Here is a 288358-nt window from a genome sequence, read left to right on the forward strand (position 1 = left end):
AGCCGGAGAGGCCAGATCAAGAGAGAGAGACACACGCAGCCGCTGTGTGTGTTTGTGCGCCTATATGTTTTATGTTGGTTTAATTTCATTTCTGTTATTAAAATTTACGATGACTGTTCTACTGGTTTCCCCCTCCTCCTTGCCCATCCGTTACACTTGTAAAAATTGCAGATTGTTGGAAGGAAAGAAATGAGCAACCCACCAGCAAAGATTTTATGAAAGCACTCACAAAGAAGCATGTTTTTGTGAGTTGCATTTTGTCCACTCGCTATTTTAAATTGTAATTTTTAAGACACGATTGGATAACACATTATTTAGTGCATTTGGTATCATGAACTAACAATGAACAAAGATATTTCACAGCATTTATTAATTTTGATGAATGCTAATTGTTCATTGTTTTTTCATGTTTATTCATTAAGCATTAACTTATGTTAATTTATGCAACTTTTAATGTAATTTTTTTTATGAAGAAATCAACTTTAACAAAGACTAATAAATGCCGTAATTCAAGTATTATTCATTTTTAGTTAACGTTAACTATTGTGTTAACTGATGTTAACACAAATTCAACCTTATTGTAAATTGATTCACCAAATTATGTGACTTAAATTTGAATAACTAAACCTGTTTGACTACAAGTCGTAATTATTACAGTTTAATGTGTCTCCATCTCTTTTTTCAGTCTGTGTGTCAGAACTGCTCTGTGGCAGCATGTGCAGTGTTCAGATGCGATCTGAATCTAATGAAAAATATAAAGGGAAGTTCTAAAATATCTGTAGCAACATGACCTCTGGGTGGTTTGAGCAGGTAGCTGAAATTACAGAGCTGGAAATATCAGATAAGAGAATTCTGCCATTTTAATATTCACTCTTATCTTCATTTTAATAGTCATTTGTTATTTTTTCTTAGACTGGGATTAGATCAGCTCCTTTTCAGCAGATCAGTATAGCATCTTTCGATTTTTGATGAGAATAAATATATGTACTTCTCTGATTCCCTCAGCTCTACACCAATTTGCATTCACTAAAGCCACATTTTCAAGTCATAATTTCCTAACTGTTACATTTATAACCTGAGATAATTGCGGATGTTTTATAATATTGAAATTGGTATGCTTATTGTTGGGTTACTCTAAAAAAGTAATTAATTACTAACTAATAATTACATATTCCAGTCTTCAAGTTTTATTAGATTACTGTACTACTTACTCTGTCTGAAAAGTAATTGCATTACTTATTACTAATTACTTTCTAAAACCCTTATCAACCTCGACCAGATGAAAAATACAAGGATAGACATGAAACTGTTCTTTTAATTCTTTCAAATAAATCATATAAAATCAAATGAAATATTCATGAACTGGCCAAAGAATTTAAGGTTGCAGTGTTAAATTAGAAAACATATACACTATATTGCCAAAAGTATTCGCTCACCCATCCAAATAATTGAATTCAGGTGTTCCAATCACTTCCATGGCCACAGTTGTATAAAATGAAGCACCTAGGCATGCAGACTGCTTCTACAAACATTTGTGAAAGAATGGGCCGCTCTCAGGAGCTCAGTGAATTCCAGCGTGGTACTGTGATAGGATGCCACCTGTGCAACAAGTCTAGTCGTGAAATTTCCTCGCTACTAAATATTCCACAGTCAACTGTCAGTGGTATTATAACAAAGTGGAAGTGATTGGGAATGACAGCAACTAAGCCACGAAGTGGTAGGCCACGTAAAATGACAGAGCGGGGTCAACGGATGCTGAGGCGCATAGTGCGCAGAGGTCGCCAACTTTCTGCAGAGTCAATCGCTACAGACCTCCAAAGTTCATGTGGCCTTCAGATTAGCTCAAGAACAGTGCGTAGAGAGCTTCATGGAATGGGTTTCCATGGCCGAGCAGCTGCATCCAAGCCATACATCACCAAGTGCAATGCAAAGCGTCGGATGCAGTGGTGTAAAGCATGCCGCCATTGGACTCTAGAGCAGTGGAGACGCGTTCTCTGGAGTGACAAATCTCGCTTCTCCATCTGGCAATCTGATGGACGAGTCTGGGTTTGGCTGTTGCCAGGAGAACGGTACTTGTCTGACTGCATTGTGCCAACTGTGAAGTTTGGTGGAGGGGGGATTATGGTGTGGGGTTGTTTTTCAGGAACTGGGCTTGGCCCCTTAGTTCCAGTGAAAGGAACTCTGAATGCTTCAGCATACCAAGAGAGTTTGGACAATTCCATGCTCCCAACTTTGTGGGAACAGTTTGGGGATGGCCCCTTCCTGTTCCAACATGACTGCGCACCAGTGCACAAAGCAAGGTCCATAAAGACATGGATGAGCGAGTTTGGTGTGGAAGAACTTGACTGGCCTGCACAGAGTCCTGACCTCAACCCGACAGAGCACCTTTGGGATGAATTAGAGCGAAGACTGCGAGCCAGGCCTTCTCGTTCAACATCAGTGTCTGACCTCACAAATGCGCTTCTGGAAGAATGGTCAAAAATTCCCATAAACACACTCCTAAACCTTGTGGAAAGCCTTCCCAGAAGAGTTGAAGCTGTTATAGCTGCAAAGGGTGGGTCGACGTCATATTAAACCCTATGGATTAAGAATGGGATGTCACTTAAGTTCATATGCGTCTAAAGGCAGATGAGCGAATACTTTTGGCAATATAGTGTATTTTAACATTAGATGTTAAATTTCGATTTTAAATTCACATTTGTTTTATATAGAATTGTTCTCATGTTGATTTTTCCCACACACTCTAAAGGCCATACACTTGATTTAGTCTATACAACTGGTCTAAGCAATGTTGCTGTTTGTGGGTCTCAGATGGGAATCTCTGACCATTTTTTCATTGAATTCCACTGTGAATTACCTCTCCCTAGACCTAGGTTGAAATCCACTATAACATACTGTAATATCAAATCCATTAGTCCTACTCTCTTTTTGGCATCGGTCCAAACATCTCATCTCACTGATGGTACTGAACATACCAGTCCCTCTGTTATCCTCCTCAACTATAATAAATCTATTTCTACACCCCTTGATATACATGCCTCCCTTAAGTCCAGACTTGTCCCTTCCACACACACATCACCCTGGTTTACACCTATGCTTCATGCCCTGAAAGCTACTGATCGCCGCTTAGAGCACCACTATAAGAAAACAGGTTTATCTGTACACCTATCTACTTACATTGACCATATCAAGTCATACTCAATCTTCTTATCTGTTCTCATTAATAATGCATCCTCTAGACCCAAATCACTATTTTCCTCTGTTAGAAAACTCACTAACCCTCCTGTCATCTCATTCTGATTCACCTGAGATCTGAGTAATTTTTCCACTTTTTCCAAAATAAAATCAAGGCTATTTATTATTGCTTTCCTTCTACCCCCCCTCCTGTTCAATCTCATGAACATCTCACTGGGCTCAGCATTGGCTGCTTCACTGTCTTCGCTCTGACCTCCCTTGCTGGAGTTAATTAAGAAATCAAATTCGTCATCATGTCACTTAGATCCAGCTCCTTCTAAAAAACTGTGTGTCTGCTATTTCTAGGCCCATCGCACTCCTTATCTGCCAATCGCTGCGCTTTGGTGTGGTTCTACTGGAGCTAAAGACTGCGGAAGTCACCCCAGTCCTAAAAAGGCCAGGTCTAGACCTCACAGATTTGAACGACTTCCGTCCAATCTCTAATTTGCCATTTCTATCAAAGCTGTTAGAGAAAGTTGTAGCCATGCAACTGCAATCTTATCTATCCTCACATAACCTTTTTGAATGTTTTCAATCTGGTTTCTGCCCTTGACACAGTACCGAAACCACTCTCCTTAGAGTTGTAAATGACCTTCTCGTAGCCACTGACTCCGGCGACATCAGCATTCTGATTTTGTTAGATCTTAGCTCTGTCTGTTCGACACCATCTCTCACAGTACACTTATCTCACATCTATCTGCTATTGGTATTACTGGCACTGCCCTCTCTTGGTTTACTTCATACCTATCTGACCGTCAACACTACATGTTTAACCCACAGGGTTTGGTGCTCGGATCATTACTCTCCATTATCTACATGTTTCCACTTGGCTGTATCATTCACCAACATGGTTTCAACTTCCATTGTTATGCTGATGATACTCAGCTCTACATTAGTTTTAAACCCACTGCTTCTATTCCTGCTGACTCCATATTAGCATGTCTTGAAGACATTAATGCTTGGATGACTGGTTGAACCCTCCGCTGCAGTTAGAAATCTAGGCATTATCTTTGATTCTTCTCTTTTCTTCCATTGTCATATTTCCTCACTCACTAAATCAGCTTTCTTCCATCTCTGTCATATTGCTCAGCTTCATCACATCTTAGATTTAAAGGACGCAGAGACCCTAGTTCATGCCTTCATCACTTCCCGAATCGCTTACTGTAATTCACTTTTCTATGGCCTGCCTAAAAAGACAATAAATAAGCTACAATACATCCAAAACCCTGTGGCTCGGGTCCTCACTCACTTAAAGAAATGTTCTCATATTACGCCTATTCTTCAAAGCCTACATTGGCTACCAGTTCACTACCGCATTCAATACAGTATACTCCTCATGACATTTAAAGTGTTGCATGGTGTTGCTTTTCCATACATTTCTAATCTCATTCATCCATACACTCCAGCTCGCTCATTTAGGTCCACAGACTCTAGCCTACTACAGTTACCACAGTTCAATCTTTCATCCTTTGTTGGCAGGGCATTCTGTATCTCTACACCCTCATTATGGAACTCCATTCCTCTTTCACTTTGCAACCTCACGACCATACAAGAATTCAAAACCCATCTCAAAACATATCTCTTCTTTAGTTGTTACTCCATGTGATATTGTTGTGTGAAATGTGTATAACTTTATCTCTGTCATTGTGTCTCTCTGAATTGTAAAGCGACCTTGAGTACCCAGAAAGGTGCTTTATAAAATAAAATAAAAAAATAAAAAGTTACACATTGCATCAGTTAGAGTAAAAAGAATTGTTGCCACCTGAAACATATTAATTACTATCATAATGATCCAGTCATAGGCTCTTAAGTATATGCATATTTATATCCAAATGGCGACTTTTTTTTTTTTTTTTTTGGCCAGACAGTGTATATTTTAGTTTATGTCCAGTGAGAAAAAAATATGAGACGTGAGTAATAATAATGTAGCTATCACTCCATACAAGAGAACATTTTATAAAACATTTCCACACTTAGTAATAGTCGTAGTATACATAATCACTATCTATTTCCTGTTTTTCTAGCACTTCTGAATGTGACTGAATTACACACAGTTCTGTTTGTAACTGTCATACTTAGATAAAGAAACTCTTTCCACCACAGTTACTAGAACAACAGTATGGGGTTTTTGTATAGATTAAAACTGTTCATTTCCTCATTCCTTTTCACTATATACATGACTGTGGCCAGCAGGACGGGGCCGTGCAGTGTCTGGGCAGAGCGAGGCCGGGAAGATAAGTGGTGAATGACTTCCACCTGTGTGCCACACAGGTCTCACGTTCCAGTGAGGGGCGGCGGGAGCATTTAAGGAGAGGAGACGGCAGCAGGCGAGAGAGAGAGATGCACAAAGCCTGTATGTGTGTGTGTGTCTCTCTTTATGTTCATATGTAGCTTGCTGACAAGCAGTACGTGTTTTTTTTGTTATGTTACACACTGAAAAGTGTTTATTAAATGTTTACGTGTTTGTCAAGCCGGTCCCAGCTTCCTCATTTCCTTAACAATTACAATGTTACAATGACATTCTTTTTAGAAATGCTTTTCATTAATAGAGGTTGAAAAACTGTTATGTACACCCAGGGTTGGGGAGTAACGGAATACATGTAACAGGATTACGTATTTAAAATACAAAATATAAGTAACTGTATTCCACTACAGTTATAATTTAAATCATTGGTAATTAAAATACAGTTACATTCAAAAAGTATTTTGATTACTGAAGAGATTACTTTGCATTTTATTGTCATTTGTTTCATTTAATATTTAGTCCTTTCAGATGGAAAACATTTATACATATAAATGATGTAATCCAAAGTGCATTTGAACAGCGGTGAAACACTTTCTTATGATGTGTTACATTCACACGAGCAGACAGAAGTAAGTTTGAAGTAAGTCTGGAGCAGAAGAAATAGAAATGAACCTTGTGTAAATTGTCAGCTTTATGCTAAGCTAAAATGCTATTTCTAGCCATTTTACATGCACATGTTACCAGGCACAAAATAAAAATAATTTCTTATGAATTTCTTATGATTTTCCATTTATATTGAGCTAATTTAGCTGAAACCTAATGCCTGTTTAACGTGCTCATTTCCTCTTTGTCAGTGTTGTTCCTCTTTAGTTAGATGCATCTATGCACCACAGAACTACTCTTCACTATCACACATTAGCTTGATGACTGTCTCATCTCATGCATTCTCTTCATCTTTTAACAAGTAATGATGGACCAGAATTTCTTGTGTATCAGCTTGTGTATCTTGTGTGGTAAGAGCAATTGATTTATTTTGTTTCACTTATATATTTTTAATTATTTTTTTTTTTCTTTACAAAACACCACTACCTCAGTCACATGATACATGGAAAGATTAATAAGTTATTTAAAGAGAGAAAAAAAAAAGCATAGCTTTGTAGAAATTAATTGAAAAAGCTCTTAAAGTTTTAGTTTAAATGTTGATATCAAGTTGTTCAGCATTCAAAGACATGTTCATGATACGACATATCAGGCACAGCAAACTTTTAGACAACCTTTTTATAACTAAAAACCACACAAACTTTTTTATAAAGTAGAACAGGGTTTTAATAGATTAGCGATAGAATTTACATCTCACATTAATTAAATATTTCAAATGGTTTACGCTTGGAGCAAAAGTGATATTTATAAAGAATGTGGTTCTTAAATTAGAAGCAGAATATGACTAATAATTACCATTGACATATTATTGTAGATAAAAAAAAAATGTCCTTATAAGGCAAGAACAAAATGCTTGCTATAATGTGAACTTCCTTTTTTTCCTCTCTGTTTCCGTCTCTCTCTCTTTCTTTCTCTCTCTCTCTCTCTCTCTGTCTGTCTGAGCATGATGTTTTTTCACACATCAAACATGAATTTTTGGGCGATGAAGTGCTTTGACTGCTTTTAACTGATCTATATATATTTAAGCAATATCACACGAGCAAGAGACCGATATGTCCCTACATCAGCACTGTTGTGATTTGGCCGCAGGCTGAGTACTGTAGGTAATCATAACCGTGATTTAGGGCAATATTGCACAATTGCGAGTGTGATATTGCTTACAGTTCAATGAACAAGTACATTTAAAAAAATTAGGAAAAACTGAGTACAGCCATAAAGAATGCATTTTTGCATAAAATTACTATCTTACGCCACGGATCAGAATCTACCATTGCTGGTTCAAAACAAATGATGCGTTCAAGCCTCCGCTAGTAATTAAAAAATGTCACTTTAGAAATAGCATCATGGCTTGGGCTGTTTCTAACAAGTTATTGGAGAAACAAGTATATGTGTGTGTGTGTGTGTGTGTGTGTGCTGTGTGTGAGAGAGAGAGAGAGAGAGAGAGAGAGAGAGTGACGGAGCATGTGCGATCACCTGTTGATGATGCTGTAGTCTGTTAGTGAGCTTTCTCAAGATAATGTAATTTTCGTGAAATTCATCCTATTTTCTTAGTGGAAAAATAGCAGTTCAAGCGGGGGTATTCCTCCCTATTTCACGGTAGCCGGTGCACAAGAGTCATTCGCTATAGAAACCGCAATGTCCTCCGCCATTTTGAACAGTATTTTCTCTCCGGTGTGGAAACTCCGGTAAGAGGTAAGCGCCTTGAGTTTGAGTAATTAATCAGTCTGTTGTGTCTCTCAGCTGTGATGAGCCTTTATGTTAAATTTGTTAGATTAAAGCCATTTAAAGCTATTTCCTAGCTTTAGTAATGTAGTAGTAGTAATACGAGCGATCACGAAGTGCTGTTGAATGTAAACACTGAGTGATGCTGACTCACTTCACGTCACCTGTCTCATGTTATACACAAAGATGGTCTTTTGCCTCCACCTGCTGGCTAAAATATGTCATGTTACAATATTAAATGTAAAGAGACAGATAGCTCTTAACACATCCACACTGCTCTTATACTTTATTTTGGAATGGCACGAACACAAGTGGAGTGATACAAAACGTCCAAGTGCTGATGGTGTGAGAGCATCGGTTCTCATGGGACGTCTCTCATCCAATCAGATTTGTGGACCGGAACTAACTGTTTTATATATATATATATATATATATATATATATATATATATATATATATATATATATATATATATATCTTAGCAATAAAGTACTCAAGGTTGTGCTAGTCTGTGAATATAGTGATGGCTAAAGGGTGTTCCTGCAGAACCAAAATGAAGACTTTTATTGGCACATTTCATCTCTGGATGTCCATAAAATGCAAGGAAACATCTACCAAAGTTTGACAGTCCAAAAGATGCATTTTGGCAGCATGAAAGTAATCCACATGACTCCAGTCGATCAATTAGTGTCTGCCGAACCGAATTAATATGTTTGTGTAAAAAACAAATCGATAATTAAAACGTATTAACTTAAAAAAAAATTGCTTCCTGTCAGCAGTCGACGAATCATTGCGTGATGCATGCTCAATGGTGCATTTACATGAGAAGTCGGAAGTGCACGCTTTGTTTACAACAGAGGAACGAACGCTGCGAGAGTAAGATCATTTTGAACAGCAATCCCGCACTGGCCGGAAGCAACAATTTAATGTTAAAATTGTTTCATTTGACCAACCTATCGATTTGCTTCAGAAGATATTAATTGATCGACTGGAGTCGTGTGGATTACTTTTATGCTGCCTAAATGTTATTTTTGGATCGTCAAACAGCCAGCAGCTGTATGAAACCAGTTTGCTTGCACTGTATGGACAAATAGAGGTGAAATCTGCTTCTACAAATCTTCATTTCTGTTCTGATGAAGAAGGAAAGTTATACACATAAGACATGGGTTAAAGGTAAATAAATCATGTGAGAATTTTAATTTTTGTTTGAACTAACCCTTTAAACAGTCTAATCTAATAGCAGAATGCAGTATATGTTTATTTACTTTAAATGATGAAGTTCTCCGCCTTGTGTTAGTCCGAAAGTTGAATGTTTATCGCCACGCCAGGGTTTAGAAGGCCATCTTCAGAAGAGTGTGCAAATTTGCACATTTTGCAATGCATGTGGTTATACCTTGAAACCCAAAATTCAAAGATTAGGACACTGTAAATCTGGTGTGTGTACATAGCTATAGGGACAAATTTGCACATAAAAGAGAGCAAAATTTGACAAAACCTCCATTTAGGAACATTTTGGCATGTCCTCATTTAATTAAAAAAAAAAAAGAAAAAAAAAAGGTTAAACAATGATTTTTTAAATTCTAACAATGCAAAAAGTTCTGTTATGGTTAGTTTATAGCATATATAGTTAGTGTTATATAAAACAATAGTTATCTATATGGTATGTCCCCATTTAGATAACTGAGCAAAAGTGTGTGTGTGTGTGTGTGTGTGTGTGTGTGTGTGTGTGTGTTCACTAGGCTGAAGATTTGAATTTACATTGTTGTTTCTTCAGTGCAATCAATAACACTATTGCAATTATTCCCATTCCGAAAAGGACTTAATTTCTATAAGAGTATGTCACAGTTCATTTAAAATATAATGTTTTTTCTAGCTCGTTCCATATGATTCCCTTCGGCTCTATTGCACATCATAAAACGTTGTCCATAAATGTTTCAAACATGAACAAATAACTACAGTCTAAACATTTTACTTACTGTAAATGCTGAAGTTAGCAGTTAAGGGATTGTTTTGAGCTCGTTCCTCGATGCTAACTAACTGAATAATTGCTTATGGTTCGCACGTCGAAACCAACGTCTATGACTACACTGATAAAAGTTTAATTTATCAACGTTACATTTTAACAAATAATGGCAGTATAAGAGTGGTACTTCTTATGTGATGTGTTACATGTGCAAAGTCAGTTGGTATGGTTCTCAGATGTCTAAAGTGCAATTACCTATTTCTAAAAAAAATAAATAAATAGCAAACTAAGTTGCAGTTCATTTACATTGACCTCCCATATCATTTTGTAAATACACCCATGAATGGCCGCAGATAGCGCAAGTGCTCCCACCCATGGCCAGTTGCTGTGCACATTTTATCATATAGCGCTGAACCTAATGCAGGTATGAAAATAGGGCCCATAGTCCCTGACAGCTAAGGTTAATAGTTGACCTCATTGGTGCTGCACAGTGATATTCACAGTAGCTAGTTGAACAATTGTTTTGCAGCATAGTTGTTGCTATCATGTATTTTAGCATAGCTGGACCACTGAAAGGACCAATCAGCATCCATGGCTTTCCTTGAATATTGATTCACTTTTTTGTATTTCTGAACATTTTAGTGTTTCAATCAGTTATGGCATTCAACATTGATCCTGTTACATGGAGAAGTTTCAAAGGACCTTCTGAGAGCCCAAATGTTGCCTTTGGCTATAAGATAATACAGAGAGAATCATCAAGGTGAGAGCAACATAACCACTGATAATAAAACATAATCAGAATCAGAATCAGAATGAGCTTTATTGCCAAGTGTGCTTACACATACAAGGAATTTGTCTTGGTGACAGGAGCTTCCAGTACACAACAATACAAAAACAGCAACAAGACTTTTAAAAAATAATTAAAATTAAATAAAAAATAGATAAATATTGAAAAGAAAAAATAATGAAATTGATTTCATGGCTGAACCAAACCAGACAGTTTTTGAAGTGAAGAGGACAGACTCAATGACTGCTGAGTAGAACTGTATCAGCAGTGCCTGTGGCAGGTTGAACTTCCTCAGCTGGCGAAGGAAGTACAACCTCTGCTGGGCCTTTTTCGCAATGGAGTCAATGTGGGTCTCCCACTTCAGGTCCTGTGAGATGGTAGTGCCCAGGAACCTGAATGACTCCACTGCTGCCACAGTACTGTTTAGAATGGTGAGGGGAACAGTGCTGGGGGGGTTCCTCCTAAAGTCCACAGTCATTTCCACCGTTTTGAGCATGTTCTGCTCAAGGTTGTTTTGCTGTCAGACTGCCAGCTGTTTAACCTCCCTTCTGTATGCAGAATCATCGTCTTCTCAGATGAGGCCGATGACAGTGGTGTCGTCTGCAAACTTAAGGAGCTTGATAATGAGGTCCTTGGTGATGCAGTCGTTGGTGTAGAGGGAGAAGAGTAGTGGGGAGAGCACACATCCCTGGGGGGCACCAGTGCTGATTGTACAGGTGCTGGAAGTGAGTTTCCCCTGTCTCACTAGCTGCTGCCTGTCCGTCAGAAAGCTGATAATCCACTGACAGACAGACGTGGGAACAGAGAGTTGGTGTAATTTATTCCGGAGAATAGCTGGGATGATGGTGTTGAAAGCCGAACTGAAGACCACAAAAAGGATCCTTGCATATGTCCCTGTTCTGTCCAGATGTTGCAGGATATGAAGCGACCCCATGTTGACTGCATCATCCACAGACCTGTTTGCTCGATAAGCAAATTGAAGGGAATCTAGAAAGGGTCCAGTGATGTCCTTCAGGTGGGCCAACACCAGTCTCTCAAATGACTTCATGACCACAGATGTCAGGGCGACAGGTCTGTTGTCATTAAGTCCTGTGATTTTTGGTTTCTTTGGGATGGGGATGATAGTGGAACGTTTGAAGCAGCATGGGACTTCACACTGCTCCAGTGATCTATTGAAGATCTGTGTGAAGATGGGGGCCAGCTGGTTAGCACAAGATCTAAGACATGCAGGTGAAACGCCATCTGGGCCCTGCGCTTTCCTTATACTTTGTTTTTGAAAGATGCAGCTCACATCATCTTCACAGATCTTAAGTGCAGGTTAAGTAGCAGGAAGGCGGGAGGAGGGGGGTTGCAGGAGGTGTTGGTGTTTGTGTGAAGTGAAGGTCTGAGTGGGTGTGGGATGTGAGATTGGGCCTTTCAAATCTACAGTAGAACGCATTCAAGTCGTCAGCCAGTTGTTGGTCCACCACAGGGTTGGGGGTAGGAGTCCTGTAATTTGTAAGTTGTTTCATGCCACTCCACACTGATGCAGTGTCGTTAGCTGAAAACTTGTTTTTCAGCTTCTCAGAGTATCTTCTTTTAGCCACTCTGATTCCCTTATTCAGTGTGTTGCTGGCCTGATTGTACAAGACTTTATTCCCAACTCTTTAAGCATCCTCTTTGGCCTGACGTAGCTGCCTGAGCCATGGTTTGTCGTTGTTAAATGTAAAATAAGTCCTAGTAGGAATGCACATATCCTCACAGAAACTGATATATGATGTAACAGTATCTGTGAGCTCATCCAGGTCTGTGGCTGCAGTCTCAAAAACACTCCAATCAGTGCAGTCAAAGCAGGCTTGTAGTTCCAGCTCTGCTTCATTGGTCCATCACTTTACAGTCCTTACAACAGGCTTAGCAGATTTTAATTTCTAAACTAAATTTAATTAAAAACACAGTTTTACAGTTTGTGTGGCACCTACAAAAAGCACAATATGGCCTGTACTCACAACACTGCAGAGGTTCAAGTCCCACACATACCAGGCAAATATTGGTTTATATTGGATCCTCCTCAAATTTTGATAAGCTGTTATGTGATGAGAAGCCTTGTGGAAAGAAGTCTTGCAGAACCAGACTTGACCATTGACTCATAAAATCTGGTGCAATCATGCATCCCTGTATAGCTTCATCAGCCCCTCATACTTTTTCATTTAATTTAATAAATTAACTTTTCCTCTGTAGTTGATTCTAACACTTATTCTCACCTCTTTTGTCATAGAGTGATTGTGAGTGATCCTCTAATTCAGATCAACCAGGATAGAAGAGGGAACATTTATAGCTGTGCTGTCACACAACAAACTTGCTCACCATTGGACATAAATGGTATTTAGGTTTTATACAATGTATATAATATATAGTAATTAAAACGGCTTTAAAACATTATTTTATCAAAATAAAAAAAAAATAAAAAACTGTCTATGTGTTAACAAAGTGCCATCTGAAGCTGTCAACATGTCTCTTGGACTTTCCATGATTCAAGATCAAAGCTCTTCAAAATTGGCGGTAAGTTCTACCACAGAAAACAAATTACATTAATGAATAGAGCACACTATGAAGTACATCTTATGACTGTTTCACATTTACAAGTGGCCAATAAATATAATAGGCCAAATGAAATATACTGAATAAAACACTGACCAGAGAACCTACTTTATAAGAATAAACCAAGCCTTAATTTAATTTACCTACGTAAACTTAATTTAAAGCTTCAATTCCATCTCATCCAGATTTGTGGTCCAACCATTCCAAAGAACTGTCCAGGAGTCACTACCTACAATGGCATGTGCTTCATAAGTGAAAACAATGTGGTTAAACCACCTATACCAAGCTCTCTAAGAGGTAAATAAGATTATCAGCAAAGAGATTTTCTTTTTAGATTATTTATTTACTGTAATTAAATAATTTTCTTCTCTTTTGGTTTAAATATACTGCAGTTTTACTACATAAATGTATACATTGTGCTTCTCTCCACTTACAGATTGCTCTGGTCAGATTGATATAGCTTTTTTATTAGATGGCTCTGGGAGTGTAGGGCTGAACAATTTTAATACAATGAAGGGTTTTGTGGCAAATATGATTAAACGGTTTGCTGGGCGGGATGCACAGGCAGGCAGTGCCTTCGATATCAGTTCAATTAATTTGATACAAACTTTAAACTTATGATTTTTTATTTTTTTTATTTTTATGTTTTATAAACAGCTAAACATAATGGTTTCCTTCCATGTATAAAGGTCTGCTTTTTTCAATGCAGGGTGGCATCGAAAAGCACATAAGACTTTATCTCTCCTTGGTTTACAGTTTGCCATTGCACAGTACTCTAGGGATTGTTCCATTCACTACAACTTCAATCAGCTCATTCAAAAAAGCATGTGGGAAGCAAATGTGATGAATATAATATACATGAATGGGGGTAACACCTTGACTGCAAACGCCATCATACAAGTTGTGTAAGACCTGTTTATCAGTAATATAAGCTGAATATTTTTTTATTTAGTGGAGCACATTTCATGTAGCTAATGAACTGTACAATGTTATATGCTTTACAGGTGCAGTTTATAGGCCTAAATTAAAAACATAAAGCTTTAGTAGTGAAATATAACTGTTACAATGTTGATTTAAGTTAACAAGACACACAAAACAATAATTAAATCCTAGATTTTGGAAGAAAATGAGAGTGATACTTGAAAAAGCAAAGATCGCCACTAAGGTGCTTTAAGTGTTTTCCAGGGTGTTGCTATGTGGATGCTAAGGTGTTCTGAGTGTTTGTGAGCATGTTGCAATCAAATTTCTATGGTACTGGGTGGTTGCTAGGTGGTTGCTTACTATCCCAGGTTAAAAGAGCCCACCTTCATGGTATTCTGCCCCTAGATGTTCTCTGTCACTCTATTCTCTCCCTCAGTTTGGGGGATTTTTTTTTTCCAGTTTTATAGTCTGCCTGTTGAACAGTGTTTGTCCAATCTCTTAGGGAAGTAATAGCACAATTGTTTTCTTAAAAAAACCCATTGTTTTAGGAATCAATCATGCCTGTAACACAGATGGTACAGAACAAATTATACACCAAAGATAAACTCTTTAAAAACACTAATCAAATGAAATGTTTAATAAAATAATAATAATTATTAAATTATTTAATTAAAAAAATTTTAATTAAATATATCCAGTATTGAACAGCCTATAGCAAATACTCATCTGCCTAACCTATGTTTGTTGTTAAAAAGGCTGTTTTGCAATCCAGCCCTAGAATATGTTAAAATATGATTTGATTTCTGTTTCAAATAAGGAATAAATTGATCATATAATTAATTCATTTTCTTCAAGCATACTGCTCTTAAGCTTATAGCCACACTCTTAACTTGGTATTTACCTGTCTTATATTTTTATATGAATGTTCAATCAGAAATTATTCTTATCATCTGTTATGTAGTCTATTATCCCTAGTCCTCATGCTTATCTCTTGAAATGCCCAGGAAATATCTATTTACACTAGCTGGAGGGGCAAGACCATCAGCAAATAAAATCCTGCTTGTTGTTACTGATGGACAGTCACAAGATGGGCAACAACTGGCAGAAGCAGAATCACTGGCAATGGAAAAGAACATCATACGATTTGCGATTGGGGTAGGTGTTTTTTTTTCTGCTCATACAGAAGATATCAGAGGTTTCAATATTTAATTTGTATGTAGTCAAATTCTAAAATGATCTTTACAGTCCATGGGTTCAAACGAGTATAATAATTAGGGCTGTCAAATGAACCGTGTTCAGCAGCATGACATGCAAAGCTTTTAAAACTACTTTCAAAAGCATTTTCAGATTGTATTATTGGCAGTGCAAATAGGCACTCAGTTTATCCTTGTAAGGCTTATGATAATGATTGTGTATGCATCTTCTTTGACCTCATATTAACTGAGAAAATGCATAAAATAATTTTTCTTTTAAAAATTCATTTGTCGCACTGCAGGACCAGGGCAGTCTCTTATGCGAGGCATCATTGTAGGAACTTTTTTCTTGCACTTTGCAACATCACGGACAGATGATTCCGTCACAGGCTCAGCAATGAGAAAGAATTTCTATACTTAGAAATACATTATTATACTATCATATCTGTATTTAAGATCCCTTAGCCAACCCCATTTCATGAGTTCTCTGGTTCATATAGTCCTGCAGAGCATTAATGTAAACAGATTTGACATGCTGTCCATAACGAAGGAACTCAAGCACAGGACTGGGACTGAGCTCTGAGATTCCCCCTGGACTAACTGACTAAAGCAAGAAATAGACAATTATAAAATAATACTTGGTATAGGCATTATAAATGTGGAGATCGGGAGGAGGAGGAATGCCAGAAGAATCATCACCGGTGTGAGGGAAGCAGCTGCTTATACTGTATATCCTTGTAATACGATTGGCAGGCCTAGATGAAGAAGCTCCAACTGAATTTATGTTTAGAACTTACCAATTATAAACTATAAAATAACTAAACTAACCAATTATCAACTATTTAAAAACTGTAACAGACATCTACATTTAGTGACAATAATTTTAGTAACATTACAATACATTATAGATTATATATAATATATAATATAGAACATTATTAGTTAGTGTAGGTATTAGTTAAAACACTTGTGATAAATTAACCACAACATGCAACCGCAACTTTTATTGAAACTCAGCAATTTTAAAAATGGCTAAAATGGAAAAAGTGGATGTTAACATTATTTTTTTGATAATATTATTAAATTAATATATCCCCAAGACACACCAACAACAGCAACTTTGAACCTCTTTTTGAACCTCAATTATGCTATTAAATATGCTAAATACAATCATTAGGTAAAGTTAATATCTCTGTTTTGTTCACTAGGTTGGCAATGCTTTTGATTATACCAGTGCAAAAGAGGAGTTGAATAAAATTGCTACTGATCCAGATATTGATCATGTGTTCAAGGTGACAGACTTTAATGCACTGAACAGTATTCTTCAAAAACTAGAAGAGAACATTATTGCCATTGAAGGTAAGTGGGCAGCTCAAGAGTTAAAAACAAACAAACAAACAAAAAACAATGGCACTTTAGCACTGCTTTCATTATTACTTAATTTTTGTATTATTATTTTAACTTGTAATGACTGCATTCATTTCCCCAATTTCAAATGACTTTGGCAGCATAGATATGGTCTAAAGTATACAGTATTTAAGTTCAGTAACTCCTGTTGCTTTGCTACAGGAACCCAAACATCTGGTGATTCCTCCAGAATGGAGTTTGCACAGGATGGATTCAGCACAGCTTTCACATCATATGTAATATAAACGCATAAATTATATTTGCCTACAAAACTAATTTTAAACATTTAAACATAAGCCTTTAGATAAACATTGTGTTAAGGTTACATTTAACATACATTTAGTCAAGTGTCTCCAAAGTTTAGACTCGTAGTGTATGTGTAAAATATATTATTGTTAAGGGAATCTACAGTAGATTTATCACTTGATACATAAGTGCAATAATCCAAATTCAGTTATAGTTCTGTGTTTTTTTTTTTTTTTTTTTTTTTTTATTTAGGGAAGTGTGTTACTGAGTGCTGTGGGAGCTTACCAGTGGAAAGGTGGATATGAGGAATATGTATATGATTCCTTTCAATCAGGCAGTGAACATGACAGTTATTTAGGTGAGTCTTTTTTTTTTTTTTTTTTAAAACACACTCTAATTAGAAATAGAAGACATGTATTGAAGCAACTTTATTTTTTTATGCAGAACAGACAACCTGTTGAACTATTACATTTTGTCTTAAGGTTATTCAATGGCTATTGCAACACTGTCAGACATCCACTTTGCAATTCTGGGAGCACCAAGATACAAGCACCAAGGTCAAGTCATTGTTTCAGTACTCAGAAGCAGTTTGGATAAACTGATGCTGGATCCCCCTAAGGTTGTTCACTCATATTTGTGTCACACAATGATGTCAAAACCATACATAAAACACAATAACATAATTTACAACTCACTCTCATAAGCAAATGTCACTGTAGTGACATTTATCCTGCACTACCAAAATGTTAAATTTATAGCACCTTTTTTGGGGGGATTCTTTTACTTTGCACTATGCTAAACTGCAAATGATAGCCTAAATCATTTACTCCTTGCTTTATCATTTATTTTTCATTTTTTTTGTCGTGACTCGTGGGAAACAACAGATGTTTTCTGAATATCCGAGCTGTGGCTCAAATGATAAAAGCAACATAAAAATGTAGGGCTTTACTGGTTGTTTAGATCAGTGTTACTATCAGAAATTATTAATAATTATTTCTGTAGTTATTATTAATATTTAAATTAATTAATTGGATCTAACTCATTAAAACCTCATATGGGGCTCCAGCAAATGTAGTGTGCTACGTTTAGGAGCAAGTTTGGTTATTATCAATAATTAATAATTTTCAAAGATAATTATTAATTATTAAAATCAATAAAACATTGATGAGAATCAATGTTAGCTTTTTAAAATCCTTTAAATCAACAATTATCAAAGATAATCATTAATTGTTAACATCGATGAAACGTTTATTAAAATTAACACTAGCTTATTGATCATTCAAATTCAATCATCAAAGATAATTATCAATTATCAAAAATCAATAGAATATTAATAAGGATTAACATTGACGGGGCACCACCCTGGAATCAGGGACTAATAACCAGATAGTAAAACAGTCTCAATATTAGATTGTTTTCTTAGGAAAATCGACATCCGAAGAATATTGATTTTCAGGAAAAAAACAATGAATGAAGGTTTGAATCCGAGCACTACATCCGGTCAGCATGACATAGGTGTATGCAAAACAAACCAAAACACTTCTCTTTGTAATATAAACAAAGTTTATTTATGCAGTAATATCAATTAATAATTAATACAATGCAGTCAATAAACTTCCGACTTACAACTACAAACTAAACAGTGATATGATTAGATATGGAAACAAAAAATAATCCTATAGCACATAAGGTGTGTGGGTGACAGTGTGTGTGTGTGTCAGTGTGGTTAGTGAGAGAGAGAGAGAGAGAGAGAGAGAGATAGAAGTGACAGCCTTAAAGCTGATTTCTCGATCGTGGGAGAGAAAGTTCGTAGATCTTAGTTCATCGCTCAGAGACGCGGTGGACAGCTCGTAAACATTTGACTCTTTAATGGATGAACTCAGTTGCGGTCTCACCCGCGATGGCGAAATTGCACAACAATCCAATTTAGTTGGACCACAATACAGCAAAACAAAATCGTGATAATTAATACCCTGAGTATTAATAATGAGCGGACATGGCGATCCGTAAACTGTACAAGCAAAAACCTTGAAACACAAGAATAACACACTATAATATTCTATCTCTGCCCAGACGTAAACCTCTTACTTGAATCGCATGAGGACACAGGTAGAATGTGTTTTCCTCCGTCCTTTAACTCTGACCCGGTTCCTTGAGTCTCGGGTGATGACGGGAGGCCGTTTCCTCGCTCTGTCGGCGGGCGGTACGGCTGTTGATTGTCGGCGGGCGGTACGGCTGTTGATTCTCGGCGGGCTGGCGGAGAACTCAGAAATGTCGACTTGATTGAAGATGGAAGAGAAATCTTTAATCTCTTCACTTCTGTAGGCAAACGGATGAAGATGCGAATTGCTTGGCGGTCTCCTTCGGATCCATTAGAGTGTTCGGTTGAACACAGAGTAATCTCAACTCGTCCAGCGAGATGGAGATTGTATGGCTACAGTTTCAAGTCGGACGTTACTTCTTTGTGCCACGAGGTTGCACCTGAGAGCAGCAAAGAGCTACGTCTATATTCGGTGAACAAAGTTGCTGGAAGTAAATCTCGAAAAAATTTCAGAGGTATTTCAACTCCTGATGATGTCATGTTTGAGGGACATTCTGTTGTGTGCCTCATCCAATAGGAGTTGAGAGTTCGATCCTTTAGTGAGCAAGGCTTCATGGATTTGTAGTCTGTTTTGGACTCCCTTTGTTTGATTTTGGTGTGATTTTTATCAGTAAGATTTACGACTTAGAAGGTGGGGGCTTGAGTTATGTTTTTACGACTATGTTAGGCCTGCCTTTGTCTTCTATCTGAATACATGAGGCCCAACAAAAACAATCAAAAATGTCATCTATTTCATTTGTGTGCAATATTGCAAGTCTTCTGAAGACATATGATAGCTTTGTGTGAGGAACAGACTTAAATTTATATTGGTAATGTCATGCTTTTTTTCTAATTTTATTTTCTAATGTTTTTAATGTAAGTTTCTAATTTTATTATCCCTGAGGTCGACTTATAATGTTAGTAAATTTTTTTGCACAAAAAACAGTCAGTATTTAGTCATACTGTATATGATCATTTTAAACCCTGCTTCTGGCCTTCTGACAGAAAGGCTCGGTTTTTGGCTCTTTCCGCTTAAAGACCTTAATGTAAATGCCCACTGTTATGATTGTCCAACATTGCACAACCCCTCAAATAAAGTCACAAATGTTTAAAACTCATTCAGAAGAAAGAATTAACCTACTTCACAACAACAAAAAACAACACTCATTGAGCACTTTATTAGAAATAAAGTTCCCAATGTGGTCTTCTGCTGTTGTAGCCCATCTGCCTCAAGGTTCACCGTGTTGTGCATTCTGAGATGCTATTCCTGCTCACTACAATTGTACAAAGTGGTTATCTGATTTACATAGCCTATCTGCCAGCTTGAACCAGTCTGGCCATTCTCCATTGTGCTTTCTCATCAACAAGGCATTTCCGTCCACAGAACTGTCACTCACTGGATGTTCTGAGTAAACTCTAGAGACTGCTGTGCTTGAAAACCCCAAAGAGATCAGCAGTTACAGAAATACTAAAACCAGCTTTTCTGGTACCAACAATCATGCCAGGGTCGAAATCAATGAGATCACATTTTTTCTCCTTTCTGATGGTTGATGTGAACATTAACTGAGGCTCCTGACCTGTATCTGAATGATTTTATGCATTGCACTGCTGCTAAATCGCATAATAAAAAGTTCCTAATGAAGTACTCAGTGAGCGTATATTTCAGGGTTTGCACATTACACACATCCAACATGAAATAACAAAAGCAACAAAGTCAGTGAAACACATTCCATCTGAATGTATCAAACTGTTTACTTAAGCCAAGCTGCTCTATAAACCAAAAATACACTATACTGCCAAAAGTATTCGCTCACCCATCCAAATAATTGAATTCAGGTGTTCCAATCACTTCCATGGCCACAGGTGTATAAAATGAAGCACCTAGGCATGCAGACTGCTTCTACAAACATTTGTGAAAGAATGGGCTGCTCTCAGGAGCTCAGTGAATTCCAGCGTGGTACTGTGATAGGATGCCACCTGTGCAACAAGTCCAGTCATGAAATTTCCTCGCTACTAATATTCCACAGTCAACTGTCAGTGGTATTATAACAAAGTGGAAGCGATTGGGAATGACAGCAACTCAGCCACGAAGTGGTAGGCCACGTAAAATGACAGAGCGGGGTCAGCGGATGCTGAGGCGCATAGTGCGCAGAGGTCGCCAACTTTCTGCAGAGTCAATCGCTACAGACCTCCAAAGTTCATGTGGCCTTCAGATTAGCTTAAGAACAGTGCGTAGAGAGCTTCATGGAATGGGTTTCCATGGCCGAGCAGCTGCATCCAAGCCATACATCACCAAGTGCAATACAAAGCGTCGGATGCAGTGGTGTAAAGCACGCCGCCACTGGACTCTAGAGCAGTGGAGACGTGTTCTCTGGAGTGACGAATCACGCTTCTCCATCTGGCAATCTGATGGATGAGTCTGGGTTTGGTGGTTGCCAGGAAAGCGGTACTTGTCTGACTGCATTGTGCCAACTGTGAAGTTTGGTGGAGGGGGGATTATGGTGTGGGGTTGTTTTTCAGGAGCTGGGCTTGGCCCCTTAGTTCCAGTGAAAGGAACTCTGAATGCTTCAGCATACCAAGAGAGTTTGGACAATGCCATGCTCCCAACTTTGTGGGAACAGTTTGGGGATGGCCCCTTCCTGTTCCAACATGACTGCGCACCAGTGCACAAAGCAAGGTCCATAAAGACATGGATGAGTGAGTTTGGTGTGGAAGAACTTGACTGGCCTGCACAGAGTCCTGACCTCAACCCGATAGAGCACCTTTGGTATGAATTAGAGCGAAGACTGTGAGCCAGGCCTTCTCGTCCAACATCAGTGTCTGACCTCACAAATGCACTTCTGGAAGAATGGTCAAAAATTCCCATAAACACACTCCTAAACCTTGTGGAAAGCCTTCCCAGAAGAGAGTTGAAGCTGTTATAGCTGCAAAGGGTGGGCCGACGTCATATTAAACCCTATGGATTAAGAATGGGATGTCACTGAAGTTCATATGTGTCTAAAGGCAGATGAGCGAATACTTTTGGCAATATAGTGTATATATAAACAGCCATAATTATATGAGACATTCATGAATGAAACTGGTTACTTATAGTTTTGCGGTCGAGTCCTTAATCTATAAGTAACATTTCCTTTGATCACAAGCAATCCATGCTGTAATCAGCCACACAAACAAATGATCCACAATGAATTGTGCCTCATACACAGATATAATCCTGCACTGATGTGATCAGGAACTGTTAAACTAAAGTTTCTTAATCTTTTCTGATGTTGGGATGCTTCAACAGAGGCCAAAAGAGAGATGCTGGTCTTCACAGTCATGACATTCATGTCTGTATACAAAAAGGTGGGTACGTGGTCCTTTCACCTGTGCTGTGGAATGGAGAAGAGCAAGATGCATTTTTAGAAGTTGAACGTATTTTTTTCTTAAAACGTGGCACACATTGCTGGGAACGCATCAAAACGGTAAAAGACGTCCATCAAGTGCATGTTTACTTAAACCAACAAGTAAAAAATAGCGAAGTTGGGAGCAAGAACACATCTAGGATGCATTTATACTCCAAACAACAAAACGCAATGCAGCCGAATGAAACAGAATGGGGTCTCCTTTTAAAAGTTATAACTTGACACAGCGTCTTTTAAGTGGCACAAGAAAATGACAATGGTCAAAAATGTCTGACAAGTGCATTTTTATATACAACAATAATTTAAAATAGTCCAGATGGGCACAAGAAGATGTCCTGTGTTATTCTCCTTTGGTGTTCAGGAATAGTTAGTAAGCCACTAGGCCAATCTGTCCTAATCTGTGTAAAAGTAGGCATTGATGTTGTTGCTGTCGAGGTGGCCATTAATTAATGAGCCCCCTAGTTACGTAAGGTAACCACGGAAGTAGCCTTTTTTGCAGCTTGGTTTCAATAAATGCTTGTTTTGACTTGAGGAGGAAATTTTGAGTTGCCTCCACACACATCATGTGTGTGCTCCAAATTTGGGCCAGTTTAGTGATCTTGTGGATAACAGTTTTTGAGCAGCTCTCTTTGATTTATTTGACCACCTTGTCTCACCTTGTCGGCTGCTGTCTGTTTCTGCACCATAGAAATAGGATACGTGGTCTGTCCAAAGAAAAGTCTCCTTACCTGCTAAAATCCAAAAATGACCTGACAACTGGGTGTCAGTACGTTCTTTGAGAAGTTGACTCTGTGACTCAAATGCTCCAAATGCGTAAGCAAGAGGTCCCTGTGTTTGCAAGCTTGTTCCTCTCACTGTGCAAAAAGCAACCAGTCAAGGTAAATCAGGATGTGAACTCTGTCCAGCCTCAGCAGGGCGGGCGCCATGTGGACACATTTCGTGAACATACAAGGAGGAATTTTGAACTTGTAAACAGTCCCCTTGGGTGCGAATCTAAAGAATGGCCTGTGGTGAGGGGCTATATGTACATGAAAGTAATCGTCTTTGAGGTCGATCGACATAAACCAGTCCATAGGACATACGTAGGACAAAAATCTGTCTCTGAGTAACCATCTTGAACAGAGACTTTGCGAGTGTCCAATTCAAGCACCTCAAATTTAAAATGAGACATAATCCGGCATCCTTTTTGATGAGTAGGAAATAGAGGCTGTAAAATCCGCTCTGAGCATCATCCGCCAGTATCGTCCGTATAGCATCTTTTAACGGGGAGACTTATTATCTCTGAACAGAGAACCAGAGCATCCCGCACCATTACAGTGGAGGAAATAAATCCATTGAAATGAGGTGGCTGCCTGGCAAACTGTAGCACATAGCCATGCAGGATTGTTCTTAGCATCCAACTGGAAATGCCTGAAAGGCCATGCCATACATCCACGTAGTGAGCCAGAGGCAATTTTTATTGCATCAGGTCCTGCTGCTTTTATTGGTTTGTTTGATTGGGTTCAAGTCTGGGCTCTGGCTGGGCAACTCAAGGACATTTACAGAGTTGTCCCTAAACCAGTTTTTGCATTGTCTTGGCTGTGTGCTTAGGGTCATTGTCCTGTTGGAAGGTGAACCTTTAGCCCAGTCTGAGGTCCTGAGTGCTCTGGATCAGGTTTTCATTAAGGATATCTCTGTATTTTGCTGCATTCAGCTTTCCTTCAACCCTGACCAGACCCCAGTCCATGCCACTTAAAAACCACCCCCACAGCATGATGCTACCACCACCATGCTTCACCATTGGGATGGTGTTGTGCAGGTGATGAGCGGTGCCTGGTTTCCTCCAGACATCATGATTGGAATTGAGGCCAAACTGTTCAATCTTCATTTCATGAGACCAGAGAATCTTGTTTCTCAGTCCTTTAGGTGCTTTTTTATGTCTCTTCCACTGAGGAGAGGCTTCCATCTGGCCACTGTGCCTTTAAGCTCATATTGGTGGAGGGTTGCAGTGATGATTGTCCTTCTGCAAGTTTCTCCCATCTCCACACATGATTGCTGGAGCTCAATCAGAGTGACCATTGGGTTCTTGGTCACCTTTCTTACCAAGACCCTTCTCCCCTGTTTGCTAAGTTTGGCCAGGTAGCCAGCTCTAGGAAGAGTCCTGGTTGTTCCAAACTTCTTCCATTTAAGAATTATGGAGGCAACTGTGCCCTTGGGAACCTTCAATGCAGCAGAATTGTTTTGTAGCCTTCCCCAGATCTTTGCCTTGACACAATCCTGTCTCTGAGCTCTGCAGGTAGTTCCTCTGACCTCATGGCTTGGTTTTTGCTCTGATATGAATTTTCAGCTGTGAGACCTTATATAGGTGTGACTTTCCAAATCATGTCCAATTAATTGAATTTGCTTCAGGTGGACTCCAATCAAAGTGTAGAAACATCTCAAAGATGACCCAGAGAAATGGGATGCACCTGAACTAAATTTCAAGTGTCATAGCAAAGGGTCTGAATACTTATGTAAATGTGATATTTCAGTTTTGTTTTTTGTGTTTTATAAATTTGCAAATAATAATCAAATATCAGATTTTTGCTTTGTCATTATGTGGTATGGAGTGTAGAATGATGTGAAAAAAAATAATTTAAGCATTTTAGCATAAGGCTGCAATATAAAAAAAAACTGAAAAAATGAAGGGGTCTGAATACTTTCTGAATGCACTGTAAACAAATGGATCCCTGGAACCATCTTGGAAGGTAACTAAATCTCTGCGGGGACATACAGAGATGATCCGGATCCTCTTGGTGGCCAGAACGAACATATCCGTGGGCTTTGGTTCCTGCTTCATGGCGGTGGCATCAGGAACACTACTCTGGGTTGGCGGGATGCTTTCCACTGGGACAAGGGGCCTTGGGCCCACAATCTTGCATCTGGGTCAAGGCCACTGGCACCACACCAGAGGCTTCTTCTTATTAGGTGGCGAGGCAGATAGCAAGTCGGAGGTGCTACAGAACCCCCAGCGACTGCTTCTGAGCCACTGAAACTTTTCGATGAAGGTACTGATGGCATTGATACACCAGGCCTCTAACAGCACAGATTTGTCCCTGTCATGCATCTCTGACTAATTAAGCTAGAGATGGCATTCCACAGACACCAGGCTACCCATCGACCTGCCGATGGCTTGGGCAGAGATTTTGATAGCCTGGAGAGCCAAGTCAGTGGTGTGGTGCAGCTCCATGAAGGGCTCGGGGTCTGGGCCATTCGTGTCCATTTCCAAGAGCAGGTCAGCCTGGTAAGCCTGCAGCACCATCATGGTGTGCAAAGCTGAGCCAGCCTGACCTGCCACTCCATAGGCCTTGCCCAAGAGCATCCATGTCACTCTGCAGGGTTTGGATCAGTGCCTGGTCTTCCACACGGGGTAGAGGAGTGGCACATGGGGGCCGCTACCACCTCTTCCATCAGGGTAATTGCAGTATACCCATGCTACTCAGGTACAGTGTCATGTAGGCTGCACCCCCTAAGACAAGCATTCACGCAGTGTACGGTGAATGCTACATCTTGGTGAGTTGTTTGCACAGCTCGGGGAAGAACGGCACCAGTTGGCGAGATACAATAAAAAGGATAAAACTGATCATCGAGCCAAAAACAATCGGGGGCACTCGGAGTGGGCCACTTTAATTTGAGGTTCTCAACTGCCTGAGATAGTACCTGGAACAGCTCAGCTTCAGAGACTAATGCACAGTCTTCCTCTCCTCTGAGAGAAATACCAGCAAGCTCATCATGTGTCCTGGCCTCACCTTCAGACACCTTAACGGACCTATAATCTGAATGTGACGGAGCCCTGTGTGCCAAAAGCTGGACACAGATTATCACGGGCATAATCCACAGGCAAAGACACTTGAGGGGGAGGTGAGGAGGCACGTGAGTCTGGCGCTGGTGAAATTTCCTTCTCAAACTCTCCAAGCTCATCATCCCGCCCTTGCACGCCTCCCTCATGCGGTCCCTCGGGAGCCACAGAAGAAGTCTGGGTGGAGGGGAAGGGACCGGCATCGTCTCCCAGAAAGAGGATGACCCGAGAGTGAAGCGTTTTGTTCGCAGTGAACGCAATCCGTCTCACTGCACAATGCCTCCGGCTTGGCCCAGACATAGAGCACAGTGCTTGTACCTGTCAGACAGGGGGATAAACTGCTCACAAGGTGGGAAACAATTGTGAAACTTGATCTTGAAAAAGACATTGTTAAGCAAACTGCTCTTTTATGCTTATGTACAGCAGACAAACACACGCAAAATTAAAATTGCTATGATTCTAAAGAGTTCAGATTGATTATTCTGATATACTCCCATAGCGTCAGCTACTGATGAAGTGACCAACTTGAAAAGGAGCCAAATACATCAAACAATGCTGATGTATTGCTGGCAACTTTAAAATAAAAGTCACACATCTCCTAGTGAAATCTACTGGCCACTAGGGGAAAATCATAAACTGTACATTATGATCAATGGTAACTTCTCAAGCCAATTAGCTTTCAGTATCATGTTAGTATGTCTTCAAGCCCGCTTGATTATGAAATCTAATTTTTGTAAGGATCTTTCAACACAAGTGAATGTCTGAACACCAGGGTCATATAAAAATTTAACTCAATAAAGGAGTGGCGTTGCTCATCACAGTGCTGAGTAGATGTTAGATAGAATGGGGCCCTCCATTCATATATAAATGTCTGTATTGTTCATAGTCTGTTCGTGGCACTGAGTGATTTTTTCCGTTTATCTGCTACATTGACAAGTGTTGGGTTGGTGATCGGAAAGATCCTAACACAGCATTAATTATCAAGTCTATTTTTAAGATATCAGGGACAGAATATCTGTGTACAGGAGGATAAGTATTAGCTAAATGATATGATAATAAAACCTACTGGAATATTTCATTGGCTTCATTAATAGTGATTTGGAGCCTCCTCGCCACTGATGTGTATTCATCTGCATGGGCACCTTCAGGATTTCATCTCAGGGTGACACAGAGAGAAGCATTTGTACAGTTTCTTGAGTATATGTAGCATTCATGAAACTACTGAATAAGCATTTCTAAAAGGCTGTTTAGACCGAATTAGTTCTTACGCTAAAAATGCCAGGCGCAGAGCAGTGAATAAAGGCAGAGCACAGGTGTCTCGAGACGCCTGTGTAACAGTTGATGTTCTTTTTAAATTGACAAAAGGACGTTAAAAAAGGCGGCTCTCCTGTGCAAGATGCTTAAAACACAGTGATAAGCGGTGCAGAGGTTCGTCTAGCACGTTTACATAGGAAAACAATTAAAATTAGCCCTATAACTGTCTTTCTAAGCCATAACAGCTGACTTAGTCTTATTTGAAGCTTTTAGTATGTTTAGTATGTCAATTTAAAATCACCTTGCTTTGTGGGGCCCTCTGGTGGCGTGGTGACTCTAAGCTTATAGCTAGAAACAGCCCTTGTTCTTAAGTATCCCCATACTGTTTTACTGAGTGAGAAACCACTCCAAATGATTCAGTGAGAGAGTGGTCAGAACTCATCAAACTGAATAGCGAATAGATCCATGTGGTTTTGCTAAACCTACAGGCCACCTCACTGACAAGAACCAACTTTAACAAAGATAAAGAGTTATCCACTAATCGAGCATAGCTAACTCTGATTCTACACAGCCAACAGAAATATGGGACACACATCATGATTGCTGGAATATTGTTAGTCAGGGAACATTTTTCTCAGATGAGTTAGAGCGCTCAAGGTATGCACAGTGCATACAGCCATACAGCTGCAGGCACCACTGTTTATCTGTATCTCTATTTCATTTGTCTATTTCAAGTTGATCATTTGCTTTATTTTATTTAATTTTTTCCCAAAATAAACCTATGAACAGCTTATTTATAGTTGTATATTCACATTAAGCAAGGACAGGAAAAGTTTTTTAACACAGAAAAAAAAGCACACATCACCATTAATGAGGCCTGGTTGCAAGAAACCCCTTAGGCTAAAAAAAAAAAAAACTCTTAGTGACAATACCCTTACAATTATAACTAAGGGTTTTCTTAACTTAAGGGGTATCTTGCCAGGGCCAGTAGGCAGCGAGATGAAGCAGTGAGGCGCAGTGTTCTAACCAGATGTAATGTGAAAAGATTCCAGCCATAAACACATTTTCTGTCCACACAAAACTACTGCATAACGCAGCACAATCACCGACAATCAGAAGATAGTTCATGTTTAACGTAGGCTATGCTACAGAAATCAATGTACACTGAATTTTTATCTTGTAATGAAGTTGACAGAATATGTTTGACAGGTATGGTATACTGCATAAGGAGGTAATATCTGTATGAAGTTTTAAAAAACAAAAACAGGCTTTTATAATTCTCATTCAAACTGGTGTGTAACGTTGCAAATAACAGACAGTAGATAAAATCTGTACCTCCCTCATCTTTTCTCAGCCTCAGATTGGGTCATACTTTGGAGCTGAGGTGTGTGTGGTGGATTTAAACTCGGACTCCAACACAGACCTCTTGTTGGTTTCAGCACCAACATATACAGAGGCTGACCGAGAGGGCAAAGTGTTTATTTACTTCTATTCCCGACGGGTAAGTGATGGAGAAAAAAGGGTTAAGAATATGTTGACATTTGACAAAAAAACAGTTCCCTATCTGTCACTCACTCGAAGTTATGTCAATGTAGTGACACTAGGGGTCACTCTTGGGAGCCTGAGACACCTCTGGTCTTTGATAAAAAGCCAATGAAAACTGGCGAGTGGTATTTGCATACCACTCACCCGGACATACGGGCATAAAAGGAGCTGGTATGCAACCACTCATTCAGATTTTCTCTTCGGAGCCGAACGGTCGATGTTTACTGAGCTGACTGTTCATTCACCTCTGCTGGATCTGACAGCGCATTTCAACGGCTTCTCCCTCTCCTGCACTGGTGCAATGCAGAGAACGCCCCTGGGTGCTTCGGCAGAAATAAGGGAGTATATTTCTCTAAAAGAGTATAATTCTCTAAAAGAGCGGCACACACGGAACATCTTTTTAAAGATGCCTTTCCGTTTGTGTGTTATTCCTGGTTGTGGTCATAATCTCTCAACTTCTGATGGTCACGATCACTGTCTTTTGTGTCTGGGCGCGACCCATGCAGAGACAGTGTTCGTGGATGGATCATGTACTCATTACGAAAACATGACCATGGCAACATTGCAGTCGTGGCTTGCTCCCCGCTTCAGTCCTTCTACTACGGGTATGAGGCCAGCGTGGCTAGCACTGGGGGCGATTTGGGGACCCCAATGGGACCACCTCTGCCGGGTATCCCCCCACGGACCTCCCATTCCTCAGCACGCTCATCTGCCCCAATCGGGCTTCCGGAAGAGTCTGCCAGCTCATCTCACAGCGAGTTCAACCTCTTGTTCGGAGCCTGCAAAGCTGATGAGCTCTCGAGCGCAGCATTGGAGAACAGGCACGTCCAGTCATACGCGGAAGACTCAGCTGGGCTCCCCCCCGGTACGGTCACCCAGTCACAGGCTAACGAGAAAATGACGGACAAGCTTTCCCGGGCACCGCTCACAGCCACACCCCGCTCCAGTTCCTTTCTTCCTGGAAGTGCACGAGGAGCTGACAAGGTCGTGGGAGGCACCTTTTACTGCCTGGCCCCGATCTTTCAGCTCCCACACCCTCACTACCCTCGACGGTGGGGCGGCCAGGGGCTATTCAGCAATTCCCCCGGTGGATAAGGCGCTCGCGGTGCACCTATGCCCGCAGAGCACCACCACCTGGCGCGGGCACTCAAAGCTCCTGTCCAAGACCTGTAGGTTTACATCGTCCCTGACGGCCAAAGCCTATAGTGCCACTGGACAAGCCGCCTCCGCCCTGCACGCCATGGCTCTCCTGCAGGTCCACCAAGCCAAGGCGCTAAAGGAACTGCATTTCCGCCCCGGGATTGATGCAGGAGCTGCGCTCGGCGACTGACCTCGCTCACCGGGCGTGAAGGTCATGGCGTGGTCTCTTGGGCAGGCAATGTCTACCTTGGTGGTCCAGGAGTGCCACCTTTGGCTCAACCTGGTCGAGATGGGAGAGGCCGACAAGGCACGGTTCCTTGCTGCCTCCATTTCCCAGGTTGGCCTATTCGGCGACACTGTCGAGGACTTTGCCCAGCAGTTCTCGGCAGTGAAGCAGCAGACGGAGGCTATCCGGCACATCCTGCCCCAGTGCAGCTCAAGATCCCGCACCCCACCTGCTCGTCGCCAAGGGCGTCCACCTGCGGTGACTGCACCGGCTCCGCCGCAGCCCGCCCCTTCGGCCCGGCCCCAGCGTGGAGCCCACCGCAGGAAGCAGACGCCACCCGTCTAACGGCCGGCCGCCAAGAACCCGCAAAAGGCTTTGAAGCACCCCTGAGACGGGTGACCCAGGGATGATGAAACCCCATGCTTTGGAGCTGTTAAACAGACCACTCCATCCCCCGGTGGAGGGCCAGGAGGAGAATCTTTTGTTGCCTTTTCATTTAATTTCACTGCATTCCCAAGTGGCTGCGGTACCCAAGAGTTCAGAAAAAGAGTGGTTTCCTTGTTCCCTGGGTCACATACCCGGTGTGCACGGCTGTCATCACGACCACCGTCCACCATTCCATTCTGGCAGGTTTGGCGCTCCAGCGGCGGTCTCCCCACCCCTGCGCACCCAGCTATGGCACAAAACTGCCCCCGATGTGACAGTCTCCATGGGTCACGAGGACAGGCCTCTACCTCCCCCATCCCAGGCTGTTCCAGGGTGGTCACAAGGAGCCAGGTAAGTGCTTCGATGTTCCTGAACTCAGCATGGCCACCCCGCCGTGAGGCCCCACCCGCTGGTATGTCCGACGAGATTGTCCCCTTGGTCCCCCTCGCCCGGAGCTTGGACACGTGGCTTGCACTTTCCAACCCGTCACAATGGCTGATCCGGACCTTCTGACTCGGCTACGCGATTCAGTTCGCCAGGCATCCGCCCAGGTTCAGCGGTATACACTTCACCTCAGTGAAGAGCAAGAATGCTGCTACCTTGCGCACGGAGATCGCTACCCTCCTACGGAAGGAGGCAATAGATCCTGTCCCTCTGGCCAAGATGAAGAAGGAGTTTTACAGCCCCTACCTCACTGTACTAAAAAAAAGGTGGTGGGTTGTGGCCAATCCTAGACCTGCAAGTACTGAACCGGGCTTTACACAGACTCCCTTTCAAGATGCTGATGCAAAAACGCATTCTAACAAGCGTCCGGCATCAAGATTGGTTAGCGGCAGGACGCGTACTTCCACGTCTCAATTCTACCTCAACACAGACCCTTCCTGTGGTTTGCATTTGAGGGTCGGGCATATCAGTACAAGGTCCTCCCTTTCAGCCTGTCCTTGTCCCCTCACATCTTCACGAAGGTCGCAGAGGCAGCCCTTGCCCCGCTAAGGGAAGTGGGCATTCGCATCCTCAACTATCTCGACAATTGGCTAATCCTAGCTCACTCTTGGGATGTGTTGTGTGCACACAGGGACCTGGTGCTCTCGCACCTCAGCCGACTAGGGCTTTGGGTCAACTGGGAAAAGAGCAAGCTCCTCCCAGTTGAGAGCATCTCTTTTCCTTTCACCTCCCCTGAGCTGAAGACGTGCACTGTTAACTCCCAGTTGTGTTCACAAACTGTGTTCCCTGGATGATTTCCATCCGAGCCCTGTGGCAGACGAGTTTGCGGAGAAACTCGCTGCCGGCTCAGTACACGTGCTAACTAAACCCTGTACTGGGGTAGGTGCTTCGCATGTGGTGGTTCCCCGTAGGTAACCCCATGTGACGTATATCTTCTGCTAATTCGTTTCCCTGTTGGTAAACTGCGTCTTCCTTAGGCAGAGGCCCCTCTACCCCAGTCACCATGCTCGTAGAAACTCCTCCCCTGAAGGGTAGGACCTACCATGGGACTTCTCCACATGATATACTTCCAACAAAGCTCGGCAAGACCATGTGATGTATTTCCACTCAAAATACCCCCCCCCCCCATCTCTGGGCAGGGTGTGGTCTCTGTGGTGTCTTCCCCTTGGGAGTGACACCCCCCTGACTAGATCTGGTGGACCCAGTCGGTTAATTCCTTTTTTTGGGGGGAGAGGAAAAAAGAGGATAAGAGGCCACGACTGGGCTAGCCTGTCTCTATCTTTTGGGCAGACGACTTGTCCCCAAATGGCCGTTCGACACTCATAACAGTGTTGGGGGAGGTTACGTGTCGGCCTGGTGCGCTGGCTACAAGGCACACAGTGGTCTGCCCGTCACACACCGCCAGTTCATGTAGCACAGTTCAGCCAGTTGCGGCATTTCGTATAGGGACCCCTAGTGTCACTACATCGACACAACGTCGAATGAGTGACAGATAGGGAATGTCCTAGTTATTGCATAACCTCCGTTCCCTGATGGAGGGAATGAGACGTTGTGTCCCTCCTGCCACAATGCTGAACTACCTGCTGAAATGGCCAGGACCTTGTCTCGGCTCCTCAGCACAAACTCTGAATGAGTGGTTGCATACCAGCTCCTTTTATACCCGTTTTTCCGGGGGAGTGGTATGCAAATACCACTTGCCAATTTTCATTGGCCTTTTATCAAAGACCAGAGGTGTCTCGGGCTCCCAAGAGTGACCCCTAGTGTCACTACATCGACACAACGTCTCGTTCCCTCCATCAGGGAATGGAGGTTATGCAAGTAACCAGGACGTTTTTTGATTGAACAAGATTTTTATATTGCTATAAGTATATTTAAGTATTCTTGATAACATGTTATACTGCTCTCTCTCTCTCTTCTGTCTTGCAGCCGTACTTTACTTTATCAGATATGGTTCTGGTGGGCATGGCAGGGCAGAGAGGACGATTTGGCTCTTCTCTGTCCAGTCCAGCAGATCTGAATAGAGATGGTTTCAGGGATGTGCTGATTGGAGCTCCCTTAGAGGAAGATGGACAGGGCAGCATTTACATTTTTAATGGAGGAGTAGATAGAATAAATCCAACATATTCACAGGTAAAATAGACAAGGGCCGGGGGCAATTTAAAAGGTTAGTTCACCTAAAAATGAATTAAGCCTTAATTTACTCACCCTCATGTCATTCTAAACCTGTATGATTTTCTTTCTTTCATCAAACACAAAAGTTGTGTTTAATTTACTACAATAGACAAGCACAGCCTGCTTGAACAAATTATATGCAAACAAATATACATTTTCATTTATTGAACTGATGTAAATATTGACAGTGCAGGGTAGAAAAAGTGTATGAACCCATGGATTTATTAACTAATCATGAACTAATCATCTTTGGCAGCAATAACCTCCACCACTAGTAATTGTGGTTCAGACCTGAACAACAGTCAGTAGCATTTTGCACCATGCCTCTATTCAAAACTGTTTCAGTTCCGCAAAATTCTTCATATGTCTGGTGGTTTGCATAGATTAGTCAACTATTACTAATGTAGTTGACATTGTCAGCCTGAAGTTGACCAGTTGCTTTCCATGTGTTTTACAAAATGCTTCTATAGGAAATACTATGGGTGGCGGATTTCCATAACTTAGGATGGCAAGAGAAGACTCATTCATATTAATGAGGAAAGCTCTACCCGATTTGTTAGAGTTAGGTTTAGGGGTTGGGTAATAGTTTCTCTGATCAATCAGGTAGTGCTTTCCTGGTAAATATTATTGAATCAGTATGAATGACTGTATATAAATGACTCTTCCCCTGCCATCCCCATCCTGCATGCTAGATCCTGTGTCCACCTGTAATCATCTGTAAGAGAAGGGGGAACCGCCTGAAAATACAGGTAGTCCAGGCTAGACTAAAATATGTTCATGTTACCTGCTTCAGGTCTAGGAGATCCACAGCTGCATATGGGATTCCAGTTATTCAGTTACATCCTTCCCTTGATGCACACACTTACATTTCACTTACGCATCTACACTCACTGAAATATGCATGTGCTGAATGCTCAACATGGCGACTGAACAGACAATAGAAGATAACGTGAGAAGTGTAACTTCAAAACTCTTTTACATCTTTCCCCAGTTGCGTCCAGTTTATTACTGCGGCTGCAAACCTGGAGAAAGCCAGTTGTATGCATGTTTCCACCATTCGCTGGTGTGGCTGTGTAATACCACTATGTAAGACTCAATGAGAAAAGTTGTAATCCAAAAAATATATAGGGGGTGTCTGTTTTTATATAAAACTTTCATTAATGCCTAATAAATTCTAATAAAAAGCTGCTTACGAGGAGATAACATTATGGTTTATGTTTATTTTATCCGATCCATTCACATACAAAACAAAGCTCAGACCTTTGGTCATTATTTTCCCCTCAGGTGTCAAACTACTGTACATATGCACGTTGATATTTCATATAAGTAGATAAAACTCATTACATGGGGGTGTCTAGTTGAATTCAACTCGACTAATGGGCCCAAATCGACAAAACATCAGTAGTTGTGCAATCCCTAATGTCCACCAATCCCTAGTGTGAATCACTCTCTTGTGGTCATGACAAAGCATCTTAAAGCATCTCGAGCTGAGGTCAAGTCTCAGACTTGGCCTTTCCAGAGGGTGTATTTTTTTCTGTTGACATTTTTTTTCTATCATCATACATGTAGTCTATTTTTGGTCCTCTTCCGTAACTCGTCTCTTGCACTACTTGTCCTTGGTTTACTTCTTGGATTCTAACAGGGTACAAGGGGCTAAAGTTACACCTGAAGGAAATTGTGCTTGTTTTCTGGTCAAAAAGTGTATCAAGATTGAAAAAATACATTAATTTTTATTGAATATTAATGGAGCAACATCATTTATGTGAAAATAAATAATAATGGAAGGTTGTTTTTTTTTTAAATCTGTCAAAGGGGTGTAAAAGGCCTCCAGGGTGTTACAGTGATATTGTGCAAATATATTGGCAACAGTAATAGGTTAATAGTTATTGTAAGCAAATACTTTTTAGACAGCAAGATGCATTATTATTATTATTTTTGAGTAACAAATTAAGATAATGCTTATTCAAAATAACCATTTCAGAAAAGGGTTAAAAATTTTCAGTTAATTTCAATCGCATTTGGCAATTCATAACAATACTCAAACATTCAATAAACAAATAAATCTCCATTGTGATTGGATCAATCAATGTGAGCCCACTTTGAACATTTTTCATGACAAATCTATAGCCCCTTTGTAACATATCTCAATATCTGTCATGTTCCCTCTTTCTTCCACTATGTGTAATGACAGAGGATTGCTGGATCATCTGTGCAACCAGGTTTGCGGTTCTTTGGGATTTCACTAAGTCAGTCCTCTCTAGACCAAAGCGGAGACAGCCTACCTGACATTGCTGTTGGGTCCATGGGAGCAGTTCTAATTTTCAGGTCTGTTTTGTCTTACAAAGCTCTTAAAATAAAGTGGAATCCAAAAGTCTAAGGTCATGTCGATACTTTTCGTTTTTTCTACGTTTGTGCCTCTCATACACACTGGAACAGCTTTTTCCTCCACTGAAAACAGACACTTTTGAAAATGGCCCCACGCTGTATTTTAATGTGTATGTACTGTTTTTTTTTTTTTTTTTTTTTTTACTCAAAGTATTATGCTAATAATATTATGTAATATTATGTGGTCTCAGACATTTGGACCCAACTATATACCTACCTCATACAAAATACAGATGTACACTTACAAAACACAAATTCAACCATTTGTGTGTGTGTGTGTGTGTGTGTGTGTGTGTGTGTGTGTGTGTGTCATTCAGGTCCAGACCTATCATGCTCTTGGAAACAAAAGTAGTTTACAAACCATCTAAAATCCCAACCAGTGAAACAAACTGCCCAAATACATGGGAAAACACTCTTACAGTGTGCTTCACCATGAGTGCATACAAACATGCCATACCAGGTTTATGAATAAGTTGATTACATACTACAATAAAGTTTTCATAGCTTGAAAGCTATATGTGTTTTTCCTCATTTGTAAATGTTTTTGAATAAAAGTGCCTGTAAATAAAAGTGAATACTGAATAAATATAATAAATACATTTTCTAGATTTGACTGCAAAAATTAATTACATCATAAAGCTGGATGCCAAGCGACAGAAATTTCGAGCATACTTCTCAGCCTAAAACCGTGTCCTCAATGATCAGATGACTGTTGGGATGAAGGAAGAATGCAAGGATCATCATTTCTTTATAGATGTAAGCTACAACTGCCATTGTAGTTTTCTTTTTTATTATTTGTGATACAATTTTCAGTGACTTTGATTGAAGGCTAAACTCTGCAATGAGATAACATGCATGTGAATAATCAAATCCTAGGGTGTTATGTTATTAACATGGCTTATTACATCTACTTTTTGTCTCAGTCAGGTTTGTACAGAGGATGCTCTAAACCTCTTGTCTAGTCAGTTAACATTCCTATTTGTTGGTCTTCCATCTAGCACCCTGCAAAACTTGTGGCCAATAAAATGTGCCAATAAAAATGTAGAATCCTGATTTAAAGGCAATGAATATCATTTATTTTCTTGTCTCAATCAGGCTTGTTCAGAAGATGCCCTGAACCCATTGTCCAATCAGTTAACTTTCATATTTGAAGGACTTCCATCTACAACAGTGGAAGACTTGAGGCCAGTACTCCTGCCAGAGATAAAAAACACTACAGATCACAATGTAAGAATTCCTTTTTTCATTTTTTTTTTCATATTGCGAGCCATCTCATATAGCTTATGCTATCTTTCTTAAAGATATATGCCAAATGTTTGATGTTTTGTTTTTAATGCAATGTCTTTCATACATTTTGCAGTGTGGTTTTAATGCCCAAATACCCATCTTATCTGTAGCCTAGTGTGCAGTGCTCTGAAATTCGAACCTGAGTTTGAGTCATGGCTCGAGATCTTTTTCTGGTCCCATTCCCTTTCATTTTTAGTTTAAAATAAAAATGCCCAAATACTTTTTGAGGCAGTTAACAGTAGTTTTACTTATCTTCTTTTACTTAAGTTTATTTTTAAGATTATATACACTTCCTTCTTACAGTATTTTAATTACATAAAGTACCATTTTATTTCAAATCTGAATTACCAAAACTGGTACAATATCATTTTGTATGGATAACAAAAGAATTCAAGAACTAAATATGTTAGCCCTGGGGTCATCATAGTCAGCAGAAACAAAAAAGATAGATATAAATGATAATAGATTAAATACAAACTAATCGTAAATGCTTTGTAAACTTGCAGCTTTAATACTAAAGAAAAGTCAAACAAATGCTGGAAATATAGATACTTATGTCTCCATTTTGGGAGGCCAACAGATTTCCAACCATACAAAATAAACAAGCAATAGATCAGGTCAGGACATTTTTATTTGGAAAGCGCTTTTCACAACACACATCTTTTCACAGCAGCTTTAAAGAAAATTAAATTTTAACAGAAAATTAAGCTGTAATATCTAATGTCTTAGAGTCATCATTGTGCAGTCTGATAAAAATGTGATTGTAAATTGTGCCTTAAAATAAATAAATAAATAAATAAGTAAATAATATTTTTATTTCTAGTGAGCAGGCTAAATATATAGCCAATATTAATTATTTATGTGTAGTACAAGTCATGGCTTAAAATGTATAAACTAAGAAAGTGTTAGGGGCCAATGTTTAAACAACAATATTTAGTATGAACTGTAAAATAAATGACAAATGTCTTTGAAGTCCATTCTGAATTAACTGTGGAAATGCATACAGATCCATTGTCCTTTGTTATTTGGCTGATGACTGCTTTAGTTAATTAATTTATTGTTTATATACCATTTAAAGTGTGTAGTATATCCTTTGACCAAGGTCATGCAAGCAGAGGTCAGTGAGTTTCACCGCAGTCTGACTGGCAGCTTATGGCAGTTTATCTCGGTAAAGTCCATCTTGAGTCCAAGGTTCAGGCAGTGGCCAGTGAAGTATCCCATGTCTTACAGTTGGAGTTGGCATTCATCCTCTGTGAAGTCCATCATAGTAGACTGAAATTATATCTGGCTGGCACAGGCTGCAGTTAGTCGTCATCGTAACAGTGGGAGTCATACATCAGGCAAGCTGATCAGGATATGTATCCCGAGGTTAAGACAGGGAAACAAATAGAATAATATTAGCGAAGATGCCATTCACTTTAAAGCAGAATTATAGAATATGAGAACTGTTTCTGATTCCAGCAGACCTGACCATAGGTTAATGTAGTTAATGCCCATTTCACATCACAAGTGAATACGACGTATTGTTTGCAGTGCCCATGTTAACAGGTTAAAGCATTCACATCGGAAGCATCAGCAGCGTGTCAGAGCATAGCGTGAGCTGTAGCGCAGTGGGGGTTTCGTCTCCAAGTCTATTTTTGCAGCGCCGCTCACCCTCAATTAAAGTAACCATGCACTGTTTATGGATAAAATGAATGGGATTTGACACAAAAAAAGTACACAATGCACAGAATAAGCATATATTACTAGTCTAGTGTGTCTTTATATGAATTAGAGCACATCTGAAAAAAAAAAATGAAAAGAAAAAAATTCCAGGTGATTTAACAATTTAAAATATTTTAATTATATATCTTAATCAGAAGTATGGTTTATCATTTAAAACAGTAAACTGCAACTTATGAGTCTGAAAATATGAGACTTTTATGTACTATTAAACATAGAACAGGTCTATAGGCTTCAGCAATACCCAATCACAGCTTTCACTTGTAAACACATGCACGTGACAGACCGTGACGTCTGTAAATTCAGAACTTACCTCATTTGTGTTCAACAATGGATGATACAAGACTGATTGTGGAGGTGAAGAAGCATAAAGTGATCTATTGTTAACCTTTTAGATGTAAATGCAGGCCTCCTCCTCTTGTAAATAATACTTCACGACAATCAAGTTTGTAATACTTATCAATGACCCACTCATGATAACCATTTTATAAGTTAAGTGGTGAAATCTCAGGGTCAGCAAAGCCTTCTCTGCTGGCCTAACATACCTAATAAATAAATATTCATTCATTCTCATTCACCTTTTTGCCTAAGTATTTTCAAATGCTTTCCACTCCTAATTCATCTACAAATGAAGAGGGAAAAACGAAAAATATATCCAATCAAAATGTATTCATTGCTTACAAGCGAAGCTTGATGGCTATTTCACATCGCATGACCGAAGCCGAGCTAGTTGGCAGAAGCAGTGCACGAGTCTAAGATCCACTCTTTAAGCTTTCAGAATTTCTACAGAATCCCTCAACAGTGCAAGTGGATAGGCATCTAATGTCAGATTGTCAGATTGTCAGATTCATCAGCCAATCAGCTTGATTTATTTGTTCTTGATTGGTGTGGTCTTTAGGATATGTCCTGGTCGAGGCCTTCTAACTGGCCTTGAGTGACGCAATCGCGCTTTAAGTGATGTACGTAATTCGAAAGCGAAGAGCACGAGAGATCACAAGTAGGTGTAGCTACAGGCCAGAGACCTCCAAATGGGGGTGGAATCTCCAAAAGGGGGCATCACTTCCACTCACGGTTAAGGTTAGCATAAGGGTTAGTGGCTCCCTATATCTTCAATGGCGATTTGGAGCTCACGCCCCTTTTTGGGAAAATGCCTGCAGCTATAACCTTCTCAGAAATCAAGCTGTCTGACAAGTCAGCTGTCATCACTGTCACAATCGTCATTGAGAAAGAGATCCTAATGCATTTAAAAGCCCAAGATTTTATGCATGATCGTGAGATTTTTTAATTTATTAAACAGGAAATGAGGGCTAATTTTCACTTAAATTGGTAAGTGCTTTTTACAGTGTTATAGCAACATCAGCAGATTTCTAAGTGTAAAAGTAACCGTGTACCCTGACGAAACAAAATTTATTGCAAGCAACATTTAAATAGCAAATATTATTAGATGGCCTTTTCCAGGTGTTATAGACCTACTTGGTAGATTCATATGAATAATTATGATTTTTGAATGTCAGATTGGGAGATATTCATTTCACAAAACAGACATGCTGCAGTTAAAATTTCAAGTTTCATGCGTGGACATGTTTTTAAAATGTCAAATGGTATCATTAGTTGGCAGTGACGTAATGTATGATGTCCATAGGCAAAGGGCAATGAAAGGATTCATTGTGAAACTTTTCTTAATGGCATGAATTGCACTGAAGGCCTAGACTTAAAATGCACAGGCTGCCACTGGTCTTTTTTAACATAGAAATCACAGTATTTTTCTGTACAGAGCCGCTGCTGCGACGCTATAAAAACGCTTTCAGTGTGAAAGCCCTGTCGAGTCTGCAGCTGCAGTTATGCTGTAGTTAAGCTGATCCTATGATCACGTCTCGCTCAAGCTTGCAATGTGAAATGGGCGTAACTATGAGTTGATGGATAAATTAGGTGTATGCATTGCTGAATTGATGAGAATTTAGTCTAGACTTAAACAGGGAGAGTGTGTCTGTGTCCCGAACAATGCTAGGAAGACTTTTCCATAGTTTAGGATCTACCTACTTTTGTGGATTTTTATATTCTAGGTATTATTTACAGACCAGAATTTTGTGATCGTATGAATGTGATGGAATATAGCGTGATAGAAGGTGGCTTAAATACTGTGGAGATAGACAATTCAAATATTTGTAAGTAATTAACAGAATTTTAAAATAAATACAAAATTTAGCAGGTAGCCATTGTAGCGACAATAAAATTGTGTTGACATGATCATATTTCTTGGTTCTAGTCAGCAATTTAGTTGCTGAATTTTTAACCAGATTTCATGTCATGGAGCACCATGTATAATGTGCATGATGTAATTTAATTTATCTGATGCTACGAGAATAAACATAGTCTTCACATCAACACCTAAGAGACTGAAGTACGATTTTTTAAAGAAGACGTTATCTTTGTATTTTTTTTTTTTTTACTAAATAACAAGCAAACAAAAATAAAATATTGTAACATTTAATCATTTTTTTTTTAATTTTTTTTATGTATAATTATTTCATTTTGTTTTACAGTTGGATTTTGAGATAAACTGTGGAACTGATAACATCTGTATGGATGAAATCAGAATGGATTTCAATATTTCTGGGTGAGTTAATCATTTAAATAAAGCAACAATGACAAAATATGACTTATTGTAGTTAAATAATTATTTTATCACTCTTGTTATGATCATGAATTAATCGTAATAACTATTCCCATAAAGGATTTATTTTTTTTCCCCCAATACAGATCTACAAACATAGAGGTTGGGATCATGCAGGAGATTAATTTGACAGTGTTTGTGGAGAACAGAGGAGAAAACTCATACAACACTGACTTCACCCTCAAATACCCCTATGGATTTTCCTACAGAAGAATTACCTCTAAACAGGTAAGACCAGACTGCAAAAATGTTTAAACTAATTCTAGACATAATATTGATTGTACTAAATATACAGTATATACACTACCGTTCAAAAGTTTAGGGTCATTACTCATTATTTATTTTTTTATCTTCATTTTTCACATTTTAGAATAATAGTAAAGTCATCACAACTATGGAATAATAGAAATGGAATTATGGGAATTATGTTGTGACTAAAAAAATCCAAAATAAATCAAAACTGTGTTATATTTTAGCATCTTAAAAGTGGCCTCCCTTTGCCTAGATTTTACAGAAATGTACTCTTGACATTTTCTCAACCAACTTCTTGAGGTATCACCCTGGGATGCTTTTTAAACAGTATTGAAGGAGTTCCCATCTATATGCTGGGCACTTAGTGGCTGCTTTTCTTAATTATTCGGTCCAAGTCATCCATTTAAAAAAAAAATTGTTTCTTTTTTACATTTTTTTTTTTTTTTAAACATTTTAGTTTTGTAATTAAATCAATTAATATGTTTGCACATATATATATATATATATATATATATATATATATATATATATATATATATATATATATATATATATATTTTTTTTTTTTTTTTTTTTTTTTGTCTACAAAACTAATTTCAAACATTTAAGCATACACCTTCAGATCAAAAGATTTTTAAGATCATGAGAAACTTTTCAGGCAAGTGACCCCAAACTTTTGAATGGTAGTGTATATATATATTTAACTAAAGATGGAATTAAAATTCTAATGAAATTGTTACAATCCCCTTTCTAAGTTTTGGAAAATAACACATTGGAGGCACTTTGGAAAATTATTACATTTGATTAGAATTTATTTATTTAATATACAGTATATATTTACACCAAAGAAACATAACCTACCTACAGTGCCCCCAGAAATGATTTAGACATTTAAGGCTCACTTAAAATGTATGAATGCCATTGGAATAGATAACAAAATATCTAAATAAGTGGCATTTATTATTAAAGAAAGATAGCATGAACACACTTTTCAAGCAAAACAGTTTGAAGTTAATGTTGTGAATTACACTTGTGGTTGCTCTGCTAGGACAGATTTCAGAAAATGTTATGAATTTATTTATATAAAAAATATTTCTAGGAAAAACTCTAGCATCATTTATTTGCACACTTTAATATTTTGTTATTTAATGCAATGACATTCAGATATGTGTGCCTTAAGTGTTCAAATATATTTATGTGACATATTATCATTTTGAAAAGAATGATACTTTTAAAGACCTCTAGAAATCCTGAAATATCCACTGGTTTATCACTTGGAATAAGTATAATTTATGTGTTTATATAGTATATACTGTATATGATAACATTTTACAATAAGGTTCCATTTGTTAACGTTCGTTAACATCATTAGTTAACATGAACTAACAATGAACAATACTTGTACAGCATTTGTTAATCTTTGTTAATGCTCATTTTCACATAGGGCTCTATTTTCGTGAGTGCACAAAGTGCAGCGCAATGCGCTATGACTGTGCACAACATCTTATCTAATTTTTGTGAGAGTGCTAATTCTAAGTGCTATTTTCGCACCAGCGCAAAGCGCAAGTGGCCGTGGGTGGGAGTGTTTGTGTTACTGTGGGTGTAGGCATGCAAACTGTGGGTGTATTGTATGTAAATGAAGTGCCACAAAGCACAATTTGCTATTTTTCTAAGAATTTGGTTGTTGAATTTAGACGTTTCAATACCACCTCTTAACTCGGCGCAAAGTCCAAATTCTGTTCCTGCATTTGCAGTTTGGAGATTTCACCAGCAGGTGGTAATAAAGTTCATGTCCAAATTCTGAAAGTACAGAACATCAAAAAATGTCCTTGATGATCGCTGTTGAAGCTGTTTTTTAAAACAAAAAATTATGAAATTTGTGTTAAACTTTCTAGAGGTCATGGTTTATTTTTATTATTATTATTATTATTATTATTATTATTATTATTGTTGTTGTTGTGTTTATATGGATTAGTATTCTTGTATATTTACAATTGTATTTATGATTTCATTTTGACTAGTCATTTTCCACCTGTCGTAAAGTGATTTTTAAGTCACTGCAAAAGGGGTTGGTGGAAGAAGTTGGAGAGAGTAAAATGTTTGGATTTAGTATGATTTTTTGACCACTTCGTTATTTTGATTATATGTTCGTTTTGTTTGAAGTGTAATTTGAATTTAGAAATACTGTTTTGTTTCAATACATGAATATAATTTTTTTAAATCAATGTCGACCGGTAGAAATGAAGTGCGTGCCGATACAATCACTGTTTACTAGCCATAATTTGTGTGTCTGTAGATTAAAATGATTAATAATACTTAAATTCTCTGTAATTTAACGGAACCTACATTCATATGAACCACATTTTCTGTGTGTATAAAAGGAGCTTGTCCCATTTAACAAGGATGCAGTAAATGCGCAAAATAATGTAAATCCATATTTCTATTCTTCTAACTCATTGCATACAGTCTATTTACACTACCAACTTCTTATTAATGTACTGTCTTTGTTTATATTGCTGGTGCTGGACAGGGAATGGACTATAATAGGACTGAGACAGTTCCAGAGAAGAACCTCAGAAGAACCCGATTAGCGCCTTGTGTGTGCAATTTCGCCAAACCCATTTGCGCCTAGACTTAGCGCACATTGGTGCTAAAATACCAAAACTTCATGGCCATGCCCATTGACTTTGCGCTTAAGACATTACATTGCGCTTATCGCTCATGCTCTTGAAATAGGGCCCATTAAGTAACACATTTTTAAAATCAAAAGTTGTATATGTTATATTAGTTAATCCACTATGAACTAACATGAACTAACAATGAACAATTGTATTTTTATTAACTAGCATTAACCAAGATTAATAAATGCTGCAAAATGTTGGTAATTGTTAGTTTATGATACATAATGCATTAACTGATGTTAACGAATTTTGTTAGTATATAAAAATACAGTGTAGAGCATCCGGAAAATATTCACAGCGCTTCACTTTTTCCACATTTTGTTATGTTACAGCCTTGTTCCAAAATGGATTAAATTCATTATTTTCCTCAAAATTCTACAAACAATACCCCATAATGACAACATGAAAGAAGTTTGTTTGAAATCTTTGCAAATGTATTAAAAATAAAAAAACGAATAAAGAAAATCACATGTACGTAAGTATTCACAGCCTTTGCTCAATACTTTGTTGAAGCACCTTTGGCACCAATTACAGCCTCAAGTCTTTTTGAGTATGATGCTACAAGCTTGGCACACCTATTTTTGGGCAGTTTCTCCCATTCTTCTTTGCAGGACCTCTCAAGCTCCATCAGGTTGGATGGGGAGCATCGGTGCACAGCCATTTTCAGATCTCTCCAGAGATGTTCAATTAGGTTCAAGTCTGGGCTCCGACTGGGCCACTCAAGGACATTCACAGAGTTGTCCCATAGCCACTCCTTTGTTATCTTGGCTGTGTGCTTAGGGTCGTTGTCCTGTTGGAAGATGAACCTTCGCCCCAGTCTGAGGTCCAGAGCGCTTTGGAGCAGGTTTCCATCAAGGATGTCTCTGTACATTGCTGCATTCATCTTTCCCTCGATCCTGACTAGTCTCCCAGTTCCTGCCGCTGAAAAACATCCCCACAGCATGATGCTGCCACCACCATGCTTCACTGTAGGGATGGTATTGGCCAGGTGATGACCAGGCATTTCCTCCAGGCATGACACTTGCCATTCAGGCCAAAGAGTTCAATATTTGTTTCTCATGGTCTGAGAGTCCTTCAGGTGCCTTTTGGCAAACTCCAGGCAGGCTGTCATGTGCCTTTTACTGAGGAGTGGCTTCCGTCTGGCCACTCTACCATACAGGCCTGATTGGTGGAGTGCTGCAGAGATGGTTGTTCTTCTGGAAGGTTCTCCTCTCTCCATAGAGAAACGCTGGAGCTCTGTCAGAGTGACCATCGGGTTCTTGGTCACCTCCCTGACTAAGGCCCTTCTCCCCCGATCGCTCAGTTTGGCCGGGCGGCCAGCTCTAGGAAGAGTCCTGGTGGTTCCAAACTTCTTCTATTTATGGATGATGGAGGCCACTGTGCTCATTGTGACCTTCAATGCTGCAGAAATTTTTCTGTACCCTTCCCCAGATCTGTGCCTCGATACAATCCTGTCTCGGAGGTCTACAGACAATTCATTGGACTTCATGGCTTGGTTTGTGCTCTGACATGCACTGTTAACTGTGGGACCTTATATAGACATGTGCCTTTCCAAATAATGTCCAATCAACTGAATTTACCACATGTGGACTCCAGTCAAGTTGTAGAAACATCTCAAGGATGATCAGTGGAAACGGGATGCACCTGAGCTCAATTTTGAGTGTCATGGCAAAGGCTGTGAATACTTATGTACCTGTGATTTTTTTGTTTTTTATTTTTAATACATTTGCAAAGATTTCAAACAAACTTTTTTCACGTTGTCATTATGGGGTATTGTTTGTAGAATTTTGAGGAAAATAATGAATTTAATCCATTTTGGAATAAGGCTGTAACATAACAAAATGTGGAAAAGTGAAGCGCTGTGAATACTTTCCGGATGCACTGTATATGAAAAATCTTACGTATGCACAGGGCAGAGTGGAGTGTGTGTCTCTTGATGGTGAGCCAGGGGTTTTACTGGGAGAGACCATTTGCCACATCAGTAGCCCCATCCTCAAAGCCAATGCTCAGGTGAGCGAAAACACCCATGGCACAAACATTTATGTACACACACTTATTTACTCAGTAATTTACACTTAAATTAAATGCAATTAGACTTACGAAAGTGTTTTCAATAAAATAAAATCTTTTTTTTCTCTGTATGTTTTCTCTCTCTCTCTCTCTCTCTCTCTCTCTCTCTCTCTCTCATTCTGGGTTTTTCCCAATTATAGGTGGTGTTTGAGATTACGTACAGTATAAATAAAGAAAGCATGTTTGGACAAAATGTGACATTTAGTGCTGCGGTCAAAAGGTATTGCATCTTTTTTTTTTTTTTTTTTTTTTTGCTTGAATAGGCCAAAGTTTTTTTATACCACAATCACCAGTAGTTGTTTGAGAGCAAGTGTACAAATGCAGCCTTTGAATTACAGCTCTAGAAGACTGCTCACATATCAGAAAGTGATAAATGTAACAACTATACAAAACCCTTCGTCACTTACAGTGGGAATGACATACACTCTGGAAACAGTGAATTATCCAAAGAGAAAACCATTGGAGTCAAATATGCCATCTATATTGCCTTGATAAGGTCAGTGATCTGCACCTTTATTACTTTTCTGTACCAACATTTTGTTCATCCTGACTACTGCAATTCTTTGTCTTTGTTTTACATCATAAGGCATGACAATTCCAGCATCCACATTAATTTTACTGCAGGAAAAAAGGATCTTCAGAGACCAGTGCAACAAATATTAAAGGTACTGGTTCATTGCAGTATCTTGTAATATCTTCTAAAAAGATTTAATTTCATTTAGCACATTAAAATTATTTCAAGAGGACAAATTATATTGTAACAACATTTCATGTAATTAACTTTATATCTCGCTTTATACCCTTCTGTCTTTTAGGTTGAAAATGACCTTAGAGAATTAACTTTCAAAGTTTTCATCAGAGTGCCAGTGAAACTGGGTGATATTGACATCTGGACAAATACAAATTTACAAGTACATCAGTCTCCTTGTTTCTTGTCTTAGAGGCTATATTTAAATTCTTTAAATTATTGCCCTATTGCATACAGTATCTGTGCCAAGTGGTAAAAAACCAACCATCCAACCATCACCCACTATTGTTAAGTGATTAAGATTAAAAATGTCTCAAAAGGAAATCCTAACTTTTTGTTTTACACTGTGGTAAAATGTATAGTACCTTTAAAGCCAGTTGCTTCAAATGTGTTAATAAAACTGGAACTATAGCAGATTTTGTTTTTTACAGATTTTAGGCTGCAAGAAGAATATGTTGGAGCAACCTGTAATCACCAATTTTATGGAAGTTATTAAAAATCAACGTGTGGTGGTGAGTCCATAATAAAATAAAAAATAAAATAAATAATATATATATATATATAAAACCCTAACCCTTGCTTTTACATGTACTGTACTGTTTAATTTCCTATTATTCATATTATGTGCTATTGTATTGTAAAACATATGTTACAGGGATAGTTCATCCGAAAATAAGAAAATGTCATCATTTACTCACCCTCAAGGTGTTTCTAACCCTGACTTTATGAGAAGTACTGTATGACCGTATGAGAATGAGAATGTTAGTCTCTGTCGTCATTCACTTTCATTGCATTTTTTTTCTTTTTTTTTCAAACAATGAAAGTGAATGGTGACTAAAACTACCATTCTGCCTAACATCTTGTGTGGTCCATGGAGAAAGGAAAGTCATACAGGTTTGTTACAATGTAAGGGTCAGTAATGAGATTTTCATTTTTTGATGAACTATTCCTTTTGATCCCTCTTTCAGAACTGCTCTGTTGCAGTGTGTGCAGTGTTCAGTTGTGATGTTAATCTCTTAAAAAATGAAAGGAAACTCTATTATATATCTGAAAATGTGAGCTCTGGATGGATTGAGCAGGTAAATTAATTTTAATAGATAAAAACAGTAGTTTAACTGTTTTTTTAAAAATATGCTTAATTCATCTTTATCATGTTCATGATTTTTGTATCTTAGACTGGGCTCAGAGCTGCTATTTTTCAGTTGGTCAGTACAGCATCTCTGGATTATGACAAGAGCAAATATGCTTTCTTCTCCACTGATTCTCAACACACTGCTCCAACTGTCAAGGTAATTTTGTGATGGTTCATGTCACAGTTTAATGAACCATGGCTTTTAACAGATATTATTCAGCTTGACAACTGTTGCTAATAAACTTTTCTGACTTGCAAGCCACAAGACATTAAAGCCATTTGCAGATACAGTAATATGTCTGTCCTGATAGACTGGTTGAATATAAAAACCATTGCCCCCCTTAAACTCTCTGGATCCTCCAGTTAGTCCAGTGGGAAGGAGTGAGTAATAAGTTTATGCTTAAAATGTAAAAGTCCCTGGATACATGGTCAAATGTGTTACTGTATGCAAGCTTAGAATCTGAACTTTTCAAAGAACTACTGTACATCATGTTTGTCTTACATAAAATAACAAGATAAGACCTGAAAACCTAAGCATCAAAACTGAGTGCAACCCTAAGGTAATAATGTAGAAATGTGAATATGACTGATCTCTCCCGCTGATTAGTCAACTCAGCGCCAGGCGTGCATCATTACGGTCCAGCCACGCCCCCCTCCTCGTCACATCATGTGTCAAATAAAAGATCTATTTCTCAGGAATGTAGTTATGCAGTATAAGCCACAAGTAGCCAAAAACTCTTTTCAGTTGTTGCCTGTTATCTCAGGCTGTTTTTGTCAAAATAAGCCACATTTCTACATGTTTGGCTTGCTTGGGTAAATAATCCAATGTTATGTCTCAGCTGTCCAGAACAAAATATGCAGTCCAAAGTATATTCTCGATTGCCAATAATGAAATATTATACATCACAAAGCTGAGGATCTCAGGTTTCCAACGGCACCTAGGCTAAGCTTCTAGTCCACTCAAAAACCGAGATATTCAACAAAAGAGTGGGAAAGGTGCATGTATGAGATCACAAAATAAACTGAATGCCTAAGGACGAGCACATGGCGAGTGCTTAGCTGCATTAGAGCACCACCTGCATTTCAGATCTGTTTATTGTGATAGAAGATGATAGAGAAAAAAGTTTTTGACCTAGTACTTTCTGCCATCTAATGGAATGAGATGACACTTTTTGTGGGGACATGAAGCAAACAGAGCCTGTATATATATATACAATATTATTTATGATATAGTCCACTTGTAATGTATGCTGGAACTGCTGACATGAAGATGAAGAACCCAAGTGCAGTTTATTTAGAGACCGTGAAAACCTTTAACCCTGACTACAAACATGAAGCAATCATAACATGAAACTTGCCATGGTCTAGTCTGGTTATAGTCTTGACAAACACATACGATAACATCCAATACTCGACCAATAGACAATGCAAACATGAGGGCTTAAATACAAGACATGGGAGAACATAAATCAATGAACAAACAGAACTGATAACAAGATAATTAAACAATAAACCAATGAAAACATGACACATGAACATGGAGGGAAAACAGAAATCACATGTCATGAAACAGAAACTAGAATTTCAAAATAAGACATGAATCAACAGAATACACCGGACATATCCCCCCCACTAAGGGGTGGCTCCTGACACCCAAACACAAACAAAACACGTAATACATGACATAATTCAAAGTTCTGTATGGAGCCGGGGGGGGGGTGTCTTGAGGTGTGGGGCGTGGTGAGAAAGGGCGAGGGGCATGGGACCAGGGGAAAGTCCGTGAGAGGTGAAGCCATGAGGCTCGAGGGGCGGAGCCATGGAACGTGGTGCCCGGAGAGTAGCCGAAGACTCGAAGGGCCAGGGTGGAGCCGATGGCAGGGAGGACCAAGGCGGTGCTAGAGGCTCGAAGGAGCAAGGCAGAGCTGAGGGATCAAAAGACTGAGGTGGAGCCGGTGGGACTGAGGACCAAGGTGGAGCCATAGGGAAGGAGGTCCCCGGTGAAGCTGACAGATCAGAGGGACGAGGCGCAGCCAGAGGATCGGAGAGCCAAAGCGGAGCCAGGTGACCGACAGACCAAGGAGGAGCCAGAGGGACGAGGGACCCCGGCACAGCCGACAGGCTGAAGGACCATAGTGGAGCCGAGGGAACGCCGAGCTGAGGCAATGTCGAGAGACCGACAGGCCAAAGCGAAGTCCAGGGCTCAGAGGGTCCAGGTGGGATCGGAGGGCCGAAAGTTCCCCTTGCCTGCTCAGGAGAACTAAAGGTGGGTATAATGGTGGGAACCATCTCCAGGTCCCACTGCTCAGGTGTCACTGTGACGTGGCATGGAGCAGGCTGAGGCGTCGCTGTGACGTGGCATGGAGCAGGCTGAGGCGGCGGCCATGTCGTGGAACTCTGGCTCGGCATCAGCCTCCCCCACAGTGAACGGGGAACCGATGAATCGAAGGGTGAGGTCGATATATTGAGCCAGGCTGAGGGAACTGTGATCACCAGGCAACAAAAAAGAAATGGACTCATTTAGTCCAAATCTAAAACAACCCTTGAGGGCAACCTCATTAAAGTCTACCTGGCTGGCTAGACCGCAGAAGTCCTCAACATAGTCCTCCAGAGGACGATTCCCCTGACGTAAGCGCAGAAGTAAAACTGCTGGGTCCATGGGGGGGGTCGAGTATTTTGTAACATATGCTTGAACTGCTGACAGTGATGACGATGACAACGACGTGAAGATGAAGAACCCAAGTGCAGTTTATTTAGAGACCGTGAAAACCTTTAACCCTGACTACAAACATGAAGCAATCATAACATGAGACTTGACTCGACTCGACTCGACTCGACTCGACTCGACTCGACTCGACTCGACTCGACAAACACACATGATAACATCCAATACTCAACCAATAGACAATGCAAACATGAGGGCTTAAATACAAGACATGGGAGAACATAAACCAATGAACAAACAGAACTGATAACAAGATAATTAAACAATAAACCAATGAAAACATGACACATGAACATGGAGGGAAAAGAGAAATCACATGACTAGGGAAACAGGAACACATGACATGAAACAGGAACTAGAATTTCAAAATAAAAGACATGAATCAACAGAGTACACCTGACACCACTATATGTGAGTAAGGTGAGCATTAAAATTTTGGTGTGAAAATTGCAGGCGCCAGCCAAAATATGCAGCAGAGCACAAGGGGTTAAAACTGACTTGTGCAATTATTTCAATACTGAAATACATTCTGCTATGCCAGTTTAATGTTAAGAGACAACAATAAGTAAGCTATTCGTAAGCTGACTTCCTATAGACTGTAAACTCTGTTGATCTGTGGATCTTCAAAACATTTATATTTGTTTAAGCAGTCTGCAGAAGGAGACCTGCAATACCTGTAGGGAGCAATCCATTTGCATTCCCATTAATCTCAATGCCAGTTGCTCCACTGGCATGTGACCCCAGTAAGTGTGCAGCCTGCTTCCTTCCATCTTTGCACATGAGCACTCAGTTCTGTATACATGTTTTTAAGCCAATCGCCTCAGCCATAAACATCTATTGACTAATCACTCTAAAGCTGCAGGGAAATGACATCCTGACATGCTGACAAGGCTGACTGGCTGATAATACCACAAGAACACGTGCAATAACAAACCACTCACTGGCGACTAACAAACAGTGTTAGGGCAATCTTAAGGGGATGGCAGGAGTGTTTGGGGAACCTGTTTGGAAACAATTAAATTCAGTCTGCCACTAGTAGCACAGAAATTACACTCTACATTACACTCTACACTTTTAAGATCCTGCCTTTTCATTTACATTATTTGTTTAATGTCGTCACGCTTACAACATGCAGAATTATATAAGGACAAACTTAGCTGCTGAGAATTCCTGTATCATTGGATCGCAGCACTTCAGCATTTCAGCAGGGCAGTTTCTTTGTTTACAGATGATGAGGTTAGGCATTTATAGAGAATATACAGGTGCATCTCAATAAATTAGAATGTCGTGGAAAAGTTCATTTATTTCAGTAATTCAACTCAAATTGTGAAACTCGTGTATTAAATAAATTCAATGCACACAGACTGAAGTAGTTTAAATCTTTGGTTCTTTTAATTGTGATGATTTTGGCTCACATTTAACAAAAACCCACCAATTCACTATCTCAAAAAATTAGAATACATCATAAGACCAATAAAAAAAACATTTTTAGTGAATTGTTGGCCTTCTGGAAAGTATGTTCATTTACTGTATATGTACTCAATACTTGGTAGGGGCTCCTTTTGCTTTAATTACTGCCTCAATTTGGCGTGGCATGGAGGTGATCAGTTTGTGGCACTGCTGAGGTGGTATGGAAGCCCAGGTTTCTTTGACAGTGGCCTTCAGCTCATCTGCATTTTTTGGTCTCTTGTTTCTCATTTTCCTCTTGACAATACCCCATAGATTCTCTATGGGGTTCAGGTCTGGTGAGTTTGCTGGCCAGTCAAGCACACCAACACCATGGTCATTTAACCAACTTTTGGTGCTTTTGGCAGTGTGGGCAGGTGCCAAATCCTGCTGGAAAATGAAATCAGCATCTTTAAAAAGCTGGTCAGCAGAAGGAAGCATGAAGTGCTCCAAAATTTCTTGGTAAACGGGTGCAGTGACTTTGGTTTTCAAAAAACACAATGGACCAACACCAGCAGATGACATTGCACCCCAAATCATCACAAACTGTGGAAACTTAACACTGGACTTCAAGCAACTTGGGCTATGAGCTTCTCCACCCTTCCTCCAGACTCTAGGACCTTGGTTTCCAAATGAAATACAAAACTTGCTCTCATCTGAAAAGAGGACTTTGGACCACTGGGCAACAGTCCAGTTCTTCTTCTCCTTAGCCCAGGTAAGACGCCTCTGACGTTGTCTGTGGTTCAGGAGTGGCTTAACAAGAGGAATACGACAACTGTAGCCAAATTCCTTGACCCCAGCCTCAGTCCATTCCTTGTGAAGTTCACCCAAATTCTTGAATCGATTTTGCTTGACAATCATAAGGCTGCGGTTCTCTCGGTTGGTTGTGCATCTTTTTCTTCCACACTTTTTCCTTCCACTCAACTTTCTGTTAACATGCTTGGATACAGCACTCTGTGAACAGCCAGCTTCTTTGGCAATGAATGTTTGTGGCTTACCCTCCTTGTGAAGGGTGTCAATGATTGTCTTCTGGACAACTGTCAGATCAGCAGTCTTCCCCATGATTGTGTAGCCTAGTGAACCAAACTGAGAGACCATTTTGAAGGCTCAGGAAACCTTTGCAGGTGTTTTGAGTTGATTAGCTGATTGGCATGTCACCATATTCTAATTTGTTGAGATAGTGAATTGGTGGGTTTTTGTTAAATGTGAGCCAAAATCATCACAATTAAAAGAACCAAAGACTTAAACTACTTCAGTCTGTGTGCATTGAATTTATTTAATACACGAGTTTCACAATTTGAGTTGAATTACTGAAATAAATGAACTTTTCCACGACATTCTAATTTATTGAGATGCACCTGTATGTTCAATTTAAAAAGAAAGATGTATTTCGATTATGATGATTTTAAGGGTGAAATCAGCAGTGCCTTTTATTGTATTTTCTTTTTTCACCATGGTTGAAGACTCACCCATTCCTTCATTTCTGTAGATTAATACCCAAGTGGAGGTGTATGAGGAGGTGGATCTGACAAAAGAGATCATTGGTGGGGTAATAGGAGGACTGCTGCTACTGGCCCTCATCACAGTGGTCCTTTATAAGGTGTGTATATCACCAGCATAATATCATTTTTAATTAATCAACTCAACTATAATTTCAACTGCTACACAGTCAAAAATATACTTGCGTGTATCTACATTACTTAATGTTACTGTGTATTTTTTTTTTAATTACAAGGCTGGGTTCTTCAAAAGCCAATACAAGCAGATGCTGGAAGATGCAAATGGGGATGCAGGAGGGGAGCCAGTGACAGAACAATAATGTTTACATCTATAGATTTATTTCAAATTTAAGTCATAAGTTTTATAAAAAAAAAAATAAGGTCCTATATAAATTAAATTCGGTGAACAGTATGCTAGAATGCATCGATTTTAGAATGTAACATGAAATCTCTTTAACCACTCAAAGTAACATAATCATTGCACATGATTAGAAAATGTAGAAAATGTTACAAAAACTGTTACAAAACTGATAAAGAGTGTGAACTGTAACAGAAATATTGGACTGCTTATGCTAGGTTTGCCTACCTCTTTCTCAGCTTTTCAGTTTGTTTTCTTTTTTTTTTTTTTTTTTTTTGATTTCCAGGTAAAGGGCATTTTGAGGTCTGGGTGTATTTTGGGGAGGGAAAAAAAGGTTATTGGACTGGCCTCATACTCAGCATGCTAAACAGCTTCATTCAAATAATTCTGGTGGCCAGGCCATTGCGAATAGGGCAATAGGGTTAATAAAGATAGACGCACAGCTATTTAGTTGGAATAATTTGCCAGATCAACACGTCATTAACCTATTCCTAACCAAACTTATCTCCTACTGTTTAGACTTTAAACAGTGTTTAGCTTTTATGTGGTTAGTTCCGTTCTGAACAGCCATGAATGTGGCATTCACAAGCTGTAGGGCATAATAATGGAACGAGAGTGATATCGGGCACAGAAAATGTCTGCACAATGATCACATTTATTTAGTCAAAGTTTAATTTGTGATGAACTATTTTATAGAGAATGAACACATGTATAAAAAATATAAGCAATTTTATTGTTGCTAGTTTAATTAGCTATCACTATACATGTAACCAGGGGTTGTTAATCAAAAATTATCCATCATTTATAAAAAAAAACAAAATTTAAACTTTGATGGATGTTTCCAAATGCTGTCCATCATTTTGATAGATAAAAAAAAGAAAACCATTTAGTGCACCAGTTTTCTTTTTAACCATGTTTACGTGACTTAACACTCTCTCTTACTCTCTCGCTGTGTGTCTGTGTGCCTTGAACACACATTATCAGCTATTGTAGTAGAATACCTGTATTAACTGTGCTTCAGGTGTTCGTGCTTCTCATCTGTCACTGCATGTTGATATTAGGCACACTGAAAAAGTTCTGTGAAGTAGCCTATTGTGCATGTGTATGCACTTTTAAAATTGTCCGATCGGATGGTTATTTCCTTTTAAAGACGCACAAAACCCGGCAAAGTTTAAAAATCTTGTTTTAATGCAGTGGTTGATTGACAGATAGAACTTTCACCCTAGAACTTCTTGGTTTTATCAGATTTGCGCTTGAGAAGTAAAAAAAACAAAAACATCATACATATCCACTGTCATTTATATGCCATCATAATGGATGCTACACCGCTGGATGTAGTCCTAGTATTTATGAAACAAAAGCAAGAATGAAGGCTAAAGATGACAATGATGGAAAATGTCTGCCAAAGTGACAAATAAAAGATTTTATATCATTCATTCAATAAAGATCATTCATTCCCTAGTTGACCTTTTTTTCCATCCACAAGAAGTCACTGTGGCCTCCAAGCTTTACTCTGGAGCACTCTGAGCTTGAGTGCTATGTTTATTACCATATGATCAAATAAATAAATAAATGTGTAATTAGGAAAGAAATGTATAAATACTCATTTATGTCAGATTTAAACATTTATTTAATTATATCTAAGTACACTTTTCTCATTTCTTTTTTAATATTGTCACATTCCATCCTCCATACATTTAGAAGAATATTGATGTATTCTAATTTGTTTACTTCATGAAGAATTATTATCCATGTCCATTTTCACTAAATTATGTGCTGTGAATGGCTTAAGCGCTGTATATGGTTTGTTTACGTTCCTCTATTGTCTCTCTATATACTGTAATACTGTACGCTCTGTATTATGAGTAAAAGTTTGGTTACAATCATTCTGTGTGTTTTGAAAGATGATATCCACGCACACATTGAATAATGTCTCTTTTAATATTCTTTACACTCAGATATTGATAAAAAAAAAAAAAAAAAAAAGTAAAAAGAAAAATGAATTGCAATCACTCATTACATGGATGCGTTATAAACTCCTCTCCTCTATGAAAGTGTGATGTGATGTATTATGTCATTCTTAAAGAAACAGTACAATTTTAGCAATTGTTTAAACAAATTATTGGAAAAAATTACAGCTAATATTATTATAATATATGTCATTTCTTTACAGTATATTAAGTGATCGAATTAAGAATTTCTAAAGAGCTGAAATGTGATCATAGCAATGATAAGAAACAAAAAATATTTATATAAATCATTGTATATATTTCACATACTATAAATATAGCGTGTTAATTATCCTGGCTGGTTACTTCTTCAATACATTTGTTTATGGTCCGTTAACACAATTACTGTAACTATGAGTGCCCGACTAAATACCATTCACGTCACTTGTAATATAAATTAGAAACTCTGAATTGTATGAAAGTTCTCACTTGTATGATCTCCTAGAAAATACAGGAACTTAAAGTCCTGTATTTTTATTTAGTGATGCAAATATGAACCTGTTTAGTCTGTTCTAATCGCAAGTTTCAAGGCTCCTTAGGCCAGGTTTTGTTTTTGTTATAACAGTGGATAACTGTTAAAATTCTTCTTTTCATTTTGTACATCAGTGATATTACAATGTTAACAATAACGTTAGATGTTATTTAGTCTTTGGTATACATCTTTGTTTTTTGTTCATGAAGTGACAAAATCTTGCTGTAACAAACCATGATCAAGTGTAAATGCTACTTGAACCTTTCCTCATCATGCTCAGAACCATTCGCAAATCCCATAAGGTGCGTTCCAAGCCGCACACTTCTGCACTATTCTATGCCATTTTGTAGTGTAAGTAGTATGAATAGTGTTTTCACTGAAAATGCAACAAAAAGAAGTGTTCTACAAGTACCCAGACTATGCACTTCTTCAACCATCAAAATTAAGTGTGGAATGTTAGATACTTCATGAACTCAGCACACGTGGCTTGCTATACGTAGCGGAAGGGGCGGAGTTACCTGGTTGCATTGCTGGTCTAACAAAAAAAATAAATAAAAAAAATAATTGTAAACAGTGGAGAATGTGGCAAGTAGTGAAACTTCAGTGAAGACAGCACCTTACAAATGTGAGTTGAAAGTTTTATCATCACCCACGCTGTTTGAATATCTTCATTATTTTAGATATAAGTGTTAAACTGAGTGGCAGCTCATCATGTGCTGAAATCTCATTTGAAATGTCACATCCATCAGCTGTTAAACAAGTCAAGTCAACCTTTATTTATAGAGCACATTTAAAAACAGCAGAAGTTGACCCAAAGTGCTTTACAGATCAAACAAACAAAATATATAAAAACAGATTGATTTAAAGTTAAATATAAAAAATAAAATAAATAAAAACCATTTAAATACAACATCATGTATTAATCCACTTCAACCTATTCAGTGATCTATTCAAAAGCCACAGAATAAAAATATGTTTTTAAAGAAGAGTTAAAAATAGCTAGTGATGATGCTGACCTCACATGGAAAGGGAGACTATTCCATAGATTAGGACCTACCACAGAAAAGGCACGATCACCCTTAGATCTATAGCAGCAACGAGGAACCTTCAATAGAAGTTGATCAGAAGACCGGAGCGCTCTGGTGGGGGAGTAAGGGTGTAGAAGGTCACTGATATATTGGGGCGGGAGACCAAATAGTGCCTTGTTGTAACACAGACTCAGGCTGAGTGGGATCCATGTGTGGTTTGTTAAAGCACAACAAATTCAGAGTACAGAAAAGCATGGGTCGAATAACCAGGGCAACCAACAATATCAGAGGCAGGGCAGTAATCGAGGTCAAACAGGCAGAGGATCAGGGCAGGCAGCAAACAGCAATATAAATAGTCCAGGCAAACTCAGTGGTAGGTAGGCAGGCAGCAAAGAATCATACAGAGTTAATCCAAAGCAGAGTCAAACACTGGCAGAACAACACAGGAAATAATTACGCTCAGAAATGTAGCCGGGGCAAACAAGACTTTGCAAGGAGTGAACACACACACCGGGCTTAAATAGTCTGAGTGATATGAAACAGGTGTGTGGTAATCAGTCCAGGCATGTGGGCACTCCGCGAGTGAGACCTCCGGTGGCCACTTGAGGAATCTTCACCAGCGTTCGTGACAGAGACCCCCCCCCCACCCCGCGAGTGGCTCCTGATGCGAGAGCACATACGACATCGGGGTCTTCCTCGAGGTCAAGGGGCCGGTTTCTCCAGGTGGATCCTATGAAACTGATACTGTGCAGGTGATGTTACACGTGGTCTGCCACTGCGAGGATGATCAGCTGTCCTTCTTGTCTCCCTGTAGCACTGTCTTAGGCGTCTCACAGTATGGACATTGCAATTTATTGCCCTGGCCACATCTGTAGTCCTCATGCCTCCATGCAGCATGTCTAAGGCACGTTCATGCAGATGAGCAGGACCCTGGGCATCTTTTTTTTTTTTTTTTTTTTTTTTTCAGAGTCAGTAGAAAGGTCTCTTTAGTGTCCTAAGTTTTTATAACTGTGACCTTAATTGCCAACCATCTGTAAGCTGTTAGTGTCTTAACGACCGTTTCACAGGTGCATGTTCATTAATTGTTTATGGTTCACTGAACAAGCATGGAAAACATTGTTTAAAAACTAATTACAGTGCATCCAGAAAGTATTCACAGCGCTTCACTTTTTCCACATTTTGTTATGTTACAGCCTTATTCCAAAATGGATTAAATTCATTATTTTCCTCAAAATTCTACAAACAATACCCCATAATGACAACGTGAAAGAAGTTTGTTTGAAATCTTTGCAAATTTATTAAAAAATCACATGTACATAAGTATTCACAGCCTTTGCAATGACACTCAAAATTGAGCTCAGGTGCATCCTGTTTCCACTGATCATCCTTGAGATGTTTCTAAAACTCGATTGGAGTCCACCTGTGGTAAATTCAGTTGATTGGACATGATTTGGAAAGGCACACACTTGTCTATATAAGGTCCCACAGTTAACAGTGCATGTCAGAGCACAAACCAAGCCATGAAGTCCAAGGAATTGTCTGTAGACCTCTGAGACAGGATTGTATCGAGGCACAGATGTGGGGAAGGGTACAAAAAAATTTCTGCAGCATTGAAGGTCCCAATGAGCACAGTGGCCTCCATCATCCGTAAATGGAAGAAGTTTGGAACCACCAGGACTCTTCCTAGAGCTGGCCACCCGGGCTAACTGAGCGATCGGGGGAGAAGGGCCTTAGTCAGGGAGGTGACCAAGAACCCGATGGTCACTCTGACAGAGCTCCAGCGTTTCTCTATGGAGAGAGGAGAACCTTCCAGAAGAACAACCATCTCTGCAGCACTCCACCAGTCAGGCCTGTATGGTAGAGTGGCCAGACGGAAGCCACTCCTCAGTAAAAGGCACATGACAGCCCACCTGGGGTTTGCCAAAAGGCACCTGAAGGACTCTCAGACCATGAGAAACAAAATTCTCTGGTCTGATGAAACAAATATTGAACTCTTTGGCCTGAATGGCAAGCGTCATGCCTGGAGGAAACCAGGCACCGCTCATCACCTGGCCAATACCATCCCTACAGTGAAGCATGGTGGTGGCAGCATCATGCTGTGGGGATGTTTTTCAGCGGCAGGAACTGGGAGACTAGTCAGGATCGAGGGAAAGATGAATGCAGCAATGTACAGAGACATCCTTGATGAAAACCTGCTCCAGAGCACTCTGGACCTCAGACTGGGGTGAAGGTTCATCTTCCAACAGGACAATGACCCTAAGCACAAAGCCAAGATAACAAAGGAGTGGCTACGGGACAACTCTGTGAATGTCCTTGAGTGGCCCAGCCAGAGCCCAGACTTGAACCCGATTGAACATCTCTGGAGAGATCTGAAAATGGCTGTGCACTGACGCTCCCCATCCAACCTGATGGAGCTTGAGAGGTCCTGCAAAGAAGAATGGGAGAAACTGCCCAAAAATAGGTGTGCCAAGCTTGTAGCATCATACTCAAAAAGACTTGAGGCTGTAATTGGTGCCAAAGGTGCTTCAACAAAGTATTGAGCAAAGGCTGTGAATACTTATGTACATGTGATTTTTTTCATTTTTTACTTTTAATATATTTGCAAAGATTTCAAACAAACTTCTTTCACGTTGTCATTATGGGGTATTGTTTGTAGAATTTTGAGGAAAATAATCATGAATTTAATCCATTTTAGAATAAGGCTGTAACATAACAAAATGTGGAAAAAGTGAAGCGCTGTGAATACTTGCCGGATGCACTGTACAGTGACAGTAAAACACCTCGCTACCATTTTCATGTAGTAAAGGGGTGGTGTAGATTTATACCATCAACTCTTGTAAAAAAAGTACTTACTGTGCTCTCACACATAGTCTGTTTTGATCAACTCTTCTCTGTAGCTTCAATACAATCCTGAAACTAAGGGTAAAAAAACACGGAAGCATGGAGTGCTGAAAAGGTGGGGGGCTGAATATGGATGTATAGGCTCACATTTACGGAATGTTCAAATGGGCGAACCGAATACATGCTAATTTAAACTTCAATTGTCAGAAATTTTATGTAAACTAACACAGACAAGGCCTTTAATCTGCCTTAAAGGAATATTCCTGGTTCAATACAAGTTAAGCTCAAGCATCAGCATTTGTGGCATAAGGTTGATTACCACAAAAAATTAATTTTTTTTTTTTTTTTTTTTTAAGGAAAAATCCAGGTTATGTACTTACAATGCATGTGGTTGGGACCAATTTTTGGAAAGTTTAAAGGCAGAAATGTGAAGCTTATAATTTTATAAAATCACTTGCATTAATTCTTCTGTTAAAACTCATGTGTTATTTGAGCTGTAACATTGTTTAAATCTTTTTGTTGATATTATGTTGTCATGGCAACGGAAATGTAAAATGTTCTAAAATCATGTTAACACACATATTGTTTGTGTCATGTGGCTATACTTTTGAAATAGTGAGTATTTTAAAGTTTATGGATTGGCCCCCATCTCTCCCCTCTCTTTCTTTCTTGCTGTTCTTTATCTACAGTATCTATCGGTCGGTCGGTCGGTCGGTCTGTATGTCTGTGTACAATATTTATACCTTTGTCTGTCTGTCTGTCTGTCTGTCTTATCTATCTACAGTATCTGCAGTGTGTCATGACTCAAAAATGTGTTGTAGATCTGTTCTGGTCGGGGACAGCAGTTAGAAAAACAATGCTAAATGCAAAAAATAGGATATGCAAAATAAGGGATATGCTTTTTTAAAAGGGAAGAGAAAACGCTTTGCTCATCTTTTGTTGTTGACATCAAAGGCTGTGCATCCAACCAAACTGTGTAATATTTAATCACAAATTGACCTCTCACTTCGTAATATAGCTAATAAAAATACAATATTTAGCTCAGTGTTTATTCCATGTTTTAGGCTGGTAATCACAATTCTGTTTATGCATATGCAATAATTTCAATTTTTCTGTTCAGCCTGTACCAGGTTAATTATTTAGACCCAATAATATGCAAAAACAGAGGTTATAGTGGTAAAATTACACTTCCCCTCAGGCAGTTTCACTTTGGTCAAATGCATTACTCTATCAACTCTCAGCCACAATAGTCTCTTCATTTTCAAGTGCTCTACAAGTATCTGACCCTGTTGTGGACCCTTCACCTCCTACTTCACCCTAATACAGAAATGGACAGGAATATCTGGATCAACTTTTGTCTGTTTTGTGGTAAGATGAAACAATGCATATAATGTAAACGTGACAATAAGTAATTTAAAATTCATTCATTAAAATGCTCTGACATATTTCAAATGAGGGTCAGCTTGCATTCTTGTTCTTAGGAAATGGTAATCAGTGATTACTTTATTTCCATCACTACTTTTACAGTAAATTTATGTATTTTAATGTATCTTTAACATACACGTATATTATTTGGTATAGTCTTTGCAGCCTGCGAGAACCACCTGTAAGTAGAGAATAGATTTTGGAACTGATTTTGGAATAGAACTGTATCTGTTTTTTTGTTTTGTTTTTTGTTTTTTGTTTTTTTTGTTGTTTTTTTGTTTTTTTGCTTGATAAAACTCTTGTGGTAATAGAAAAATAAGCATTATACAGCCTAAAATACATCCTATTGCTCAAAACTAAAAAGTAGTATTCAATACATGTCTTCATGGTAACTCAACCTCAGTTTCTCTATTCCTATTTTCTCATTCTTTTCTCATCAACAAACAGTTCTAAATGCAGTGTTTTTGTCAAACATAAAAAATAAAAATGTTGGTGTTTGCTGGGGCAGTGTGTTTCTACTTCTACTCAACATTAATATGCATTCACTGCAGAGACATCTAATTTTCCTTTCTTTTACATTTTAGTATTTCAGCCATTGATGGCTTTCAACATTGATCCTGTGATCTGGAAGAACTTCACAAACAATGGAAAAAGTGGCTTTGGTTATAAAGTGATACAGAGAGATGCATCAAGGTGAAATCACACAACTGACAATAGATGATTAAAAACATAAACCTGTTGGGTATTGAAAACAAATACATGGCTTGAGAGTACACGAATTACAGAATTGCTGTGAATATTAATGGTGCTAATGAAAAGCTTTTGCAAATTAAAGTATTAATCCAGCAAGCTCAATTATTAAAATTGCTAACATACTATAGTTCATAAAACTAAGCTCACACAGACAGTAGAGTACATAATAGAAAACTAAAATAAATAAATCAATCAATATCATATATTTGAATACAACATTATGCATCTAATTTTCATTTGTACTCAAAAGGCATTTTGCTTCTGTAACTACTATTGTCATTGTAATAATGTGGACCGTGTCTTTCTATAGACATTTTAAACTTTTGTGAATTCTTTATAAATTACAAAACATTTTTGAGAGCCAGTTGTAGACGTGTGTCTGTCAGTGGAGAGCGAGGAAGCGATAAGAGCCATCACCTGGTGATTATTGATGCTAAACACCTGTGTCTCATTTCAGTGACGGCAGAGACGTCACTGAGAGCATAGCTATGCAGAGCCCTATGCTGAAAAGCTGTTTGATGATGAATTTAAGTTTGTTCTGACTGTTATCATTGAAGCTGTGTGTGCAAAGTAAAAAGACTTGCTGGAAAGCATATTTTGAGTTTACATTCGGAGAATAATATCAGACTTATGTGGACTGCAACCCCGGCTCCCACTTCCTTCTTGCTGGAACCTTCTACGCTGGTGCTGAAACCTAGGAATTGGGAAGAAAACTGGCTGCTATGGACACCTCACCGCTGGGCGAAGTCATCCGTGTCTTGGCTAGCATCCAGGAGACTCACCATCAAGCTCTCCTCACCCAAGAACACCAGGAGCTCCTTCAGGCTCAGGCCGAGTATCGGCAGGCCTTAAGGGGCTGGTTAGCTCAAGGCAGGTCCTCCACCGCGGCCCCGGAAACAGCGATGAAGCTGCACCTCCTCCTCACGAAAATGGGGCCCCAGGATGATCCGGAGGCATTCGTGAGCCTATTTGAGCAGTTCCGGCTGGCCGCGAACACAATGGGCCTTCCACCTGCTGCTGCTGCTGCTTTCCAGGGAGGCCCAGCTCGCGGCGCAGCAACTACCTGCTGAGGACTGCCTGAACTATGCAAAACTGAAGACAGCTGTCCTGCTTGGCCGTGTTGGCCACACTCCACACCCTCACCCTGAGCAAATCTGAAGTCACTCATTCACATTTGCCCAGCAGCTCCATGATGCCTGCCAGAAGTGGGTGCTAGCTGAGTAAGGACACAAAGTGGAGGACTGAACATTACTGAACTAATTTTGACCATTTGCCTGCATTCATCACATCAGTGGATGATGCTGTCCAGCTCTCCAAAGCCCACATGGCAGCCTACCCAGAAGCCAGCAAACCACAGTCCAGATCTCCCTCTCTCTCTCTCTCCCCTTCTTGCTGCTCCTCCCCCTCCTTCCCTCTCACCCTATACCCATTTCCTGGAAACAGGGAGTGTTTCAACCCAAACCAGCCACCACCATGGGCTGCACTATACACCAATCCCCTCCCCCTCTAATTATATTTATTTATCACACATTATACATTTGCATATATACAGTGAAATTCTTTTTTCACTGTATATATGCAGTAGAGTGCAGGGTCAGCCATGATACAGCACCCCTGGAGCAGATAGGGTTAAGGGCCTTGCTCAAGGGCCCAACAGTGGCATCTTGGCGGTGCTAGGGCTTGAACCCCCAACCTTCTGATCAGTAACCCAGAGCCTTAACAACTGAGCCACCACTGCCTCTCTGTCACCCTTCCCAGGTTGATGTCTCCGCTGAGCCAGGACACGTCCAAGACCGGTGTCCAGTAATGGAGGTGGGGACATGGATTCGGGTCTCCAACATGCCACAGACCACCCCCGATCAAGCTGAGATGCATCGCATACCGGTAAGAATTAAGGGGTATACATACCAAGCCCTGGAGGATTCTGGCTGTAATCAAACCTTGATTCACCACGACTTGGTTCATGACGGGGCTTTGGGTGCAAAACACAAGGTGGTGGTGATGTATGTGCATGGAGATGTTCACAAGTATCTGGTAGTGACAGCTGTTGTTCAATTCCAGGGGAAAAAGCATAGAGTGGAGGCCGCGGTTAATTCCCGCCTAATCAGAAAGACACAGGAGGGGAATCCTTCAGCATTCCTGCCCTTAGGGAGTTCCTGGAGGGGTAAAAATTGCTGGAACCCCTATTATTTAGAGTCAGGGAGGTCCCGCAAGCCTCCACAGGGTTTTTCCCCTTCGAGCTCTTGTATGGACGCCGGCCACGTGGGGTGCTTGATGTCATACGAGAGGCATGGGAGGAAGGACCTTCCCAAAGCAAAAATGAAATTCAGTATGTCCGAACCACACGTTGGTCGGTTGTCACAGGAAAATATGCTCCAAGCTCAAGAGAGACAAAGCCGGCTCTATAATGAGGTGTCCCGCTATGGGAATTTGCACTGAGAGACAAAGTCCTTGTATTACTGCCCATTTTGAGTTTGAAATTACTCGCCAAGTGGCAAGGACCCTTTGAGGTTACACAACGAGTCGTGGATCTCAATTATGAGGTTAAACGAATGGAAAGAGGCAGAGCATGTCAAATTTACCACCTCAACTTCCTTAAATTATGGAGAGAGACGATCCCTGTGTCCATGGCAATGGTAGTTCTGGAGAGGGTGGAGCTCGGGCCGGAGGTGAAGTTCAAAGGTGATACATTGAGACCACCTCTCACTGTCCCAGCTCGCAGAGGTGGCCAAGTTGCAAAAGAATTTGCGGACATGTTCTCTCCTCTTCCCGGTCATATGAACCTCATACAACATCATATCGAGACTTCGGCCATACCGCTTGCCCAAACACAAGAAAAAAGTGATTTGAAATAAATTAGAGGCAATGCTCAAGATGGGGGTTATAGAAGAATCGCACATTGACGAACTGCTCGATCGATTGGGTGCAGCTCAATTTTATTCGACACTCGATTTAACAAAGGGTATTGGCAGATCCCCTTAACTCCATTATACCGAGAAAAAACAGCATTTTCCACACCTTTTGGGTTACACACAGGGCTTATGGCAAACCTGAAAAAGTGTGAAATTTGATGGGTGGAAGTACAGTATCTGGGCCTCCACTTGGGTTATGGGCAGGTATGGCCCCAAGTTGATAATACCGCAACGATAGTAGCCTGCCCACGACCCAAGACCAAAAAGGAGGTGAGTTTATGGGGCTGGCTGGCTACTACCAAAGGTTTGTTCCTAGTTTATCTGATATCACCAGCCCCTTGACGAATCTCACTAAAAAGGGGCAGATCCAGTCCAGTGGACGGAGGCGTGCCAACAGGCTTTCACAAGAGTGAAATCTGCACTCTGTGGCCGGCCGCTTTTACATACTCCAAACTTCTCTTTCTTCTTCATTTTGCAGATGATGCATCAGAGAGGGGGTTGGGGGCCGTGCTTTTGCAGGAGGTGGAGCACCCCGTGCTGTACATTAGTTGTAAGCTCTCTTTGAGGGAGACTTAGTACAGCACAATCGAGAAAGAGTGCCTAGCCACCAAATGGGCTGTCCTAACCCTCCACTATTACCTGCTGGGGCGGGCCTTCATCCTCTGCTCGGATCACGTCCCGTTTCAGTGGCTCCACCGCATGAAGGATACCAACACGCAGATCACTCGTTGGTACCTGGCACTTCAGTCGTTCAAGTTTAAGGTGGTCCACAGGCCGGGGCCGCAGATGGTTGTTGTTGATTTCCTCTCCAGGAATGGGGGGGGAGGGGGTATGTGGAGCGGGACATGGTCGTGTGTCTGTCAGTGGGAAGAGAAAAAGCGGTAAGAGCCATCACCTGGTGATTATTGATGCTAAACACCTATGTCTCATTTCAGTGACAGTGGAGAGGGGCTTTAAAAAGGCCAGCGGAACACCAGAGTGACAGAGAGAGTCCGAGCCACACACACACCCTGAAGCCCTATGCTGAAAAAGACATTCTGTACTAGATCAAATAATGCACAAAAGGACACGGTAGCTGAAGTTGGCTGGAAACTTTACAATGAATATTAATGAGAGACCTCATTCCTGTGAGATCTTGTTAAAGAACATCTGTTATTGTGTAGCAAACTTGAATCAATATGTTTAAAAGTAAATTATTTTCCAAAAAACATAAATCTAAGCTCATCATTAGTCAAGAAGAGATCAAAAGTGTATTGTTTATATCATATTGGCCCAATCGCATATTGTTTTGCCTCAAACCAATAGATAAACATACAGAATAGACCTTTAATATAGTTTATTCAGAAGTCAAAGGTTCTGCGAAAGACCTTAAAGAATGCTTGGCTATCTAGTTTTAGTTATCATTTCCCCTTTCTGTGATTTTTCATTACACCAAAATTTTGTACAACACTAATAATAAAAAATTATTTTGTAATATGTTTACATTTGTTTGCATAATCTCAAACAGCCACGAAACTATTGAAAGCCACAGTCTTATTATTGTCTGGTTTGTTCCTGTTCTCATATTCTTTCTGTTCTCCTCCTCAACGTAATTGTGAGTGATCCTTTAATACAACAGTCAAACTCAAAGAGGACACATTTATCATTGTGCTGTCAAAGAAGAAACCTGCTCACCACTGGCCATTAAAGGTATTTAGGCTTTTTATACTATGCTTTCACTGAATGTTTCAGTAATATTGTTTTATATTTTCTATATTTTTAAAATGTATACATAAAAAATGTATCTAATTGCACAGGGAAAATGTAAATAATAAAATTTTAATGTCTCTCAGGTTTGTGGTCCAAGTAACCACTTACAGTGGCATGTGCTTTAAACTCATTACAAATAATGTTGTGAGCAGATCTGTGCCAAAACCTGTGAGAGGTAATTAATTTATGTGTAGCTGCCAAATCAAACCAAGTCTTCTTCATTTATGAAATGATTAAATCACAATTCCCTCTATCTTCTCTTTATATATAAATATGATGTTTGTTTGTTTTAACTGTTATTATTTCACAATCCTCGGAATGCCCTACATCACAAATTGATATTGCCTTTTTATTGGATGGATCTGGAAGTGTGAGCCATGAGGATTTTATGAAAATGAAAGATTTTTTTATAGCAATGATCCAAATGGACCAGGATGTACAGGTATTATAGCCAATGCATGTATTTTGATTTAGCATGAGTGTAAATGTTATGTTTATTTTCATCAACATCAAATAATCTATCTTACACTATGCCATTACACAGTTTTCTACAAACTGTGTCATTCATTCCTTTCTCCAAAAATACGCAAGAAACAACTGATGCTGGCAAAATCAGCTGAATAACACAAATCAACAGTGAGGATGGACAAACACAGCAAAAGCTATAAAAGAGCTTGTGTAAGACATATTTGCTGATATTTCATTATTTTTTTTTGCTTTGACAGACATTTATTATTCATTATTATTTATTAGTCAGCATACATTTATGCATTTACATAGATGCTATTTGTACTAAGTGCAAATGGCAATAGATACAATATTACTATAGTAAACCCATGGTTTATTATACCCAAATCAAACCTTTCTCTCAACTCTCTGACCGTGACAAAATCACTTGGGAAATCAATCTTCATATTCATTTTTATTAATTATTATAAGTAATCTTAGAGAAAATATTAGGAGTGGAAACAGGAAACTGGATGGGGAAAAGCAGGACAAAAGGAAGATTAGAACCCTGAAAAGAAACACATCCACAATCTTGTTACGCCTTACACCATTGCAGCGACACTAGTGGGTGCAGTTTGTTTTCTATTTCTGTGTTGCTACCAGACTAATGCAGTGCAAATAGCCATGCTATGTGGCCAACATGATCACACGGGAAGTCGGCATGCTGTTTCCGAAAGTTCCGGTACCCTAGGAACGGCAACAGTATGCCAACTCACTGACATGCCCTATCTCCCATCGGACATATTTGGAATGGCTCAAGTAGTGCATTGCCTCAGTTGCATGGGAGACCACAGTTCAATCCCCATTCAAACGAGGAAGTAATCATGTTTGTATAAACAATCATGAGCGTGATAAGGAGGTTGCATTTTTATCCCTAACATTGCATTTTGTCTCTACTAAAGGTTAGGGTTAGATATGGGTTTTGGTTGGGGGGTAGATTTAATAAAATAAGCATTTCTCTTCACTGTTTTACACCCTGTTCAGCTGAAAACAATTATTTTTACAACTTGCTTCTAGTGACCTCTCCTGGATATAAATGGATGTCACAGTTGTGTATATGCTCTGAAACACTGCTTTAACCTCTGGAGGCAGTGTTTTCAAATTCGGTCAACGTATACCGATTTCGGCTAAAGAAAAATCGGCACACCCTTGCCGAATTTTATGTGAGATCAGGCAGGTGCTTTTTACACCTAGTGAAAATAGTCACTCTTTATTATTGCTTAGTAAATTTTAACCCAATTGATAAGAAATTGGTCCTAGAGTTTTGACAGTCAAACAGAAATTGAAAAATCTGATCAGTTCCTCTGCATGTATTGTTTTCCAGACACAGGACAGAAGAATTTGTAAGCAAGAGAGGTGCAAGACCATTTGCCAGTAAAGTTTTACTAGTTATCACTGATGGTAAATCAACTGATAAAACCCCCTTGACTGATGCTGTTCAAGAAGCACAAGCAAATCAGATAATTCGATATGCAATTGGGGTAAGATCTGATTTTAATTGTTTCTTGGCTTGCCTACTCTGCTTGATTAAAAAGGACTGAAGCACCTCCTGATTGTGCACAGTGTTTGTTTATATTGATTTAATGCTAGATGCAAAACATGTTTGGCACAATTAACATGCAGCCTTTTCTGTTGTGATATTCTTGGAAGAGATTGCATTTCAATATGATTCATTCTATGAAATGTACTTAACATTTTTCTTAAGTTGGCAATGCTTTTAAAGACACCAAAGCACTAGAGGAACTGACAGCTATTACAACTTTACCCGCCACTAGCCACGTCTTCAAAGTGACAAACTTAAATGCATTGAAAAGTATTCATGAAAAACTCAAAGAGAACATTATTGCCATTGAAGGTGTGTTTGTAGAGGAAGTAACATAAATCATTTTTACATTTTACAGTTTGCAACTGTCATGTCAATGTAGTCACTGTTATTCAGCGGGTTGTTTTGTAATAAAAAGAGACAGATGAAAAAACAAATGTCTTTCAAGCTGGAAGTGAGCATAACAGTTTTCTAGTTGAATTATTTTATTTGACAGTGTAATCTGGAACAGAAATCAAATCAGTCAGAATTGTTTTAAAAGTCTGAGCATCATATTTTATTTGCAGGTTATTCTTTGACAGTAGCTAAAATATTCAGTGCAAAGTATGCAGTTCCCCTTCTGTTACTCACTCGAAGTTGTGTCGATGTAGTGACACTAGGGGTCACTCTTGGGAGCCCCAAACACCTCTAATCTTTGAGAAAAGGCCAATGAGAATTGGCAAGTGGAATTTGCATGCCACTCCCCCAGACATACGGGTATAAAAGGAGCTGGCTCGCAACCACTCATTCAGAATTTTTCTTCGGAGCCGAGCGGTTGTGTGTCAGCGAGCTGAATTCCACTGCTGGTCCATTCACCTCAGAAAGAAGTGTATGCTGTTGGATATACGGCGCATTTCAGCGGCTTTCTCTCCTTCTGCACGCTTAGTGTATACTACGCCCCTGGGCGCTTCGACAGCGCTACTAAGGGAGTATATATTTCTGCAAAGAGTATATTTTCCCCTATCAGAGCAACACATTGACGTGAATGTCTTTTTAAAGACGCGTCTTTTTAAAGATACCTTTCCGTCTTTGTGTGATTTCTGGATGCGGTCGTTATCTCTGCGCCTCTGGCGACGGGCGCTGCCTCACGTGTCTTTGCCGAGCTCACACTGAGGCAGCGTTCGTGGATGGTTTGTGTTCTCATCTTCCGGGGCTCGCAAGCAGGATAAGTCCTCTATTGCTGGGTCGGAGAGCGCACTGGCGATGTCGGACGCAGAGGATTCGACTGGGCCGCCACCTTCGGGTCTGCCCGCTCAATCTGAGGCTGACGTAGAGCTGACCGCCATGCTTGCCCGGGCTGCCGCGAGAGACTGGACCCCCCCGGTCCCCTTCTTCCCGGAAGTGCACGACGAGCTGACGAGGTCGTGGAGGGCACCTTTTTCTGCCCAAACCTGACTTGCCAGCTTGTCCCAGCTCCACAGGTACGCGAAGATCACTCTTGAAGATCACTAGGTGGATAAGGCAGTTGTGGTACATCTCTGCCCGCAAAACGCCGCCACCTGGCTCCCCTCCAGGGCCTGTAGTACTACGTCATCTCTGGCGACTAAAGCCTACAGTGCCACTGGACAGGCCGCCTCCGCCCTGCATGCCATGGCCCTCCTGCAAGTACACCAGGCCAAGGCACTGAAAGAGCTGCACGTGGGTAGTCCTGATTCTGATGTGATGCAGGATCTGCACTCTGCGACTGACCTTGCCCTCCGGGCGACAAAGGTCACGGCGCGAGCACTCGGGCAAACGATGTCCACCTTGGTGGTCCAGGAGTGCCACCTGTGGCTGAATCTGGTCGAGATGAGGGATGCGGAAAAGGTTCGCTTTCTCAACGCTCCCATCTCCCTAATCGGCCTATTCAGCAACCCCATCGAGGACTTTTCCCAGCAGTTCTCGGCGGTGAAGAAGCGGACTGAGGCGATACAGCCCCGGCGTGGCTCAAGATCCCATACCCCGTCTGCTCGGCCAGGTGTATCGCTTGCGTATAGCGCCTTTCCACTCTGTGAAGTGAAGACGTGCTTTTCTTCTCCCATGCGAGTTCACGAACCGTGAACCCTGGATGTCCTTCCTCCCTAGCCCTGTGGCTTGCGAATTTGGTGGAGGAATTCACAGCTGGACCCACTATGGGTACTAATATGCCCTGTACTGGGATAGGTGCGCCACAGGTGCCGGTTACTCCGGTAACCCCCTGTGATGTATTTTCCATGGTATGGTCTCCCTGTCAGCAGACCCACATCTCCCTTGGGCAGAGCCCTCTCTGCCCCCAGTCGCTGTGTTTGTAGAGCTCCTCCCCTTCCAGGCAGGACCTACCACTGCGCCTCTTCCATGTGCGGCTGATGAGCCCACGTGACATATTGCCACATGTTACCTCCCCTTCAGGCAGAATGTGGTCTCCAAGGGGTATTTTCCCCCTGAAAGAATAGGAAAGGAAAAGAACACCTTCCCCGTGCGTGTAACAGCGTTAGATGGCCCCAGCCGAATCTAATACTCTGTGGAGAGAAAACATATAGAGAAAAGGCCGTGGCTGGTGTGGCCTGCTCCCATGCTAGTTACGTCACTTCACCCCCTCTGGGATATGGGGAACTACATGATATGTCTTGTGGGGTGTTGGGGGAGGTTACGTGTGGACTGATGCACCTGCTATTATGTACGCAGCAGCTTGCTTGCACCTGCATCGGCAGTTCACGTTACACGGTCCAGCTGTTGTGCCATTTTTCTACAGGGACCCCTAGTGTCACTACATCGACACAACGTCGAGTGAGTGACAGAAGGGGAACGTCTCAGTTACTGTTGTAACCTCTGTTCCCTGATGGCGAGACGTTGTGTCCCTTTTGCCACAACGCTGTACTATCTGATGAAATGGCTGGGACCTTGTCTTGGCTCTTCAGCACAAAACCTGAATGAGTGGTTGCAAGCCAGCTCCTTTTATACCCATATGTCCGGGGGAGTGGCATGCAAATTCCACTCGCCAATTCTCATTGGCCTTTTCTCAAAGATTAGAGGTGTTTGGGGCTCCCAAGTGTGACCACTAGTGTCACTACATTGACACAACATCTAGTTCCCTCCATCAGGGAACGGAGGTTACAACAGTAACCAAGACATTCTGGGAGCTCCGAGACACAGGCATAAGGGACAAGTAATTTTTTCAAAACTTGATGTTAATCAAAGGGACTTGCAGTTGGATCCTCCTGAGGTTGTGACACTCATATTTGAGTAAATTGTTGGCACAACAGACATTGGTGAAGCAATTAAGCACAAAATATGCTAAATTTCAAACTGTATCCCTCTTTCTCTCTTTATAGCATCAGATTGGGTGTGGTGGATTTGAACTCTGACTCCAACACAGACCTCCTGTTGGTTTCAGCACCAACATATACAGAGACTGATCGAGAGGGCAAAGTGTTTATTTACTTCTATTCACAATGGGTAAGTGATGGGGAGATATTTTTTTAGAACATATTGGGGAAACAAATCTTTGATCAAAGGTCAACTTTTTATCTTTATTATCCCCATAAATGTATTTTTTCTCCTCTATCTGTTCTGTCTTGCAGCCATACTTTACTTTTTTGGATATGGGTCTGGTGGGCATGGCAAGACAGAGAGGAGTTGGCTCTTCTCTGGCCAGTCCAGCAGATCTGAATGGAGATGGTTTCAGGGATGTGCTGATTGGAGCTCCCTTAGAGGAAGATGGACAGGGCAGCATCTACATTTTTAATGGAGGAGTAGATAAAATAATTCAAAACTATTCACAGGTGGAAAAAGGGCAGGAAGAGAGAGAGATTTAACAAAACATGAACTTTACTGTAGAACCTGTTGTAATTTGGACCCAAGCTCCGAATGTCACATATAGGCACCTATTGTTTCTGTTAATTTTCTTATTATTCAAAATTTTCTGCATTAGGGTCTATAGTTTTAGTTAATAACTTTTGAACTGGATGATCTAGAAATGTAATCCCTTTTCATTCAATGCACCAAGAGGGTTGCAATTTCCACCGGTCTATATTTTCCTGTGTCTTGAATTGTATTGAAAAACATCGTCCTACACTTTTCATTGGATGTCCCCAAATTTGGGCCAGCTACTCCTCTGCCCATGCTGGTTAAAAGTTATTAAAAGCTGACACGTGTAGAATCAACAGACAAAAAATGATAACACTTTACAATAAAGTTGTATTTGTTAACATTAGCTTGCTATATTAATTTGAACTAGCAAAGAACAATATTTTTACAACACTTAATATCAACATATACCATTTATTTTATTTATTTATTTACATAAAAGGTTGTATGCTTTAACATTTGTTTTACAACAAACTTTGAGACTGTATATTATATTTGACTCTCCAGTGCTGGAACAAGGCTAAAACAAAGTGTGGATAGGTCTGACTATGCGAGACTGTAGTTTGAAGTAATCACTTTTCTTTGCATGATACATTGACTGCATTTATACGATAGCCTATGTCGGCGTTAGCTAGCTAGCCAGCTTTATCAATAGCTGTTAGCTAAATTTGGTGGATGATGACAGTAGCTGTTTATAAAATAGATTGTACATTATAAATATGTTGACACAATTCAGTATTGATGTGATTCCATCACAACTGTCATTTTGATATATCAATGCGCTATTGTTTTATAACAATAGAATGTATATATTTTCTGTATAACCAAGTTATGTTACACTAATGAATGGGTCTTTTTGCATTATCTTGAACATTGTCTAGCATTCATTTCATGTGTTATTGTAGTTTACCTTGCTGAATAATTACAGATTAACATTGTTTATGTCAGTTACTGTGAATCAGCATACCTGACTTTTAGTATAAAGAGAAGATCATTGAAATTATTTGAAAGTTATGAGGCAAGGTATCTTGCAATTCATCAGCGTTAGCAGGCAAAATCAAGTTAGCTAAAATTACACAGATCAATCCTTATGGCACTATATTTCACATGCTTTGCAGTTATGTAAGTTTACCTGTCCAATATTAAGAACGCTAATTCAGGGTTGGTTTTGATCCCCAAAACCGAACGAAGGTCCCTCCAGGAATCAAATGCCCTGCCGATGTTCACTCTAGTTTTCGCTCGACCACGATCACGTTCCCGCTTAGCCAGATGGGATTCAGTAGAAATTTTTTTATTTTATTTTTTTCGGTGAATATTTTTGCTTTATTGATTTTGCTTTAAAAATTAAATTAATTTATTGAAACATGAAAAACATAAACAAAAGACATTTCTAAATTCAAATTGCACTTTAAACTAAATGAAAAAAAGGTGAATATTACATGAAAATTGTTACATATTGCACCTTTAATGTTATAAGTTTCTCAGAAAAATCTAAACATAGGATATTCAGTCTAGCAACAGTAAAAAAGTATATGTATTTATACACATATCTATGCCATAGGGTCAACCTGGACTTGTATGCGGTGTGGTTAGTGGCTTAACTTAGACAAGTTCCGCACATTTGAACAGTATGTGAGAAGTGTAGTTTGTACAGAACACATCTGACACGTTCTTATATTTTAAAAAGATAAGAGACAGAGAGTCACATATCCGATAAATATACTGAAGATATACTGTATCATATGCATATAAAAACACACTATTATATTTCAATACCATCTTATGATTATATGATTATACTTTTTTTATACTTTTTTATTTTCTCACTCATCAAAAACTCAACCTGGTTTCATAAAAAATGGCAGATTTTCAGTTCATAAACACATTTCGCTCTGTTCCTCAAACATTGCTATCTAATCAGGCACACAGGTAGCAGTCAAAACCAGCTGGGCATTATTGCCTGCTGCACCTCCGCCAGTGCCTTCAGTCCAGCTGTGGGGTCATCAGCCAGAAGCCACTCATCATAGATGTTTCACCCCATTAATCCTGGAACATCTTATGGTGGTGGAGCAGCAACCAGGGACGTCTCCCTTCCATCCCATCAATACATTCCTCCTTTACAGGTCCTAACATGCAGAAAAGGTTCAATGACTGTGTGCTCAGTGCCCCCAGTTTCATATGGCATAACTTCCCATGACATCAAACTTTTATAGTGCTTACATTTAAGGCGATTCATTTTAAAGTTTGCATTAAAAAACCAACTAAATGTATTATCGTGTTCGAGGGTGATCAAATTGTGCTGTAGGTCAACTGATAAAGTGCATTTTTTATATCACATAAACACTGCTGGATGGAAACACCAAGATATGAATAAAATCTCAGAAAAAGCATTAAAAAACATATACACTAGATAATGTTTTAGTTGATAAGAAGAAATGCGCATAAACTATGGAAACACGTTTACTGAATAAACTCCTATTACAAAAAAATAAATAAAAAAATGTGACTGAATAACTTGTTCATTACTGGACTAAACTGTAATGGACCAATCATCGCATTTGAAATGTTGCTCTGGTCATCCTGAAATAATGGTGTCTATAAAATCCAAAGCCTGCTAAGAGTTTGCAGAGCAAATAAGTCATATACAAACTTGAACTGTGCCAAAGAGCAGGTTTATTGAAACTTTTGAAAAATATATTATAGATCCGCATGGCAAAGACATAAGGAAGGAGGAACGCACACACATAATGCTCCCAGAACTGTGTGGCACGTTGTCGCTCTCAGACATGAGACATAAAATTTCTTTATAGTGTTTTGTCTGTGTGCCCTAAACCAATCTATTTTTAGAAATAGTATTCTATTAATAAAGGAGTCACAGTTGCTACAATTTTTTTTTTTTTTTTTTTTGCATAACTCCACCTTTCAATGTCCCTCATTAACTACGTTTCCATCCTAGGGTTTTTTTTTGCGATAAAAAGTATAGTGCATCAAAAAGATTACCGATATAGCTGATGGAAACGCAAATCATCGCTAAAATTTCACAAGTGTCGACTTAATATTTTTCTGCTTAACTCTAGTGCATAAACTCTATGTCGATACTTCAGATGTCATGAAAAACTGGTTTGGAAACACTTTTTGTTGAGAAAATTGCCATTAACGCAAAAATATAGTGTCATGTGACAGAATTTACCCCAATCGTTAGCCTGTGATAATCATGAGGACAAGGTATACATCCTTGAAAGCCAATTTATTGTACGTGAAGCATTACTCGCACTGTTATGGATTGGTCTTAATGGCATACCTGCACCGATCCGATGCTGCATCATGAAACTTCCAGGAGTGCCAACACAAATATCTCATATCAAGCACCTGTCATCGACATGTGCACAGAGAACAAATGAATGGCCACTCTTTGCGATTAATTTAATCGTGGTAGCCATCCATTTATTTATTATAGTTGCTTTTCCACACCATTCAAAATAATAGACGGCAGTCATGGAATTAGCCCACAATACAAAAAAACATATCATTTCTGTGCACAAAGATGTTTTAAATTAAAAATAAATGCACAATACTAGGAGAGAAGTATTTGTCCAATGCTGAGTTCACTTTCAGAAAACTAGCTTTGGAACATTTTAAAACTTTTAAATATTTGAAATCTAACCCTATTGTGGCAGCGGGGGCGTGGTCGAGCGTAAGAGAGAAAGCGGTAAGGGTGCATACACCTGAGTCTGATAATGTCTAACACCTGTTTCTAGCTGCAGTAAGCAGTGGGGAGAGCGATAAAGAGCGACCATGCCAGAGACCAGGGAGAGAGAGTTACCAGACTGACAGACTGTAAACGGCTCCGGGACACCTGCCGGAAGTGGCTGCTGGCTGAGGACCACGGCGCAGAGGGAATCATTGACCGTGTGGTGCTGGAGCAGCTGTTCTGTCAGCTACCAAAAGGAAAGGCGGAGTGGGTCCAGTGCCACCGCCCAGCGTAACTGGAGGAGGCCGTCCAACTGGCGGAGGACCAGATCTTGGCATATCAGAGGGCGGAAGAGCCCTCCCACTCTCTCTCCCCTCCCCCTATGTTTCTGCAGTCTCTTCCCCCCCTCTCTCCTCTCACTCTGCTCTCTCCCAACAGCCCATCCCTGTACCCCGGAGGAGTGGAGTCCTGCCTCCGAAGCCGGTTCCCCACCCGTGGGGGTTTGTTCCCCCCCGGAAACTTCACTGCTTCATCGCTCTCCACCTCAGGTGAATGTGCCCACCGCCACAGGTATGGGTGTAACGCCTGGGCCAGTCTGTGGGAGTTGCGAGGATCCGGGACACTTCCGGGATCGTTGCCCCGTGATGGAGCTGGGAATTGTAGTCCAGATCCCAGACACTCCACGGGCTGCTCCTGATCGAGCCGGAGTGTACAGAATACCGGTAAGTGTCAAGGGGAGTACTCATCAAGCCTTGGTGGATATGGGCTGTAACCAGACCACTATCCACCAATGCTTGGTTCAACACGAGGCTTTGGGCACAAAAAAAAGGTGAGGGTGAAGAGTGTGCATGGGGATATTTACGACAACCCTGTAGTGACACTCGCTATTAAATTCTGGGGAAAAAAGCATAGAGTGGAGGCAGCAGTTAATTCCTAACTAATTGGCCAGACTTTGAAGGGAATTTGTGCGGATGGGTCCTGCAAGAAGGCTTTTAGATGTGAAATGTGTGATGCTTTGGCAGGGGAGGCGGAGCCGGGGCCGCCTTCGTCAGCTCCACGTCAGGGTGACGTGAGGGAGGGGGAGGCTTCAGCCCCTCCTGTCCTTGGAGGATTTTCAGAATGGGATTTCCCTCTAGAGCAGTCGAGAGACGAAACCCTTAGGCATGCCCTCAACCAAGTGAAGGTTATTGATGGTCAATGACTCCAACCAAACATCACACTTTCATACCCCATTTTGTGATAATCAAAGAGCGGTTGTATCGAGTGACGCAGGATGCTCAAACAAAAGAGGATACAACCCAGCTGTTAATACCACAGAGACGGTGGGAAATGTTATTCCAGGTGGCTCACTATAATCTGATGGTGGGTCACTGAAAAACACTGAACCAAATACTGGCCCACTTTTATTGGCTAGGCATTCACAGGGATGTTCGCTGGTGGTGTGCGGCATGCCGTGAATATCAGCTGGTGAATCCACCGGCCACCCCAAGAGCGCCATTACGCCCCCTTCCACTGATCGAGGTCCCCTTTGAAAGAATTGGCATGGACCTCATCGGGCCATTAGAGCAGTCAGCACGCGGACATCACTTTGTAATAGACCTGGTGGACTATGCAACGCGATATCCGGAAGCAATGCCTCTGTGCAACATCTCAGCACGCAGTGTTGCAGAGGCACTCTTCAAAATAATCTCCCGGGTGGGGAATCCGAAAGAAATCCTCACTGATCATGGTACTACATTTATGTCACGGACACTCCGCGAGCTTTACGAATTGTTGGGTATTAAGTCGATTCACAACAGTGTTTACCATCCACAAACAGATGGCTTGGTGGAGCGATCTAATAAAACCCTAAAAAATATGATTCGCAAGTTCGTGCACGAGGATGTTAGAAATTGGGATAAATGGCTCGATCCCCTGTTATTTGCAGTATGAGAGGTTTCGCAAGCCTCCACAGGGTTTCCCCCATTCGAGCTGCTGTATGGGCGGCGCCCGCGTGGCATGCTTGATGTCATACATGAAGCTTGGGAGGAGGGGCCTTAAAATAGTAAGAATGAAATTCAATACGTTCTTGATCTTAGAGCAAAACTCCACACTTTGGGGCAGCTAACATGGGAGAATTTGCTCAAAGCTCAGGAACGTCAAAGCCGACTGTATAACAGGGGAACTTGGCTGCGGAAATTTGCACTGGGAGACAAAGTGCTCGTATTACTTCATCGAGCTCCAAATTACTTGCCAAGTGGCAAGGACCATTTGAGGTCACACGACGAGAGGGGGATCTTGATTATGAGGAGATTATGAAGCGAACCAATAGATGGGGTGCACGTCAAATATACTACCTCAACCTCCTGAAATTATAGAGGGAGGCGGTCCCTGTGATGTTGGCTATGGTAGTTCCAGAGAGGGCGGAGCTCAGGCCGGAGGTGAATACAAAACCCAATCATATCACCCCGGTCACTTGTGGAGACCACTTCTCAACATATCAAGTCACATAGGTTGCCAAGTTGCAACAGGAATTTGTAGACGTGTTTTCCCCTCTGCCGGGTCGTACAAACCTCATCCAGCACCACATCGAGACCGAGCCAGGGGTAGTGGTACGTAGCCATCACTACCGACTGCCCTAGCACAAAAACAAAATAGTTCGGGAAGAATTGGTTGCAATGCTCGATATGGGGGTAATAGAGGAATCCCACAGTATCTGGGGTTCCACTTGGGCCACGGGCAGGTGCATCTCCAAATTGACAAAACTGCGGCAATTGCGACCTGCCCGAAACCCAAGACCAAAAAGGGGGTGAGACATTTCCTGGGGCTGGCTGGTTATTATAGGAGATTTGTGCCTAATTATTCAGACCTCACCAGCCCGCTGACTGATCTCACTAAAAAGGAAGCTCCAGACCTGGTCCAGTGGACGGAGCAGTGTCAACAGGTGTTTATGCAGGTTAAAGCCACACTTTGTGGAGGGCTGCTTTTACATCCACCCAATTTCTCTCTCCCTTTTGTGTTACAGACGGACACTTCAGACAGAGGGCTGGGGGCAGTGCTCTCGCAGGTGGTGGAGGGGGAGGAGCGCCCGGTGACTAAGTACAGCACCATTGAAAAGGAGTGTCTCACCATCAAGTTGGCGGTCCTCACTCTCCGGTACTACCTGTTGGGGTGGGCCTTCACTCTCTGCTCAGATCACACCCCACTCCAATGGCTCCACCCCATGAAAGATACCAAAGCACAGATCACACATTGGTATCTTGCTCTTCAGCAATTTAAGTTCAAGGTGGTCCACAGACCTGGAGCGCAGATGGCTATCGCCGACTTCCTTTCCAGAAATGGGGGGGGGAGGGAAGTGGTAGACAGGCCGGATGTCTCCCCTGACTGAGTCGGGCGGTGGGGATATGTGGCAGGTGGGGTGTGGTCGAGGAAAGATAGAAAGCAGTAAGGGTGCTTACACCTGAGTCTGATAATGTCTAACACCTGTTTCTATTTGCATTAAGCAGTGGGGAGTGTGATAAAGAGTGCCCATGCCAGAGACCGGGGAGAGAGAGTTACCAGACTGACAGACTGAAAAGTGCTGTGCCTAAATGTTACGCTGAAGAGCCAATTTGTGTTTATTGAATTAAAGTCTCACTTGGGTAATTTGGGGAGGGGAATTAAATGAGCCGCCTTCGAGAACTGGTCCACTACAGTCAAAATGACTATGTTGCCAAGGGAGGAGGGGAGACCAGTAACAAAGTCCATGGCTATGTGTGACCAGGGTCTCGAAGGGACTGACAGCCATTGAAGGAGCCCGGCTGGGGGGTTACAGGAGGTCTTATTAGTCGCACAAACTGGACAAGTGGCAACGAACTGGCAAATGTCCTGTGAAAGCGATTGCCACAAGAAATGCTGTCTAACGAACATCTGGGTACAAGCAGCCCCTGGGTGGCAAGCAATGTTGGACGAGTGACCCCACTGTAGGATGTGTGTTCGAAATGATTGCAGAACAAACAACTTACACGCTGGGCATGTGGCTGGGGGCGCGGTGTTTCATAGCAGAGTGCAGACTTTAGCCTCCACCTCCCAGGATACCATGCCCACCATTCGAGAGGCGGGGGAGGATGGTATCCACCTCATCCTTATCTCGAAACATCTCGAGAACAGTGTTGGTTGCCTCATCTATATGTGGGCTGTGTGTACCAACCAGGGATGTCCCAGCACTACTGAGGTCGATGGGGAGTGGATGAGATAAAAGGACAATTGTTCAGAGTGGTTACTGGAGACAAAGGTGACTGGTTTAGTGGAATGGGTGATGACTGACAGGGGAGTGCTACTAACTGTGTGAGCGGTGATGGGCTCGTCCAATCAGACCCTGGGAAGTCGCCATTTGGAAGCCAAGTCAATGTCAATGAACGTAGAGGGCTACAAGGAGAAGAACAGTGAGCATCATGAGAGATGCTCGCTAACAGATCCCTCACCTGAGAACGGAGCTGGAGGGAGGATACATGCCACAGGGCACCATGGGGCATAGGAAGCTGTTGAAGAAGATGGGGGTGTGTCCTAATAGGGACTGGGATCAGGAGGTGGGCGGAGCTGCTGGACCACCATGGTGAGTTCCGCAAGCTGCGATGCCATCATCTCCAGCACGCGGTTAGAGGCAGAGATTTGATCTTGGTGTCATCCAAGCAGAGCTCCTTGTTCCAAGAGGGCGGAGCGAAGAGTAGACTCCTCCACTGGGTCCATGAGGGCCAGTTTATTCTGTCAAGAGTGTGAGGGGAGACAAAGGGACCCAAATGCAGAGGAGAACAGTCAGTGAGTTTATTAATAACAAAAGGCTTTCAGCAAATAATGACTGGCGAACCCAGCACCGGCTGCAGTGGCAAGATGAGTCGAAGCAGTAGGCGCTCTGTGGGTTAAGGGAGGTGTGTTCGTAGGATGAGTGTGTGCATTGTGGAAGTCAGGAGCAATCCGAAGGATATCCGTAGAAGCTGGTGTGGTGCAAAGCAAAACCCAGGCTAAGGTCTCTCCCCCGACACATGGGCAGAGAACGAGGAATCCTCCTTCAAGGAACTGGGAGACGAAAACAGGCGAACTAGAAGACCACACTTCTACAGGCAACCAACAGACACACGAGAGATCTCCAACTAAACAAGAGAGCACGATTAACACTTGACAGTGCAAAAAATAAACAGGCAAAGAAAGAGAGGAAACACAAGGAATAAACAGGGAGTGCAATCAGTGTGAAGCAGGTGTAACGAGTAAATAATTGGCACGATCAGCGCCTCCCCATTGAAACGCTGATCATGCGTGCCTGCTCCACCTGTGAGACACAAGGGAGGAAGAAAAACAAACAACAGCATGAGCCGGCACAGATGCCAGAACCGTGACATTTTAGTAAATATATTAACTTACCTTTATTGGAACACAAAATCCATGCATCTCTCCTTTCAAATGAACATGTCCATCACCATTGTTGGGGGTAATGCATTACAAGTAAAGCATGTTACGTAATCAGATTACTTTTTCGAGTAATGTGTAAAGTAACACAATATTTTTTTTATTTTAGACCATAATATTGGACTTACTTTTTAAATAAAGTAATGCGTTGCTTTTGTACAGCTCTACTTTCGCTGTATTACGAGAAATCAGGAGTAAAAGTGTGCAAACTTCGGGGAGGAGATGTAGTGCATGATAGGGATTTGTAGTTCTATAAATTGTGAGGCCAGAGATTATTTAACAGAGACAAGTCACTTCTATTTAAATGAATGGGAGAAATTGGAATGCCCAACCAAGGAGCTCTATGTTGGGCCTCATGTATTCAGATAGAAGACAAAGGCAGGCCTAACAGTCAAAAACATTCCTCAAGCCCCCTCCTAAGTCGTAAATTGTACTGACAAAAATCGCGCCAAAATCAAACAAAGGGAGTCCAAAACAGACTACAGATCCACGAAGCCTTGCCCACTAAAGGATTGAGCACTCAACTCCTATTGGATGAGGCACACAACAGAACGTCCCTCAAACATGACATCATCAGGAGTTCAAATAATTCTGAAATGCTTCCAAAGTTACTTCCGGCGACTTCGTTCACCGAATACGGACGTAGCTTTTTGCTGCTCTCCGGTGTAACCTCGTGGCATAAGGAAGTAATGTCCGACTTGAAACTGTAGCCATACAATCTCCATCTCGCTGGACGAGTTGAGATTACTCTGTGTTCGACCGAACACACTAACGGATCCGAAGGAGACCGCCGAGCAATTCGCATCTTCATCCGTTGGCCTACAGAAGTGAAGAGATTAAAGATTTCCTCCATCTTCAATCAAGTCGACATTTCTGAGTTCTCCGCCAGCCCGCCGAGAATCAACAGCCGTACCGCCCGCCGACAGCGCGAGGAAACGGCCCGTCATCACCCTAGCCTCAAGGAACAAGGTCAAAGTTAAAGGACGGAGGAAAACACATTCTACCTGTGTCTCATGCGATTCAAGTAAGAGGTTTACGTCTGGGCGGAGATAGAATATTATAGCGTGTTATTCTTGTGTTTCAAGGTTTTTGCTTGTACAGTTTACGGATCGCCATGTCCGCTCATTATTAATACTCAGGGTATTAATTATCACGAATTTGTTTTGCTGTATTGTGGTCCAACCAGATTGGACTGTTGTGCATTTTCGCCATCGCGGGTGAGACAGCAACTGAGTTCATCCATTAAAGAGTCAAATAACAAGGGACTTTTACGAGCCTCGCTCGTAAAACCGCGTCTCTGAGTGATGAACGCGGCTGCTTTATCTCCAGCTATCGCGAAATCAGCTTTCGGGCTGTCACCTCTCTCTCTCTCTCTCTCTCTCTCTCTCTCTCTCTCTCTCTCTCTCTCTCTCTCTCTCACTAACCACACTGACACACACACACCTTATGTGTTATAGGATTATTTTATTTCCATATCTAATCATATCACTGTTTAGTTTGTAGTTGTAAGTCGGAAGTTCATTGACTGCATTGTATTAATTATTAATTGATATTACTGCATAAATAAACTTCGTTTATATTACAAAGAGAAGTGTTTTGGTTTGTTTTGCATACGCCTGTGTCATGCTGACGGGATGCCAGTGCTCGGATTCAAACCTTCATTCATTGTTTTTTTCCCCGAAAATCGATATTCTTCGGATGTCGATTTTCCTAAGAAAACAATCTAATATTGAGACTGTTTTAATATTCGGTTATTAGTCCCTGATTTCAGGGTGGTGCCCCGTCAATGTTAATCCTTATTAATATTCTATAGATTTTTGATAATTGATAATTATCTTTGATTGAATTAGAATGATCAGTAAGCTAGTGTTAATTTTAATGTTTCATCGATGTTAACAATTGATAAGTGTTGATTTTAAAGGATTAAAAAAAAAAGCTAACATTGATTCTCATCAATGTTCTATTGATTTTAATAATTAATAATTATCTTTGATAATTATTAATTATTGCTAATAACCAAACTTGCTCCTAAACGTAGCACACTACATTTACTGGAGTCCTATATGAGGTTTTAATGAGTTAGATCCAATTAATTTAAATATTGATTAATAACTACAGAAATAATTATTAATTATTTCTGATAGTAACCCTGATCTAAACAACCAGTAAAGCCCTACATCTAGCACCCAACAGTCAATGGATGTTGAAAGGAAGTCCCGCCTTTCAGGTAAAAGAGCCAATCACATTTTAGATATAAACATCACCTGTCAATCAACTCACTAACATGCATGCACATTAGCTATACAAGCCGTAAAAATTGCGTGTTTTAGCGTAATATGAGATGAACATTCGGTTGAGTGAAGCGCGATTGATTCATGTGTTAATACACACAGCATTAAAAAAATCAGTAAACACGCTTAGGCAGAGGGATTATAAGACTAGTCTTCCACTGGCCACGACATGATACACAAGGTGAAATACTCAATTCACTGACTTATGCAGCCGAACTGCTCCATGTTACAGCTCCCCATAACTGGGAGAATGGGATGAGAAAAGTTGACTCTGGATTAGTGGCTCCGAGCAACGTTCTACATCGATTGTGTACGCAGAGAAAATGTCTTAGTTTCTAAAAAGATTCTACTTTTTTGTTTTATAATAAACAAGTAGTTTGATTCAAGAAACAAACTGTTTTTATGGCATTTTGGTTGCATTAAAAACAATTCCATTCAAGTTGTATCAACATGCGCATTTGAAGTTGTATGCGATCAACCAGTGGCGTCTGTACGCACCATGGGTCAACCCAAAACAAGCAGCACTGAGATGACTTCATTTCCCACTGAATTTATCCTGACTTTTGAAAAACATCTTAAGTTGACTCTGACATTGTCGATGGACACAGCACATGATGACATACTGTATATGATGCACGTTCAAGTGTTGGATTTTGTTGCTTTAGGTAAGACAGTGGTTATGCTTCATTATTCATATTGGCTGCCATGTTGATGGAAAAACAAATCATGCATATTCATGTTATTGATTCTTTATTATAAGTATGAGGCAAAGACCTACTTTCTAAATATCTGTTTGTTTACTATGTTATTTTGACATGAGTGTTGTACAGTATATAGCATGAACTGTAATGTCTCTTGTATGCAATGCATGGCTTATTCGTATGGAATGCATAGCATAGCAGAAGAGAAAGTGGCTGTGAGAAAAAAGTAACATAAAATATAAATGCAATATTCTAACGAGTTACTTTTAAAAGTAATGTTACCCAACACTGGCCGTCACTTTGTTAAATGTCGCCCCCTTTTTGAAGTTCCGATAGCCTCTCTTTCTCAATTTAATTGAAATCAACTTTGCAAGATCCCCGTAGATTACACCATATACGTTTTAGTGCTTAATAACGCATTAGTTACGTGAACTTGAGCATGTTTACATGAAACAAAAATCTAGCCTATCAGATAGCGTGACTGAAGGAAGGAGCATTCTGACTGGCTTACTCATTTTGGTAAACATGCTTACCTTGGCCACTTGTAGTAGCAGGCGTGAACCTACAGATTTGAATGAAATGGCGGTAAACAATACTTTGAATCAGAGAAAGCATAACATAAAGTGCTTATACCCGAAGTTTGCACCAAAGCGAATAAATGATTTACTGCCTGTGCTGCTGAACTGAGATGAAGGATGACAAATAACAGTAGTTTATATTAACAATTATATTTAAATATTTCATAGTGTCATTTTTCTTTTCACCCTACTGTTAGGTAAGCACTGCTCACCTTCTTTATATAGATGGCACGTCCCTAAAAGGAACGATCTATAAATCTGTTGCTGTAAATTGTAAAAATGGAAAAAAGAGGGCACATTTAACAAATCTGTGAGTTGTACTTGGTGACCCATGTCGCGCTCCATCTGACTTCTAACCCTATCAAACACACACTCTTCTGTCAGGTGTGATGTGCATTCCAATGAAACCGTGACAGTACAGTTCAGATTCCATAGCGTTCACAATTCCACCTTTGAGCGACTGCTGTAAGTCCTCATCTTGAAAATACTGTCCACAGACAAAAGTGCTTCCTCGTTTAATAACGAAGTTATCTTCTTCGCATTTAATTACCTGATCTCACCAAGCCCGTACAAAGTTCAGCATCTTTTGGAAATTCATGGAAACACAAATCCTGACATTTTCTTTAAGAATTTGTGCAAATAGGAACACCGTAGTGGCACTGGTTATTACTGCCACCATAGTTTACCTAACTATTACAACTTCTGCTTTGCGCATGCGGATGTGTGAAAAGGGTCTATTGCTTACATAGTGTGAGTGCCCACTACTGGTGGAACCCATGCAATGGGTTTAAGTGGAACACCCTAAACCAGGGAATCATTTAAAACTTTCTAGAGATAATTTTCCTGCAGAAAGTGTGGGATGCGATTGCAAAGCTTGCAGTCAATGACACTGTTTTGATTTCCTTTCTCCCGAATTTGTCGTACAGCCTACTCCTGGTGAACAAGGTTTGAAATGAACACCCGCCAAATGTGGATTTTTCATGCGGAGTATTTTGCTGATGTACCAGCCACTGTGGAAGGCGACCTGTAAGACTTCTCGGAGTGATATATAACAAGAAATTAGACACAAAGACGCACGTTTGATGAAACGTGATTATATTTTGAAGAACAGACGAAAGAAAAGCTGCCGATGCGCTTCTGATTTGATATGTGTGCGCAGTGAGCTCTGCTGTTCATGAATGCAATGAAAGCGCTTCTCCAAAACATGTACATTCATAGAGTTCTGGGCCTCAATTCCAAATAACTATTGATCTTTGCTGTTAAGAGCATTTTCTATGAGTGATTTATGAATGTTCGTTATTTTTTTATGTGCGCCCAGGGTGTGAAATAGCACCCACCACCCACAAACTGTGATGAGGCTCAAATCAGTTTGTAAGCTTCTCGTCCAAATGTATTTCATGCGTGAATAATTTTGCTCATCTACCCGCAACAGGTGGGTGACCTGTAAGACGTCTCGGAGTGACACATGACAAGAAATGCTGTTAGTCAAAAAGACACGCGCTTGAAGAAACACACTTTATTATATTTTTAAGAACAGACAAAAGAAAAGCCGTCAGTGCTCGTGTCTGATTCGCTGTTTGTTCAGAGACACGGCACCCTGTCTCGTGGAACAAGCACATGTAAAGAGTTATCACTCCCTTTTCTCTGTTTCATTCAACTGAAAACTGTTTGCAAGAATAATGTAGTCTATGAGAATGCTGCAAATGATCTCCGATCATCTCGTGAGGTGCTGTGAGTTTCACTTTATTTACACGAAGCAGTTCGCTCTTGCACATTGTAAACGCAACTCTGCAGGTTCAATAATATATACAAGTATCTTTGTATTAAAGAACAAAGATGAAAGTGATTAAATCATAAAGTAATACCTTGAAAAATGCATCAACCAAAAATGAAAAAAATGGCTCCTTAGTGAAAAAAGGTTCCCAACCCCTGCCCTAAACCCTTGATCAGTCAGAGCACTTTGAGGTATGATGTCAATTTGTGGAATTATTCAGTGAATATTGCACCTGAGAAGACTGATGCAATCACAGATTCAGATAAAGTTTTGTTGTAATTTCAGAGGCTTGTGTTTAAATCTTGTCAGTTAAGAACAATTTTTTCTTTTTTTTCTTTTTTTTTTTTTGGAATTAATTGTTAGAAAGGATTAATGAAGTTTTACAAAAACTAAAATGGTAACATTACAATGAACAGGCTATGGCTGTGTAACAAACATTCTGTTTAAGGTAGCTACAAGTATTATGCTGTTAAATCTCAATATAACTTTTCTAAATTACTTAATCGACCTAATTTCACTTCCATCATATATCAGATTTGTGTGGGGGTTTAGCGTGATCTGTGCTGTGATAATATTATATTGTGTTGATAATATTATAGATAGTGATATTATTATTGAATTGCAAATGCAGTTATCAATATTAATACTGCATATTTTCTGTTGCATAGAAATGTACATTTGACTGTGCAGCATTCAGTTGTGAGACAGATGTGAATTTACTGACATTAACAAAAGTAAAATCTGTAAACAGTAATCTATGAAAGGCTATGACAGTAGGACTTCTTAACTGATATTTCTCATTCATCAGGATCTTCATTATTTAATTAACTTTTTCCATTAAAGTTCATTAGAACTGAACATATTTAAAGAGGATGAAAAACTTAGTTTAATCCTTAATTTACGGGGTCCAGTCTTTAAAGCTCTTATTCAATTCTCCTTTGTACTTGCCCTTATGAAAATTTACCACAGTTCTTGTATAGTATACAGATTTTAATTGTGGTATTAGTAAGAACATGGTGATCACAGGTAAAACCATGTATATGGTTTCTACAAAACAAACTATGATATCGAAAATTATGAAAAAACAATATCCAGGTAGAGACTATAAAAATACAAGTGCCGAGAAAGTGACTTATATTCTCCTAATATACAATATTGAATGTACACTGGCGGCCAAAAGTTTGGAATAATGTACAGATTTTGATCTTATGGATAGAAATTGGTACTTTTGTTCACCAAAGTGGCATTCAACTGTTCACAATGTATAGTCAGGACATTAATAACACGAAAAATTACTATATGAATTTTTTTTTCAGAACTTCTTAAACTACTTCAAAGTGTTCTCATCAAAAAATCCTCCACGTGCAGCAATGACAGCTTTGCAGATCCTTAGCATTCTAGCTGTCAGTTTGTCCAGATACTCAGGTGACATTTCACCCCACACTTCCTGTAGCACTTGCCATAGATGTGGCTGTCTTGTTGGGCACTTCTCACTCACCTTACAGTCTAGCTGATCCCACAAAAGCTCAATGGGGTTAAGATCCATAACACTCTTTTCCAATTTTCTGTTGTCCAATGTCTCTGTTTGTTTGCCCACTCTAACCTTTTCTTTTTGTTTTTCTGTTTCAAAAGTGGCTTATTCTTTGCAATTCTTCCCATAAGGCCTTCAGCCCTGAGTCTTCTCTTTACTGTTGTACATGAAACTGGTGTTAAGCGAGTAGAATTCAATGAAGCTGTCAGCTGAGGACATGTGAGGTGTCTATTTCTCAAACTAGAGACTCTGATGTACTTATCCTCTTGTTTAGTTGTACATCTGGCCTTCCACATCTCTTTCTGTCCTTGTTAGAGCCAGTTGTCCTTTGTCTTTAAGACTGTAGTGTACACCTTTGTATGAAATCTTCATTTCCTTATCTGTCACTCACTTGACGTTGTGTCGATGTAGTGACAATAGGGGTCACTCTTGGGAGCCCGAGATACCTCTGGTCTTTGATAAAAGGCCAATGAAAATTGGCGAGTGGTATTTGCATACCACTACCCCCAGACATACGGGTATAAAAGGAGCTGGTATGCAACCACTCATTCAGATTTTCTCTTCGGAGCCGAACGGTCATGCACACTGAGCTGAATTGCCACAACTGTTCATTCACCTCTGCTGGATCTGATGGCGCATTTCAGCGGCTTCTCCCCCCTCTGCACTGGTGCACTGCAGAGAATACTCCTGGGCGCTTCGGCAGAAATAAAAGAGTATATTTCTCCAAAAGAGTATATATCTCTAAAAGAGCAGCCCTGACGTTGCTGTGTCTGGTGTGCACTTTACGCATCTATTTGGATCGCACACAAAGTTTTAGAGTCTCTGAGCAGCTCTTTGTCTGCTTTGGTGCACAGCGGAAAGGAAGCACTGTCACCAAGCAGAGGATCGCCCACTGGCTCATTGAAGCCATAATTATGGCATATCACGCCCAGGACGTGCCGCCTCGGTAGGGCTATGTGCCCATTCTACCAGGGGTTTAGCGCCCTCCTGGGCCTTGGCCAGGGGCGCCTCTCTAACAGACATTTGCAGAGCAGCGGGCTGGGCAACACCCAACATATTTGCGAGGTTCTACAACCTCTGGGTGGAACCGGTTTCATCCTGTGTAGTGGCACGCAAAAGCAGGTAAGTCCGGGACAGCCGGCCGGGTGTATCGATTGCACATAGTGCCTTTCACCTCCCCTGAGCTGAAGACATGCGTCGTTAACTCCCAGCAGTGTTCACAAACTGTGTTCCCTGGTTGACTTCCTCCGAGCCCTGTGGCAGTCGGGTTTTTGGAGAGACTCGCTGCCGGCCCAGTACACGTGCTAACTAAAGCCCTGTACTGAGGTAGGTGCTCATGTGGCGGTTCCCCTTAGGTAAACCCATGCGACGCATATCTTCTGCTAATTCGTTTCCCTGTTGGCAAACTGCGTCTTCCTTGGGCAGAGGCCCCTCTGCCCCAGTCTCCATGCTTGTAGTAACTCCTCCCCATAGGGTAGGACCTACCATGGGACTTCTCCACATGGCATACTTCCGACATAGCTCGGCAAGACCATGTGACGTATTTCCACTTAAATACCCCCCTCTCTCTGGGCGAGGTGTGGTCTCTGCAGTGTCCTCCTCTTGGGAGGGACACCCCCCTGACTAGACCTGGTCAGCCCAATCAGATAATCCCCCTTTTTTTTAGGGAGTGGAAAAAAGGGGGATAAGAGGCCACGACTGGGCTAGCCCGTCTCTATCTTTTGGGTAGTCGACTTGTCCCAAAGGGCTGTTCGACACTCATAACAGTGTTGGGGGAGGTTACGTGTCGGCCTGGTGCGCTGGCTACGAGGCACACAGTGGTCTGCCCGTCACACACCGCCAGTTCACGTAACACAGTTCAGCCAGTTGCGGCGTTTCGTATAGGGACCCCTAGTGTCACTATATCGACACAACGTTGCGTGAGTGACAGATAGGGAACGTCCTGGTTACTTGCATAACCTCCGTTCCCTGATGGAGGGAACGAGACGTTGTGTCCCTCCTGCTACAATGCTGAACTACCCGCTGAAATGGCCGGGACCTTGTCTCGGCTCCTCAGCATAAAACCTGAATGAGTGGTTACATACCAGCTCCTTTTATACCCGTATGTCCGGGGGAGTGTTATGCAAATACCACTCGCCAATTTTCATTGGCCTTTTATCAAAGACCAGAGGTGTCTCGGGCTCCCAAGAGTGACCCCTAGTGTCACTACATCGACACAACGTCTCATTCCCTCCATCAGGGAACAGAGGTTACGCAAGTAACAGGACGTTTTTTTGGCAATTTCGAGCATTGTGTAGCCTTCATTCCTCAAAACAATTATTGACCTACGAGTTTCTAGAGAAAGCTGTTTCTTTTTTGCCATTTTTGACCTAATATTGACCTTAAGACATGCCAGTCTATTGCATACTTTGGCAACTCAAAAAGCAACACAATGTTAAACTTCATTTAACGAACCAAATAGCTTTCAACTGTGTTTGATATAATGGCAAGTGATTTTCTAGTACCAAATTAGCAATTTAGCATGATTCCAAGCGGGGCTCGTAAAAGTCCTGCGTTATTTGACTCTAATGGATGAACTCAGTTTCTGTCTCACCCACAATGGCGAAATTGCACAATCCAATTTGGTTGGACCACAATACAGCAAAACAAATTTGTGATAATTAATACCCTGAGTATTAATAATGAGCGGACATGGCGATCCGTAAACTATACAAGCAAAAACCTTGAAACACAAGAATAACACGCTATAATATTCTATCTCTGCCCAGACGTAACCTCTTACTTGAATCACATGAGGACACAGGTAGAATGTGTTTTCCTCCGTCCTTTAACTTTGACCCTGCCTTGAGGCTCGTGTGATGACGGGAGGCCGTTTCCTCGCTCTGTCGGCGGGCGGCTGTTGATTCTAGGCGAGCTGGTGGAGAACTCAGAAATGTCAACTTGATTGAAGATGGAAGAGAAATCTTTAATCTCTTCACTTCTTTAGGCAAACGGATGAAGATGCGAATTGCTCGGCGGTCTCCTTCGGATCCGTTAGAGTGTTCGGTTGAACACAGAGTAATCTCAACTCGTCCAGCGAGATGGAGATTGTATGGCTACAGTTTCAAGTCAGACATTACTTCCTTGTGCCATGAGGTTGCACCTGAGAGCAGCAAAAAGCTATGTCCATATTCGGTGAACTAAGTCGCTGGAAGCGAATTCTGGATGCATTTCAGAATTATTTCAACTCCTGGTGATGTCATGTTTGAGGGACGTTCTGTTGTGTGCCTCATCCAATAGGAGTTGAGAGCTCGATCCTTTAGTGAGCAAGGCTTCTTGGATCTGTAGTCTGTTTTGGACTCCCTTTGTTTGATTTTGGCGCGATTTTTATCAGTAAAATTTACGACTTAGAAGGTGGGGGCTTGAGTTATGTTTTTACGACTGTGTTAGGCCTGCCTTTGTCTTCTATCTGAATACATGAGGCCCAACAGAAATTATATTGAATAAATGAAAGTTGAGATTGATAGTAAAAAAGGGACTTAAATATTGATCTGTTTCTCACCCACACTTATCATAACGCTTCAGAAGACATAGATTTAACCACTGGAGTCATATATATTTACACTGCCTTTATGTGCTTTTGGAGCTTGAAAATGTTTGTACCCATTTACTTGCATTGCGAGGACCAACATAGCTGAGATATTCTTCTAAAAATCTACTTTTCTGTTCAGCACAAAAGAAAAAAAGTCATCCACATCTGGAATGGCATGAGTGTGAGTAACTGATGAGAGAATTTTCATTTTTGGGTGAACTATCCCTTTAAAGCACCATTTATTCTGTTGAGTTTCTGGTTTGTCATAAAGCAAATCGATACCATCTAATTCTGCTCCCTCCTGTATTAACAGCACTTAATGGGGCACTGCCTGTAAGTATTGTATAATTATTTTGCTTATATTTAGTTTCATTTTGTATTTTATGAAGGATTGCAGTAGAATAATTGTTTTATATGCAGTGACATGAGCTCTATTTCAGGTAGTAACCTTTAAGGCATCTGTATATTAACATTTTATTGTATTTCATGTGAAATTTATGTGCTTCTGTATTTAGAAAAAATAGTGAAGATCACATCTTTGATGTAATAGTTTATTTATACAATCTTTTCATTTCGTATTACAGTTTAGAGTTTGAGTTTTTTTCACTCAGTAAAACTTCTCAATGGCAACTTTCTGGTCACCAGAATTATTTGAATGAAGCATGCATTTTTAAAAGCATGAATTTTGCATGCTGAGTATGAAGTCAGTACAATATTCTTAATCTTAAAAATTCTCATAAAACTTAGGACTTAAATTTGGACTAAATCTATAGATGTAAACATTATTGTTCTGTCACTGGCTCCCCTCCTGCATCCCCATTTGCATCTTCCAGCATCTGCTTGTATTGGCTTTTGAAGAACCCAGCCTTGTAATTAAAGAAAAATACACAGTAACATTATGTAGATACACGCAAGTACATTTTTAACTGTATAGCAGTTGAAATTAAAGTTTGGTTGATTAATTAAAAATGATATTATGCTGGTGATATACACACCTTATAAAGGGCCACTGTGATGAGGGCCAGTAGCAGCAGTCCTCCTATTACCCCACCAATGATCTCTTTTGTCAGATCCACCTCCTCATACAACTCCACTTGGGTATTAATCTACAGAAATGAAAGAATGGGTGAGTCTTCAACCATGGTAAAAAAAAAAGTACAATAAAAGGCACAAATTGAAAATGTATTCTCAATAAATGCCTGACCTCATCGTCTATAAACAAAGAAACTACTGAAATGCTGAAGTGCTATGGTCCAATGATATAGGAATTCTCAGCAGCTAAGTTTGTCCTTATATAATTCTGCATGTTGTAAGTGTGACAACATGAAACAAATAATGTAAATGAAAAGGCAGGATCTTAAAAGTGTAGAGTGTAATGTAGAGTGTAATTTCTGTGCCACTAGTGGCAAACTGAATTGAATTGTTTCCAAACAGGTTTCCCAAACATTTCTACCACCCCTTAAAATTAACATCATTTGTTAGTCGCTTGTGAATTGCTTGTTATTGCACGTGTTCTTGTGGTATCATCAGCCAGTCAGCCTTGTCAGCATGTCAGGATGTCATTTTCCTGCGGCTTTAGAGTGATTAGTCAAAAGATGTTTATGGCTGAGACGATTGACTTAGAACCTGTATACAGAACTGAGTGCCCATGTGCAAAGATGGCAGCAAGAATGTTGCACACATCCTGGGGTCACATGCCAGTCGAGCAGCGGGCATTGAGATTAATGGAAATGCAAATGGATAGCTATTTACAGGTATTGCAGATCTCCTTGTGCAGACTGCTCAAACAAATATAAATGTTTTGAAGATCCACAGATCAACAGAGTTTACAGTCTATAGGAAGTAAACTTACAAATGGCTTACTTATTGTTGTCTCTTAACATTGAACTGGCATAGCAAAAAGTATTCCAATATTGAAATAATTGTACAAGTCAGTTATAACCCCTTGCGCTCTCTGCATATTTTGGCTGCCGCCTGCAATTTTTACACTGAAAATATAGTGGACTAATTGCACTCAAATGTACAGTATATAAAACAAAATATTCCAATAATTAATAAATAAAATTGTATATATTTACAATCTTATGATGATAATTTTTTTATTTATTTATTTTTCTACATCTTTGCAGGCCTGTGATTCAAGCTCTGTTTGCTCTATGCCCATACAAAAAGTGTTAGTTCATTCCATTAGATGGCAGAAAGTACTAGGACAACACATTTTCCTATATCATCTTGTATCACAATAAACGGATCTGAAATGCAGGTGGTGCTCTAACACAGCTAAGCACTCGCCATGTGCTCGTCCTTAGGCATTCAGTTTATTTTGTGATCTCATGCACCTTTCCCACTCTTTTCTTGAATAGCTAGTTTTTTGAGTGGACTGGAAACTTAATCTAGGTGCTGTTGGAAACATCCTGGTTACTTGCATAACCTCCGTTCCCCGATAGAGGGAACAAGACGTGTCAATGTAGTGACACTAGGGGTCACTCTTGGGAGCCCGAGACACCTCTGGTCTTTGATAAAAAGGCCAATGAAAATTGGCGAGTGGTATTTGCATACCACTCCCCTGGACATACGGGTATAAAAGGAGCTGCACTCATTCAGGTTTTATGCTGAGAAGCTGAGACAAGGTCCCGGCCATTTCAGCGGGTAGTTCAGTGTTGTGGCAGGAGGGACACAACGTCTCGTTCCCTACATCAGGGAACGGAGGTTACGCAAGTAACCAGGATGTTCCCTATCTGTCACTCACTCAACATTGTGTCGATATAGTGACACTAGGGGTCCCTATAAAAAACGCCGCAACTGGCTGAACTGTGTTACGTGAACTGGCGGTGTGTGACGGGCAGACCACTGTGTGCCTCGTAGCCAGCGCACCAGGCCGACACGTAACCTTCCCCAACAGTGTTATGAGTGTCGAACGGCCCTTTGGGACAAGTCGACTACCCAAAAGATAGAGACGGGCTAGCCCAGTCGTGGCCTCTTATCCCCTTTTTTCCCACTCCCTAAAAAAAAGGGGGATTATCCGACTGGGCCACCCAGGTCTAGTCGGGGTGGTGTCCCTCCCAAGGGGAGGACACCGCAGAGGCCACACCTCGCCCAGAGAGAGGGGGGAGTATTTAAGTGGAAATAGCCGAAGCCTTTCGCGGGTTCTTGGCAGCCGCAAGACGGGTGGCGTCTGCTTCCTGCGGTGGGCTCCACGCTGGGGCTGGGCCGCAGGGACGTGCTGCGGTGGAGCCGGTGCAGTCACCTCAGGGGGACGCCCTTGGCGACAAGCAGACAGAGTACGGGATCTTGAGCTGCGCCGGGGCAGGATGTGCCGGATAACCTCCGTCTGCTTCTTCACCGCTGAGAACTGCTGGGCAAAGTCCTTGGTGTCACCGGACTGACCAACTTGGAAAATGGGGGCAGCAAGGAACCGTGCCTTGTCGGCCTCTCCCATCTCGACCAGGTTGAGCCAAAGGTGGCTCCCCTGGACCACCAAGGTGGACATCGCCTGCCCGAGAGACCACGGCATGACCTTTGTCGCCCGGAGAGCGAGGTTGGCCGCCGAGCGCAGCTCCTGCATCAATCCCAGGGCGGAACTTTTAGTGCCTTGGCTTGGTGGACTTGCAGGAGAGCCATGGAGTGCAGGACAGAGGCGGCTTGTCCAGCGGCACCATAGGCCTTGGCCGTCAGAGACGACATAAACCTACAGGCCTTGGACGGGAGCTTTGGGTGCCCGCGCCAGGTGGCGATCACCTTTATCCACTGGGGGGATTGCCGAATAGCCCTTGGCTGCCCCACCATCGAGGGTAGTGAGGGCGGGGAAGCTGAAAGATCGGGACCGGGAAGTAAAAAGTTCTTCAGTGAGCCCAGGAACCAATCATGGAGCCGCGAGTGTTCAGGGGAGAGCAGAGGGTTCTACTCTAGCCCGACTCTCACGGCTGCCCGGGAAAGCATGTCGTCATCTCTGTGTCAGCCTGTGACTGGGCGACCACACCCGAAGGGAGGAGCCCAGCTGAGGCTTCCGCGTCCGACTGGACGAGCCCGCTCTCCAATGCTGTGCTCGAGAGCTCATCACCTTCGCGGGCTCCAAATAAGAGGTCGAACTCGCCGTGAGATGAGCCGGCGGACTCATCCAGAAGCCCGATCGGGGCAGACGAGCATGCTGGGGAATGGGAGGTCCGTGGGGGGATACCTGGCGGAGGTGGTCCCATTGGGGTCCCCAAATCGCCCCCAGTGCTAGCTGTGCTGGCCTCATACCTGTGGGCAGAAGGACCGAGGCGGGGAGCCTCTGGGGTGGCTTGCTTTCTTACGAAGGTAAGCCGCGATCGCATCGTTGCCATGGACATGTTCTCGCAATGAGTACATGACCCATCCACGAACGCTGTCTCCGCGTGAGCAGTGCCCAGACACGAAAGACAGTGATCGTGACTGTCAGAAGGCGAGAGATAACAAGCGCAACCAGGAATAACACACCTTTATTTTTAAAGACCCGTCTTTAAAAAGATGTTCCGTGTGTGCCGCTCTTTTAGAAATATATGCTCTTTTAGAGAAATATACTCTATTTCTGCCGAAGCACCCAGGGACATTCTCTGCAGTGCACCAGTGCAGAGGGGGGAGAAGCCACTGAAATGCGCCATCAGATCCAGCAGAGGTGAATGAACAGTCATGGGGATTCAGTTCAGTGAGCATGACCATTCGGCTCCGAAGAGAAAATCTGAATGAGTAGTTGCATACCAGCTCCTTTTATACCCGTATGTCCGGGGGAGTGGTATGCAAATACCACTCGCCAATTTTCATTGGCCTTTTATCAAAGACCAGAGGTGTCTCGGGCTCCCAAGAGTGACCCCTAGTGTCACTACATCGACACAACATCGAGTGAGTGACAGATAGGGAACCTGAGATCCTCAGCTTTGTGATGTATAATATTTTATTATTGGTAATCAAGAACATATTTAGCCATGATTTGTTTTTCATGCCTTTTCTGCCAGACTTCATATTTTGTTCTGGACATCTGAGATATAACATTGATTTACCCAAGCAAGCTCAAAGACAAGTAGAAAAGTGGCTCATTTTGACAAAAACAATCTAAAGTAACAGGTAACTGAAAAAGAGTTTTTGGCTACTTGGGGTTTAAAGAAGCTGTGATTAGAGCAGACATGAGATGTTCGTCTATGCTGTCTTCCAGATATCATATTTCACTTTGTAATTCTTTTCATAATTTTTTTAACTGTGTTGTTATGGTCACAAAATACTACATCACTGCATTCCTGAGAAGGAGAGCTTTCATTTGATCCATGGCTTGTCTATACTAGTGCTTTATGCTACACATTTTACTCATATTCATATTTCTACATTATTACCTCAGGTTGCACTCATTTTTGACACTTAGGTTTTCAGGTCTTATCTTGTTATTTTGTGTAACATAAAGGCAAATGTGATTTACAATAGTTCTCTGAAAAGTTCAGATTCTAAGCTTTCAAACAGCACCACACATGACTATGTATCCAGGGACATTTACATTTTAATCGTAATCTTATTATACACTCCTGTCCACTGAACTGGAATGTTTTTTATATTCAACCAGTCTATCAGGACAGACATATTACTGTATCTGCAAATGGCTTTTATGTCTTGTGGCTTACAAGTCAGAAAAGTTTATTAGCAACAGTTGCAAGAAGAATAATGTCTGTTAAATGCCATGGTTCATTAAACTTTGACATGAACCATCACAGAATTACCTGGACAGTTGGTGTAGTGTCTTGAGAATCAGTGGAGAAGAAAACATATTTGCTCTTGTCATAATCCAGAGATGCTGTACTGACCAACTGAAAAATAGCAGCTCTGAGCCCAGTCTAAGATACAAAAATCATGAACATGATAAAGATTAAGCAGATATTTATAAAAAACTACTACTGTAAAACTACTGTTTTATATCCATTAAAATTTATTTACCTGCTCAATCCATGCAGAGCTCACATTGTCAGATATAAAATAGAGTTTCCTTTCATTTTTCAGGAGATTTACATCACAACTAAACACTGCACACACTGCAACAGAGCAGTTCTAACAGAGATCAGGAGAGAAGGTGTCTCTTAAAGGGGTAATTTACTATCTCTCATAGTTTACGGGTTTGGAACAACATGAGGATGAGTAATTGAAGGCAGAATGTTCATTTTTGGGCAAATTATCACAACTCACCACCACACGTTTATTTTTGACAACTTCCATAAAATTGGTTATTACAGGTTGCTCCTCCGACACCTTTTTGCAGTCTGAAATCTGTAAATAAATGAAAAACTGCCGTAATGGAGGTTTGTTTTACACATTGGAAAGTGATAAAGTTTTCCTTGGTGACACTGTCAATCAAATTACTTGGTAACAATGAGCGATGGTTGGGTCTTTTTTACCACTTCTTCTAAAAAATACTATGTGTATGTGTATAGGGTAGTTATATATTAAGTTAAAACAATTTTAATACTGCTTTCAAAACATAAGACAAGAAATGAAGAAAGCAATGTACTTGCAAATTTGTATTTGTCCAGATGTTAAAATCACCCAGTCTCACTGGCACTCTGATGAAAACTTTGAAAGCTAACTCTCTGAGGTCATTTTCAACCTGAAAAAGAGAAGAGTGCAGAACAAATGAGGATTTATTTACAGTATGGACATTTGAGTGTTTTTCTAATGTTGTTGATAAAAAAAAAAAATAAAAAAAGGTGTGTATTTTCAGTCCATTTTCAGATTATATCCTGTTACACTCAATAATTTGGTCTCTTGAAACAATTTTACTGTACTAAATGAAATGCGTTAAGATCCTTTTAGATGATACTTCAAGATACTGCACTTGAACCAATACCTTTAATATTTGTTGCACTGGTCTCTGAAGATCCTTTTTTCCTGCAGTAAAATTAATGTGGATGCTGGAATTTTCATGCCTTGTAAAGTAAAACAAAGATAAAGAATTGCAGTAGTCAGGATGAACAAAATATAGGTACAGAAATGTAATAAAGGTGCAGATCACTGACCTTATTAAGGCAATATAGATGGCATATTTGACATCAATGGTTTTCTCTTTGGATAATTCATTGTTTTCAGAGTGTAGGTCATTCCCACTGTAAGGGACGAAGGGTTTTTCTTAGTTGTTACATTTATCACTTTCTGATATGTGAGCAGTCTTCTAGAGCTGTAGTTCAGAGGCTGCAATACACTTGCTCTCAAACAACTTCTGGTAATTGCAGCAAAAACAATTTAGCCCATACAAGCAAAACAAAAAAAGGTGCCATACCTTTTGACCACAGCACTAAATGTCACATTTTGACCAAAAGTACTTCCTTTATTTATACTGTATGTAATCTCAAACACCACCTATTATTGGGGAAAAATCCACAGAATGATAAAAACAGAAAAGAAATACATTCAGAACAATGTTTTAATTATATATATATATATATATATATATATATATATATATATATATATTTATAATGGTTTTATTTTATTTTTTAAATTTAAAAAAATATATATACTTTTGAAAGTCTGATTGCATTGATAATAAATGACTAAATAAATAAGTGTGTGTACATAAATGTTTGTGCCATGGGTGTTTTCACTCACCTGAGCATTGGCTTTGAGGATGGGGCTACTGATGTGGCAAATGGTCTCTCCCAGTAAAACCCCTGGCTCACCATCAAGAGACACACACTCCACTCTGCCCTATGCATACAGAAAAGTTTTCATATATTTGTATATACTTATACATTTTTCCATTATATATATATATATATATATATATATATATATACAGGTGCATCTCAATAAATTAGAATGTCGTGGAAAAGTTCATTTATTTCAGTAATTCAACTCAAATTGTGAAACTCGTGTATTAAATAAATTCAGTGCATACAGACTGAAGTAGTTTAAGTCTTTGGTTCTTTTAATTGTGATGATTTTGGCTCACATTTAACAAAAACCCACCAATTCACTATCTCAAAAAATTAGAATACATCATAAGACCAATAAAAAAAAACATTTTTAGTGAATTGTTGGCCTTCTGGAAAGTATGTTCATTTACTTATATGTACTCAATACTTGGTAGGGGCTCCTTTTGCTTTAATTACTGCCTCAATTCGGCGTGGCATGGAGGTGATCAGTTTGTGGCACTGCTGAGGTGGTATGGAAGCCCAGGTTTCTTTGACAGTGGCCTTCAGCTCATCTGCATTTTTTGGTCTCTTGTTTCTCATTTTCCTCTTGACAATACCCCATAGATTCTCTATGGGGTTCAGGTCTTGTGAGTTTGCTGGCCAGTCAAGCACACCAACACCATGGTCATTTAACCAACTTTTGGTGCTTTTGGCAGTGTGGGCAGGTGCCAAATCCTGCTGGAAAATGAAATCAGCATCTTTAAAAAGCTGGTCAGCAGAAGGAAGCATGAAGTGCTCCAAAATTTCTTGGTAAACAGGTGCAGTGACTTTGGTTTTCAAAAAACACAATGGACCAACACCAGCAGATGACATTGCACCCCAAATCATCACAGACTGTGGAAACTTAACACTGGACTTCAAGCAACTTGGGCTATGAGCTTCTCCACCCTTCCTCCAGACTCTAGGACCTTGGTTTCCAAATGAAATACAAAACTTGCTCTCATCTGAAAAGAGGACTTTGGAACACTGGTCAACAGTCCAGTTCTTCTTCTCCTCTGACATTGTCTGTGGTTCAGGAGTGGCTTAACAAGAGGAATACGACAACTGTAGCCAAATTCCTTGACATGTCTATGTGTGGTGGCTCTTGATGCCTTGACCCCAGCCTCAGTCCATTCCTTGTGAAGTTCACCCAAATTCTTGAATCGATTTTGCTTGACAATCATAAGGCTGCGGTTCTCTCGGTTGGTTGTGCATCTTTTTCTTCCACACTTTTTCCTTCCACTCAACTTCCTGTTAACATGCTTGGATACAGCACTCTGTGAACAGCCAGCTTCTTTGGCAATGAATGTTTGTGGCTTACCCTCCTTGTGAAGGGTGTCAGTGATTGTCTTCTGGACAACTGTCAGATCAGCAGTCTTCCCCATGATTGTGTAGCCTAGTGAACCAAACTGAGAGACCATTTTGAAGGCTCAGGAAACCTTTGCAGGTGTTTTGAGTTGATTAGCTGATTGGCATGTCACCATATTCTAATTTTTTGAGATAGTGAATTGGTGGGTTTTTGTTAAATGTGTGCCAAAATCATCACAATTAAAAGAACCAAAGACTTAAACTACTTCAGTCTGTGTGCATTGAATTTATTTAATACACGAGTTTCACAATAACGTTGTAGCTGGCATAGGCAATGATGATGATGTTGAAGTGAGAACCCAAGTGCAATTTATTAAATAAACGTGAAATCCAAAACCCTAACTACACGTGAACTAAACTAAACATGAACATGGCTTGACATAAACGTTGCTTGAGTTAAAAATCTACAATCACATTCAATACTTGACAACCAACAATGGAAAACATGAGGGTTTAAATACATGGACATGGGAGAACATAAACCAATGAAAAAACAGAACACTAAACAAGATAATTAAACAATGAACCAATGAAAACAAGACACATGAACATGGAGGGAAAACAGGACATCACATGACTAGGGAACAGGAACTAAACTTTTCAAAATAAAAGACATGAAATACATGAACACACACATTAAACATTACATATCCCCCCCACTAGGGGCGGCTTCCGACACCCCAAAACATGAACACACACAATAAACATGATATAGTTCAAAAGTTCTGTAGGGAGCTGGGGGCGGGGTGTCTTGAGGCTTGGGGCGTGGGGCATGGGACCAGGGCAGAGTCAATGGAAGATTGGGCCCTGAGAAGCTCGAGGGGTGGAGCTGTGGAAGGTGGGGTTGTGAAAGACTTGAGGGGTGGAGCCATGGAAAGCAGAGCCGTGAGAGACTCGAAGGGCGACACCATGGAACTTGATACCTGTAGAGTAGCCGAAGACTCGAAGGGCCAGGGTAGAGCCGGAGGCAGGGAGGACCAAGGTGGCGCTGGAGGCTCGGAGGAGCAAGGCGTATCTGGTGGATCGGAAGACTGAGGTGGAGCCGGTGGGACTGAGGACCAAGATGGAGCCGTAGGGAAGGAGGTCCCTGGTGGAGCTGACAGATGAGGCACAGCCAGAGGATCGGAGAGCAAGGTGGAGCCAGGTGACCAACAGACCAAGGATGAGCCAGAGGGAAGAGAGAACCCCTGCAAAGCCGACAGGCTGAAGGACCACAGTGGAGCCGAGGGAACGCAGAGCTGAGGCGATGTCGAGGGACCGACAGGCCAAGGCAGAGTCCAGGGCTCGGAGGGTCCAGGAGGGGTCGGAGGGTTAAATGTTCCCCTTGCATGCACAAGAGAACTAAGGGTGGGTTCATGGGGGGGGAACCATCTCCAGGTCCAACTGCTCAGATGTGGCTATGACAAGGCATGGAGCAGACTTAGGCGTGGCTGTGACGTGGCATGGAGAAGGCTGAGGCGTTGCTGTGACATGACATGGAGCAGGCTGAAGCATTGCTGTGACATGGCATGGAGCAGGCTGAGGTATTGCTGTGACATGGCATGGAGTGCTGTGACATTTAAACATTACATATATATATATATATATATATATATATATATATATATATATATATATATATATATATATGGGGTTTGTGTACCATATCTTGTACATATTGAATGCAACATTCAAACATTCACAGTGAAGGTTGGATAAATTATGTGAAGCCCTAGGCTAGTTACGTCAATAATAGCTTATTAAAGTCAGGAGTTGGAGATTGAAATGAGACTGAAGCTGTGGGTTAGAGCTACTTTGATGTGGACCATGCCTCACAAAAACAAAAACAAAAAACAGATCTCAGAAGACCTACAAACAAGAATTGTTACTTTTGAGAAAGGTTACAAATTTATCTGGAAGAACTTAGATATTTTTCTGTCCACAGTTAGACAAATTGTCTATAAATGGAGAGGATTTAGTATTGTGGCTACACTCCCTAGAAGTGATGACTCAAAGGGCACACCTTAAAATGCTCAATGAGGTAAAAAAGAACCCTTGAGTGACAGCTAAAGACTTGAAGGAATCATTGGAACTGGTTAACTTCTCTGTTCATTAGTCAACTATACAGAAAACATTAAACAGGCATGGTGTTCATGGCAAGACACCACAAAGGAAGCCGCTGGTTTCCAACAAAAATATTGCTGCATGCCTGAAGTTTGCCAAAGACCCCCTTGAGAGTCCACAACGCTACTGGGAAAATGTTTTGTGGACTGATGAAACTAAGGTTTAATTGTTTGGGAAGAACACGCAGCGCTACGTATGCCGTAAAAAGGGCACCACATACCAACATGAAAACATCATCCCAACTGTGAAGTACGGTGGAGGGAGCATCATGATTTGGGGCTGCTTTGCTGCTTCAGGGCATGGACTGCTTGCCATCATTGAGGGAAAAAGTAATTCCCAAGTTTATCAAGATATCCTACAGGATAATTTCAGGGTGACTGTGTGCCAGCTGAAGCCCAGTAGAAGTTGGGTGATGCAGCAGGCAGTGTTGTAGCCAAGACCACCTAAACCGAGACCAAGTCAAGACCAAGACCAGAGTGTATCGAGACCGAGACAAGACCAAGACTTTGAAGGGTTGAGACCAAATCGAGACCAAGACCAAGGCAGGGCGAGACCGAGTCAAGACCAAAACCAGACCAGTGCGAGACAGATCCACATTCCCATAAAAACACCCACAGAAAACAAAGGAAGATTCCACTTTATTCACCTCTTTTATTGCCATATATATATATATATATGTGTGTGTGTGTGTGTGTGTGTGTGTATCAGTGTACCATGAGAAATGTCTTGATAAAATAATCAAAAGGCATTGCAGAGGTGAATTTTATGTGTGTGAATTTTCCTTTGTTTTCTATGAACAAACAAATACAAACAAACACCATCTTTATTCAACACTCCTTTTCCAAGTTTTACCATCCACCTAAAACAATAAATATTTGTGCAAGCATCGCATCAGGTTTTCTGGATGACTCTTCCTCTAGAATCCATCACTAAGTACAGAATATATCAAACAATTATTCAGTACACAAGTCTTCACTTTTCTCTGTCTTTTCTTAAACAATATAGTAACTTTCCAAGTTGAATGGAATGCAGCAAGAGGCATATTACTAACGTTAGCTAGCTAGCTTTGCTAGCATCACTTACACTTTGCTTATCTTTCTTTATGCTACTTTTCTAAGTGCCGATAAATGTTTGACGTGGTCCCAGCTGTCTCGGTAAGCATTGCATTGTAAAATGTACATCCTGCTGTGTGTTTTCTTTTTGACACTTTTTTGCAGATGAACTCTTTGTCGTTTAGGTCAGTGTTTCTTTTTTTTTTGCCACCTCACACTTTTTACGATTTAAAAATCCCATGACACACCACTACCCACGGCACACCACTATCCCACATAACCATCGTCAATAGTTTTCCTTTTCAAGAACGTGTCCATGTTTTCTGTCTGTCTAAGTAGTGTGAACTATGTAATGTTTGAAATTCGGCTATGTAAAAAATGCAAGTAACATAGGTAGGCTGTATAATGAGGTCACAGATGCCAGGAGCGCTAATTGGATAATGAAAAAACAACAAATTTGTGTCTTTTCAAATTTGTAGATTTGTTCTTGCAAATTAATTCTTGCAATGGCACAGCAAATAAATTTATTATTTATTTATTTATTTACTGTATTTGGGGGAAATAATGTAGCACCTGACTATAAGTCATACCGGGTCAAAATCGCGTTGTTTAAGTCGCACCGACAGAGGTTGGATCCGGCAGGCACCAGAACCCAAGAGCAGCCATCAGGCCTCCATTCACAGGTTAAGATGTCAAACATGCTCTGTGAAGATTACAGTACCTCAGAATCTACACATCGAATCACAGTGTTTTTGGACTAGTTTAAAACAGGAGAATTTGCTTTTAGTAATCGTATGTAACAGTTTCTCATATTCTTTTTATGTTTCATGAGAGAATCTGTTCATAACATCTGTAACTCTATGCTGTGCACAGATAAACAGCTTTTAGTCTTTGAGTAAAACAATACACCTGGTGTATTCTATTCATTCATTCAGTTCACTGACTGAAAGTTTTTACTACAAGTGTGTTGATGAAGCATCATTTTGTGTGCATGTGAGGAGTTGCGTTTGACAACGGACTAGAGTTTGTTAGAACAATAATGTTATGATGGACAAAATATTTAAACTGGTTGAATAAAATACTTTGTAATGGAAAATATACTTAATTGGCAACTTTGAAACTCTTCTACCATCTCTATTCCTTCACTAAAATAACAGAATAAAAACGGTATTTATTTATTTTGAGGAATTTGATAATTTTCCATGGCACACCTGACAATCTTTCACGGCACACTAGTGAGCACAGTGGTTGGGAAACACTGGTTTAAGTAGCCAAATTGTATTACAGAAGATTTGGCTGACATCTCTCAGACAGCCACAGTTTCTTCTCCTGTCTCCCGCATTCACTTTCTTGGAGTGCGTGTGAAGGGTGGCAAGGAGGGGTGACAGCTGTTAACAGTAACAAAAAATTCAAATTAGAAATGAGTCAAGTTATTACTTGCCTTTGAAGCAGGACGTTTTACATCCAGTCACAGAAATGATGTTAACAAATAAATCAGACAATGCACAGGCAATTTAGTGATATCTCCGTAGTTGTGGTCTTGACCAGTCTTGAAATAAAATCTGAGTCCTCTTTGTCTGAGACTGAGACAAGGCCGAGTAAAAATGTGGTCTATTCCAAGACGAAACCGAGATCTTCAAAAAGTGGTCTCGAGACCAAGAACGATCTTGAGTACTACAACACTGGCAGCAGGACAATGATCATTCAAACACTGAAGTAAATCCACTACAGAATCAGAATAAGAATGAGCTTTATTGCCAAGTATGCTTACACATACAAGGAATTTGTCTTAGTGACAGAAGCTTCCAGTGCACAAAAAAATACAACAACAAGAATAAAACAGAATAAAAATAAAAAGTGAATAGAAAATATAAGTATATATACAAATGTACAATAAGACAAATACACACACACACACACACACACACACACACATATATATATATATATATATATGTACAAATACAAATCTATTATATACAGATAGTGCAAGGGAATGTAATGGCAGAAGAGAAAGGATATGTTGGATAAACATAATTATTGCTTAATGGGGCAGTTTTAACTATTCATCACCAGCCAGAAGGCAACAGTTCAAATAGGTAGTGGGCTGGGTGATTGGGGTCCAAAGTGATTTTTCCAGCACTTTTCCTCACTCTGGAAGTGTACAGTTCTTGAAGGGAGGACAGGGGAAACCAATAATCCACTCAGCAGTCCAAACTGTCCTTTGTAGTCTTCTGATATCCAATTTGTTAGCTGAACCAAAACAGACAGTTATTAAAATGCAGAGGACAGACTCAGTGCTAAGTAGAACTGTATCAGCAGCGCCTGTGGCAGGTTGAACTTCCTCATCTGGTGAAGGAAGTACAACCTCTGCTGGGCCTTTTTCACAGTGGAGTCAATGTGGGTCTCCCACTTCAGGTCCTGTAAGATGGTAGAGTCCAGGAACCACAGTGCTGTTCAGAATGGTGAGCGGGGTCAGTGTTGGGATGTTTCTCCTAAAGTCCACTATCACCTCCACTGTTTTGAGCATGTTCAGCTCCAGGTTGTTTTGACTGCACCAGACAGCCAGCTGTTCAACCTCCCTTCTGTATGCAGACTAATTGTCATCCTGGATTAGGCTGATGACAGTAGTGGTCCTTGGCGGTGCAGTCATTTGTGTACAGGGAGAAGAGTAGTGGGTAGAGCACACATCCCTGGGGGGCACCAGTGCTGATCGTACAGGTGCTTGAAGTGAATTTCCCCAGTCTCACCAACTGCTGCCTATCTGTCAGTAAGCTGGTGATCCACTGATAGATAGAGGTGGGAACAGAGAGTTGGTTTAATTTAGTCCAGAGAATAGTTGGGATGATGGTGTTGAAAGCCGAACTGAAGTCCACAAAAAGGATCCTTGCATATGTCTCTGGTCTGTTCAGATGTTGCAGGATATGATGCAATCCCATGTTGACTGCATCATCCACAGACCTGTTTGCTCGATAAGCAAATTGAAAGGGATCCAGAAAGGGTCCAGTGATGTCCTTCAGGTGAGCCAACACCAGTCTCTCTAATGATTACTTGACCACAGACGTCAGAGCGATGGGTCTGTAGACATTAAGTCCTGTGATTTTGGGTTTCTTTGGGACAGGGATGATGGTGGAGGGTTTGAAGCAACAGGGAACTTCACACTGCTCCAGTGATCTGTTGAAGATCTGTGTGAAGATGGGGGCCAGCTGGTCAGCACAGGATTTTAGACAAGCATGTGAAACACCGTCTGGGCCCTGTTCTTTCCTTGTCTTTTGTTTCCAGAATACCCAGCACACATCCTCTTCACAGATCTTAAGTGCAGGTTTAGTAGCATGAGGGGGAGGAGCTTGGTTGCAGGAAGTGTTGATGTTTGTGTGAAGTGAAGGTCAGAGCAGTGTGGGGTGTGAGACTGGGCTTTTCAAATCTACAGTAAAACACATTCAGGTTGTCAGCCGGTTGTTGATTCCCTACAGTGTTGGGGGTTGGTGTCTTGTAGTTAGTGATGTCTTTCAGGCCTCTCCACACTGACGCAGGGTCGTTAGCTGAAAACTTGTTTTTCAGCTTCTCAGTGTAGCTTCTTTAGCCACTCTAATCTCTTTTGTCAGTGTGTTTCTGGCCTGATTGTACAAGATTTTATCCCCACATCTATAAGCATCCTCTTTGGCCTGATGAAGCTGCCTGAGTTTTTCTGTAAACCATGGTTTGTCATTGTTGAATATTAAATAAGTCCTAGTAGGAATGCACATATCTTCACAGAAACTGATATATAATGTCACAGTATCTGTGAGCTCGTCCAGATTGGTGTCTGCAGCTTCAAAAACACTCCAATCAGTGCAGTCAAAGCAGGCTTGTAGTTCCAGCTCTGCTTCATTGCTCCATCCCGTTACAGTCCTTACTACAGGTTTAGCTGATTTAAGTTTCTGCCTGTAGGTCGGAAGAAGATGAACCAGACAGTGATCAGAGAGTCCCAAACCTCCTTGAGGGTCAGAGCGATATGCATCCTTTAATGTTGTGTAGCAGTGATCCAGAATATTTCTGTCTCTGGTGGGGCATGTAATGTGCTCTCTGTATTTTGGCAGTTCACAGGTGAGGTTGGCTCTGTTAAAATCACAGAGAATAATAATAAGTGAGTCTGTGTATTGTTGTTCCATGTCTGTGATCTGATCAGCCAGCTGTTGCAGCGCTGCGCTCACACACTCTTGTGGAGGAATATAAACACACCAGAATAAGCGAGGAAAACTCCAGTGGTGAGTAGAAAGGCTTACAATTGATAAAGAGTACTTCCAAATTAGGACAACACATCTTCTTTAACGTTGTTACATCTGTACACCGACTTTCATTGATGTAAAAACATGTTCTCATTTTCCCCGTTAACTCCACAATGCAATCCGCTCTGAACAGCTGAAAGCCTGGCAGATGTAACGCACTGTCTGGAATGGCTTCACTCAGCCAGGTTTCTGTGAAGCACAAGGTAGCAGGGTTGGAAAAGTCCTTGTTTGTATAGGTGAGGAGATGTAGTTCGTCCATTTTGTTAGGAAGAGAGTGGATATTTGCAAAATGAATATTCAGCAGCGCTGTTCGAAAGCCGCGCTGACGGAGCTTGACCAGCGCGCCGGCTCACTTCCCTCGCTTGTGTCTCATAGCGCTTGAACAACACAGCAGCGCCTCCAACTAAAATGTCCAGGAAACATCCGAATAGCCAAGAATGGTTTCAAAAAAAGAAAATCCACCTTTTGGTGTGGCCAGTGATGGGCAGTAGCTTCACTACAAATAGCGAAGTTATTAGCTTAACTACATTTCTGAGTAGCGAGATGGTAGCTTTGCTAGTTTTTAAATCAAGTAGCTTTTCAGTAGCGAAGCTATATTTTTGACAAGGTAGCGGCATAGTGTTGACAAAAGCTACACTGCTACATCATGCCTTGTACCTGGTGTTTACTAATGGCAGTTTTGAATCAGAACTAAAGATGTCCGATCACAAATTAATCGTTCATTTGAGTCGGTCCTTTACAAAGAACTGGTCACACATGATAGGAAAGTGGTCTGAATCTGTTCGCGATTCAATCTGAATGACTCAGAAAGCTTGCGCTCGCGCTGCTGAATCATTTGGTGCACGCTCTCACTTTTCACAAGCTCAAGGAATATTTTATAACACGGCAAATAAAGATAATGCTGGATGCAGTGGATCAACAATCAATCAATGGAAACCAAACCTGCAAATACATCCTATCATTTGGCAATGATGAAGAAAGTCTTTATTAAGTTCAATACGTGTGCAGCTTGTGAACGACTTCTGCAGGTAAATAAATTTTCCAACCAAAAGAATATCAAAATACGTATTAACCTATACGAAAACACTTAAAAAAGTACCATGACATTACCATGTTTTTGGGCATGTACCATTACCTGGGAGCACCATGTTAATACAATGGTATATGAATGTGGTAATATAGCGAAGTACAATGGTATTTTTTTGAAGCACCATGTAAATACAATAGCATATATGGTAATCATATATCAAATTACCATGGTAGTAACATGGTATTCTTTGAAGTGCTTTGAAGCACCATGCATCTACAGAATGGTGTATAAATAGTTGTATATTAAAGTACCATGGGATTACCATCTGACACCATCAGAAATCACATTGTTATTGCCCAGATGTGCTCTCACACACACACACACACACGGTTGAAAAAAAAATTAAGTAGCTTAAATGTAGCAAGCTACTTTTGGCATGTAGCTTGTAGTGTAACGTCATGGTTACTGGTGTAACCTCCGTTCCCTGATGGAGGGAACGAGACGTTGGTGTCGATGTAGTGACACTAGGGGTCACTCTTGGGAGCCCGAGACACCTCTGGTCTTTGATAAAAGGCCAATGAAAATTGGCGAGTGGTATTTGCATGCCACTTCCCCGAACATACGGGTATAAAAGGAGCTGGTATGCAACCACTCATTCAGGTTTTACGCTGAGGAACCGATATAAGGTCCGGCCATTTCAGCGGGTAGTTCAGCGTTGTGGCAGGAGGGACCAATGTCTCGTTCCCTCCATCAGGGAACGGAGGTTACACCAGTAACCATGACATTCCCTATCTGTCACTCACTCACTCACTAGGGGTCCCTATACAAAATGCCACAAGGCTGAACTGTGTTACGTGAACTGGCGGTGTGTGGTGGGCAGACTTGCTGTGTGCCTCATAGCCAGCGCACCAGGTCGACACGTAACCTCCCCCAACACAGTTATGAGTGTCGAACGGCCCTTTTTGGGGACAAGTCGACTACCCAGAGATAGAGACAGGCTTAACGCAGTCGTGGCCTCTTTCCCCTTCTCTTTTTCCACTCCCTAAAAAAGAAGGGGGATTATCTGACTGGGCCGCCAGGTCTAGTCGGGGGGTGTCCCTCCCAAGGGGAGGACACCGCGGAGACCACACCTTGCCCTAAGAGAGGGGGGGATAATTAAGTGGAAGAATACATCACATGGTCTTTCCAACCATGTGGAGAGCCTTCAAGGTAGATCCTGCCCAATGGGGGAGGAGTTACTACAACATGGAGACTGAGGGGCTCTGCCCAAGGAAGATGCAGTTTGCCAGTAGGGAAACGAACTAGCGGAAGATATATATCGCATGGGGTTAGCCTTACAGGGAACCGCCACATGCGGAGCACCTACCACAGAACCGGACTCTTAGTTAGCGCGTGTACTGGGCTGGCAGCGAGTCTCTTTGAAAACTCGACTGCCACAGGGCTCGGAGGAAGTCAACCAGGGAACAACTTTTGTGAACACTACTGGGAATTAGCAGCGCACGTCTTCAGCTCAAAAGGAGGTGGAAGGTGCTATGTGCAAGCGATACACCCGGCCGGCTATCCCGGGCTTATCCGCTTGTGTTGCGTGCCACTACCAGGGACGAAACTGGTTCCACCCGGAGGTTGTAGAACCTTGCAAAGGTGTTGGGTGTTGCCCAGCCCGCTGCTCTGCAAATGTCTGTTAGAGAGGCACCTCTGGCCAGGGCCCAAGAAGCCGCTACACCACGGGTAGAATGGGCTCGTATCCCTACAGGGGCAGTATGTTTTGGGCGAGACATGCCATAGTTATGGCGTCAATGAGCCAGTGGGCGATCCTCTGCTTGGAGACAGCGCTTCCTTTCCGCTGTGCACCAAAGCAGACAAAGAGCTGCTCAGAGATTCTAAAGCTCTGCGTGCGATCCAAATAGATGCGTAAAGCGCGCACCGGACACAGCAACGACAGGGCTGGGTCCGCCTCCTCCTGGGATAGCGCTTGCAGGTTCACCACCTGGTCCCTAAAAGGAGTGGTGGGAACCTTGGGCACATAGCCCGTTCGGGGGTCTCAGGATCACGTGAGAATAGCCCGGACCGAACTCCAGGCATGTTTTGCTGACAGAGAACGCTTGCAGGTCACCTACCCTCTTGATGGAAGTGAGCGCAGTCAGGAGGGCAGTCTTCAAGGAGAGTGCCTTAAGCCCGGCTGACTGCAAAGCTCAAAGGGGGCTCTCTGTAGACCCTGAAAAACTACAGAGGTCCGATGAGGGAACAAGGCGCCGCCTGGAGGGATTCAGCCTCCTGGCGCCTCTTAGGAACCTGATGATCAGATCATGCTTCCCTAAGGACTTACCGTCGAATGCGTCGTGGTGTGCTGCTATGGCAGCAACGTACACCTTCAAGGTGGAAGGGGACAGCCTCCCTTCCAACCTCTCTTGCAGGAAGGAAAGCACTGATCTGACTGCGCACCTTAGGGGGTCTTCCTGACGGAAAGAACACCACTTAGTGAACAGACGCCACTTAAAGGCATACAGGCGCCTCATAGAGGGAGCCCTAGCCTGAGTGAACGTGTCTACCACCGCAGGTGGGAGACAGCTTAGGTCTTCCGCGTCCCATCCAGGGGCCAGACATGGAGATTCCAGAGGTCTGGGCGCGGGTGCCGGATGGTGCCCCTTCCCTGAGAAAGAAGGTCCTTCCTCAGGGGAATTTGCCCGGGGGGAGCTGTCACGAGGAGTGTGAGGTCCGAGCACCACGTCTGGGCGGGCCAGTAGGGTGCTTACCAGGACAACCTTCTCCTCGTCCTCCCTGACCTTGCACAGGGTCTGTGCGAGCAGGCTCACTGGGGGAAAACACATATTTGCGAATGCCAGGGGACCAGCTGCGTGCCAGCGCGTCTATGCCGAGGAAGGCCTCGGTGAGGGCGTACCAGAGCGGGCAGTGAGATGATGCTTGGGAGGCAAACAGGTGCACCTGTGCCTGACCGAATCGACTCCAAAACATGCTGGACCACCTGAAGGTGGAGTCTCCACTCTCCCTTGAGGGTAACCTGTTGTTACGGCGCGTCCACCGAAGTGTTGAGGTTGCCCGGGATGTGAGTGGCTTGCAGCGACTTGGTGCTGCTAACTCCGTTGGAGGAGACGGCGGGCGAGTTGTGACATACAGCGGGAGCGCAGACCGCCTTGGCGGTTGACATATGCTACCGCTGCCGTGCTGTCTGTCCGAACTAGCACGTGCTTGCCCTGGATCAACGGCCGGAACCTCCGCAGGGCGAGCAGAATTGCCAGTAACTCGAGGCAGTTGATGTGCCAACGTAGCCGCGGACCCGTCTAGAGGCCGGCGGCTGCGTGCCCGTTGCCAACAGCGCCCCAGGCCGTTTTGGAGGCATCTGTCGTGACCACGACGCGCCTGGAGACCAGTTCTAGGGGAACACCTGCTCGTAGAAACGAGAGGTCGGTCCAAGGGCTGAAAAGACGGTGACAGACCGACGTAATGGCCACGCGGTGTGTCCCGTGGCGCCATGCCCGTCTCGGGACTCGAGTCTGGAGCCAGTGCTGAAGCGGCCTCATATGCATCAACCCGAGGGGTGGCCACCGCCGAGGATGCCATATGCCCCAGGAGCCTCTGAAAAAGTTTCAGTGGAACCGCTGTTTTCTGTTTGAACGCCTTCAAACAGGTCAGCACCGACTGGGCGCACTTGTTCGTAAGGTGCGCCATCAAGGAGACTGAGTCCAACTCCAAACCGAGAAAAGAGATGCTCTGAACCGGGAGGAGCTTGCTCTTTTCCCAGCTGACCCGAAGCCCTAGTCGGCTGAGGTGTGAGAGCACCAGGTCCCTGTGTGCGCATAACACGTCTCGAGAGTGAGCTAAGATTAGCCAGTCGTCGAGATAGTTGAGAATGCGAATGCCCACCTCCCTTAACGGGGCAAGGGCAGCCTCTGCGATCTTCATAAAGACGCGAGGAGACAGGGACAGGCCGAAAGGGAGGACTTTGTACTGATACGCCTGACCCTCGAACGCGAACCGCAGGAAGGCTCTGTGTCGAGGAAGGATCGAGACGTGAAAGTACGCATCCTTCGGGTCTTGATGCCGGACGCTCGCTAGAATGCGTCTTTGCATCAGCATTTTGAACGGGAGTCTGTGTAAGGCCCGGTTCAGTACTCACAGGTCCAAGATTGGCCGCAACCCACCGCCTTTTTTCTGAACAATGAAGTAGGGGCTGTAAAACCCCTTCTTCATCTCGGCTGGAGGGACAGTTTCTATGGTGTCCTTCCGTAGGAGGGTAGCGATCTCTGCGCAAGGTAGCAGCGTTTCCGTCTTTCACCAAGGTGAAGTGGACACCGCTGAACCTGGGCGGATGCCCGGCGAAGTGAATCATGCAACCGAGTCGGACGGTCCGGACCAGCCCTCGTGACGGACTGGAAAGCGCAAGCCATGCGTCCAAGTTCCGCGCAAGGGGGACCAAAGGGACAACATCATCGGATGTACCGGCAGGTGGGGCCTCGCGGCGGGGCGGAGCTCGAGATGCCACACCACATCATGGCCGTGCTGAGTCCGAGGACATCGAAGCACTTACCTGGCTCCTTGTGACCACCCCGGAACAGCCTGGGACGGGGGAGGAAGAGGCCTGTCCTCGTGACCCATGGAGACTGTCACATCGGGGGCGGATTTGTGCCACAGCTGGGCGCTCAGGGCGGGAGACCGCCGCTGGAGCGCCAACCTGCCAAATGGAGTGGTGGCTGGTGGTCGTGATGCCAGCCGTACACACCGGATATGTGACCCAGGGAACAAGGAAACCACTCTTGCTGAGCTCTTGAGTACTGCAGCCACTTGGGCATGCAGCACAATTAAATGCAAAAGGTAACAAAAAGATGAAGATCTGCTTACCAGCTCCAGAGCAGCGGGTTTCATTGTCCCTGGGTCGCCCGTCTCAAGGGCGCTTTGAAGCCTTTCACGGGTTCTGGGCGGCCGCGAGACGGGTGGCGTCTGCTTCCTGCGGTGAGCTCCACGCCGGGGCCAGGCCGAAGGGGCGGAGCTGGTGCAGTCACCGCAGGGGGACGCCCTTGGCGATGAGTAGATGGGGTGTGGGATCTTGAGCCGCGCCGGGGCAGGATGAGCCGGCTAGCATCCATCTACTGCTCTACCATCGAGAACTGCTGGGCAAAGTCCTCGACGGTGTTGCCGAATAGGCCCGCCTGGGAAATGGGGGCAGCAAGGAATCGTGTCCTGTCGGCCTCACCCATCTCGACCAGGTTGAGCCAAAGGTGGCGCTCCTGGACCACTAGTGTGGCCATCGTCCGCCCGAGAGACCGCGCCATGACCTCCGTCGCTCGGAGAGCGAGGTCGGTCGCCGAGCGCAGTTCCTGCATCAATCCTGGGGCGGAACTACCCTCGTGCAGTTCCTTTAGCGCCTTGGCAGACTTGCAGGAGAGCCATGGCGTGCAGGGCGGAGGCGGCTTGTCCAGCGGCACCATAGGCTTTGACCGTCAGAGACGACGTAAACCTACAGGCCTTGGACGGGGGCTTTGGGCACCCGCGCCAGGTGGCGGCGCTCTGTGGGCATAGGTACACCGCGAGCGCCTTTATCCACCGGGGGATTGCCGAATAACCCTTGGCCGCCCCACCATCGAGGGTAGTGAGAGCAGGGAAGCTGAAAAGATTGGGACCGGGCAGTAAAAAGTGCCTCCCGTGACCTTGTCAGCTCTTCATGCACTTCCGGGAAGAAAGGAACGGGGCGGGGCGTGGCTTTGAGCGGTGCCGCGAGCCCAGGAACCAATCACCGAGCCGCGAGGGTTCAGGGAAGAGCAGTGAAATCCACTCTAACCGATGCTCACGGCTGTCCGGGAAAGCATGTCGTCATCTCCGCGTCAGCCTGTGACTGGGCGATCGACCCCGAAGGGAGGAGCCCAGCTGAGGCTTCCGACTGGACGAGCCCACTCTCCGATGCTGCGCTCGAGAGCTCATCACTTTCGCGGGCTCCGAATAAGAGGTCGAACTCGCCGTGAGACGAGCCGGCGGACTCACCCGGAAGCCCGATCGGGGCAGATGAGCATGCTGGGGAATGGGAGGTCCGCGGGGGGATACCTGGCGGAGGCGGTCCCATTGGGGTCCCCAAATCGCGCCCAGGGGCATTCTCTGCAGTGCACCAGTGCAGAGGAGGGAGTAGCCGCTGAAATGCACCGTCAGATCCAGCAGGTGAATGAACAGTAGTATTCAGCTCAGCGAGCATGACCGTTCGGCTCCGAAGAGAAAATCTGAATGAGTGGTTGCGTACCAGCTCCTTTTATACCCGTATGTTCAGGGGAGTGGCTTGCAAATACCACTCGCCAATTTTCATTGGCCTTTTATCAAAGACCAGAGGTGTCTCGGGCTCCCAAGAGTGACCCCTAGTGTCACTACATCGACACCAACGTCGAGTGAGTGACATATAGGGAACTTTCTACTTTTTCTGAAGTGTAGCCTTTAGCTTTGCTTAACGAATTTCCTGTTGAGTAGTTGGTAGCTTAGCTAGCTAAATTTTTTTGAGTAGCTTGAGAGTGAGAGTGGCACTGTCAGAGCCCAACACTGAGAGTGGCCCAGTCAGAGCCCAGACCTTAACCTAATAGAGATGCTGTGTAATGACCTCAGGAGAGATGTTTACACCAGACATCCTAAGAATATGGCTGAGCTGAAGGAGTTCTGTAAGGAAGGATGGTCCTCAATTATTTCTAAAAATTGTGCAGGTCTAATCCACAGCTACCTGAAACACTTGGCTGAGGTTTATATATTGAAGATTTACAAATGTATATTCGGTTATATATTTACAGTATATATTCAGAACTACATATTCAGGATTTACAACTATATATTCTGATTCATATTTATATATTCAGATTTACTGAAATATATATTCAAAATATAATCATATTTTCCAATGTGTTATTTGCCAAAATGTAGAAAGGGGGATGTAACAATATTTAGTTTTTCTTTCTTGATTAAAAAATATAGTATTGTCATTATTATTATTTTTGCAATCTGGTCTTACCTGTTTAGGGGTGATCCTCCTGTTAATTAACCATTCTGTTTCTCATTCATTTCTTAAGAACATTGCACACTATGAGGAAACTGTCATATTCACAGTTAAAGCCAGACTACAGATCCTCCCTACTAGACTTTTCACTCTTTCTGGTATCCCACCGTTCATGTCCCTTATTATTTGCATCACACCGAAGAACAGGTTATTGAATCAATGTCACATATCTTGATGTTTTGTCTTTACAAAATAACTTTTTCTCATCTTTCTGCCAATACACCTGATGTTGTAGTGACTAAAGAAGAGTCCAAACAGGTGTTTGTTTTGAGGTTGGCTGCACCTTTGACTAGTTTAGAGGAAGCTTTTATGATTAAAGTAATTAAATATCAATAGCTCCTGGACATAATTTAAGAACTGTGTTATAGGAGAAGACTATTGGTATTCATATTTGGCAGCTTAGGACATACACATAGGTTGGTAAGGGGGGGCTCCAACTTTTGGGAATGTCAAAAAAGGAGCTAAGAAGCTTGCCAAATACTGTGTTGTCTCCGCTATCATTGGCAGTCATCATACAGTACTGTGCAAATGTCTTAGGCACATAAGATGTTTCACAAAAGCATTTGTCTTAAGATGGTTATTTATATCTTCAGCTTTAATGTGTCAATATGAAAAACACATTTTAGACTCCCAAACATTACTTTTGCAAATAGAAAAGATTATAACAGAAGAAAAGGGACCCCTGCAACAGATGTCATGGCCCCCACAAAGCCCCCCACTGACCATCGTATCTGCCTGAGATTACATAAAGAGACAGAAGCATTTGAGACAGCCTAAATAGATAGAAGAACTGTGGTGAATTCTCCAAGAAGCTTGGAACATCCTATCTGCCAACAACCAGGAAAAACTGTGTACAGGTGTACCTAGGAGATTTGGTGCTGTTTTAAAGGCAAAGGTGGTCACACCGAATATTGATTTCGCTTTTTTATGTTTACTGGACTTTGTATGATATTAAGTGATAAATGAAAACTATTTATGTAATTATTTTTGAAGAATCCTCACTATGCAACATTTTTCACAAGTGCCTAAAACTTTTGCACAGTACTGTATATGGCGGATACATTGTTACATGTATCTCAGATGAATTGCTGTGCTGTGATGTGTAGTCTGGAGATCTGATGTAACTGGTTCATGTGTTGCCAATATAGACTATTTTATTTTATACCTCTAATATTTGTGTCCTGTACTGTTTACCTCTGTGTGGACATTACACTGTGCACAATTATTAGGCAAGTGAGTATTCTGATCTTATCATTATTTCCATGCACATTTTCCAACTCCAAACCATATAAACTTGAAGGCTTATTGGATTCAGTCATTTTCAGGTGATATGTATTTGTGTATTGAGGGAGGGTGTGGCGAAAGTGACTAACATCTTATATCAAGGTGTGCATAATTATTAGGCAGCTTCATTACCTCAGGTAAAATGGGACAAAAAAGAGATTTAATTAAAACTGGAATGTCAAAAATTGTAAAATGCCTTTCATACGGTTGCAACACTCTTGAAATAGCTAAACTATTGAGGCATGACCACTGGACAATCAAACTTTTTGTTGCGAATAGTCAACTGGGGTGCAAAAAATGCATGGCGAAGAAAAGGCACAAATTAACTGCAAAAGACTTGAGAAGAATTAAACGTGAAGCTACCAGGAACCCATTATCCTCCAGTGCCACCAAATTCCAGAACTGCAACCTACCTGTAGTGTACAGAAGTACAAGGTGCCAAGTACTCAGAGACATAGCCAAGATCATGAAGGCTGAAATACGACCACCACTGAATAAGATTCACAAGTTGAAGCATCAAGATTGGGCAAAGAAATACCTGAAGACAGATTTTTCAAAGGTTTTATGGACAGATGAAATGAGAGTGACTCTTGATGGACCAGATGGATGGGCCCGTGGCTGGATCACTAATGGACACTGGGCACCACTTCGAGTCAGGCACCAGCAAGGTGGAGGAGGGGTACTGGTATGGGCTGCAATCATTAAGGATGAGATAGTTGGACCTTTTCGAGTTGAAGATGGACTGAAACTCAACTCCCAAACCTGCCAGTTTCTGGAAAGTACTTTCTTCAAGCAGTGGTAGAGGAAAAAGTCCTCAGCATTCAAGAAGGCCATGATCTTTATGCAGGACAATGCTCCATCACATGCATCCAAGTACTCCACTGCTTGGCTAGCCAGCAATGGCCTCATAGATGCCCAAATAATGACTTGGCCCCTTCCTCACCTGATTTAAATCCTACTGAGAACTTGTGGGCCCTTCTCAAATGTGAGATTTACAGTGAGGGAAGACAATATGCCCTTTGAACAGCATTTGGGAGGCTGTGGTTGCTGCTTCAGTGAAAGTTGATCGTGAACAGATCAAGAAACTGACAGACTCCATGGATGAATGGCTCATGGCAGTTATTGAAAAGAAGGGTGGCTATATTGGTCACTGAATATTTTTGAAAGGCCAAAATGTTATTTAATTGTCATTTTGTATTACTTATTTGTTGCACTTACTATAAAAATTGAGAATAAACAATTGAGTTGGGAGAAATAATTTTTGTAATTTAGTTGCCTAATAAATGTGCACACTTATATATTCCCCTGAGAAAGACAAAACTCACTTTTCTTTGTTAAACTTTCAGGGTTGAAGTTCCATAACATTTTGGATTGACTGAGAGCATTGTGTTTGTTCAACAATAAAATTAATCCTGAGGAATACAATTTGCCTAATAATTGTGCACGCAGTGTAAATGTGTGTGTGTGTGTGTGTGTGTGTGTGTGTGTGTGTGAGTTTTGCTTGAAAAGTGTGCTTATGCTATATTTCTTTAAAAATAAATGCCACTTGTTTAGATATTTTGTTATCTACTCCATTGGCATTTATACACTTTTAAGTGTGCCGTAAGTGTCCAAAACATCAAATATTGATTTCTGAACTCTTCCAAAGTTAAAACATTAGTATTGTGTTGTTTAAAAATGAATATGAACTTCTTTTCTTTGCATTATTCAAGATCTGAAAACACTGCATCTTTTTTGTTATTTTGACCAGTTGTCATTTTCTGCAAATAAATGCTCTAAATGACAATATTGTTATTTGGAATTTGGGAAAAATGTTGTCAGTACTTTATAGAATAAAACAAAAATGTTAATTTTACTCAAACACATACCTATAAATAGTAAATCCAAAGTAACTGATAATTTTGCAGTGGTCTATTAATTTTTTCCAGAACTGTTAAATATAGTATCATCATTATTATTATATATAGAATTACTATCAACATTTCTGCAGTCTGGTCTTACCTGTTTAGAGGTGATTCTTCTGTAAGAAAGTCCAAAGGGGTATTTGAGGGTGAAGTCAGTGTTGTATGAGTTTTCTCCTCTGTTCTCCACAAACACTGTCACATTAATCTCCTGCATGATCCCAACCTCTATGTTTGTAGATCTGAATCAGGTAAACAAAAAAAGAGTTAATTCCTCCATAGGCATACAGACAGTTATAACGATTAATTAATTATCATTACAAGAGTGAAAAATTTATTAACTAAACAATGAGTCATCTTTTATTAATGCTGCTTTCTCCACTATTAAAAATATGGTTTAATTAACTCACCCAGAGAAATTGAAATCCATTCTGAGGTTATCAACACAGATGTTATCAGTTCCACAGTTTATCTCAAAATCCAGCTGTAAACCATTGTGAGAGCACAAAAAAATTAAAAACAAAATTGTTAACTGTTAAACTGTTTTTGTTTTGTCTTTAAATATAAAGATACATTACATAAAAAGTATTGAACATAAGTAAAATTGTTATATTTTTATGTTAATTACTCGAAAAAAATCATACTTCAGTCTCCTAGGTGATGATGTGAGAACTTTGTTTATTAATGTAGCATCAAATAAATTAAATGAGAGCATGCACAAACAGTGTATCCAGAAAGTATTCACAGCGCTTCACTTTTTACACATTAAGATGGGTATTTGGGCATTAAAACCACACTGCAAAATGTATGAATGCCATTACATTAAAAACAAAATATCAAACCAATTGGCATTTATTTTTAAGAAAGATAGCACAAGATATACGAGATGGCACTCAATGTGAAAAAAAAAAAAAAAAAAGGAATTCTTACATTGTGATCTGTAGTGTTTTTTATCTCTGGCAGGAGTACTGGCCTCAAGTCTTTCATTGTTTTAGATGGAAGTCCTTCAAAAATGAAAGTTAACTGATTGGACAATGGGTTCAGGGCATCTTCTGAACAAGCCTGATTGAGACAAGTAAACCTTATAAGCAATGTTAATAACATAGCAACATGCATGTGAATAATCAAATCCTAGGGTATTGCATTAATATTTCTTAGTCCAAGATTTTAGACTTTAATCAAAGTCACAGAACTTATTATCACACATACTAAAAAAGAAAATGACAATGACATTTGATGCTTACATCTATAAAGAAACGATGATCCTTGCATTCTTTCCTCATCCCAACAGTCATCCGATCATTGAGGACACGGTTTTTGACTGAGAAGTATGCTCGAAATGTATGTCGCTTGGCATCTAGCTTTATGGTGTAATTAATATTGGCAGCCAAATCTAGAAAATGTATTTATTATATTTATTCAGTATTCATGGAGCAGACACCTTTATTCAAAGCCACTTGCAAATGTGGAAAACACAAGTGCAGGAGCCAAATAATATTGTCAAGGCCATAATACCAAATTCCAAGACATGTGATGTAATATAGCTTTCAAGACACCAAAACTTTATTGTAGGATGTAATCAGCCAATACATAAACCTGCTATGGCATGTTTGTATGCGCTCATTGTGAAGCACACTGTAAGAGTGTTTTCCAGTGTCTTTGGGCAGTCTGTTTCACTGGTTGGGATTTTAGATGGAAAGTAAGTTACTCTTGTTTCCAAGCGCATGATAGGTCTGGACCTGAATCACACACACACACACACACACACACACACACACACACACACACACACACACACACAGCATGATTTAAGAATGTTCAATACACCATCTTGTGTGCATCAGTGAAAGCACAGAGTTTTTGTACAGATCAGCTGACATGATCAAATGATCACTTATTTGATAAGTGACCTAGAAATCATTATTCATTTTATGTCATAATGTTTATTTGTTTTATATTTTTCAAAATCCTAAAACTTTGTTCATTTACAGGTTAAAATTTCATGCTGAATCCAACAGAATTCTGTCTAATTCTTTTGGACACCATTGTATACTGTAAAAAGTGGTAACCTGCAATTTATTAGTTTTAGGAGCTATTTCTACTTGATCTAACCCTTAAAATCAGTTTTGTATGTGTGACTTAATGTATTAAGGTTGATTAAGTGATGTTAAATACAAGGATCAGTCAATTTTAGCCAGAATGACAGATTGGTCTCATGGTAGAGTTTTCACCTCTAAAGCCATCTTTACACTGCAAAGGTGGCACAGAAGCTGCATCTAAAGGGGCATTTAGGTGTATTTACACAGACTGTTTAATGCTGCTCAGAGCAGGCATAAATGCTCTTACGCAGTAAGTACAATTGCATAAATATTGTTTTGAGATTAATGTTTTAAATATTAAATTTTAATATAGAAAAATAAAATGAATGAAAAGATGAAATTATACTTTTAAATATGAAACTAAATTATGAAAGATATGCTCTGTCATGACAACAAGCCAGGCAGCCAGCCAGCCATTTACACAGAACCAAAACAGCATCAGAGCTGCCTTTGATACTAAGGGCTGAGGTGGGTCAGAGCAGGCTTAATTTTGTCTGGATTGTATGCGGCATTGCGTCTTTACACTGAATTTTGAGCAGGCACAGACCAGGCTTAACTCGGCTGTGTAGCGACACCTCTAAGGAGTACAAGGAGTTCCAGGTTCCAATCTGCCCAGGGCCAGACTGGGACATAATTTCAGGCTGGGAGTCTCACACTCATCCTGGCCACCCAATAAACCCACAAGAAATTTAAAAATGACATCTTATGTTGGGGATAACAATACACTTTCTGCTAGGGTTGTATATGTTTACACATGAACATGTAACGTTCCAAATTAGGTTTAAAGACATAATGAATACTTTTTAATGCATAAAATTAATGTTAATTTCTACATGTCATTCATCGCTAGTTCATGTTAGTTCTTAATGATGTTACATTACCAAGTTTCAGTAATAAACTGTATTAGTATATGTATAGATTAACATAAACCAATATTACAAATGCTTTAAAAGTATTGTTCATTTTTCGTGTTAATTCTTTGTGTAATGTTAATGGATACATAACCTTATTTCAATGTGTTACCAATACATTTAACGAAAAGCAATCAAACAATGCCTCCATGGATATATTACCCAAGATGTAAATATTATCATGCATTTTCTCAACAACTCCTAAACTAAATTGTTCACTGAATAATAAATACCTGTCCTCTTTGTTCTCTTTCTCTGATTCATCACAAAAGGAAGTATATATTTATTTTTTTGTAAATATCACTCCATGTTGCAATAATTTGCTACCATTATAGGGCCTAATTGAACTTGTACATGGATCAAACATAATGTTTTTGTGATTAAAGTTTTTTTTTTTTTTTTACAACACTACCATTAGAAAATTAACAAATAAACATGAATTGATTTTATTTATTCTTTATTCTTAATTTTATTCTGTATGTGAGAGCATTTATCTGATTTTCATTTAATTCTTTTTCTTTCTACTGTCAATGATGATTCAGAGAGAAAACACGCAGGTGGCCTACTGTTGCTATAGTAATGAACACCACTTCCACACCCTCCTGACTGACAGGTAAAATGCGCTCTCTCGTTTCAGTTAATTCTGTGTTTATTTTTCGTTATTTCAGCAGACAGCATGCTTCATACATTCGTATCAACAGCATTGAGTTTAAGAGGGTAAACTTTATAATTCATCTGTACTGTGCAAGCATTTAGACACTTACATTAGCTGCGCTGTCCATGTACTGAATGAATGAATGTGCGTCCTTGAGTGAGTGGGGTTTTCCGCGCATTTACTTGAACCGCTCATGCAATTGTATGACCCATTTTAGGGGTGGCCCAGATTAGTCAAGACTAGCGGATTTGTGATTTATTATCGATTTATTATCAAATTCAGAAATCACTTGGGTGGCAATAATATAAAATAATAATGAATAAGTAAATAAATAAAAACAAGCGGGGCAGTGGGCCAAATCAGTCACCAGTTCACCGGGATTCCCCCTGCCACTTCCGATGGCCAGTCCAGGCCTGAATCCACCCTAATATAACTTTGTATGTTAATAAATAAAGATTGCATCTGTATGCCAGCAAATGTACTGTATATCATGAGCGGTGACACATCTGTTTGCATTTTGCCTTGCGATTTAACTGTAAATGAGTGAGACCTGCGTAACAGCGCAGCGATTGGAGTGCGCATTTGGATCAGAGACTATTTAGCAGAGACGTGCCACTTCTATTGAAAAGAATGGGAGAAATTGGAACGTCCAATGGCCAATGGATGTAGAAAAGGATCTCCCCACTTACAGGTAAAAGATCCAATCGCCTTTTAGATACAGACATCGCCTCTCAATCAACTCTGAGAAAGCGCATGCGCATTAGCTATTCAAACTGGGAAAATAGCAAGGGTTTTTTTTGCTAAATCTAAGCTAAAGAAACACAATTTATGATACCAGTGTTCTCAGATTTTACTGCTGATTTGCAATATGTTCTTTGATTGTAATCTTGACTAACCATTTGTAGATTTTGGTTTTTCCCCATTCAAGTAGACAGAAGCTGCACTTATATGCCGCTTGAATCCACTGAAAATAGTTGCCCAGGAGCGTTCCAAAAATGGCTGCTGAGTGGACTGACTTGCCTTTAAAGACACTTTGGTCTGTATATACAAGAGAACATCATCACACGCTGTCACTCAACATCACTGATGAGAGCCGTAACGAGCACGAATCATCACATTAAAATAACACATTCTAGTGCTGGATCGCCATTTATTATAACACACACAAACTAAATTGAAACTCTTGCTCAAGAACTGAAGATGTTTCTTCTGCATTAGACACATACCTGAAGAATACTTTTCAAAAAGTGGTGGGGACAAAATTGACAAATCCAAAAATTTGTGGGGTAGGGTCCCACCTGTCCCACCTATAAATGATGCTTGGGGTTAAATAAAGTGTTTGACTTGAACAAAACTTTTTTTTCTTATTTCTTGTGTACACCCTAAGAAATGTTTTGTAAGGTAACCAAAACTATGTGCTTCATGCTGTAACATCTAAATTAACTGGTTTTATATAAATAAATAAAAAATTAAAAAAAATCTGAATAAATCAACTTGATAAATGATTCATCACCAACAGTCTTAGATCTAGTAGAAATAGATCCTTGAGGTAACAATTGCAGGTTACCACTTTTTTCAATGCATGTTAGGTTCTTTTTAAAAGCAAACAGACCTGAGAAGCAGAACTGCTCCCATGGACCCAACAGCAACATCAGGTAGGTTGTCTCCACTCTGGTCTAGAGAGGACTGACTTAATGAAATCCCAAAGAGCTGCAAACCTGGTTGCACAGATGATCCAACGATTCTCTGTCATCACATACAGTGGAAGAAAGAGGGAATTGGACAGATAAAGAGATATAACAGTCCAAGGAGTAAATAGAAAAAAATAGTGCAAGATACAGGTTTGATGATAGAACACAAAATGTCAACAGAGGCACAGTCTCTGTCCTGACCTCAGCCCGACTGAGATGCTTTGTCCTTATTACAAAAGAGCGATTCACACCAGACATACCAAGAATATTGCAGAACTGAAACAGTTTTGAATAGAGGCATGGTGTTAAAGTCCTCCTGACTGTTGTGCAGGTCTGAACCACAATTACTAGAAAAGTTTGGTGGAGGTCATTATTGCCAATGACAGTTGATTATTTAATAGATTCAAGGGTTCATATACGTTTTACACCCTGCACTGTCACTATTTACATGATCAGTTTATTAAATAAATGAAAATGTATCGTCTGCATGTAATTTATTAAAGCAGGTTGTAATTTTATGAAAAATTTTACAGAAATACCGTTAAATCTAAGAATTCACAATATACTGTTTGATACAAGATGGCGCCACGGATGGCAGCCTCAGTGTGGAGCTCTCAAATTCTTTTGTTGTTTTTGTTTGTTTGTCCTGTGTTTAGTATTTTTTTTTCCAATGAGTTTTACCAGGGACGAACTGCTGAACATTTGGCAGCATATACCAGACAGTCTTTTCCCAGTTTTTGACTATTTGGACGTTTTCCTGAACATTTTATTCAGCGGCGCAGTTGTGTTGTTCAAGCGTGCTATGAGATGCAAGTGAGGGAAGCGAGCCAGGGAAAATGAGAGGCGGTGGAACATGCTTTTACATCATTGAAAGTCAGTGTGCCCAGCAGAGGTTGAACTGAGCATGAGAACCGTCAGGCACAAGAAAATTTTGTTCTAAAAAACGGTCCATCTCATGAGCAGTTAAAACTGCCCCATTGAGCAATAATTATGTTCAATACACAGCTTAGTCTATTTATTTTTATCCAACATATCCTACCTCTTCTGCCATACATTCCCTTGCACTATCTATATACAGTATAACACATTTGTATTTGTGCATACGTACATATATATATATATATATATATATATATATATATATATATATACATTTAGTTGTGCTCAAAATTTGCATACCCTTGGAGAATTGGTAATATATGTACCATTTTTAAAGAAAACATGAGTGAGCAGGCAAAACACATTTCTTTTATTTCTTATGGGATTCATATTCAACTGTAGGTTATAACAGAATGGCACAAGCATAAAACAAAACATGGCAACAAAGAAAAAAATGAAATGACCCCTGTTCAAAAGTCTGTATACCCTTAGTTCTTAATACTGTGTATTGCCCCCTTTAGCATCAATAACAGCATGCAGTCTTTTGTAATAGTTGTCTATGAGGCCCCAAATTCTTGCAGGTGGTATAGCTGCCCATTCATCTTGGCAAAATCTTCCAGGTCTCGCAAAGTCTTTGGTCGTCTTGCATGAACCGCACGTCTGAGATCTCCCCAGAGTGGCTCGATGATATTAAGGTCAGAGGACTGTGATGGCCACTTCAGAACCTTCAACTTTTTCTGCTGTAACCACTGGAGGGTCAACTTGGCCTTGTGCTTAGGGTCATTGTCGTGCTGGAAAGTCCAAGAGCGTCCCATGCGCAGCTTTCGTGCAGAAGAATGCAAATTGTCTGCCAGTATTTTCTGTTAACATGATGCATTTATCTTGCCATCAATTTTCACAAGATTCCCCATGCCTTTAGAGCTCACACACCCCCAAAACATCAGTGAGCTACCACCATGCTTCACAATGGGGATGGTATTCTTTTCACTAGAGGCCTTGTTGACACCTCTCCAAACATAGCGCTTATGGTTGTGACAATAAAGCTCTATTTTGGTCTCGTCACTCCAAATTACATTGTGCCAGAAGCTGTGAGGTGTGTCAAGGTGTTGTCGGGCATATTGTAACTAGGCTTTTTTGTGGCATTGGCGCAGTAAAGGCTTCTTTCTGGCAACTCGACCATGCAGCTCATTTTTGTTCAAGTATCGTCATATTGTGCTCCATGAAACAACCACACCGTCTTTTTGCAGAGCAGCCTGTATTTCTCCTGAGGTTACCTGTGGGTTTTTCTTTGAATACCGAACAATTCTTCTGGCAGTTATGGCTGAAATCTTTCTTGGTCTACCTGACCTTGGCTTGGTATCAAGAGATCCCCGAATTTCCCACTTCTTAATAAGTGATTGAACAGTACTGACTGGCATTTTCAAGGCTTTGGATATCTTTTTATATCCTTTTCCATCTTTATAAAGTTCCATTACCTTGTTATGCAGGTCTTTTGACAGTTCTTTTCTGCTTCCTATGGCTCAGTATCTAGCCTGCTCAGTGCATCCACTCATTGACTATTTATACACAGACACTAATTGCAATTTAATAAGCCACAGGTGTGGGAAATTAACCTTTAATTGCCATTTAAACCTGTGTGTGTCACCTTGCGTGTCTGTAACAAGGCCAAACATTCAAGGGTAAGTAAACTTTTGATCAGGGCCATTTGGGTGATTTCTGTTATCATTATGATTTAAAAAGGAGCCAAACAACTATGTGATAATAAATGGCTTCATATGATCACTATCCTTAAATAAAAGACAGTTTTTTTGCATGATCAGTCATATTTTCAAAATCAATGCCAAAATGTCACAATTTCTGCCAGTGTATGCAAACTTTTGAGCACAACTGTATATATATATATATATATATATATATATATATGGTCTTATTATGTATTTACATATACTTATATTTTCTATTTGCTTTTTATTTATTTTTTATTTTATTTATTTTTTATTTTCTCTGTCTTGTTGTTGTATTGTTTGTGCACTGGAAGCTTCTGTCACCAAGACAAATTCCTTGTATGTGTAAGCATACTTAGCAATAAAGCTCATTCTGATTCTGATTCTGATTCTGATATACTTTGTCCTGCACTTGCAGAGTTACACTGGCTACATTTAAAATTCTTCTGTAGTGCTTTTTTGTCCTTTTTGGAGCTTGGTAGTAAAAATCACTGTCCACTTTCATTATATGGAAAACAAAGACTCGAACATTCTTCAAAATATCTCCTTTTGATTTCGATGAAAGAGAGAAAATCATACAGATTTAGTACGACGTGCGGGTGAGTAAATGATGGCTGAATTTTCATTTTTAGGTGAACTAACCCTTTAAATTGCCCCCAGCCCATGTCTCTTTTACCTGTGAATATGTTGGCATTATTCTATCTACTCCTCCATTAAAAATGTAGATGCTGCCCTGTCCATCTTCCTCTAAGGGAGCTCCAATCAGCACATCCCTGAAACCATCTCCATTCAGATCTGCTGGACTGGACAGAGAAGTGCCAAATCGTCCTCTCTGTCCTGCCATGCCCACCAGAACCGTATCTGATACAGTAAAGTATGGCTGCAAGATAAAACAGAGAGAGAGAGCATTACAAAATGTTATCAAGAATACTAAAATATTCGTAATGCAATAAAAAAGAATTCTTGTTTAATTAAAAGTTGTTTATTTATTTATTTATTTATTTGTGTCAACATGTTCTTGATAATTTTTTCTCCATCACTTACCCGCCGAGAATAGAAGTAAATAAACACTTTGCCCTCTCGATCGGTCTCTGTATATGTTGGTGCTGAAACCAACAGGAGGTCTGTGTTGGAGTCAGAGTTCAAATCCACCACACACACCTCAGCTCCAAAGTATGACCCAATCTGAGGCTAAAAAGAGAGAAACAGGGATACAGTTTGAAATTTAGCCTATTTTGTACTTAATTGCTTCACCAATGTCTGTTGTGCTAACAATTTACTCAAATAGGAGTGTTACAACCTCAGGAGGATCCAATTGCAAGTCCCTTTGATTAACATCAAGTTTTGAAACAATTACATGTCCCTTATGCCTGTGTCTTGGAGCTCCCAGAACTGCATACTTTGCACTGAATATTGTTGCTATTGTCAAAGAATAACCTGCAAATTAAATATGATGCTCAGATTTTTAAAACAATTCTGACTGATTTGATTACTGTTCCAGATTACACTGTCAAATAAAAGAACTCACCTAGATAACTGTTATGCTCACTTCCAGCTTGAAAGACAATTGTTTGATCATTTTGTCTGTATAGTTGATATCCACCTTTCCACTGAAAAGCTCCCACTGCAGTCATTATCATATCTGTCTAAATGGAAATAAAATATTTTAGGGAAAAAAAAAGAAAAGAAAAAAAGATTGAGATCTTTCATGTAAGCAGCTTGTACCATTCAAGCGGGACCGTAGCTAGTGGGGAGAAAGGTGGTAACAATTCTAGGGGCCCAAATGTCCAGGGGCATTCCACAACAAATTCTAAACTGTCTTTTTTTTTTTTAATAGGAAAGGGGCCCAGAGCAATATACAGTCAGGGGGCCCAGATTACTTTGCTATGGTCCTGAATTCAAGTTCTACAGTATATTGAAGAGTGGTTAAAAACAGTGCCCTTCATAAGTATTGGGACAGTAAGACACTTTTCAGAATTTTGGCTCTGTATGCCACCAAAGTTATTTGAAATGTATCAATCAATATATGATTCAAGTAAAGACTGTCAGCATTCATTTGAAGGTATTTACATCCAAATTGGGTGAACGGTTTAGGAATTACAGCATGTTTTATACACAGACCCCCCCCCCCCATTTTCAGGGGATCAAACGTAAATGGACAATTGACTTTTTGAGAATCCACTCAAAATGGCATGTGCAAGTTTGCTCTATATGCCACCATAATGGATTTGAAATGAATCAGTGTGTACAAAAGTGCAGACTGTCAGCTTTAATTTTAAGGGATTTACATCCTAATTGGGTGAATGGTTTAGTATCCACTCAAAAAGGTATGTGCAAGATTAAGGATAACTGGAAAAGCTGTGGTTGTCAACAGTGTTTGAATGTTTTTCAAGACATTTATGTAGATTTCTGAGGGTTATACAGATCTGACAAGACTCAAAACCACTTTTAGTGCACTTATAGGGTGTTTCTAAAATATGGTTTGCTGTTTAATTTAATTTAAATAAAATGTTAATTTGTTTCATTCCAGTTCAATAAGTTTGTAAAGTGTTTTTTTGTTTTGTTTTGTTTTTTTCACAATATAATGTAGATAGATTTTGAATAAGATGTCTGATGCATGCATGATTTCTACAATAACTATATTATAACAAGGTGAGAAAGTGCATTTCATAAATTTGGTGTCAGATGCATTGAATACACATAAACTGAATACATATAATTACATTTGTTGCCAATGCTGCACTAAAGCCGTCCTGTGCAAACTCCATTCTTGATGAATCACCAGATGTTTGGGTTCCTAGCAAATAAAATGAACAATAAACCAGTTAACAAATCATTTATTACAAAGCCATCTGCTGAACATTAACTACACTAACATGACAGCTCCTAACTGTAAAATGTAAATTCTGTTTTTCTTTTATTCCTTTCCTCTGCAAACACACCTTCAATGGCAATAATGTTCTCTTTGAGTTTTTCACGAATACTTTCCAATGCATCAAAGTTTGTCACTTTGAACCTGTGGCTACTGGTGGGTAAAGATGCAATAGTTGTCAGTTCCTCTAGTGCTCTGGCATCTGAAAAAGCATTGCCAACCTAAGAAAAATTGAAAGTAAATTTCATAGAATGAATCACATTGAAATGCAATCTCTTCCAAGAGAAATCACAACAGAAAAGGCTGCATGTTAATTGTGCCAAATATGTTTTGCATCTAGCATTAAATCAATATAAATAAACACTGTGCACAATCAGGAGGTGCTTCAGTCCTTTTTAATCAAGCAGATTAGGCAAGCCAGGAAACAATTAAAATCAGATCTTACCCCAATTGCATATCGAATTATCTGATTTGCTTGTGCTTCTTGAACAGCATCAGTCAAGGGGGTTTTATCAGTTGATTTACCATCAGTGATAACTAGTAAAACTTTACTGGCAAATGGTCTTGCACCTCTCTTGCTTACAAATACTTCTGTCCTGTGTATGGAAAACAGTACAAGCAGAGGAACTGATCAGATTATTCAATATCTGTTTGATTGTCAAAACTTTAGGACCAATTTATTATTGATGGTTTAAATTGTATAAGGCACTGCAAAATGCTTTAGGGTTGTGAGTACAATGCCTGTCACACCTAAAAGAAATATCAGCAAACATATCTTACACAAGCTGTTTTATAGCTGTTGCTGTGTTTGTCCATCCTCGAAGCTGATTTATGTTTTTCACTTGATTTTGCCACATCAAGTTGTTTCTTGTGTATTTTTGGAGAAAGGAATGAATGGCACAGTTTGTAGAAAACTGTGCAATGGCAAACTGGAAAATAGATTAGCACTTGACGTTGATCAAAATTAACAAATAAAATTTACACTCATGCTAAATCAAAATAAATGCATTGGCTATAATACCTGTACATCCTGGTCCATAAAACTTTGGATCATTGTTATAACAAAAGCTTTCATCTTTGTAAAGTCCTGATGACTCACACTTCCAGATCCATCCAATAAAAAGGCAATATCGATTTTTGATGTAGGGCATTCTGAGAATCATGAAATGAAAAATTATATGAAATTATATTAATTAAAATAAATCATATTTTAAATTAATACACAGGGCCGGCCTGTGCAAAGGAATTTATATTAAAAGGAAACATCTCGTAACTCTAAGTATATAAACGCCACCACAAAGTCATAATTATGAGTGGCAAACTTGGATTTTTCTTCAAGCCCCAACTTTTCGAGTTGGGGGCATGTCAATTTAAGACACATGGCGGAAGCAAACTGTAATGATAATAATTACGTTTTACTTGAGGATTTGGAATGTGCAGTTCTGTTGGTATGCATGTTTTGTACTTTTAATGAAGAATAATGATAAAACTAACCAGAAAATAAGCCTCATTTAGCTGGTCAATACAGCAATAAGCGTTAGCAACAAAACTACATTTCCCATTATTATATGTGGCCACACAACAATGACACAATTCATAGATAAAGCATTTATTGCACACCTAATGCGTGGCTTTGCTTTTCATTTGGTTGCATTGGTACTAAAAAAAAAAAAAAAAAAAAAAAAAAGGCTTCCTGCCTTTACTAGTTAGTGAAAAAGAGAGAAAGAAATATTAAATTGCAAAACGGGTCCGTTCGTTCAGAGTAAATTCACTTGAAAGCACATCACATTGTATTTACAATTTCCGACCTTGTAAGTATGAATTTCATAGGAGGACTTTAACGCACCATTAGCTCACACATTCTTTGTGATCAACGTGCATGGACCTCATCATTTAACATACAAATCACAATGACGTGGTAACCAGAAACAGCACATTAAGAATAAGATGAGCTTTCTGAATAATCACCAATGACAAATAACTGAAAGTTACAACAAATACATAACAGCAGTGTATATAAAATCAGCAAAGCTGAAAAAAAGCAGTAGAGCTATAAACAGTACAGATTAATTTACATAATTTATTCATACCACAATGCATTACTGGGAACTTGAGTGCCGCTTCATTTCACAGTATTGTTAGACACAGATCGCACACCTTGATGAATAATGTTCACTCCTCACAGAAACGCAGAAAATAAGTCATGAAAAATATTACTTTGTGGCTATTTGAGTCATTGAGGCTTACTTTGTTTAATGGATGGCAGAAACTACACTTATCAAGGCATAGAGCTTTTCATGTTTTGTCAAGAATGATCAGGGGAAGGAAACACTGGCGACTTAAATAAAAAAAATAATAAAAAAAATTAAAAAAACTCAGACAGAGTGAAAATATGAGCAATTAATCTGCAAAACAACCCACAACCTGCAAAATCAAGGGCCCATATTTACAAAGATTTTTATCTTACCGCTAGGAGTTCTCCAAAGAGTTCCTAGCTAGGTGTTTTTGTTTAAAACCTATTCTCAAAATAGCTAAGAGCAAGTTTTACTAGGAAATCTTAATGTAAGAGTAATGTGGAGTTGTCCTTGTTGCTATGGATGACGTTACGTTTTATGAGCGCACTCTCTTAAATCACCCAAAGTGATAGATAGACAGACAGACCGACCGACCGACCAACAGACAGACAGATAGATAGATGAAAGTGCAATGAAACTACACCGGGTAGCCCGTGATGGCTGTGAATGCCACCTTTTTTTTCTGTGCAGCGAGTGCACATCCAAAGGAGAACATATGCTGTGCGGTCTGGAGAGGGCATATACAGTTTTATAGATAATTCTGCTGACCTATTACAGAAACTCCCAATTAATTTGCACTACACAGTTTTATTTTGCCTGTGGCTAGGGAGCGCAGAATTTTCAAAACCTTTATCTCTGTTGTAATTGGCTTGTTTCGATTCGTGGGAGAGGGAACTGCATCTCTAACTAAGTTTACAATATAGTGCAACAGTGCTCACCCACTTTTTCAGCTGTCTGGGTTACGAAGTATTTTTCCCATTCATTTTTCCCATCAACTTTTCATGAAAACCTCCATAAAAGAGTTGTAAGCCATGAACCAAATCAGCCAGCTCCGAGGTACATCACACCATCACAAACTTTAATTTGGGGCAAAAAAATATTTGAAAATTGGACAAAAAGACAAAGGTACAAGACTGTATACTCACCTTGTTTCATGAGGGCACAGACTACAATTCCATAAAGCATTGTGAATTATGTCATTGAATAAAAAACAGTGGAGATATTCAAAACTGTTGATTTTAGGTTGTTGATTATGAGTATAGAAACAATATTTTATGTTTATTGCTAAATATTCCGATATGTACAAATATATAAGTAGTTTAAGGGTGAAGAGAAACCGACTCGATTACATCATTCATAGTGCATCATGCGAGTGGGAGGTTGCTCCAAAACACATTTTGCGGGCTTGGTTGGTCGTGGTTTTCTGATTGGTATTATAATATTTTAATGTTCTATTATTAAAATACATTGACTCAATTGCAATTCAGGCGATACCTTTTAAAAAGATCAATGTTATAATAATATTCTAAAACATTGTTTTTAATGTGGATTGACGGCAGCAGCCATGCGTCTGATGGTTTGTGATTCACTCTTAGGGATTTAGAAGTCCTCAGGATGACTTCTAAGATGTCATAGGTTTGGGAGCTACTTTGAATGTTAAAATGCTTCATGAATTACTCTTATGTACAATTTTCGAGTCCTAAAATTAGGAATGACAAGCCCCTAATTTTTAGTTGCTCCTAAATTTCCATGTTACGAACACAAACTAATATTTTTAGAAGAATATTTCAGCTCTGTAGGTCCATACAATGCAAGTGAATGATTGCCAGAACTCTGAAGCTCCAAAAATAATCCATAAAACTCCAGTGATTAAATCCATGTCTTCAGAAGTGATATGATAGGTGTGGGTGAGAAACAGATCAATATTGAAGTTCTTTTTGTACTCTAAATCTCCACTTTCACTTTCAGATAAATTTCACAATTTCACTTGCATTGAATGGACCTACAGAGCTGAGATTTGCTTGTGTTCTGCTGGAGAAAGAAAGTCATTCACATCTTGGATGGCATAGGGGTGAGTCAATGATGAGAGAATTTTCATTTTTGGGTGAACTATCACTTCAAGATCTTTTGTAAATACAGGCCCTGCTCTATAAGAGCTCTATTACATATATTCATATTCATATTTGTTTTTGTTTTTTTTCTGTATTTCTGAGGTGTTGTGTTTATAGGTACTATTTAAAATATATAATTTTATTTATAGATTTTTTTTCCCACATTGCTGTTGCTACCTGATTTTCACTTATGTTTTACCTTTTATTAAATTTGCATGTATTCTGGCAAACTTAATTGTTTTCATTGATACCATTGCACAGTTATGAGGGTAGTTGAAAACTTTGTAAACTATCTAAAACTATTTTAAACAGCATTTTCTTATTTTGTATCCTGTAATGGGTATTGTTTTGCACTATGGTTGTATTTGCCATTCCATAAGAAGCAATTACCTCTCAGAGTCCTTGGCACAGATCTGCTCACAACACTATTTGTACTCAGTTTGAAGCACATGCCATTGTAAGTGGTTACTTCACAGTTCTTGGGTATGGTTGGACCACAAACCTGAGAGACATTAAGATGTTATTTCAACAAGGCAAGCTCTAGTCTTGACATTAATATGAAAAAAAAAAAAAAAAGAAAAAAAAAGAAGAAGGTCCTGAAGGTCCAAACAAGCTTCAAATTACACCCTGCTGCATGCACCTAATCTAGCATAGCACTGTCTGTTTGAACACTATCTGGTCATTGACAAGCTTATATGGACTTAGCCAGCAGCCAAATCATCCTGCAGCTCTTGCTTGGATACCCACTGAAGCTATGCAGGGTTGAGCCTGGTCAGTACCTGGATGGTAGACCTCCTGGGGAAAACTACTTCTGGAGAAGTCCTTCTGTGTTCTTTGTTCAGGGGTAAAAATAAATTTTAAACAGCCGAGCAACGGTATACTGTTCCCAAACATTCAGACACCTGCCACACCACTGTGGGAGGCGTTTAGAGGAGCATTTAAATATGAGGATGCTCAGTAAAACCTCAAATAATGTGACATTAAAATGTGTTATCAATGACTTTATGCCTCATTCTATGAGTAGAATTCACATGAGGTCAGTAAAAAAGCTGTTTTAACCACTCGATGATTATTTAGACTAATATACTGTATATGCAGTAGAAAATGTTTAATTTGTCTTGTTTAGATTATAAATTCATGACGCTAATGCTATCGTGCTTTACACGTCCATAACATGTGCCGATTACACTCTTTTATTGTAATTTATGATGATACCTATACTGTTGCAAAGATGAGTTTATAAAATTGTTAATGTGCAGAATAAAGACAAAAGAACGATGATATGCTTACTTTGGGCAGATGTGTGAATGGCTTTCACTGCAGATGGCACATGAGTGAATGGGCACTTGAGAGAATTTGAGTAGTTTTGATTGACAAATTGACAACAAAAAAAATATGGTCTTGGATGCAGGTGTGTTTACACTGAATACTGACTGTACAGCGTAAATGAAGTAGTAGGTGGAGCCTCAGGTCACACCTAACAATGACATGGACCAATGGCAGCAAGGTGTTTAGCAGCCGGTTAGAAGTTTTCCTAAAAGTTTGCCCAGGCGAGCTGTTACAAACCACCAAAACTAACGTAAAAACACCTTCTTTTTGGACAGATTTAGTTTTAAATTCCATCATACCCATTCGTTCTTTGATTTTTTATGAAGTATATCTGAGCCTTAAGGTTTCTGCTGGAAGAGGTGTTATTGAGGTCAGCAGGGGGTGGTCACTCTGCAGTTTTTGTGGGTCCTAACGCCCCAGTATATTGACAGGGACACTATACTGTAAAAGGGCACCATCTTGAGGTCCTGACTCTCTTTGGTCATTAAACATCCTAGGGAACTGCTCAAAAAAGAGTGGGGTGTAACCCCAGTGTCCTGGCCAAATTCCTCCTATTGGCCCTTCTCAGTCATGGCCTCACAATAATTCATATCCATTAATTGGCTGTATCACTCTACTTTCTCCTTTCCACCAAGTAGCTGGTGTGTGGTGAGCGTACTGGCACACTATCTCTGCTGTTGCATTAATCCAGGTAGATACTGCACACTGGTGGTGGTTGAGGAGAGTCCCCTGGTAACTATGTAAAGCACTTTGAGGGTAGTGTCAGAAAAGCGCTATTTAAGTGTAACATTCATTCATAGCTGACACTTTTCCTTTCATGTTTATGCAGTTTCATTTTTGACTGTGGAGGGAATGGTGTGGATAGATTTAACATATCAAACTTACCACTGCCCTTGAAGACTGTGGATCTTGAGACATTGAAAGTCCAAGGGACATATTGACAGCCTCATCAGGGACTTTGTAGAGACATAAAAGTGGATACATCATTTTATATAAATGTTATCATGGAAAATATAAATCTACATTACTGAAATACTCAGTTCTTCTTGAAAGCATAATATAAAAATCTAAATACCTTTAATGGCCAGTGGTGAGCAGGTTTCTTCTTTGACAGCACAATGATAAATGTGTCCTTTTTGAGTTTGACTGTGTTGTATTAAAGGATCACTCACAATTACACTGAGGAGGAGAACAGAAAGAATATGAGAACAGGAACAAACCAGACAAAAAAAGACTGTGGCTTTCTTTAGTTTCGTTGGCTATTTGAGATTATGTAAAGAAATGTAAACATATTACAAATAAATAAACAAAATAAAATAAAAATGGTCAACATCAGCATTGTTATTGTTATTATTTTATTATTAAAACAAACCAAAATATAACTCCTTTTTCACTGTACATCTTGCCATTGCAGTCTCTCAACATGATCATGATTTCAAACTCAATTACACTTCCTAGTGCTTTACACTAGATGGAGCTATTGGAATTGTAATCGAGCTTGAAATCCCGATCACCAAGGAGAATTTTGTTAAGAAGTACAGTGAAAAAGGAGTTACATTTTGGTCTGTTCTCACCAAAAACCAACTAGATTGCTTCAGAAGAAATTGATTAAACCACTGGAGTCTGATGGATTATGTTTATGATGAGCTTCAAAGGCCTTTTTCTTGCTATACTGCAGGAAGCAGACGCCACCTGTCTCACATCCGGCGCCTAAGAACCCACGAAGGTCGTCAAAGCACCCCTGAGACGGGCGACCCAGAGACGAGGGAACCCACTCACCTGGAGCTGGTAAAAAGACCACTCTATCCCCCGGTGGAGGGCTGGGCGGAAAATCTTTTGTTGCCTTTTTGTTTGATTTTGCCGCATGCCCAAGTGGCTGCGGTACCCAACAGTCCAGCAAAAGAGCGGCTTCCTTCCTCCCTGGGTCACATACCCGGTGTGCATGGTCATCACCACGACTACCGTCCATGGGTTTTTTCTTGCAGGATTGGCGCTCCAGCGGTGGTCTTTCCGCCCCTGAGCGCCCAGCTGTGGCACACTGCAGCCCCCGATATGTCAGTCTCCACAGGTTACGAGGACAGACCTCTTCCTCCCCCGTCCCAGGCTGTTCTGGGGGTGGTCACATGGTCCAATCCGTTGCGATGGCTGATCCGGATCATCTGACTTGGCTACATGATTCAGTTCACCAGGCGCCCGCCCAGGTTCAGCGGTATTCACTTCACATTGGTCAAGGGCGAAAATGCTGCTACTTTGCGAGCGGAGATCGCTACCCTCCTACGGAAGGGTGCGATAGAACCTGTCCCTCCAGCCAAGACGAAGAAGGGGTTTTACAGCCCCTACTTCATCATACCGAAAAAAGGCAGTGGGTTGCGTCCAATCTTGGACCTGCGAGTACTGAACCGGGCCTTACACAGACTCTTGTTCAAGATGCTGACGCAAAAACGCATTCTGGCGAGCGTCCGGCATAAAGATTGGTTCGCAGCGGTAGACATGAAGGATGCATACTTCCACGTCTCGATCCTTCCTCGACATAGACCCTTCCTGCGGTTTGCATTCGAGGGTCAGGCGTATCAGTACAAAGTCCTCCCTTTCGGCCTGTCCCTGTCTCCTCGCGTTTTCACGAAGGTCACAGAGGCTGCCCTTGCCCTGTTAAGGGAGGTGGTGAGCTAATCCTAGCTCACTCCTGAGACATGTTGTGCGCGCACAGGGACCTGGTGCTCTCACACCTCAGCTGACTAGGGCTTTGGGTCAACTAGGAAAAGAGCAAGCTCCTCCCGGTTCAGAGCATCTCTTTTCTCGGTTTGGAGTTGGACTCAGTCTCCTTGATGGCGCGCCTTACGAACGAGCATGCCCAGTCAGTGCTGGCCTGTTTGAAGGCGTTCAAACAGAAAACAGCAGTTCCACTGAAAATTTTTCAGAGGCTCCTGGGGCATATGGCATCCTCGGCGGGGGCCACCCCGCTCGGGTTGATGCATATGAGACTGCTTCAGCACTGGCTCCAGACTCGAGTCCCGAGATGGGCATGGCACCACGGGACACATCGTGTGGTCATAATGCCGGTCTGTCACCGTCTTTTCAGCCCGTGGACCGACCTCTCGTTTCTATGGGCAGGTGTTCCTCTAGAACTGGTCTCCAGGCACGTTGTGGTCACGACAGACACCTCCAAAACGGGCTGGGGCACTGTTTGCAATGGGCATGCGGTTGCCGGCCTCTGGATGGGTCCACGACTGCATTGGCAAATCAACTGCCTCGAGTTGTTAGCAATTCTGCTCGCCCTGCGTAGGTTCCGGCCGTTGATCCAGGACAAGCACATGTTAGTTCGGACAGACAACATGGCAACAGTAGCATATGTCCGCCCCTTCGGTGGTAGACATGATCATTCAGGCTAGGGCCCCCTCTACGAGGCACCTGTATGCCTTTAAGTGGCGTCTGTTTGCTAAGTGGTGTTCTTTCTGACAGGAAGACCCCCAGAGATGCGCACTTGGATCAGTGCTTTCCTTCCTGTAGAAGAGGTTGGAAGGGAGGCTGTCCCCTTCCACCTTGAAGATGTACGTAGCATATCACGACGCAGTCGACGGTAAGTCCTTAGGGAAGCACAACCTGATCATCAGGTTCATATGAGGCACCAGGAAGCTGAATCCCTCCAGACCACGCCTCATTCCCTCATGGGACCTCTCTGTAGTTCTTCAGGGTCTACAGAGAGCCCCCTTTGAGCTTTGCAGTCAGCCGAGCTTAAGGCACTATCCTTGAAGACTGCCCTCCTGACTGCACTCACTTCCATCAAGAGGGTAGGAGACCGGCAAGTGTTCTCTGTCAGCGAAACATGCCTGGAGTTCGGTCCAGGTTACTCTCACGTGATCCTGAGACCCCGACCGGGCTATGTGCCCAAGGTTCCCAACACCCCTTTTAGGGACCAGGTGGTGAACCTGTAAGCGTTGCCCCAGGAGGAGGCAGACCCAGCCCTGTCGTTGCTGTGTCTGGTGCGCGCTTTACGCATCTATTTGGATCACACGCAGAGCTTTAGAATCTCTGAGCAGCTCTTTGTCTGCTTTGGTGCACAGCGGAAAGGAAGCGCTGTCTCCAAGCAGAGGATCGCCCACTGGCCCATTGATGCCATAACTATGGCATATCACACCCAGGACATGCTGCCCCCGGTAGGGCTACGAACCCATTCTACCAGGGGTGTAGCAGCTTCCTGGGCCCTGGCCAGGGTTGCCTCTCTAACAGACATTTGCAGAGCAGCGGGCTAGGCAACACCCAACACCTTTGCAAGGTTCTATAACCTCCGGGTGGAACCGGTTTCGTCCCAGGTAGTGGCACGCAATACAAGCGGATAAGCCCGGGATAGCCGGCAGGGTGTATTGCTTGCACATAGCGCCTTCCACCTCCTTTTGAGTTGAAGACATGCGCCATTAATTCCCAGTAGTGTTCACAAGTTTTGTTCCCTGGTTGACTTCCTCCGAGCCCTGTGGCAGTCGAGTTTTCAGAGAGATTCACTGCCGGCCCAGAACACGTGCTAACTAATGCTGTTCTGGGGTAGGTTTATCATAGACCAGAGGTGTCTCGTTCTCCCAATAGTGACCCCTTGTGTCATTACATCGACACAATGTCTCGTTCCCTCCATCAGGGAATGGAGGTTACACAAGTAACCATGACGTTTTTCGATGCAAAATTAATAGAAATGCGTAATCCACTTGGATCCCATATGCCATAAGCACACTGCACTTACAATGTCATGCAGCGATGACTTGAAAGGTTTTTGAAGTTAATATAAAATCCAGTAGAGTGAGTCTTTTTTCACAAGTTTAAGAATGTGTCAGATACATTTATTTCCACCAAAGTCATCACAATGCTGGCATGTTTCGAGTTTCACTGGATTATTATTCATTTAAATGTGAATGGATATAATGTAAAAAGGAATGCTACGAACTTGGATGAACTTGTTTTCAATGCAACCATGTTTTAATCAAAGAACTGCACTATTTAATATTTGTTGTAAAATTTTAAATCATTTAATAAATGAAGAAATTCTCCGCGTCCATGATCACATGGACACTGTGCTTGGCTGAAACCGCTCATGTAAGATGAATTCATCCACAGCCACTGTTCTAGAGTGAGCCTTCACTTCTTACTAGTTATTAATGTTTGAATTTGAGGTGGGGAACACGATCCTAGACCAGCAATTAAGAGCCAGCATTTTCCTGGAGCGACAGTCGTAATTCTGTATCAGTTTACACATCACGCCCATCACCCGTGTCCAGCCTTACACACGCTCCGCCTATGCTTATGAGCCACAAAACAACCCAACATTGTCTTACCCTCCCTGAATTAAACCAATATAGACATATGCTTTCTGACCTCTGTCTGGTAGGTGCTGCATTGAACTTTTGCAGTGTTGTAAGTACAGGCCTTATTGTGCTTTTCTTAGTGTCACAGAAACTATGTAGGTAGTTTCGTTTTCAGTGGTTATGTTGCTCTTACCTTGATGGTTCACTTTGCATTATTCTATAGCCAAAGGCAACATTTGCTTTCTGTGAAGGTCCTGTGAAACTTCTCCATGTAACAGGGTCAATGTTGAATGCCATAACTGACTGAAACACTAAAATGTTCAGAAATACAAAGAATGAATCATTACTCAACGAAAGTTGCTTCATTGGCCTTATCCTAAATGTAATTTATGTAATTAAAATAGGTTAAACATTTATAAACATTTACAGTAGGAAATAATCTTTCCAGTCCTGGATACTGATTGGTCAATACAGCAGTCCAGCTGTGCTAAAATACACAATATAGTAACAGTTTGATAATGCAAAACACTTGTTCACTTAGCTACTGTGTATATCATTGTGCTGCACCCATACAGGCAAATTATTAACTTTAGATGTTAGGGACTTTGGGCCCTATTTTCATACGTGCATTAGGTGCATGTACTACGACCATGCACAACTTCTTCATAAATTTTATCCAGTTTTTACAAGTGTGGTAAATGTAAGTTGAATTTCAGTGCTAAGGCAACTGGCTGTCAGTGGGAGCACTGTCTGTGGCCATTCGTGGGTGTATTCACAAAAAGATATGGGAGGTCTATGTAAATGAAGTGAAAAAAGGTCACTGAACTTTAAACATCTGAGAACCATGCCCACTAATGTTGCGCATATAACGCCTCTAAGAAGTACCGCTCTTAATACAGGGCCCTATCTTCTAGTAGAAGAATGGCACCTACACTGTGATTTAGACTGTGGCATGATTGTTGGTGCCAGATGGGCTGGTTTGAGTATTTCTGTAACTGCTGATCTCCTGGGATTTTCACGTACAACAGTCTCTAGAGTGTATAGAGAATGGTGGGAAAAACAAAAAACATCCAGCGAGTATCAGTAATGTAGGCGAAAACGGCTTGTTAAGGACAATGGCCAGACTGGTCCAAACTGACCGGAAGGTAACAGTAACACAAATAAACACGTGTTACAACAGTGCTATGCAGAAAAGCATTTCTAAACGTACAACACGTCGAACATTGAGGCAGATGGGCTACAGCAGCAGAAGACCTCTCTGGGTACCACTACTGTCAGCTTAGAACAGGAAACTGAGGCTGCAGTAGGCACAGACTCACCAAAACTGGACAGTAGACAATTGAAAAAACATCACCTGGTCTGATAAATCTGGATTTCTGCTGAGGTACACAAATGGTATGCCCACTGCAGCCTCAGTTTTATGTTCTTGGCTGACAGAAGTGGAACATGATGTGGTCTTCTGCTGTTGTAGCCCATGCGCCTCAAAGTTCGACATGTTGTGCATTCTGAGATGCTATTCTGCTCACTACAATTGTACAGAGGGGTTTTCTGAGTTACCGTAGCCTTTCTGTCAACTTAAACCAGTTTGGCCAGACTCCGTTGACTTCTCTCATGAACAAGGTGTTTTCGGCCACAGAACTTCTGCTCACTGGTTGTTTTTCGCACCATTCTCTATACACTCACGAGACTGCTGTGTGTGAAAATCCCAGGAGATCAGCAGTTACAGAAACATTCAAACCAGCCCATCTGGCACCAACAATCATGTCACGGTCTAAATCACTGAGATAATTTTTTTTCCCATTCTGATGGTTGATGTGAACATTAACTGAAGCTCCTGAACCATATCTGAGTGATTTTATGCATTACACTGCTGCCGCACGTTTGGCTGATTAGATAATCGCATGAATAAGTATATGTACAGGTGTACCTAATAAAGTAGCCGTTGAGTGTATATGTAGCATTTTTGTATCACATTTTGTAAGTAAATTCAATTTATGGTAATTTAATGTCAGTATAACTAGAAAACCTTTGTTAGAGACACACAAATGTATCAGTTCATTCAGCTTTATTTACTTAAAAAGGTATGTCACACAAATAAGTATTAACAACTAGTAGCAAATTGTTTTTTTAATTAACTTTAATATTTCTGTTTCTACTTAATATAATTGGCTTAAAAGAAAACAACGACTGAATAAGTAATTAAACAATTGATTCCCCTTAAATAAGTGCAGATACAAATGCACTTCAGTTACACATATTCACATGCAAAAGGAAACATTTTCACCAAAGGGAAAAATAATCACCCTAATGGTGACTTTACATAAAACAACTAATTAAAGGAAAACAACATCAATAATACTAAAAATAGCTAAAATCTCTATGAATTCTTAATACCAACTAATTAAATGCCCCAATAAGGTTCGATCTGACAAAACAAACATGCTAAAATTATTCAAGTGCAAAAGCTTATGGGTATTCTTCACAACCTCAGTTCTGTACTTAATCGTTTGAGTTAGTAGTATTAAAATCTTAATTTTATGGAATTATATTTAAGTTCAAGGAGCTAATAATGATTATTTTATTTTATGTATCACTCTAAGTTCAACTTATAATTAATATTTTGTGTTGTACATATTAATGCAAAATAAAAATAGCTCAAAATATTATAAATATTTACGTTTCTAAGTAGAAGATATTTATTTTCGTACATTATGGTTGTTGAGCCAACGAATCATGTTTTTCAATGTAGTGTAATTAGTGTAATGAATATTATAATGTTTTATAAAGAGTAGGGACAAACTTTATATAAGGTGTCTTTAACTACTATGTACTTAAGCTTTTGCTGCAATGTACTTATTATGTACATACATGTTGTTGCATTGTACTAACATTTAAAGTACCTGCATTTAATTACATCTGTAAATACACTGTTAACCTTAACCCTAACCTAACCTAACCTAACCTAACCCTAACACTAACCTAACCCTAACCCTAACTAACCCTAACCCTAACCCTAACCCTTACCCTTAACCTAAACCCTAACTCCTACCCCTAACCCTACTCCTAAACCAACACGTACCTTGACCTCAGTAGCAGCAAAGTGAATCTTGTGAGAATTTTGCACAACAACATGGAGTTACACAATAAATCCATTGTATTGTATGTATTTGAATTTTAGTACAGAGTAGTTAAAGACACCTAATGTAAAGCGGGACCAAAAGTTGTCTTTAATATTTTTGATATGTCGTAACCATTTTAAAAAAGTGATTAGGGCACTAGGGATCATGCTGTACGTCACAGCTGAAAGGGTTGCAGGAACTCTCTGTGCATCATGCCTAACAACACCCTTTAGCCATCACTATATTCACAGACTAGCACAGCCTTGAGTGCTTTATTGCTAAAAATAAAATAAAATAAAATAAAAACACAGTCAAAGCAATTTATCACCCACAAATGCATGTTTGAATGTGTGAAATAACATCAAACAGCTCTCATGCTCAGACACACAGAGAGAGAGAGAGAGAGAGAGAGAGAGAGAGAGAGAGAGAGAGAGAGAGAGAGAGATTACTCCAGATTATACATTAAAATGTTACCATACTCTTCACTCAATACATTAGGAAAATATTAAATCATCATCTTCTACAGAACACAACAAATCCTTATAAATCCAGACATTCTTAAAACCTTAATTGTTCTTCATAGATGTATAAAAACAAAAACTCTAGTCTTATTCTTCCTTTTATCAAATTTTTTGAAAACTCAATCTACATCTTGTCCATTTTGCCCTTCTACTTTTTTTTTTTGTTGTTGTTCTTGTAAAAATATTGCCATCTTTGGTTGACCAACAATGATATTCAGTAGCTGCCCCTTTCTTTTTATTTTATTTATTTTTATATACATATATATATTTATAACCATAGATAAAACAACCTTAAACTCAACAAATACCACTTTTAAAAATAAAACCCCAAGACTATCACAATATAAAAAACAGTGGAAAATTGTTTCCCTGTGTTTGCAGAAAGGACATTTAAGATAGAGAGAGAGAGAGAGAGAGAGAGAGAGAGAGAGAGAGAGAGGGAGAGAGAGATTTAGAAGTTCACACTTATTGCAAGCATTTTATTCTTGCCTTGTAAGGACAGATTTTTTTTTTTTTTTTTTTTTACCCATAAAAAAAAAAAAAAAAAACTGTCATGGAAGGCATTGGTCATACAGTGCATCCGGAAAGTATTCACAGCGCTTCACTTTTTCCACATTTTGTTATGTTACAGCCTTATTCCAAAATGGATTAAATGTATTATTTTCCTCAAAACTCTACAAACAATACCCCATAATGACAACGTGAAAGAAGTTTGTTTGAAATCTTTGTAAATTTATAAAAATAAAACAATATTTTTTTTTTTTTTTTTTTAAATCACATGTACATAAGTATTCACAGCCTTTGCTCAATACTTTGTTGAAGCACCTTTGGCACCAATTACAGCCTCAAGTCTTTTTGAGTATGATGCTACAATCTTGGCACACCTATTTTTGTGCAGTTTCTCCCATTCTTCTTTGCAGGACCTCTCAAGCTCCATCAGGTTGGATGGGGAGCATCGGTGCACAGCCATTTTCAGATCTCTCCAGAGATGTTCAATCAGGTTCAAGTCTTGTCTCTGGCTGGGCCACTCAAGGACATTCACAGATTTGTCCTGTAGCCACTCTTTTGTTATCCTGGCTGTGTGCTTAGGGTCGTTGTCCTGTTGGAAGATGAACCTTCGCCCCAGTCTGAGGTCCAGAGCACTCTGGAGCAGGTTTTCATCAAGGATGTCTCTGTACATTGCTGCATTCATCTTTCCCTCGAGCCTGACTAGTCTCCCAGTTCCTGCCACTGAAAAATATCCCCACAGCATGATGCTGCCACCACCATGCTTCATTGTAGGTATGGTATTGGCCAGGTGATGAGCGGTGCCTGGTTTCCTCCAGGCATGACGCTTGCCATTCAGGCCAAAGAGTTCATTCTTTGTTTCTCATGGTCTGAGAGTCCTTCAGGTGCCTTTTGGCAAACTCCAGGCGGGCTGTCATGTGCCTTTTACTGAGGAGTGGCTTCCATCTGGCCACTCTACCATACAGGCCTGATTGGTGGAGTGCTGCAGATATGGTTGTTCTTCTGGAAGGTTCTCCTCTCTCCACAGAGAAATGCTGGAGCTCTGTCAGAGTGACCATCGGGTTCTTGGTCACTTCCCTGACTAAGGCCCTTCTCCCCCGATCGCTCAGTTTGGCCAGGCAGTCAGCTCTAGGAAGAGTCCTGGTGGTTCCAAACTTCTTCCATTTATGGATGATGGAGGCCACTGTGCTCATTGTGACCTTCAATGCTGCAGAAATTTTTCTGTACCCTTCCCCAGATCTGTGCCTCGATACAATCCTGTCTCGGAGGTTTTCAGACAATTCCTTGGACTTCATGGCTTGGTTTGTGCTCTGACATGCACTGTTAACTGTGGGACCTTATATAGATGGGTGTGTGCCTTTCCAAATCATGTCCAACCAACTGAATTTACCACAGATGGACTCCAATCAAGTTGTAGAAACATTCAAGGATGATCAGTGGAAACAGGATGCACCTGAGCTCAATTTTGAGTGTCATGGCAAAGGCTATGAATACTTATGTACATGTGATTTTCTTTATTCGTTTTTTATTTTTAATAAATTTGCAAAGATTTCAAACAAACTGCTTTCATGTTGTCATTATGCAGTATTGTTTGTAGAATTTTGAGGAAAATAATGAATTTAATCCATTTTGGAATAAGGCTGTAACATAACAAAATGTGGAAAATGTGAAGCACTGTGAATACTTTCTGGATGCACTGTACTCTTTTGGGCATGTTTAGTCTTTTAATCTAAGAACCACACTCTTTATAAATATCATTTTTGCTCCAAGCGTAAAATATTCGACACGCATTTAAAATCACCATTTTCATACCCTCTCACTGGTACATGGGTTTTTCTTTTCTCAAAGTACAATGATGTAAAAATAAATTTGCTTTAAGAAACTATTTAATTTAACACTAATATATTAATATATTTATGATATATCATTTTTGTCACTTATCTATTTAAAACCCAATCCTAATTTTAAAAAGGTGTATGGTTTTTAGTTATAGAAAATTTTTGTTGAAAAGTTTGATGTGTCTGATATGTCATACCATGAACAATGCATTGTTGAATAAAACTTTACTTAATTCCTACAATGCTATACTTTTTTTTTTTTTTTTTTAATTACTCTCCATGTATCACATTAATGAGGTAGCATTGTTTTGTGGAAAATAAATAAGTAATTAAAAAAATAGATGACTGAAAAAAATAAAAATAAATTGCTCTTACCGCACAAGATACACAAGCTGATACACAAAAAATTCTGGTCCATCATTACTTGTTAAAAGATGTAGAGAATGCATGGGGTGAGACAGTCATCAAGCTAATGTGTGATAGTGAAGAGTAGTTCTGTGGTGCATAGAGGGGGGTGGTAACATCTAACTAAAGAGGAACAAAGTTGACAGAGGAAATGAATACGTATGAAACAGGCATGAGGTTTCAGCAAAATTAGCTCAATATGCATAAATGGAAAGTCACAAGACATTATTTTTGTATATTTATTTAATTTATTTAAATCTAGCAGTTAATCAACTCTCTGAATAGTCAAATCAAATAGATGCTGGGGGGGCTCTCTAATGGGTATAACCTTACAATGACAATAGAGACTCTTAAAGAGAGCTATTCTGGGATTTTATTCATTCTTCAACGTCTGTTTGTTAATGAAAAGCACTTGTCGTACTGAATGAGGAATTTTAATAGTTTAAAAGTTTTAATCTATACAAAAACCTAATCCTGTTGTTCTAGAAACTGTGGTGGAAAGAGTTTCTTTATCTAAGTATGACAGTTTCAAACAGAACTGTGCGTAATTGCAGTCACATTCAGAAATGATAGACAGATAGGAAATAGATAGTGATTATGTATACTGCGACTATTCCTTAGTGCTGAAAAGTTTTATAAATGTTCTCTTGTGTGGAGTGACAGCTACATTACTATTATTCACTTCACATATTTTCTTTCTAAATGGACAGAACTGAAATATAAATCGACATGCAATAATCCAACGTGATCTCATGAGAACGTCCTGATTACTTTCATAACCTCCGTTCCCTGATGAAGGGAACGAGACGTTGTGTCGATGTAGTGACACTAGGGGTCACTCTTGGGAGCCCCAAACACCTCTGCTTTTTTTTAAAAAGGCCAATGAGAATTGGCGAGTGGAATTTGCATGCCACTCCCCCGGACACAAACGGGTATAAAAGGAGCTGGTATGTAACCACTCATTCAGGTTTTGTGCTGAGGAGCCGAGACCAGGCAAGAGGGACACAACGTCTCGTTCCCTCCATCAGGGAACGGAGGTTACGAAAGTAACCAGGACATTCCCTATCTGTCACTCACTCGACGTTGTGTCGATGTAGTGACACTAGGGGTCCCTATACAAAATGGCACAACTAGCTGAACTGTGTTGTGTGAACTGACGGTGTGTGACGGGCAGACTGCTGTGTGCCTCGTAGCCAGCGCACCAGGCCGTCACGTAACCTCCCCCAACGCTCTTATGAGTGTCGAACGTCCATCAGGAACAAGTCAACTGCCCAACTATAGGGACAGGCTAGCCCAGCCGAGGCCTCTTTTCCCTCTCTTTTCTCCCAAAAAAGAGTGAAATTTGTTAACTGACTGGGAGCCATAAGTGTCTGCGTCGGGGGGTGTCCCTCCCAAGGGGAAGACACTGCGGAGACCACACCCCGCCCAAAAAGGGGGGGGGTATTTTGAGTGGGATACGTCACATTGTCTTACCGAGTCTTGTCGGAAGTATGTCATGTTGAGAGGTCCCATGGTAGGTCCTACCCAAAGGGGGAGGCACAGCGCACGTACTGGGCCGGTCAGCGAGTTTCTCCGCAAACTCAGCTGCCAGAGGGCTAAGGAAGAAAGTCATCCAGGGATCACAGTCTGTGAACACGACTGGGAGTCAAGAGTGCACGTCTTCATCTCAAGAGAGGGGAAAGGCGCTATGCGCAAGCGGTACACTGGGCCAGTTGTCCTGGAACTTACCTGCTTGTGCCTACCAATACACGGGACAAGACCGGTTCAACCCGGAGATTGTAGAACCTTGCAAAGGTGTTTGGTGTTGCCCAGCCCGCTGCTCTGTAGCTGTCTGCCAAAGAGGCGCCACTGGCCAGGGCCCAGGAGGCCGCCACACTCCTGGTGGAGTGGGCTCGTAACCCCGCAGGGGGTGTCACGTCTGGAGCCTGATATGCCATCGTGATGGCGTCGATGACCCAGTGGGTGATCCTCTGTTTGGAGACAGCACTTCCTTTCCGCTGTCCACCAAAGCAAACAAAGAGCTGCTTGGAGCTTCTAAGGCTCTGCATGTGATCCAAATAGATGCCTAAAGCTCGCACCAGATACAGCAACGCCAAGGCTGGGTCTGCCTCCTCCTGGGGCAGCGCTTGCAGGTTCACCACCTGATCCCTAAAAGGAGTCGTGGGAACCTTGGTACGTAGCCCGGTCGGGGTCTCAGGATCACGTGAGAGTAACCCAGACCAAACTCCAGGCACGATTCGCTGACAGAGAACGCCTGCAGTTCTCCTACCCTTTTGATAGAAGTGAGCGCAGTCAGGAGGGCAGTCTTCAAAGAGAGTGCCTTAAAGCTCAGCTGACTCCAAAGGCTCAAAGGGAGCTCCCTGTAGACCCCGAAGGACTACGGAGAAGCCCCATGAGGGGACGAGGCGCGGTTTGGAGGGATTCAACCTCCTAGCACCTCTCAGGAATTTAATGATCAAGCCCAAATACTTACCATCTACTGCATCGTGATGCGCCGAAATAGCAGCATCCTACACCTTCAGGGTGGGAGGGGGACAGCCGCCCCTCCAGCCTCTCCTGCAGGAAGGAAAGCACTGATCCGACTGCACATCTCTGGGGGTCTTCACGTCGGGAAGAACACCAATTAGCGAACAGACACCACTTCAAGGCATAAAGGCGCCTCATAGAGGGAGCCCTAGTCTGAGTGATCGTGTCTACCACCGCAGGTCCCGTCCAGGGGCAAGACATGGTGATTCCAGAGGTCTGGTCGTGGGTGCCAGATGGTGCCCCGTCCCTGATAAAGAAGGTCCTTCCTCAGGGGAATTCGCCAGGGGGGGCTGTCGCAAGGAGTGTGAGATCCGAGAACCACGTCTGGGTGGGCCAATAGGGTGCTACTAGGATGACCTGCTCCTCGTCCTCCCTGACCTTGCACAGGGTCTCTGCAAGTAGGCTCACTGGGGGAAACGCATATTTGCATAGTCCAGGGGGCCAGCTATGTGCCAGCGCATCTATACCAAGCGGTGCCTCGGTCAGGGCATACCAGAGCGGGCAGTGGGAGGATTCCCGGGAAGCAAACAGGTCTACATGTGCTTGACCAAATCGACTCCAAATCAGCTGGACCACCTGAGGGTGGAGTCTCCACTCTCCCCTGAGGGCAACCTGACGTGACAGCGTGTCCGCTGCAGTGTTGAGGTCGCCCGGGATGTGAGTGGCTCGTAGCGGCTTGAGGCGCTGCTGACTCCAGAGGAGGAGACGGCGGGCAAGTTTTGACATGCAATGGGAGCGTAGACTGCCTTGGCGGTTGATGTATGCTACCGATGCTGTGTTGTCCGTCCGGACTAACATGTGCTTGCCCTGGATCAATGGCCGAAACCTCCGCAGGGCGAGCAGTACTGCCAACAACTCTAGGCAGTTGATGTGCCAACGCAGCCACGGGCCAGTCCAGGAGCCGGTGGCTGTGTGCCCATTGCATACGGTGCCCCAGCCCATCTTGGAGGCATCTGTTGTAACCACAACACGCCTGGAGACCTACTCTAGGGGAACCCCTGCCCGTAGAAATGCAAGGTCAGTCCACGGGCTGAAGAGGCAGCGACAGATTGGTGTGATGGCCACGCGATGTGTCCCACGGAGCCATGCCCATCTCGGGACTCGAGTCTGAAGCCAGTGCTGAAGCTGTCTCATATGCATCAACCCAAGCGGTGTGGCCGCCGCTGTGGATGCCATATGCCCCAGGAGCTTTTGAAAAAGTTTCAGTTGAACCGCTGCTCTCCATCTGAACACCTTCAGACAGTTCAGCACCGACTTTGCACGCTCGTTCGTGAGACGCGCTGTCATCGAGACTGAGTCCAACTCCAGACCGAGAAAAGAGATGCTCTGAACCGGGGAGAGCTTGCTCTTTTCCCAGTTGACCCGAAGCCCCAGTTGGCTGAGGTGCCAGAGCACGAGGTCCCTGTGTACGCACAGCAACTCTTGAGAGTGAGCTAGGATTAGCCAGTGAGGATGCGGACGCCAACTTCCCTTAGCGGGGCAAGGGCAGCCTCTCAATAAATGTATTTATAATCGATTTGTGTATTCAAATATAGTTGTAATGGATTTGTCAATATTTTACATTTCTAAAGCTGTAAATACGTAACATTTTTTACGTTTTAGATGCTTTCAAATGTCCATATGTACGTTTTAGTGTCTATTCAATTGTAAAAACATGTATGTTTAATGTTACAAGTATTAACATACAAATAGCTTTGTATATTAATGAGATCAGGCTGAATAATCACACATTTCTGTGTGTGCGCTATCAATGCTATCGCAGTGCTTACTTTTGTCTGACACAGTAATGTAATGTCTTTGAATTATCCTCATTTGGGGGTATTTCTCAGCAAATATTGGTATGTGCGATTAATTTGATTAAGGTCTCGGGTTAGGGGTTCACAAGTAAGGGGTTTGGGTGTGTCCATTCAACCACAAGAACCGAAAATCCCATAATCATTCTTTATTTGTGGGTATTGTGGTTGGTTTTTTGTTGATTGAAACTAAATGAGTATGTGTAGAGGGTTAGACCAGTCAATGATAAGACTGAGTAAAATGTAGGTAGGCAGTTAGGTTTAAAACAATTAACCAATCAACACAAGAACAAAAAAGAAAAAAACACAGTTAATAATTTTCATCTATGAACAGTCTTAATATACAGCATGAATTAACATATTACACAATTTTTATGCTAGAACAACAGTAGAAGAAAAAGTTATTTATCAATTTAACATTAATTTTCATTTAGATCAAGCTCATCAGCTTCTTGTGTTGCACTTTCCATCTGCTGCATGGACTTTCTTTTGAAAAACCCAGCCTATAATAGAAGAGACATTATGAAAGTTGTACAATTTGTTCTACACTATTTTTCCAAAAGTTTGTGGACACCCCCTTTTAATTAACATGTTTAGATGTTTCATTAATTCCACTGAAGTTAAATCTTAGTGCTGCAGTGTACAGTGGGATTCTAAAGAATTGTGTGCTTCCAAATTTGTAGTAACAGTTTGGGGAGGGGGGCTTTCCTATTCCAGCATAACAATGCCCCTGTGCACAAAGCAAGTTCCATATTATGTACTGAGTATGGTGTGGAAGAACTGGCCTGCACATAGCCCGAACCTGAACCCCACTGAACACATTTGGGATGAACTGGACCAAGCCAGAGTCCAGCACCTAACATCAGTATCTGACCTCACTGATGCTCTTGTGTCTGAATGAGAGCAAATCCATGCAGCTATATTTCAACATCAAGTGGAAAGCCTTGCCAGAAGAGTGGAAGATGTTTTAGCAATGAAGAGTGCAATTAATCCCTTTGGTTTTTAAATAATTGTTCAGTTGTCCACATACTTTTGGCCATATAGTGTTAAGAATTATTAAAAGGCTGATGTATTGAACCTTAAGGAGGACAGCTGTGATGAGACAGATGAGCAACAGTCCTCCACTTACTCCTCCAGCGAACTCCTTGATGTGACTGGGTTCCTCATAGACCTCTACCTGACTATTTACCTTTGAAACCAAAAAGGTCAAAATAAACATTTCATCCTTTTGAAGCATAGAAAGAAGCATTCTGCTGAAAATGTTATATAAACATCTGCACTTATCTCTGGTTATAAAAGTAACAGTTAGGAAATTCTGACTTGAAAATATGGCTTCAGTGAATGCATATGCATTACCTTGCAAATTGGTGAATAATGTGAATCAGAGAAGTAAATATATTTGTTCTGATCAAAATCGAGAGACGCTGTACTGATCAGCTGAAAAGAAGCTGATCTAACCCCAGTCTAAGAAAAAATAACAACTGACTATTAGAATGAAGATAAGGGTGAATATTACAATGGCAGAAATATAATATCTAATATTTCCAGCTCTGTCATTTTAACTACCTGCTCAATCCACCTAGAGGTTACATTGCCAGAGATATGATAGAACTTCCTTTCATTTTTAATGAGATTCAGATCACATTTGAACACTGCACACACTGCCACAGAGCAGTTCTGAAACATAAACAGGAAAAAGATATGGAGCCACATTATTGTCATTAATTATAGTAATAATTATTAATCATAGTATTACATATTTAGTTATCTAAATTTAAGTCACATAATTTGGTAACACTTTACAGTAAGGTTGAATTTGTGTAAACATCAGTTAATACAACAGTTAACATGAACTAAAAATGAATAATACTTTTACAGCATTTATTATTCTTTGTTAAAGTTGATTTCTACATAAACTAATCATTTTTTTACATTAAACGTTGTATACATTAACATTAGTTAATGCTTAATGAATAAACATGAACAATGAACAAATAACATTCATCAAAATTAATAAATGCTATGAAATATCATTTTTTATTGTTAGTTCTTGATACCAAATGCAATAAGTAATGTTAACAAATAGAACCTTATTGTAAAGTGTTATCCAATAATTTCTTAAAAATTTAAATTTAGAATAGCATGTAAACAAAATGCAACTCACTATAACACGTTTTTTTGTGAGTAGTTTTAGAAAATCTTTGCTGTTGGGTTGCTCATCCCTTTCCCTCAGGCAGTCTGAAACCTTTTACAACACCAAAACATTTTAGTTACACTTAACTGTAATGGTGGATCTCAAACACACTGAACCAAGTAACACAACATTAAAGGAGTGATATTTTAAAAAACATTGTTATTATGAAATTATTTTACCTTAGGATTTATATATACACTGGCGGCCAAAATTTTGGAATAATGTAGAGATTTTGCTGTTTTGGAAGGAAATTGGTACTTTAATTCACCAAAGTGGCATTCAACTGATCACGATGTATAGTCAGGACATTACTGATGTAAAAAACAGCACCATCACTATTTGACAAAAGTCATTTTTGATCAAATCTAGACAGGCCCCATTTCCAGCAGCCATCACTCCAACACCTTATCCTTGAGTAATCATGATAAATTGTTAATTTGTTACTAGAAAATCACTTGCCATTATATCAAACACAGTTTAAAGCTATTTGGTTCATTAAATGAAGCTTCTTTGTGTTTGTTTTTTGAGTTGCCACAGTATGCAATAGACTGGCATGTCTTAAGGTCAATATTAGGTCAAAAATGGCAAAAAAGAAACAGCTTTCTCTAGAAACTCGTCTGTCAATCATTGTTTTGAGGAATGAAGGCTATACAATGCTTGAAACTGCCAAAAAATTGAAGATTTCATACAAAGGTGTACATTACAGTCTTCAGAGACAAAGGACAACTGGCTCTAACAAGGACAGAAAGAGGTGTGGAAGGCCAGATGTACAACTAAACAAGAGGATAAGTACATCAGAGTCTCTAATTTGAGAAATAGACGCCTCACATGCCCTCAACTGACAGCTTCATTGAATTCTACACGCTCAACACCAGTTTCATGTACAACAGTAAAGAGAAGACTCGTGGGTGCAGGCCTTATTGGAAGAATTGCAAAGAAAAAGCCACTTTTGGAACAGAAAAACAAAAAGAAAAGGTTAGAGTGGGCAAAGAAACACAGACATACTGGAAAGGATTGTTATGGATCATAACCCCACTGAGCTGTTGTGGGATCAGCTAGACTGTAAGGTGAGTGAGAAGTGCCCGACAAGACAGCCACATCTATGGCAAGTGCTACAGGAAGTGTGGGGTGAAATGTCACCTGAGTATCTGGACAAACTGACAACTAGAATGCCAAGGATCTGCAAAGCTGTCATTGCTGCATGTGGAGGATTTTTTGATGAGAACTCTTTGAAGTAGTTTAAGAAGTTCTGAACATTTTTTTCAAATTGTAATAGTAATTTTTCACATTATTAATGTCCTGACTATACTTTGTGATCAGTTGAATACCACTTTGGTGAATAAAAGTACACATTTCTTTCCATAAGAGCACAATCTGTACATTATTCCAAACTTTTGGCCACCAGTGTGTGTGTGTATATATATATATATATATATATATATATATATATATATATATATATATATATATATATATATATATTTGCCAAAAACAATCATATTTTAATCCTTCACAAGAATCAAGTTTTGATGTTGTCATTCCTTTATTTCAATCTCATAGTTCTTCTGGTGTACATCAAGCTCTTTTAATCCAACAGATTAAGGAAAATTTTATTGCCCATGATATGACCCCTTTAAAGATTCCATTTGTTCTCAATACTAATAGTATCAATACTAAAATGTTTATTTTCCTTGATTTCTAATTTACCTGCAAGTTTCTATCAGTCCAGATGTTTTCAGCTCCCAATTTTATAGGCACTCTAATGGAAACTGTTAAATTCAGTTCTCTAAACTCATTTTTCACCTTAGGGTGGAAAAAAGAAGGTAGGGAAGATTTATTGATACTGACAACTGATTTTATTTCAGTATTGACACAAAAAAAAAGGACACAGAGTACTATGTCAAAAGAAATTTCTTCACCTCAAATATCTGTTTCACTGGTTTTTCAAGACTGTTCTTCCCTCTAGTTAAATTGATGTAGATGCTGGAGTCTGTGTGCCTGCATTAATGACAGCCAATAAAGAACAGACGAGGTTTCAAATATAAATAGAAGAAAAGCTAAATATTAAATGGCCAGAAATCCAAACTCCAAAATCCAAAATTTAATCATACTACAGTGAAGAGTAGCACTGACCTCAACAAGGTAATGTAGATAGCATTTTTTACACTGATATTTTTCACTTTCAATAATTCACTGTTTTCAGAGTGATTAGTATTGCCACTGCAAAATGTCAAAGAATGTTGGTTAGTGCTAGTATAAATTATATGTATTTCTAACACATTTGAAACAGTTTGCTCATTTATATTCTCATTACAGTAATTAAACATTCTATAGAACAATTATAATAGCTATAATAGTAAAATCTAATACCATACCTTGTAACAGATGCACTAAAAGTTACCATTTGGTCAAAATTACTTTCTTTATTAATAAAATAATTAATCTCGAACATAGCCTAGAAAAATGAGGTGTGAAGAAAAATTGTAAACAACACAAATACAAAATAGATGCTTTAAAATATTTTACATTTTGAGAGTGTTTGTGTGTTTGAGTGTATGTGTTAGATATCTGTGTGTGTCTGTTCAACAAATTTTTACTTACAAAAGTGCTGCCTGGAAATAGGGGGCTATTGACCTGACAGTTTGTTTCCCCCATTGAAACTCCTTGCATACCATCTAAAGACCGGCAATTCAATCTGCCCTGCTCAAACAGAAAATATTATGTTTTTTTTTTTTTTCTTTATCATAAAGGAGACCAGAATATCATAGAGAGATGGGGGTGGGCTCTTTTTATTTGGGCTAGTAAGAAACCACCCAAAACACCCAAGCAACCACCTAGCAATGCCCTAGCAACCTCACAGAACACCTTTGCACCTGCATTGCAACACAATGGCAACCCCCCAAAACATCTCAGCAGTGTGGTGGCGGGTTTTGCATGAGCAAGAACCATTTTCTTCAGAAAATGGACCTACGTATCTAGTACTCTCTCCTCTATCTTTACAACTCTATTGGTCAAGTGGATATTTTATATTTCCATATACATTTCCATTTCCATTTGTTACACTTTTCATACCCTTTAAATAAACATGCCATGACCATTTGATATCCTGGTCTTACCACTCTAGAGAAAACTCTCCTGTAGGAAAGTCCAAAGGGGTATTTGAGGGTGAATTCAGTGTTGTATGAGTTCTCTCCTCTGTTCTCTATAAAAACTGTCACATTAATCCCCAGCATGATCCCAACCTTTATATTTGTAGATCTGAATAAAAAAAAATAATAAAAAAAATTTACAAAAAAGTTGTTAAATTCCATCTTAGCATCACATCAATTTCCATTTTTTTCTTCTTTTATTTTCATCTCCCTCATTGGATATTTTATCTATGATAATTCTCTAAATATTTACTCACATTTATGCTGTCTCAGATTCATATGACTTTCTTTCTTTTCCAGATCACAAACAAAGATATTATGAAGGATGCATGATGTGTTATTGTCTATATAATTTAAGACAATGGGGTCCAAAACTTCAAAGCTCCAAAAAGGACATACATAAAGGCAACATAAAAGCAATCCATATGACTACAGTGGTTTAATCCACATCTTCTGAAGCGATACAATCATTTTTGTGTGTGAAAATTTGATGTCCTTATTCACTATAAATCTTGACATCCGGTCAAATTGGACTACAGTGGTATGAGGGTGAGTAAATGATGAGAGAACTATCATTTTTGGTGAACTATTCCTTTAAGGCATTGATGCATGAACTACTAAAAATATTTTGTATTGGTAAACTTTATAATTGTCAGCAGACATTAACTTACCCACTAAAGTTGAAGTCCACTCTGAGGTTGTCAACACAAAGGTTGTCTGAGCCACAGTTTATCTCATAATCTAACTGCAATATAAGGTCATATTTTAAAAATATGTACAGATATTCTCATATAATTGTGTGTCACACAAATGCCATAAAATGTTTCACAGTAGGTCTACTACTATTACTAACATATCTTTTCATGTGACACCCCAGTGCTAGGAGGAGGAGCCCATAGCCAAGAGAGAGGTCCCGCCTAGGAGAAATCTTTAACCAAGAGTACTTCCACCTGCTCACCCTCCAAACGTGGCACCACCCACAGCTGAAGCCAATGATGAGCTAATTGAGATCCCCATAAAAGCTTGCACCCAGCATAACTCCAGAGAGGTAAAATATGGGGAATATGAGTTGGCCATGTTAAGAAGTTTTGGATGGATTGCAGAAGAAGATGCCCAATCATGTGGAATAATACATGTAGAAGTGAGCCCCCACAGCAGTAGTGTCACCTATTTCACCTTGGCTATTCCCTTTACCATTAGTAGATCTTAATCTGTAAGAAATTATTAATGCTAAAAATAGAGCAAAGGATGCAATGGTTAAACAGTATCTAGAGCAGAATTATTACTCAATGCTTACAGTTTTCACTGATGGTTCTAAAGATATTGAACAGGTTGAGCTTCAGCAGCTGTATATGTCCCACATTTTCAAGTTAAAATTGGTAAAAGAGTATCTGACCAAGCAGGAGTTTATTCAACAGAGATGGTAGCAATATTATTAGCTATCAGGTGGATGGAGGACACTCGGCCAAGGAATGCGATGATATGCTCAGATTCATTCTCTGCTTTATCAAGCCTTATTAGCGGGAGATCCTCAAGACATTTTATATGAAATTCTTTTAAGTATGTATAGAGTAAATAAGTTAGGAATTAAGATGTGTTTCCTGTGGGTTCCAGTACACGTGGGAGTGGATGGAAATGAAGTTGTTCATTTAGCAATGCAGGTGCTGAAATTATCACATATAGAAATTAATATCCCACTAAGTAAAGAAGGCCAAAATCAGAACAGCTATAAAAGGGAAATTGCAAGAACTTTGCAATGAGGAGGGAAGAGGAAGACATCTTTATCATATTCAAAATCAAGTAGGAAGTGAAAGAGGGAATTTTGGTAGTAGACGAGAAAACACATTTATTACCAGGCTTCACCTTGGGCACACAGCTCTAAATTATTCTCTATATAGAATGAACAAACATGAGTCTGGGAATTGTAGATTATGTGGATCAGCAGAAACTGTAGAGCATGTACTAATATATTGTACTGCATATGAAAATGAAAGAGTATTTCTGTTGGAAGAAATAAGAGAAATGGGGATAGGAAATCTTACTCTTAAAACACTGCTGCATAATGGCTTGAATCATCATAAAATATATAATGCATCAATGAGATACTTAAGAAAGGTAGAACTATTTAATAGGATTTAGAAGATAATAGATTTTTTTTTTCATTCCATCAATGGTCCACACTCCAGCCCAGTAGGTGGCGGGAATGCATCTATCGTTTGTTTGCCAACCGCCATAATTTGCCAAAAGAAGAAGAAGAACTCCGGAGAGGATGCACCAATTGCTGGTTTGCCAACTGCCATAAAACAGTAAAGAAGAAAGAAGAAGAAGAAGAACTCCGGAGAGGGGTCTGGTCATGTGAGAAGCCTAAACAGGACCGTGTCTGGGAGCTGGATATCTATTGAAACCGGCAGCTGAGTATACAGACTTTTGAATCCAGCTCACTCTTATTTTACACCCTGTCTCTCTTTGTCTCTCCCTGAAGGTGGCCCAGATGCTGGTCAGTCACTGAGGATCTAAATCTCTGTGGATATCCTGGTTCAGGAAGAACCTCAGTTTAAATTTTACCCCCCTGCCTTTTGCCCACTCCCATGTTTCAGTCTGAATAATTTTTTTGTTTTTTGTTAAAACTACTCTCTGGTCTTTTGCAACTCATTCCTCTCCTTGCCCTGGGGTGCCACAATCAAATCTAAAGGATAGCGCAGAAAAACAACTTTGTATACAACAGTAAGAGTCATTGTTTTTTTGTTTTTTTTCCCAATTTGGAATGCCCAATTCCCAATGTGCTTTTTAAGTCCACGTGGTTGCGTAGTGATTCGCCTCAGTCCAGGTGGCGGAGGACGAATCCCAGTTGCCTCCACGTCTGAGACCATCAACCCGCGCATCTCATCATGTGGCTTGTTGAGCGCGTTGCCACGGAGACATAGCGCGTGTAGAGGCTTCACGTCATCCACCGCGGCAACCGCGCTTAACTCCCCACGCGCCCCACCGGGAATGAACTGCATTATAGCAACCACGAGGAGGTTACCCCATGTGACTCTACCCTCCCTAGCAACCGGGCCAATTTGGTTGCTTAGGAGACCTGGCTGGAGTCACTCAGCACGCCCTGGGATTCTAATTAGTGAACTCCAGGGGTGGTAGCCAGCATCTTTACCACTGAGCTACCCAGGCCCCCAGTAAGAGTCATTGTTAAATGTAAGAGTTATTGTCTCTTATGACAATATACATTAAAATATGCATCTCTCACACTGTGGATGGTAGTGTTCTTTATCCAAGGTAAGAGAATAGGCTGCAAGTTCCCCAGACTTTGGGAGGGCAGACCCTCAAAATTGAATGTTAATTCATTAAGCAACGGGTTCAGAAAATCCCATGGACAAGCCTGCACAGATCAAAACAAGGTGATCAACTTCAATTGTTTTTTTTTTTTGTTTGTTTTTTTGTTGTTGTTGTTTAGCCTAGCATTGTTTCTCAATTCACTTTTAGCAGATGCTTTTAAAATTTACACTCTTTTGGGTATAAAGTACACAAAAAAAATATTGTTGTAAAGCACATTGGCATATACTGCACTAATTTGGTCCACAAAAAAAAAAAAAAAAAAAAAAAAAAAAGCTCTCTAAAGCAAGAATTTCCCTCCCCCTAATACTGCCTGACAAACAATATCAAGTAGTAAATTAGTGTTCATGTGACATAAATTAAAGGCTATTGACTATTTGAAAAAATTAAAAGGGAGGAGCCCTTTCAGTAGGAAAGAAAACTACTTTTATCAAGCCATTTCATAGAGACTTTCAGACAGCACCCTTTTGCTCAAGTAGTTGAACAGTCAAGTGCACTGGCTTATCTCATGACCATTGCTCTAAGTGAATCATATGACATGGGAGGAGTTTTTGTATTCACATTTCAATGATTAGTCTCTGAAGGGATAGCAATCTTTCACAAAAAAATAAATAAATACAAAATACAATACAAAGTCAAGATTTTAAATGACTAATTTTTACATTTGGGAATCAAAGCAAATTTTTTTTTTTTTTTTTTACAATTCTGTCATGTCTAAATCTGTACAAATATTTTATACAAAAAAGTATTAAGTCTTGCAAGTCTGAATTATTATTATTCCAAAAAAAATTAGAATGACTTTGATGAAGCAACATTGTTTTCTGCTATGTTTTTACAGTAGAATGGAAATGCCTCAATTTTACTGTAGCTCTAGGGATACACTTATCAATCAGACCAAGGACAAAAGAAGGGTAAACAAAAATGTTTTAAAGTCTCTGGTGCATCTATTTTGGTCTCTAGAAATTCTCTGGTTCCATTTCATTCTTAATGCACTTAAATTTCAAAAGGCTGGAAGAGAAATGTTTGCTGTCACAAAAGGAGGCGATACATGACTTACCTCTATGAGAAAAGAATGGTCTTGGCATACCTCTTCCAATGTAATCTTTACAACATCATTTATGACATGATTTTTGTCAAAGAAGTATGCCCGATGGTTATATCGCTTGGCATCCAGCTTTAACATATAGCTAATATTGGCAGCCAAATCTAGAAAAGATATGTCAATGAAAATTTAAAGTTGTATAACATTGTATCCAAAAAAATTTTTAATAATAAGGTCTGTTACTGTTGCTCTGCACATACTGTACACTGTGCATCAGGGCAGTTTCTGACCATTTTCTGACCCTAAGCAAGATCTCTATTGTCGCCCCTTTTGAGGGCGGGATGTTGGCGACTTGCTATTCCATCACTGGAGGCTTGTGCATTGGTGCCCCAACCAAACCCACCCTCCCCTCCCCCAGGCTGTTGGCACCTAGGGCACCGGACAAGTTTACCTATGTCTAGAAACAGCCCTGCTTTGCATGTCAGCTTATCCACAGGAACAATGAAGCAATTAAAGCATGCGGTCCATTAATATATCATATTTCATTCACAGAAATTTGGGAAAACCTGTTATATCATGTTTGTATCCACTCATATTGAAGCACACTGTCAGGGTGTTTTCCAATGGCCTGGTGCAGTTTATTTCACTCAATTTGGCTGGGATTTTGGATGGACTGTAGGTTACTTTCACATCTAAGGACACAATGGGTCTAGACCTGGGTGTTGTACATAAAAATATACACATTTAGAGTTCCAATACATAAGGAGTGGCTTTGATGTCATTGATTAGAAGTAGTCACTGATTAGAAGTATAAAAACAATATTTTGTAAAGGTGATGTGTGCAATTGCTGTGCCACTTGTGACACAATCAATATAAAAAACAAACAAACTTTAAAGCCATTTCTCACAGTTTCAGTGTTGGCATAGTTTCTGCATTTTGGCTTTTGTATGGCAGTATACTGGAGTGACAGGTAGCATACCTTAGAAGCAGAACTGCTCCTTTTGATCCAACAGCAATGTCTGGGAGACTGTCCCCGCTATGATCTAGAGAGGAATGACTCAGTGCTAGTCCAAAGAACTGTAACCCCGAACGCACAAATGATCCAGAAATCCTCTAAAATTACACAGAGAGAGAAAGGGATGGACAGAGGGAGAAGGACAGAGTTTTAGAGGGTTGGACAGAGATATCCAATGACATGATAGGTCACAGAGAAATAGTATATAAAGAAGTGGCAGAGAACAAGTGGTTAAAACTTCCATTGAAGGAACATCACAAAAGACTAATATTGGCAGACCTGTGAATACGTAGAAATTATTCCATCAGTTTGCCCATTAAAGATGTATATGCTTCCCTGTCCATCTTCTTCTAGGGGAGCTCCAATCAGTACATCCCTGAAACCATCTCCATTCAGATCTGCAGGACTGGCCAGAGAAGAGCCAAATCGTCCTCTCTGTCCAGCCATGCCTTCCAGCACCATCGAAAAACTGAAGTATGGCTGCGAGAACAAAAAAAACAAAAACATTTTAAAAAGGGAATAAGTTACCCAAATTTTTGAAAGAAAATGCAAAAAGGATTAAATTATGAAATTATCATAAATTGATAATTGAAAGGTAGATGGCATATTTAATTTGACACAAATGAAAACTGAGGGTTATGAGGGATAGTCCTGTAATACTTTGTACTGATTGCAAAGTTCATGAAACAATGAAAATACTGCAAGTATTTCCAAAGAATTTGCAGACCACAGGGGCCTGGGTAGCTCAGCGAGTATTGACGCTGACTACCACCCCTGGAGTCGCAAGTTCGAATTCAGGGCATGCTAAGTGACTCCATCCAGGTCTCCTAAGCAACCAAATTGGCCTGGTTGCTAGGGAGGGTAGAGTCACATGGGGTAACCTCCTTGTGGTTGCTATAATGTGGTTCTCGCTCTTGGTGGGGCGCGTGGTGCGTTGTGCATGGATGCAGTGGAGAATAGCGTGAAGCCTCCACATGCAGTATGTCTCCGCGGTAACATGCTCAACAAGCCACGTGATAAGCTGTGTGGATTGACGGTCTCAGACATGGAGTCAACTGAGATTCGTCCTCTGCCACCCGGATTGAGGCGAGTCGCTACGCGACCATGAGGACTTAGAGCACATTGGGAAATGGGCATTCCAAATTGGGGAGAAAACAGGGAGGAAAAAAAAGAAAGAATTTGCAGACCACAAATACCCTTGAAAACATGGGTTTTGAAAATTAGTTATGACCTAGGACTTTAAAGGACCTGATATACTTCATACGAAATTTAAGAACGAATGGGTTTGACATCATTTAGAACAAAACCTGGCCTAAAAGGAGGTGCTTTTGCGTTCGTTTTGGTGGTTGGTAGCACCTCACCTTGGCGAACATTTAGCTAAATTTCTTACCGGCTGCTAAATACCTTCTTACTGCCATTGGTCCACGTCATCAGTAGGTGTGACCTGGAGCTACACTTACCTTGAGGCCAGCAGCTAATGCTTGTATACGCCATTCAGTTAGTTAAGATCAGTCAACATGAACACTGACATGCAGTTATTAGTGAGCTGGTGCAAATTTACCTACATCTGTATGATTTTCCAAGAACATGCAATGCATTGTTTTTTATTAGTCTATAAAAAGTATTAAATCTACTTAAATACTCTTAAGTGCCCATTCACTCCTTTGTTTTATATGCTGCTTCACGTATGTGCCTTCTGCAGTGAAAGCCATTTACACATCTGCCCATAGAAAGGTATGCCTATAATCATTCTTTTGTCTGTTTTCTTCCCATTAACACTCTTTTATACACCAATCTTTGCAGTTGTATCAGTGTCATCATGAATTACAATAACAGAGTGTAATCGGTGCACGGGTTACTTTTGAAGTGTATTCCGCTACAGATTACAGAATACATGCTGTAAAATGTCATTTGTAATGTATTCCGTTAGATTACTCAAGGTCAGTAACGTATTCTAAATACTTTGGATTACTTCTTCAGCACTGGTGGATTTTTTCACTTGTTTTGACTATAAAAACTCTATATAAATGTAAGACAAAATACACGTTAAAAATACATTCTCTGAAAAATGTCCTGGTTACTTTCGTAACCTCCATTCCCTGATGAAGGGAATGAGACGTTGTGTCGATGTAGTGACACTAGGGGTCACTCTTGGGAGCCCCAAACACCTCTGCTTTTTTTTAAAAAGGCCAATGAGAATTGGCGAGTGGAATTTGCATGCCACACCCCCGGACATACGGGTAAAAAAGGAGCTGGTATGCAACCACTCATTCAGGTTTTGTGCTGAGGAGCCGAGACCAGGTCCTGGCCATTTCAGTGGGTAGTTCAGTGTTGTGGCAAGAGGGACACAACGTCTCGTTCCCTCCATCAGGGAACAGAGTTACGAAAGTAACCAGGACGTTCCCTATCTGTCACTCACTCACTCGACATTGTGTCGATGTAGTGACACTAGGGGTCCCTATACAAAACGCCACAACTAGCTGAACTGTGTTGTGTGAACTGGCGGTGTGTGATGGGCAGACTGCTGTGTGCCTCGTAGCCAGCGCACCAGGCCATCACGTAACCTCCCCCAATGCTCTTATGAGCGTCGAACGGTCCATCAGGAACAAGTTGACTGCCCAACTATAGGGACAGGCTAGCCCAGCCGAGGCCTCTTTTCCCTCTCTTTTGTCCCCAAAAAGAGTGGAATTTGTTAACTGACTGGGAGCCATAAGTGTCTGCATTGGGGGGTGTCCCTACCAAGGGAAAGACACCGCAGAGACCACACCCCACCCAAAAGGGGGGGGGGGTATTTTGAGTGAAATACGTCACATGGTCTTTCCGAGTCTTGTCGGAAGTATGTCATGTGGACCTCCTGCAACTACAACACCGGCGCTGCAACACAGCAGGGGAACAGCTGTGTTGCAACCCTCCAGCCTCTCCTGCAGGAAGGAAAGCACTGATCCGACTGCGCATCTCTGGGGGTCTTCGTGTCGGGAAGAACACCACTTAGTGAACAGATGTCACTTCAAGGCATACAGCTGCCTCGTAGAGGGAGCCCTAGCCTGAGTGATCATGTCTACAGTACCACCGTGGGTGGTAGGCCACTTAGGTCTTCCACGTCCCGTCCAGGGGCCAGACGAGGAGATTCCAGAGGTCTGGTCATGGGTTCCAGATGGTGCCCCGTCCCTGAGAAAGAAGGTCCTTCCTCAGGAGAATTCGCTGGGGGGGGGCAGTAGGGTGCTACTAGGATGACCTGCTCCTTGTCCTCCCTGACCTTGCACAGGGTCTGTGCAAGTAGGCTCACTGGGGGAAATGTGTGTTTGCATAGTCCAGGGGGCCAGCTGTGTGCCAGCACATCTATACCGAGCGGTGCCTCGGTCAGGGCGTACCAAAGCGGGCAGTGGGAGGATTCCCGGGAAGCAAACAGGTCTACCTGTGCTCGACCGAATCAACTCCAAATCAGCTGGACCACCTGAGGGTGGAGTCTCCATTCTCCCCTGAGGGTAACCTGATGTGACAGTGCATCCGCTGCGGTGTTGAGGTCGCCCGGGATGTGAGTGGCTCGTAGCGACTTGAGGCGCTGCTGACTCCAGAGGAGGAGACAGCGGGCGAGTTGTGACATGCAATGGGAGTGTAGACCGCCTTGGCGGTTGATGTACGCTACCGATGCTGTGTTGTCCATCCGGACCAACACGTTCTTGCCCTGGATCAATGGCCGAAACCTCCGTAGGGCGAGCAGTACTGCCAACAACTCTAGGCAACTGATGTGCCAACACAGCCACGGGCCAGTCCAGGAGCCAGCGGCTGTGTGCCCATTGCATACGGCACCCCAGCCCATCTTGGAGATGTCCGTTGTAACCACAACATGCCTGGAGACCTGCCCTAGAGGAACCCCTGCCCGTAGAAATGCAAGGTCGGTCTAAGGGCTGAAGAATCAGCGACAGATCGGTGTGATGGCCACGCGATGTGTCCCGCGGAGCCATGCCCATCTCGGGACTCGAGTCTGAAGCCAGTGCTGAAGCGGTCTCATATGCATCAACCCAAGCGGTGTGGCCGCCGCTGAGGATGCCATATGCCCCAGGAGCTTCTGAAAAAGTTTCAGTGGAACCGCTGCTCTCCGTCTGAACGCCTTCAGACAGTTCAGCACCGACCCTGCACGCTCGTTCGTGAGGCGCGCTGTCTTCGAGACTGAGTCCAACTCCAGACCAAGAAAAGAGATGCTCTGAACTGGGGAGAGCTTGCTCTTTTCCCAGTTGACCCGAAGCCCCAGTCGGCTGAGGTGCCGGAGCACGAGGTCCCTGTGTGCGCATAGCAACTCTCGAGAGTGAACTAGGATTAGCCAGTCGTCGAAATAGTTGAGGATGCGGAAGCCCACTTCCCTTAGCGGGGCAAGGGCAGCCTGTGTGAACTTTGTGAAGATGCAAGGGGACAGGGACAGGCCGAAGGGGAGGACCTTGTAATGGTACGCCTGTCCTTCGAAGGCAAACCACAGGAAGGGTCTGTGTCGAGGTAAGACCGAGACGTGAAAGTACGCGTCCTTCAGGTCTACTGCCGTGAACCAATCTTGATGCCGGACGCTCTCTCTAATGCGTTTTTGTGTCAGCATCTTGAACAGGAGTTTTTGCAAAGCCCGGTTCAGTACTCACAGGTCCAGGATTGGTTGCAACCCACCGCCTTCGGTACGATGAAGTCTGTAGAACCCTTTCTTCATCTCGGCTTGAGGGACAGGCTCTATCATGCCCTTGTGCAGAAGGGTAGCGATATCCGCATGCAAGGTAGCAGCGTTCTCGCCCTTCACCGAGGTGAAGCGGACACCGCTGAACCTGGGCGGGTGCCTGGCGAACTGAATCGTGTAGCCGAGTCAGACGGTCCAGGTCAGCCACCGCAACAGGTTGGAAAGCGCAAGCCATGCGTCCAAATTCCGGGCAAGGGGGACCAAGGGAATGATCACATCGGACGTACCGGCGGGTGGGGCCTCGCGGCGGGGCAGAGCTCGAGGTGCCACATCGAGGGGATTTGAAGAAACTTACCTGGCTCCTGCCGCCCACCATAAGATTGGCCGAGGAGGGGGAAGGAGGAGTCTCGTCCCTGTAGTCCACTGGACCCAATCCCGTGTGGGCATGTTTGTGCCACAGCTGGGTGCACAGGGGTGGGGGGACCACCGCTGGGGCGCCATACCTGCAAAGATGGGACGGTGGACGGTGGTCATGACGACGGCCGTGCACACCAAACATGTGAGCCAGGGAACAAGTAAACCGGTCTTTTGTTGAATTTTTGGGTACCGCAGCCTCTTGGACATGCAGTGAAATTAAATGAAAACAAAACAAAAGATTCTCCTCCCGGCCCTCCACCAGGGGATGGTGTGGTCTGCTCACCAGCTCCGGAGAAGCGGGTCTCCTTGCCCCTGAGTCGCCCGTCTCAGGGGCGCTTCGAAGCCTTCCTCGGGTTCTTGGCAGCCGGCCATGAGACAGGTGGCATCTGCTTCCTGCGCTGGGCTCCACGCCGGGGCCAGGCCATGGGGGTGGGCTGCGGCAGAGCCGGTGTTGTAGTTGCAGGAGGACGCCCTTGGCGACGAGCAGACGGGGTGCGGGGTCTTGAGCCGCGCCAGGGCAGTATGTGCTGTATGGCCTCCATCTGCTGCTTCACCGCCGAGAACTGCTGGGCAAAGTCCTCGACGGTGTCACCGAATAGGCCAACCTGGGAGATGGGGGCATCAAGGAACCGTGCCTTGTCAGCCTCACGCATCTCAACAAAGTTGAGCCAAAGGTGGCGCTCCTGGACCACCAGGGTGGACATCGCCTGCCCGAGAGACCACGCCGTGACCTTCATCACCCGGAGAGTGAGGTCGGTCGCCGAGAGCAGTTCCTGCATCAATCCCAGGTCAGAACTACCCTCATGCAGTTCTCTTAGCAGCTTGGCTTGGTGTACTTGCAGGAGAGCCATGGCATGCAGGGCGGAGGCAGCTTGTCCAGCGGCACTGTAGGCTCTAGCCGTCAGGGACAATGTAAACCTACAGGCCCTGGACGGGAGTTTCGGGTGCCCACGCCAGGTGGCGGTGCTCTGCGGACACAGGTGCACCACGAGTGCCTTGTCCACCTGGGGGATCACCGAATACCCCCTGGCCGTTCCACCATCGAGGGTAGCGAGAGCGGGGGAGCTGAAAGACCGGGACCAGGCAGTAAAAGGTGCCTCCCACGATCATGTCAGCTCCTCATGCACTTCCGGGAAGAAAGGAACGGGGATGGGGCGTGGCTGTGGGTGGAGCCCCGAGCCCAGGAACCAATCGTCGAGCAGCGAGGGTTCAAGGGAGAGCGGAGGTTTCCACTCTATCCCGACGCTCGCGGCCGCCCAGGAAAGCATTTCCATCATTTCCCCGTCGGCCTGGGACTGGGCGACCACTCCTGAAGCAGGAAGCCCAGTCGAAGCCTCTGCGTCCGACTGGATGAGCCCGCTCTCCGATGCTGCACTCGATAACTCGTCTTCTTCCCAGGATCCAAACAAAATGTCGAACTCACCCTGAGACGAACCGGCGATCTCGTCCGAGCGCCCGACCGGAGCAAGCGAGCGTGCTGGGGAATGGGAGGTCCATGGGGGGATACCCGGCGGAGGTGGTCCCATTGAGGTCCCCAAATCGCCGCCAGTGCTAACCGGCATGGCCTCATACCCGTAGGTAGAAGGACCGAGGTGGGGAGCCGCTGGGGTGGCTTGCTTTCTTACAAATGCAAGCCACGACCGCAACGTTGCCATGGTCATGGTCATGGTCTCGCAGTGAGGACAAGACCCATCCATGAACGATGTCTCTGTGTGGGCAGCGCCCAGACATGAAAGACAGCGATCGTGGCCGTCAGAAGTGGAGAGATATCGACCGCAACCAGGAATAACACACAGACAGAAAGGCATCTTTAAAAAGACGTTCCATGTGTGCCGCTCTTTTAGAAAGAAAATATACTCTTTTTTTTAGAATATACTCTTTTAGTTGTTTCTGCCAAAGCGCCCAGGGGCGTTCTCTGCACTCCACGGGTGCAGAGGGGGAGAAGCCGCTGAAATGCGCCGTAGAATCCAGCAGATGAGGTGAATGAACTTCGCGGATGAATTCAGCTTCAATGAATAGAATTGCTCGGCTCCGAAGAGAAAATCTGAATGAGTGGTTGCATACCAGCTCCTTTTATACCCATATGTCCGGGGGAGTGGCATGCGAACTCCATTTGCCAATTGTCATTGGCCTTTTTTCAAAAAAGCAGAGGTGTTTGGGGCTCCCAAGAGTGACCTCTAGTGTCACTACATCAACACAACGTCGAGTGAGTGACAGATAGGGAACCTAAATATCTTATGCGGTGTTGTTTCTAAAACAAGATCAATCAAATTGATCTTGTTTTAAGGATTTTTAGATATTTTTACTGGAAAACAATACAAAAATTATTATCAAAAATACGATTTTTGCCCTAATATCAAAGGTCTTGCTAGAAAAAAAGAAATAATGATCAACGTGAATTTTCTTGATAAAAAAATATGATCGTGCCTGGTAACATGAGCATGTAAAATGGCTAGAAATAGCATTTTTGGTTAGTGTAAAGCTGACAATTTACACAAGGTTTATTTCTATTTCTTCTGCACAAAACTTACTTCAAATTTACTTCTCTGTCTGCTCATATGAATGTAACACATCATAAGAAAGTGTTTCACCGCTGTTCAAATGCACTTTGGATCGCATCATTAAATGAAACAAATGTCAATAAAATGCAAAGTATTCTCTACATTAATCAAAATACTTTTTGAATGTAATTGTATTCTAATTACCAGTGATTTAAATTGTAACTATAGTGGAATACAGTTACTAATATTTTGTATTTTAAATAGGTAATCTTGTTACATGTATTCCGTTACTCCCCAACCATGTCAGTGCATATTATGGCCGTGAATAGCTTGTTAGAGCAGCGTCATAAATACAGAATATAAACAAGACAAATTGCGCATTTCCTGAGCGTCCTATTTAAATGCTGCTCTAAACACATCCCACAGCGGTGTGACCGGTGTCTGAATCTTTGCAAACAGTATCCTGTTGCTTGGCTGTTTCGAACTTCTTTTTACCCCTGAATGAGAAAAAAGAAGAACTTCTCTGGAAGTATATTGTGGCCTTAAGACTTCAAATGCCTCACAGTCTTGCTTTCCTTTACATCAAATTAAATATTGCATCTACCCTGACATCCTTACTTGGCTCTAAAGTCAGATTACAAGTTAGATTTTAAATATGGAACAGATATTTTTAACCTACCTGCCGTGAATATGAGTACACAAAAACTTTGCCTTCACAATGACAGTCTATATAAGTTGGAGCAGAAATTAAGAGAAGATCTGTTTTTGTATCAGAGTTCAGATCAACCACACAAACCTCAGCTCCAAAATATGAACCAATCTGAGGCTGAGAAAGAAGAGAGTCAATTAGCAGGTAATTTACACAAGTTATTTGTGATACAGCATGACATCTACACTTCATTATAAAATAGCAAAATTACTGCAGCATGTTTGGAAAAACTAGTACAAAAATATTCCTATGGATTGTTAAGAAATTCAAACACAAAATTAACTGAAATGTAAAGGAATGTACTACAATGAAATGCAACATGCCACACAACGTAAAACAGATGACTGAGACACTGTCTAGGTAGGAATGGTTCTTATTGCAGTCAAATTCTTATCCCACCAAATGAGGATTTTTTTAATGGAAAGAAAAGGTAAAGCAATGGAAGTCACAAAGGGAACCGTTGTGTATCCATGTGTCAAGTTCAAGTACTCAATTAGGCCTACTCAAAATGCTCATTCCTACTGTACATCACACCATTTGGTCTTTATACATATACTGTATGCAAATATATGGATATATGTTGTCTTCTGGTGTCAAAAGGCAAACAATATTTGATTAGAACATAACCTTACAGTATAGTTTGGGGGAAATTTTCATACAACCTTGGGGGAATCCAGCAGCAGGTTAGTTGTGTTGGTCGCTAGTTTTGAAATGCTCACTTGTCCTTTATGCCGGTATCTTGGTGCTCCCAGAATCACAAACTTTTTTCTTGACCTTGTTGCGATTGTCATTGAATAACCTTTAAAAATTGATGATCAAAGCTTTAATTAATTGGGCTTTTCTTTTGTGGAACACAAAGAATTTTGTAGATTATCCACACTGCTCTCAGGCTATTCATCTGGCAGTTGAATTTGCACATACGTGAATGAGATTTGAGAGCTACGGCAGAAGGCTATATTTAGAAGACTTGGAGTAAAGCACAAGATGTGTTTAGATAATCCATACTGGTTTCAATGTGTTGTATTTTTGGCCTGTATTTAAGCAGGGTCTCACCTAAGTAACTATCATACTCATTTCCTTCCTGGAAGTCTGATGAATGGCCATTTTGATAGTATTCTTGATATCCACCCTTCCCCTGGAAAGCTCCCACAGCACTCAATATCAGGCTTACCTGAACAAAGAGAAAAAAAAAATAAAGAAAACAATAATTTTTCTTATATAATATTTCTATTGTGGTCTTTTCAGTTATATTTTCATCTAGCACTGACCATGCTAACCTATTAAATAACATACAGTATTAAATTTGTTACTATAATAGTGTATTAATAATGTGTACATATAATATACTCTTCATTCTTGAATATGAGGTTAGTGGTACTTCTATCCACTGCATTTTTGACCGCTAAATTATAGTTGGTTTAATAAAACAAATACATTTGAAATGACACTTGTATTATTGTCATAAGCTTTTTAAAGAGTTTAGTTACATTTGATGTAAAAACTGCACTAAATCCATCCTGTGCAAATTCCATTGTAGCAGAATCCCCAGTGGACTGGATTCCTGAGAGAAAATGTTTTAAGAGTATAAGCGTTGCAAATAATTAAACATTATGTAAGATCACATGATGTAAGATAACAAAGGGTGAAAAAAGGTGATTGAGACATTGGGACACCTAGGCTCTTATGTGTACATTTCATGTTCCATCACAAGCAAAATGCATTAACATTACAATATGCTAGCTGACTTTTCATGTGATAAAGTCTCACATTATTAATTGGTCTGCAGTTTTGGGGTAGTCTCGCATATTCTGGACAATGTTCTGAATAATCTTATTCTGGACAAGAACCGTGCACTTAGACAGGATGTCTGACTGACATGTATAGTGATCAATCACAATTCTTATTGTTCCATGGCATTTAGGGGAGGGATTATTTAAGAGATAACTAAGAAAACAAAGCAGAATATACAAGTCTGCTCATGGTTATTTAGTTTACTAGCTACTAAGTGCCTCAAAAAAAACTTTGAATAGCGTTAAAATATTTGATAATGCTGGATCAACCCTTGTGATCTTGTTATGCTGTTTGTCCAGTCAAATAAGTGGACTGGAACTGATGGTTGTATATCCATATTCAATTCGTTGATCAGATTCATTAGAATGGAAATAAAATTGTAATCTCTAGGTCAACCACTGATTAATTTGCATTCCACACAGCTTGTGATTTTCAATCTTCTGTCTATTTGCTTCACTTCCGCCTTTCCCCTTTCTCTCATTTTTACTATGTATTTACAAACATACCTTCAACTGCAATGTTCTCTTCCAGTTTTTCACGAATACTGTCCAGTGCATCAAAGTTAGTCACGTTAAACACATGTTCGGCAGCAGGTGCGGATGCAATAATTTCTAACTGTTTCATTGTGGGGAGATCATCAAAAGCTTCACCAATCTTTAAAATAATAAAGGTAACAAAAATGTGTTAAAATTATCTGCAGATCACACATTCTCTGGGAATTTCATGTAAAAATGAGTAGCAGTTTGCTTTAGCATTGTAAAGTAAAACATCTCTTTCAATGTTCAGGAAACTACTTTGAAATTGTAGCTCACCAAGCTACAAGCTACACATTAAGTAGTTAATCTACAGTAAAACTACTCTTGAAAAATTAATTAGCTACACTGCAAGCTACTGACAAAAAGTAGTTAACTACATTGAACTTACATATATTTATAAGTATAACTACCCGATGATATAATTTATAATTTAATCAGATACATATTTTTCTGAATGGATGAAAAATCTGTTCATTTACATGAACCATCCACACAAACCAATTAAATGGAATGAATCTCACTTTCAAATGCTACATATGAGAGTGAGGAACATTTTAGGCAATTATTGCCTCAGTTTGCACACTTATAAATGTGTTTGCACATTACAATGTGTCATTAAAACAATGCAGCATTTGGTCATGCTACACTGCTACTTGTTAGAAAGAAGCTAGATTATTTTGAAAATAACTGAGCTACTGTCATGCTGCTGAAAATGACTAAGTTCAGGCATCAAGCTCTACATGGTGCAAGTTGATAAGTAACTATCTGTTAGCCAAATGACTCGATCGGCTCTCATGGTATAAGCTGATAAGTCCTTAGTCCTGTAATCTGTTAGCCAATTAACTTGAGTTCTCTCTCATTGTGTAACATTTCAATTGTTCAGTTTTACAAATAAGCCAGTTTTACTGCAGCATGCTGCGAGAGTTTTTTCTCTAAAAATGCTATTTACTGCTGGGGTTCTCTTGTATCAGCTTGCACTGGAAGGTTTGCTTTAGGCCATGGCACATAGAAGCATGTTTTTAACAAGGTAAACTTTAGTCAAATGTGGTATGGGCACACATAGCTAAATTAGGTCATTAGTTTAAATAAATCCACACATAACTTGGCTAATTCACTAGTTAAATAAACTTTGGGCTTTCCTGGTCTAGGTACATATTATGAGTCAGTTCACTGGTTGTTTAATCCATTCTGCCAAGCTGGCCCAGCTACACATTTAGATTTAGTACATCAGCATTACATGTTGGGCAGGAACACTTAGCTAGCATACTTTTGGTGCACATGGCTCTTCAGGGCAGTAGCGGTACACAAGTCTTGGTGGTGGATCTGCATTGTTGGGGGAGTCTGTGTTTTTTGTGTGTGTTTGTGCAACTTTCCTGCATTGTTGGGGTATTGTATGTATGTCTAATTGTACAGCAGCAGAATGTCCCACTTGCATGATGCAGCATGTCCTGTTTTTCAAACTATGCAAGAGCAGCAGCATGTCCACATGCTAACACATTATGTCTGTGTATGTTCTTGCAGTAGCAAGTCTTTGTACTTGCTTTGCAGCAGCAGCGTAGCAGATCTAGTCCGCCAATACCAATATGTCAATATGTCCTACCCACATTAACATGCTGAATGAAATGTAGTCAAGCTACTAGTTTCTTTTAGTTATCTACTCCTTAACGCTGATCTCTTTCACCAATCTGATGTCAAAGAATACCTAAATGAAATGACATCTTACCCCAATAGCAAATCGAATGATATTCTTCTCTTCTGCCTTTTTAACAGCATCTATGAGATGTATTCCATCATTTGATTTACCATCAGTAATAACAATTAAGATTTTAATTGCTGATTGCCTCGCCCCTCCTTCAACTGTGAATAGACCAGCCCTGTACATTGGAAATAAGATATCTTGATATGGCAAAATATTATACAGTGTTGAGAACTGTTAAAATATTTAGGTTATGTCATTTACAGGTGCATCTCAATAAATTAGAATGTCGTGGAAAAGTTCATTTATTTCAGTAATTCAACTCAAATTGTGAAACTCGTGTATTAAATAAATTCAGTGCACACAGACTGAAGTAGTTTAAGTCTTTGGTTCTTTTAATTGTGATGATTTTGGCTCACATTTAACAAAAACCCACCAATTCACTATCTCAAAAAATTAGAATACATCATAAGACCAATAAAAAAAAACATTTTTAGTGAATTGTTGGCATTCTGGAAAGTATGTTCATTTACTGTATATGTACTCAATACTTGGTAAGGGCTCCTTTTGCTTTAATTACTGCCTCAATTCGGCGTGGCATGGAGGTGATCAGTTTGTGGCACTGCTGAGGTGGTATGGAAGCCCAGGTTTCTTTGACAGTGGCCTTCAGCTCATCTGCATTTTTTGGTCTCTTGTTTCTCATTTTCCTCTTGACAATACCCCATAGATTCTCTATGGGGTTCAGGTCTGGTGAGTTTGCTGGCCAGTCAAGCACACCAACACCATGGTCATTTAACCAACTTTTGGTGCTTTTGGCAGTGTGGGCAGGTGCCAAATCCTGCTGGAAAATGAAATCAGCATCTTTAAAAAGCTGGTCAGCAGAAGGAAGCATGAAGTGCTCCAAAATTTCTTGGTAAACGGGTGCAGTGACTTTGGTTTTCAAAAAACACAATGGACCAACACCAGCAGATGACATTGCACCCCAAATCATCACAGACTGTGGAAACTTAACACTGGACTTCAAGCAACTTGGGCTATGAGCTTCTCCACCCTTCCTCCAGACTCTAGGACCTTGGTTTCCAAATGAAATACAAAACTTGCTCTCATCTGAAAAGAGGACTTTGGAACACTGGGCAACAGTCCAGTTCTTCTTCTCCTTAGCCCAGGTAAGACGCCTCTGATGTTGTCTGTGGTTCAGGAGTGGCTTAACAAGAGGAATACGACAACTGTAGCCAAATTCCTTGACATGTCTGTGTGTGGTGGCTCTTGATGCCTTGACCCCAGCCTCAGTCCATTCCTTGTGAAGTTCACCCAAATTCTTGAATCGATTTTGCTTGACAATCATAAGGCTGCGGTTCTCTCGGTTGGTTGTGCATCTTTTTCTTCCACACTTTTTCCTTCCACTCAACTTTCTGTTAACATGCTTGGATACAGCACTCTGTGAACAGCCAGCTTCTTTGGCAATGAATGTTTGTGGCTTACCCTCCTTGTGAAGGGTGTCAATGATTGTCTTCTGGACAACTGTCAGATCAGCAGTCTTCCCCATGATTGTGTAGCCTAGTGACCCAAACTGAGAGACCATTTTGAAGGCTCAGGAAACCTTTGCAGGTGTTTTGAGTTGATTAGCTGATTGGCATGTCACCATATTCTAATTTTTTGAGATAGTGAATTGGTGGGTTTTTGTTAAATGTGAGCCAAAATCATCACAATTAAAAGAACCAAAGACTTAAACTACATCAGTCTGTGTGCACTGAATTTATTTAATACACGAGTTTCACAATTTGAGTTGAATTACTGAAATAAATGAACTTTTCCACGACATTCTAATTTATTGAGATGCACCTGTATACACTGACATACTACTCATACTGATGTTGATAACAATAGAGCTGGCATACACAAGTTGATTTATGGCTCTTGCAGTGAAGGTAAATCCTTTTTGCTGTTTTATCTCTCCCACTATTGTCTTCCACAAATGGAGATCTTTGGCCATTTCAAACTTGGAGTGAACTTCATAGTCAGTGGAGAACTGTGCAACTGCAAACTACAAAACAAGGGAAAGTACACAAGAAAATTGGTATATACAAACAAAACAAACTGTGTTTGGTTGATTTACATGTCAATCAGAGGGTTTCTTCCTGTCTAAGTTGGTTGTGGGCTGCAATGTTAAACTACACTTTATGTTGACAGAAAAAAGTCTGGCTTCGTGAGATTATAAATGTGTGCTCATTTCTATGCACTTTGTACAACTGAGACCAATAAAAAAATCAAGTATATAAAGTTTTTTAAATAGTCTAAAATATTCAGAAGCATTTACTCCTACCTGAGAATTGCACTTGGAAAAAGTCTGGATTATTGTTATGACAAAAGTTTTCATTTTGATAAAATCATCATTTTCTACACTGTCAGAGCCATCCATTAGAAAAGCTATATCTATTTCTATGGGGCAGCCTGTGAAAGAGGAGTTAGAGGGGGGAAAAAACGTATGATTAGATAATCAAAAAGCAATACAAAAGTATATTATGTATGTATGTAATTGTTAATCTTACTTACTTCTCAAAGCACTTGGTATAGATGTACTCACTACATTGTTTTCGCTGATATAAAAGCACATGCCATTGAAGGTAGTAATTACTTTGCAATCTTTTGGAATGGTTGGACCACAAACCTGAAGGAGAGTGAGAAAGGTTTTTCATTGTTTAATTATTATAAATTCAAGAATGCCTGACTAAGTATCATATTAAGTGAAATATTCAATGCAACAGGCACTGGCATAAGGTCTCTTTAAGGTATCTTTAGTGCCAATATTATAATGTAACTTACAACGTAATTGGAAGATTGTGGATCCTTAGTCATAGAAAGTCCAAGAGACATGTTAACAACCTCAGAAGGCACTTGGATAACATAAATGATTAAAATCTAAATGAGATTTTACATGAAACAGGATTGCATCAAGCTGAAGACAAAATTAGGAAAGGGTAAATACCATTTAATGTTACCGGCGAGCAAGTTTCCTGTGAAATGGCACAACTATAAACTTGTCCTCTCACATTTTGACTGTATTGTATTAAAGGATCACTCACAAGCAAACTATGGAAAAGTAAAGGAAAATATATGTTAGGTTTTTGATGTGAGTGATCTATAAATTCTATGTTATCTCTTGATCTAACTTAACCTAAATTCATATAAGAAGGTAAATTGCACCCTGTCCAACACAAGACCCACATAGTTTTGTGACATACCAATTCTGGATTTTAAAACAGGAATTTCTTGTACTTGTTGTTATTCCACAAAAAAAAAAAAATAAATAAATAATAATAATAATAATAATAATAATAATAATAATAATATATATATATATATATATATATATATATATATATATATATATATATATTTTTTTTTTTTTTTTTTTTTTTACAGCACTAGTTCTCTTTACCCAGCAGAAAAAAAAAATATTAGTTAAAAGAGTAATGTCTGAAAACATATCAAACCCTCATATATGTACAGTAGTTCACTGGAAAACATCTTGGTTACTGTTGTAACCTCCGTTCCCTGATGAAGGGAACGAGACTTTGGGTCAATGTAGTGACACTAGGGGTCACCCTTGGGAGCCCCAAACACCTCTGATATTTGAGAAAAGGCCAATGAAAATTGGTGAGTGGAATTTGCATGCCACTCCCCCAGACATACGGGTATAAAAGGAGCCAGCTTGCAACCACTCATTCAGGTTTGTGCTGAGGAGCCGAGACAGAGTCCCGGACCAGACACAGCACCGGACACAGCAACGACAAGGTGGGTCTGACTCCTCCCGGGGCAGCCCTTGCAGGCTCACCACCTGGTCCCTAATAGGGGTAGTGGGAACCTTGGGCACATAGCCCGGCCGGGGTCTCAAGACCATGTGAGAGTATGCCGAACCAAACTCTTGGCACGTATCGCCGACAGAGAACGCCTGCAGGTCCCCTACCCTCTTGATGGAAGTGAGCGCAGTCAGGAGGGCCATCTTCAATGAGAGGGCCTTTAGCTTGACTGAGTCCAGAGACTCAAACGGGGCTCTCCGCAGGCCCAGCAGGACCATGGAGAGATCCCACGAGGGAACGAGTTGCAGCCTAGGAGGATTCAACCTTCTAGTGCCTCTAAGGAACCTGATGATCTGGTCGTGCTTCCCCAAGGACTTACCGTCCACCGCATCGTGGTGTGCTGCTATAGCGGCCACATACACCCGCGCCATGCCCATCTCGGGACTGGATTCTGAAGCCAGAGCTGAAGCGGTCTCATATGCATCAACCCGAGTTGCATAACCACCACCGAGGACACCATATGCCCCAGGAGCCTCTGAAATTGTTTCTGATTTCCTTGTACTGAAATGCCCGGCCCTCCAAAGCAAACCGAAGAAACGGTCTGTGTCTAGGCAAAACCGAGACATGGAAGTACGCGTCCTTCAGGTCTACCACTGCGAACCAATCTTGATGCAGGACACATGACAGAATGCGCTTCTGAATCAGCATCTTGAACGGGAGTCTGTGCAGGGCCCGATCCAGCACTCACAGGTCCAAGATTGGACACAACCCACCGCCTTTCTTTGGTACGATGAAGTAGGGGCTGTAGAACCCCTTCTTCATCTTGGCTAGAGGGACAGGCTCTATCGCGTCCCTCTGTAGAAGGACTGCAATTTCTGCACACAGGACAGCGGCATCCTCACCTCCTACCGAGGTGAAACGGACCCCATTGAATCTGGGCGGGCGCCTGGCGAACTTATACATCCTGGCCAGCCAATGCGACGGGTTGGAGAGTGCTAGCCATGCCTCCAAACTCCGAGCGAGGTGTACCAAGGGGACAATCGCATTTGACATACCTGCGGATGGGGCCTCATGGCGGGGTGGAGCAGGAACTGCCACGTCGGGGAGCCTCGCGTCGTGAACCCGTGGCTGTGTTGAAATAAACGCTAAAGCACTTACCTACCTCCGCATACCCACCAAAGGACTGGTCAGTGACGGGGGAGGAGGCTGAGCGTCCTCGTGGCTCATCACAACTGCCTGAGCGTGGGTGTGTGTGCCGCAGCTGGGTTTGCGAAGGCGGGGAAACCGCATTCATTGTGCCCCATACACAAATGTTTGATGTATGGCAGTTGTGACAATGACAGCCATAAACACAGAATGTGTGACGCAGGGAGTGAGGAAACATCTCTTTATTTGAAAGAGTGGGTGCCGCAGCCTCATGGACATGCAGCGAAATCAACACAAAAGGAAAAAAAAGATTCTCCTCCAGGTGCTCCACCAGGGGATGGAGTGGTCTGTGCACCACCTCCAAACTTACAGCAGGCTTCCTGTGGGGGGGTTCTACTCCGGGGCCAAGTGGTTGGCTCAGGCTGCGGGGGAGCCAGTGTTGCTGCCGCAGGAGGATTCCCTCAGTGACGAGCAGACGGGGTGCGGGACCTTGAACAATGCCGGGGCAGGATGTGCTGGATAGCCTCTGTCTGCTTCTTGACCGTCAAGAACTGCTGGGCAAAGTCTTCGATGGTGTCACCGAACAGGCCAGCCTGGGAGATGGGGGCATCAAGAAAGTGAACCTTGTCAGCATCCTTCATCTCAACCAGGTTAAACTACAGGTGGCACTCCTGGACCACCATGGTGGACATCGCCTGCCCGAGAGCTCGTGCCGTGGGGAGTCTCGGGTGATTCCACCAAGTGGCAGCGTTTTGCAGGCACAAGAGCACCGCAACCGCCTTGTCCACCTGAAGAATCTCCGTGTACCCCCTAGCCGCCCCACCGTCGAGGGTAGTGAGAGCGGAGGAACTCAGAGACTGGGTCCGGGCAGTGAAAGGTGCCTGCCACGACTTCGTGAGTTCCTCATGCACCTCCGGGAAAAAAGGAACTGGGGCGAGGCGTGGCTGTGAGCGGCGCTCACGAAGGCGCTCACGAAGGTGGGAACCCAGCTGAGTCCTCCGCGTCCAACCATACCAGCCCGCTCTCCGATGCTGCGATCGAGAGCTCATCCTGATCCCGAGCCCCGAATGAGACATTAAGCTCGCCCTGGGGCGAGCTGCCTGTCTCATCCCAGAACTCGACCAGGGCAAACGAGCGTACTGGGGAATGGGAGGTCCGTGGGGGTTCGCCCGGTATGAGAGCATGAACCATCCACGAGTATATGGCTACGGCCCATATACTCCGAAGAACTAATCTGAATGAGTGGTTGCAAGCCAGCTCCTTTTATACTCGAATGTCCGGGGGAGTGGCATGCAAATTCCACTGGACAATTTTCATTGGCCTTTTCTCAAATATCAGAGGTGTTTGGGGCTCCCAAGGGCGACCCCTAGTGTCACTAAATTGACACAACGTCGAGTGAGTGACAGATAGGGAACTCAATTTAATCCTAATGCAGTTGTTTTTAATAACATGGACAAATTAAAGATGGAATCAGTTAATATAACATGGTAACCAGGGGCCTAATCCTCACAAGTAAATTGACTGTCCTTGGTGTAGACAACCAAATATGTGACACTCAGTTCAAGACAATATTATGCAGTCATCCACAACAAGAACAAACAATATTTTAACATGAAACAAGTCAAATGAAAAGTTATTTTCCTGAAACTTGTTATTATACTCTACAGTAATATTGTAACTGGATTATACAGTATGTGTTTCTCTCACCTATATGTATCTCTTTGTATCACTCTATAGCCAAAGCCAACATCATTGTTTCTTGTGAAGTACTTCCAGGTCACAGGATCGATGTTGAACGCCAGCACTAATTGAAAGGCTGGATGGTGCAAATTAGGAGCAATATAACACACAAATACACAGATTCTGTACTTAAGTACACATTCATTTTAGGGTGACTCTCCTTATTCTTCCAGGCAATGTTTTATAAAAGGCCAACATTTCACAGAAGGATCTCACTCTTTGTCATTGATTTAATAATCATCATAATCTTTTTAGATTGACATAGTGGTGGTATGCGCAATGATATTTAATTTTTTGTAAACAAAAAGGGTGTGATGAAATTCAGTGCTTTAAAGTGATAGTTCACCCAAATATTAAAATTATGTCGTCATTTTCTCATGTTGTTCCAAACTCAATGTCTTTCTTAACCCTCATTCGCCATTCACTTTCTTTGCATCTTTTTTTCCTTACACTGAAAGTGAATGCTGACAGAGGCTTTCATGCTGCCTAACATCTCTTTTTTTTTTCCTATGGAAGAAAGTCATATAGGTTTGTAACAACATAAGGGTAAATAAATAATGACATTTTTGGGTCACTATCTCTTTGAAAATAGCAATTTGCTATACACTGTCCATCATGCACATTTAATTATTCTGATCTTGTGGAAACAAACGCAAACAGAAACAGACTGTTTACCAGCTGACAGAGCAGAAACGAGGAAGTCTGATAACTGAGTTAATGAAGTTGCAAAACACTGGTGATGTAACAAGGAGTTACTGGTGGTCATCTCTAGTGACTTTAATTTTTCAGGAGGTTCCTTTTCCTCAGTCAGTTATTTTCTTAAAATATTTTTTAAGGGGCAATGTGATGTATGACGTGTTTTTGTTCATATAATGTAAGTCAATGGGGTCCAAAAATGTCAAGCACCAAAAAGAACATAAAAACAGCATAAAAGTAATTCCATACAACTTGAGTGGTTTAATCCATGTCTTCTGAAGCTCATTTAGACATTTCCTCGCAGAGCGCTGTAAACACTCAAACAGAGTTAACCAGGGTTGAGGTATTTTTGGGGATACCTTTAAAATGTACCATGGTTACAAAAAGGTTTATAATAAACATAAGAAAATGAAAAGATGTATCTAGTATGGAAGCATACTTTTCTCTCTATGTTTTCTCTCCACAGAGTATTCAGTTATTTGGCTGGGGCCATTTTAACGCTCAATATATGCACCGGGGACCCCACGGAGAGACCACATCCTGCCCGGAGGGGAGGTAACATGCCTCTTTGGAGGGGAAAGGCGCTATACGCAAGTGATATACCCAGCCAGCTGTCCGTATTCCCAAACTTACCTGTTCGTACCTGACAGAACATGGGACAAAACTGGCTCAACCCGGAGATTGTAAAATCTCGTGAAGGTATTGGGTGTCACCCAGCCCGCTACCCTGCAGATGTCTGCTAGAGAGGTGTCATGGGCCAGTGCCCACGAGGATGCCAGACCTCTTGTGGAGTGTGCTCGTATTCCCGAAGGGGCAGGCACGGCCTGGGCCTGGTATACCATAGCGATGGCATCCACGATCCAGTGGGCAAGCCTCTGTGTGGAGACAGCGTTCCTTTTCCGCTGTCCGTCAAAGCAGACAAAGCGCTGCTCAGAGCATCTAAAGCTCTGCGTGCGATCCAAGTAGATGCGCAAAGTATGCACCGGACACAGCGATGACAGGGCTGGGTCTGCCACCTCCTGGGGCAGCGCTTGCAGGTTCACCATCTGATCCCTGAAGGGGGTTGTGGGAACCTTGGGCACATAGCCCAGCCAGGGTCTCAGGATTATGTGAGAGTCACCCGGACCAAACTCCAGGCAGGTATCGCTGACAGAGAACGCTTGCAGGTCCCCGAGCGCAATCAGGAGGTCCGTCTTCAAGGAGAGGGCTTTCAACTCGACTGACTCTAGCGGCTCAAAGGGGGCTCCACGAAGGCCCAGGAGGACCACGGACAGATCCCATGAGGGGAACAGGTGTGGCCTAGGAGGATTCAGCCTCCGAGTGCCTCTCAGGAACCTGATGATCAGGTCGTGCTTCCCTAAGGACTTACCATCCACTGTATCGTGGTGTGCCACTATGGCGGCCACATACACCTTCAAGGTGGAGGGGAACAACCATTCCTCCAGCATCTCCTGCAGGAAGGAAAGCACTGACCCGACTGCACATCTCTGAGGGTCTTCGCATCAGGAAGAACACCAATTCGCGAACCGACACCAATTCAGGCTATAAAGCTGCCTTGTGGAGGGAGCTCTGGCCTGAGTGATCGTGTCTACCACTGCTGGTGGTAGGCCACTTAGGTCTTCCATGTCCCATCCAAGGGCCAGACGTGGAGATACCAGAGGTCTGGGCTCACATGGCATGCAGGGCAGAGGCGGCCTGACCAGCGGCGATGTAGGCTTTGGCCGTCAGAGATGACGTTGTCCTACAGGCCTTGGAAGGGAGTGCCGGGCGATCCCGCCAGGTGACTGCGCTTTGCGGGCACAGGTGCACCGCAACCGCCTTATCCACCTGAGGGACCTCCGTATACCCGTGGGCCGCCCCACCATCAAGGGTAGTGAAAGCGGATGAGCTGGGAGGTCGGTTTCGGGCAAAAAAATGTGCCCTCCACGATCTTGTCAGCTCATCGTGCACTTCCGGGAAGAAAGAGGCCGGGGGCGTGGCTGTGAGCGGCGCCCCGAACCCAGGAACCAATCATCTAACCGCAAGGGCTCAGGGGAGGAAGGTTCCACTCCAACCCGACACATGCGGCAGCCCGGGCAAGCATGGCGGTCATCTCGCCATCAGCCTCAGACTGGGCGGGCCGACCCGAAGGTGGCAGCCCAGTCAAGTTCCCGGCGTCTGACATCGCCAGTACGCTCTCCGATGCAGCGATCGAGCACTCATCCTGCTCCGGAGCTCCGAAAGGGACATTAAGCTGGTCTCCTCTCAGAACTCGCGGGGGGCAAACAAGCATGCTGGGGAATGGGAGGTCCGCGGGGATTTAATCGGCATAGCCGCACCCATTGAAGCCCCCAAATCGCCTCCAGCGCAAGCCGGGCCGGCCTCATACCCGGAGATAAAAGGTGAGGTGCGGGGGGCAGCTGGAGTGGCTTTCCCCCAGAAGAAAGTAAGTTGCAACCGCAACGTTGCCATGGTCATATTCTCGCAATGAGAACATGAACCATCCACGAATGATGCCTCAGTGTGATCGCTGCCCAGACACGTGAGGCAGCGCCCTTGGCTGTCAGAAGCGGAGAGATAGCGACCACATCCAGGAATCACACAAAGACGGAAAGGCATCTTTATAAAGAAGCGTTTTTAAAAAGACGTTCAACGTCAATGTGTGCGCTCTAATAGAGAAAATATACTCTTTAGCAGGAATATACACTCTTTTAGTGCTGTCGAAGCGCCCAGGGGCGAAATCTGCACTCGTCGTGCAGAAGGAGAGAAAGCCACTGGAAATGCGCCATATATCCAACAACATACGCTTCTTAAGAGGTGAATGGAACAGCAGTAGTATTCAGCTCACTGACAGTACAACCGCTCGGCTCCAAAGAAAAAATCTGAATGAGTGGTTGCGAGCCAGCTCCTTTTCTACCCGTGTGTCCAGGGGAGTGGTATGCAAATTCTCATTGGCCTTTTCTCAATGATCTGAGGTGTTTGGGGCTCCCAAGGGCGACCCCTAGTGTCACTACATCGACACAACGTTGAGTGAGTGACAGAAGGGGAACATATGGATTTCTTTTATGCTGCCTTTATATGATTTTTAGACCTTAAGAGTTTTGGCCACTATTCACTACCATTGTATGGACCTACAGAGCTTAGATATTTTTCTAAAAAAATCTTAGTTTTTGTTTAGCAGAAGAAAGACAGTCATACACATCTGTGATGGCATGGGGGTAAGTAAATGATGAGATAAATTTCATTTTTGGGTGAACTATTCCTTTAAATACGCTGGGGCACACATTTAACAAAGCCTTACTGTATAACTTATAACACTGCTTATTAGCAAAACAGGACATTTTTTTACTAAATGAGTTCAGAAAGAATTGCAATTAATCATATATCGTGCTTTCAGTCGATAACATTTTTTAATCGTGATTAATCAAATAATTTTTTGTAGTTAATTTGACACTATATAGTATATACTTCTTTTCCTGTCAAAATGCATTTATTTCCTTATTAGGGAAGAAAAGAACTCAACATGTTACAATATAATGCTTTATTAATATTTTCCAAACAAAGTCTTCCACAGTATAAAGATAGGAATGCACTAAATTAGCACCAATTGAAGTAATGTTTCCTTTACTTTAATTGGGAGCTTGACTAATTCAAAAAACTAATTTCCCCATAGGTTGCATTTTCATTGCAATGGGCATTAAATTTCTTAAACATTCATCCTCCACAATATTAATCTGCCGTAGACTGTGGCTATCTGCTTTCCTGCATTCATGATTCGCACCAGGACACCAGCGTCAAGCCCCGCTTTGAACTCCACATGACAAATGCTATCAGAAAAAAACGTCTCACTCTGCGTTTTGGTGATTGTTAAGACTTGACGTGCTTCTGTGGTAATTAAAATTATTATTAATATAATGTATTAAAAATCAATACATTGAATGTGTTGAAAATGTTCTCAGTCTTTCTTTCCTGTGCTGGGACAGCCTAAACATAGAGGCTACTAGAGTCCAAACTGAATGAAATCCTCTATGCAGTTTATTATGCATCTAATAATTAGAGTACATCGGCACTCTTATTTTGAAATATCTGCGCTCCCAGCTCACACAAACAGATAAGATGACAAATATTGACTCTTACAATCATGTACAATCTATTACACATTGTCATATAACAAATATGAGCCGTAAGGACCTGCGGAAAGCCTGACACTTAAATTTTGACCTGTTTCTCACCCAAACCTACTGTATCACTCCAGAAGACATGGATTAAACCACTCGAGTGATATAGATTACTTTTATGCTGTCTTTACGTCACTGAACATAAGCTTGAAAGTTTTGGACTCAGTTGACTTGCATTGTATGGACAAAAACACATCATACGGCCTTCAAAATATCATTGTTTATGTTCCGCAGAAGAAAGTCATACAAGTTTGAGATGGCATGAGGGGGTGAATAAATGATGACAGAATTATCATTTTTGGGTGAACAATTTCTTTGATTTTCAAATACTACTTTTTTTTTTTGCTTCAAATCAAAGTTTCTTCAAATCAAATGTTGCGATTCATCATGGAACCGGTTTATCTGGTTCTTGTCTTAGAACTCTGTAATAATGACTTTTTTATAATCCCTATGGAAAAAATGGTGGGCACTTTTGCACTCTATTAATGCTGCAGTATTACCACCTGCACTATTATCCAGAGAAGGTGCTGTATATTCCCAGTTAAATGTGTTAGATTGCAGTTGTATACTAAATCCTCCACAGTCTAGCTCTCAAGAGTCCAACCCGGAACCTGGGGAATTTATTTAAAGTGAATTCCACCCTGTGTCTTCTTTCACAGTTTTGTCTCTCAAACTAAAATAACCTTAACACAGTTTCACAGCAATGCAATAAAATACATAAACACAATAGCAATAATAACAAAATCACACACACACAAAAAAGAGTCTTTAACACAATTGTAGAAGAATATCAGGATTTTAACAACATACTATACAGTTTTATTACTGATATTTTCTCTCTTGGTCAGCAGGTGCTAGTGGATAACTGTATAGTTATAAGGCAATTTAAAAACCTTTAAACATGCTAGGTGGAAGAGTATCCACATGAGAATAATGTTGCACTGTTTGGTCTTACCACAAAACAGGTACAACCAGATGCAGAAATTCCAATCCATGGCCATATCAGGCTAACAAAGGCAGGGGTGGTGAATGCATGAAAGCATGTACCGTATGAATCGCAAAAATAGAAAAAGTCTATTTATTGAGAAAGATGGAAAGCAGGCTAGCACATATGACTAAGGAGAATCAGAAAGTGACAAAAGGAAGTGAACATGCAAGAGTTGAACGTATCTGAACAACTGAGTAAGAATAATTCCCTGAAAGGTAAACTCTGCAATGAGCTAGGAAATGACAATGAAACGGTTATATTACCCAAAGCAGACTCTCTTTGGCTAAATAAACTCTGTTATCACATTACTGAGAAATGGAGTGAAAAATAAAAAATCAATTCGGTCAGTTTAGTGTGAACTGGTCTGATAAGGTGAATGATTGTACAAGGAGTACCGAAAACAGTTAGCATCAAATCCAAGATGGCTTCAGTAACGTGTAACTTTTTCTAAAACTGAAAAAGTGTCGTTCCACTATTGGTCTAGGGGGAGGTGGAAAATATATCTATTGATCTATCTGTCTGTCCATTTGTCTATAAAAATATTGTATAACATATACATTAAGAATACAGTTTGCATTGCTTGGTGAGCAGCTTGTTCTCAACACTATTCAGCTTCCTGTGGGTTCATCACAGCATCAGTTTTGCTTTCACTCATTTTAACTTCAACACAATCAATCATTCTCTCAAACCGCCAGCTTGTCCAACAAATATATCATTCAGAATCATTTCTCAGTGGAGCTTTACCTTTTTGTATGGCATTAATTCAACAGAACAAAACGAATAATGAAGTTTTGCCATAGACACATGATATTCATCAAGATGGCGCCGTGGATGGCCACCTCGGTGTGTAGCTCTTCAGTTCTTTTGTTGTTTTTGTTTGTTTGTCCTGTGTTTAGTAATATTTTTCCAGACAATTTTACCAGGGATGAACTGCTGAACATTCGGCAGCATATACCAGACAACTTTTTCCTGGTTTTTGAATATTCAGATGTTTTGCTGGACATTTTAGTCAGAGGCGCAGCTGTGTTGTTTAAACGCGCTATGAGATGCAGGCGAGGGAGATGAGCAGGCACGCTGGTCAGGCTCCGTTGGCGCAGATTTCAAACAGCGTTGCCGAGCATTCATCTAGCGAATCTCCGCTCTCTTCCTAACAAAACAGATGAACTACATCTCCTCAACTGTACAAACAAGGACTTTTCAAACTCTGCAGCCTTGTGCTTCACAGAAACCTGGCTGAGTGAAGCCATTCCGGACAGCGTGTTACATCTGCCGGGCTTTCAGCTGTTCAGAGCAGATTGCATCATGGATTTAACGGGGAAAACGAGAGGCGGTGGAACATGCTTTTATATCAATGAAATTTGGTGTACATGCAACCAAGGTTACTAAAGCCCATATTAAACCTGAAAAAGAAAGAAAAAAAAGAATTATTATAATGCACATATAATATATTTTATTATATTATTTTAGTGTTTTAGTAATCAAATATTGCTGAAGAAATGTAATAAATGTCACAAACTAGAAAATAAATTAAATTGAACAATTAGCAATAGCTCCGCCCTTAGTGGGTTGCGTCATCTCTAGTACTAAATAGAGGTGAACAGTCTCTCCTCACGTAATGAAGTGAAATGGCCGCTGGAGCAGTGATGCATGTTAGTAGCAGTTGTAAAGTTGAGAAAGTAAGTGAGAAATACTAGATTAATAATTGAGATTCATAGTTAAGACATTGCTAACAGGAAAAAGTTGTTTAAATAGTTCTAATCGCGTTTGTAATAACTCCAAGGATTGAACGAGAAAATGAGCTGATTAATCTGATGGAAACTGCATAAAACAGATTTTCCTTGATTCATCAGAGATTATTTCTAATCGTTATCATTTTATTCTTGGTAAGTGAGCTCATAAGCTACCATATTTAGTTATGGCTTTTTGAAGTTAAGTGTTTTTAATTGATACTGTGATGTATAAGTTTGTGAAATATGTTAGGAAATGTGAGTAAAGTGATAAATTGAATGTTGATTGCTGTTTAAAAGTGTTTATGTATGTTTGCTAAATTTATGGGGGTAATGAGTGCAACGTAGCTCACGTGGAGGTTTGTTAACCATGCGGGCTCATGTGCTACGAGCTATAGCTAATCGAGTGCACATACATCATTCCAAGACGATGTTCTTTGTTAATATAGTTATATTTCTGTTAAGAAAATGTGTTAACAAAGGAAATAAGTGTTTGGAAATGTGTATTTATGCATTTAAAACATTTATTGTGTTGAAAGGGATCATTTGAAATGTATTATCCTTTCCATGGATAATATCACAACTGTGGACAAGAACTGTTTTTTTTTTTTTCTTTTTGCATCTCTGAGTTTGCGTATCTGTATTCTTTAAACTGAACACTGAAACAGATGTATGAAAGACACTGAACTGAGCTAAACTCCTGTCATTCCCATCAAAGACATTTAGCTGAAAAAGAACTCTGATTTGGGTGTCATTGGATATTTTACCTGAAATTTATCATCCAAACTATTGTTTATTTTTGTTTTGTTTTCCCCATCTTTTATTGAAATTGTTCTGAAAAAAGGGAACACGAAGGTTATTGAGTCATATAACTGTAATTTGGGTTTTGAATGTTAACCGGTTATGCCATTTATGTGAAAAAGAAACACGGTTGTTTAAAGGTTCTTTTGTGAAATATTTTATTTTTTTGAAACTGTCATTTTGTTTTTCTTTTTTGTTGTTTTTTTCCTCTCCAACGCAAATAAGTAATACACAGAAATACAAAAGAAAATTACTTACCTTTTCAGCTATAACCCATTCTTCTGTGGTTATTTCCCTTGTCTCGCTGCAACGCCGGCTCAAGAGCGAACGTGGTCTTCTGATCTGGTCCAAGGCATTAGAAAGTGGTTTATGCTTAGATTGTAAGCCACGTATGTCCCGTGCTACATAAGTTGGCGAGCCAGCCAGGAGCCAGTTCTTGCAGCGAGGGTAACTGTTAAAGAAACAGAGAAGGGAAATTAGTAAAACGAGAGATAAGTTTTTAAATTTTCAACCGTTACAATGGAAAATGTTAACGTAGCAAATGCGCTCATAGTCGGAGGCCTTACATTAACAGAAGTAGACAATGAGCTGGAAATATACCTGCAGAGATATGGTTCAATTAGCCGTAATATTATCATTGATGACCCAGCTTCAGAGTTTCACAGAAGTGTCATCATAGAATATAACCATAACTCAGCAATCCAAAATGTGTGCCCTTTCTTACCCTTAACTTTGGGGAGTCTCTCTGACCCAGGTGTTACCTTCCGAGTGCATGCCTTAGCTACTGTCTACACTCAAACTGCTAGCTGCACTGCCACTGAAGGGTATCTTGAGGAATTGAGTCCAAAGAGAGTGGAAGGCCTTTCCAAAGTGTGCTTCAAGAGGAATTGGAGAAACTCAGAGAAACACATTCTGCAAATCAAGATCCAGCAGAATCTCAACATGTGGGCTGCCATGGCTCTAGCAGTGACTCCCAGAGTGCAGAGGCCATCATCCCACCACCAATAAGTAGCTCCCGGACTTCCAACCTGACTCATTTAAAAGTAACAGAAACTCAAATCTCAGAACCTAAAAACCCAAACAAGTATAAAACTACATTTGTGTCTCCCCCTTCTCCAGAAACCACCACTGATGATATTACTGTGACAACCTGCCCTGCTTTCCCCACAAATATTTTGGACCCACCCAGAGTCCAGAGAATGGTGGTTGAACACATAGTGAAAACAAGCAAAGCTACCCTGTCCCAGCAAAGCTCAGTCTGTCTGAGGGTTTTCTCAGGGAGGTCTCCTCGTCCCCCCAACGAACCAGATTTCGACACCTGGCGTGGAAGTGTTGACTTCTTCTTAAATGATCCTTCCATCTCTGACTTGCACAGAACACGAAAAATCTTTGACAGTCTCTTACCTCCAGCTGCTGAAATTGTAAAACATGTGCACCCTCCAGCCCTACCTGCTGTGTATCTTGAGCTGTTAGAGTCCATATATGGTTCTGTCGAGGATGGAGACGAGTTGTTGGCCAAACTCATGGGCACTCTACAGAATCAGAGTGAGAAACCATCAGACTATCTGCACTGCTTACAAGTCATTCTGAGTGCAGCAATCAGGCGAGGTGGCATAGCAGAAAGTGAACGTGATCATTACCTGTTGAAACAATTCTGCAGAGGGTGTAGGGACAATTGTCTCATTGCTGACCTTCAGCTTGAAAAAAGAGAAATCCAACCACCCACTTTTGCCAAATTAGCAGTGCGTATTCGAATCCAAGAAGACAAACACGCCTCTAAAGAGGAACGGATGAGGAAGCATCTTGGGATGACAAAGCCCCATAATGCCTACCCCAAGTCACGGGCAGTCTCTAACAAAGTGTCAGTCTGTTCATGTGATGTGCCCAACTCTGATAGTTCCGAAACCAGTCTTCTTAAGAAACAAATTGTGGAAATCCAAGCTCAAGTTACAGCCTTAAAGCAGTCTCCTGATCAGAAGAGTCCAAAGAGTCATTCTGAAAAGGCTGAGTTGACCGCTTTAAAGAAGATGGTGGAAGAGTTATGCACCCAAGTAGCCATAGTGAAAGCATCGGTCACCCAGGGACTGAAACAAAACCATGCAGAAGAGTCGGAAATAGCTAGGCTGCAGCGTCAGGTTGCGGAGCTGCAAACTCAAAGTGCCACTCGTAAGATGCCTCAAACTTCTAACATGCAGAGACCGCTTGAAACAGAAACAGACAGGAGTACCAGGACGGGCCAGCTGAAGGTTAACAGACCACGACCCTGGTACTGTTTCCGGTGCAGAGAAGATGGGCACCTGGCCATCAATCGCGAGAACTCTGCAAATCTATCCAAAGTCGAGGAGAAGCGACTTAAGTTAAGAGAGCAACAAAGCCAATGGGACTCTATGCATGGAAGGCCTGCCCTGCCTTTAAACTGAAAAGGGTCTCTGTAGCGGGGCATATGGAGACCAGACGTTCAGACTGTCGCCCTGAATGTTACAAACAGATATCTGATGTGCGCAGCCATGGAGTACCACCATTGAAACACTTGCCAAAGGGGCTAGTGGGGATAAAATGCACAGCCAAGGTCACCATTGGAGAGAGAGAAGTAGATTGCCTTTTAGACACAGGGTCACAGGTGACCACAATTCCTCAGTCATTTTATGAATCAAATTTGACAGACTTCCCCTAGAAGCCATTGGAAACCTTGCTGGAGGTAGAAGGAGCTAACGGGCAGGCTGTGCCATATCTGGTGTACATTGAGTTAACCCTGAAATTCCCCAAGGCATTCATAGGAACTGAGGTTGAAGTCCCCAGCCTGGCCCTTGTGTTGCCAGATTTAACAAGTCTTTCCCAAATTTTAGTTGGGACCAATTCTTTAGATGTGCTTTACAGCAAGTGTACTAAAGAAAATGCGGCTAACTTTCAGTCAAGCTTCCATGGTTACCAAGCAGTACTTAAAGTTTTGGAAGCTAGGTGGAGACAAGCCAGTAGTGAGACTCTGGGTTATGTGAAGTTGAAGGGAAACTCCCCTGAAGTTGTGCCTGCAGGAAGCACAGTGGTCTTGGACGGCTTTGGCCACCTACATGGCCCCCACACAGAGAAGTGGGTGACTCTTGGGCCTCCTTCGGTCCCTTTACCAAGTGGCCTGCTGATTGCAAACTGTTTGCACACCTTACCCCGTAAACGTCCCTCCAAATTGTCAGTTTTGTTAAGAAATGGAATGCAAACGACATAAAAATCCCCCCTAAAGTTATGCTGGCAGAGATTCATGCAGTTCAGAAGGTCATTGACCAGCAGCATCAGAGTTTGGATGTCAAAGTTGAGGAAGAAACACTTACCTGTGCTAACCTTACCTTTTGAAGTTGGTGACTCCCCTTTGCCTACAAGCTGGAAAGAGAAGATTTCGAAATTGTTGAACTCCATGCCTGAGGTCTTCTCCCTGCATGACCTTGACTACGGCCACACTGAGAAAAGTCAAACATCAGATAAAGTTGAGTGACGAAACACCGTTCAAACATAGAGCCCAACCCATCCATCCCCAAGACATTGACGCTGTGAGAAAGTACCTCCAAGAACTACTAGAGGCCGGTGTCATCCGTGAGCCTGAGTCTCCGTTCGCATCACCCATAGTTGTAGTCCGCAAGAAGGACGGTACAGTTCGGCTGTGCATTGACTTTCGAAAGCTCAATTCACAAACAATTAAGGATGCATATGCCTTACCAAACCTAGAGGAGGTCTTTTCAACACTGACCTGCTCCAAGTGGTTCTCGGTGCTCGATTTGAAATCTGGATTCTACCAAATTGAGATGGAAGAAGCCGATAAGTGTAAAACAGCATTTGTCTGCCCGCTTGGATTCTGGGAATTCAACAGAATGCCGCAGGGGATTACTAATGCACCGAGCACGTTCCAAAGATTAATGGAATGGTGCATGGGAGATTTGAACAGAAAAAAGGTACTGGTTTTCATCGATGACCTCATAGTTTTTTCAAAGACTCTGCAAGTTCTCAACCGACTGAAGGAGTATGGGCTGAAATTGTCACCCGAGAAATGTCGGTTCTTCCAGACGTCAGTGAGGTATCTGGGTCATATAGTCTCACAAGACGGGGTAGAGACTGATCCGGCGAAGGTTGAGGTCTTAAAGACTTGGCCAAAGCCGACAAACCTAAAGGAGTTGAGGTGCTTTTTAGGTTTTGCCGGATACTATCAGAGATTTGTGCGTGACTACTCCAACATCATTAAACCTGTCACCGACCTTACAGCAGGATATCCTCCACTCCGGAAAAGCAGTAATAAGAAACAGAAGGATGGGGGGTACTTCAACCCCAAAGAAGAGTTTGGTGATCGATGGACTCCAGACTGTCAGAGTGCCTTTGACTCTATAATTGGCAAGCTTACATCTGCACCTGTTTTGGGCTTTGCTAACCCCAAGCTTCCCTATGTGCTTCACACCGATGCCAATACCACCGGGCTCGGTGCAGCTTTATACCAGGAGCAGGAGGGACAGATGTGAGTCATAGCCTTTGCCAGCAGAGGATTGACCAAGGGTGAAAGTAAATACCCTGCCCACGAACTAGAGTTTTTGGCGCTTAAATGGGCAGTCACCTCCAAATTTAGCGACTGCCTCTATGGTGCAGAATTTACCGTCATAACGGATAGTAATCCCTTGACATATATCCTAACTTCAGCAAAGCTTGATTGCCACTAGTTACCGCTGGCTGTCCAGCTTGTCAACTTTTAACTTTAAGCTGCAATACAGAGCAGGTAGCCAAAATCAAGATGCTGCCGGGCTTTCCCGACAACCGCATGGTGAGCCTCTAGATGACCTGGTCTCACAAAAGGAGAGAGAAAGGATTAAACAGTTCACACTACACCATCTCATGGGGCCAGGAGCTGAGTCATCTGTTCTCATGGCAGACACAATAAAGGCGATCTCTGAAAAGCATCAGGTGGTGAGGTCATCTGAAAATCCTAGTCCCTCTCACTCATCACTTACCTTGGTTGAATCCCTTACTCACCATGAGGATGCTCTGCCAAATGAGTTCCAACATGAAGATAAACATGGTCTTCCAGATCTTCCTCACCTCTCAGGAGCTTCCTTGGCAGAACTGCAGAGAAAAGATCCAGAAATAAGGATTGTTATTGAAGGTTTGGAGAAAGGCATGAAACCTTGTAACCTGAGAGACAAGCCACCTACCATGAGTTTGTGGTCTAAAGAGTGGAACCGACTCAAGCTGAGAAGTGGAGCGCTCTACAGGAGGAGGCAGGAACGTGGAGCCTCTCGCTATCAGTTGGCACTGCCCACCACATTGAGAGACATGGTGTTAAGGAGCCTTCATGATGATATGGGTAATTTAGGTATCGACAGGTCCCTGGATCTCGTCAGGTCAAGGTTCTTCTGGCTGAAAATGTCACAGGCAGTGGAAGAAAGTGTCAAAACTTATGACCGCTGTGTCCATAGAAAAACACCTCCGGAAAGAGCAGCTCCTTTAGTAAACATCCAAACTAGCAGGCCCTTAGAGTTGGTATGCATAGATTTTCTGTCCCTGGATCCAGAACAAAGCAACATCAAAAACATACTGGTTATCACGGACCACTTTACAAAGTATGCCATTGCGATACCAACTCGAAACCAAACTGCCCAAACCGTTGCTAAGAGCCTGTGGGACAATTTCTTGGTGCACTATGGGTTTCCGGAGAAACTACATAGTGACCAAGGGGCAGACTTTGAGTCACACACAATAAGGGAGTTGTGTAAAGTCACAGGAATTCACAAGGTGAGGACTACCCCATACCACCCGAGGGGAAATCCAGCGGAACGATTTGATCGTACACTCCTCCAGATGCTGGGGACACTGGAAAATGAAAAGAAGTCTCGGTGGAAGGAGTTTGTAAAGCCTTTAGTGCATGCCTACAACTGCACCTGCAACGACACCACAGGGTACACTCCTTATGAACTCATGTTTGGGCGACAACCCCGCCTGCCTGTTGATCTGACTTTCGGATTGCCAGTAGACACTCCCATCAAGTCCCACTCTCAATACGTGTGGGATCTAAAGAATCGGTTGCGTGAGAGTTACGAGGTGGCTACTAAAAATGCTGAGAAGGTAGCAGAACGTAATAAAAGGAGATTTGATGAGCGTGTGGTTGCTTCAGTTTTGGAAGAGGGTGACAGAGTTCTTGTAAGGAACATGTGATTGAGAGGAAAGCAAAAGCTGGCGGACAAGTGGGAACAAGATGTTCATGTGGTTGTCAGAAAAGTTCGTGATCTGCCAGTATATAGTGTCCAACCAGAGGGGAAAGGTGGTCCTCTCCGGACATTGCATCGAGATTTGTTGCTGCCCTGTGAGTTTTTGCAACTGAGCAAATTTTAAGAACAACCAAAGCAGAGAGTAGTCAGAAGGCCTAGAACCAGAGCTGCTTCTAATAATGAAGGGATACAGGAGTCTGAGCCTGTTTCTGAATGCTCAGAGTCTGAAGATGAGCAAATTCTCTGTTATGTACCTGGAAGGACTTTGGGCTCTGAAACTCAAATTATTACGGACCACTCACCTTGTGTTCGAGAAGGCGCAATTGACTTACCTGTCCTTGATCCTACTGGAGAGAACTTACTGGCTCAGGAACCTGTAGGGCATAATCCTGAAGAAGAACCTGCAAGGGAATACTTACCTGAATGGAAACCCGTGGAAGAAAAATTGGATGAGTCTGTAAGAATGGAAACGTGTGAGGATAAGCCTGAATCACATTGTACTGCACCAGATGTCTCTGTGAAGCAAAGACCAGAACAATCCCCTGAGTCCTTGAATGAATTCCCACTCAAATGGCTGAGACAACCCCAATCAATTCTGAGTCATAGATTGAAGAAGAAAACATAATCACAAATGAAATGAGTCACATTGAAAACACCCTAAACAAAGACAGGGGCACTGAAGCTGAAGACAGTGTTGCCCCCAGACACTCACAGAGAGAGAGATGCCCCCCTAAAAAGTTTGAATATCCCCAGTTAGGAAATCCACTAACCTTAGTGATTCAGTCCTTGTTGCAGGGTCTAAGCGAAGCATTTAGTTCTTCTTTAGAAGAGTCAGTTGTTGCCCCTGTAGTTCACGTGTAGATGCAATGAGACATGCATATATTTCAGAGGGGAGGGTGTAACCAAGGTTACTAAAGCCCATATTAAACCTGTAAAAGAAAGGAATAAAAGAATTATTATAATGCACATATGATATATTTTATTATATTATTTTAATGTTTTAGTAATCAAATATTGCTGATGAAATGTAGTAAATGTCACAAACTAGAAAAGAAATTAAATTGAACAATTAGGAATAGCTCCGCCCTTAGTGGATTGCGTCATCTCTAGTACTAAATAGAGGTGAACAGTCTCTCCTCACGTAATGAAGTAAAATGTCCGCTGGAGCAGTGATGCGTGTTAGTAGCAGTTGTAAAGTTGAGAAAGTAAATGAGAAATACTAGATTAATAATTGAGATTCATAGTTAAGACATCGCTAACAGGAAAAAGTTGTTTAAATAGTTCTAATCGCGTTTGTATTAACTCCAAGGATTGAACGAGAAAATGAGCTGATTCATCTGACGGAAACTGCATAAAACAGATTTTCCTTGATTCATCAGAGATTATTTCAAATCATTATCATTTTATTCTTGGTAAGTGAACATTTAGTTATGGTTTTTGTAACTTTTCAGTCTTTGTGAAGTTAAGTGTTTTTAATTGATACTGTGATGTATAAGTTTGTGAAATATGTTAGGAAATGTGAGTAAAGTGATAAATTGAATGTTGATTGCTGTTTAAGTGTTTATGTATGTTTGCTAAATTTATGAGGGTAATGAGTGCAACGTAGCTCACGTGGAGTTTTGCTAACCATGTGGGCTCATGTGCTACAGCCATAGCTAATCAAGTGCACATACATCATTCCAAGACGATGTTCTTTGTTAATATAGTTATATTTCTGTTAAGGAAATGTGTTAACAAAGGAAATAAGGAAATGTGTATTTATGCATTTTAAAACATTTGTGTTGAAAGGGATCATTTGAAATGATAATGTTGTTAAATGGGAATTAATTGTAATTTATTTGTGATTTTTCTGCCTTGTCTTTGCAAGGTTGGGTTTTTTTTTTTTTTTCACCTTTTTCTCTATTTTGTTTTCCCTGTCCTTCAAAATATCCCTTGATATTGAACGAGGAGTCTCTTGGAGTTTCTGCCATCAACAAGGAGTGCTCAACATTGGTAGAAATTGGCGAGCCAACCTGGTTTTTCCTGAGCTTGGACAACATTTCGTGTTTCATTGAATTGGTAGGACCACACGTATTCATTTTATCCTTTCCCTGGATAATATCACAACTGTGGACAAGAACTGTTTTTTTTTTTTTTCTTTTTGCATCTCGGAGTTTGTGTATCTGTTTCAGTGTTCAGTTTAAAGAATACAGATGTATGAAAGACACTGAACTGAGCTAAACTCCTGTTTATTTACTTGAGTCATTCCCATCAAAGACATTTAGCTGAAAAAGAACTCTGATTTGGGTGTCATTGGATATTTTACCAAAAATGATCGTCCAAACTATTGTTTATTTTTGTTTTGTTTTCCCCATCTTTTATTGAAATTGTACTGAAAAAAGAGAACATGAAGGTTGAGTCATATAACTGTAATTTGGGTTTTGAATGTTAACTGGTTATACCATTTATGTGAAAAAGAAACACTGTTATTTAAAGGTTCTTTTGTGAAATATTTTAATTTTTTGAAACTGTCATTTTGTTTTTCTTTTTTTTTTTTTTTTTCCTCTCCAACGCAAATAAGTAATACACAGAAATACAAAAGAAAATTACTTACCTTTTCAGCTATAACCCATTCTTCTGTGGTTATTTCCCTTGTCTTGCTGCAACGCCAGCTCAAGAGCGAACGTGGTCTTCTGATCTGGTCCAAGGCATTAAAAAGTGGTTTATGCTTAGATTGTAAGCCACGTGTGTCACGTGCTACATACAGATGTAACAACGCTAAAGAGGATGTGCTGTCCTAATTTGGAAGCACTCTTTATTAACTTTAAGCCGTTCTACTCGCCGCGGGAGTTTTCCTCGTTTATTCTGGTGAGTGTGTATATCGCGCCAAACACGTGTGTGAACACAACGCTACAACAGCTGACTGATCAAATCACAGACACAGAACAAAAATACCCAGACTCAGTTATTATTATTCTTGGGGATTTTAACAAAGCAAATCTCACACGTGAACTGCCCAAATACAAACAGCACATTACATGCCCCACCAGAGACAGGAACATACTGGATCATTGCTACACAACAATAAAGGATGCATATCGCTCTGTCCCTATAGCAGATTTGGGACTCTCTGATCATTGTTTGGTTCATCTTCCAACCTACAGGCAGAAATTAAAATCAACCAAGCCAGTAGTAAGGACTGTAAAGAGATGGACCAATGAAGCAGAGAGGGAACTACAAGTCTGCTTCGATTGCATGGATTGGAGCATTTTGAGACTGCAGCCACAAACCTGGATGAGCTCACAGATACTGTTACATCATATATCAATTTCTGTGAGGATATGTGCATTCCTATTAGGACTTATTTAAAGTTCAACAATGACAAACCGTGGTTTACAGCAGAGCTCAGGCAGCTTCGTCAGGCCAAAGAGGGGTGGGGATAAAGTCTTGTACAATCAGGCCAGGAACACTCTGAACAAGGAAATCAGAGTGGCTAAAAGAAGATACTCTGAGAAGCTGAAAACAAGTCTTCAGCTAATGACCCTGCATCAGTGTGGAGTGGCATGAAACAACTCACAAATTACAGGACTCCTACCCCCAACCCTGTGGTGGACCAACAACTGGCTGACGACCGGAATGTGTTCTACTGCAGATTTGAAAGGCCCAATCTCACACCCCACACCCACTCTGACCTTCACTTCACACAAACACCAACACCTCCTGCAACCCCCCTCCTGCTACTCAACCTGCACTTAAGATCTGTGAAGATGTTGTGAGCCGGGTCTTTCGGAAACAAAAGACGAGGAAAGCTTCAGGCCCAGATAGCGTCTCGCCAGCGTTTCTTCGATCCTGTGCTAACCAGCTGGCCCCCATCTTCACACAGATCTTCAATAGATCACTGGAGCAGTGTGAAGTCCCATGCTGCTTCAAATGCTCAATCATTATTCCTGTCCCAAAGAAACCAAAAATCACAGGACTTAATGACTACAGACCTGTCACCCTGACATCTGTGGTCATGAAATCATTTGAGAGACTGGTGTTGGCCCACCTGAAGAACATCACTGGACCCCTTCTAGATCCCCTTCAATTTGCTTATCGAGCAAACAGGTCTGTGGATGATGCAGTCAACATGGGATTGCATCATATCCTGCAACATCTGGACAGAACAGGGACATATGCAAGGATCCTTTTTGTGGACTTCAGTTCGGCTTTCAACACCATCATCCCAGCTATACTCCAGAAAAAATTACACCAACTCTCTGTTCCCATGTCTATCTGTCAGTGGATTACCAGCTTTCTGATGGACAGGCAGCAGCTTGTGAGACAGGGGAAACTCACTTCCAGCACCTGTACAATCAGCACTGGTGCCCCACAGGGATGTGTGCTCTCCCCACTACTCTTCTCCCTCTACACCAATGACTGCACCAAGGACCCCTCTGTCAAGCTCCTGAAGTTTGCAGACGACACCACTGTCATCGGCCTCATCTGAGATGACGATGAGTCTGCATACAGAAGGGAGGTTGAACAGCTGGCTGTCTGGAGCAGTCAAAACAACCTTGAGCTGAACACGCTCAAAACGGTGGAGATGATTGTGGACTTCAGGAGGAACACCCCAACACTGACCCCCCTCACCATTCTAAACAGCACTGTGGCAGCAGTGGAGTCATTCAGGTTCCTGGGCACTACCATCTCACAGGACCTGAAGTGGGAGACACACATTGACTCCACTGTGAAAAAGGCCCAGCAGAGGTTGTACTTTCTTTGCCAGCTGAGGAAGTTCAACCTGCCACAGGCGCTGCTGATACAGTTCTACTTAGCAGTCATTGAGTCTGTCCTCTGCACTTCAGTAACTGTCTGGTTTGGTTCAGCTACGAAATCAGACATCAGAAGACTACAAAGGACAATTTGGACTGCTGAGAGTATTATTGGTTGCCCCCTGCCCCCCCTTCAAGAACTATACACTTCCAGAGTGAAGAAAAAGGCTGGAAAAATCACTCTGGACCCCACTCACCCTGCCCATTACCTTTTTGAACTGTTGCCTCCTGGCCAACACTTCAGAGCTCTGAGCACCAGAACCGTCAGGCACAGGAACAGTTTTTTTCCCTCAGGCTATCCATCTCATGAACAGTTAAATTGCCCCATTGAGCAATAACTATGTTCAATACACAGTTTAGTCTTTTTTTATATTTATCCAACACATCCAACCTCTTTTGCCATTTCATTCCTCTGAAAAAAAATAAAAAAATAAATACATTTGCACTGTACATAACAGATAACAGATTTGTATTAGATTTGCACTATGTAGTTATGTATGTGTATGTCTCTGTGTGTATGTACATATGTGTATAATTATTTTTTTATTATTATCTATGTCTTGCTGCTGTTTTTGTATTGTTGTACACTTGAAGCTCCTGTCACAAAGACAAATTCCTTGTATGTGTAAGCATACTTGGCAATAAAGCTGATTCTGATTTTACATTTACATTTATTCATTTGGCTGACGCTTTTATCCAAAGCGACTTACAAAAGAGGAAAACATAAGCGAATCATCTTAGGAGACAGTGGTATAAAAAGTGCTGTATTACAAAGTATCACTAGCATCATAATAGTATTCAAAACAGAATAAAGTGCAACAGAATTGTTTTTTGATAGTTCAAAGGATTTTGTGGTTTCTGCAGAGCAGAAAGGTTTTTGTAGTCTACAGAAGAATGCTCTATGCAATCATCTATTTTTTTCTTACATGGTTAGACCATCTGCAAACATCAGAAACTGTATTATAAAAATGCTTCTGCTTGTTTAGTAGAACTTTTGTTTCTTGGTGAAAATAAAAATGTGACTATAATGTTAACACGTACATAGCAAGAGTAGGATATAGTGATTTTTGTACTGTTCAGTATGAACATGTGGTACCACTATACATTTTTTAAAAACATTTGAAGCATTTATTGCATCACACCACGTGTGTGTAAAAAGATGAAGTTTTGCAATTGTTACATTTTGTAACGAAGGTGAATGTCACACCCTTTCTCTCTGTTCTCATCTCTTATGTTTCACTGTCTCTTCCTTTCTATTGCTCTAGCTATCATTCTTTTTTCATTCTGACCACTGCTTCACACATTGTATCACTTTAACACATTCTCTGTCACACTCACAGCCACCTGTATGCAAGGAAATGACTCTTGTTTAATTTATAAATACAACATTATAAATTAAAGGCCCACCCACATGCACTTATTAACACTAAAGGACAAATTTTAAAGAATGTCTCGTTAGCTGATTTCAATACAAATATGGGATATTCCAGCTTTAAATACAGAACACATTTTCCAGCGTGGCTCCAGCATGAGATGCTGCGCAGAGGTAAAGAAGGTACACCCAAAACTTGGTTACATAGAAAACAATTGAAAACAGCGCAGACGGATGCAAAACGCATTCATGTGAACAGCCCCTAATTCTCTTAAAACCGCTACAACGGTCTCTACAACGTCCAGGAAAAAAACTAATTTCTATAAATCTTCACTTTTAATAAACACTACTTTTTGCCAAAAAAAAATAAATACGAAGCTGCAATCAATAAAGACAATATTTTTTTCTGTCAAGCATTTTCTTCCCCATAATTAATACAACACCCAGAAAAAAAGAAAATTATCAATCTTCACTTTTAAGAAATACTAATTTTTGTCAAAAGAACAAAGCTGTAATAGAGAAGCAATATTTTTCTGTCAAGCATTTTCTTCCTCAAACTTAAGCCTTTTCCATTTTTAAAGTTCAAAGAACTGGCTTCCTGTTAAAAATTGTGGTTATCCATTTGTAGACAGAAGTCTAAATGACTAATGTGTCAGAAATTGTATTTTATATTTAGTATAAGAAATAGTATTTTTTATCACCAAAAAATAAAAGTACAAGTGTATTTCTCCTTGGATTACAGTGTTGTTGTTTTGTCAGTAAATAGTGTTTATCACAAGGGAAATGTAAAAAAATAAATACATTTGTTTTTACTTAATCTGTACTCAGGGGCAGACTGGGAAGAGAAATCGGCCCGGGATTTTACATAGTAACTGGCCCAAAAGTTGGGGGGGAGGGGAGGTCCTGTCCTTTTCTGCATATCGCTGCCCCTTCAGCATATCGCGGTGCCATTTGTGGCCCGTTCTGCATAACGCGGTGGCCCGTTTCAGCCCGTTTCACGGCTGGCCCACTGGGAAGAGTCCCAGTTCTCCCGATGGCCAGTCCGCCCCTGCCTGTACTGTATTGTACTTTTAAAAAGTGCTGCATTTTTTTCTCACCGTCATTTAGCTGAATCTCTCTTCTAGAACGAGAACTGAAATATGCAAAGTAGCCTAATTACTGGTGTTTTTGAAATTACAATGGTAATAAACAGTTATCATGCACTCGAATGCTATATGTTTGACAAAATTCTTCTGCTTCTAACTGAAAAATACGACTGATATTCATTAATCTTTTCTCTGACAGCTTCTGTCAAGTGTTGCATCCGTGTAACGATATCTCACACAACTCATTTGAAGGGGTGTGTGTTTCAGGTCCATTTTCCTGATTTGTGAAACGTTTTCTGCAGTTTGGGTATGAGACACTAAGGGTGTGTTCACACTTGGCAGGTTTGGTTCAATTAAAACGAACTCTGGTGCGATTGCTCTGTTAGTGCATTTCATTTGAACAAGTGTGAACGCTGCCATCCGAACCTTGGTGCACACCAAACAAGCAGACCGAGACCCCCTGAATAGTGGGTCTCGGTCCTCTTCCAAACGAACTCTGGTGCGGTTCGATTGATATATGAATGAAGCATGGACCAAAGACGTCTAAACAGACCAATAACAGGAAGTAATTTGCTTAATACTGACCTCAAACATACCTAGTTCTTCTCATCATAGGAGATATGTTGCCCATTACAGTTCGGTACAGGCGTCGGAACCGCCGTCAGCCATCCTTGCAGCATATCTTCGTTTGTGTGTGCAACGGAGGAATTCCTGGTGCTGTTTTGGCTCCTTTTACACATTTTATTAGCTCTCAGCTGGTAAAAATACCATATCTTCAAAATCCAACAAGCACATTTGGCCCAGCAGCTAGCATTGTTTTGGATGTTCGGCAAGTTCCGTCGCAAAATATACGTACTAAAAGCTGTCCGATCAGGTTGTGACTTTATCCTGATGCCTTTTGTTTTGTACCTTTTAGGTAAGGTATTAAAAATTCCAGTGTGAACGCTAAGCGAACCAGGACTAAATATATCATTTTCTTTTTTGGTCCGGACCAAGAGAACCAAGAGAACTGAACTACAAGTGTGAACACACCTTAAAGGTAATTTCACAGTTCGGTTTGTTTGGATAATGTGAACGCTGTTTGCAAACCACACCCGGGTCCGCTTGAAAAGGTGGTCTGGGGTGCGGTTTATGTGAACTCCAGTACGGTTCGCTGCTGATATGAACACAAATACCAAACTGTGGAAGTGAACCGCTTGTGATGACGTATATAATTTGCATCTTTGCAGGCTCCCAATTTCAATTATTATGGTATAATGCATTTTTCCTACCTGAATGTGTCCAAATACACCGCCTTCAGAGATTCTTTACATCTCTAACAATGCATCCGTGGCCTCGCAGCAGACAAATGCTAACATTCATCACATCATTGCCCATTCAATGCATCTGAGTGAGACAAACACAAGTGGTGTTCTGTGCATGGCAAGTTTTCATAGTAAATCCAAAGAGACAAACTTTAATACTTCACTTAACACAGTGAAGTCTTCTCGAGTTGTTACCTAGATACAGTGGTAAACAGCTGCCGCTTGTGCTCCCGTTGATGACGTAATCAGACCCAAAAAATATGATGTGAACAGAGACCAATGTGGGCAGGGGGAGGGGGAAGGAAATTAACTCGAGTTCGGTCCAACCAATTGAACCAAGTGTGAAAGCACCCTAAAATTGGGACAAACGGCATTCAGTATGGATTTCATACGGAACGCAACTTTGTTCCCTCAAATACGGGACGATTCTGTATTATAAAGGACAGTTGGCAATCCTATGTGTAACGCTAGCCAGCTAGTACATGATAGCTGTGCAGTGTGTAAATCTCACTCTACTGACCTTAAATGACACACTAGCGACCAACAGACTGCTTAACATGCATATAGGGAGCAGCGGTACTGATCGCAGTACCCAACAGATTATATAAAATGCAGTTTTTTTCATGTTGATGCATGTTTTAAATGGATTTACAAGACAAATTCACAAAGTTATACACCCAGTCAGTGTTTTATCTAAAAATAAGTAGTGCTTTCAGTCAATTAAAAATTGTAATCGTTATTAATCATAATTTTTTGTAGTTAATCGTGATTAATTGCAGATTTTGAAAGTGCTGAAATTTGACGCTATATATATACTTTTTTTTTCTGTGAAAATGCATTTTTTTTCCATCTTAGGAAAGAAAACAAAACAAACTGTACAATATAATGCTTTTATTAACATTTTCCAAACAAAGTCTTCCACAGTATAAAGATAGAACTGCACTAAAATAGTACTAATTCAAGTAAAATTAAATGTTTCCCAAAGTCTAAGTGGGAGTTTGAGTAATTGAAAGAACTAGTCCCCACATAGGTTGCATATTCATTGCAATATGCATTAAATCTCTTAAACTCTCATCCTCCACAATATTAATCTGCCGGTAGACTGTGGCTATCCGTTTTCCTACAACAATCTTGAAGCTGTGTTCATGATTCATGTCAGGGCATCAATGCCAGTATCAGCGCTTGCAAACAAAAATGTCTCATTCTGCATTTTGGTGATAGTTAAGACTTGACGTGCTTCTGTGGTAATTAAAATGCACCTTACATAGTCTGAAAAATACATCAGCATTAAAAGGCCCTTTCTCCATTTTTTCACGGAAGTGCTGTTTTGTGTGTGTGTGTGCAGAGATTCTTTTATTTAGTTTTTTGTACATTGCAATTACATTATGGGCCCTCTAGTGCGCAAAGCACAGTGTGCAGTGTCTTATCCAGTTTTCGTTAGAGCACAAAGCGCAAGTGGGTGTGGGTGTGGGTGGGAGTGTTCTCGCAACAGTGGGTGTAGGCTCGCAGTTGGTGTATTGTATGTAAATGAAGTGCCGCAAAGTGCAATTTGCTTTTGCTAATGAAATAGGTCATTGTTTTAAGAAATTTAGTATTAAGAAAATACTAAAACTTCATGTCCAAATTAAGCCATTAGTTGAACCAGTAGTTTGCCATGTCAGGCCACTCAAACAAACAATGATTTGATACGCTATAGTGTCCAGTGTTTACACTCTTCAGGAAGTGAACTAACAAATAGTGTTCTTATAGTTGTCTCTACTGTAAACTGGGATTCGAGAGAGTATTTTAACAAATTATACACTTCTATAAATACATTATAACACACACATACATAATATGTGCAGGGGCGGGGCCAGAAGGGTGGCAAGATGGCACACACAGTGTTCCGCATCAATAGACCCCCCCCGCAGACAAACTTACTGGATGCCACCCCTTACTCAACTCTTTCCAAAAAATCCTGCCACTGAATATGTGTAAGTATTGCTTTATCCTCCGACCAGCCCCTATTCAAAGGCCACTGAAAGGTCAAGGGTCAGTTTGTTACCAGGGTTAGATTAAGCTTCTAACATTAGGACAGTCATGCAGTGCATGCTGTGGTAGTGGATAGACCTCAAAAGAAAATCATACTGAAGCTAATGCCTCAGAGTGTGAATCATACACAATTATTTTCTTAAAGTGAATGCCTTGTTAAATTGTATGAAGAATGAAAATGACGTTTTAGACACAGGAAGTTGTGCCTATTCTTTGTGTTAGACGCTCATTGGTCAAACAAAAAGTTCTGTCCCGAACTCACGCCATTGTTAGAGACACATACGCACTTCTAAACAGAAATAGCTCTAGCTAGTGTACAATGCTGAAAGAGCAGGATTAAGATTTATATACTTTCCAGTTCAAAGGTCATATTTTCTACACCTCAAGACTGTGTGTGTGTGTGTGTTTTGGACAAGTTTTATGGTAATACCATGGTATTTGTTGTCAGATAATAGAACCTCATTCATGAAACGTGAACAAAATTATTTGTGTAAGTTCAATTAAATGCAACAATATCCATATAAATGGTTTTGCACAGAAACTCATCCTGCTTATTTTTCATGAATGAGGCCCATATTGTGCAGGCCAGTACTGACAACACTGAGTGTTCTTTGTTTTTCATTCACTGTTCTGCTTGTATTCCTCCCTCTTTGACAGCAAAACACACTAACTACACATTTAGTAAAAAATTAAAGACGAAATAATGTCTCTTAGAATATTATCTTTCCTGTGACTGACAGGTTTAACTCAATGTTCAGATTCAGAGAAAACAGAGTGTGAAAACTGCAGTAATCACAGAGTACAAAAATCCCAGTAAAACCAAACAAACAAGTTGAATTTTTGGCGTAGTTATTGCATTTTGCCTTAGGGTGTTTAGGGCAGTTCTGTTCATGAGAGCCCACACAAAGGTTTGACCCCCATTCATCCTACGCCTGTTCTCTCCCTCAATCTCTTTCCTGCATGGGAATGTTGCCACCCTTCTCCGATGTCAGGCTGGAGCTAATTTTAGCAGGACAGCTGAATGTGAGGGGTCATAATGCTGAATAAATACAGTGGCCAATTGGTCAGGCAGTTGTCGTGGTCTGAGCCAGATCTTTTCTTCTTTCCCCATCTCTTTCTCTTCACCACGCTTCAAGGGTGCCTCCATTTAGCCTGTTCTACTTTCAGCAAGAGAAAGAGGTAAGAAAAATGAAATAATATTCATACACTTGCATCTTATTACCAACTAAATAAATACATTGAATTATTTTGATGTGAGAAACATAATAAAACAAGCACAGTGTAGGAAACTGGTTGCCAAGGATGATGGTCAATCATACAGGTCATTAGACAAAAATGTATGATTCTGTGACTGACCAGTCAGAATCAAGTGTTCCAGAGACTGTGTAATAATGTTTGATAGTGGTCAGAAGTCACTCATTACAAATCCATGACTAATTATAATCAATATTTTTTGTGTGTGTAAAAGCTATGAAACATTTACACGAATATATATAAAAGCAAAAAGCCAGCTGCAAAAGCAGTAGCTCTGTTGTGGGTTTTATCAATGCAAATTATTTATAGCTTTAAGAAAAGATGGAGGAATCTAGAGTTTTCCTTTTGAAGGCTGATGAAGTTATGTGTTATGCTCTACAAAAGGCGTCTGATAGCTATACTGCACCTACATTCACAGGAAATGCAGCATTAGGCCTATTTCACACACTTATTTTAAATGTATTGTGGCACCCATATTAATAGGCAACAGCGTTCACACTGCCCACTTAAGCAGAGCTGAGCTGCTTAGAAGCAGAAACACGTGTAAGCAAATGTTTGGCGCTGAGCCTATTTTTGCCTGAACTCAGCAAAAAATGCATTAAAAAAATTTTTTTTTAAAAGTATAAGCACAGTCTTTTGCAATATTGGTTTTAATGAATCAACACAAAGTTCTGGAGGGAACATCTTACCTATAGTTTGAAATAAAAATGTCTGTTGTGCCACACAAAAAACACTTTGTATTCAGTAAATCTAACTGAATTCAAACGATTTTAGCAGTTTATACAGTTTGGGGGTTTGGGAAAAGTTCTGTTTAGGTTCATTACTATAGGGATGTAAATGTGGTCCACCTCCTCATGTAAATTTCACGGAAAGTGAAAATGGAACAATAAATCTTGACAACCATTTTATAATATATGGTCATTATTATAAGAAATACTTAAAGGGATAGTTCACCCAAAAATGAAAATTCTCTCATCATTTACTCACCTTCATGCCATCCCAGATGTGTATGACTTTCTTCTGCTGAACACAAATAAAGATTTTTAGAAGAATATCTCAGCTCTGTAGGTCCTCACAATGCAAGTGAATGGTGACCAGAACTTTCAAGCTCCAAAAAAATTGTATAAAGGCAGCATAGAAGTAATCCATAAAACTCCAGTGGTTAAATCCCACGACTTCAGAAGCGATATAATAGGTGTGGATGAGAAACAGATCAATATTTATGTCTTTTTTTTTTTTTACCATAAATTTCACTTTCACATTTTTTCACATTCTGAAAGTAAAAGTGGAGATTTATAGTAAAAAAGGATTTAAATATTGATCTGTTTCTCACCCAAAGTGACTGCATCGCTTCCAAAGATATGGATTAAACCACTGGAGTCTGATTTTTGGAGCTTCAAAGTTCAGGTCACCATTCACTTGCATTGTATGGACCTACAGAGCTGAGATATTCTTCTGAAAATCTTTGTTTGTGTTCAGCAGGAGTAAATGATGAGAGAATTAATTTTTTTTTTTTTTTTTTTTTTTTTGGATGAACTAATTTAATGTTGTAACCCAGAAATCACTTTATTTTTTTTAAACAGTAGCAGCTCACAGTAGAAACGCCATCAGCGTGAAAGCACAATGCAAGCCTTTTGTTTGCACCTTTTATTATGAAGTCTGATATAAGAAATACATTAAGAAAGAGGTTTCCCTCTGGTCTGACAACAGATTTGAAAGCTTCTCATAAATGGTCAAATTAGGAAGTGGAGGCTGATATAAGATCTAATTTTGCAGGAAAAAAAATCTAATGCTTTATTGCACCAATGTAGAGAGATGTCAGGTATTTGTATATTAGTAGTTGGCATGTTATGAATTTTTTTATTTGTATTTAATTGAGGGGGGGTTGCATAATATTAAAGTACTAATATTATGCAATCCGTCCTTAAGAAAGAGCAGCAAAGCAAAACCGATGCAGCTGGCAGTCACCAGTTTATATATAGTCTGAACTAGGGGAGGGGGGACAGGGGGTTGCAGGAAAAGAGCTTGGCCCACATACTTTAGATAAAGGTCAACAATGACAGTACTTCAGCAACAAATGGCATAGGCATCCAACTTACAGTATAACTCTTTAGAGAGAGGGAGAACGAGAGAGAGCAAGTGGCAGTCATTATGGGGAGATAAAAGAGAAAGAAAGATGAAGAGGAGTAAGGGAGGGGCATGTAATCTAGTTCCCTTTACAACAACACAGAAAACAGAAGTTCTCTAAAAAAGATAATTATATAAGCTTTTAAGGCATATGAGTCTGATGATGGTTGACAGATTTTGAAATAGTGCCTTATGGTTGACAAAATTCCATTCTGTATTTAGAAAGATGTTCTCTAAAAAAAACTTCCTCATTTCACTATCTCTTGTGACATTTTGCAGATGCTTATCCAAAACAAAGAACAAAATCTCCTGTAACAACCAAGGGCTAAATGTCCAGTAAAAGAGCACAATGCTAAAAGAGCAGGATTATATTTTATACTGTCATATTCATAAATCATATCTTTTACATCTCGAGACTGAAGAGCAAGCCCAGACACTTATAAAAAAGTACCAAAGTATTTTCAGGAATTGTCATTGGGCATTCACCATGGTGAAACTATGTTTTTTGGTAACACAGAATGAATAGAATAGTCATTTTACAATATGGTATATGGCAAAATACCATGATGTTGACATCTGATACGATGACTGTAACATGGTACTGCATCATTGACATACACAGTTGAATGCATAAGTTTGCATCCCCATTGCAGAATCTGCAAGATGTTTACCTTTTTTTTTATATATATATATATATATATATATATATATATCATAGGGATTATTAAAATTCAGATATTCACAAATTTTCCAGACTTATATATTTTTTACAAACAATCTTATCTTCTGGTGAAATCTAAACCATCCAGTCATATCGCCCACTCTTATCTGTACTTTAATTTGATAACCACCCATTTTGAACCTGATTCCTCTCCCCCTCTTTCAGTCAAGATGCCTCATGCTTATCCATTCCTGGCCCCTGAGCAGAAGAAGGAGCTGAGTGATATCGCTCAGAGGATTGTTGCTCCCGGCAAAGGAATTCTTGCAGCTGATGAATCCACAGGTACAAACACTTAGACACGCACATAAACTGGAGCGTTAACAACACGTTAGTGCTCAATTTGCTTACAAAAGTTAACCAAAACAATGAAAGTTCTGTAATTTACTCAGCCTTATGTCGTACCAAATTCAAATGTTGTTAATTTTTTAACTGTGGAAGACAAATCGAGTCTCTTTTCCATGCAATGGCAATTCATAGTGACCAAGCTCCAAAATAAATAAATATGTAAATATCATAAAAGTGGTAAAAATAACAGAGGGAAAGATTTTCAGTTAATATTGACTAAAATGTTGGCCTTTTGCTCATTCTTCTGAAATTCTTTTTGAATTCCACAGAATAAAACATTACATTTTGTTTGGAATGACATTAGGGTGAGTAAATAATGAAAATTTTCATTTGTGGGTGAATTATGTACAATTTTAAAAAGAAAAAAAGAAAACAGTTCTCTTTGTCTTCTGGCTCTTACAAAAATCTAGAGTTCTGGCAAACTAGCCACAAATTTGCCACACATTATTTTCACATGCAAATGAGCTTGAGATTCACGCAAATGTTTGCCGGAAGTTTGCAGCTCTTCACCGATAGTGGTGAACATTTGCAGCAAACATTTGGCAACAATGAACAGTTTGCTGCAAGTTTGCCACAAAGCTCATTTGCATGTGAAAATAATCAGTGGCGAATTTGCGGCAAGTTTGAGGCAAATTTGCCACGGACTCTCGATTTTTTTTTTTTTTAAGGGGGATTACCTTTCGATATGTCTACCATCCCTGACATTCTTTTTCTCCTCTCATTATTCTGCCCCTGCCACTTCCCATGATCACTCTAGGTAGCGTGGCTAAGCGCTTCCAAAGCATCAATGCTGAAAACACAGAGGAGAACAGAAGGCTGTACCGCCAGTTACTGTTCACGGCTGATGACCGCATCAAGCCCTGCATTGGTGGAGTCATCCTTTTCCATGAAACGCTCTATCAAAATACAGATGATGGCAAGCCTTTCTCACAGCTCATTAAAGAGAGAGGCATGGTGGTAGGAATCAAGGTGGACAAGGGTGTAGTACCACTGGCTGGCACCAACGGAGAGACAACCACACAGGGTATGTGCTGCTGGATTGCTGGACCTTTCTCTCTCTCATTTTAATGATAGTGCTTGCAAGACTGTATTGATATTCCTCAAACATTAGGGTTAGGGTTTTTTCTAATCCCTAACCCTAAATTTCTGCAGTTAATTCAGATTGAACATACAGACTCCATTCCAACTTTTCTAATGATTTTTGATCATTTCACCCTTACGTGTACTTATAAACATTATACTTAAAGAAATGTAAGATCAAAGTTTACACTGACTTACACTGATATAATGTTACGTTTTCAACATGTAAACATCAGTGATGACGTCAGTGTAATATTTGCATATTTAATTGTGATTAGTCAACACAATTAAACGGTCACAACACACATAGGTCACTCAGTGTCATGTCAGTTGCAAAGTGTCTTTATACAGCAATTCATTTACATAGAATTAAAGCCTAAAACCAAATCTTTCCTAAAAGCACTACTATTTTGTTGCTTTGCACTCACTGGTATTTCCTTCAGGAAATGCATATACCACAAATGTTAACACATTATTAATTTATCTCTCTCTCGCCCCCTTCAGGTCTGGATGGGCTGTACGAACGTTGTGCTCAGTATAAAAAAGATGGTGCTGACTTTGCTAAGTGGCGTTGTGTGTTAAAGATCACTCCCACAACCCCGTCCCACCTTGCCATTATCGAGAATGCCAATGTGCTTGCCCGCTATGCCAGCATCTGCCAGATGGTGAGATACTCTACAAAACAGACCAACCGGCCACTAACTGAAAGCATTAACATGCATCTTTAACTCACACACTTTAGGAACATGTTTATATTCATTGCTACATATTTTAAAAATCGACTAGTCGTGGGTTGCCTGAATGACTGGTTGCCTGACCGCAATCAGATTCATTTCATAGAGGGTGTTTACATAAGACTTGTTCAGACTCGTACAGCTAAACAGAGAGTAACAGAATTTTTTTTTATGTTAGACTATTTTAACTTAATCAGCATTTTAAAGAGACAACTCTTATGGCAGGACTCTGGTGTTCTACAACAGTGGTGTTATAAAGGGGATGAATTTATACGTGCAACTTGTCAAAGAGGGTTTACCATGCAAATTGTCTAACAGTGAAAATACAATGTGCTTATTACAGTAATGATGCAAAGAAATATAAATGAATAAATAATCAAAATCTCTAATTGTTGTTTACCCCAACAGCATGGTATTGTACCAATTGTGGAGCCTGAGATCCTGCCTGATGGTGACCACGATCTGAAGAGATGCCAGTATGTGACTGAGAAGGTTCTGGCAGCTGTGTACAAGGCTCTATCAGACCACCACGTCTACCTGGAGGGAACCCTGCTAAAACCCAACATGGTGACTGCAGGTCACTCTTGCTCCCACAAATACTCCCCTCAGGAAATTGCCATGGCAACAGTCACCGCCCTGCGCCGCACTGTTCCCCCTGCTGTTCCTGGTGAGTGAAATACACTCACAAACACACACTGACACCCTTAAAGCACCCATGAACTGGTTTGATAACCTCCTATTGAAGCATGAAATTTAGGGCGAGACATAGGGAAGGCTTTGCAAACCCCCCCTCCCCAATCCCATGAAGCATTGCAAATGACGTAATAACAATTAAAAATGCTAGAAAATTAAAATAAATATTGATTGAAAGTTGTAAATTATAATTACAGAAACAACATTTCAAGTTTGTTGCCAAATATTTCGAAATATTTAGCAAGTATATTAGCAGCCTAAGAGTGTAGGGAGACCGACTCGATTGCATCATTCACAGTACGTCACGTAAGTGGGCGGTCGCTACAGAGCTTGTTTGGCATGCTTTGTTGGTTGCGATTCTCTGATTGGTGGATTGTTCAGTATCATGGGTAGTTCTTCACCAGGAATTCCCCTATTAAACACGATTTCTAAAAAATTAAGTTGAAATAATGTGGACTGATGGTTTCAACATAAGCATAGACCGGTGATTAGCAACCTCTGAGCTATCGTTAAAAATGTATTTGCCTATGGAATGATTAATGGGATTTTTACCACCTGACTGTCGCATTCTATATCTCCACATATACACATGTCTGGGCACTCCTCAAAGTCTTTTTAACAAGTCTGTTCACTGGCGGTCATTTTTGGAACGCTCTAGGGAAGCTATTTCAAGTCCTGAAAGTGCAGCTCCTGTCTACTTGAATAGGGGAACACTGAAATCTCAAAAACTGTTGGCCAAGATTACGATCAAGAACATATTTCAAATCAGCAGTAAAATCTGAACACTGGAATCATAAAATGAACTTCTTTACCTCAGATTACGCTAAAAAGCGCAATTTTCCTGGCTTGTATAGCTAATGTGCATGCGCATTCTCAAGTTAATAAGGTGATTGGCTCGTTTACCTGTTAGGCGGGACTTTCTGTCTACATTCGTTGACCATTGGGCATTCCAATTTCTCCCATTAATTTTAACAGAAGTGGTCTATGAAGGTAAATCTGTTGCAAAACTCGAGAGCTTGTACATTTGAATTTGAGAACTTGTACAATAAATATTTGTACTTGTAAGTTGAAATTTAAACCCAAAGCCCCGATGTAAAAACTTGTAAAATAAAAATCTGAAGCTGAATGCTGCAATCTGCACGCACAGACAATAATCCAAAACCTGTGTTTTGAATTCAAAGTTGCAGACAAATAGTCACAAATGTGTAAAATTACATTCATATAAATACAACGACAGACACAAACTTGTATTACATAGGCTATTTACTTTTGTACTTTAATTCACTTTCGCAGTACAACAACAAATCAGCAGTTTCAACCTTTGAAATCTGCCACTTAAACTTCAAATCTTCGCGCCTTGACATTTGCATCAACTTTTGCAGAAAAACCTGTAGCAAAACTCACTTGTGCACTTGTAAATCAAGATGTGAGAGAACAGACTACTAGAGGTGCTGGGCAGGGGCAGGGCCAATGAAGTTGGACCAATCACAAGAGCTGGAACGACTGATGCCTGACCAAGCAAAATAAATCATCTTAGAATGAGATGATGTCACGCAACAGCGCCAGTGCCATTTTTGTAAGCAAAACAAGTCCAGCGGTGGCAATGGCTGGCTGATGCAGTGGCAGAATAAGGTAAATAACTTGACAATTAAATGATTAAGAGTGAATTTATCATGTAACAAATCAAATGAGACGATTTGATCACGATCAACACAGAATTCTGCGCCGACAGACCGTACATGTAATGTCTAAGGATGGCAATGAGAGAATTCTCTGAAGAAATGTTTCTGCAGGATGTTTGCATTCAGTAAAACTACATGGGATGCGACAATCCAGCCAGCTGCCATATGCAACAAGTTCCGTATTTCCATTAAAGCATGAAATAGAGGTTAAATACCGGTTGGGTATAAGAGTGAAGTAAGAATCTCAATTATCACCAGAGAACTGTTTCAACAAATAAAATACTGTGAATTATTGTTAACACCAGAGATATGATAGCTGGCAAATCCTTAAATTGTCACAGTGCAGCGTTATGCTATATTACAGTCATTTTCTGACATTTATTTATCTTCTGTATTGTTTAAATATTTTAAGTGTAAAACACACAACAACTTGAGTGTTATTCTTTCCAAACAATTCTCCTCTTTTTCACATGAATGGATAACTATATTAATCATGCTTATTAAGATATATAAATGCCTGACCACAATGACTTGCTTTTAACCATGATTATCTGAGATTACCACAGTCATGTGCACTTTAATTTAAATCACATATTGACATCTAAATAAGGGAATTAAGCGAATACTAAAAACACCAGAAAATGCACATTTTATATCTCTAATTCAGGTGCAGTGGGAAAATAGATTAATTATTACTTGCACAGAATTCTATATAAAGTAGATAGCCATCAAGCAAGTACTATGATCCATTTTGATTGGTCCAGTATCGATTGTTATAGCTCTTGTGATTGGTCCAACTTCATTGGCCCCGCCCAGCACTGGTAGTCTTTTCTCTCGCATCTTGATTTACAAGTGAACAAGTGAGTTTTGCTACAGGTTTTCACAAAAGTCAAGACGGGAAGATTTGAAGTTGCAGTGGCAGATTTGAGAGGTTGTAACTGCCAATTTATGGTTGTACTGCGAAAGTGAATTAAAGTACAAAAATAAATACTTTTTGTGGCGGTGGCGTAGTGGGCTAAAGCACATAACTGGTAATCAGAAAGTTGCTGGTTCGATCCCCACAGCCACCACCATTGTGTCCTTGAGTAAGGCACTTAACTCCAGGGGCATTGTCCCTGTAATAAATACACTGTAAGTCGCTTTGGATAAAAGCCTCTGCCAAATGCGTAAATGTAAATATGTAATACAAGATTGTGTCTATCGTTGTATTTCTATGAATGTAATTTTACATATTTGTGACTATTTGTCTGCAACTTTGAATTCAAAACACAGGTTTAGGATTATTGTCTGTGCATGCAGATTGCAGCATTCAACTTCAGATTTTTATTTTACAAGTTTTCACATCAGGGCTGTGAGTGTAAATTTCATGTTACAAGAACAAATATTTATTGTAAAAGTTCTCAATTTCAAATCTACAAGCTCTTGAGTTTTGCAACAGATTTACCTTCATAGTGGCCCATCTTTGCTAAATAGTCTCTGGTTCTTAATATGACTGTAGAGCCTAATTCACGAAACACAACCAGAATGAATTTCTGTGTAAATGGTTTGTAAAATGGTTTGTAAAACCAATTACCGGTAAATTGTCACATGATGCAGTACATATTAAGAAATACATATTCTTATTTATAAAGGCATCATATTTCAATAGAATGATCTACAACTCAACCCTCTACCATCTTCTCCCCATAGGCATCACCTTCCTGTCCGGTGGCCAGAGTGAGGAGGAGGCCACAATCAACCTGAATGCCATGAACCAATGTCCCCTACACAAACCCTGGGCTCTCACCTTCTCTTATGGCCGTGCCCTGCAGGCCTCCGCGCTGAAAGCCTGGGGGGGCAAGAAGGAGAATGGCAAGGCCTGCCAGGAGGAATTTGTCAAGAGAGCCGTGGTACGTAAAAACATTCTAAGCAGAGCCAATGCAAAGTTTAATTAGATTACAGGTTGCCAAAAAAAACATCTATTATGACCATCTCTGTACAATACATGAATATGGGACAACACCCCCTTCATCTATGGCACAGCATGTCATACTGGCCTAAGCATGAATAAAGCTGCCTTCAGATATCCTTCCAGAAACAGACAATACATGCAAAAGTTTTTAACATCCAGCCCATTGTTCCCATTTTTTGTGATTTTATGTCTTGATTTCTTCTGCAGAACAACAGTGCAGCAGCCATTGGTAAATATGTCTCCTCTGGAGACACAGGAGCTGCCGGAGGAGAGTCTCTGTTTGTGGCCAACCATGCTTATTAAAGATGCACACCTAGATTCCCCACTGGCTCTCACACCGCATTTCCCTCATCTGTCTGTGCCCTCGTGTACACCAAGGCACTATTTGTGCCATGAGAGAGAAAGTACAAAGCTCAAAACCCTTGTAGTTTGGATTTGTTTTTTGTTGTTGTTTTTTTCACGTGATATGATATTTCATTTATCAGATAGAAAAATAAAGGACTCAAACAACACATGGTGTTTGATTTCCTTGAAGCTAAATTTGATGGAAACTTGAACTAACAACCATGAATGAAAAAAATATACACTCACTTAGCACTTTATTAGGAACACCCATACACCTACTTATTCATGCGATTATCTAATCAGCCTATCATTTGGCTGCAGTCCATAAAATCATGCAGATACGGGTCAGGAGCTTTAGTTACTATTCTCATCAACCATCAGAAAATGTGATCTTGGTGATTTCGACCATGGCATGATTGTTGTGCCAGTATGGTTTGAGTATTTCTGTAACTGCTGATCTCCAGGGATTTTCACACACAACAGTCTCTAGAGTTTACTCAGAATGGTGCCAAAAACAAAAAGCATCCAGTAAGTGGCAGTTCTGCGGACAAAAGCATGTTGATGAGAGAGGTCAACAGAGAATGGTCAGACTGGTTCGAGCTGACAGAAAGGCTAGGGTTGCCAACTTTCTACCAGCCAAATACAGGATATTCCATCTTTAAATACGGAACACTTTTTTTCCAGTGGGGTTCCAGCATGAGATGCTGCACAAATGTTAAAGAGGTCCACCTAAAGCTAGTTTACAAAGAAAACAATTGAAAAACAGGGCAAACGAACACAAAAACGCATTCGGTGTGACTGTGTGAACAGCCAGTAATATGCCTAAAATGAAAACCGCTTTAATAAAACATCCAGGAGAAAACTAATTTCTATCAGTCTTCACTTTTAATAAGCATGACTTTTTGTCAAAAGAACTAAGCTGCAATCAATAGAGAAAGACAGTATTTTTCTGTGAAGCATTTTCTTCCCAATAATTAACTTAAGCCTTTTCCATTTTTAAAGCTCAAAGAGAACTGGCTTCCTGTTAAAATTTTGGGTCATCAGTTTGTAGACAGAAGGCTATATGACTAATGTGTCAAAAATAGTATATTATATTCAGTATAATAAAAATAGTATGTTTTTATCACAAAAAAAAAAAAAAAAATGTCTCAGTGCAAGTCCTAGTAGTAACCATGTATTATAATGGATTTTATGGGAGTGAAAACGCTTAACATGAAATAGCGTATTTCTCCTTGGATTACAGTGTCGTGTTTTTTTTTTTTTTTTTTTTTTTTTTGTTTTTGTCAGTAAATAGTGTTTATCACTAGGGAAATGTGAAAAAAAAAAAAAAAAAGTGTTTTTACTAAACCTGTACAGTATTGTAGCATACTTTAAAGCTGAGTCATTTAGCTGGATCTCTCTTCCAGAACGAGCACTGAAATATGCAAAGTAGCCTAATTACTGGTATTTTTGAAATCACAATGGTGATAAACAATTATCATGCACTCAAATGCTATATTGCTATATATTTTACAAAATTCTCCTGCCTCGACAGAAGACAGAAGACGTGCGCTGGTTTTCATGTATTTTTTCACCGGCCTGTCAAGTGTTATTTTTTCCCTTCAAGTGTTGCATCCATGTAACGCTTAACAGCCAATATCTCACACAACTCACTTGAAAGGAGTGTGATTCAGGTCCATTTTCCTGATTTATGAAACATTCTCAGCAGTTTGGGTGGGAGACACTAAAATACGGGACAGCGTACCGTATGGATTTCATATGGAACGCAACTTTGTTCCCTCAAATACGGGATGGCTGGCAACCCTAACTACGGTAACTCAGAAACCACTCTGTACAATTGTAGTGAGCAGAATAGCATCTCAGAATGCACAACACGTCGAACCTTGAGGCAGATGGGCTACAACAGCAGAAGACCCTGTTGGGAACTTTATTAGGACCATAGTGTTCATAATAAATTGATCAGTGAGTGTATATGCTAATAAAAAGCTAATTTATTAACATTCATTTAAATCTTTTGTGATAGCACCATGAACTGTTTCAGAACAAAAACTGATTTATTTCCTGACTGAAAGCATCAAGGAGGTCTATAATACCTGGAGATAATTAACACTCCCTTTTAGCATTCCCATTCATCTCAATGGTAGTTGCTCAGTTGCCATCTTGCTTCATGGGCACTCATGTGAATGACCACTCTGTTCCTGGGACGCTCCTACTAACGAGTTTAAGTCAAAATTACGGTGTGATGCATGTTTTTTTTTTTTTTTTTTTTTTTTATGTTACTTGCAGAAAAATTAATATTTAGAATACTCACCTTCTTTTGAATGGCAAAGGAGAAAGATGTTTTTTGGCTGCATAATGGTGTAGTTACAACATCTACCAGCAGGGGCTAACTGCTGAAGCTAACCACCTAAACCTTACACTGAGTGGATCCACTCAATTTTAAAATAAATAGTTTTTCTTTTTTCTTAAATCATTTTATTACTGGCTGCTTCCAGTTCTTCAGAATTTTACTGTGCATTGTCACTGTGACACATCCCTTTTCCCATCACCCATGTTAACTCACAGCAGCGTCAGTTTAATGTTAATATGCATGTGAAATGAGGAAGATGAGTGTTGTGAAGAAAACGATAAAATTAGAGTACTGTGAGAATTTGAGTGTGGGAGCTTTTGAGCTAGCTGCGGTGCATGTAAAGCTGCTGTCCGTGTCTGTGCCACTGGATGAATAGGTTATGAATCCAATGCTGGATCCCTCCACATTCTCTGTGACCCAGTTGTGGAATTCAGAGACACGTGAATAGACCTCTGGGAAACCTTCCTTGGCACAAGGTATTCCAAAACTCGTGATCCCTGCCTGGATCCACACAGAACCCTGTTTGCACTGTAATGGACCTCCAGAATCTCCCTGCAGAGGACAGCAGAGAGACAATGAAACAGAAAGAGTACAAAAGATAGAATGAGAGTTACTTCTGTAAGAGAAGACAGGGGCTGAGTTTGAAAAGGCATACTAGCCATACAACTCTTACTACTTCTGCCATGTCTGTCTATGGCAGAAATAGTAAGAGTAGTTGGGTAGTATGCCATTCCAAACTCGGCCAGGGAGTCTGGAACACCAAAGAAGAATTTTTGAATGATCTTTATGAAACTCTTTCCATATAATGACAATTCATTTTGATTGATCATATCAGTCAAGCTTGGAAAAAACATATAAAAGTACTATAATTGTAGACTATATCATTTGTGTGCTATATGCAATTTAAGCCATACAGTCTAGCCTGTGTTTGGGTCCAGGACAGGCTTGCAGGTCCTACGGGGTGCTAAGCATAATGAAAAAGATATTAAAGCACCCTCAAGTGAATAACTGCATCTTCTCTTTAACTACTAGAGCACCCCCATTAAATTCAGAAGCACCCTCAGAGATTTTGATCTGGAACCGGGCCTGGTCCAGGATCCAAAAATGGGACACCATGCTTGGTTATTACACATGTGAGAACAAATTGCAGCCTTTTAGGTTTTAATCAGGACATACACTGGCAGCCAAAAGTATGAAATAATGTACAGATTTTGCACTTATGGAAAGAAATTGGAACTTTTATTCACCAAAGTGGCATTCAACTTATCACAATGTATAGTCAGGACATTAATAACGTGAAAAATTACTATTACAATTTGAAAAAAAAAAATTCACTTACATTACTTCAAAGAGTTCTCATCAAAAAATTCTCCATGTGCAGCAATGACAGCTTTGCAGATCCTTGGCATTCTAGCTGTCAGTTTGTCCAGATACTTCACCCCATGCTTCATGTAGCACTTGCCATAGATGTGGCTGTCTTGTCGGGCACTTCTCACGCATCTTACAGTCTAGCTGATCCCACAAAAGCTCAATGGGGTTAAGATCCAGAACACTCTTTTCCAATTATCTGTTGTCCAATGTCTGTGTTTCTCCCCTTCCTGCTAGAAATGGGGCCTGTCTAGATTTGATCAAATAGTGATGGTGCTGTTTTTTACATCAGTAACGTCCTGACTATATTTGTGATCAGCTGAATGCCACTTTGGTGAATTAAAGTATCAATTTCCTTCCAAAACAGCTAAATCTGTACATTATTCCAGACTTTTGGCCACCAGTGAAAATGTGAGCAAGATGCAAGCTTTGACAAAGGTAAAGCTAACAACTTTTAAGTCAGTCTGTTCCTTACACAAAGCTATTGTACAGCTTCAGAAGACCTGGAATTCAACACACCAGCTGTGTAGACTACTTCCATGGTTCTATTTATCACAAACTTGGTCACAATGTATTGTCATTGTGTGGAAAGTTCAGATGTTTCCTTTTATGTTCCATGGTAAAAATAACAGCATATAGGTTTGGCATGACATGAGGGTGAGTAAATAATTCTCATTTTTGGGTGAACTAGTCATCCTTAGAAATGTTTATCTTTATCTTTCAGAAAGTTTTCTGGATTTTTCTCTCCATTACACTCACCTGGCAGATTCCTTTACCGACTCTACCTGCACATATCATCTGCGATGTAATTATAACATTTTCTATTGCCTTGTATTGGCAGGTACATTGTCTGTTGCCCACAACTGGGATTTCCACTTCCTGAAGAGCCTGAGGGGCCGGCAAAGCCTCTGTCACAGAGAGAGACAATGAGTAAGTGAGTGTGACTGGCTAAGTTAAGCCATATTAGGAAAAAACTGCAAGACTCATTCCACCCTCACACATACTAATAATGCATATAAGTAATAAGTCATCTCTTGGCTTATGTGCCCACAACTGGGTAAGTTGCATTGTTCGAATGAAATGTTCACACAAAGAGGAAATAAGTTAGGTCTCAAAATTGGAATCCTCAACTACAGTCGTAGGAAATGAAATGGTCCAGTCAATGTAGTGACTCTCTCAAAAACACATCCAGGTCACATTTCACTGCAATATCAAATGAAGAAAAAAAAGGATTTATATTTTAACTCAAATTAAATTAAAAGCAGTCCAAAAAATGACAGCACTATTTATTTGCCTTACAGTTGTAAGAACTGAGGAGGTATACTACTATATATTGTCATGAAAATACATTTATATGGTGCTAAAAATCATTTTTTTAAAGTAAAATTTCGTACTTTCTGTAGAAGTATCAACAATAAGGAAGCGGAAAGCAGGGTGGCAGTCCAGGTAAATCAAGCTTTAATGGTTTCCTAGTCTAAAAAACAGTCTTTGGCTTTTCAGCTTCACAGCAGTGCATTTACTCTTAAGAATCACAACAAGGTATCTTCTCTAGCTTTAGTCATAAGAGACAACATAAAATTGTAAATAATTTAGGTTAACAGCTTTGCAGCGTTTAGCTTCACAATCTAGCAGGTCTGTGTGACTGGGACTCTCTCTGTCTCACTGGTGTTCTCAGCGGCCTTTTCAAGCCCATCTCTGTCATCACTGTAACGAGAAACAGGTGTTACGCATCACTAATCACCAGGTGATGGCCTTTACCGCTTCCTCTCCCCAGTGACAGACACACGACCACGTCCCGCTCCACATACCCCCACCGCCCGACTCAGGCCTGGGCAACGTCCAGCCTGCCAACTCCCCCCCCCCCCCCCCATTCCTGGAGAGGAAATCAGCCACAACCATCTTAAATTTGAAGGGCTGAAGTGCCAAGTACCAACGAGTGATCCACACATTGGTATCCTTCATGCGGTGGAGCCACTGAAGCAGGGTGTGATCCGAGTGGAGGATGAAGGCCCGCACCAGCAGGTAGTAGCGGAGGGTTAGGACTGCCCACTTGATGGCAAGACACTCTTTCTCGATGGTGCTGTTCTTAGTCTCTCTCAAAGAGAGCTTACGACTAATGTACAGCACAGGGCACTCCACACCCTCCACCTCCTGCGAGAGCACAGCCCCCAACCCCCTCTCTGATGCATCTCTCTGTAAAATAAAGGGAAGAGAGAAGTTAGGTGCATGTAAGAGCGGCCCACCACAGAGTGCAGATTTCACTCTCGTGAAAGCCTGTTGGCATGCCTCTGTCCACTGGACCAGATCTGGTGCCCCCTTTTTAGTGAGATCAGTCAAGGGGCTGGTGACTTCAGAAAAAATGGGAACAAACCTTCTGTAATATCCAGCCAGCCCCATGAACTGTCTCACCTCCTTTTTGGACTTGGGACATGGGCAGGCCGCTATCGCTGCTTATCAATTTGGGGACGTACCTGCCCATGACCCAAATGGAAGCCCAGATTCCACTCACCCAATTGCGCACTTTTTCGGGTTTTCCGTGAGCCCCGCCAGCCTCAGCGACCTCAGGATGGCTCTCAGATACTGCATATACCTCTGCCAATCATTACTTTATATAATGGTATAATCTAAGTAGGCAGCGGCATACGCAGCGTGTGGCCAGTGGATCTTATCCATGAGGTGCTGGAATGTGGTGGGAGCCCCGAACAAACCAAATGGAAGAGTGACGAATTGGTGTAATCCGAACGGCATGGAAAAGGCCATTTTTTTCTCGGGAAAATGGAGTTAAGGGATCTGCCAATATCCCTTAGTTAAATCCAGTGTCAAATAAAATTGAGCCGCACCCAACCGATCAAGCAGTTCGTCAATTCGGGTCATTGGGTACGCGTCAAATTTAGACACCGCATTGAATTTCTGGTAATCAACATAGAACTGGACTGACCCGTCACTCTTAGGTACAAGAACAACCGGGCTCGCCCAATCGCTTCTATTACCCCCATCTCAAGCATTGCCTCTATTTCGTCACGAATCACCTTTTTCTTGTGTTCAGGTACACGGTATGGCCGACTACGCACTACCACTCCCGGTGGGATCTTGATATGGTGTTGTATGTTCTCTCCTCTCCGACCGGGGAGAGAACACATCTGCAAATTCTTTTTGCAACCTGGCTAACTCTGTGAGTTGGGACGGTGAGAGGTGGACTCCACAAGGGACTGGGATGAATGGATCAGCTTTGAACTTCACCTCTGATGAAGAGCTCTGCCCTCTCCGGAAGTACCATCGCCATGGACATGGGGACCACCTCTCTCCACAATTTAAGGAGGTTGAGGTGGTAAATTTGACGTGCCCCGCCTCTATCTGTTCGTTTAAATTCATAATCGAGATCCCCGACTCGCTGTGTAACCTCAAAGGGTCCTTGCCACTTGGTGAGTAATTTCGAGCTCGATGTAGGGAGTAATACAAGTACTTTGTCTCCCGGTGCAAATTCCGGTAGCTGGGCACCCCTGTTATACAGCCGGCTTTGTGTCTCTTGAGCTTGGAGCAAATTCTATTGTGACAACCGACCCAGTGTGTGTAGCTTTGCTCGAAGATCAAGGACGTATTGAATTTCATTTTTGCTCTGGGAAGGTCCTTCCTCCCACACCTCCCATATGACATCAAGCACCCCGTGGGGCCAGCGTCCATGCAGGAGCTCAAAGGGGGAAAACCCCAAGGAGGCTTGTGGGACCTCCCTGACTGAAAATAATAGGGATTGTACCAATTCCTAGCGTCCTCGTGTAAGAACTTACGAATCATATTTTTTAGGGTTTGATTGAATCATTCCACCAGCCCGTCAGTTTGCGAGTGATAAACGCTGGTGCAAATCGATTTAATCGAGGACTAATACAAACCGATACCCGCGTGCTGACCGTTCTAAGGACCCGAAAAGGTCCATACCAATTCTTACGAAGGGGACCTCGATTAACGGTAATGGGCGCAATGGCACTCTTGGGGTGGCCGGTGGATTCACCAGCTGACATTCATGGCATGCCGCACACCATCTGCGTACATCCCCGTGAATGCCCGGCCAATAAAAGCGGGCCATTAAGCAGTGTAGTGTTCTTTCTTGCCCTAAGTGACCCGCCATAGGATTGTAGTGAGCCGCCTGGAAAAGTGTTTCCCGATGGCTCCTTGGGACTAATAACTGGGTTGTATTTTCATTAGTTTGAGTGTCCTGCGTCACTCGATACAACAGGTCCCTAATAATTGAAAAATACGGATATGTGAGGGCGACGTCAGGCTGGAGCTGCTGGCCATCAATTACTCTCACTTGGTCAAAGGTGTGCCTAAGGGTTTCATCATGTGACTGCTGTAGAGGGACGTTCCCCCTCTGGGAATTCCCTAAGGGCAGGAATGTTGGAGGAATTAACCGCGGCCTCCACTCTATGCTTTACCCCCCGAAATTGAATAACGGTAGTCACTACCGGGTATTGTGAACATCCCCATGCACACACCTCACCATCACCTTGTGTTTTGTACCCAAAGCCCCATCCTGAACCAAGCCGTGGTGGATCGAGGTTTGATTACAACCCAAATCCACCAGGGCTTTGTATGTACAGCCCTTAATTTTTGCCGGTATCCTGTACGTCCCTGCTTGACCGGGGGCAGACTGTGGCGTGTTGGGGACCCGAATCCACATCTCCACCTCCATCACTGAACGCCGGTCTTGGACGCGACCTGGCTCCCTGCAACCCCGACAGACTGGCCCAGGCTTCCCGGCAGCAGACACATCAATCTGGGAAAGATGACAGAGACGGGTAAGGGAGAGGGCTGGTGCATATTGCAGCACACGAAGGCGGGGCACCGGTTTGGGTGGAACCACTACCCATTTCTGGGGAGTGGGTATAGGGTGAGAGGGAGGAGAGGAAGGGGCAAGAGGGAGTGAGAGAGAGAGATAGAGAGAGAGAGAACTGGACTGCGGCTCGCCGGGTGATGGCCCTTACCGCTTCGTCTCTCCCCAGTGACAGACACGCAACCACGTCCCGCTCCACACTTTCTTATGATTTGAGAGGAAAATTTACCTGGACATGTTCTTGACCGGTTTTTGCATGATTCACCATAATCTGTGTTCTCACAGGCTGATCACACTGTGAATTTGTCTATAGTTGGTGGAAATTACTTCAGAGAAATCTGCCCTGTGTTTGAATTCACGTACATTCAAAGTATATCCTGCATTTGATCAAGGACGCACTTCTCTGAAGGTAAAAAACTACATTCTTTAAGTATGCAGGTGAGTAGTATGAACACATTCCAGACATACATCAGAGAATGTGGGTATTGTCTCGTGAGTCGTGACCTGCATATATGATGTAGTAACAACAACTGTGAAAATAATCTACTCTGACTTTAACAAGCACAATTGAACCACAAGGAACAATTTTCATGGTACATATAGCACTTACATTTAAAATGAGTAACCCGAATTGCAGTTCTCCACCGGTTTTTACAAATTGAAAGTTTTGAAATTGTTATCTCCTCTCATGTGGCATTATGGGATAGTACAGTGTCAAGTTGTTGTGGATGCAGTAGGTCATCCAGACACAGTGTTGGTCTGTGCTTACCAATATTCGAATCACTGCACCCAGTGTCCAAAGCTGGAAATGTTGAGCGTTTGGGCATGTATGAGCTACAGTTTCCAAGTGAAATTTCCACAGAGTGGCGCTAAAAGCAAGTTGTAAAACAAGCTGTTTGTAGTTGTAAATAATGTAACACAGTAAAGAGGAATTTATGTTTTATAAGCCATATGCCGCAACCCAACTTCCAATCCTAAACTTAACCATCAGTGAAGTAAAAATGTAATCTTACAGTGAAAATGCAACCTCCAAATCATCATTGTTTATGTGAGTGCAATTACTAGTTTCCATGGGACTAGAACCCATGTCTCTGAGGCTCCTGAATCAATTCACAATCAGTAGTACCACAGTGGAATCCAGTTGTACTCATCATTTGCAGCAGTTGATTTATTCTATCATGGAGTTTGCATGTATGGCTGCCATAAATTTAGCTTTTGTCATGATAATCATAGCAAGAGTGTGAACACATAAGGCAATATTTAGTCAAAAATGTGACATTCGTGTAAGTGAAACTTGTTTCTTTATTTCGTTACTACTTAAGTTACTTTTTATGGAAAGTAATGCATTTAATTACTTGTGCCATACTTTTTCTCACCATCAGCTGGCTGAGGCGCTCTACTTTTTTCAGACCAACGTCCAACTCTTGAACCTGTTTTATATGTCATCATATGTGGTTCCCATCGACAATGCCAGTGTCAACTTGAAATGTTTTTCAGAAGTCAGGATAAAATTATGTGGAGAATTCCAACCTAACATGTTCAAGGAATGTGTCTGATATATACATTAATATTTTCACTGAAGTTATCTCAGTGCAGGCTTGTATTGAATTGATAGAGATAGTGTTTCTCAGGTCATCTTAAGCTCATGGTACGAACAGTGTGTACAGCCTTACAGCTGCAGGCACCACTGGGTGATCGCCTACTACTTTAAACATGGATATGGATATAATTTGAATGAAATCATTTTTAATGCCACCAAAATATTATAAAAAAAAAAAAATAAAAAACACTTATTTCACAAATCACTCTGCTTGTTTATTATTTTAAAAAATGTAAATGTAGAATCATTTTTGAAATGAAGACATTTTCTCTTTGCACGCAAACAATGTTGGACATTGCTCGCAGCTGCTGATCCAGGGTCATCTTTTCCACTCTCTAGATACGGACAGTAACACGGAGCAGTTCGGATGCAAACTGATACTAGACCAGTGGTTACGGGCAGATTTAAAACAAAACAGTTCAGATGCACTAGTCGTCACTGTGTATTGAGCAATTATTCCACAGCTTGGCCAGGGGAAGACTTCCCCTTACAAAAATTGAGAGTTCATGGCAAATTTGCCACAAATTTATTTTTTTTAATTTACCACTCATTATTTGCACATGCAAATGAGTTTGTGATTCGCCGCAAATGTTTGCCAGAAGTTTGCAGCTCTCCACCGGTAGTGGTGAACCTGCAGCAAACCATTGGCAACAATGGACAGTTTGCCGCAGGTTTGCTGCAAAGCTCATTTGCATGTAAAAATAATCAATGGCGAATCTGCGGCAAGTTTGCCATAAATTTAGGATTTTTTGTAGGGGTTTCCAGCCTTAATCTATGCTTTATTATACCATGAAAATATGCATTTACACATTGTTTAATGCAGCATGTACCCTTACAAAAAATCTAAACTAGCACTGAAGCATTCAGATGTATATTCCTTTCCCAGCAATATTTAGCTGTTTTTAAAACATATATCTCATGGTGGGCTGAAAGAAAACTTTTTATGTGCTCTGTACATTGCTGAAAAGCATGACTTACTCTCTTAAACAACAATACTCATCAGGCACTACCCACACATACAACAACTCCTCCCCCCACACAGCTTGCACACTTTTACTCCTGATTTCAGCCAATACCGGGAAATTAGAGGTGTAGAAATACAATGTGTTGCTTTTTTTTAAAAGTAACTAAGAAGTGATGGGCTAAAATTAAAAAGTAACATGTAACCTTCAACACTGATTAAGGACATGTATTTGACATAAAGGTATATATTTAAAAACTTTACATAGCTAGTTTTGGACACTCACGGTCTTTGCCAATATTTCCCCAGCCTGAAGCCCAGCAGGTTGTAGCACTGTGAAAGACACTCCCATTAGATGCCAGGCAGACCGGACGAATGTAGTTAGTAAAGGTCACAAGTTGATTCAGTTTCATCAGGGAGATGTCATTATTGTATAATGAGTTGTTGTACTTCGGATGGACAGTGATGGACTGAACACCAACTCTCACTTCCTGTGTATTTGGGTTGGCAGCAGATGTGGTCTGAGTTTCTCTTCCCAAGTACAAGGTCCACCTGCTGGTGTCAGTACTGGTGCAATGGGAGTTAGAAATAAAGATTATGGAAATTTGTCTTTGCAGACAGTGACAAGTGCAGAGGTATAATAACATTCAACAGCTTTTCAGTCTCCATGACTCCATGAATTTTCACAAGGTTCATTAAATTTGGAAATTACAAATTATTTGCTGAAATTGAGCTCGCTCAATGCTTAGATTAAAAACAGTGGTTCTCAACTGGTTTCGCTTCACGACCCAGATTTTACATTGGACATCAAAGTGGCGACCAAACACAGGACCTAAATTTTACAAAAGTTATTTTTTTTTTTTACTAAAATCAAACAGTGAAATTTATTACAATAACGTTGAACTGGATAGTCCCATCAATGTGCAAATGTATTAAGTTTGCAATGTGATTTACCAAGAAACACCCTTTTTTCTCTTTTTCACACTTTTTTATAATTATTAGCTACTATATGACTAAGTCACAGTGAAATTTTGCAACAAAACACTGTAGAGTTTTGATAGCATATACAACTTTTAAGGTCTTGAACAAGAAGCACACTTAAAACGTTGACAAGCCTATTTTGCTATCCTCCTTACTACAGTATGCACAATTATATAAGTTTTGTTTTATTATTTAAATTTAGCATTGTTTTTCACCTGCTGTTTATAATCCTATCAGAACAGCAATTTTTATTTAGTGACCCACCAGTTGAGAACCACTGGTTTAAAACCTCTAAAGATCTCTTCTAAAGGATCAGTTCTAAAGGTTTAGAAATCAAGAACAATTCTGAATAACAAAAAGTCAATAGCCACTTTCACACATGAAACCATTAAATTGCAGCAAAATTGCTGGGCTGCCTTTACTGCTACTGACATGACTTGAACACAGCATTAGAATTCCTTGTAGAAGAAAAGGAAAACTCCCAAACTTTGGTCACTGTCAAAACTTCTTTTATAATACAATGAAATATTAGTTTTTAAATGTTGTGTGCAAAAATGTTTTTAGTCTTCTTTTTTAACATCATTTCAGTGGCACTCGAGAAGGAAGCTTTTTTCCCCACATAATGGTGTAGTTACAGTATCTACCAACAGGGGCTAACTGCTGACCAGGTAAATACTGACCCTTTTGAGAGGACCCACTCAATTTTAAAACTCATTTTTTTATATCATTTTATTTACTTTTATTATTATTATTATTATTTCTTTACTGGTAAATGTACCACATCTGCTATTCACACCTGCAACAGCTTTCTGTCATTTTTCCTTTTTTCCTCCATTAACGCATGGCATTAAATGGCGTTAAAATCTGTGATGTTTTTTGCTGGAAAGGCTTTGGTCCTGTATTTTATAATAAGTGACAGAACTGTTCCTGTAAACTGATGACAAATTACTTCATCCACTCGGATGAAGAGGAATGGATTCTACTTCACAACTTAAATCTGAACAGATTCTAAAAATACTCTGTATAATACATTTACTGATTAAAATGAAAACTGAAAAAACTGTGAATCACACACCATGCGATACACATGAGTTCACTGATATAAACAAACATGGATATATGAGCTGACTGCTATTGTTGTTGCTGCAAATCTGTTCTTAATAGTGAAAGAAATTGGCCAAACACATTTTGGTGTAGTCTACGGTGGAAAGACATAGACTGTGATGCGAGTTGGGGGTTAGTGGTGTAAAAAGTTTAGCTCCACTTTGGGTGCTTGTTCGCCATCTCCATTTCTTCGTGGTACAGTTTCATCCGATTTCAATTTGCTTCTCACCATATGACTTCAGATTTGAGTCATTAAGCATCATACACTAGTCAACTCTAAAATATCAAACATGTCCCTGTTCCTGTTGCTGACAGCATGCTGCACAAGTGTTTGTAGCTTGCTAGCCTGCTTAGCATTGCTTATTCTTATTCTTATACTTTCATCGTTTTATCCTTTGCCATTTTACCATGTGCTTCAGGTTTTATCTCTTTTCTACTGTTTCATCTGTGTGTATTTTACCACACGCACCTGTTTCTCTCATTTTTTTCTTTATTTTTTCTGATTTTTTCTACATGTCTACATCACGCACCTCGACTGAGTGCATTAGTTTTCTCCACTGTGTTTTACACAGATTATTGCATCAATCTCAAACATCTGCTGATTAGGAACCACATCAATTCCAAACCCTCGCCGCTCAAGAACAACAACAAACAATTGCGGTAAGTCATGGCATTCGCTTATGTTATTGCTACCTGCATTACATGCCACATGTTTACTATAGCTTCTTCTGTCAGCAGTGAGGGGTTTACTTGTGATAAATGTAAGGAATTAGTCAAGCTGACAGAGAAGATTAATTTGTTAGAAACACGCATCTGAACTCTAGTGGAAGTCAGTGAGAAAGATCAAATCAAATCAATCACTTTATTGTCACACAGCCATATACACAAGTGCAATGGTGTGTGAAATTCTTGGGTGCAGTTCCGATCAACATAGCAGTCGTGACAGTGATGAGACATATACCAATTTACAATAAACATCAAATTTACACAACACAATTTAAACATCTGATATACACATAATTTCACTCAACAATATACAAATAATAACAGACACTGTACAGTATACAATACGCACTATATAGATACACATTATTCAATAAAAATAAAAAATAAAAATACATAAAAAAGTATATATAGTATATTTAGAATGTACAGTATTGTACTGTATTGACATTCAGGCTGTCAGTTGATAGTCAGTTGTTAAGAGAGAATATAATATAATAATAATATAATTTATGACAGTCCGGTGTGAGATATAAGAGTAAGGGTAATAAAGTGCAGTGCTGATGTATTTGATCGTGGGAGATCAAGAGTTCAGAAGTCTGATTGCTTGGGGGAAGAAGCTATCATGGAGTCGGCTGGTGCGGGTCCTGATGCTGCGATACCGCCTACCTGATGGTAGCAGTGAGAACAGCCCATGGCTCTGGTGGCTTGAGTCTCTGATGATCCTCCGAGCTTTTTTCACACACCGCCTGGTATAGCTGTAGAACCGTGTGAGGATGTGGTGGTTCATTCCAAACTTCCTCAGCCATCTCAGGAAGAAGAGGCGCTGATGAGTTTTCTTCACAACGACTTCAGTCCAGGATCCAGCTGCACAGCGAGCTGTTTAAGCCCAGAGCCTGGAGTTTCTCATCTAGCTTGGAGGGCACTATGGTGTTGAATGCTGAGCTGTAGTCTACAAACAGCATTCTCACATAAGTGTTCTTTTTTTCCAGGTGGGAGAGAGCAGTGTGTAGTCTAGATGCAATGGCATCATCAGTGGAGCGGTTGTTGCGGTAAGCAAACTGCAGTGGGTCAAGAGAGAGAGGCAGCACAGAACAGATGTAATCTCTGAATAGTCTCTCAAAGCATTTGCTGATGATGGGGGTCAGAGCAACAGGACGCCAGTCATTTAAGCAAGTTATTTTTGATTGTTTTGGAACAGGCACAATGGTGGATGTTTTAAAGCATGTGGGGACTACAGACAAAGAGAGGGAAAGGTTGAAAATGTCCGTAAAAACACCAGCCAGCCGGTTCGCGCACGCTGTGATGACGCGGCCCGGAATGCCGTCTGGGCCCGCGGCTTTGCGGATATTCACCCGTCGGAAGGATCGGGTTACATCCGCTACAGAGACGGAGAGTGAACTAACCTCTGTAGCTTCAGCCGCGAGAGCTCTCTCCGCGAGGGTGGTGTTATTTCCCTCTAAACGAGCATATAAAGTATTTAGCTCATCCGGGAGAGCGGCAGCAGTGTTCATGGCGGAGTTTTTATCCCCTTTAAAGTCCGTGATGATGTTAATTCCCTGCCACATGCTTCTAGAGTTAAAAAGTAACTAGGTGTTAAACTGTCCTTCAATCTTGCTTCTGTACTGGCGTTTTGTGGTTCTGATAGTTTTTCGGAGGGCATAACTGGCTTGTTTATGCTCCTCCGCGTTCCCGGAATTAAAAGCGGAGGTCCGCACATTAAGTGCCGTGCGAACATCACTATTAATCCAAGGTTTCTGATTCGGATAGATCCATATTGTTCTGGTCGGAACCACGTCCTCTACACACGTTCTGATGAAACACATTACGCTATCAGCGTAAAGCTCGATGTCGTCATCAGAGGCGGACCGGAACATCTCCCAGTCCGTGTGATTAAAACAGTCTTGTAGCATAGAATCTGATTGGTCCGACCAGCACTGGATCGTTCTGAGGGTGGGTGCTTTCTGTTTCAATTTCTGCCTGTAAGCGGGCAGAAGCAGAATGGAAGAGTGGTCCGATTTGCCAAATGGTGGGCAGGGGAGGGATTTGTAGCCATCCCGGAAGGGAGAGTAGCAATGGTCCAAAACCCGGTCCCCTCGTGTGTTGAAACTAATGTGCTGGTGGTATTTTGGTGCGACTGATTTTAAACTGGCTTTATTAAAGTCCCCGGTCACAATGAACGCGGCCTCAGGGTGCGCGGTTTCCTGCTCACTTATACTCCCATACAGTTCCTTGAGTGCCCGGTCTGTGTCGGCTTGTGGGGGAATGTTCACAGCTGTGATAATGACCGCTGTGAATTCCCTCGGTAGCCAGAATGGTCGACACAGAAGCATAAGAAATTCCAGATCAGGAGAGCAGAAAGACTTGATAGAATGTACGTTCCTCTGATCACACCAGGATTTGTTGATCATAAAACATACACCAGCTCCTCGTCCAGCAGGGCATTTGGGTGGCGTCTTGGCGGCATACTCTCTCAGCAAAGCGACACCACTCTCCCATTCCTGTTAGGGTTTCCAAAAGATTCTCCCCATTTAGTGACGCACCCACTGAGAATCATGTTGAAAGAGCCCTAATAATTGGTGATTCAGCCATTATTGTTAAATGCATTTTGGGTGTCAGAGCATCTGACATCAGATCAAATTTACAAGTGCTGGCTAATGCTAAACTAGAGATAATGTTAAAGATGTGTGTGAACTTGCAAAAATTATGTCAGACACTGTAATATGCTCTGGCCCCCTCCCTGCTCATCATGGTGATGAGGTTTATAGTAGATTAGTGTCACTGAATGGCTGGATGTCTGAGTGGTGTCTGGAGAATACCATAGGATTTATAGACAATTGGAAGAGTTTTTGGGTTAGACCTGACCTGCTAAAGAGAGACGGGCTCTCTAATATTTGTTTAAATGAATCTACTCCCCCAGGTTATTGTTATAAACATGATCCTCATCTGAAGGGTCGAGGAGGAGGTGTTTCTACAATTTACATTTAAGTTTTTGGTGTTACTCAGAGGACAGGATATAAGTTTAAGTCTTTGAACTAATAATGCTTAATATGACACCGTCAGATATATATAAAAATCTCTGTCATCTTTTGTCCTTGCTACAGTATATAGATTACCTGGGCTTGACTCTGGTTTCCTTGGTGAATCTACAAATGTTTCTATCAAATCTAGTAGTTAATGTAGATAGAGCTTTAATTGTTGGTGACTTCAACATTCACATAGATAATGAAAATGACACTTTGGGATTAGCATTTATCGATATTCTCAACTCTTTTGGAGTCAGACAAAATGTGACAGGACCAACTCATCGCCATAATCATACGCTAGATTTAGTTCTGTCATATGGATTTGATGTTGATACTATAGAAATTCTACCGCAGAACGATGACATCTCAGATCATTACCTCGTCTTTTGTTTGTCATGGTCAGCTAATGTCACTCAGTCTACACCACGCTATCGTTCAGGTAGAACTATTCTTCTGACCACTAAAGATAGCTTCACTAATAATCTTCCAGAATTGTCTCACATACTCAGTAAGCCAAAAAGACTAGAAGAACTTGATGTAATGACAGAAAGTATAAAAAAAGAAAAAAGCCTCACACTGTGGTACACACTCATGCTCTCAAGAGAGCAGCTCGGAAAATGGAGTGCAAGTGGAAGAATACAAAATTAGAGGTATTTTGCAGTGCATGGAAGAATAGTGTCTGTAGCTACAGACAGGCACTAAAAGCTGCCAGGTCAACATATTTTAGCAAACTCATAGAAAATAACCACAACAATCCTAGGTGTTTATTCAGTACTGTGGCTAAACTGGTTAGGAATAAAGCATTGACTGAACCAGATATTCCATCGCAGCACAATAGAAATGACTTCATTAATTTCTTTACTGATAAAATTGAAATAATCACAAACAAAATTGGAACTATGCAGTCAACTGCCACAGCACCTCAGAAAACAATGTCTCATAATTTTGCTTGTTTTAGGTCCTATTTATCAGACTGCTACCACTTTGAATGTGTAAATGAGGAATTGTCAAATCAAACAAAAGTTAAGTGCGGAGTGCCACAGGGATCAGTTTTAGGACCTCTGCTTTTCTCCTTATACATGCTTCCCCTAGGAGATATTATCAGGAATCATGGAATAAATTTCCACTGTTATGCCGACGATACCCAACTTTATATTTCTTCTAAACCCAATGAAAATTCACAATTCTCCAAATTAGCAGAGTATATCAGTGAAATCAAAGACTGGATTGCCAGAACTCAATTCCGACAAAACAGAAGTACTAATGATTGGACCAGAAACCTCTAAAAAATAAACAACTAAAATATAATTTGACTCTCGATGGATGTACTGTTACGTCGTCTTCTACAGCAAAGAACGTAGGTGTTATATTTAATACCAATCTGTACTTTGAAAATCAAATTTCCGATATTTGTAGAACAGCATTCTTCCACCTCAGAAATATTGCAAAATTACGACACATGCTCTCTGTTGCCGATGCCGAAAAACTAATTCATGCGTTCATGACCTCAAGACTAGATTATTGTAATGCATTACTGGGAGGATGTCCAGCAAGTTCAGAAAATAAACTTCAATTGGTTCAAAATGCAGTTGCCAGAGTGCTGACTAGAACCAAGAAATATGATCATATTAGACTCATTCTATCATCGTTATATTGGCTACCTGTTAAATTTCATATTAATTAAAAAATTCTGTTAACTACTACATAGCTTTGAATGGTCTAGCTCCACAGTGCTTAAGTGACCTTCTGACACGCTATATTACGTCACATTCATTACAATTGCAAAGTCCTGGCTTGTTAATAATTCCAAGAATATCAAAATCCACAAAAGGAGGTAGATCCTTTTCATACTTGGCTCCTAAACTATGGAATAGTCTCCCTAACATTGTTCGGGACGCAGACACACTCACTCAGTTTAAGTCTAGACTAAAGACTCATCTATTTAGCCAGGCATACACCAAATTTATCCTTCAACTCCCAATTAGGCTGCTTTAGTTAGGTCTGCCGGAACCAGAAACATCCATCATGATCTATAACTCTGCATAAAATTGAATGGCATCTACACTAGTATTATTTTTTTTGTTTCCATGTCTTAACCTTGGGATTCAAATCCCGAGGTTATCAGAGCCAGCCAGATCCAGCTCTGTTCCTGTTTGGTGTCGGACTCCACAGCTACGTGTTGCTGAAAGATGATGAAAAACTGCAGCCGGTGCCAGCCAGACATCACTTCAGTCTTTTGACTTCAGAGGATGAACTGATGCCAACTCCAACTGTAAGACATGGGATACTTCATATGCCACTGCCTGAATCTTGGATTTAGGGTGGACCCCACCGAACCTCACCGAAATCACCTGCAGGTTGAACTGTAATGCACCTCATTAATCTCTATCTGCATCACCTTTGTCTATTGATGGATTACACTCTTGAAATGGAATACATAGACTATCACTTAATTGCCAACAAAAGCCTTCATCAGCCAACTAACAAAGGACAATGCATCAATGTGAACTTCTGCAGTTAATCCAGGATGGACTTCAAAGACATTAGTCATTAATCTTAAAGTAAAAAAAAAAAAAAAACAATGGACCTTAACGCTTAACCTTAAATTTTACAAATTTAAAACCATGACTTGCACTGCACATAAATAACTAATACTGGCATTATATTCATGTTGTTGAGCCAGAGGGGAACTGGCCCCCACAGTGAGCCTGGTTTCTCCCAAGGTTATTTTGTGTTCTTTGCCACAGTCACCTTCAGCTTGCTCACAGGGGTTCTAAATACAATTATTATTTAATCACATATGTAAACATCATAACTGCCAGATAATTATTTAATTTCTATACAGAATTTACAATAAAATGTAATCAAACTACACAATGATCACTCTAAGACTTTATAGATATTACAGTTTCATTTTTTGTTAATGCATGATTTCCTGTAAAGCTGCTTTGAAACGGTGTGTGTTGTGAAAAGCACTATACAAATAAAAATGACTTGATTTATAGCTGACAGTACTGCCAGTATTGCCACGGCAATGCTAGTTTTATTTTAAGTATTGTCCGGCAATAAACATTTTCTCCGTTTGTACAGCTTCATTAACCTGAATTTTTAACTCTGGTAAACGCCTACCGTCTCTCTCTCTCTCTCTCTCTCTCTCTCTCTCTCGTGCAGCATTCCATTGAGTTTAGTGTGTGTGCACAGTGAGCAAAGGAAGTTGCACATTTGCTGAACTTAAAGATTATACCTATATATACCTGTTAATTCGACATGAAATGGTGTTATAAAGCGTCTCTGCAAACAAACAACGTGATAAAACTGTCACTCCAGTTTATATAGTATAAATAGTCAAGTTTAATAATATAAGTAGGCCATATGTCAAGGTAATAGTATACATAATAATATCATAAATACTATAATATTAATACATGTAATATACATGCTTAATATTGAAAATATCATTTTATTATCTATCTTTAATATGTTATTGTATTGCAGTAAACATCATAACTGATTTAGAAACGAGGTCCCCTTTTTTAGGATTTAATCTGTTAACATGTTCAGTGCATTTTGTCTACTTTTAACTTGTGAGCATTGAGTGCTGAAGGAATAGTTCACCCAAAATGAACATTCTGTCATTTTGACGTTTTTCAAACTTGTGTGACTTTCTTTCTTCTGTGGAACTCAAAACGAGGTGTTAGGCAGAATATTAGTCTGAGTATTCACTTTCATTGTATGGAAAAAAAGATGCTGTGATAGTGAATTGTGACAGTTTGCTTAATGTCTTTTGTGCTACACAGAAGAGAGAAATGTATGTGGGGAACAACATGAGGTTGAGTAATGATGACAGAATTGACATTTTTGGGTGAACTATATTTTTAATTACCTATTTAAGTTTTTGTTAAAGGTATCTGCCATAACAACAATATAAATGTAAGCCAGCACATGACTTCATTAGGTCTTTCTGATAAACATGCGAATTAAAAGTAATTCGATAAGAAAAAAATAAAAAAAGAGAAAATTGAGAAAAGTAGCCACCAGTGAGACTTACACAGTAAAACAGTTTCTGGATAATTTAGAACACAGAGATCAAACAGAGCGCTGCATGAAGTGGATATTAATCTACAATCAGTTGAGAGGTAACTTTGAGAAACTTCACCTAATGCTGTGTCATGTGAACAAGTCTTTTAGAAATGCTTTTTAGCAAATAGTTAATATAGTTAAGATATAAAAATGCTTCTCTCAAAGTTGCCAGAATTGAACACTTTGGTGTTGTTTTTTTGCTAAAAATTGCTCATGGGGGTGCGTGCCCCCGGACCCCACTACACAGCAAGTATACACTTCTACACTTGATAAGGTTCCTGTGCATAACCACAGATGAAATCCTGCATGCACCCCTGATAACATGTACATATGCAAAGTAAAAGATTTAAGTAAAAGACATTAAAATGATAAAAATATACTTATAAGTATTATAATATACTTACACAATAAATGGACACAAAAAACATGCTATTATAGCAGGTAGGCTACTTATTTTAGCAGTATACGCCATGCCGTGAAAATCTGGCAATAATACTTTGACACATGTGATGGCACCCCTGTTTGATATCCTCTGACTAGATGTAATAATTTCACTGTCACGATTATCACGACTGATATTATGATTGATACTATTGATATTATGATTATGATATTATTTTACAATAATTTACTGCATATAATGTTTATTACTATAAATCATCACTGAATGGTTAAAACAGCTTCTTTTACTGGTCTATGAATTCTGCTCATATAATGAGGCATGAAGTCATTGATAACACATTTTAATGTCATATTAATTGATGTTTTACATGTGGTCTTGTGCGTCGTTATATGTTAATGCTCCTCTAAACGCCTCCCCCAGCGGCTGGGGTCTGAATGTTAGCAAACAGGTTGCCGTTGCTCAGTTGTTTTCAAACTTCTTTTAGGCTTTGAGCAAAGAATGAAAAAGTACTTCTTTGTGAGTATGACAGGGCCTATAGCATTAAAACGGAACATATCAGGTAATGCTACAATTTCTAATTCAGAGGGGATTTATCAGTCATTTTCAATGGGTCCTGTTCACACATGACCTCTTAACTGAAAAACGCAGTTAATTTTCCAGAGAAGGTTGCATTTGTGAAAGTGACTATTTTTTAGCCTATAGCCTCCACCATTAAATCAAAGCGCCCCTTACGAAACGATGCAGTGAGCAGCTGTCATCACCCATTGGCTGTTGATCAGAGTTCCGCCACAGATGTGTCTGCTGTTGTAGTGTATACTGACCTGCCAGGGCCAGTTACCTGCTGGGGCATTTGTACCACCCACAACACGTGTGTTTAGAGGAGCTACCCCACAACCTGTTGCCAATAAATCATAGATAACAAATTAAGGACTCTCCACCACACTCCAATCCCAATGTAAAAATATGATTTGTGCTGCTCATACCATTTGATGTCTGTGCTTTTGAACCTGTTGAAAAAGAGCAGGACATTTCAAAACTGCTATTTATTTGCACCCATTTGCCTTTTTTGAAGTTTAAAGTGTTCTGTTTAAAAATCAGAAATTAAGACATGCACTACAATAAATCTCATATTAAATGAAAAATGAGAACCACTTTCCTTCTTTTTTTAAGAACCCAAACTGAGATTGTGTCTGAGTCCCAAACAAATGCTAGGAAGACTATTCCATAGTTTAGGAGCCAAATAACCTATAATAAAAAGAAAGTAGTCTGTGTACACTGGACTGCCAACACACATTTATGAACAAACTTACCCTCCATACACACTATCATGGTTACAATGCTGAGCAAGATCACTGACAACCCCATGACTGAACTGAGATACTTTGAATGAAAGATGTCTACTCCTTTCATTCTCTTTAAATCACCAGGGAAACACTGAAACATGTCAGGCTAACTCGTCTTTCTTGTTACTTATGTAGACAAACTGAAAAAATCCTGAAGCAGGTTTGTCTAGTTTCTTCCTTTCATTTAAATGAAAGTATGCATAGTGACAATGCCAGAAATATATATATATATATATGTGTGTGTATATACAGTATAAATATTAGGGCTGTCAAACGATTCAAATATTTAATCGCGATTAATCGCATAATTTTTTGTAGTTAACGCAATTAATTGCAATATCTTTATAAATAAGAGTGGACAAAATATGCTTCATTCAGATGTATTTTTCAGTAATCCGCACAAAACCTACCCCACAAACAGAGCTGAAGAACAGAAAATGAACACAACACAACTCAATTCAAATTATTTTCTTCTTTTCTTGTCACTTATGCAGAAAAACTGAAAGAATCCTGAAGCAGGTTTGTCTAGTATCTTACTTTCATTTAAATGAAAGTATGCATAGTGACAATGCCAAAAATAGCAAAACAACTGAGATGACATATATAGGCATCCAAACTGTGGTTATCTAATAAATCCATGTAGAATTATATATACACTGGTGGCCAAAAGTTTGGAATAATGTACAGATTTTACTGTTATGGAAAGAAATTGGTACTTTTATTCACCAAAGTGGCATTCAACTGATAACAATAGTGAGGACATTAATAACATGAAAGATTACTATTACAATTTGAAAAAAATGTCCAGAACTTCTTAAACTACTTCAAAGAGTTCTCATCAAAAAATCTTCCATGTGCAGCAATGATAGCTTTGCAGATCCTTGGCATTCTAGCTGTCAGTTTGTCCAGATACTCAGGTGACATTTCACCCCACGCTTCCTGTAGCACTTGCCATAGATGTGGCTGTCTTGTCATACACTTCTCACACACCTTACAGTCTAGCTGATCCCACAAATGCTCAATGGGGTTAAGATCCATAACACTCTTTTCCAAAGATCAGTTGTCCAATGTCTGTGTTTCTTTGCCCACTCTATCATTTTCTTTTTGTTTTTCTGCTTCAAAAGTGGCTTTTTCTTTGCAATTCTTCCCATAAGGCCTGCACCCCTGAGTCTTCTCTTTACTGTTGTACATGAAACTGGTGTTAAGTGGGTAGAATTCAATGAAGCTGTCAGATGAGGACATGTGAGATGTCTATTTCTCAAACTAGAGACTCTGATGTCCTTATCCTCTTGTTTAGTTGTACGTCTGGGCCTTCCACATCTCTTTCTGTCTTTGTTAGAGCCAGTTGTCCTTTGTCTTTGAGGACTGTAGTGTACACCTTTGTATGAAATCTTCAGTTTTTTGGCAATTTCAAGCATCGTATAGCCTCCATTCCTCAAAACAATGAATGACTGACGAGTTTCTAGAGAAAGCTGTTTCTTTGTTGCCATTTTTGACCTAATGTTGACCTTAAGACATGCTAGTCTATTGCATATTGTGGCAACTCAAAAAACAAACACAAAGACAATATTAAGCTTCATTTAACAAACCAAACAGTTTTCAACTATGTTTGATATAATGGCAAGTGATTTTCTAATACCAAATTAGCAATTTAGCATGATTACTCAAGGATAAGGTGTTGGAGTAATGCCTGCTGGAAATGGAGCCTGTCTAGATTTGATAAAAAATGACTTTGTGATCAGTTGAATGCCACTTTGGTGAATTAAAGTACCAATTTACTTCCAAAACAGCTAAATATGTACATTATTCCAAACTTTTGGCTGCCAGTATATATATACAGATACTGCAGAAAACGTCATGGTTACTTGTGTAACCTCCGTTCCCTGATGGAGGGAATGAGACGTTGTGTCGATGTAGTGACACTAGGGGGTCACTCTTGGGAGCCCGAGACAGCTCTGGTCTTTGATAAAAGGCCAATGAAAATTGGCGAGTGGTATTTGCATGCCACTCCCCCGGACATATGGGTATAAAAGGAGCTGGTATGCAACCACTCATTCAGGTTTTATGCTGAGGAGCCGATATAAGGTCTGGCCATTTCAGCGGGTAGTTCAGCGTTGTGGCAGGAGAGACACAACGTCTCGTTCCCTCCATCATGGAATGGAGGTTATACAAGTAACCATGACTTTCCCTATCTGTCAATCACTCGAAGTTGTGTCGATGTAGTGACACTAGGGGTCTCTATACGAAACGCCACAATTGGTTGAACTGTGTAACGTGAACTGGCAGTGTGTGGTGGGCAGACTACTGTGTGCCTCATAGCCAGCACACCAGGTCGACACGTAACCTCCCCCAACATAGTTATGAGTGTCGAACGGCCCTTTTGGGGACAAGTCGACTACCCAAGAGATAGAGACAGGCTTAACCCAGTCGTGGCCTCTTTTCCCCTTCTCTTTTTTCCAATTCCTAAAAAAGAAGGGGGATTATCCGACTGGGCCACCAGGTCTAGTCGGGGGGTGTCCCTCCCAAGGGGAAGACACAGCAGAGACCACACCTCACCCCAAAGAGAGAGGGGGATATTTAAGTGGAAGGATACGTCACATGGTCTTTCCAACCATTTGGAGAGTCTTCAAGGTAGATCCTGCCCAATGGGGGAGGAGTTACTACAAACATAGAGACTGGGGCAGAGGGGCTCTGCCCAAGGAAGATGCAGTTTGCCAACAGGGAAACGAATTAGCGGAAGATATATATCGCATGGGGTTAGCCTATCAGGGAACCGCCACATGCGGCGCACCTACCCTAGAACAGGACTCTTAGTTAGCATGTGTACTGGGCCGGCAGCGAGTCTCTCCAAAAACTCGATTGCCACAGGGTTCGGAGGAAGTCAACCAGGGAACAAAGCTTGTGAACACTACTGGGAACTAATGGTGCATGTCTTCAGCTCAAAAGGAGGTGGAAGGCGCTATGTGCAAGCGATACACCCGGCCGGCTATCCTGGGCTTATCTGCTTGTATTGCGTGCCACTGCCCAGGAAGCCGCTACACCCTTGGTAGAATGGGCTCGTAGCCCTACCGGGGGTGGCATGTCCTGGGCGTGATATGCCATAGTTATGGCCTCAATGAGCCAGTGGGCGATCCTCTGCTTGGAGACAGCGCTTCCTTTCCGCTGTGCACCAAAGCAGACAAAGAGCTGCTCAGAGATCCTAAAACTCTGCATGCGATCCAAATAGATGTGTAAAGTGCGCACCAGACACAGCAACGACAGGGCTGGGTCCGCCTCCTCCTGGGGCAGCACTTGCAGGTTCACCACCTGGTCCCAAAAAGGGGTGGTGGGAACCTTGGGCACATAGCCCAGTCGGGGTCTCAGGATCACTCCAGGCACGTTTCGCTGACAGAGAATGCTTGCAGGTCTCCTACCCTCTTGATGGAAGTGAGCGCAGTCAGGAGGGCAGTCTTTAAGGAGAGTGCCTTAAGCTCGGCTGACTGCAAAGGCTCAAAGGGGGCTCACTGTAGACCCTGAAGAACTGCAGAGAGGTCCCATGAGGGAACAAGGTGCGGTCTGCAGAGATTCTCTCTCTTCTCTCGCCTCTTAGGAGCCTGATGATCAGGTCGTGCTTCCCTAAGGACTTACCGTCGACTGCGTCATGGTGTGCTGCTATGGCGGCAATGTACACCTTCAAGGAGGAAGGGGACAGCCTCCCTTCCAACCTCTCCTGCAGGAAGGAAAGCACTGATCCGACTGCACATCTCTGGGGGTCTTCCCATCGGGAAGAACACCACTTAGCGAACAGACGGCACTTAAAGGCATACAGGCGCCTCGTAGAGCGGGCCCTAGCCTGAGTGATCGTGTCTACCACCGCAGGTGTCTACCTTCCACGTCCATCCAGAGGCCAGACATGGAGATTCCAGAGGTCTGGTCGCGGGTGCCAGAGGGTGCCCCGTCCCTGAGAAAGAAGGTCCTTCCTCAGGGGAATTTGCCGGGGGGGGGAGCGTGAGGTCCGAGAACCACGTCTGGGTGGGCCAGTGTCTTGTCGGCCTCGCCCATCTCAACCAGGCTGCGGTGGAGCCGGTGCAGTCACCGCAGGGGGATGCCCTTGGCGACGAGCAGACGGGGTGCGGGATCTTGAGCCACGCCGGGGCAGGATGTGCTGGATTGCCTCTGTCTGCTGCTTCACCGCCGAGAACTGCTGGCCAAAATCCTCGACGGTGTCGCCGAATAGGCCAGCCTGGAAAATGGGGGCAGCAAGGAACCGTGTCTTGTCAGCCTCGCCCATCTCGACCAGGTTGAGCCAAAGGTGGCGCTCCTGGACCACTAGTGTGGCCATCGTGTGAGACCGCGCCGTGACCTTCGTCGCTCGGAGAGCCATGGCGTGCAGGGCAGAGGTGGCTTGTCCAGCATTGGACAGGAGCTTATGGCGTCCGTGCCAGGTGGCGGCGCTCTGCGGGCATAGGTGCACCGCGAGTGCCTTATCCACCAGGGAATTGTCGTATAGCCCCTGGCTGCCCCGCTATCGAGGGTAATGAGAGCAGGGGAACTGCGGAATTGGGGCCAGGCAGTAAAAGGTGCCTCCGACGATTTCATCAGCTCCTCGTGCACTTCTGGGAAGAATGGCACTGGAGCGGGGCGTGGCTGCTTTGAACGGCGTCGCGAGCCCAGGAATCAATCATCAAACCACGAGGGTTCAGGGGAGAGCGGAGGGTTCCACTCTCACCCGACGCTCGCGGCCGCCCGGGAAAGCATGTACGTCATTTCGGCATCGGCCTGTAACTGGGCAATCATCCCCGAGGGGGGAAGCCCAGCTGAGGCTTCTGCGTCCGACTGGATAAGCCCAATCTCCGATGCTACACTCGAGAGCTCATCATCTTCGCGGGCTCCGAACAAGAAGCCAGACGAGCCATGAGACGAGCCGGAGAACTCATCCGTAAGCCCGACTGGGGCAGACGAGCGTGCTGGGGAATGGGAGGTCCGCGGGGGGATACCCGGCGGAGACGATCCCATTGGGGTCCCCAAATCGCCCCCAGTGCTAGCCGCGCTGGCCTCATACCCGTAGATAGAAGGACCGAGGCGGGGAGCCGCTGGGGTGGCTTGCTTTCTTACGAAAGCAAGCCACGACCACAACATTGCCATGGTCATGTTCTCGCAATGAGAACATGAACCATCCACAAACGCTGCCTCCGTGTGGGTCGCGCTCAGACACGAAAGACAGCGATCATGACCATCCGAAGTTGAGAGATAACGACCGCAACCAGGAATAACACACAATCGGAAAGGCATCTTTAAAAAGACGCATCTTTAAAAAGATGTTCCGTGTGTGCCACTCTTTTAGAGAAATATATACTCTTTTAGAGGAAAAAAGCTCTTTCAGAAAATATACTCTCTTTTTTTCTGCCGAAGTGCCCAGGGGCGTTCTCTGCAGTGCACCAGTGCAGAGGAGGGAGAAGCTGCTGAAATATGCCGTCAGATCCAGCAGAGGTGAACGAACAGTAGAATTCAGCTCAATGAGCATGACCGTTTGGCTCCGAAGAGAAAATCTGAATGAGTGGTTGCATACCAGCTCCTTTTATACTCGTATGTCCGGGGGAGTGACATGCAAATACCACTAGCCAGTTTTCATTGGCCTTTTATCAAAGACCAGAGGTGTCTCGGGCTCCTAAGAGTGACCCCTAGTGTCACTACATTGACACAACGTCGAGTGAGTGACAGATAGGGAACAAAAATAAAGTGAAACTATCTTCATCTGTCTGATATGTGATTCAGCCGGTTCAGCTAAGAGAGGTTTGTGTCAGGACAAGTTAACGTGCCACCTTAAGACTTTTTTCCATCTAAATTTAGCTTCATTAATCAGCATGTTACGAGCCTTTCAGAATAAACAGATTTTTGTTCTAATTTTGTGAAAATTATGCAGAGATGTCATCATGGCAAGGAAAGCCTATTTATCCTTAAATGAATCAAACAGATATTTAATGCTTCACTGTTATGTAAATTGTTTGTTTGTTGTTAGTAGATTCTCACTTTAAGGAAAATATAAAAATGGTCCATTCAGGCTTTTACATTTGTATACATTTTCTCTCAGGGGACACCCCTGAACCCACAGTATTTTATCTGTCAAAAGGCCTACTATGTCCCATACATAGGTATAGATTCTGAATGTAAAAATATTTCAACAAAACTAGACTGCTGTCATTCAGTTTCAAAACAAAATGTTAATCTTATCTTTTAATATTCACATCCAAGTGCCCTCGACTGATGAAGTCTGAAATATTTTAATCTTTTGGTAGAAAAGATCTCTCAGACCCCACTAGCTGTCTCTGGGCCCCCAGTGTCATCATCAGGATTATTTGTTTACAAAGTACTGGCTTAGTATGGCAAGTTATAAAAATGATAATAAAAAAAAATAAAGATACATAATTTCCTAGCCATATAACTACTGACACCATGTAAGCTACATACTATCTGGACCTTTGCTGGAAAGGAAATGCAGAGACCGGACCTCTTGGAACTTTAATTGAGTACCCCTGCTATAACACATCCACAGTGCGGAATGCACATGCACACACACACACAATCTCACACAGGAATTAAAACGTGAGACTATAAAAGAGAGCATTTTTATAGAATTTGTCAAATAAAATCAGCCACAATGGAGAACACACAGAAATGAAAGGGTGGGACAATAATACTTGGCACACACCAAGCATGCTCACACACATGCATGCACACCATCACGCGCACACAGACACACAAGCACACACACACACACACAGAAATGAAAGTGTGAGACGATAATACTTAGCACACACCAAGCATGCTCACACACATGCACGCACACCAACACGCACACACAGACACACATGCACACACACACACACACATACACACACACACACACACACACACACACACACACACACACACTGAAATGAAAGGGTGAGAAAATAATACCTGGCACACACCAAGCATGCTCACACACATGCATGCATTTATACACACCTGCAAGGGAAGCAAAAGATTAGTTAGGAAAAACATGAAAATTACGTTTGTACACACCTGTAGGGGAAGCAAATGGTCAGTTAGGAATACATAACTTTGTTACATTTGGCATGGGCGGGGCACTGCTGCAGCAGTATCAGGTGGGGCACTGTTACGGTGGTATCAGGTGGGGCACTGTTGCGGTGGTATCAAATAGGGCACAAATGGCTTTATTACATTTATAAACCCCTGTAAGGGAAACAAAGGTTAGTTAGAAAAAGCATGATCATTTTGTTTGTACTCACCTGTAGGGGAAGCAAATGGTTTGTTAGGAATACGTAAATGAATTACATTTATTCACACCTGTAAGGGAAGCAAAAGGTTAGTTATGAAAACATGTCAATTACATTTATACACAGTTTTAAGGAAATCAAAAGGTTAGTTAAGAATACATAACTTTATTACGTTTGTCATGGCGGGGCACTACTGCGGCAGTATCAAAATGTGAAAGGGGTACTGCTGTGACAGTATCGAGTGTAGGCAGGTGCTGCTGTGGCAGTATCAAGCATGGGCGTGCACTGCGGTACAGTATCAAGTGGAGCACTACTGCGGCAGTACCAAGTGGGTCACTGCTGCGGCAGTGTCAAGTGGGGCACTGTTGTGGCAGTATCAAGTGGGGCACACATGGCTTTATTACATTTATACACACCTGTAAGGAAAGCAAAAGGTTATTTTGGATGTTATATCATGCTCTATTTATTATGTGTTGGGCTCATTTTAACCATGAGCAAAAGAAATGCCAATGCGAAGGCTAATGGGAGATGCTAAAAGGCTCTTAAGATTACTGCACCACCACTGCACTTGAACGGGGAAGCTCATATTGCGTTTTGGCTGGGAGAGCCTATGGAGTGAATGACATGAAATCTCACACAGCATTCGAATGGGAGAGCCCACCCTGCGATTTGAATGGGAGAGCCTGTGTAGTGATCGAACAAGAGCACTGCAATTGTGCTTTCTAACAACTAAAATGTTTGCCATCTTTTGACTCCTTGGGAGGTAACGGTGAAGTCTTGGAAATACACCTAGATAGAGAAAGCGAGAGGAAAACCTGCATACAATCCAGTGGAAGGAATTTAAATGGGCTCTCGCAGAGATCTACTGGAAGTAATATTGGAGAAAATCCTGTGGATGCCGCAATTTCAGGCGTTGCTTTAGAAAAGACAAAATAGTAATATTTAGGTGAAACTTATACTAGGAAGACATTTCGCAACCCTGTGAACTAAGAAATATCTGTGAAAAGTTAGATCCATGGCCACTGGAGAGTGGGCTGCACTTGCGCTGGTAGAGGGAAAACTTCAGACTGCTAATGCTTATTTGAGGGGAAAGCATGTGGTCGACGTTTCTGGGACATAAGTCTAGAGAGAAGAGAAAATATATATTAGTGACATTTAATGTGACCAACAGCATAAAATTATCTGAGAAATAAAAGAGTTGCAGTTCTGCACTGCATATGGAAATGCAGGAGAAATGGACTTGCGATCATTATTGAAGGATTCACTTGTGGCCATTCACTCCTTAGGAGTATGACTGCCACTTACTGTACAATATACATCTTGCATGGGTGATACATCTGTATTGCAATAGTTTTGTGAGGAGTAGATACTCCGCCCTACCTCCAGAAAATCAGAGCCCAGGCTTCAGCTGGTGCTGCATATTCAGCTCCTCCAGCTTTCACACTGGGCTCCTCAAGCTCCATTGCGTGAGGAGTTTTCTCAGGAGTTGCGAGAAATTACTGAGAGAGGAGACAGTTGAAGCACCGCAATTAAGCTAAGAGGAACCACCTGTGTGCTTGAACGGGATTAAAACAATCAAGTGTGTGGGAATAAAATGTAGACAGGCAAAGCAGTGGCCAGTCTTGCGGATGCAGCCTCAATGCAATAGGATCTGCTTCAGCGAGTAATGATTAAAAAGAAAGGGTAGAAAACAACAGTTAAAGTGGCTGCTGCCATTATCACAATGTTTTCAAATAGTGAGCTGCTGCGGCAGCTTCTGTTGAAGAACATAATTATTGTGATAAAATAGTGTGGCAGCGGGGGCATGGTCAAGCATCTGTCCGGAGAGAGAGATAAAGCAGTAAGGGCACTTGCACCTGAGCTAAATTATGTCTAACACCTGTCTCTAATTACATGGAGCACGGGGAGAGCGGCATAAAACAGTCACATCGCCAGTAGACCAGGGAGAGGGAGCCTGGGTCCAGAAAGTTATTATTGTGAAGCTGAAGAAATTATTACTGTGAAGCTGAAGAGATTATTATTGTGAACCTAAGAATTTATTATTGTGAAGCTGAAGAGGTTAGTGCGTGAAGCTTAAGTGTGGTCATTAAAAGCCTTACCTGTGAGTAGAACAACCTGCCTCCCGTGTCATCCTTATCGACTGCCTTTACACTGGTGCCAAAACCCGGGAAATCTTGGTTGAAGATGGACGGAAGTCGTCCCATAGAGTCCTCCCAGTTGGCAGAGATCCTCCAATCCCTCGCTGGCCTACATCAGAACCACTAGCATACCCTGCTTGAGCTCCGGCAAGACCAAGATCGCCGGTTTGTGGAGCTCCTACGGGCTCAAGCAGAGGACCGGCATGCGATCCGGAGCCTCCTCAGCCAGGAGGCCACCCCAGCCGCGACCCCACAACCCGCACGCCGTTGCCCCCACCCGCATTACAGAAGATGGGGACGGCGGACGACCCAGAAGCCTTCCTTGATCTGTTTGAGCGCACTGCCGAGATCTGGGGCTGGCCGCTCGGCCAGTGGGTGGCCCGACTTATTCCGCTGTTGTCCGGGGAAGCCCAGCTCACGGCTCAACAACTGCCAGCAACAAGCCTCCTGGGGGGGTTGGTGGGAGTCCGGAAGAGAATCTTCAACTCTTTCGGAGCCTGAAGCTGGAAAAGTCCGACCGCCCGTTTGCCTTCGCCCAATGGCTCCGCAACGCCTGCCGGAGATGGCTGCTAGTGAGGGACCGCGGCGTCAAGGGGATCATCAACCAGGTTGTACTGGATCAGTTAATACATCGACTGCCAAAAGGGACAGCGGAGTGGGTCCAGTGCCACCGCCCGACGTCACTGGAGGAAGCCGTCCGGCTTGCAGAGGACCACATAATGGCTATCCCCCTCTCAGGTGGGGGCGCCCGCCGACGCAAGTGCATAGTGCCTGGGCCAGTGTGCTGGAGGTGCAGAGACCCGAGCCACTTCCGTGATCAGTGCCCTCTGATGGAGCTGGGGGCAGTGGTACGGGTCTCCGACATCCCACAGGCTGCCCCCGACCGGGCCGGAGTGTACCAGATACCGGTAAGTGTCAAGGGGGTTACTCACCAAGCGTTGGTGGACACCGGTTGTAATCAAACCACTATCCACCAACGCTTGGTTCAACCCGAGGCTTTGGGCACAGCTAAAATGGTGAGGGTGAAGTGTGTGTACAGGGGTATTCAAAAGTAATACCCAGTTGGCAGAGATCCTCCAATCCCTCGCTGGCCTACATCAGAACCACTAGCATACCCTGCTTGAGCTCCGGCGGGTGGGGGCAACGGCGTGCAGGTTGTGTATTCAAAAGTATCCTGTGGTGACTCTTACGATTAAATTCCAGGGGAAAAAGCATAGAGTGGAGGCCGTGGTTAGTTCCCGCCTCAACCATCCACTGATTCTGGGGACGGATTGGCCTGATTTTAGAAATTTATTGAAGGGAATTTGTGTGGATGAGTGCTGCACTAAATTAGGGAGATGTGAAATATGATCTAGCAGGGGAGGCGGAGCCGGGGCCGTCTTCAACAGCTCCACATCATAATGACAAGAGAGGGGGAGAGGCTGTAGCCCCTCCCCTTCTCAGGGAATTCCCTGAGGGAGATTTCCCTTTGGAGCAGTCGCGAGACGAAACCCTCAAACACGCCTTCGACCAAGTGAGAGTCATTGATGGTCAACAACTCCAGCTGGACATCACCCTTTCATATCCCTATTTTGCAATTATTAATGAGCGGTTGTATAGAATGACGCAGGACGCTCAGACAAAAGAAGATACAACCCAGCTTTTAATACCACGGAGCCATCAGGAAGTGGTATTCCAGGCGGCTCATTATAATCCCATGGCGGGTCACTTAGGAGAAAGGAAAACACCGAACTGTCTAATAGCCCGTTTCTATTGGCCGGGCATTGGCGGCGATGTCTGCAGGTGGTGTGCGGCATGCCGCGAATGTCAGCTGGTTAACTCACCTGCCATTGTGCCCCCTTCCGTTGATCGAGGTCCCCTTTGAAAGAATTGGAATGGACCTCGTCGGGCCATTACAGCAGTCAGCACGCAGACATCACTTTGTATTGGTCCTAGTGGACTATGCAATGCAATATCCAGAAGCAGTGCCTCTTCGCAACATCTCAGCATGCAGTGTTATGGAGGCACTCTTCAAAATAATCTCCTGGGTGGGAATTCCGAAAGTAATCCTCACCTATCAAGGCACAACGTTTAGGTCACGGACACTATGCGACCTATATGAATTATTGGGCATTAAATCGATTCGCACCAGCGTGTACCATCCACAAACAGATGGCCTGGTGGAACGATTTAATAAAACCCTTAAAAACATGATTCGTAAGTTCGTGCACGACGATGCTAGAAATTGGGATAAATGGCTCGACCCCCTGTTATTCGCAGTACGAGAGGTCCCGCAAGCCTCCACTGGCTTCTCCCCATTTGAGCTGCTGTATGGGCGGCGCCCACGAAGTGTGCTTGATGTCTTGCGAGAAGCCTGGGAGGAGGGACCTTCAAATAGTAAGAATGAAATTCAATACGTTCTTGATCTTAGAGCAAAACTCCACACTTTGGGGCAACTAACACAGGAGAATTTGCTCCAAGCTCAAGAACGACAGTGCCGAATATATGACAGGGGAACTTGGCTAAGGGAATTTGCACCAGGAGATAAAGTGCTTGTATTGCTTCCCACATCAAGCTCTAAATTACTCGCCAAGTGGCAAGGACCCTTTGAGGTCACACAACGAGTGGGGGATCTCGATTATGAGGTTAAACTAATCGATAGAGGGGCGCACGTCAAATATACCACCTCAACCTCCTGAAATTGTGGAGGGAGGCAGTCCCTTTGATGTTGGCTACGGTAGTTCCCGAGAGGGCGGAGCTCGGGCCTGAGATGAATTCAAAACATAAACAGTTCTCCACGGTCACTTGTGGAGACCACCTCTCAACGAGTCAACTCGCGGAGGTTGCCTGGTTGCAACAGGAGTTTGCGGATGTGTTCTCCCCTCAACCGGGTTGTACGAACCTCATTCAGCACCACACCGAGACCAAGCCGGGGGTCGTGGTATGTAGCCGCCCCTACCGATTACCTGAGCACAAAAAGAAAATAGTTCAGGAAGAATTGGATGCAATGCTCAATATGGGGGTAATAGAAGAATCCCACAGCGACTGGTCCAGCCCAGTTGTTCTAGTGCCTAAGAGCGACGGGTCCGTAGGGTTCTGTGTGGATTATAGAAAAGTCCACACGGTGTCTAAATTTGACGCATACCCAATGCCTCGCGTTGATGAGTTACTCGATCGGTTGGGCATGGCTCGATTTTATTCGACGTTGGATTTGATGAAGGGTTATTAGCAGATCCCCTTGACACCAATTTCCTGTGAAAAAACTGCCTTCTCCACACCGTTTGGATTACACCAGTTTGTGACACTTCCGTTCGGTTTCTTTGGGGCCCCGGCTACATTTCAGTGTCTCATGGACCGAATCCTCAGACCGCATTCAGCTTACGCCGCTGCCTATTTAGATGACATCATCATTTACAGCAATGATTGGCAGCGGCACATGCAACATCTGAGGGCGGTTCTGAGATCGCTGCGTCGAGCGGGACTCACAGCAAACCCAAAGAAGTGCGCAATTGGGCGGGTGGCGATATGTTATCTGGGGTTCCATTTGGGCCACGGGCAGGTGCATCCCCAAATTGATAAGACGCCGGCGATTGCGACCTGCCCAAGGCCCAAGACCAAAAAGGGGGTGAGACAGTTCCTGGGGCTGGCTGGCTATTATAGAAGATTCGTACCTAACTATTCGGACGTCACCAGCCTGCTGACTGATCTCACTAAAAAGGGAGCTCCAGACCCGGTCCAGTGGACGGAGCAGTACCAGCAGGCGTTCACGCAAGTTAAAGCTGCACTTTGCGGGGGGCTGCTTTTACATTCACCTGATTTCTCTCTCCCCTTTGTTTTACAGACAGACGCTTCAGACAAAGGGCTGGGGGCCGTACTCTCGCAGGTGGTGGAGGGGGAGGAGCGCCCGGTGCTGTACATTAGCCACAAGCTCTCATTGAGGGAAACTAAGTACAGCACCGTAGAAAAAGAATGTCTTGCCATCAAGTGGGCGATCCTCACTCTCCGAGACTACCTGCTGGGGCGGGTCTTCACCCTCTGTTCGGATCATGCCCCACTCCAATGGCTCCACCGCATGAAAGACACCAACACGCGGATAACCCGTTGGTATCTGGCTCTTCAGCCATTTAAATTCAAGGTGGTCCACAGACGGGAAGCGCAGATGGCTGCCGCCGGAGGGGGGGGAGTGGTAGGCAGGCTGGATGCCTCCCCGGCCTGAGTCGGGCGGTGGGGATATGTGGCAGTGGGGGCATGGTCAAGCGTCCGTCCAGAGAGAGAGAAAGCAGTAAGGGCGCTTGCACCTGAGCTAAATTATGTCTAACACCTGTCTCTAATTACAGGGAGCACGGGGAGAGTGGCATAAAAGAGCCACATCACCAGTAGGCCAGGGAGAGAGAGCCTGGGTCCAGAAAGTTATTATTGTGAAGCTGAAGAGATTAGTGTGTGAAGCTGAAGTGTGGTCATTAAAAGCCTTACCTGTGAGTGGAGCAACCTGCCTCCCATGTCCTCCTTATCGACTGCCTTTACAAATAGCTTATATGATAAGGAGGACGAATGCTTCAAGCAGAGTAATAGGACATTGCATGGATCTGTCGCGGGTGGGCGGGGCCAAATGCTGGGAAGATGTTGCTAGAGTGAGGTAAGCGGCTGGTTTAAATACTCCGCAGCCTTCAGGTTGTTTGGCAGATTAGATGAGTCAGCTCCTCCCAGACTTTCATTTAATAACTGCATGTATCAAAAATCTTACTCTAAGTCTCGTCTTTGTAACACCACGGTCAGTTATCATAATGTGGCATCATTGCAAAAACTGACACTTCAAAAAATTGCTTAACATTGACAAAAATAGTGGTTTTGTATTGTCTTTGATAATGTCTAAATATATATCTAAATGCATAACTTGTGATAAGATCTAAAAAAAACAATCAGTTTGCTACAACCAGGCAAATGAGTGGACCTCTACTGCAAAATCTACTGGTTTTAGTTGTAATTTCAGGTCATTTAAATTGTTTTTTTTTTTTTTTAATTCCAGTAGATGGCAGCAATTTGCCCCAATACATGACACATTTTTCACATTTTCTCCATGAATGGAACTGAGAAATGTAGATCTTCACCGAGGTGAATGTAATATAAAATGTTCTCAAATTTGACCCCAAAAACTAAGAGAATGCACCCGTAAAGAAAAGAATACAAGGGTTAAGCGGTGAAACTCATGAAATGGCTGATATGAGTTCAGTTGAAAATACTTTTATTTTATATTACAACCTACAGCCTCAGTGGACAAGGCAAATGAACCATCATACTGTAATAGTAAGTCTATGCACTGCAAGCAATAAGACTGTAATATAAAAATGCGAAACATCATAAATGATGAAATACTTTATTGAACATGAAAATAATATGCTGAAATATGCAATATAATAATTACAATAATACATTTTTCATCGTTTATTTGGAAGTTACAACAGAGAGATGATTACACGTTAAATTAACTTGAGCATAAATTCACCTCCTTGAATCTATAGTGGCTTTTAGATATGTTTAAATGGGCTACTATAGTATATTGTTATATACTATATACTATATACTACCTGCTAAAAAAAATAAAATGGCAGTTGTCCATACACCAATTTATTGCTCCAAAAACACTTTATTGGCATTCACTTGCTTGCAACGTTTAGACCAAGAGTAAGGTTTTCTTCAGAGGGGAAAAAAAAAAATCATTTCAAATTTTTCTGCTAAAAGGACAATGGAAGTGACAACAATTTGTGCATTTCTGCAACTGAGGTAAAAAAATAAATAAAAAAAAAATAAGAAAGAAATAGCCTAAGAATACAGTGGCACACACACTTAGAGACACAAAATTGGGGAATATCAAAACTGCAGCAATGTTCTAAAATACTCAGAAGTCATGAATATTAGTAAATGTGTAACATCACATGTTACATCACAGAAAAAAAAAAGAAACTTATAAACATATCGTGATCGGTACACATGAGTAATGTTCAATTAATTAAAGCATGACAACCAATATAAGCTTCAACAACCCTACAAAAAAAAACAAATCTAAGCATTATAGCAGGTAAATAACAACACCAAACTGTAAAAAACAATGAAATCCATTAGGAGAGTGATTTCACTCTGCTGCTTTTGTGACTCCTGAAACTGCAACTGACTGAACAGCTGTCGCACTTGCTTCCCGCAACACAGCCAGACATTCTTTCTGAGTTTATGGATATGATGTAAACACGCAAGGACGAATGACGCCTGCGATTTGGCGCCAAATCCGACCCGACAGCTCAAAATAAAAATCATTATTGTAGGCTTACTGTAGTGAATCAGGGTAAGACAAGGACCTGGTTTTGAACATGGATCTTTTCTGTACTCAGTAATTAACTTCTTTTAACTGTAACAAAAATAGTGCTGCTTTAATAAGTCAGATTTACATAGTTGCATAACAACTGGCCACGCGGGTGGGGCAGTCACACTTGTGCCAGCAGTTAAATTTAGAAAGTCTTGTAATTTATGTTGATGCATGCCAAAGAGTTGTCTCTTTTCCTCAACAGTGCTGTTTATAATGTTGAGGCTGTCTAGCCATTTGAGATGTTTGACTTCCTCCAAAACGGTGTATTGTAGAACAATCTTTGTAAAATTCAAATGCGGGACTAGGCAACTTTTCTCAATTTTGTTGCGTCTCTTGACATGTCCACTTCCTGTCTCCAGTGGTCACTGTCACTTGTGTTGCCAGAAGTCGTCAGCTCTCATTGAAAATGAATGGTCTCCTGTCGCTTTGTGACTGCAAGTTCCAGGCAATGTGAATGGGGCTAGTGATGGAGTTACAATCCATTGCTGTGTTCTACCTGCATTTGGTGGTTGGGCAGGTGTTAATGTCAAGCCCTGCTCACCTGTCCACTTGTGATCAAAATGCATCTTAATAGCAGGTATAAATAGGGCCTAAGTGATTGCCTGGGTTGAACAAGCAGATATGCTTAGTGTAGAAGGGTTTGATTCAGGTAGGGGCAGGGCTGACAGCAACATGTTTACTGGCTCCCTACCTGGACCTGCAAGGACACCATTGTACATGCTCGTGGGCATGACGAGGCACAAATTTAATCCTGATATGCTTCATCTCCTGCTTCTTTTGAAGTTTTTGGGCTTTGTGGAGCATTTAAACTGCTCATGCTCCTACCTCCGAGAGCTGTGCAATTACAGGCCATCCTACTTCAAGTGGCATGTAGCAGGGGTATGTGTCTAAAAGGAATAGTTCACCCAAAAATGGTAATTCTCTCATCATTTACTCACCCTTATGCTGTCTCAAACTCGTATGATTTTCTTTCCTTCTGAAACGATACGAATGGTTTTGGGTGAGCACAGACCAAAATATAAATCTTTCTTGCATTCTGTGATCTCCTTGGTGCGATCACAATTTTAAGCTTGATTACAAGCTTCAAATTATCATCACTGAGGCGACTGCAGATGTCAAGATAAAGTGTTCTCACCCAAAACCGATCAGATCATTTTTTAGAAAACATACTGTAGATTAAGCCACTCAAACCATATTACCTGTATGTTGCATTTATGTTCTTTTTGGAGCTTGAAAGTTTTGGAACCCATTGACTTGCATTCTATGGATTTACTGTATTCACAACACATCTCCATCAAAATATATTCATTTGTGTTCTGAATAGGAAAAAAAATGTCTTGAAAAAAGTTTGGGTAAACTATTCCTTTAAAAGTGAGTCAGAAGTTCACTGGTGTGCACTCTCAGTGGTTGATTTGTCCAGTTTAATTTTTTTAAGCACAAATGGATAAACAAAAGCATCTGGCAAAAGGGCAAAGAAAAGCAATTGGCAAATGGATTTAGAAAAGCAACTGGCAAATTTTTTCAGACACTTTAAGCTGGCATCACACTAGCAGACTCAGAAAAACTCGATTTGTGTGGGGGGTGTCACACTTAGTGATTGTTGTTGCTGATCTTTCCCTCCTAGTCGGTGAACCTGTCACACTTGCCAGTTAAAAACGGAGGAAAGGTGTCACACTTATCGACTGCCTTTGACTTTTCTCAACGCTTCACTGTCACACCCCTTTTTCACAGCCAATTAACCTGAAGCTTTTGAATACACAGGTATTTTTCATTGTTACTCCAAGAGTCTGCAGCATCTGCTATGTTAGGTGGTTTGTTAAAGATATGTTCTATTGAGAACGCAGAGCAAAAAGAAATAGCATCTTATTCTTTCACACATTTATTGTCACATTGTGCAAAGAGCTGGGCAACAAAAGTGTCATTTGGTAGAAAATGAACTATTCAAAAGTATATATTACATTACTGTAATGTTTAACCTAGTAAAATAAATTAAAGTACGGGACTGCTGGTCAAACAATATCTGCACATTATATTAACTGCATCACACTGCGCATGGTCGTGTCTAGAAGGGATCCCTCTCTTGTCAACTTCTCACACATGTGCATTCTGTTAAGATGCTTTCGCATCTCACCGTATTAATGATGGAAAGCATTAGAAAATTCAATAATATCAATAATATAACATTATTATTATTATTTATAGCATTATCATAGAGTGACTATTTGCAGTAGGTATAAATACCTGCCACATAGTGCGGCTATTTGCACTGAAATAGTCTGGTGGAAACAAAGAAATTAAAGACAAACTGCTCTTTGAGTGTCTCTGCAATGACTTAGTGTGTTAAACTGGTATGAATGTGCTTTTTCTATGCAGATGATCTGGGTTCTAATCCTCCGTTTGACCTAGTTTTCCCCATCCTGTTTCCTGTATCCACTCTTGATATTTTTCTTTAATACTACTTATAAAAATAAATAAAATGAATATAAAGGTTGATTTCCCTGCAGTGATAGGTTGGTGTAGGGTGTCTCTGGGACTCTAAAAAACATATTGCAGTGATGCCCTGTTAGTGTTTAATTAGAGGTGCAAATAGTATCTGTCTTACACTATTTGCACTTAGTAAAAATAGCCTCTGACTTATTTATTATTATTATTATTATTATTATTATTATTATTAAGAAATCCTGCTGTTTTCTTAAAATATCATATAGCATACCATGTTTCTTGGATACAGTAATATTTTGACATAAGTTCCTGTTAAGGCACATATTACTTTAAATCTTAGATTCTGTTATTTTGACTTAATTGTCATTATTAGTAATTCATGAATTAAAAAGTGTTTGTGTTGATAAAAACTAGCTGCTGTTTAAAGACATTTATCCCTTTTAGAAAATGTAAAACAAATCTTGTGGATATTTTGTTTGTGTTCTGCAGCTCACGCTCCTTTCCAGTCGAATCGCAAAGAAAAATGCAAACAAATGTGTCCCCACTCAAGAAATACACATCTACTGAAGTGTGGATGCAATCTTTGGCTATTAAAATATGAAGTTACATCTGAGTGGTTCAGAACCCTTCATATACAAGGGGTGAATCTGATACCACTTGACTACCCAGCTAGTCTCTCAACAACTGATCTGATTGATGTTCTTCTCCAGTGACCAACAATATCTCATATCCAAAAGTAGCAGAAGTAGAGCTAAAGTTATCAAATGTATTATGTGAAATATTTATTTTATAGCTTGAATTGATCATCAAAACTTACTGTTCATATAAACAGACAATTTAAAATAATCTTTTACGAGTGCTCCTCGTTGCTGTGCGACTTCAAATGAACACTGTGTAAGAATCTTGCGAGATTGAAGAGAGGGGGATCCCTTCTAGAAAGTTTTTTTTTTAAATATTGGACAATTTTTTATTATTGGACATTTTTTTATTATCGGAAAATGCAAATATACAAACAAATATGGCAATATAAATGTGATTGAATGAACAATAAAGCAAGACACATAATTAAAAGACAGAAAAACCAAAAGGTATTAACAGAACTGTAATGAGAAAAAAAAGACATAAAGCAGCCAGAAATGTTGTTGTTTTTTTTTTTTTATAAAAAAACAAACAAAAAAAACAAAAAACAAAGAGGGGGCTTTTTACTCATCTAACAAATCGAGGTCTTTTAAAATTTTGGCAAATTTGCAGGCTTGTTTACAGAGGTGGGTAGTAACGTGCTACATTTACTCGAGTAACTTTTTGGGAAAAAATTTTACTTTTAGAATAGGCTTAAAAGTGGGTACTTTTTACTCTCACTCAAGTAAATTTCAAATGAAATGTTTTTTACTTTTACGTCTTTACAATGGGTGGCGTTCCTGTCCTTACATTACTGGGTTAAATTTAAATTAATATGTAATTTATTGAGAGATTATTGAATGGGACTTTTACAAGAGTGGAAGTTCACACAGCTGTGTGTGCTCTGCTGTCACAGATTGTCACTCAGTCACTGCTGCAGCATCAAACTCTTCACAGTGAAACACTTTCTTCACTCCTCACGGTGAAAAAAAAGAAGTTTCTTCATGCAATGCCTTCATTTAACACCAAGACAAGCTGATATTTCAATATTAAAATCACAGCTCCAATTTAAGGCAGCATGCTAAGGTAAGTTTTGGCTCTAATCCTAACGCGGGATTTTCTGTGTAATGAGATGGTCATTTTAAGGGTGATAATGTAACTGGGCTCTTATGACATCAGTTTATATGTGTACATTTTTAAATCAGTGCAGCAATATATCAGTGCGCTTTATCATGAGGTATTTACGCATTTACCCCACGCCCTCGTGGGGGTACTGGAAACTATAGCAGCTACTTCAGGCGGATTAACTGTATAAATCCATGTAAACATCCAAGTTAAGTGTAAATAAATGCCTTGGCTCTGCTGTTCGCGTGATTGACAACTGGAGCGCGAACAGACAGCATTTCTACGCGTGCACAGCGAGGTGCGCGGGGCGCGCATGTGAGATGTGCGGGCGCGAGGCGATCGTATGGCAAAGAGAGTGGCTGTGACCGAAATTGTTCAATCGTTCACTATTTACTATATAGTGAATGGCAGTGAGTGCACAATATCTCAGCAGTAAGTGAACTAAATGAGTGATTAATTCGGACGCTGACGTATACACCTAGTGTCGGAGCTCTGGGGCTGTTGCAGAAACAACGTCACATATGAAATTTTCAAATACTTGGGCCTTACTTGTTATTCTTATTAAATAATATATTAATACAATAAATATTCCTTCTGTTCGTCATTTTTAAAATATACTGTGTGTTAATATAAAGAGTAAACACATTTGATCAAATAAACAGTACATTTTAAAATATATGTTTTGCCTCTCTATATGTAATTATGTTATTTAAATCAAGTAATGATTTGTCAAAAAGTAATTTACTGCATTCAGCATGAAATAAAACATTGCAGGAGTGAAGGAAGCAGTAAACTCCCAGCTCGTCCGTCTTCCCTGTGGTAGATTGTGGGCAATTAACCATTGTTGAGTGTACATCAAATGTACACTCGATATTAGAGTGCATTGTGGGTAAGAATGAGTGAACAAAAGTAGGGAACGAGTGGCTCACTCAGAATTCAGACACTCCTACAAAATGGCAGACACCCGAAATAGTGCACTATATAGTGGATAGGGGGCGGTTTCAGACACAGCGAGTGTTCCACGATTGGGGTTGGTGCCCTACGCACTAGGCTATGTATATGCATTTAGAGAGCGGCGGTACTGCTGTACAGAGCTAATGATCTAAATACTTATGACACTGAAAACTGTAACTACACGGAAATAAGAATCCGCGGAGGACTTTAAAAGCTATGAAATAGCAAAAGAAGGCATTAATAAAGCATGATCTTGCTTTGGTTTATATTTCAGCATTATATATAATGTCCTTGTGGGACATTTTCACGTTTTCACTGTAATAATTACTAGAAATGTTTCCAAACCTCTCTTATTGACAAATTCATCCAAATCTGACAAGAGCCCTTAAAGGGATAGTTCACCCAAAAATTACAATTCTCATTATTTACTCACCCTAATGCCACCCCAGATGTATATGACTTTCTTTCATCTACTGAACCCTTTAGAAGAATTTCTCAGCTCTGTAGGTCCATACAATGCAAGTGAATGGGTGGCAACATTTTAAAGCTAAAAAAACATCACATAAATCAGCATAAAATTAATCCATAAGACTCTAGTGGTTAAATCAGTGTCTTCAGAAGCGATGTGATAGGTGTGGATGAGTACTTTTACTTCTACTTGAGTAATTTTTTTTAAAGTAATTGTACTTTACTTGAGTACAGTTTTGGGATACTCTACCCACCTCTGCTTGTTTACTTCTCATACACGTTAAAGAAGGTAAATAATTACAAATAAAATGTCCTTTAAAAACTGAAAAGTAAGGTTTTGTCTTCAAACATTTGCACTTGTGAATAAAAAATTTACAGAGGACAAACATTATATTAACAAAACATTCTACCTTCTTGTCCTCCAGCAAAACTCCAAATACAATTAGAGTTCTAGACAATGTTGGTAGCAATTGGATCTTTGTTTTCTAGCCAATTGAATACATTTTCCCATAAAATATTTGAGTGTGTACAGAAAAAGAAAAGATGATCGGTTGTCTCCACATCAACTTGACAAAAAATACAAATGTTTTGATCTAAATTAAATCAAATTCTTAAGAATTCACTTAATGGATATACATTATTAAGTATTTTAAAGTGAGTTTCCTTTGCTTTAGGAGCCACTGGAGCCCTAATATAATGGGTTCGCAATTTTTTATAGTTGGTTTGTCATAAATTTGTAGAATACCATTGCGGTATGGAAGTGTAGGATACAGTATAGAATTAAAACAAGAACGAATACATTTGTTGGGAAGCATTGTCATAAGGTCATTTCCATTAAATAGAAGGGATGGAAGTTTGCATGAATCATCAAGGGAGTTTACAAAGGAGTTTTGTACTAAATGAAGAAAACTCTTTGGAATGGCGTTTAAAACACACTCAAATTGTTTACGTTCACAATATAGATTGTAATTGATACAAAAATCTCTGAAAGTTAACAGATTCCCATCCCCATCCATTAAGTGGACCACAGACCAAATACCTTTTGCAAGCCAATCAAGAATGCATAGAGACTTGTGTCTAGACAGAATGAAATGGTTATTCCAAATGGGGGTTCTGTGTGGGATAAAATTGTGATTATACAGTAACTTCCAATACAGCAAAATCTGTTGGTGAAAAGGAGATAATTTAATTGGCAATTGTGAAATCAAAAAATAACATTTTATTTAGAAGTGTCTAACTAAGATATTTGCAAGTATTTGTTTGTTCTTATGTGTTAATTTTTCACCCACAGCAACAAATAAAAACTAAAAGAATACAGATAATGATACATAGTACGTTCTCGCTCGTAAATGTGGTCCATGTGGCAGGTGGAACATCCTGCAGCAGTATGGACACAATCGTTGCCATTTATGCCTGGGCAGCATCCATGCGGAGGCTGCGTTAGTGGACACCCAGTGTGCTCACTGCGAGAAGATGAACATCAAATCTCTCCGTTCACGGATGGCAGTCTTCATGAAAGACATCACCACAACTGCAGCTTCCCGCAACAACCCTGCTGTGGCTTCAGATGACACATAGTTGAGTGCTTCACCAGGCTCAGACACGGAGCATAGAGAGCTTCAGGAGGATCTCCCACTGGAGCAAGCTTTGCGGGCCTCCATTTCTCCATTCACAATGTCTTCGCCCGTGGAGTTTGCCAGAGGAAATCTCTGGCCAGTTGCTGATTAAACCAGCTCTATTTCCTTTGGCACATCTCTGGATGAAGACATGGTCTCCACCGCAGCATCAGAGGGCAAAGCATGGTGCCGTTCGGCTGTTGATCTGACCCGCTTTCTCGCTGATGAGGGCCAGACAGCTGAGAGGATTAACAGATCAGATGTCAAACTGACTCGCATCCTCTCCAGAGCAGTCGAGGAGCTCGAGCTCAAATGGACTCCCCCATCTGAGCCAGAGCACTCATGGCTGGATGAATGGTATTTCAACACGGAACGGCGTCAAGCCGTTTCCCAACATAAAGTACCATTCTTCCCGGAGGTCCATGCTCAACTCTCTAAGACGTGGCGTGCACCCTATTCAGTGCGTATGCACATAATGGGAGTCACCGTCTTTATCGCACCAGACCACGTGGAGCAGAAGGACTATACCACCCTTCCACAGATGGGAGAGGCAATCACATTGTCTTTATGCCCCGCCTCAGCACCTGGCTGGAAAAAGCGCCCTTCTCTCCCATCCAAGCCTTGCAAACTTACGTCCGATCTCGCGGTTAAGTCTTATGTGGCGTCTGGACAAGCTGCATCGACCTTGCACATCGTGGCGGTCTTGCAGGCCTTTCAAGCTAAGGTCCTGAAGGACATGGACAAGCGTGGTCCCAATCTCGTGCTATTTCAAGAGTTACGCAGTGTGACTGACCTTGCGTTGTGTGCCACTAAGATTACTGCCCAGGCCATCAGAAGATCGATGGGCAGTATGGTCACACTTGAGTGACATCTGTGATTAAGTATCTCTGAAATGTGCAAGATGAACAAGATGAGACTGCTTGATGCTCTGGTGTCACAAGATGGCTTGTTCGGAGATGCAATTGATGTTCTCTCTGAAAAGCTCGAGGCAGCAAAAAAGCACTTGCTGGCAATGTTACATTTCATGCCAGCCTGTGTTTGAGCCAGTGGCAGTTCTCCACACCCAGTGCCGTCAAAACAGCATCCTGACAAGACCAGTTCTCCATCCACAGGCCCATCAGCTGGCACCAGGTCTGGAGTAAAGGTGCAGTGCCCATGGCCCAGATGCATATTGTCGTCCTCAAGCCAGCACCGTGGAGGGAATAACCTCCCAGGCCAGCCTAAGCGTTCCTGACTATCTGCGCAACAAGGAGGAAATCAGAGCTCCAACCACAGTTTTCCTCGACCCAGAAGAAGGTGCGGCTCGCGTCTCATATCCCCACTGTGGGAGAACAGTCATGTACAAAAATAAAGCATCTGCATTTCGAAGCTATTGCACTAAATGCAATTACTTTTTCCAAAAAATAGCTATTTCCTTAAAACTCTGCAAATGCATCTCCCACATGTCAAACAAAAACCAAGACATTATACCCTCTCATGCTCCATGCAGATGTGTGGAGTGCGCTACCAGGTGTTTCTCGGTGGATTGTCAAAACCATAAAAAATGGTTATGCAATCCAGTTTGCGAGGCCCCCACCTCACTTCAACAGTGTTCTATTCTCCGCAGTAATGTGACGAAATGCACCATCCTAGACTTACGTTCCCTGAATCAGACTCTGGTAAGGTTTCCATTCAGGATGGAATGACACAGAAACAAAATCTCGCACAAATCCACGAGAAAGAATGGTTTATAGTGCTGGACCTGAAAGATGCTTACTTTCATGTTCAGATTTCCCCTCGGCACAGGCCGTTTTTGAGATTTGCCTTTGAGGGGATCGCGTACCAGTTCAACGTCCTCCCGTTCGGATTATCTTTGGCTCCCTGCATATTCACGAAATGGGCGGATGCAGCACTTTTCCTCAGAATGAGGGGCACCCGCGTGCTGAATTACACAGAGAGCTCTTGCTCAAACATCTGCAGTGGCTGGGTATGAGAGTGAACTGGAAAGAAAGTGTTCTTGTACCAGCTCAGAAAATCTAATTTCTCAGAATCAAAATAGATTCGAGCATGATGCGGGCACGTCTGATGGATGCGTGCATTTGTTCCATTGTCCGCCACTTGCAGACTTTCAACTGGGGAGGAAAATACAGCTGAAAAAGCTCTAGGGTTGATGGCGGCTGTCATAGCAATCACACCACTGGGCTTGTTGTGAATGAGACTGCTTTAGTGCTGGGTGAATGCGATGGTGCCTTGGTATGCATGGCATCTTGGCAGATTATGCCTACTGGTAATGAGAGATTCTCAGAGTTTGGAATGCCAGTGGGACTTAAAGCCCACTTCACAAGGGGCATGGGTAAAGGGCCTGTCTTCATCAGACATCTGCCAAGCGGCAGGTTGGGCCTCTCCAAACATATTCGCTAGATTCTATAATCTGGATGTTTCCTCCATGTCTTCACATGTGCTTTCTGTGAAGGGAATTTGGGCTTTTATCACTATGATAGTGCTAATGCAGTTGTTAAAAAAAAAAAAAAAAAAAAAGATTTGAATGAATAATTTCTATCCGGATTATTCAGTACTAAACCAGCATTAACTGCTCTTGTAACAAAGTTATTTTTGTATACTCCCCAAAAGCCGTTAGTTACAACTGGACATATCTGCATAAACTTGATGACAAGTTATGCACCAAGTTGGTAGCTACGTGAGAGTTGGTCCCTAAAAATGTTTAATCTGCCTCCTGAATAAGGAACGAGACGCTACCTATTCCTGCCACAATAATTGATTGCCACTTAAAAGGTGCTTTTGAGGTCCTCTTGCCTCTTCATTCAAAGTAGGTCCTGACAAGCACATCTTTCTCCTGGCCTTTTATATGCTCGCTGGGCATAAAGACGGGACTTTGAGAGATGCCAGCCAATAAAATTGGCATTGTTGTGTATCTATTCAGGGAGAATCGGGGCTCAGGAGCGACCCCTAGTCGTCATTTGACGAAGAAAGCCTCGTTCCCTCTTTCAGGGAAACTTGATGGATTATAGAATGATACAAGGTTGCTTAAGAACTTTGGCACTAGACAATTAAAAACTTTGCAAGTAATTAAAATAATTTTTAAATAATACAAAATTTAACAGGCAGCCAATGTAATGATGATCAAATTGGGCTGATACGATCATATTTCTTGGTTCTAGTCAGCACTCTAGGTGCTGCATTTTTAACCAATTGAAGCTTATTAACTGAACCTGTGGGACATCCTCCCAGTATTGCATTACAATAATCTAGTCTTAAGGTCATGAATGCATGAATTAGTTTTTCGGTATCAGAAACAGAAAGCATGTGTTGTAACTTTGTGTTCTGCAATCACAAACAATGGAAATGTGATTTTCAAAGGACAGATTGCTATCAAATATAACATCCAATTTCTTTATTGTAGAAGATGATATAACAGTACATCCATCGAGTCAAATTATAGTCAAGCATCTTAGTTTTTTGGTTCAATAATTAGTACTTCTGTTTTGTCAGAATTGAGTTGATGGAAATGTATAGCCATCTAGTCTTTGATATCATTGGAGTACTCTGCTAACTTTGATAATTGGGAATTTTTGTTGGATTTTGAGGAAATATAAAGTTGGGTATTGTCGGCGTAACTGTGAAAACTATTTTGATGGTTCCTGATAATGTCTCTCAGGGGAAGCATATATAAAGAGAAAAGCAGAGTCTTTAAAGAGGTATTGTAGGCAGGAATAGGGAAAAGGGGAGGGGGTCAAGACCTACTTCTTAAAACACACACAAAAGAGATGGCAGAACCTCACATTATGAGTGGAGATGAAAGCAAAAGAGTTTGGGGCACTTTGCTGTATTTTAAAATCATGGGACAAAAGTGTGAAGAGTTAAGGCAATAGAACAGTCTGCAAATCTGTAAAAAGATTTGTATTGTTTGTTCAAACTTTTAAGAATGAAGTAAGAACAGCACTCAGAGCAGGAATCATCAAAACCAGCACTGCTTTAAAACTTTACAATTATTCGTAGATATTTATCCTTATAAGGAGTGTTTTGGGTATGTCTACAAGTTCAGCTCTATTGACAGTTTATGTGGCATAATGTTGATTTGCCACAGAAAATAATTTAGACATCCTTTTTTTCTAAAAATAATAATAATAATCTTGTGTAGTAATAAGGCACATACAATGAAAGTAAACAGGTTCTGTTAAACAAAACATGTACACACTGTTTTTTAAAAAGTATAGACACAAAAGTTAAGGATAATACGTGACATGACTCTAGTGTGATAAAATCGCTTACTAACCTGGTCTGTGTAAAGTTATCCAGTATTTCAACTCCATTGTCATGACAACGTAATACCAGTAAACAATAGGAGTAAATCCCGGAACCTTGATGTAAAGTAGATCAAAGATAGAGTTTTTCATCATTGTCTTCTGTTTTTGAACAAGCCACAGCGAAAAGACACGATCGGTGCCATCTAAACAGAACAGCCTCCCCAAATGCACTTGAAATGCACTGCTGCCTTATGTTTGAAGTGTGACTTCAGCCAGCCAACATTCATGCTCGCTTCTGTGCGGTTATGGAGTGAACTATGGTCCATTCTGACTTGTGATTTTAATCTTATCATGTCCATTATCCGACACACGTAGAAAAGCGATGGAATCAGTGCTCATAGCCCTCCCTCATAAACATTGTGTTTGGAGCAAGACTTGTACAACTGCAGCCAAGAAATGCTTGCGGTGGTATGGTTATAGACTGTGGTGCATTTTGTGGAGTGATTTCCTTCTGACCACGGTGTTTAGTGTAAAAGTCCGCTCTCATGTCTGTTCCCTGAGTGCTGTTGAAGTTTCGCACTGCGGAACAGCAGTTATGTCCATGAGTTTGAATTCTCCGCTGTGGCTGTAATGTGAGCACATGAATGAGTCAGAATCAGCGCTGTGATTGGATTGAAGTGTTCTTTCTCATGAATAATGTGGAGAAACGCTCAGAATCTAGTGACGTAAATGTGTGCTGTCCTACCAATCATAACTCTGAGTTTATGCATATACTTCATTTTTGTGACGTTGCTTCAATTTTGCTTTTGAAACCGGAAGAACAAAATGAAAAAATAACCACTTTACCCTTTACCGTATACGTAACGAGTGCTATCATTGTTTTCAGTGATGTGCATCCTGTACATATCTGTTCACATCTCAAAACATTTTGGGGGGGGTTTCATGACCCTTTAAGATCTGTCTGTAATTAGGCAACTCTCTAGGATCAAGCTGGGCTTTCTTAAAAACGGGTCTGATAACTGCCAACTTAAAGTTTCTTGGGACATGCTCTAAAGACAGAGTGGAGTTTATTATATTGAGAAGATGTTCTGAGATTACAGGAAACACCTCTTTCAGGAGCTTAGTAGGAATAGAGTCTAGCATAGATGTTGTTGATTTTGGTGCATTAATAAGTTTAGTGAGCTCTTATTGATCTATAACAGCAAAGGACTGAGGTTGCTCGTAGAGGATACTATGAGACACTGTCTTCTGAGGTGCTGTGGCAAACGGTTGCAGAATTCCATTTTTGTTTATTATTTTATTAGTAAAGAAATTCATAGTCATTATTACTGTGTTACAAAGGAATATCTGGTTCAGTTGAAGCTTTGTTCCTTTTCAATTTAGCTATGGTACTTAATAAACATCTAGTATTGTTGTGGTTATTTTTATGAGTTTGTTCAAATATACAGAGCTGGCAGCTTTTAGAGCCTCTCTGTAGCTAGAGACATTATCCTTCCATGCACTGCAAAACACCTCTAATTTTGTACTCTTCCACTTGCTCTCCATTTTCTGAACTGCTCTCTTAAGAGCATGAGTGTGATCATTGTACCACGGTACAGGGATTTTCTCTTAAACTTTCTTTAATCTAAGGGGGTTGGGGGTCACTCTCTAGAGTGCTAAAGAAGACTATATCCATATTTCCTGTGACTACATCAAGTTCTTCTGAATGTTTTGGCTCCAGTAATTCTAAGTATTTAAGACAGATCTAGAAGAATAATAGTGAAGCTGTCTTTAGTGGTCTAAAGAATAGTTCTACCTGATTGATAACACAGTGTAGATGGAGTGACCATAGCAAAGTGCAACATGCAAGAGAAGAGGTTCATCGAGATGTCATCGCTATGTGGCAGAATGGCTGAAGACTTAAAATTTATGTATTTTTCTCCATTGTGAAATCACAGAGTCAAACACCAGTTACTTTGCCATGAAATAGTACATTTATTAATTATTTTAGTTATCAGACATAGAAGAGAAAGTGACATAATTATAATGGTGTTTTGCGATGGTCTTCGTTATCTTTCTCACCTTTCTCTTCCTCTTTCTCATCTTTCTCTGAAGAGCAGTCTTTCTCTGAAAAGCATACTTAAACAGGGCGCATTTAAGTCCATCCATAGGAAAAAAAAACAACATAGGCTTCCTCTGTCTTAAGCAGACCACACTCTCCCCCCTTAATTTGATCCACTTGTGTCTATGGAAATTTTCAAGTTTACCATTAGGTAATGTAAAGAACTTATGTAAGACTTACATAATAACTTGTATAAATTTAACTTTTATGTGGCAGTAAGAATGCATATAAGACACATGATGTAAAAGCATTATTAGAATAATGTAATGAAAATGATCAATAATGTTACAAAATCATTACAAATACTGATGATAATCAATAATATTGATAAACATTAAACTTTTAGTCTTCAGTTGCTATATTATCAACATCAACTCCATATGACAGAATTAAGTCTTGCATATGATTAGGATGATGAGTTGGTCCTGTCCCATTTTGTCTGACCTCAGCAGAGTTAAGACTGTTGATAAATGCTAATCCTAGTGAATCATTTTCATTATCAGTGTGAATGTTGTAGTCACCAACAATTAAATCTCTATCCACAGTAACTTCTAGATCTGACAGAAAATCTGCAAATCTCTAAGAAGTCTGTGTAGAGCACAGAGGGTCTATATATTGTAGCAAGCACAAAAGACAACAGAGATTTGTTTATTTATATCAGACTGTCACATTAAGTACTACCACTTAAAAATAATTAAACTTACTGTATATTCTGACCTTTGAGTGACACTAAGAACATCATTATAAATTGTAGCAACAGCTCCTACTTGACCCTTCAGGCGAGGCTCATGCTTATAACAATAACCTGGGTGAGTAGACTAATTTTAAACTTAACTAAGGTTTTTGTCAAACAGAGCGAATCCAAACTATGATCTGTAATTATTTCAGTTACAGTTAGTGCTTTGGATGAACTGACAATCTGATGTCTAGTAGTCCTAACTTTATGAGATGTTTATCTAAAATGTTTGGTCATTTTCTAGTTTGACATCAATAAAAAATGTTCTAAATGACTTAACCCTTTCGCACGTGAGTTTTTCCTGTACTGACGGATCCCCCAGCATGAGTTCTTTAATGCACACTGTAATAAAAAAAAAATATCACCTTACACTTCACAGCAGATGCACTGAAGGACAGATTATGTATTATAAAACACATAATGGGATTTTTAGATTAGATGGTTAATGATTTATTATGATAGATAAATTGAGATCACAACACAATTGCTGGCTATGGCACGACCATATGGTTTACAATGCAATGTAGCATCAAGCATAGCTAGTTCTAAAAACCTTGCCCCTCCACTTTTTTTGCACGAGAAGTGGTGAGAATGAGTGACGGACAGAATGGGAGGTGGCTCAAGTGGACTAACTAGTTTATAGATTATTTGTTTGACGTCAGAAAACATGGCCACTTTGCTGCAACAGCTCTGACTGTAATGGCTTTAAACTATTATTTAGTGACTGTTTGAATGTAAAAAAATTAAGATGTTGTGATGTTGAAAATACTACTTGAGCAGCTGGTTCATTATGACAACTGCTTTAGTCTCATTTCTGCTGGTAAACAGCAGCATGAATGCAGATCGCACTGGTTTGATCGTAAGCCTCTGAGCCCAGCCTAGTGTAATCACACCGGTTTGATCGTATATGCGAAAGGTTTTAAGTACTGTGTTTGGTAGTTAGGGAAACTCCACTGGAAACTCTAACAGGAACTGGAGAGTGGTGTTGCTTTACTGTGCAGGTATGCCGGCAAGTCGTTGCCCAATCGCCCTGCTGCGGGGGCTCTACTGCCAGAACTGAAGTATGTGTTTTGTTGCTGTACTATCCAGCGATGGTGTTCGGAACCCTAATGATGCATCCCAAAACTTTACAGATGTACATTTGTGAAATCACAAAGGAGGATATAAGTATTTCTCTAACTGAAGTGCCAAATATGTTGCTTATTCTTAATAATAGAGTATTTGAGGACTCTACAAAATACACCCTGATGCACACATACATCACTCAGATATCCATTTGATGTGTTTTTACATCTGGAAGACATATTTTTTTAGGTTGTTTGCTCATCTGTAATACGTCTTATCAGATGGTGTTTAGCAGATGTTAATTAGGTTGTGATACTTTCCATATAAAATGCTCTTAGACAGTTATCTCAGAGACATACGTGGGAGATTTTGTCATTTTTGTTTTTATGAGAATACAGTTGTGGCCAAAAGTATTGGCACCCTTGGTAAATATGAGCAAAGAAGGCTGTGAAAAAAATCTGCATTAAAAAAAATCACAAAAATCGAACCTTTAATTGAAGTAAAACAATTGAAACAGGGGAAATTTCTCATTATTAAATAAATATTTTTCTCCAAAATGCATTGGCCATAATTATAGGAACCCTTTTATTCAATAATTTTTGCAACCTCCCTTTGCCAAGATAACAGCTCTGAGTCTTCTCTTATAATGCCTAATGAGGTTGGAGAACACCTGGCAAGGGATCTGAGACCATTCCTCCATACAGAATCTCTACAGATCCTTCAAATTCAGAGGTCCATGTTGGTAGACTTCCTCTTCAGTTCACCCCACAAATTTTCAATGGGGTTCAGGTCCAGGGACTGGGATGGCCATAGCAGAATCTTGATTTTGTGGTCAGTGAACCATTTTTGTTGATTTTGATGTTTGTTTTGGATCATTGTCCTGCTGGAAGATCCAACCAGGGCCCATTGTAAGCTTTCTGGCAGATTTATTTTTTTATCTGTTGGTATTTGATAGAGCCCATGATGCCATGTATCCGTACAAGATGTCCAGGACCTCTGGCAGAAAAACAGCCCAACAACATTAAAGATCCAGCACCACATTTAACCGTGGGCATTGGGTACTTCTTCATCTCTGTGTGCACCAAACCCATCTCTGGTGTTTGCTGCCAAAAAGCTATTTTTTTTTTTTTCTTCTTTTTTTTTCATCTGACCATAGAACCTGGTCGCATTTGAAGTTCCAGTAGTGTCTGGCAAACTGAAGATGCTTGAGTTTGTTGTTGGATGAGAGCAGAGGCTTTTTTCTTGAAACCCTCCCAAACAACTTGCGGTGATGTAGGTGATGTCTGATATTTTTTTGAGACTTTCTGACCCCAAGATCCAATTAATTTCTGCAATTCTTCAGCTGTGATCCTTGGAGATCCTTTGGCCACTTGAACCATCTTCCTTACTGTGCGTGGAGACAATATAGACACATGTCCTTTTCCAGGCCGATTCTTAAGATCTCCAGTTGATTGGAACTTGTTAATTATTGCCCTGATGGTGGAAATGGGCATTTTCAATGCTTTGGCTATTTTCTTATAGCCACCTCCCATTTTGTGAAGCTCAACAACCTTTTGCCGCACATCAGAACTATATTCTTTAGTCTAACCCACTGTGATTTATGATTAAGGGAATTTGGCCTGTGTGTTTCCTCATATTTATACCCCTGTGAAACAGGAAGTCATGTCTGAACAATTTCATGTTCCTAGTCACCCAGATGCACTAAAAAATGTACAATATGAATGGGAATATACTTAAGATATATTTTACTCTTAAGAATTTCTAGGGGTACCAGTAATTGTGGTCAACATGTTTCAGAGAAAAATATTTATTTAATAATGAGATATTTCCCCTCTTTCAATTGTTTTACTTCTATTAAAGGTTAGATGTTTGTGAATATTTTGAATGAAAGATCAAAAGGATAAACTATGCAGATTTTTTTTCACAGACTTCTTTACTCATGTTTAACAAGGGTGCCAATATTTTTGGCCACAACTGTAAGTAAGAGCTGTGAAAAACAATTATTTATTTTGTGATAACTGGCTACCTACCAAATAAATTAACAATTAACAATTAATACAAATTAACAAATAAATTAACACATGAAAAGTTGATTAGCATTGAAATGTATTATGTGAGAGTTAAGAAATCACAGACTCTCTAGAAACAACTGATTTTCACATCCAGTTTACATGAAGTTGTTTTGGTGTTTATTAAGCAAAAATGATAATTGACTGACTTCTCGTTATCCCACTTTTTACAAGACTGCTTGCCAAATAATTAAGTTAAAATTATTTTATTGGCTGACTTGTAGACAAGGGCGTAGATTTGTTTAAAAGTTGGTAGGGACATATAGCAAGGATCATATTCAAAATCTTGGTATTAAATGCAAGAAAGTCAGTCTGGTAATTTAGGCAAAATAACATTATTACCTCATATAACAAGTAATTTCTTACAGTATTTCTCTGCCCCTTCATATTAAATATTAGCCTTTTGTTTTAAGAATTTCTAAAGAATAAACGAATTAAGAACTGGCCACATCACAGTTAGGAGGAAAAATGTGATATGCGATAAAAACGTCATGGTTACTTGCGCAACCCCCTGATGGAGGGAATGAGACGTTGTGTCGATGTAGTGACACTAGGGGTCACTCTTGGGAGCCTGAGACACCTCTGGTCTTTGATAAAAGGCCAATGAAAATTGGCGAGTGGTATTTGCATGCCACTCCCCCGGACATACGGGTATAAAAGGAGCTGGTATGCAACCACTCATTCAGGTTTTAAGCTGAGGAGCTCAGAGATGTGGCAGGAGGGACACGACGTCTCGTTCCCTCCATCAGGGAACGGAGGTTATGCAAGTAACCATGACGTTCCCTATCTGTCAATCACTCTACGTTGTGTCGATGTAGTGACACTAGGGGTCCCTATACAAAACGATGCAACTGGCTGAACTGTGTTACGTGAACTGGCGGTGTGTGACGGGCAGACAACTGTGTGCCTCGTAGCCAGCGCACCAGTCTGACACATAACCTCCCCCAACATAGTTATGAGTGTCGAACGGCCCTTTGGGGACAAGTCGACTACCCAAAATATAGAGACAGGCTAACCCAGTCGTGGCCTCTTTTCCCCTTCTTTTTTTCCACTCCCTAAAAAACAAGGGGGATTATCCGACTGGGCTGCCAGGTCTAGTCGGGGGGTGTCCCTCCCAAGGGGAGTACACCGCGGAGACCTCACCCAAAGAGAGGGGGGAAAATACATCCCATGGTCTTGCCGACCATGTGGAGAAGTCTCATGGTAGATCCTACCCAATGGGGGAGGAGTTACTACAAACATGGAGACTGTGGCAGAGGGGGCTCTGCCCAAGGAAGACGCAGTTTGCCAACAGGGAAACGAATTAGTGGAAGATATACATTGCATGGGGTTACCTTACAGGGAACCGCCACATGCAGAGCACCTACCCCAGAACAGGGCTCTTAGTTAGCACGTGTACTGGACTGGCAGCGAGTCTCTCCGAAAACTCGACTGCCACAGGGCTCGGAGGAAGTCAACCAAGGAAGATAGTTTGTGAACACTACTGGGAATTAAGAGTGCATGTCTTCAGCTCAGAGGAGGTGAAAGGCGCTATGTGCAAGCGATACACCCGGCCTGTTATCCCAGGCTTATCCGCTTGTATTGCGTGCCACTACCTGGGACGAAACCGGTTCCACCCGGAGGTTGTAGAATCTTGCAAAGGTGTTGGGTGTTGCCAAGCCCGCTGCAGTGCAAATGTCTGTTAGAGAGGCACCCCTGGCCAGGGCCCAGGAGGCCGCTACACCCCTGGTAGAATGGGCTCTTAGCCCTACCGGTGGCGGCACGTCCTGGGCGTGATATGCCATAGCTATGGCGTCAATGAGCCAGTGGGCGATCCTCTGCTTGGAGACAGCGCTTCCTTTCCGCTGTGCACCAAAGCAGACAAAGAGCTGCTCAGAGATCCTAAAGCTCTGCGTGCGATCCAAATAGATGCGTAAAGCATACACTGGACACAGCAACGACAGGGCTGGGTCTGCCTCCTCCTGGGGCAGCACTCACAGGTTCACCACCTCGTCCCTAAAAGGGGTTGTGGGAACCTTGGGCACATAGCCCAGTCGGGGTCTCAAGATCACAGGAGAGTAACCCGGACCAAACTCCAGGCACGTTCTGCTGACAGAGAACGCTTGCAGGTCTCCTACCCTCTTGATGGAAGTGAGTGCAGTCAGGAGGGCAGTCTTCAAGGAGAGTGCCTTAATCTCAGCTAACTGCAAAGGCTCAAATGGGGCTCTCTGTAGACCCTGAAGAACTACAGAGAGGTCCCATGAGGGAATGAGGCACGGTCTGGTGGGGTTCAGCCTTCTGGTGCCTCTCAGGAACCTGATGATCAGGTCATGCTTACCGTCCACTGTGTTGTGGTGTGCTGCTATAGCAGCAACATACACCTTCAAGGTGGAAGGGGACAGCCGCCCTTCCAACCTCTCCTGCAGGAAGGAAAGCACCGATCCGACTGCGCATCTCTGGGGGTCTTCCCGTCGGGAAGAACACCTCTTAGCGAACAGACACCACTTAAAGGCATACAGGCGCATCGTAGAGGGGGCCCTAGCCTGAGTGATCGTGTCTACCATCGCGAGGAGCGTGAGGTCCGAGAACCACGTCTGGGTGGGCCAGTAGGGTGCTACCAGGATGGCCTGCTCCTCGTCCTCCCTGACCTTGCACAGAGTCTGTGCAAGTAGGCTCACTGGGGGAAATGCATATTTGCACAGGCCAGGGGGCCAGCTGTGTGCCAGAGCGTCTATGCCAAGAGGTGCCTCGGTCAGGGCGTACCAGAGCGGGCAGTGGGAGGATTCTTTGGAGGCAAACAGGTCTACCTGTGCCAGTCTACCTGTGCCTGTCCGAATTGACTCCAAATCAGCTGGACCACCTGAGGGTGGAGTCTCCACTCTCCCCTGAGGGTAACCTGCCGTGACAGCTCGTCTGCTTCAGTGTTGAGGTTGCCCGAGATGTGAGTGGCTCGCAGCGACTTGAAGTGCTGCTGACTCCAGAGGAGGAGACAGCAGACGAGTTGTGACATACAACTATAGCACAGACCACCTTGGCAGTTGACATATGTTACCGTTGCTGTGTTGTCTGTCCAAACTAACAAGTGTTTGCCCTGGATCAACGGCCGGAACCTCTGCAGGGTGAGCAGAATTGCCAACAACTCGAGGCAGTTGATGTGCCAACGCAGCCGCGGGCCTGTCCATAAGCCGGCTGCTGCGTGCCCCTTGCAAACAGCACCTCAGCCCATTTTAGAGGCGTCTGTCGTGACCACGACGCACCTGGAGACCTGCTCTAGGGGAACATCTGCCCAGAGAAATGAGAGGTCGGTCCAAGGGCTGAAGAGACGGTGACAGACCAGCGTGATGGCCATGCGATGTGTCCCGTGGCGCCATGCCCATCTCGGGACTCGAGTCTGAAGCCAGTGCTGAAGCGGTCTCATATGCATCAACCCGAGCGGGGTGGCCACTGCTGAGGATGCCATATGCCCCAGGAACCTCTGAAAGTGTTTCAGTGGAACCGCTGTTTTCTGTTTGAACGCCTTCAAACAGGTCAGCACCGATTGTGCGCGCTCGTTCGTAAGGCGCGCTGTCAATGAGACTGAGTCCAACTCCAAACCGAGAAATAAGATGCTCTGAACCGGGAGGAGCTTGCTCTTTTCCCAGTTGACCCAAAGCCCTAATCGGCTGAGGTGCGAGAGCACCAAGTCCCTGTGTGCACACAACATGTCCCGAGAGTGAGCTAGGATTAGCCAATCGTCGAGATAGTTGAGAATGCAAATGCCCACTTCCCTTAACAGGGCAAGAGCTGCCTCTGCGACCTTTGTGAAGACACGAGGGGACAAGGACAGGCCGAAAGGGAGGACCTTGTACTGATACGCCTGATCCTCGAATGCAAACCGCAGGACGGGTCTGTGTTGAGGTAGAATCGAGACGTGAAAGTACACGTCCTTCAGGTCTACCACTGCTAACCAATCTTGATGCCGGACACTCGTCAAAATGCGTTTTTGCATCAGCATCTTGAATGGTAGTCTGTGTAAAGCCTGGCTCAGTACTCGCAGGTCCAAGATTGGCCACAACCTACGGCCTTTTTTCGGTATGATGAAGTAGGGGCTGTAAAACCCCTTCTTCATCTTGGCCGGAGGGACAGGTTCTATCGCACCCTTCCGTAGGAGGGTGGCAATCTCCGCGCACAAGGTAGCAGCGTTTTCGTCCTTCACCAAGTTGAAGTGGATACTGCTGAACCTGGGCGGACGCCTGGCGAACTGAATCGCGTAGCCGAGTCGGACAGTCCGGACCAGCCATCGCGACGGATTGGAAAGCGCAAGCCATGCATCCAAGTTCCGCGCGAGGGGGACCAAAGGGACAACATCATCGGACGTACCGGCAGGTGGGGCGTCGCGGCGGGGCGGAGCTCGAGATGCCACACCATGTTGTGGCCGTGTTGAGTTCAGGGACATCAAAGTACTTACCTGGCTCCTTGTGACCACCCCCGGAACAGCCTGGGACGGGGGAGGAAGAGGCCTGTTCTCGTGACCCGTGGAAACTGTCACATCGGGGGTGGATTTGTGCCACAGCTGGGCGCTCAGGGGCGGGGAGACCGCCGCTGGAGCGCCAAACCTGCCAAATAGAGTGGTGGACGGTGGTCGTGATGACGGCCGTGCACACCGGATACGTGACCCAGGGAACAAGGAAACCGCTCTTGCTGAACTCTTGGGTACTGCAGCCACTTGGGCATGCAGCACAATTAAATGCAAAGGTAGCAAAAAATTCTCCTTCCAACATGGGAAATGAGGGCAGCAAGGAACCGTGCCTTGTCGTCCTCTCCCATCTTGACCAGGTTGAGCCAAAGGTGGTGCTCCTGGACCACCAAGGTGGACATCGCCCACCTGAGAGACCGCACCGTGACCTTCATCACACGGAGAGCGAGGTCGGTCGCCAAGAGCAGCTCCTGCATCAATCCCGGGGTGGAACTACCCTCGTGCAGTTCCTTTAGTGCCTTGGCGGACTTGCAGGAGAGCCATGGCGTGCAGGGCGGAGGCGGCTTGTCCAGCGGCACCATAGGCCTTGGCCATCAGAGATGACGTAAACCTACAGGCCTTGGACGGGAGCTTTGGGTGCCCGCGCCAGGTGGCAGCGCTCTACGGGCATAGGTGTACCACGAGCGCCTTTATCCACCGGGGGATTGCTGAATAGCCCTTGGCCGCCCCACCATCAAAGGTAGTGAGGGCGGGGAAGCTGAAAGATCAGGACCGGGCAGTAAAAAGTGCCTCCCACGACCTTGTCAGCTCTTCAAGCACTTCCAGGAAGAAAGGAACGGGGGCGGGGCATGGCTTTGAGCGGCACCGCGAGCCCAGGAACCAGTCATCGAGCCGCGAGGGTTCAGGGGAGAGCGGAGGGTTCCACTCTAGCCCGACGCTCGCGGCTGCCCGGGATGTCGTCATCTCCGTGTCAGCCTGTGACTGGGCGACCGCCCCCGAAGGGAGGAGCCCAGCTGAGGCTTCCGCGTCCGACTGGGCGAGCCCACTCTCTGATGCTGTGCTCAAGAGCTCATCACTTTCGCGGGCTCCGAATAAGAGGTCGAACTCACCGTGAGACAAGCTGGCAGACTCATCCGGAAGCCCGATCGGCAGACGAGCGTGCTGGGGAATGGGAGGTCCGCGGGGGGATACCCGGCGAAGGCGGTCCCACTGGGGTCCCCGAATCGCCCCCAGTGCTAGCCGCACTGGCCTCATACCCGTGGGTAGAAGAACCGAGGCGGGGAGCCTCTGAGGTGGCTTGCTTTCTTACGAAGATAAGCCGCGACCGCATCGTTGCCATGGACATGTTCTCGCAATGAGTACATGACCCATCCACGAACGCTGTGTTCGCATGAGCAGTGCCCAGACACGAAAGACAGTGATCGTGACCGTCAGAAGGTGAGATAACGAGCGTAGCCAGGAATAACACACAAAGGAAAGGCATCTTTAAAAAGACGCGTCTTTAAAAAGACGTTCCGTGTGTGCCGCTCTTTTAGAGAAATATACTCTTTTAGAGAAATATACTCTTATTTCTGCTGAAGCGCCCAGGGGCATTCTCTGCAGTGCACCAGTGCAGTGGAGGGAGAAGCCGCTGAAATGCGCTGTCAGATCTAGCAGAGGTGAATGAACAGTCGTGGGAATTCAGCTCAGTGAGCATGACCGTTCGGCTCCGAAGAGAAAATCTGAATGAGTGGTTGCATACCAGCTCCTTTTATACCCGTATGTCCGGGGGAGTGGCATGCAAATACCACTTGCCAATTTTCATTGGCCTTTTATCAAAGACCAGAGGTATCTCGGGCTCCCAAGAATGACCCCTAGTGTCACTACATCGACACAACGTCGAGTGAGTGACAGATAGGGAACTTATATGCAGCAATGGATGTGATAAACCTAAGGTTAATGGATCCAAATCAAATGTTATCTTTTTCAAGAAGATTTACATCGAGAAAATAATATCCAAGGGACAAAGTGGCATTCTGTAAAATGTTTTATCCAGCATTAGATAAGGAAATGGGTAGGCTAAATTAACAATTTACATGTGCAAACTGGAACATTGGAACATTTACATTTTCCCCACTTTCTGCTTTCAAACTGCCCTCACTTCCACATAATCTTTTCTCATATATTTAAAGGTGCTATATGTCAAATTTCACTGTACTAAATCATAAAATGGTCATAATATGTCATTAGAGAATTAGGAAACATGCTAAGTTGAAATACTGGCTTCTCCGATAACAATGCTACAGCCAGTATATTCTACTTTGAAGCTTCCATTCCATTCCAATTTCTGTTTATGTTTTTGCCTGTATGATCCCGCCCACTGCCCACTGCCCACTCACCAATAGTATTTCGACACCGCCAGGTTGCCAGATTTGAACAAGTTTGCATGCAAATAACACTGCGTACTGCAGCCATGGAAGCCAGCAAACGAACTGGATCAGAGATAACAGATTCCACCCAACCTAAAAAGCCTCGCTATCCATCTAAAAACCACCATGACCAGAGGCATAGTAAAACAAGGATAAATATTGGAGATGCCTTTGGAAGATGTTCCTGTTGCGTGTCCTCATTCTGGCAACCCGCATGAGCTTCGAGTCTGGGGCGGGACAGACAACTCTCCAATATTTTGAATTTGGACTGCAGTACCCATTTCAAACGCTTGTTGTCAATCTTACATATAGCACCTTTAACCTACAATTAATTACTTTTTTTTATCACAAATGCATTATTTTATTTGCAAAATATTCTTTTCTAATCCTCATGTTCTTCTCCAATGTGTAAAATAAAACATGTATTGGGAGTTATACTGGCATCTTAAAATCCTGCACCTCTGACACAATCATACAATTTTTAAGGCGTCTTCATGAAGAGGGCGCTTGCTGGCCAAAAAAGCAGAATCGTTCATTGGGCTGCATTCAAAACTTTTGACAATTTTTTATTTTTGACAGGAAATAGTACACGAAAATATGCTTGTTTAAATCTACTAATTTCAAGGATTGAACGTAAAATACCAATGGAAATCTGCCCACGTAATCTCCAGAAAATATTTTGTATAAAAATCTTACAAACGACTGGTGCATCCTGAACAGCGCTGAGAAAAGTTACAGGTGCCACTTGGCAACATTTATATGCACTATTTTAGAAGAGGTAGGACAATAATTTACTCAATAATAATTATAATAAGGACATTTAATAGAAAATAAAAACATATAAAGTTAACATATTTTCTGTGTGGTAAAATTGTCCAAATGTTGGTAGAGACATTTCCGATTTTCTGAAAGTTGATCGGGACATGTCCATATCATCCCTAACTAAAATTACGCCTCAGCTTGTATAGATTGCACAGTGATAAGAGAAGTAGGAAAGATGACTGGTCTGATATAACTTCATCCCCGGAAGTGCGGTTAATATTCAGAAATATCAGACCGCTAGATAGCCCAATTGACCAATCAGAATGGATTATTCCAAGATACATTTCTAGTTTCAACTATTTTTGTACCTTTGTTTTGTTGGACAGGAAAAACTTGCTTCATATCATGTGACCCACATTTGTTTTTGTTTTTTTTGGCCATTTTCAGATGGAGCCATATTTAGAGGACTCATAGCTCTTTGATTTAACCATATAGGGCCTTTAAAATGAAGATACATAATGGAAAGTTTGTTCTGAACCAGAATCTAAAAGGATATTAAGACATACAGTATTTAATGTTTCTGGAGTAATAGTCACTCCAACTTTGGAAAAAGTGGAATATTTAAGTATTTATTTTTCTAGTCTTACTTATTATTTACTTTTATTATTTCTGTCTTTCTTTTTTATCTGTGTAAGTAAAAGTACATGAAAGTGTACATTTTCTGCACAAGTTGCCTGAATCTGTGAATTTTGTTTACACTAACAAACAAAACAAAAAACAGTTAAGTTCAATGTAAGTAAGAGTGTGACGAGGTGAGGAAGCTGATGAGTGTGGTTAAGAGAATGTGTTAGTAGTGTGAGGACTTGAGTGTGGCAGCTTTTGCGGTGCATGTGAACATTCTGTCTGTGTCATTGGATGAAAAGTTCACAAAGCAAATGCAAGATCCATTCACATTTTTTGTGATCCAATTCTGAAACTCAGAGACACGTGAGTAGACCTCTGGAAAACCTTCTACGAAGCAGGGTTTATTTTCCCCAAAACTTGTGATCCCAGCCTGGACCCACACTTTGCCATTTTGGCACTGCAGTGGACCTCAAGAATCTTTCTGCAGAAGGCAGAAGAGAGCAAAAAACAGGAAGATTAAAGAGAATAAAAGCAAAACCACAAGAGGAGGCCTGTTTAAATAAGAAAAGCTGAGACTTAAAGGAATAAGTCAACCCTAAATGCAAATTGTCTCATTATTTACTCCTCATGATGTCATTTAAATCCTGTGTATTGTTATTTTTATTCAGTGTAATGCAAAAAGAGAAATGTTTTAAGAATCTTAATGTGGCTCTTTCTGTAGAAAAACAGTTCATAGTGATCACTTTATGGAGCTTGACAGGTTTTATGGCAAGAATTGCCTTGTGATTCTTTATAAAGTCCATAGAAAAATTTGCACCATACAGGCCTACTCTGGCTGTCTATAATGCTCTCTGGAATTCTCTCTCTCCATTATACTTACAGTGCATCCAGAAAGTATTCACAGCGCTTCACTTTTTCCACATTTTGTTATGTTACAGCCTTATTCCAAAATGGATTAAATTCATTATTTTCCACAAAATTCTACAAACAATACCCCATAATGACAACGTGAAAGAAGTTTGTTTGAAATCTTTGCAAATTTATTAAAAATAAAAAACAAAAAAAATCACATGTACATAAGTATTCACAGCCTTTGCCATGACACTCAAAATTGAGCTCAGGTGCATCCTGTTTGCACTGATCATCCTTGAGATGTTTCTACAACTTGATTGGAGTCCACCTGTGGTAAATTCAGTTGATTGGACATGATTTGGAAAGGCACACACCTGTCTATATAAGGTCCCACAGTTAACAGTGCATGTCAGAGCACAAACCAAGCCATGAAGTCCAAGGAATTGTCTGTAGACCTCCGAGACAGGATTGTATCGAGGCACAGATCTGGGGAAGGGTACAGAAACATTTCTGCAGCATTGAAGGTCCCAATGAGCACAGTGGCCTCCATCATCCGTAAATGGAAGAAGTTTGGAACCACCAGGACTCTTCCTAGAGCTGGCCGCCTGGCCAAACTGAGCGATCGGGGGAGAAGGACCTTAGTCAGGGAGGTGACCAAGAACCCGATGGTCACTCTGACAGAGCTCCAGCATTTCTCTGTGCAGAGAGGAGAACCTTCCAGAAGAACAACCATCTCTGCAGCACTCCACCAATCAGGCCTGTATGGTAGAGTGGCCAGACGGAAGCCACTCCTTAGTAAAAGGCACATGACAGCCTGCCTGGAGTTTGCCAAAAGGCACCTGAAGGACTCTCAGACCATGAGAAACAAAGATTGAACTCTTTGGCCTGAATGGCAAGCATCATGTCTGGAGGAAACCAGGCACTGCTCATCACCTGGCCAATACCATCCCTACAGTGAAGCATGGTGGTGGCAGCATCATGCTGTGGGGATGTTTTTCAGCGGCAGGAACTGGGAGACTAGTCAGGATCGAGAGAAAGATGAATGCAGCAATGTACAGAGACATCCTTGATGAAAACCTGCTCCAGAGCGCTCTGGACCTCAGACTGCGGCGAAGGTTTATCTTCCAACAGGACAACGACCCTAAGCACACAGCCAAGAAAACAAACGAGTGGCTCTGGGACAACTCTGTGAATGCCTTGAGTGGCCCAGCCAGAGCCCAGACTTGAACCCGATTGAACATCTCTGGAGAGATCTGAAAATGGCTGTGCACCGATGCTCCCCGTCCAACCTGATGGAGCTTGAGAGGTCCTGCAAAGAAGAATGGGAGAAACTGCCCAAAAATAGGTGTGCCAAGCTTGTGGCATCATACTCAAAAAGACTTGAGGCTGTAATTGGTGCCAAAGGTGCTTCAACAAAGCATTGAGCAAAGGCTGTGAATACTTATGTACATGTGATTTTCTTTATTCGTTTTTTATTTTTAATAAATTTGCAAAGATTTCAAACAAACTTCTTTCACGTTGTCATTATGGGGTATTGTTTGTAAAATTGAAGAAAATAATGAATTCAATCCATTTTGGAATAAGGTTGTAACATAAAATGTGGAAAACATCGTAGATTCCTTTGCTGTACATCGTAGATTCTGTACATCGTAGATTCCTTTGCCTGCTTTCCCAGCACACATCATCTTTTCTGTGATTGTAGTTTTTTTTTGCAGGTAGCCTACTGCCAGGCACATTGATTGTTGCTGATAACTGGGATTTCCACCTCCTGAAGAATCAGGGGGTACTCTATCACAAAGCAAGACACTAAGAGAGTCATTGTGACATACTGTGTTGGGTCATATCAGGAAACAATACCACAAGTGTAAGACTCATTAAGACCAATTGCCATGTGACGTCAGTGCAAAAAATCCTAAAAAAAAAAAATAGGCTAAATTTTCCTTTAGAAAAATTTAATTTCTAGTAACACTTTACAATAGCCTGGCCAAAAAAAAAAAGTTGCCGATTGGATTTAAATAAGCAGATAATTAAGAGCCTATGATTGGATCATTATTGCAGTGATTAATATGTTTCATCTGGCAACAATTCTTTTAACCCTAACTGATACAGTATGTAGCTTCTCATTTCTTAAACAACCATGTCGGAAGAGGTATCCCGTGGTCGTGGACAAGATGTTACTGTGTTTCAGAAGGGGCAAATTATTGGCCCGCATCAAGCAAAGAAAACTAAGGTGATTGCTGAAATCACTGTAATTGGGTTAAGAACTGTCCAACACATTATTAAAACCAAACCTGTAAGGATAGTGGTGAACCGTCAGCTTTGTGGAAGAAATGTGGTCGGAAAAAAATCTTGAAAGATCATGATTGGAGATCACCAAAACGCTTGAAGTCACATCGTAAAAAATCGACTGTAGAATTCCTGGCTATGTTTAATGGTGAAAGTAAGACCATTTCCACACGCACAATGTGATGACAACTTACAGGATTGGGACTAAACAGCTGTGTGGCCACAAGAAAGCCACTTGTTAGTGAGGCTAATCTGAAAAAACAACTTAAGTTTGCTAGAGAGCATAAAGATTGGACTGTGGAGCAATGGAAAAAGGTCATGTGGTCTGATGAGTCCAGATTTACCCTATTCCAAAGCGATGGGCGCCAGGGCCACGTTAATCCAATGGGCAACATGGGCTGCAGCCCCAGGCCCCGCCACTAGTGGGGGCCCCGGGTACACAAGATCAAATATGAATTTTAATATGAATTGTTTAATTTTGGCACCACCAGTGCCACCAAACTCTGTAAACAAATTTTTTATTATTTGTAAATGGTTTTTCTGAACACTCTTGCCACTCTTAGTCTGCTGTTGTTTGAAAAAATGAGTAAATTCACAGCTAAACAGCATATTACAGGTACTCCCGCCCCAAAGTCACACAGTTGGTTGAACAAGAAGTTGACATGTCACTCTGAAATCACTTTGAAAGCACTACAGGACAGTGTTTACATTATTCGGGGGAAATCAACCTACAAATGGCTTACTTACTGTAGGCTATAATTGTCTCTGCAATTAAAATTATTTTTACATATGAAAAAATCACACGAGGATGTTGGTTCACATTAAAAAAAATATGTATGTATATGCATTACCGGTCTGAACTGGCTCCATACTCTTAATGCTTAGAATTGAATTTACCCTTAAACCGGAGAGAGATTGTTTTCGAAGATCAGCCCAATCAAAATCAGCTGAGGACTTCAGTGAATTGTAACAGATTGAAATGTTTGATGACAATGTAAATGGAGCACGACGATTCCCTGCACCTTTTGGGTTTCAAAGACTTATTTGTGGGATTGCTTTCAAGAAGACCATGAATAGGGCACTTTAAGTGGTTTGATGATAGAGATGAGTGTCATTTAATTTTATATAGATCTCTGCTTGACTGTTTTAGTAGTTTTAACATGATTGCATGGTAAATGTATCCATCCTCACTAGGGTTGCAACGGTATACCGGTTTCACGGTATACCACGGTATGAAAATTCGCGGTTTTCATACCATGTACACTTGCTTATCTACGGTATTGAGAAAAAAAATGCAACCAGATGGAGAATCTCACCTGCGCGTGTGCATCTCCTTTCCTCCTCAACTGCCTGTCAGACTCGTCATCTTCACCACACGCACACACACATGCAGCAGAGAAAATGTCAACGAGAAGCGAGGCAAGGGGGTCTGACATAAGTGAGTGTGTGTGTGAGTTAAAGCAGTGTTTCTCAACTGGTGGGTTGCGACCTGGACAGCAGGTAATGAACAATGCCATGGTTCTCCCATTGAAGATATTTCTGCAGCTGCCCAAATGATAGCCTATTTAGGACTGCCGAGGCAGATTTAATGATAATCTCGCAATCAGCTAAAGGCTTCTCATCTGCACTTTCGCACGAGTGTAACGGAACCAGCTCGTGATCATAATCTACTCTTCTCTCTGGCGCACGCATGCAACAACCGGGCTTCCCTCGATATTGCGGAGCGCAGACCTCAAAACTGATGTGACCAATTTCAATTCTAGTGAGACTTTTCTAGTTTAAAGTGTTACGGAGGAAGTCAAGTCGAACCTCTCAAACAGTAGGCAGCCCTGACATGCCAAACAGCACTGAGGAGGAAAAGAGCAACACTGTGCTATGCACTATATATTTTTTTATTATACATCATCACCTTTACAAAATTGTTTCACGATTTTACATGAGTAAAAGTAACTGTTATATTTTGACAAAATGTTATAGTTTCATATGAAATAATCTAAAGGTAGAATCTATTAGATCCAGGGGAAATCGGCCCGGAATTTTACATAGAATCTTTGTTG

The 288358-nt window shown here is 41.3% G+C and overlaps 5 protein-coding genes and 2 long non-coding RNA genes across 13 annotated transcripts; 4 read left to right on the forward strand and 3 right to left on the reverse strand.

Annotated features, from left to right (window-relative positions):
* Positions 1-6358: 6358 nt before the first annotated feature.
* LOC127422783 (integrin alpha-X-like) lies at positions 6359-56388 on the forward strand. The gene is given in 30 exon segments (XM_051666547.1): positions 6359-6492; positions 10467-10584; positions 12866-12969; positions 13079-13149; positions 13374-13485; positions 13625-13752; positions 13945-14093; positions 15114-15264; positions 16511-16661; positions 16872-16945; positions 17208-17313; positions 17438-17574; positions 28865-29011; positions 33218-33421; positions 35655-35788; positions 36166-36308; positions 36456-36604; positions 36944-37075; positions 41401-41474; positions 41618-41759; positions 46376-46474; positions 46675-46754; positions 46944-47030; positions 47121-47199; positions 47350-47445; positions 47714-47794; positions 48251-48361; positions 48458-48571; positions 54072-54182; positions 54318-56388. Coding segments are annotated over 30 exon segments (3414 nt in total). The 5' UTR covers positions 6359-6446; the 3' UTR covers positions 54402-56388.
* A 5632-nt stretch (positions 56389-62020) lies between these two features.
* Positions 62021-65627, forward strand: LOC127422822 (uncharacterized). Its single transcript, XR_007894227.1, has 3 exons — positions 62021-62157; positions 62799-62907; positions 64726-65627. It is a non-coding gene; the product is annotated as an uncharacterized LOC127422822 (long non-coding RNA).
* Positions 65628-66098: 471 nt separating this feature from the next.
* Positions 66099-74318, forward strand: LOC127422815 (integrin alpha-4-like). 3 transcript variants are annotated; one of them, XR_007894224.1, is made up of 8 exons: positions 66099-66950; positions 67498-67568; positions 67712-67803; positions 67998-68070; positions 68173-68306; positions 69460-69616; positions 73008-73131; positions 73257-74318. XR_007894224.1 is itself a non-coding variant. In XM_051666597.1 (4 exons), the coding sequence occupies exons 2-4, from the start codon at positions 69606-69608 to the stop codon at positions 73488-73490; spliced, it is 369 nt and encodes a 122-aa protein (XP_051522557.1). In that variant the 5' UTR covers positions 68146-68306; positions 69460-69605; the 3' UTR covers positions 73491-74318. The 3 variants fall into 3 exon arrangements, 1 of the variants encoding a protein (XP_051522557.1); XR_007894223.1 differs by having other exon boundaries at positions 66099-67568; XM_051666597.1 differs by lacking the exons at positions 66099-66950; positions 67498-67568; positions 67712-67803; positions 67998-68070 and having other exon boundaries at positions 68146-68306.
* A 19319-nt stretch (positions 74319-93637) lies between these two features.
* LOC127422782 (integrin alpha-X-like) lies at positions 93638-188846 on the reverse strand. Of its 5 annotated transcripts, none has more exons than XM_051666542.1 (31): positions 154231-154341; positions 148804-148956; positions 142637-142754; positions 138231-138334; positions 138041-138111; positions 136217-136328; positions 132662-132792; positions 132421-132569; positions 132086-132236; positions 131711-131861; positions 131492-131565; positions 130297-130414; positions 130069-130205; positions 129813-129959; positions 129445-129648; positions 126087-126220; positions 122406-122548; positions 122054-122202; positions 121740-121871; positions 121220-121293; positions 120910-121051; positions 100700-100798; positions 100371-100450; positions 100111-100197; positions 99942-100020; positions 99606-99701; positions 99284-99364; positions 99038-99148; positions 98824-98937; positions 94096-94206; positions 93638-93966 (listed from the first exon to the last, which is right to left on the reverse strand). In XM_051666542.1, exons 2-31 carry the CDS (start codon positions 148847-148849, stop codon positions 93883-93885), a joined length of 3429 nt encoding a protein of 1142 aa, XP_051522502.1. In that variant the 5' UTR covers positions 148850-148956; positions 154231-154341; the 3' UTR covers positions 93638-93882. The 5 variants fall into 5 exon arrangements, with proteins under 5 accessions (XP_051522502.1, XP_051522506.1, XP_051522501.1 ...); XM_051666541.1 differs by lacking the exons at positions 93638-93966; positions 94096-94206; positions 98824-98937; ... (23 more) ...; positions 138041-138111; positions 138231-138334 and adding exons at positions 154509-154616; positions 154719-154829; positions 155317-155397; ... (23 more) ...; positions 182844-182952; positions 188685-188846; XM_051666544.1 differs by lacking the exons at positions 93638-93966; positions 94096-94206; positions 98824-98937; ... (23 more) ...; positions 138041-138111; positions 138231-138334 and adding exons at positions 154509-154616; positions 154719-154829; positions 155317-155397; ... (22 more) ...; positions 182844-182952; positions 188685-188846.
* On the reverse strand, positions 94489-98817 carry LOC127422821 (uncharacterized). Its single transcript, XR_007894226.1, has 2 exons — positions 95855-98817; positions 94489-95531 (listed from the first exon to the last, which is right to left on the reverse strand). It is a non-coding gene; the product is annotated as an uncharacterized LOC127422821 (long non-coding RNA).
* A 20241-nt stretch (positions 188847-209087) lies between the features above and the next one.
* On the forward strand, positions 209088-219164 carry aldoab (aldolase a, fructose-bisphosphate, b). The gene is made up of 7 exons (XM_051666581.1): positions 209088-209242; positions 212331-212447; positions 213268-213534; positions 214095-214255; positions 214733-214991; positions 218389-218588; positions 218858-219164. The coding sequence occupies exons 2-7, from the start codon at positions 212336-212338 to the stop codon at positions 218951-218953; spliced, it is 1095 nt and encodes a 364-aa protein (XP_051522541.1). The 5' UTR covers positions 209088-209242; positions 212331-212335; the 3' UTR covers positions 218954-219164.
* A 1189-nt stretch (positions 219165-220353) lies between these two features.
* On the reverse strand, positions 220354-241822 carry zgc:123217 (uncharacterized protein LOC641414 homolog). Its single transcript, XM_051666582.1, has 6 exons — positions 241730-241822; positions 241403-241426; positions 241152-241314; positions 230389-230669; positions 223473-223621; positions 220354-221897 (listed from the first exon to the last, which is right to left on the reverse strand). The coding sequence occupies exons 1-6, from the start codon at positions 241782-241784 to the stop codon at positions 221577-221579; spliced, it is 993 nt and encodes a 330-aa protein (XP_051522542.1). The 5' UTR covers positions 241785-241822; the 3' UTR covers positions 220354-221576.
* Positions 241823-288358: the final 46536 nt, after the last annotated feature.

This window comes from Myxocyprinus asiaticus, chromosome 32 (assembly GCF_019703515.2).
Source record: "Myxocyprinus asiaticus isolate MX2 ecotype Aquarium Trade chromosome 32, UBuf_Myxa_2, whole genome shotgun sequence".
Classification (NCBI taxonomy): Eukaryota; Metazoa; Chordata; class Actinopteri; order Cypriniformes; family Catostomidae; genus Myxocyprinus; species Myxocyprinus asiaticus.

Bases quoted from the DNA above. Each gene is read 5' to 3' on its own strand.
- LOC127422815 (XM_051666597.1), top strand. The intron at 73,132-73,256 runs GTAAGTGATGGG...TCTGTCTTGCAG, and splicing joins TTTACTTCTATTCACAATGG to CCATACTTTACTTTTTTGGA.
- LOC127422782 (XM_051666541.1), bottom strand. From the start codon at position 188,730: ATGGCCATGGATTGGAATTTCTGCATCTGGTTGTACCTGTTTTGTG. The intron at 178,235-178,513 runs GTAGGAGTAAAT...CTTGTTTTGTAG, and splicing joins TTTCCAAGTGCAATTCTCAG to TTTGCAGTTGCACAGTTCTC. The intron at 172,967-173,220 runs GTGAGACCCTGC...CAATTTTTAAAG, and splicing joins TGAGTATGATAGTTACTTAG to GTTATTCAATGACAATCGCA.
- zgc:123217 (XM_051666582.1), bottom strand. From the start codon at position 241,784: ATGGGGTTGTCAGTGATCTTGCTCAGCATTGTAACCATGATAGTGTGT. The intron at 241,427-241,729 runs GTAAGTTTGTTC...CTTTTTCAACAG, and splicing joins CATGATAGTGTGTATGGAGG to GTTCAAAAGCACAGACATCA. The intron at 241,315-241,402 runs GTATGAGCAGCA...TATTGGCAACAG, and splicing joins AAAAGCACAGACATCAAATG to GTTGTGGGGTAGCTCCTCTA.
- aldoab (XM_051666581.1), top strand. From the start codon at position 212,336: ATGCCTCATGCTTATCCATTCCTGGCCCCTGAGCAGAAGAAGGAGCTG. The intron at 212,448-213,267 runs GTACAAACACTT...TGATCACTCTAG, and splicing joins TGCAGCTGATGAATCCACAG to GTAGCGTGGCTAAGCGCTTC. The intron at 214,992-218,388 runs GTGAGTGAAATA...TTCTCCCCATAG, and splicing joins TGTTCCCCCTGCTGTTCCTG to GCATCACCTTCCTGTCCGGT.